The 252963-nt window shown below is 42.1% G+C and overlaps 1 protein-coding gene, 1 long non-coding RNA gene and 1 pseudogene across 8 annotated transcripts; 1 reads left to right on the top strand and 2 right to left on the bottom strand.

The window, feature by feature from the left end:
• Nucleotides 1-16338: 16338 nt before the first annotated feature.
• On the bottom strand, nt 16339-17492 carry LOC104677757 (annotated as a pseudogene). Its single transcript, XR_750090.2, has one exon. The product of XR_750090.2 is annotated as a WD repeat domain phosphoinositide-interacting protein 4 pseudogene (transcript).
• A 25614-nt stretch (nt 17493-43106) lies between these two features.
• On the bottom strand, nt 43107-213476 carry TMEM131L (transmembrane 131 like). 5 transcript variants are annotated; one of them, XM_030916541.1, is made up of 35 exons: nt 213266-213476; nt 212515-212585; nt 205629-205672; nt 129720-129788; nt 123662-123785; nt 122455-122571; nt 121192-121302; nt 99402-99479; nt 98753-98906; nt 97077-97135; nt 96662-96770; nt 95396-95492; nt 94714-94867; nt 93929-94099; nt 92451-92520; nt 91233-91350; nt 89038-89179; nt 87668-87777; nt 86384-86456; nt 83852-83979; nt 81519-81661; nt 77713-77902; nt 77325-77510; nt 76592-76741; nt 75610-76238; nt 66761-66909; nt 58765-58889; nt 57800-57966; nt 56557-56742; nt 53426-53504; nt 52123-52205; nt 46978-47098; nt 45543-45631; nt 44248-44387; nt 43107-43517 (listed from the first exon to the last, which is right to left on the bottom strand). In XM_030916541.1, exons 1-35 carry the CDS (start codon nt 213387-213389, stop codon nt 43242-43244), a joined length of 4836 nt encoding a protein of 1611 aa, XP_030772401.1. In that variant the 5' UTR covers nt 213390-213476; the 3' UTR covers nt 43107-43241. The 5 variants fall into 5 exon arrangements, with proteins under 5 accessions (XP_030772401.1, XP_030772407.1, XP_030772410.1 ...); XM_030916547.1 differs by having other exon boundaries at nt 77713-77899; XM_030916550.1 differs by having other exon boundaries at nt 95396-95489.
• On the top strand, nt 54890-68309 carry LOC115893226. 2 transcript variants are annotated; one of them, XR_004053205.1, is made up of 3 exons: nt 54890-55019; nt 66742-66771; nt 67858-68309. It is a non-coding gene; the product is annotated as an uncharacterized LOC115893226 (long non-coding RNA). The 2 variants fall into 2 exon arrangements; XR_004053206.1 differs by lacking the exon at nt 54890-55019 and adding an exon at nt 63329-63516.
• Nucleotides 213477-252963: the final 39487 nt, after the last annotated feature.

The following is a 252963-nucleotide window of genomic DNA, read 5'->3' as shown; positions in this document are numbered from 1 at the left end:
GGCACATATACACCATGGAATATTATGCAGCCATAAAAAAGGATGAGTTTGCATCCTTTGTAGGGACATGGATGCAGCTGGAAACCATCATTCTTAGCAAACTATCACAAAAACAGAAAACCAAACACCACATGTTCTCACTCATAGGTGGGAACTGAACAATGACATCACTTGGACTCGGGAAGGGGAACATCACACACCGGGGCCTATCATGGGGAGGGGGGAGGGGAGAGGGATTGCAGTGGGAGTTATACCTGATATAAATGATGAATTGATGGGTAAAAAATAAAAAGAAAAAAAGAAAATAAAAAAAGAAAAAAGAAAATGTGGCACATATACACCATGAAATATTATGCAGCCATAAAAAAGGATGAGTTTGCGTCCTTTGTAGGGACATGGATGCAGCTGGAAACCATCATTCTTAGCAAACTATCACAAGAACAGAAAACCAAACACCGCATGTTCTCACTCATAGGTGGGAACTGAACAATGACATCACTTGGACTCGGGAAGGGGAACATCACACACCGGGGCCTATCATGGGGAGGGGGGAGGGGAGAGGGATTGCAGTGGGAGTTATACCTGATATAAATGATGAATTGATGGGTGCTGACGAGTTGATGGGTGCAGCACACCAACATGGCACAAGTATACATATGTAACAAACCTGCATGTTATGCCCATGTACCCTAGAACTTAAAGTATAATAATAATAAAAAAAATCAAACAGAAATCTTGGAACTGAGAAATATGTTTGCTGAAATGAAAAATTTATTAGAGGCTCTCAACAGCAGAATAGATCAAGCAAAGGAAAGAATCAGTTGGCTTGAAGATAGGCTATTCAGTATCACACAGTCAAAAGAGAAAAAAGATTGAACAGGAATAAAGATTACCTAAAAAACATGGAAATGAGCAAATCTAAAATGTATTGTTGTTCAAGAGGTAGTTGAGCAAGAGCAAGGGATGGAAAGGGTATTCAAATAAATAGTAACAGAAAGCTTTCCAAAAATTGAGAAAGATAGAAATATCCATGTAGAGGAAGGTCAGAGAATACCAAACAGATTCATCCCAAATAAGACTACATCGAAGCATAAAATAATCAAACTCCCAAACGTCAAGGATAAAGAGAGGATCCTAAAAGCAGCAAGAGAAAAGAAGCAAGTAACATATAAAGAAACTCCAATTCATCTGGCAACAGACTTATCAACGAAAACCATACAGGCCAGGAGGGTGTGCAACAACATTTTCGATGTTCTGAAAAAACCCTGCCACCCAAGAATACTATATTTGGAAAAGCTATTCTTCAAATATGAAAGAGAAATTAACTCTTCCCAGACAAACAAAAGCTAAGAGAATTCACAACCACCAGACCTGTCTTACATGAAATGCTAAAGGGAGTTCTTCAATTTGAAAGAAAAAAAACCAATAACATGCAAAAAGAAAACATTTGACAGTATAAAACCCACTCGTACAAAGACAACCCTAGAATACTCCAGTGCTATAATTATGGTATGCAATCCACTCAAAACTCTAGTAGGAAACCTATAAGGCAAGTATATGAAAAACAATAATAGCTATAGTGACCTATTTAGAGATAGGCAATATAAAAACATGTAAATTGAGAAAAGAAAGGTCAAAATGTGGTGGGTATTGGAGTTAAAGTATAGAAGGATTTCTTTAGTTTGTTCTCTGTTTCTATTCTTTTTTTCTGATCTAAGATAAATTGTCATCCCTTTAAAATAACTTGTTATATCTATAAAACATTTTTTGTAAGCCTCATGGTGATCACAATGCAAAAACCTGTAATAGATACACTAAAAATAAAAAGCAACAAATTAAAACATACTACCAAAACAATCACTTAACCACAAAGGAAGACAGTAAGAAAGGAGTTTAAAAAGGAGAACACACGCAGCAAAATAGCAGTAGTAAGCCCTTATCAATAATAACACTAAATGTAAATGGATTTAATTCTTCAATTAAAAGACATAAAATGACTGGATAATGAAACAAGATCCAACTATAAGAATTCCACCTCATCTATAAAGACTCACATAAACTGAAAGTGAAGTGATGAAAAATGATATTCCATGTAAGTAAAAACTAAAAAAGAAAAAAAAAAAAAACCAGGAGTAGCTATACTTAGATAAAATAAAGTAAAAATCTATAAAAAGAGACAAATAAGGACACTATATAATAATAGAGGGGTCAATTTGGCAAGAGGCTATAGCAATTATAAATATCTATGCACCCGATACCAGAGCACCAAAGTATATAAGGCAAATACTAATGGAGCTCAAGGGAGAGATAGACTGCAATTCAGTAATAGTAAGGGACTTCAATGGACAAGTCATGCAGGCAGCAAATCAACAAGGAAACATCAGAATTAAACTACACATTAGACCAAATAGACCTAACTGACATTTGCAGAGCATTTCACCCAACTGCTGCAGAGTATACATTCTTTTGAATCAGTACATGGAACATTCTCCAGAGTCTACCATATTTTAGCCCACAGAACAAGTCTCAACAAACTCAAAAAAGGAGAAATCATATCAAGTGTTGTTTTTGACCACAATGGAATAAAGCTAGAAGTCAATAACAAGAGGAATATTGGAAACTACACATACACATAAAAATGAAACATGCTCCTGAATGACAATGAAGAACTTAAGAAGAAAAAATTAAAATTTCTTGAAACAAATGAAAATGGAAACATAACAAATCCAAATCTATAAGACACAGCAAAAGCAATACTAGGAAGGAGGTTTATAGCAATAAATGTCTACATCAAGAAAGTAAATATACATCAAATAAATTTACCTAATGATGCACTTCAAGGAACTAGAAAAGCAAGAACCAACTGTATTAGGGTTCTCTAGAGGGACAGTACTAATGGAATATTTGTATATATATGCACACATATATATATTTAAAATATGTATGTATATATGATGGGAAGTTTTTTAAATTTTAACCCACATGATCACAAGGTCCCACAATAGGCTGTCTGTAGGCTGAGAAGCAAGGAGACCCAGTCTGAGTTCCAAAACTGAAGAACTTGGAGTGCAATGTTAGAGGGCAGGAAGCATCCAGCACAGGAGAAAGATGTAGGCTGGGAGGCTAGGCCAGTCTCTCTTTTTCACATTTTTCTGCCTGCTTATATTCTAGCCCACTGGCAGCTGATTAGATTATGCCCACCCAGATTAAGGATGGGTCTGCCTTTCCCAGTCCACTGACTCGAATGTTCATCTCTTTTAGCAACACCCTCATGACACACCCAGGATCAATATTTTGCATCCTTCAATCCAATCAAGTTGACACTCAGTATTAACCATCATACTAACCAAAAATTAATAGAAGGAAAGAAATAATAAAGATCATAGCAGAAATAAATGATATTGAGACTAAAAAAAACCATATAGAAGACCAACAAAAAAAAAAAAGTTGGCTTTTTGAAAGATCAAGTCAACAAACCTTTAGCTAGACTAAGAAAAAAGAAGAAATAAATAAATAAAATTAGAAATGGAAAGGGGGACATTACAACTGATATCACAGAATACAAAGAATCATTACAGACTAGCATGAACAATTATACACCAACAAACTGAAAAACCTAGAAGAAATGGGTAAATTCCTAGACACATGCAACCTACCAAGACTGAATTGTGAATAAATAGAAAATCTCAATAAACCAATAACAAGTAATGAGACCAAAGTCACAATAAAAAGTTTCTCTCAAAGAAAACCCCAGGACCTGATGGCTTCACTGCTAAATTCTACCAAATATTTAAAGAACTAATACTAATTCTAGTCAAAGTCTTCAAAAACCATTGGTGAGGAGGGAATTCTTCCAAACTTATTCTACAAAACCAGCATTGTCCTGAGGCCCAAACCAGAGAAGGACACAACAACAGCAACAAAATCTACAGGCCAATATCACTGATGAACATAGACACAAAAATCCTCAACAAAATACTAGCGAACTGAATCCAACAGCACATTAAAAAGATCATTCACTATGATCAAGTGGGATTTGTCCAAGGGATGCAAGAATGTTTCAACGTAAGCAAATCAATATATGTGATTTGTCACATTAACAGAACCAAGAACGAAAACCATATGATCTTTTTAATAGATGCTGAAAAAGCATTTGATAAAATTCAACATCATTTTATGATAAAAAAGCTTCAATGAACTAGGTATAGAAGGAATATAACTCACCATATATGACAAACCCACAGCCAATATCATACTGAATGGGGGAAAATGGAAAGTCTTCTCTCTAAGACCTGGAACAAGACACAGATACCCACTTTGACAGCTTTTATTCAACATAATACTGGAAGTACTGGTGAGAGAATTTAGGCAAGAGGAAGAAATCAAGGGCACCCAAGTTGGAAAGGAAGAAATCAAATCTGGCTTGTACACAGATAACATGATCTTATATTTAGGAAAAACTAAACACACACACACACACGCACACAAAGCTATTAGAACTAATGAACAAATTCAGTAAAACTGTAGGATACAAAATAAAAAAAGCAGTAGTGCTGAGCACGGTAGCTCACTTCATAATCCCAGCACTTTGGGAGGCAGAGGCAGGCAAATGGCTTGAGCTCAGGAGTTCAAAACCAGCCTGGGCAACATGGTGAAACCCTGTCTCTACCAAAAAAATATAAAAATTACCTTGCAATGGTGGTATGCACCTGCAGTTACTTGGGAGGCTGAAGTGAGAGGATCACTTGAGCCCTAGAGGTGGAAGTTGCAGTGAACTGAGATCACACCACTGCCCTCCATACCAGACCCTGTCTCCAAAAAAAAAAAAAAAAAATCGGTAGCATTTATATATACTAACAGTGAACAATCTATCTGAAAAAGAAATAAAGAAAGCAATTTCATTTATCCATACAAGAAAAATCATAACATACTGGAAAAAGAAGTTAAAGAGAACACACACCAAAAAATGGAAAGATATTTCACGCTCATGTATTGAAAGAATTAATATTGTTAAAATGACAATACTACCCAAAACAATTTATAGATTCAGTGCAATCCCTATGAAAAGACTAATGACATTCTTCACAAAAATAGAAAAACAATCCTAAAATTTATATGGAACCACAAAAGACTCTGAATAGCCAAGGCAGTCCTGAGCAAAAAGAATGAAGCCAAAGGCATAGCTCTATCTGGCTTCAAAATATACTACAAAGCCATAGTAACAAAATCAGCATGATATTGGCATTTAAAAAAAGACACACAGACCAATGGAACAGCATGGAGAACCCAGCTATAAATACACACATTTACAGCCAACTAATTTTTGACAAAGGCACCAGAGCATACAACGGGGAGTGCACAGTCTCTTCAATAAATGGTGCTGAGACAACTGGATATCCATATGCAGAAGAATGAAACTAAACTCCTATCTCTTACCATATACAGCAATCAAATAAAAATGGATTAAAGACTTATGTCTAAGACCTGAAGCTATGAAAGTTCTAGAAGAAACCTTTAGGGACCACTCTAGAACATTGGTCTGGGCAAAGAATTTTTACATAAGATCTCAAAAGTACAGAGAATCAAAGCAAAAATAAACAAATGGAACTTCATCAAGCTAAAAAACTTACACACAGCAAGAAAAACAACCAAGTAAAGAGACAACTCACAGAATGAAAGAAAATATTTGCAAACTATCCATTGACAAGGGATTAATAACCAGCATACATAAGGAGCTCAAACAACTCCATAGCAAACAAACAAACAAACAAAAAAAGCCTGATTAAAATATGGGAAAAAAGATATGAGTAGATGTTTCCTAAAAGAAAATATACAAATGGCCAATGGGTATAGGAAAAAATGTTCAATATCATGAATCATCAGAGAAATGCAAATCAAAACCACGATGAGATACCATCTCACCCAGTCAGAATGCCTTTTATCAAAAAGACAGAATATCAGAGCTGGTAAGAATGTGGAGAAAAGGGAACCATTGTACACTGTTGGCAGGAATGTAAATTAATACAGCCACTATGGAAAACAGTATGGAGGTTCCTTTAAAAACTCAAAATAGCCAGGCTCAGTGGCTCACGTGTGTAATCGCAGCACTTTGGGAGGCCGAGGTGGGTGGATCGCCTGAGATCAGGAGTTCCAGACCAGCCTGGCCAACATGGTAAAACCCCATCTCTACCGAAAATACAAAAATTAACCAGCCATGGTGGCAGGTGCCTGTATTCCCAGCTACTCAGGAGGCTGAGGCAGGAGAATCGCGTGAACCCAGGAGACAGAGGTTGCAGTTAGCAAAGATCATGCCACTGCACTCCAGCCTGGGTTACAGAGCCAGACTCTGTCTTAGAAAAAAAAAAATTAACTAAAAATAGGCCAGGTGTGGTGGCTTAGACCTGTAATCCTAGCACTTTGGGAGGCCCATCTGGGCAGATCACTTGAGGCCAAGAGTTTCAGACCAGCCTGAGCAACATGGTGTAAGAAAACCAGTTCCCATGAGGCTCTGGTCTCATGCCATTGCACCACATTGTCCTCATGCCCTTCAACCTATGTCACCATCTGCTGACCTCCTAGTTACTCCTCTTACTTTCTGAAGACTTTAGGAGCTGCTCAGAGTCTTCTTCTTCTCAAGATCTTCCAGGAGACCCAATGCCTTCAATGTTCCCAAAGATTACCTACCCAACACCCTGGCTGCTCAGTTCCTTTACCTCCTCCTCTGCAGGGATCTTCTCCTCTATGCCACTTCAGCCACGCCCTGGACTTTGTCATTACCTACAGTTAACCAGCCTTCAAAACGACTCATTCAAACTTCCTACATCTTGATCAGAGTCCACTGATCCCTCCTCTCTCCAATCCATTTGTTACCTCCATTCTTCTCAGACAAACACTTGGTTCAAGTTAGAGCTCACAGCAGAAGAATCAGCAGAGCCCTGGGTTTCCCATTCTCATAGCATACTATAGGGAGTCATACTTGGCCCCCAAATTGCTAATTGCAAAAGAGATATCTGACCCCCTTTTATAGGGAAAAAAACCATCGTGAGTGTTGCCACCAGATGGTCTGAACATGAATGCCAGCTGCCAGGTATGCTGGAATGAACTACTTCAGGGAAGTTCAGACAGTGCACAGCCCTTCCTACTCACTTTTGGAAGAGCTCCCGGGCTTCAGAATCTCCATATCACCTTTGCCAAAACCAGAAACCCTCTTTCCAGTGGTGTTGGAGAACACAAGATTACAGGAGAGGGCTTTACCTCATTCTCAATTTTCCTGCCTCTTCCCTGTTCTTCTATATGAACAATTGATGTTTTCTTAATATACCTAACGTAAAATACTGTACAAGACACTTCAAGCCCTCCTATCCCCAATCAGATTGTTTCTTCTAAAGCTCTACCAAATTGAAATTCTGGAGCCACCACTGTCTCTTTTCCTTATGTCCCTATATGACAAAACCCCCAACCTAAAAGAACCCTGTGACCTGCCTTCTTAGAGGAGACCAGGCACTTTACTGCACTTCTTGAGCCAGCTCTCTTGCAATTCCTGCAATGCTTTCTGAAGTTTACTACACTCTTGTCCAGCCACTAGCAGCCTCTGCCTCCTCATACCCTTTCCAGGAATGACTTTATTGCTTATTTCACAGAGAAAATTAAAGCCATCTAGAGAAATTCTAACTTCCCAGACCTGAACTTCTACCCACACACCCCCTCCACCCTCCTACCACAGTAAAAGAGGGGACCTCAGAGGATCCTTGGTACCCACTTGTCCTATGTAGATGTTATCTAGATGCTCTGCTTATTATCTCTCCCTTTTCTCTTGTGTTCTACTATTCCATCTTATCCAGACCATTCCTACCAATATTCACACATGCTCAAGTTTTCCATATTTATTTTTAAAATGAACAACAAGCAAAAAATCTTTTCGGTCTCTTTCAAGCTTCTCTCTTTCTCTCTCTCTCCACTTCACAGCCCAACACCTTTAAAGAGTTTTCTGTACCTACTGTCTCTATCTCCTCTCCTTTTACCCAGTCTTCCCTCTATTCCAGTCTGGCTTCCACCCCATCACTCCATCCAAACAGCACTTGCAAAGGTTACCAGGGACCACCGCATTGCTCACTCCCCCAGACAACTTTTGGTCCTGGTGTTATTTAACCTCTCAGAGCAGATGTGATTAGCCACTCCTTTATTTTTCTTTTTTTCTTTTTTTTTTTTTTTTTTTTTTTGAGACAAAGTCTTGCTGTGTCACCCAAGCTGATTGGCTCATCGGCTCATTGCAACCTTCACCTCCCAGGTTCAAGCAATTCTCCTACCTCAGCCTCCCAAGTAACTGGGATTACAAGCACGCACCACCACACCTGGCTAATTTTTTGTATTTTTAGGAAAGATGGGGTTTCACCATGTTGGCCAGGCTGGTCTGGAACTCCTGACCTCAGGTGATTCACTGCCCTTGGCCTCCCAAAGTGCTGAGATTACAGGTGTGAACCACTGCACCCAGCTGGCCATTCCTTTCTTAAACATTCTCTCCTTTTGCTTGTATGAGCCCATATACTTAGTCTTTCCTTTAAACCCTCTTTTTCAAGGTTATCCTTCCCTGCCCCATTTCCCAAGTCTAGGTCCGAGGCCACTTCTCACGGGCTGCTTTCTTCTTAATGAATCTCATTTATGCTGTCCATAACCCAATAACTTTCCAATTTAAATCTCTTGCCCAAATATCTCACCTGAGCTCCAGATCTAGATAGGCAACTGCCTACTTGAGACATTTGTCTGCTTGGGTGTCTCAGAGCATGCACATTCAATATGTCCCAATCTGAGCTCAAAATATTTTTTGCTGGCCGGGCGCGGTGGCTGAAGCCTGTAATCCCAGCACTTTGGGAGGCTGAGACGGGCGGATCACGAGGTCAGGAGATTGAGACCATCCTGGCTAACACGGTGAAACCCCGTCTCTACTAAAAAGTACAAAAAACTAGCCGGGCGAGGTGGCGGGTGCCTGTAGTCCCAGCTACTCGGGAGGCTGAGGCAGGAGAATGGCGTGAACCCGGGAGGCGGAGCTTGCAGTGAGCTGAGATCCGGCCACTGCACTCCAGCTTGGGCCACAGAGCAAGACTCCGACTCAAAAAAAAAAAAAAATATTTTTTGCCAGGTGTATTAGTCCTTTTTCACACTGCTGATAAAGACATACCTGAGACTGGAAAGAAAAAGAGGTTCAATTGGACTTACAGTTCCACATGGCTAGGGAGGCCTCAGAATCATGGCAGGAGGTGAAAGGCATTTCTTACATGGTGGCAGCAAGAGGAAATGAGGAAGATGCAAAAGCAGAAACCCCTGATAAAACCATCAGATCTCATGAGACTTATTCACTACCACGTAGAACAGTATGGGGGAAACTGTCCCTATGATTCAAATTATCTCCCACCAGGTCCCTCCCATAATGTGGGAATTATGAGAGTACAATTCAAGATAAGATTTGGGTGGGGACACAGAGTCAAACCATATCATTCTGCCCCTGGCCTCTCAAAATCTCATGTCCTCACATTTCAAAACTAACCGTTCCCCAAAGTCTTAACTCATTTCAGCATTAACTCAAAAGTCCACAGTCCAAAGTCTTATCTGAAACAAGGCAAGTCCCTTCCACCTATGAGCCTGTAAAATCAGAAGCAAGTTAGTTACTTCCTAGATACAATGGAGATAGAGGCATTGGGTAAATACAGCCATTCCAAATGGGATAAATTGGTCAAAAGAAAAGGGCTACTGGCCCCTTGCAAGTCTGGTCTGAAATCCAGCAGGGCAGTCAAATCTTGAAGCTCCAAAATGGTATCCTTTGATGCCATGTCTCACCTCTGGGTCACGCTGATGCAACAGGGGGGTTCCCATGGATTCAGGCAGCTCTGCCCCTGTGGCTTTGCAGGGCATGGCTCCCCTCCTGGCTGCTTTTATGGCCTGGTGTTGAATGTCTGTGGCTTTTCCAGTTGCATGGTGCAAGCTGTTGGCAGATATACCATTTTGGGGTCTGAAGGACAATGGCCCTCTTCTCACAGCTCCACTAGGCAGTGTCCCAGTAGAGACTCTGTGTCGGGGCTCCAACCCCACATTTCCCTTCTGCACTGCCCTAGCAGAGGTTCTCCATTTGGGCCCTGCACCTGCTGCAAACTTTTGCCTGGACATCCAGGCATTTCCATACATCTTCTGAAATGTAGGTGCAGGTTCTTCAAACCTCAATTCTTGACTTCGGTGCATCCACAGGCTCAACATCACATGGAAGCTGCCAAGGCTTAGGGCTTCCACCCTCTGAAGCAACAGCCCAACCTGTACCTTGGCTCCTTTAAGTCATGGCTGGAGTGTCTGGGACAGAGAGCACCAAGTCCTTAGACTGCACACAGCATGGGGACCCTGCACCAGGCCCACGAAACCATTTACTTTTAGGCCTCTGGGCCTGTGATGGGAGGGGCTGCTGTGAAGACCTCTGGAGACATTTTCCCTATTGTCTTGGGGATTAACATTCGGCTCCCCATTATTTATGCAAATTTCTGTAGTGGCTTGTATTTCTCCTCAGAAAACAGGTTTTTCTTTTCTATCATATTTTCAGGCTGCAAATGTTCTGCTCTGCTTCCCTTATGAAACTGAATGCCTTTAGCAGCACCCAAGTCACCTCTTAAATGCTTTGCTGCTTAGAAATTTCTTTTGCCAGATACACTAAATCATCTCTGTCAAGTTCAAAGTTCCACAAATCTCTAGGGCAGGGAAAAAATGCCACCAGTCTCTTTGCTAAAACATAACAAGAGTCACCTTTGCTCCAGTTCCCAGCAAGTTCCTCATCTCCCTCTGAGACTACCTCAGCCTAGACTTTATTGTACATATTGCTATCATGCTTTTGGTCAAAGCCACTCAACAAGTCTCTAGGAAGTCCCAAACTTTCCCACATTTTCCTGTCTTCTTCTGAGGCCTCCAAACTGTTCCAACCTCTGCCTGTTACCCAGTTCCAAAGTTGCTTCCACATTTTTGGGTGTCTTTTCAGCAGCACCCCACTCTACTGGTACCAATTTACTATATTAGTCTATTTTCACACTGCTAATAAAGACATACCCAAGAATGGAAAGAAAAAGAGGTTTAATTGGACTTACAGTTCCACGTGGCCGGGGAGGCCTCAGAATCATGGCAGGAGGTGAAAGGCACTTCTTACATGGTAGCGGCAAGAGAAAATGAGGAAGATACAAAAGCAGAAACCCCTTATAAAACCATCAGATCTCATGAGACTTATTCACTACCACGAGAACAGTATGGGGGAAACTGTCCCCACGATTCAAATTATCTCCCAACAGGTCCCTCCCACAACACCTGGGAATTATGGGAGTATACCTCAAGATGAGATTTGGATGAGGACACAGAGCCAAATCATATCATCAAGGCTGATTTATTTCTGGTGTTCTGTATTTCAACATGAAGCTCCCCATCCATCCAGATGCATCTGCTGCAGCTCTTAGTCGTGCTGATTTTACCTTGAATTCATCCAACTCTTTTTATTCCCACTGCTATCATCTTAGTTCAAGCTACCTCCTCCTCTCTTTCTTGGAGTACAAAAACAACTTCCTAAATGTTCTCGTCTACTGTGCCTTCTCTGTAGCACCTTCTCCACACTGCACTTAGAGTAGCATCATCTAGTTCAAATACAATGGGAGCCACATATGCAATTTTTAATTTTTTTATTATAATTATTTTGAGATGGAGTCTCACTCTGTCACCCAGGCTGGAGTGCAGTGGCATGATTTTGGCTCACTGCAACCTCTACCTCCTGAGTTCAAGAAAATCTCCTCTCTCAGCCTCCAGAGTAACTGGGATTACAGGCACCCACCAACATGCCTGGCTAAGTTTTGTATTTTCACCATGTTGGCCAGGCTGGTCTCAAACTCCTGACATCAAGTGATCCACCCGCCTTGGTCTTCCAAAGTGCTGGGATTATAGGTGTGAGCCACCATGCCCACCCCCAATTTTTAATTTTTAATAGCTGTATTTTAAAAGGTTGACAAGAAACAGGTAATTGGTTTTTGGGGAGTAGGAGAAATGGGTTTTGTTTGTTTGTTTTTGAGACAGGGTCTTTCTCTGCCACCCAGACTGGAGTACAATGGCATGATAATGGCTCACTGCAGTCTCGACCTCCTGGGCTCGAGTGATCCTCCTGCCTTAACCTCCCGAATAGCTGGGACCATAGGTGTGCACCACCACATCCAGCTAACTGTTTCGTTTGTTTTATTGGAGACAAGGTCTCCCTATGTTGCCCAGTCTGGTCTCAAACTCCTGGGTTCAAGCACTCCTACCACTTCAGCTTCCCAAAGTGCTAGGATTAGAGGCATGAGCCATCATGCCTGGCCTAGTAATTGTTTTTATAAATAATTTTTAAATTGATTTTAATTACATTTAATCTGAAATATTTTTTCAAGATATAATTAATATTTTTAAATTAATGAGATATTTTACATTTTTTATACTAAGTCTTTGAAATGCTGTGAATATTTTACATCTCTACTAAAACTAGCAATATTTCAAATGTTCAGTAGCCATGTGTAGCTAGTAGCTACCATTATTGGACCATAAAGAATTAGAATGATCTTTTCACAATGCAAATCTGATCACCGCACCTCACCCCATGTTTATGCTTTTCTGTGGCATCTAGTTCTTAGGATTAGGATTCAAATGCTTAATATATTCTACAAGGCCCTCCAGGGTCTGTGGTGTGGATTCTACTTTCCTTTTGATCTCTGCTCCTTCTCTCTCACCATCCACATGCCAGCCACACTAGTCTTTCAGCTTCTCAGACATGCAGAGGTTCCACCTCTACCGATTCTTTGAATATACTATTCCCTCTGTTTTGAATGTTACTCTCTACCACATTCCCTTCACCATCACCAGTACCTCCACTATCATCACCACCACCACATCATTGCCATCAACTCCACCATCATCACCACCTCCATCACCATAATCAACTCCACCATCACCACCACCTTATCATCACCATCAACTTCACCATCACCATATCATTGCCATCAACTCTACCATCACCACTACCTCATCACCATCATCAACTCTACCATCACCACCACCTCACATCATTACCATCAACTCCACCATCACCATCACATTATCACCATCATCAACTCCACCATCACCACTACCTCCATCACCATCATCAACTCTACCGTCACCACCACCTCCATCATCACCATCAACTCCACCATCACCACCACTTTATCACCATCAACCACACCATCACCACCACCTCGATAATCACCATCAACTCCAACATCACCACCACCTTATCACCATCAACTCCACCATCACCACCACAACCTCCATCACCACCACCAACTCCACCACCGCCTCTATCATCACCATCAATTCCACCATCAACACCACCAACTCCACCATCACCACCACCTCCATCATCACCAACTCCATCATCACCACCACCTTATCACCATCAACTGCACCATCACCACCACCTCCATCATCACCATCAACTCCACCATCACCACCACCTCCATTACCACCAACTCCACCAGCACCACCACCTTTTCATCACCATCACCTCCATCATCACCACTGCCTCCATCACCACCATCAACTCCACCATCACCACCGCGTCCACTAGCACCTATTATAGACCATGCTCATTCTCTTCAGGCCCCCACCCAACTTCACTTCCCTCACTTTTCAGTCTAGAGATGTGATCTTTTCCTTCAAAGCATGTGGCTCAGTTTGTAGCTTTCTTCCTTCTTGTGTGATTAATGCCTGTCTCTCTCCATAACCAGAAATTTTGTTTGGTTTCGCTTACCATTGTCTCCTCAGTGCTTATTCTAGTACCTCATATATAGCAGTTGTTGAGTAAATACCTTTGAATAAATAAATGAGTAAATAAAAGTAATTAGAAAATACAAAACTGTAAAAATGGGACCTAGAACAGAGGGTGAAGGAAGGAGAAGTCAGTAAACATTGTAGAGTTTGGCAGGTAGAATCCAAAGTAAGGTTGAGGATTGGAAGTCAATTACTTCTGTTGAGACCCTATCTTGAGCTAAGATCTCTTCTGGTTGTTTTAAGGGTTTTTGTTTAATCCTATAAGAAGTCTACGAGGCAGGTATTATCTGCATTTTAGTCAAGGAGGCTCAGAAGAGTTCACAAACTTGCCAAGTAACATAGTTGGGATTGGAACCTCCATTTGATTTCAGAGCCCACATGCCATGCATTTCACTAGATCTCCATAAACCGACTTCCCATTCTTCATAATCTTGTTATTCCATGAGAGCATAACCAAACACTCAAATAATACAAAAGGCCGAATTTCGTATTGTTTTTGAGACAGAGTCTCGCTGATTCACCCAGGCTGGAGTGCAGTAGCATGATCTCGACTCATTGCAACCTCTGCATCCTGGGTTTAAGCAATTCTCCTGAAAAGGCTGAAATCTTTATTTTTATTTATTTTTTGTTGTTTGTTTTGTATGTGTGTGTGCATGTTCCCATTTTGTCACATGGTTTCTTCATACAAATATTGCCCAAATGCATTGCAAAATTCAGGTACGATTGCCTCAAATGAGAATTTTAAGTAACAACAAATCTTGCCTGAAACAATGCCATATACTATTTTAAGTCCAAGAAGGAAGTCAAATGATGATTGAGTAATGGCTCAAGTACAGGATACCACTCAAATGACAGTTGATTTTCTTTCCTGTTTAAATGAGGTTATGCATATAATGTGCTTAACAGAATGCTTGACACAAGGAATTCAATCGTTGTTAGCTAACATCATCGCCATCATCATCATCATCATCCCTGACCTGCAACATAGCAAGAACTCTTCATTGCAAATTTTTCATTTATTTATTGCATAATACTAAAATATAGTATCTTAAAAATATGCTATACTGGCTCTAAAGCAACAGTCTCCAACCTTTTTGGCACCAGGGACAAGTTCCACAGATCAGGGAGGTGGGGCGAATGGTTTCAGAGGCATTAGATTCTCATAAGGAGCACACAACCTAGATCCCTTGCATGCCCAGTTCACAATAGGGCTCGTGCTCCCATGAGAATCTAATGCTGCCACTGATTTGATAGGAGGCAGAACTCAGGCAGTAATGCTCACTCACCTGCCTCTCATGTCCTGCTGTGCGGCCTGGTTCCCAGCAGGCCACGGACCAGTACCCTGGGGTTGGGGACTCCTGCTCTAAAGGACCCACTATGAATCACTGCCATAAATCAGCTTCTGGATTGTCTCAAGGCAGCCATCAACTGTGGCTCACATGCCTCAAATCCAAAGCTATGTTCACTGATTCCCGGGGCTCAGCACAATTCAGTCATGCCTGCCATCCACATTATGGGAGCAATGTAGTGTGGTTTGCAAGGGCAAATGTTTTGCGGTCAGACGACTTGGATTCAAATCTTAATTCTTCCACATGCTATCTTTATAACTGAGCAGATCTCACAAGACTCAGTTTTCACATTTATTAAATGGAGGTAATTCTTATCCAGAATATAGTGCCTAGAACCTGGTTAAATGCTCAGTGTTAGCTATTATTCTCAAGAAAGGCCTTAGAATTTAAACTGAGAACTTAGTTCCATCTCTGGTTTGCAGTGGGACCAGGAAGTCTAATCACATTGTTGGTGGATCAGAATGAAAATAGTGGGAACATTTGTCCTGGGGAAAAGGAATATCATACAGTTACTTGCTCTGCTTGTAGTTAACATTTTATTTTTTGATTCAAGTGGTCACTGCCTTCAAACCCCCAGAATCTGCTGAGATTAGTGATGGCCTCACCAAGTAACTAGAGAACAGCAGGAATAGTACCTCATCAACCTTGAGTATGCAAGGTTGGGTACAATGGGGTCTTAGTCTACATTAAGCTTTCATTTTGTCAAACTGTTCAGATTGACTTTTAGAAGGTTAGGATGATGTCTGTTGATTAGGTTTTGTCTGTTGTGATAAATAACATTACAAAGTGATAACATTTCTGATAACATGAAACATAACAAAGGCAGTATGTATAGTGGTTATGACTAGAGGTTCTGAGCCATCCTGCTAACTGCATGATTTCGAGCAAGTTATCGTCTCTGTGAAATGGACTTCATAGGGTTGTTATGAAAATTTGGTGAGATGGCACATGTAAATTACCAACAGTACCTGATGTTTGTCTGTTTTTTGTTGTTTTTCTGTTGTTGTTGTTGTTGTTGTTTGCCATTAAGGGTCTTTTATTTGTATTCATCACATCAGAAATCATCTCTTCCTAGGAAGCTTTTTAAAAATCCCCAGGTTGGATTAGGGCACTCCTTCTGGGTCCCTGACAATTTCCTCCAGGTTAGGGATCCCAAGGGGTCGCTGCCTTCCTAGGTCTCTGGCCTAGCCCTTGGGGCACACAGTCATCAAGAAGTGCTGGGGGGAAGTGAGCTCTTTATTTAGACATAGCTCTGCTGAGTGGAAAGTGGGCACCCACCCCATTAACGCTTGCTGGCTGGTGGCTTCCAAGCATACCCCACTGCCAAGGCTCAGCTCTGCAGTCTGCCACTGCAGGTCCCTAGCACAGCCCCCAGGGTCCTTAAAAGTCATCATCATCACAGATGTCAAGGCACGCGTCAAAAGCCTCTCTGTTGCAGTTTCCATCAGGAGTGAAGGCATATTTGTGGAAGGTCCCATCTACGCAGATGGCAATGACACAGTTGACGTTCTTGGAAGTATTGGGACAGAAGGCGCAGATGCAAGCTGACTCAGCAGGCACAGTAAAGCTCGCCAGGCTCCACTGAGGGTCCACGTACTACTGCCCAATGATAGGCCCTTGCCCACGGCGAGCCAGCGCGGAGCGGCAGTTGAGGCGGATATCCTTGAGAGCAAAGATATGGACGGTGCCTTTATCACTGGAAGCGCAGAGGAAGGAGGAGACGTGGCTGAAGTTAATGCAGTAGACGGTGGCAGGGTCAGTGCCTCGGCGCAGCTCTACCAGTTTCTCCTTGGATTGTGTGTCAAAGAGGTGAATAAGGGTACCCTTCTGGGAAGCTGAGGCCACTACAGTCCCTGGCTGGTTTAGAGACACACAGGCTATGTCACTCTGGTGTGCATTGATGGTGAATGGAGCAGACGAGGTGCCAGGCTTTGTGCTCGCCAGGTCCACAAGTTGCAGACTCCCACACTTGTGTCCCAGGAACACTAACAGTTGCTTCTCCAGGCTGGGGCAGAGGTCACAGAGCCCCTTGGGGTTGTCCCAGGTATCAAACTCAAACAGCTTTCGGGGATTGTCTGGGAAGGAGTACACACAGATGCGGTTCTTCAGCACCATCACGATCTTGTCGTGGCGCATGCGCACAGAAAGCACTGGCTTAGTGAAGGTGAACTCCAGCACCAGCTTCTCTTTGGAGTCGTTGCCCTCCCGGGCATCGTCCCGGATCAGCACTGAGATCTCTGAGAACTTGGGGCTACTACTACCGCCCACCAAGACCAGAAGGTTGGTTGGTTGGTTTTTTTGTTTGTTTATTTTTGAGACGGAGTCTCGCTCTTTCACCCAGGCTAGAGTGCAGCGGTGCAATCTCGGCTCACTGCAACGTCCACCTCCCGGGTTGAAGCGATTCTCCTGTCTCCCAAGTAGCTGAGATTACAGGTGTGCACCACCACGCCAGGCTAAATTTTGTACTTTTTTATTTTTTTTAGTACAGACGGAGTTTCACCATGTTGCAGGCTGGTCTTGAACTCCTGACCTCAAGTGATCTGCCTGCCTTGGCCTCCCAAAGTCCTGGGATTACAGGCATGAGCCACCATACCCAGCTGACCTTTTATTTAAAAGCATTTGTTTCTAAGATCATAATTCAATTGCCAGGAAAATTACCAGGTAATGATTGCCTCTAAGACAATCAGTCCCTAAACTTGTCCCATCTCTAGCTCACTGAGGGTATAATCCCCAGTGCAGACCCAATATGAGATCACTGACAATTCCCTTCATTTTACTCTTGAAGAGAAAGACAAAAGTTATGAAGAAATTGTCATTCCCTGAGGGACACTCAGAGAAATAACTAGCCCAAGATTCTTTACGGGAATTCTACGTGGAAAGTGTTCACTTGGATTAATAAGCCCCTTTGGTTAAAAGGCAATTATATGAAGGAATGTAAATATATTGGGCTTTCAGTCATTCACACTTCAATATGAATTAGATCAATCGTAATGTTTTCTTCTAACCAACTAGATGAGCTAAGTGTCTCTCAGGAAATGAGACTGTTGATGGCAAAAAGGGAGCAGAGGGCATTACCTAGCAGAGGTTCAGGTGGGACAGTGCAGGAGGAAGTATTTGGAAACAAGTTGGGGGTACATTCAGAAGCAGAGATATAGAGAACAGGAAAGGGGAGGGGACAGAGAAAGGGGAGAGAGGAATGCATTAATGAAAATTTTATTTTATTTTGTTTTGCCTCTTTGTCAAAGGAGGGGTCAAGGCCCAATCTGCAATCTCAATAATAAATTATCGCTTTTCTCTCAGAGAAGAGGAGACAGGGAAAAGAAAAGGACATTCCTCTCTTTTCCAAGAATGAGGAACCACTCTGCTGAGAAAGTTTGCTTTGGCATTCATAGCAACACTGGAAGTTTGTTGTTCTGTTTTAAACCTCAGAAACTTGCATAACTGGGCCAACACCAGCCATGCCAGGAACTGGTACAGGGTAGGTCTGTCTTGCCCAGACCGTCCAGGGAATGACTATATTAAAATTCTATTCTTGCATAATATGTTTCACAGAAATTTTAATCATAGGAAATGAAACTGACTGCTGCAAAGGACCTAATTTCCTATGAACACTGCCTCCTGCCAAGTACATGGCCATCCTCTCCAGACTCAGAGAGGTAAGGGTGGCAGAGGGAGGGTGGGAAGAAAGCAGTAACCAGCAAGTGCCTACTAGGGACCAGGCATGTGGTTTTGAACAATCAATGTTTTTTCAGCATGCCCTTTGGTCAGGCATGGTGATAGTTGCCGGGGTTAACAGCAAAAAAGTCCTTGTCTTTGCCCTGAAGAAGCTCACAGTCTAGTGGGGAAGAAAGAAGTTGAACAAGTAATTCCAAGGGGGCAACATGAGCAGCACTGCAGGCATGAGGCAGAAGGCTCTTAGCATCCCCAGGAAAGAACTTATCCCTGTTTAGTAGATGGGCCACCCAAGGCTCAGAGAGATCAGACAAGCAAGCAAGAGTGTCCTCAGGGAGCGAACATCAGACATCTTCTTCCCAAGCCTGTGTTCTTTCTACCAGCTAAGTGAAGGGTCTGCCATGTGCATGTTGCCAGGGTAAGGGCTTGAATAACAATCTAGGCTTTTCAAATTGTCTCCTGCCTTCAAAGGATGAAGAGGTAAATAGATATATTTACCATGAATGGTAGAGTAGAAAGCCACGGGAAACTGTGGCCTCCCCCTTACTAGGTGGTTAGTCTTGAGTATATCATTCAGTGTTTCTGGGCCTCAGTTTCTTGGGAATGTTACTTTTTAGAGGGTTGTTTAAAAGATGAGATTAGATGGTAGAGGTGAAAAATGGTCTGACTGAAATTGGCTGTCTGACTAAAGCTGAAGTAGTCCAAAGTCCAAACTCTGAAGCCTGGAGTCTGAAATCTGGGGTCAGGGGTCTGAAGTCTGAAGTCAGAGGTCTGGTCTGGAGTCTGAAATCTGAAGTCTGGTCTGGAGTCTGAAGTCTGGAGTCTGAATTCTAAAGTCTGAAATCTGGGTCTGGAGTCTGAAGTCTGTTCTGGAGTCTGAAGTCTGGAGTGAGTCTGAAGTTCGAAGTCTGTTCTGGAGTCTAAAAGTCTATTGTCTGGAGTGTGGAGTCTGTAGTCTGTTGTTTGAAGTATGGAGACTGGAGTCTGTTATCTAGAGTTTGTTGTCTGAAGTGTACAATCTGGAGTCTGAAGTCTGAAGCTGGAGTCTAAAAGTCTGTTGTCTGGAGTGTGAAGTCTGTTGTCTAAAGTCTGGAGTCTGAAATGTGGAGTCTGAGGTCTGAAGTAGTCTGACTAAAACTGAAATAGTCTTTAAACTAAAAACTATCATTCTCGTGCTTACTGGTACTATTGTTATACAGTTGAACACAGTGTTGGTAGAAAAGGAGAAGCAGAAAGAATGTAGATTAAACTTTGCTGATTCCCATCTTGCCTTTCCTTCTGCTGGAGCCACTTCAGATGTTTTGATTTCTTAATCTAAGTAGAGAGCAGCTTTAACTTGCTTTGAAAACGTATGTTATTCTGCACAGCAAAGGGAAAAAATTAACAAAATAAAAAGAGCCTATAGAGTGGGGTAAGGAGGAGGTGGGGGTGACGATGGTTAATGGGTACCCAAAAAAATAGTTAGAAAGAATAAGACCTACTATTTGATAGCACAGCAGGGTGACTATAGTTGATAATTTAATTGTACATTTTAAAATAACTAAGAGTATAATTGTATCATAAGACAAAAGATAAATGCTTGAGGGGATGGATACCTCATTTTCTGTGACAAAATTTGCGTATATCAAAACATTTCACACACCCCATAAATATACACACCTACTATGTACCCACAAAAATTAAAACAAAATTTTAAACTTTGTAGTAAAATTTTAAAAAGAACCTATAGAATGGGAGAAAATTTGTAAACTATACATATAATAAATGGTTACTAGCCAAAATACATAAAAAATTCATACAATTCAATAGCAAAAACAAACAAACAAACAAACAAATAACTGGATTTTAAAGTGGGGAAAGAATCTGAACAGACATTTTCCCAAAGCAGACATACAAGTGGCCAACAGGTATATACAAAGGTGTTCTACATCACTAATCATCAGGGAAATGCAAATCAAAACCACAATAAAATATCACCTCACACCTGTTAGGATGGCTAGTACCAAAAAGCCAAAAGATAAGTATTGGCAAGGATGTGGAGAAAGGGAACTGTTGCACATTATTGGTGGGAACGTAAATTGGTATAGCCATCATGGAAAACAATATGGAGGTTCCTCAAAATATTCAAACTAGAACCACCATATGATCCAGCAATCCCTCTTCTAGGCATATACCCAGGGAAAATGAAATCAGTGTATCAAAGAGCTGTCTACACTCCTATGTTTATTGCAGCATTATTCACAATAGCCAAGATATGGAATCAATGTAAGCGTCCATCAATGAATGAATGGATAAAGAAACGTAGTGTATACATACACAATGAAATACTATTCAGCCTCAAAAAAATAAGGAAATCCTGCAATTTGCAACAACATAGATGAACCAGCAGGACATTATGCTAAGTAAAATAAGCCAGTCACAGAAAGACAAATACTGCATAATCTCACTTACATGTGGAATCTAAAAAAAGCCAGACTCATAAAAACAGAGTAGAACAGTGGTCACTAGGAATGGTGGAAACGGGGACATTGGTCAAAGGGTACAAACTTTCAGTTATAAGGTAAATAAGTTCTGAAGACCTAATGTACAGCATGGTGAGTGTATAGTAATAATATATTGCATACTTGATATACTTGAAATACTTGATATTTGCTGAGAGTAGATCTTAAGTGTTCTCACTATGTGTGTGCATGCACACACACACACAAATGTAATGTGAGATAATGGATATGTTTATTAGCTTAATTGTGGTCATCATTTCACAATGTATACATATATCAAAACATGTTGTACACTTTAAGTATATACAATTTTTGTCAGTCATACCTCAATAAGCTAAAAAATTTTTAAAGCATTTTTAAAAATGATTGAAGAGGTAACTTGCAATAAGAGTTACGAAAGTGCTGAATGCTTCTGTACTTCAGAAGCATCACAGAAATGCAGATCATGCTATCATGTGTATATTTTATATGACTGAGTCTGCTTTCTATCTAAACATTACTCCACCTAGTACTTTTTGTGTGCGCAATATCATCCTGAGCTTTGGGTATTCCCAGGTTTCCAGACTCTTCTGGGCTATGGAAAGGCATAGTCATAGCTATACTTAACAGCCCTATTATGCCTTTGGAAACACAGGAATATAAAAATAAATGAAATAAAATAAAAGAGAGTCTCAGGGTCACAGAATGTGTAACAGGAGAGGTTCCGAAAGCAGGGCTGGTCTGCAGGGTAGGATCGCATGGAGAAGTGAAGAATGAGGACTTTCCAGATACCTTGATGGGAGGTCCCAGATCCCACAGGGGCTTAGAATCCATGACTTTCTGTTTCAAGCACCCAGGAAATTGCAAAGTGACCAAGGCAAGGAAATACGCAAAGCTCAGCTTCCAATTTTTGCTGGTGCAGCCTTTTCTGCCACACCACACATTGCTGTGCATTGTTCATTGTCCAGTCATTCATCCATTGAATTTCCATGAAGTCACTTCCATGGGCCAGATACTGTGCAAAGCGTGTACAGGGGGCAGGGAGGCAGGGGGGTAGGTACAATTCAGGAAGGGACATGAGGTGCTCGTATCAATAATTATGCCAAAAGCAGGATGCCCAGAGGGAATGATGACTAAGGGAGCTGGGAGTCCTTCCTGAGCCCCTAGGTCTCACTTCAGTGACTGAGAATGTACAGGGGCCTGTCTAAGTCTCTCCTAGCCCCTGACTATACCTGTATGTTAAGCCGGCTTGTCCCACAGGAATGACTTAAGCAAAGCAGAACAGAAGAATGTAAACATTTTGTTTCAACAAGGTGGGGTTATGCTACAGTTTTGTTTTCTTGGTAACAAAAGACACAGCCGACTTCTCGTTAGGCTGACTCTGGGCTGCCGGCTCATGCTGGGTTTCATATCACGTCAGAGAACTCAGTGCTCCTGTCGTGTCTTGAGGGTGACCCGCTATCCCAATTTCCTCAGGACTATCCTGGTTTTAGCCCTGAAAGTCTTACTTACGTGGTGGGCACCTGGAGTGGCTGACCACCACCCAGCAGCATCGCCTTCTAGTAAATTCTGTAAGGCACTAGTGTGGCAAAAACATGGATTTTAGCATCAGATGGACTTGGGTTCAAATCATTGTTTGTGCTGTGTCACTTACAAGCTGTGACATAGGGAAGTTGCTCAGTATTTCAAAACACAGACAGTATTCACTCATGTGCTCATTACCAGGGCCTCATCTCAGCAGCGCCCACTTCCTTCATGCTCATCACTCCATGTCACTGGGCTCCACTCTCTTCCTCAAACAGGCAGAGCTCATTCTGCCACTTTGCCTTTTCTGTTCCCTCTGTCTGGAAGGCTTGAATCTTTCCAGGTGGGCCCTTTCTTGCCCTTTAGTTCTCTGCTTCACTGAAGACTAAAGTGAGGTCCTCTCTAAACACTCACTAAAGACTACCTCCCCAACACTCCCAGATGCTCTTTGTCTTATCCCCATCCTATTTTCTCTCTAGTACTGAGTATGATCTGGAATTGTCTTGTTTCTTGACTGTGGGAGGCAGCCTTCTAAAATGGCTCACAATGATCCCCATTCCCTGGTATTCAAACCCTGGGTAATGCCCTCCCCTTCAATGGGCCACCTAGTGACTTGTTCCTAACAAATAAGATATGGCATAGTGATGGAATGTCACTTCAAGATCAGTCATAAAACACCACGACTCTTGTCTTCCCGGCACTCTCCCTCTCTCTCTCTCTCTGTCTCTCTCTGGCTTTTCTTGCTTACATTGTGAGCTGCCCTAACAGAGAGGTGCATGTGGCCAGGACTGACGGTAGCCTGTAGCCAACACAGCAAGAAATGGAATCTTGCCAACAACCACATGAATGACTTTGAAAGCCAATTCTCCCCAAGTCGAGTCTTGAGATCACTGCAGCCTGTGAGAGACCCTGAAGCAGAGGACCTACTAAAGCATGCCCCAACTCCTAACCCACAAACACAGTAAAAGAGTAAATGTCATTATTCTAAGTCACTAAGTTTTGGGGTAATTTGCTATGCAATAATGGATAACTAATACATTGAAGTATTATTTATTCCCCCTCTAGAATACTAGCACCATGATAGAAGGTACCTTCCCCATTTGGTTCACTTTGGTATGCCCAGAGCCAGAAACAAAATCTGGCACATAGCAGGTGCTCAATTTTACTGAATGAGAAAATCATGAGGGCACAGCCTGCATACAGGCCATGTAACGACAGGTGAAAAAAATATTTATTGAATGAATGAGTGATTTAGAGACAATTAAATGTGAGAAAGGTAAGGAAAACAGAGAGTATCTGAGCTTATTTTTAACCATTGCTATGGTTTGAGAATTTTAAGAGGTGATTATATGGATTAATGAATTAATGTCATTATCATGAAAGTGGATTAGTTATCACGGGAGTGGGCTCCTTATAAAGAGGATGAATTTGACCCAATTTTCTCTCTGTCTTGTGCCCTTGCCTCCACTTTCCGTCCTTCCCCCCTTCTGCCATGGGACAACCCTCACCAGATGCTGGTGGTGACATGCTCTTGGACTTTCCAGCCTCCAGAACCAGGAGCTAAATAAACTTATTTTCTTTATAAACTACCCAGTCCATGGTATTCTGTTAGAGCAACAGAAAACAAACTAAGACAATTATCAAGTGGTTAGGCCCCTACTGTGGGCTCAAAAGATGTTGGATAAGTTAATGAAATGAAAAATTTAAAAAAATGAGGCATAGGTTAGAAATAAGGATGGTGTTGTCACATTGTGTGAAATGCCAGTAAAACGTCTCATAAGCATTCATAAATAAGTCTAGATTTTCACAGAATATTAAATGAGAAAAGGAGTTCCCAGAATAGTGTGTATATTCCATTTTTGTAAAAGCACACACATAAACACAAGTCTGGAAGGAGATACAGTCATGCATCTCCTGATGACACTTTGGCCAACAATGGACCACAGATACAACAGTTTTTCCATAAGATCATAACAGAACTGAAAAATTCCTATCATCTAATGATGTCATAGCTATCAGAATGTTATAGCACAATGCATTGCTCACGTTTGTGGTGATGCTGTACGTAAACAATCCTACTGCACTGCCAGTCTTATAATAGTATAGCATATATATTTATGTATAGTATATAACACTTAATCATAATAGACTATTACTGGGTTTATGTATTTACACACTTTTTATTGTTAGAGTGTACTCCTTCTACTTATTTATTTAAGTTAACTCTAAAATAGCCTCAGGCAGTTCCTTGAGGAGGTACCCCAGAAGAGGGCACTGTTATCATAGGAGATGACAGCTCCATGTGTGTTATTGCCCCTGAACACCTTCCAGCAGGACAAGATGTGGAGGTGGAAAGACAGTGATACTGATGATCCTGACCCCGTGTAGACCCAGGCTAATGTGTGTATTTGTGTCTTTGTTTTTAACAAAAAGTTTTAAAAGTAAAAATAATTTTTTAATAAAAAAAAGCTTATAGAGTAAGGATATTTAAAAAGAAAATATTTTTGTACAGCTGTACATGAGTTCGTGTTTTAAGCTAAATGTTGCTTAAAAAACAATCGAAAAGTTGTTAACAGTTAACAAGTTTATAAAGTAACAAATTACAGTAAGCTAAAGTTAATTTCTTGTTAAAGAACAATATTTGTTATAAATGTTGTGTGCCTAAGTGCAGTGCTTATGAATTGTAGTGTGCAGCCGTGTCCTAGGCCTTCACATCCATTCACCACTCACTGACTCACCCAGAGCAACTTCCAGTCCTACAAGCTCTACTCATGGTAAGTGCCCCACACAGGTGTACCATTTCTTATCTTTTTATCTTTTATATTGTATTTTTACTGCACCAAAATGTGTTTTGATATATTTAAATAAACAAATGATTCCCATTGTGTTACAATTGCCTACCTTATTCAGTACAGTAACATGCTGTACAGGTTTGCAGACTAGGAGCAGCCAGCTGTACCATCTATCACAGGTGTGTAGTCAGCTATACAATCTGAGTTTGTATAAATACTCTCTATGATATCTGTACAACAATGAAGTCACCTAATAAAACATTTCTCAAAATATATCCCCACCATTAAGCAACACATGACTGTATACCAACATAAGTGCTTCTTGGTGGGTAGTGCAGTTACAGTGTTTTTAAATTCTTTCCTTTTGGTTTTCAATATTTTCTACAACTGAAAGAACAAACAATTTAGGTATTTCCACTTATTCTTAAAAAATCAGAGAAAAAGCCCATGGTAGATTGAAGAGATAGTATCACAGAAGAGGTCATTGACAAGGAGGAGGTAACCCAGTGACAGGGAGAATGAGAGAGAGGACAGTGGTTGCTGTGAGCAAAACCCTAAGGTCATTTCTAAAGCAAAATTTCTGGCTGCATAGGATAAGCAGCATTCGGTCTTGACCATCAATGGCATGCCAACTCCCAGGCTGCCAAGCTCAATCTACCTCATCCTGACAGCTCTCTTTTTCTGAAACATTTATCAGACCTGCCTTTTTTATCCATTTCCTGCCAGCACCTTGGCCCAGCCTTTATTTTTCTCACACCTGCACTTCTACTGCCTCCTGCTAGCATCCAGCTTTCCCAGTGCTTTGAGGCTGTCTCATGCTCAAAAGCTACAATAATATCCCCTGGTTTTTTTTGAACATCCTTCTCATCTTAGCCCGTGCATACAATCACGGGCTGCAAGACTGCCTCTGCCTTTATCGCATCTCCCAACACAACTTGATTGACACTTTCACTTCCCATCGGGAAGCCAGCATTTTACCTCCAAGATAACTACCACGTGTTTCACCAAGTTCAGCTTCAGAATTAAGCTGATGATGAGCCCTTTCATGGCTACACAGATTTCAGGCTTACAAGTTACTCTGGCAAACTATTTTTGAATAGCTGTCCAGCAGTTCAAATGTATTTGCTCCTATTATCTTACATTTTATTTTTTCTGAAATAAAAGCAAAACTAGGCAGTACACACCATGTTTCTAAAGGCAGGTTACTAGGATCCTAGTACTCTCCAGTAGCTGTGCTACAAATCTAGTTTCCCTAATACATGAAAGCATGGAAGGCCAGGTGCCAGGTACCACAGTGAACTGGCACTCACTTTTGAAGAACACCCAACAGATAGCCAAAGTGGTGGAGCTTCAAGTCAGGCTTCTTTCTGCTGAGACAGTAGAGCTACTTTCTCTAGAATGAGGACCAGGTCTTACCTGCAGCTCTGAAGTTTAGAGACCAAAGTCTCTCCAACTGGATAAAAAATAAAGGAAAGCTTCTCCAAAATTGTATAGGTGTGTTTAAACATAAGTAGTGCTCAGCAATATGCAAATCATTTCTTTTCAGGACACATAGAAGCTTCCATTTCCCAGCCTCCTTCCCCCTTGAGTGGGACCACATGACCATTTCAGGCCAATGGGCTGTAAGCAGAAGAAATATACTGTATATCACCACTGGGCCAAGCATAGAAGAGGTGGGCTGCATACTCCTCATGCTTTCTGCTGTAGTTGAAAACAGGGAGACCTCTCCAGCCAAACTAAGTTTCATAAGTGAAGGAGAAATAAAATCCTTTACAGACAAGCAAATGCTTAGAGATTTTGTCACCACCAGGCCTGCCCTCCAAGAGATCCTGAAGGAAGCACTAAACATGGAAAGGAACAACAGGTACCAGCCATTGCAAAAACATGCCAAAATGTAAAGATCATCGATGCTAGGAAGAAACTGCATCAACTAACGAGCAAAATAACCAGTTAATATCATAATGGCAGGATCAAGTTCACACATAACAATATTAACCTTAAATGTAAATGGACTAAATGCTCCAATTAAAAGACACAGACTGGAAAACTGGATAAAGAGTCAAGACCCATCAGTCTGCTGTATTCAGGAGACCCATCTCACATGCAGAGACATACATAGGCTCAAAATAAAGGGATGGAGGAAGATCTACCAAGCAAACGGAGAACAAAAAAAGGCAGGGGTTGCAATCCTAGTCTCTGATAAAACAGACTTTAAACCATCAAAGATCAAAAGAGACAAAGAAGGCCATTACATAATGGTAAAGGGATCAATTCATCAGGAAGAGCTAACTATCCTAAATATATATGCACCCAATACAGGAGCACCCAGATTCATAAAGCAAGTCCTTAGAGACTTACAAAGAGACTTAGACTCCCATACAATAATAATGAGAGACTTCAACACTCCACTGTCAACATTAGACAGATCAAGGAGACAGAAAGTTAACAAGGATATCCAGGAATTGAACTCATCTCTGCACCAAGCGGACCTAATAGACATCTATAGAACTCTCCACCCCAAATCAACAGAATATACATTCTTCTTAGCACCACATCGCACTTACTCCAAAATTGACCACATAATTGGAAGTAAAGCACTCCTCAGCAAATGTAAAAGAACAGAAATTATAACAAACTGTCTCTCAGACCACAGTGCAATCAAACTAGAACTCAGGACTAAGAAACTCAATCAAAACTGCTCAACTACATGGAAACTGAACAACCTGCTCCTGAATGACTACTGGGTACATAACGAAATGAAGGCAGAAATAAAGATGTTCTTTGAAACCAATGAGAACAAAGATACAACATACCAGAATCTCTGGGACACATTTAAAGCAGTGTGTAGAGGGAAATTTATAGTACTAAATGCCCACAAGAGAAAGCAGGAAAGATCTAAAATTGACACTCTAACATCACAATTAAAAGAACTAGAGAGGCAAGAGCAAACACATTCAAAAGCTAGCAGAAGGCAAGAAATAACTAAGATCAGAGCAGAACTGAAGGAGATAGAAACACAAAAAACCCTCCAAAAAATCAATGAATCCAGGAGCTGGATTTTTGAAAAGATCAACAAAATTGATAGACCACTAGCAAGACTAATAAAGAAGAAAAGAGAGAGGAATCAAATAGATGCAATAAAAAATGATAAAGGGGATATCACCACCAACCCCACAGAAATACAAACTACCATCAGAGAATACTATAAACACCTCTACACAAATAAACTAGAAAACCTGAAAGAAATGGATAATTTCCTGGACACTTACACTCTCCCAAGACTAAACCAGGAAGAAGTTGAATCCCTGAACAGATCAATAGCAGGCTCTGAAATTGAGGCAATAATTAATAGGCTACCACCCAAAAAAAGTCCAGGACCAGATGGATTCACAGCTGAATTCTACCAGAGGTACAAGGAGGAGCTGGTACCATTCCTTCTGAAACTATTCCAATCAATAGAAAATGAGGGAATCCTCCCTAACTCACTTTACGAGGCCAACATCATCCTGATACCAAAGCCTGGCAGAGACACAACAAAAAAAGAGAATTTTAGACCAATATCCCGATGAACATCGATGCAAAAATCCTCAATAAAATACTGGCAAACCGAATCCAGCAGCACATCAAAAAGCTTACCCACCATGATCAAGTGGGCTTCATCCCTGGAATGCAAGGCTGGTTCAACATATGCAAGTCAATAAACCTAATCCAGCATATAAACAGAACCAAAGAGAAAAATCACATGATTATCTCAATAGATGCAGAAAAGGCCTTTGACAAAATTCAACAGCCCTTCATGCTAAAAACGCTCAATAAATTTGGTATTGATGGAAAGTATCTCAAAATAATAAGAGCTATTTATGACAAACCCACAGCCAATATCATACTGAATGGGCAAAAACTGGAAAAATTCCCTTTGAAAACTGGCACAAGACAGGGATGCCCTCTCTCACCACTCCTATTCAACATAGTGTTAGAAGTCCTGGCTAGGGCAATCAGGCAAGAGAAAGAAATAAAGGGTATTCAGTTAGGAAAAGAAGAAGTCATATTGTCCCTGTTTGCAGATGACATGATTGTATATTTAGAAAACCCCATTGTCTCAGCCCAAAATCTCCTTGACTTCAAACCTGACTTCAAACTATCCGACAAGGCTACAGTAACCAAAACAGCAGTGGTACTGGTACCAAAACAGAAATAGAGACCAATGGAATAGAACAGAGCCCTCAGAAATAATACCACACATCTACAGCCATCTGATCTTTGACAAACCTGACAAAAACAAGAAATGGGGAAAGGTTTCCCTATTTAATAAATGGTGCTGGGAAAATTGGCTAGCCATAAGTAGAAAGCTGAAACTGGATCTTTTCCTTACTCCTTATACAAAAATTAATTCACGATGGATTAGAGACTTAAATGTTAGACCTAAAACCATAAAAACCCTATAAGAAAACCTAGGTAATACCATTCAGGACACAGGCATGGGCAAGGACTTTATGTCTAAAACACCAAAAGCAACGGCAACAAAAGCCAAAATTGACAAATGGGATCTCATTAAACTAAAGAGCTTCTGCACAGCAAAAGAAACTACCATCAGAGTGAATAGGCAACCTACAGAATGGGAGAAAATTTTTGAAATCTACTCATCTGACAAAGGGCTAATATCCAGAACCTACAAAGAACTCAAACAAATTTACAAGAAAAAAACAAACAACCCCATCAAAAAGTGGGCAAAGGATATGAACAGACACTTCTCAAAAGAAGACATTCATACAGCCAACAGACACATGAAAAAATGCTCATCATCACTCGCCATCAGAAAAATGCAAATCAAAACCACAATGAGATACCATCCCACACTAGTTAGAATGGCAATCATTAAAAAATCAGGAAACAACAGGTACTGGAGAGGATGTGGAGAAATAGAAACACTTTTACACTGTTGGTGCGACTGTAAACTAGTTCAACCATTGTGGAAAACAGTGTGGCGATTCCTCAAGGATCTAGAACTAGAAATACCATCTGACCCAGCCATCCCATTACTGGGGATATACCCAAAGGATTATAAATCATGCTGCTATAAAGACACATGCACACGTATGTTTATTGCGGCACTATTCACAAAAGCAAAGACTTGGAATCAACCCAAATGTCCATCAATGACAGACTGGATTAAGAAAATGTGGCACATATACACCATGGAATACTATGCAGCCATAAAAAAGGACAAGTTTTTGTCCTTTGTAGGGACATGGATGCAGCTGGAAACCATCATTCTCAGCAAACTATCACAAGAACAGAAAATCAAAGACTGCATGGTCTTGCTCATAGGTGGGAATTGAACAATGAGATCACTTGGACACAGGAAGGGGAACATCACACACCGGGGCCTGTTGTGGGGTGGGGGGTAGGGGGAGGGATAGCATTAGGAGATATACCTAATGTAAATGACGAGTTAATGGGTGCAGCACACCAACATGGCACATGTATACATATGTAGCAAACCTGCACATTGTGCACATGTACCCTAGAACTTAAAGTTAAAAAAAAAAAAAAGAAAACAGGGAGACCTCTTGTCTCCCTGTGATGCCACAGTCACAAGAGTTAAGTGACCTGAATTGCTGATTCACACCAGGGGACAGTTGCCCTGGAGCATCATCTGTGTCTGTTTAGGGAATAATTTGTTACTACAGAATAACCCAGTACCATAGTTTGAATGTGTCTCCCAGATATTCATGTGTTACAGACTGAATCCCAAATGTAACAGCACTGGGAAGTGGGGTCTAATGGGAGGTGTTTAGGCCATGAGGGCTCCACCCTTAAGAATAGATTAATGCCATTATGAAAAACACTCTCCGGAATGAGTTCTCTCTCTTGTGCTCTTGCCCTTCTGCCATGTGATGAGACAGCAAGAAGGCCCTCACCAGATGCCAGTGTCTTCATCTTGGACTTCTCAGTCTCCAGAACTACAAGAATATTTCTGTTTTTTTAGAAAGTAGTCTGTGGTATTCTGTTATAGCAGCACAAAATGAACTAAGACATCTAGCTTATCCCAGCAAATACAAAAAATCAATTCTGGGTTTTTCAATCAACAACTTGACCCATTATTTTGACCTAGTGATTTTTTTTAACAATGAAATAAGGTAGGCAAACAAGTGATTGTCTTCTCTTTATTAGCACTATGGATCTAGAATACACAATGAACTTGGGAACCTGGCCTAACCCAGTGCTACTTGTTTCTTTGGTTGTAGGAATTTGTTTTAATATTGAATTAGAGAATGTGTGATCATATTTCACCCTACTCTTATAGCCTACTCAATCCCAAAGTCAGAGTGCTGAGTCTGTTACTTCAATCATTTTGAGGTTTTAAATAAATTCTATATCTATAGTGAATGAACAACATTTAATTAGCCAGATGAAGGGACACTGGTTAAAGTTTTTGCTTTTTGTTTTGTTTTTAGTTTCTAAAGTAATAGCTTTCCTTTAAAAATAACTGGTTGAAATTCAAATACATTCCATCTTACTGACTTCCTCTCTGTATTCCAGCAGAAGTATTAAATTGCTCAAATGTCTAGGGCACACAGAAATAATTATTTTGAAATGTCAGTTTTAGTTTGCATAAATATTACAGTATATATATTTTAACAAAGCTATATTTTAATGGTGACTTTTATAATACTTGCCCACCATTTTGATTAATGGTAACTAGACTGTTGTGCATTTTGTATATTGGCTATACTTGTATGTAAAGACATTCTTATGTCCCTTTAATCCCAGCCCAAGTAATTACTACATACCTCATTTTATAGGACTTTTATTAGGGAATGCTTACTGAAAGTTTCACTTTGCCTTTGCCTTTAAATTTTGTCCCTTTATAGTATAATGTAAATTTTATTAGGACTTTAGCATTTGCTTTTAAGATACTTACTTTTTACCACTGTTAAATAAAATACACTTTCCCTTAAGATTTAATTAAAAGTTTTGGGGGGAGATGGATGTGATAGTAGTAACACATGCTTACAGCAGACAGTACCCTCCCTCCCCAAAAAAGAAAGATACAAAAAAAGAGAATGAAAATCACTCACAATTCTACACACCCAGTGGGGCATCACCCCACCCCACATGCAGTACAGGATCACACTGTTTACAAATTTTGTATTCTACTTCTTTCATCACCTATGTTATTCTCTTACAATGACTTTTACAGGCTTCTAGTACTCCAACATTTGTTTGTCCTATAACTTAAGCATTTTCCTATTGTAGAATGTTTATTTCCAACTCATTACTATTTTAAACACTGTAATGTATATGCTCTTACATCATTTGTAATAGGCAGAATTATAACTCCTGCCACAAAAGGGTCCACATCCTAATCCCCGGAACCTCTGAATATGTGACTGCATAATGAAATATGTGATTAAATTAAGAACCTTAAGATGGGCCCAACCTAATCACACGAGTCCTTAAAATAAGTGAACCTTTCCTGGCTGTGTTCGGAGAAAAAGATGTGAGATACAAGCAGGGTCAAGGAGATGCTGCGTTGCTGGCTCTGACAACAGAGGAAGAGGCCACAAGCCAAGGAATGCAGACGCCCTTTAGGAGCTGGAAAAGGCCAGGACAGAAACAGACTGCCCCCTAGAGCCTCCAGAAAGGAATACAGCCCTGCCACAGCTTCATTATAGCCAAGGGAGGCAGGTGTCAGATTTCTGATATACAAAACTAAGATAACTTTGTGTTGTTTTAAGCCACTAAGTTTGTGAGAATTTTTTATGGTAGCAATAGAAAATTAATACCTTGTTGTTGTTTTTTAATTTAGTCATTCTTGAAATCAAAGAGAAACCTTCATTTTCAACAAACTGCCTAGAAAAGATGGTTCATTGATCCACTATGAACAAATCTTTCACAACATACAGCACCAAAATATAAATTTAAAAAATTAAACACATATCCTACCACACACGCACACACACACACCTCCCAAAGGCCACACGAGCTAGATGGAAAGAGAAAAAAAATCAAACTCAATACCCTTACACAAAAGTAGTCTTTGAATCAGGATTTATAAATGTGTATATTCTTTCCTATGAGTATAAGCAAGCAAGAAGAAAAACAAAAAATCAAAGGGGGTTGGGCACATAGCTCAAGCCCGTAATCCCAGCACTTTGGGAGGCCAAGGCAGGAGAATCACTTGAGCCCAGGAGTTCAAGACCAACCTAGGCAACAAAATGAGACCCGTCTCTACAGTAAGAATACAAAAATTAGCCGAGTGTGGTGGTGCATGCCTGTGAGTCCTAGCTACTCAGAGGCTGAGGTGGCAAGATCACTTGAGCCCAGGAATTTGAGATCAGCCTAGGCAATATAGTGAGACTCTGTCTCTATAAGAAATAAGAAATTAGCTGGGCGTGGTGGCACATACTTGGGATCCCAGCTACTTGGGAGGCTGAGGTAGGAAGATTACTCGAGCCCTGGAGGTTGAGGCTGCAGTGAGCCAAAATTGTGCTGCTGCACTCTAGCTTAGGCAACAGAGTGAGACCCTGTCCTTTGAAAAAAAAAAAAAAAAAAGGCTGGGGTGGGGGTGCCTACCAAAGGGGTAAGGAAAAACTTATAGATGAAGGCCTCACAAGACAAGGCTCGTAGACAGCATCACTGTGCATTATCTCAGACCTTTTCACAAGGTATTCAAGATCCTGCTTGTCATTCTTTATATTCAGGAAATAAAAAGTAAGAAAATCGATTTTTTTTTTTTTTTTTTTTTTGAGACAGAGTCTCACTCTGTCACCCATGCTGGAGCGCAGTGGCACAATCTCGGTGCACTGCAACCTCTGCCTTCCAGGTTCAAGCAATTCTCCTGCTTCAGCTTCCTGAGTAGCTGGAATTACAGGCACGCATCACCACAGTCAACTAATTTTTGTATTTTAATAAAGATGAGGTTTCACTATGTTGTCCAGGATGGTCTCGAACTCCTGACCTCAAGTGATCTGCCTGCCTCAGCCTCCCAAAGTGCTGGGATTACAAGTGTGAGCCACCACGCCTGGTCAATTAACTTTTAATAGACCATGCATTTAGGTTATTTCTCTGGTTAAAAGCAGTCCACAAAAATAGAGCTAGAAATAAATTTTAAAAGGAGGTGTATTTCTTTTTCTTGTTTGATAATATTTTATTGATTATAATGTTTTCTTGGTTTGCTTGTGCTTGCTTGTCTTTTATATAGAATAAACAGTTTAGCTCGGACTTGTATAATATAATAAAATATAAAAACTCAAGCTATTAAAGGACTTAAACAATAAAATAATGGAAAGTAGCAGGTAGATCCTGCATGATAAGAAGCCCCCACAGCTCTGAACAGCTGAGGAAGTCTACAGGACTTTTCCTATGTTCATATTAATCACTAGGGGGCAACATAGATTATATCTTTAATAATCACATATCACAGTCAGACTGTGGATAAAGGAAGTGAAAGCAGAGACATGAGTGGCAGAATTCAGAAAGATAAAAGCTGCAACTAAAATCATCAGTTAATTTCGTGAACTGCATGAAACCATCAGTAACCACTTATTTTGGTAGGAAAACCTACTGAGTGAAGTCTGAAGAGCTTTCTCTTTTTATTTTTTATTTATATTTTTTATAGAGACAAAGTCTCCCTATGTTTCCCAGGCTGGTCTCCAACTCCTGGCCTCAAGAAATCCTCCCACCTCACCCTCTCAAGTAAAAGATCTTTATCTTAATTTTTGAAGAAAATAAAGTAGACATGATCATTGTGCTCTGAAAGCCATGCAAAGAATCATGTAGAGCATTAAAAAGAAAGTCATGAAAAGTGGAATCTTTTTTTTTTTTTTTTTGTCAAGCATACATATCAATTACGTGTCAGTACAATCACTTTTTTTCTGTCCAGAGTGCCCAATCAATGTGGCCTTGTTTTGGTTTCCTTTTTTTTTTTTTTTTTTTTTTTTTTGTAGAGACAGGGTCTCACTATGTTGCCCAGGCTGGTTTCAAACTCCTGGCCTTAAGTTATCCTCCCACCTTGGCCTCCCAAAGCACTGAAATTACACATGTGAGCTACCACACAGTTTTATTCTTTACATTGTATAATACACATGAACACGTCACCCTTGCTCAGCTTTAAAAAACATAAAGGAAGCTTCCAAATGGGGAAAGAGCCAGTAATGGAGGGAAAATAAAACAACACCTTAGGAATTGTGTTTTTGATTTTCATACTTACTAGTAAATGTTTTAAAATATGTTTATATCTACACAATGTTTTTGTTGTATGTGTTTTAATTACTAAATGCTATAAATCTATTTTGGGAGAAAGTTGGTTATAATAATGAATGTATAAAAAAAAAACACTAATACCTAAGTTTTGTGCATAACTTTTGCTGTTTTCCTTAGAAGTTAATTCCTAGAAGGTTTTTTTTTTTTTTTTTTTTTGAGACGGAGTCTTGCTCTGTCGCCCAGGCTGGAGTGCAGTGGCCGGATCTCAGTTCACTGCAAGCTCCGCCTCCCGGGTTTACGCCATTCTCCTGCCTCAGCCTCCTGAATAGCTGGGACTACAGGCGCCCGCCACCTCACCCGGCTAGTTTTTTTGTATTTTTTAGTAGAGACGGGGTTTCACCGTGTTAGCCAGGATGGTCTCGATCTCCTGACCTCATGATCCGCCCGTCTCGGCCTCCCAAAGTGCTGGGATTACAGGCTTGAGCCACCGCGCCCGGCCTCCTAGGTTTTAAGGTGCACTACATATACGGCCAAACAACCAATTTATAATCCCATCCCACAATGTATAAAAGTGCCTGCCTCGCTTGCCGCCACCAGTCCTGAGGCCCAATTTTATATTTTTCCTGTTGTTTCATGTTCTTTCATTTAAATTGATGATAGCAATTATATGGAATAACAATGTTACTGAAACACCCAGAGTTCAGTCTAGGCCCCGTTGCTCACGAAACAGATAGCCAATCACTGAGATGACAAGTGTTGCTAGGGAAGAAGGTTTTATTACATTACGGGTGATGTCAGCCGAAGAGACAGAAGCCAAACCTCTAATCCGTTCCTTCCCCAGGCCTAAAGTTAAGGATTTATATAGCAAGGAAGGAAAACAGGTGGGGCAAGGGAGATGAGTCGGTTAATAGGCAGCAGACGGTTGAATGAGGAGTCTAGGGTCTCATTGTAACCACTGCAGGGAAATGGAAATTAGGGAGGAGTAAGGAAGAGGAGTAGGTCAGCAGGTAGCAGGTGTGTTTCATTGTAAGTTCTCAAGCTTCAGTTCTATGGGCACTCTGCTTATGGGAAAATTTGGTCAGTTTCAGTAACAGTAGTCAATTAGGGGTGCTATGTGCCAAACACTATCCAAATACTAATTCATTAAACTTCACAACTGCATGAGGTATGTTGCTGTTATCATCCCCATTTTACAGAGGAGGAAACTGAGGCATGGAGAGGTTAATTATGTGGTGAAACTGGAGTTAGAATCCAGGCAGCCTGGCCCCAAATAATATGCTGTTTAATGGAACCTCTACTAAAATGGAAAGTTCTAGAAACCAGCAGCAGTTTTTCTCCTCGGCCTCCTTTATTACTCAGGTGGTTCTCGTTTCCCCCAGCATGAGCATAATCCAGTGTGTAATAATCATCACGTGGATGTCTGTACATGGAGACTGGTGTGTGAAAGTTCACATCTTAAGGACTGTAGTAAAAATTTTTTTCCTGTCTTTGCCTGTGGTACTTTGTCTCCCAACCACAGGATAATTGAAATATTCTCTAGTAATTAAAACTCACTTCTGGCTGGGCAGGGTGGCTCACGCCTGTAATCCCAACACTGAGAGGCTGAGGAGAGCAGATCACTTGAGCCCAGGAGTTCAAGACCAGCCTGGCAACGTGGCAAAACCCCATATCTACAAAAAATACAACAATAAAAAATTAGCCAGTTGTGGTGGCTTGCACCTGTAGTCCCATCTACTTGGGAGGCTGAGGTGGGAAGATCACTTAAGCCCAGGAGCTGGAGGCTGCAGTGAGCCATGATCACGCTACTACACTCCACCCTGGGCAACAGAGTGAGGCTCTTTCTCAGAAAAAAAGACTCGCTTCTTTAACCACTAGGTAATTGTATCCCTCCCATACTTTTTCTTTCACATACACACTACTGTACACCAGATACCACCACGGGTACTAGAGACAACACTAGACAAGCAGGCAAGGCTGTATTGTGATACTGCAACACAGACCTCCAACAGTAGTAGTTGAAACAAGACACTCTATTTCTCTTCCGTTTCACAGTCCCCGGGGCAGGAGTCCAGGGCTTAGAATGGCAGGGGCTTCTATGGTTTAGGAGGCCCAGGCACTTACCTTGTTGCTCTTCCATACCCTGGAGCAGGTGTTGGCAAAATTTCCGTAAAGGGCCAGAGAGTAATTATTTTAGGCTGTGCCTGTCAAAACTGTATTTGCGGGTAACTGAATGTTTGTATTCTAATACAATTTTATTCAAAAAGCAGGCCACAGGCCATGATCTGCTGATCCTTCGCCTATGGTAATGCTCCTTAGGCTTTGATGTGCATACCTATTACCTGAGGAGCTTGCCGAAATGAGAATTCGGGTGCAGTAAATCTGCGTTTCCAACAAGCCCTGGGATAAAGTCAAAGCAGTGGACAGACCACTCTTTTAGCAAGGCCCTAGTGTGCTGTCCTCATCAGCACCCAGTCTGCTGAGTATTTCTCCCAGTGGAGAGAGGGACAGGGAAGGGCACACCCCTTCCTTACAGTTGACCTATCACTTCTGCTCCCATGCAACGCAGTTCCACCTGGGCACAGGGGAGGCAGAAAAATCCAGTCTGCAAGCGGAGAAGCACGCACGCAGCTGAAGCCTCTCTTCCCATCATGAAGCCCAGCTGCTCGCATTCTTGTCCACACGCATTCCAAAGGGTGAAGCGTTCCTGCTTCAGTTCATGCTTAGGCCTCAGCTTGAGCCTTGGTTCCCAGCCCCCAGCAGTCTCCCACCGCCAGCTTCACACCCCCTCCAGTGACTGCCCTTTGCAGCTCCCCTTTCCAGTTGGCCACCTCTGCATCCATCTCACCTTCTGTCCTCTCTTCCACTCACTCCAGCTGGACTGGCTGCAAGGATGCCAGCCACCGACACCACCCCAGCATGCACACCCTCTCCTTGTCCACGTAACTTGGTCTGTGGCACCAACACACGTGACCTCTCCCTGCCCTTCACGGCTTCTGCTCCTTCATCAGCGAGTCTTCCTTCCAAACTCCCGCAGCTGCCTCTTCTGCCCTGCCTCTCAACACTGGGCCCCCAGCTGCTCCTCCCCACGAGGCTCCCTCCCTCCCTCGCTTTAGACACTGTCAGCAGACCGAAGGCGCCTCATTGATGTCGCCAGCCCAGAACTTCACAGAGCTTCGGGTTTGTGGATGGACTGCCTGACTGCCTCTCCGCATGGATATGTTGGGCCTTTCACACGGAACATGTGTGAAAGGCCACAATTCTCCATCTCCTGCCTCCCACCAGATCCTCCTCAGAGGAGCTTTCTCTCAGTCCAGGACCCGGGTCTCAAGGCCCAACCAGGATTTCTTGCCTTCCTACTCCCCATCAACCACACCCTGCCAGCCTGAATGTGCACATATAACAAGTCCACCCTCCAGCATCTCCACAGTTGCAGCTGACCCTGATTTGGTGTTACGTTACTCCTGAACTCCCAGAATCCTTTCTCCACTCAACTGCCACCTGACTTCCAAAAAATTTGAGTCAGATAACATTCTTTCTCACTTAAAATCTCCAATGGGCTGGGCCCGATAGCTCACACCTGTAATCCCAGCACTTTGGGAGGCCAAGGCGGGCTGATCACTTGAAGCCAGGAGTTCAAGACCAGCCTGAACAACTTGGTGAAACCCAGTCTTAGCTGGGCATGGTTGGTGCACACCTGTAGTCCCAGCTACTCTCAGGGTCTGTAGTGGGAAGATCACTCGAGCCCAGGAGCTCAAGGCTGCAGTGAACCATGATTGTGCCACTGTTCTCCAGCCATGGTGAGTGTGAGATCCTGTCTCAAAAAATAAGAAATGCAGGCCGGGCGCGGTGGCTCACCCCTGTAATCCCAGCACTTTGGGAGGCCGAGGCGGGTGGATCACGAGGTCAGGAGATCGAGACCATCCTGGCTAACACAGTGAAACCCCGTCTCTACTGAACATACAAAAAAAATTAGCCAGGCGTAGTGGCAGGTGCCTATAGTCCCAGCTAATCGGGAGGCTGAGGCAGAAGAATGGCATGAACCAGGGAGGTGGAGCCTGCAGTGAGCCGAGATCCGGCCACTGCACTCCAACCTAGGCAACAGAGCGAGACTCCATTTCAAAAAAAATTTTAAAAAATGCTCCGATGGCTCGTAATTGCACTTGGAGTAAAACCCATCCTCTTTTTGGTGGCTATAAGGCTTTATAAAGGCGGCCTCTGCCTGCCTGTTCAGCCTCACCTCCTTCCACTGTGGCCTCCTGCCTCAGGGCCTTTGCACTTGCTGTTTGCTCTGCAGGGAAGCTTTGCCCAGGGATCTTGGCACACTGGCTTTTTTTTTTTTTTTCTTTTGAGCCAGTCTTGCTCTGTCGCCCAGGTTGGAGTGCAGTGGTGCTGTTTCGGCTCACTGCAACATCGGCCTCCTGGGTTCAAGCAATCTGCCTGCCTCAGCCTCCCAAGTAGGTGGTGTTTGGATGAACGGAGGCAAGATGGCGCACTTCCGGGTTCTTCATCCCCCCCCCCAACTTTTCCCGCGCGCGCGAAAATCCAGCCGGCAACCCGGGAAGGTGCAGACCAACTAGGCATGCGCCAGGTGATGTCAATCTGAAGAGACCAAGATTTACCTGGTCGCACCTGTGGAACGCCCCCTGACACGCCCGTGCCCCGCCTATTGCCCTCCCACTCCTAGAAAAGCCGCTCCGGAGGCACGCCATGCACGGCCTTCCTCAGTCCTCCACTCCTGTCGGGATGTCAGGACTGTGGGAACTCCGTCTGAGCGCTGTACGGGTGACTCTGGGGGCCCCTTTTGTCGGGGGGCCAACAGACCTCTCCCTACCCACCTTCTTCCCTTGAAGCTAGGTGACCAAAATAAACTTGCAGTTTTGCTCCTACCCTTGCCTAGTCGCTGGTTCTTTTGTACCCGCTCTGGTGGTCTTAGAAAAACAAAACAGGTGGGATTACAGGTGCCTGCCACCACTCCCAGCTAATTTCTGTATTTTTAGTAGAGAAGGGATTTCACCATGTTTGCCAGGCTGGTCTCAAACTCCTGACCTCAGGTGATCTGTGCATCTTGTCCTCCCAAAGTGCTGGGATTATAGATGTGAACCACCATGTTTGGCCTCTGGCTTTCTTTCTATTCAAGTTTTATACCTCAAATGTACCTCTTCACAGAGACCTCCCTGACCACTCAGAAGGACCGGCTGCCGCCTCCCCCAGTTCATCACATCACCATTTTGTTGCACTCACAGCATGCATCAGTATCTGAAATATTGTTTGAACCTTTTCTTCCCTAACCTTCCCCTTCTGGAATGTGACCTGGCAGCAGGACCGTGTCTGTCTTGCTCTCTGCTGTATCCACGGTCCCGGGGACAGCTCCTAGGAGGTACCCAGTAAATGTTTTTCAATAAAAATCTTCCAGTTTCCCTATTATTTTAGTATTAGGGCTAAAGATAATATTCCAATAAAAGTGGAGATTTTTGCTTTCCTTTGTATATATAGTACAATAAAATCTTATTTTGCTTTCTCATATTTTCCTGGTAGGGAAATGAGGATCGATGAAAGTAGAAAAATAAAGTACAACAATAGCACCGAAGCAGAATAGTAATGTCTCACTCTCTCTGGTAGGAATGGGAGACATCACCACCATCCAACTGCAAAACTTCATGTTGATATTATCTCAAACATACTCTGCACCCATCAAGCGGTAACTCCCCATTCCCTCCTCCCCCAGCCCCTGCCAACCACTGTTCTTTGTCTCTGAATTTGACTTTAGAGCCCTCATAGAAGTGGGATCACCTATTATTTGTCCTTTTGTGTCTGGCTTATTACATTTACATAATGTTTTCAAGGTTCATCCACAGTGTAGCATGTATCAGAATTTGATTCTCTTTTAGGGCAGAATGATACTCCTTTGTATGGACACATTACACTTTGTTCATTATCTGTTAATGGGTATCTGGGTTGTTTCTATCTTCTGGCTATTGTGAACAATGCGGCCATCACCCTGGGTGTGAAAATATCTAAGTCCTTGCTTTCAATTCTTTTGGCTATATGCCTAGAACCTAATTATTTTTAATGTTATTCAATACTGGGGGTGGGGGAGGGGAGTATCTGCTTCATGCAGATCAGGATTCTAACCTGGTAACAGGACTTTCTAGAGGCGGTACCTGCCTGGAGGCTCTCCGTGCAGAAGGGCGGCCCCAAGCTTACAAGACACTTGTCTCAGGCCTCCACACAACCACAGCAAAGAGAAATAAACTCAGAGCAAGCAAACCCTGCACTCCACTCACAAATCACGCCTACTGAACTTCTAATATAAAAACAAAACAAAATGTAAAAATAACTTTTTATTAAAAGTTAAAAACATATTCAAAGTTTACACATGCAAATAGATAATTCCACCATAATATGGACTTCTAAGATCAATGACAAGCAGATACAAACTGGTCTGGAAAACATGCATCAGCCACCTAACCTCCCCTAAGTTCCTATACTCAGGGTTAGCCTGCTCACTGGGACGGAAACCACACACTTACCAGAATGATTCTGCTGCTGTCACTGCCCCCAAGCACTGGCCTGACAGAGGAACAGCCCTTGCCATAAGTGGGATGGAGAGAACAGCTCTAGGGCTCTCTGCTTCCTCCCAGCAACACACCAGGACTGGAAAGAATCCCCCGCTGCACCCCAGGCAGAGTCCGCCCAAGCAAGCATCTTGTTAAGCTGGGCTTTCCAGCAGTTCTCAACTGCTGAGCAAGTTCATTTTTGAAAGCTCCCCAGATGCTCAGGGGGAGGATGCTCCCCAGATGGTTGTGATGCTCAGGAACATAGCGGCCATTTCTTGCTCAACTCCTACCTTCTTAGAAGTCTCCCTTGTTCAGGAGTTCGAGACCAGCCTGACCAACATGGTGAAACCCCATCTCTACTGAAAATCTCTATTAACTGGATGTGGTAGCACACGTGTGTCTGTAATCCCAGCTGCTCGGGAGGCTGAGGCAGGAGAATTGCTTGAACCCAGGAGGCAGATGTTGCAGTGAGCCAAGATCGCCCCACTGCACTCCAGCCTGGGCGACAGAGCAAGACTGTCTCCAAAAAAAAAAAAAAAAAAAAAAAGTAGTCCCCCTTGTTCAGATTTAAAACATTTGGCATATCTGACACACTTCTTGACTTTCGAAAGTTCTGACATACGGATGCTTTGCTTTTACCACTGATTTATGAAGAGTTAAAAAAAAAATAGAGCACCCAGATTTCATTAAAAAATTTATTTTCATATAAAAGTGCCAAAATATCCACCAATGTCATAATCTATCTCAATAACCAGTTTACACTAGTAATCAAAACACAAGCCTCTTTATTCACATTGTTTAAAACTCCAATTATTTTCACACATTCCCACAGTAACTGGAGTCTCTAGACAGTGGGAAATTTGCATTCCTATTTGCTGCGGTAGTCCATATGTCCAGGTTCATATAGGCGCGAAACGGGTTGAACCCCGGGTAGTAATCCTTGCACACGACCGCTTGGTTTTCCATGTGGGTCGAATGTTCCGTGGTGGGGTTGATGGGGCAGCAATTTTCATACACATCACTTTGTGGGGCCCAGATGGAACCAAAAAGTCCAGACATTGGAGACAAGCTTCGGGTGCTTGTGAGGTAGGGCTGAATCATAAATGAGCAAGGTAAAATAAATTTTAAAAAAAAAAGGGCCTTAGAAAGGTGAATACACAGCAGTGAATACTACAATGGTATCAAGTTACTTAGAAGTTATTAGACTACTCTCAATTTAAATCTGGGTTGCTTTAACACCATTTTTTCTCCAAGGGAGGACTGTGAAACCCTCATCTTATGGGATAAACTTATTTGCAACCCAGGGAAGAACCCACAGGCCAAATACCCTTTATCCTTTATCTGGAAAAAAACAAAAGCAAGTGTCAAGCGGATGTGAAAGGAGAAGCCGTTGGGCTTCTGAGCAGGGAGGGTGTGCTCACAGGCAGGGAGCTCTGGAACCCTGACCACCCACTGACCTTCCTGGGACTTTCATCTCTTATCAGTGAAGTAAAGATCAGTGAGTCCCCATAAAGACGGCTGTGACACACAGAGGGCTGGCCCATGTTCAATTTTATCTACAAAGGGCTTGGTGTATTTGGGGATGTTTTTTCATTTGGGGTGGCCAGAATGTCAATCAATGTCTGCGAGATCCCACCCATCTGATTATTACATGTCAGTTTCCTTCAGAGGGCGGCCAGCTCTGGCTTCTGCGATCTAAAAGAAGCCAGGCTTTGGCTGGTCCAAACCCAACGCTAAAGCTAGTTGAGACCAGGATTAAGGAAGCACTGGAAACAATTCAGAGGTGCCCAGGGGTTCACAGCACAGGATGTGCAACACTCACCGGAGAGCTGATGAAACTGGCATGTCCCCAGGCAGCAGGCATGTTGGGTGGGGTGTTCCAGGTAGACTGAGAGTTGTGATCAATAAAGTCTGTCTGAACTTCTGCAGGACAAGGGAAGCCATTGGCATAGTTCATGTTTTCTACAAAGAATGGGAGAATATCATCACAGGTAAACATTTTCACTGAGAACTGAATTCTCACTCTCAGGCAAAAAAGCTTTCGAGGCCTCACCATACTATTGACAAGTTATAGACATAAATACTTGGTCTGTGTGGACCAGGAGAGTTGTTGCAACATCATTCTCAAGACTAAAACTGTTTATCACACAACCTGGGAAGCCCTCAATGTGGAAGGTCTTCCTCCGGGCTTGTTTTTCTCTATTTGATTACTTGATGGGAATCTTTCTATTACACAAAATACATTAAAATACTACTAGAGATCTAAATAGTATCAAGGTTCTTGCCAGTCTTTAAAATGTTTTTATTACCTGTCATGCCAACCTCAGCCACCTACACATATATCGTATGGGCTGATACAGCAATCCAAAACCAAGGACTCCTTAGGTATCATCAAACATACTGAACACAGACCCTCACAATCATAATTAACATTACCGAAGCACCCCCTTGTGGTTAGCATGGGGCAATGCATGCATCAAAATCTAGGTAAGAATGATACATCCCTTCCCTGAAAAGGCAGCTCTAGTATAAGAAACCATGATCCAACAGTAGTGCACAATAGAGCATTTTCCAGTTGACCAGGGAAATCCTACAGCTCTCATTTTTTTATTATTACAGATGCCTGAGCCCAAGCATCTGCAATTTTCCACAATTTCCCCTCCAAGCTCCTTTCCTTCCTTCTGCAGCACCACCCATGGACAGAGAAGTTAAGGACATAATAGGATGCAGGCCAATGTTTCTCTTTCACATGGGAACTGACTGCCTAAAGAGAAGCGCAAGCAGCTAAAGCTCCGGCCTCCCAATGGATAACCAACAATGTTACATCTACATGGATCCAAATTACCTAGTTCTACCTAACTGGAAGGACTAAATGGATTAGGGTTATTGTTGAAGCCCCCAAACACCCCAAATTGAGGGCTTTTTGAGGGTCATATAAAATTATACATGGCATCAGTGCACAATTGGATCCACAGGAAGCCATTCGGCAGTCTACTGCAAGCTCATTCTCAAAGTCTGCTCACTGTTAAAAGGTACATTCTTCTAAGTCCACACACTTCCTGCTTTCAGCTTCTAAGAATAAAAGAATGGCATTGGAATTGTCTAAAGAGCCCTTACCTTCTGGAAAGGCATTGTAATCGTTCAATTCCAATGGACAGTATGCGCTGGAAAACTGGCCTTCGCATGTTGCACTCCAATCAATGAAACTGCCAAAAAAGCAAGCGGTCTAGTTTCAGAAACAGGATGTCAAGACATCAAGTAAAGAAAACAGAAAATGATTTTACTGCCTAGCATCCTAATCACTGTGAATTCCCCAGTTTTGGAAAATAAACATGTACTTTCTCAAGTCACAGAATCAAAGGTTTACTAAATGCTCATCACTAATGACACACCTTCTGCAGGATGAATGGCTGGACGAGGAGCACACTTGTTTTTAACCACGCTTGTTAAGTCTAGAGGCAGAATAGAGAGCCGTGGCTTTATCAGCACTGTGAAAGAACAGCTGGAATACCTTTAAGTGTCTTTGTGCACATCTGAAGGACTTAAACATGTTCTATTAAAAATGTCCACTCAGAGCAAGACCAACATTCATCTTAGAGAAGTCATAACTATAAAGACTATACTTCATTATACTTTGATCCCTACTGCAACCTAGATTCTTATTATAGAAATGAGTTAGGAAATACTATTGTAATAAACTGAACCAAGAAAATCATCAAATGGATTCTGTGATTAAATATCTAACATTTTCTTAAGACTCCCTAACTGAATGACGTATCAACAGATAGCAAATTTGAGAAACTGCCATTGTGCAACTATTTTTCAATACTCAAATTATTTGATCTTTTAAAATTTTAAATGTGGGCCAGGTGTGGTGGTTTCTGCCTATAATACCAACACTTTGGGAGGCCAAGGCAGGAGGACAGCTTGAGACCAAGAGTTCAAGACCAGCTTAGGCAACAAAGCAAGATCCTGTCTCTACAAAAAAAAAAAAAAAAAAAAAAAAAAAAAAAAAAAATTAGCCCAGTATGGTGGCACACACCTGTACTCCTAGTTACTTGAGAGGCTGAGGCAGGAGAATTGCTTGAACCCAGGAGTTCAAGGCTGCAGTGAGCGATAACTGCACCACTGCACTCCAGCCTGGGTGACAGAGCAAGACTCTGCCTCTAAAAAATAAACAAATAAATACAATGTTAAGTGTGTTCAAGAATAATACCACAGAAAAATGAACAGCTTTGCTCTGCTAGGAGTTAGGAATTACGAGTGTTTTTTCCAAATCTGCCTCTAATACATGAATAAATCATCTTTTCAATTTTTTAAAAATAATGACACTGTAACCAGCTTTATTTCTTTTATTTCCTTTCACGTTTCTCTCAAAGACTGGTTTAGTCCCAGTGCAACTCTAAAAGGCAGGAGGAAACGCACAGCTAAAGTACACCGAGGAAGAAGGCTAGCCCTCATTTTTGTAAGAAAACCCCAAGAAACTGAACTCCAATTCCAACTGCAAGCCCTTAGACTAAGCAAGGCACCAATCAGAGAAGTGAAGCTGTACCTATTATGAACCGGGGCCGGCTCCTGAATCACGCAAGGCATGCCGTTCTCCAGGGTGCAGTTTAAGCTGCTTGTCACACATACCGGCAGAGTGGGCCACAGGTCTCCAGGTGAGTAAAGACCTACGGAAGAGAACAAGGCCTGAGTCCACCCTATCCTCACCTGGCCCTCATCCTACCCTTCCTGCGCCTGCTCTTCCCTCCAGAAAACACTCCCTGATGTCACCCACACATGCTGACTGACTCCTTTTGGGATATAATTTCAGGATATAATTCTGAAATACGGCATATTGTTTTGACCGTTTCTTCAGACAGTGTCCGATTGTCTCTTGACCTGGATAAGAAGATGAGATTCACATAACAAATATTTAAGGAACTACTTTCTGCAGGACCCCATTAGAGATACTGAGGATACAGCAGTGAACAAGTTACATTCAAGCGAGCAAAGACAAACAACAAACGAAGTATAGCATGGCAGATAATGTATGTGCTGTGACGGCAAATACAGCATTTTTTTTTTTTTTGAGACGGTCTCGCTCTGTCGTCCAGGCTGTAGTGCAGTGGTGCCATCTTGGCTCACTGCAACCTTTTCCTCCCAGGTTCAAGTGATTCTCATGCCTCAGCCTCCTGAGTAGCTGGGACTATAGGCACACACCACCACACCCAGCTAATTTTTGTATTTTTAGTAGAGATGGGGTTTCACCATGTTGGCCAGGATAGTCTCAAACTCCTGGCCTCAACTGATCCGCCCGCCTTGGCCTCCCAAAGTGTTGGGATTACAGGCGTGAGCCACCATGCCTGGCCAAATACAACGATTTAAGATAGGATGGTCAAAGGCCTCACTGAGAAAACAGGTCCTCAAAGACGTGACTGACGTGAGGAAGTGAGCCCAGTGGGTACAGGGAAGCGCATTCCAGGCAGCAGAAACAGTACATAAAAGCCCTGAAGCAAGGTGTGCCTGGAGAGTTCAAACAGCAAGGATACCAGTGTAGCCAGGAAGGAGAGGGGAAAGGGAAAGAGTAGGGGATGAGGCCATAGAGAGCTGATTGGGAGCAGAGAAGACAGAGCCTATGGGCCCCTTGAAGAATTTAGGCATTTACTTTGAAGGTACTGGAAGGTTTTGAACAGAGTGACTTCTTGGACACAAGGCTCTAGGGATTTCTCCCATTTCTGCACATCTTGTAAGCAGAGGCACTGACAACCTTTCTCCTGGACTATCTTTTCATAGATGTTTGCTAAGCAAAAGCCTTGGAACATATAGTGTCTCTTTCTGGAGCAAAGGAGCATGCTTGTTGCCTATTACGAAAGCTTTGGCATCCCAAAGCTCAGGGTTCTTCTCCCGCAGCACAACCCACTGTGTGTGGCATCCATCTAGGGCTGTCTGAGTCATCCCCCTGGGGCTCAGGGGAACTCATGCAAAGAGGCTGGTGCTCATGAAGTGGGCTTGCCCCAGCTATATTTCCGCTTTATGTGGAAACATGGCAGCTACCCCACTAGGGAAACTTTATCTCCCACTCTGCACCTGAAGTGAAGTTGCTGGCTTATTGGGCCCTCAACTCCCAGGGGCTCCCTTAAATGCCTGGGCCTGGCTCACTGATGGCTGGGTCGGGCTGAAATCAGACAGCATCTACTGCGAGGCTGCAGCTGTCCCACCTCAATGCCCACCATGCAGAACTGAAAAGGAACACAGCCATTTTGATCAGTGGGCAGAACCCAAAGCGGTTCCACAGCTCTGGCTAATTCTGCCCTGATGAACCTTGCTAGGTGTAAACAACTCTTAGGCTATTGCCAACGGCTTAGGTGCTTGGTCTGCCACTTGGGAAGCAACAGATGGGCAGATTAAAGACACTGTTCTCTGGGGTTCTGAAATGTGAAAATGGATCTTGGCTTCCAATTAAACCTTGGAGCCACTCAAGATAGAGGTCCTTCTGTTCTCCACTGAGACCAGCTGGAATCAAGATACTGATCAGGTCTGCACCACCCAGGCTGCCATTGTTGTTGCCTGGATGCATCATTCCCCCAGACATGGAAACACTTCCAGAATCACACACCGGGCACAAAGTAAGCTTCCTGGAAGGATAACTGGTTCATGCACATCCTATGGGCAGTAATCACTAGGAGGGAGCTACCCAGTTAGAAACCGCTGGTATGGAATTTGCTGATATTAGCTGAAGTGATGGAAGACAGCACCTGGTCCCTGGAAGGCATTTGGATCAGCCTCAACTCACTGGCCGTGGTTGTTACAGATGACAGAATGGCGCCAGATGTTCTCCTCACAGGCCAAGGTGCAGTCTATGCAATCACTAATACATCCTGCTGTACCTGGAGTAATGCTTCTGGCCAAGTGGAGAGATCAATACAGAAACTTAAAGAGAAAGCCATCTGGCTCTCTAAGGTAGACCCTGGTGGTCTATGGGATTTGCTCAGCTGCTTGGGTCTGAGACTCTGGGGCATGGCTGAGGTCAATACTGCAAAGTGGCCTCATCCTGCTGCATAGGATCCTGTGGACAGCCGCTGTTAATAAATGTATGAGACAGACAAAGCAGATTTGGTTCCACCTTCCCTTGGTCAGATTAATTAAGGATTGCTTATGGAATGATGTATGCATGTGAAAATCTACCAGAAGCCAAGGCTACGTAGAAATAAGAGGTGTGTATGTTGTGAGACAATTCTCCCTGGGTCTTGCAGGTAAAGCAAGACCTTCTTTACTTCATCTTACTGGAAGAATAGCACTTCTTACTAGAAGCAGCACTGGCTCCTTTATTCTGACCTATCTTTCCCAGGGCATTTGTTATGCAAAGTCTCAGAAGGAAGAGTGTCTCCCTTTGGGGCAAGGCACAAGTTTGCTTAAAGTCCAACACAATAGAATGAATGTCTCCTACATATACATTTGGGAGTTGTCTGGGTCAAAGAAAGACTCAGACCTTTGAAAGCAGATGAGATCGCCAAGAAAGTGTGCACAGACAGAGAAGAGCAGAGCACCAAGGCCTGCTCTCTGGAGGGCTCCAGGGTCATGAGGTGGGGAGATGGGGAGAAGCTGGGTCAGGAACCTAAGGTCTACCAGCCAGAACAGAACGTCCAATGTCTGTCACAGGTCAACATGGGGACTGAAAAGACTTAACCAAGCACTCAGCAATGTGCAAATCACCAGGGACCCCAACAGCACGGTTTCAAAAAAGCAATGGTGGCAAAAGCCAGATTACAGGGGTTTCCAGGGAGGACAGGAGGAGAGAAATTTAAATGGGCAACTCAGATAATTCTTCGAAGGAGTCTCCTAACGACAGGGGCAGAGAAACAGAGCAGCCACTGAAGAAGGCAGTCAAGAGAGAGTTTTGGCTCTTGTTAAATTTTTAATGATGGGAAGTATTATAGTAGATTTGTGTGCTGATGAGAATGACCTATTAGAGAAAAACTGATGATGTGGGAGGGAATCTGCAGGAATACCCTTGGATAGAAGGGTTGCACTGACAATTCTTCAGGCTGCAACAGGAGAGAGGCGGAGAATGGCATGACACGGTGGGCAGGTGAACAGGGCAGTGGGAGCTTGCTGAAGGCCTCTAACGACTTCTCTCTCTTCCAGTAAAGCAAGCAGCAAGATCAAGTAAAAGAATGAGGCAGGAGGCACTGGAACTGTGGTGACAGAGGGGCAGGGTGGGAGGACAGAGGCACTATGTGAAGTGGGTGCTGGGGAATCCACAGAGGCAGCTGGCATGGAGAATGCTGCTCTCCAGCTTCAGTTGCTTGCACAGGAACAGGTGGAGCAGGTGGAGCAGGTGCGGCACTGGGAAAAACCATGGCTGGGCCTTTGCAATAAAGCAACAAAGGGAGAGGAGTTGAGGAAATGACTATAACAATGCATCAGGTCATTTCAGCTGGGCAAGAAGGAAAACATGGCTGTGAGGGAGTACAAAGGTGATGGGCCCACGGCTTTGCAGGCAACAGACTGTGGACAAGATGTACTCTGTCAGTGGAGCGAAGGTAAAGGCACTTGAAGTACACACACAAACCTGGGTTAAGACACCAAACTGCACATAAATCTCCAACTGCCAGCAAAGCAGAATGACATATGCTGAAGGGCAGATGCTCTGAGTTTTTATTTTTCCTCACCATTAAAATCCTACCTTTCTCTATTACCCCACAGAAAAAAAGGCAGTACCATCTAAACTGCCCCCACATCTTGCCTTTGCAAATTATGGATTACTGAATTTTAGATTTTTTTAATTGAAAACACTTATTTTAATGGACTAGTCACTAGATTCACTATTTCTGTTGATAACTGCACAAGTCCAAAATTTATCCAAGGAACAACATAAAGTCTTTCGCTTTCAAGGGTTAAAATTTTCCAATGTGCAGAGCAGCTTTTAAATTCAGCATTAAATTCTATGACTAAAAGCAAGTATGTGTATTACAGACACAGAGAATGAAGGTCAGGTTTATCCTGCCATAATTCCTGACCCACGTTAGGCAAGAAAGAAGCCCTAGAATCAAACAGGAAACAAAAGACAAAGAGAGGCAGAAGAGGAGGAAACGAGAAGAAAAATGAGGGAGGACTGGGGTTCACCTCCCAGCAGAGCCCCCAGGAAGGAGAGGTTTCTCTCCCACCCACTCGTATTTCTAGGTGCCCAGGCAACTGCCTTCTCTGCAGGCAGAAGGTCTCAGCCCTGATGCCTGAGCAAAGCGGGTCCCCAAGGCTGCTGAGGCTGAATTAACAGGCTTCTAAGACAAAGTGAGTTGGGAAGGAAGGGAGCAGGCCAGGAAAAGTGGTAAGCAGGTGAGGTGCTGCACCCTCAGCCTAGGCACCCTCCCCAATCAGCCTCCTTCCCTTGGGCCACGCATCTCCCTTCTGTACTTTTCTGTCATCTCTGACTAGGGAAGGGTGAACTAAACGCATCAGGAGTCTGCTGTGAGGGGCCTGGGATGGTTCTAGGGCATGGGGCATCTGTGCCTCAGCTGTAGGGAGGGGGTTCGGTATTGATGCCCGTCCACAGAGCAGGTGCCTTCCTGATGTATGCACGTGTGGCTTGGAGAGGGGGCTGGTGGGGCAACAGCCCTGTCCCGCCTGCTCTGTCTTCTCAAACTCATCAGCCAGGAATACAGATAGCACAGAACCCTTGGCTGATGTCTGCAACAAGAGGTATGCATCTCACCTTTATCTTCTTCAACACCTGTGGGCCTGGCAGGAAGGGTGGGACAGGAAGGCTCTGCGTATTGTGGGAGACTATTCACAGCCCTGTGGGGAAGACAGCAAAGGAGGAACGAATGATTTTTTTCGGCACAAGGAAATACTGATATTGTATAACCACGTCTGATTGAGTTTTCACTCAACTGAAGTCTTCCCCAAGAAACACACAGATATGAAAGATGTAAAGTTATACAGCCAGAAAAGAATTGAGGAATATTAAATTCCCAAGATCCAGCAAAGTCTTGTCATAATCAACAACAAAAAATTAACTAACGTAACTATGGTAACCTGTTGTTTTAAATCTACCCATCAGCAGTTAGCAGCAATTCTTACTCTTTTGTTGACAACCTCCCCCCAATAAACCCATGCAGACCTTTCCTGTGCATTAGCCAAGTTTCCTTCCTCACAAACTCACCCACTTAACTGCATCCTCTGTCCTCTCACGTATATAAGGGAGGCACCTAAGAAACCAAGTTCATTTCTCACACTGAACTCTCCTCCTTCTTACCCACCCTCCTTTTCTCTCACTCAATAAAACGTTCTTGTTTTGTCCAGTGCTGCAGAAATCACCATAGGTCGGAACTGTAAACATGTATCTATCGGGTTCTTGCAACATTTCCTAAATTATCAATGCTTAGTTTTATTTCAAGGCCTAGAAAAGGGTAAATGATTCCCATCTTTATAATAACTACTGCTTCCTCCTTCTACATTCAGAAAAAAAAGTGTTCTTTTCTGAGACAGGATCTCGCTCTGTTACCCAGGCTATAGTATAGTGGTGTGATCATAGCTCACTGCAGCCTCCATCTCCTGGGATCAAGTGATCCTCCCACCTTAGTCTCAGGGAGTAGCTGGAAATACAGGCGTGTGCCACTATGCCTAATTTTTTTTAAAAAATTCTTTTTAGAGATGGGGTTTCATTATGTTACCCAGACTGGTCTTGAACTCCTGGACTCAAGAGATCCTCCCACCCTGGCCTCCCAAAGTGCTAGGATTACAGGTGTGAACCACCACAGCTGGCCTCAGAAAATTAGGTATTTTCTAACGTGGCTACCTGTCTGAAAAAAACAGCAATACCTGAGACTCTCCCACATGAACTATGTTTACTTGCACCACTCCTGAATTATTAATAAAATCAGATTGTACTTCCCTGCATCTTTAAAAAGTTTTCATATTTTAACCTGCAGAACCAAGTACAAAGAAGAAACACACTAATTGGTAGAAAACACAGTACACAAAACATACTGTAAAAGCTGGAAAACAAAACTTACATGGGATTGCAGATGTTATGAGAAAGATTCAAGGAGATGGGAGCTTCAGAAGGAAAATCATGTTGTGAAACACCATCTCCTGCATTAAAAGAAACACATTATCACAAGTTTTAGAAAGTATACTTCAACTGTATATTCGGTATTAAAATGCACAGGTTATTAATATCATTAACGCATAATGACTGATTTTTCACTTTAAACTGATATTCACACATTTAGTCATTTAATTTTTAATTAAACATTAAACATGAATCATGGAATTATACTACAATTATGAACATTTAGGTGTATTTCTTTACGATCTCTTTTCGTTGTTGTTTTTTTTTTTTTTTTTTGAGACGGAGTCTCATTCTGTTGCCCAGGCTGGAGTGCAATGGTGCAATTTTGGCTCACTGCAACTTCCACCTCCTGGGTTCAACCGAGTCTCCTGCCTCAGCCTCCGGAGTAGCTGGGATTACAGGCATGCACCACCACGCCCAGCTAATTTTTGTATTTTTAATAGAGGTGGAGTTTCGCCATGTTGGCCAGGGTGGTCTTGAATTCCTGACCTCAGGTGATCCACCTGCCTCGGCCTCCCAGTTCTTTACAATCTCCTTTATGTGTGTATGTATATGTATAAAATTGGAATCGTATTTCATATATACATTGTCTTTTTTTTTTTTACACTATTTATTACATTGGGGACATTTTCCTGCTATTATATAACCTTCAAACACAACACTGCATACTATGCTACTATACAGCAGTACTTAATAATTTTCATCATTCTATTAATGTGAGCCTTTGCCTCAAGCAAAAGACACACCTGTAGTTTTTCTTAACTAATGTACCCCCCCTTTTTTTTTTTTTTGTCAAGAGAGTCTCGCTTTGTCACCCAGGCTGGAGTACAGTGGTGATCTCGGCTCACTGCAACCTCCACCTCCTGTCCCAGCCTCCCGGTAGCTGTGACTACAGGCGCTCATCACCACGCCCAGCTAATATTTGTATTTTTAGTAGAGATGGGCTTTTGCTATGTTGGCCAGCTGGTCTTGAACTCCTGACCTCAAGTGATCTGTCTGCCTCGGCCTCCCAAAGTGCTGGGATGGCAGGTATGAGCCACCGCACCTGGCCTCCATTTTTAAAATCCCACACTGGAATCATCAGGCTAACCTTCAGTCTTCTGTGGTAGATGCACATGCACAGAACGTATCAGTGGTGTGAACACTTTCTGGGGGGCCATTAAGATAATAATATCTGAAAAGGCTGAAGGAGACAAGACAGGGAAAACGCAGAGAACTGCTGAGTGGAATCACATACATGCAGGCACATCCTCTATGTTTTCATGGCTGCTACTGTACTATTCTCTCAGACAAGGCTTTCTTTTAAGGTGTCACTGCTGGTGAGAGACAGAAGAAATGGTACAGCTTGCAGGCGGCTGAAGGAAATTCTCTATGGCTTGTGTTCATCGGGTAGAACAGCCCATGAGGAAAACAGGAGATGAGGTGGGGAGTGCACTGGGATCTAGGGAAGAAGTCCCACGTTCAAGCCTGCGCTACCGACTGCGTGGTGTCAAAGGATCCAGGCAACCTCTCTGAGGCTGAGTCTTCAGATGACAGTGAGAACTGGGACACCTGCCCTCCCCTTCTCACAGGGCGCGTGAGCACACGTGAGCATGCTTGACAAATGCAAGGCGCCACACAAACAGGAACTGCACAACCTCACCACCCTTTCTTTTTACTAAGGTTAAAAGTTTACTATGTTGAAAACAACAGTTAAAAGGAATGGAACTACATCTTCACATAGATGTAAAGGTAAAAATAACAACGCTGAGTAGGCCTGGCGCAGTGGCTTACGCCAATCCCAGCACTTTGGGAGGCCAAGGTGGCCAGATCACTTGAGGCCAGGAGTTAAGAGACCAGCCTGGGCAACATGGTGAAACCCCGTCTCCACTAACAGTACAAAAATTAAACGGGCCTGGTGGCACATGCCTGTAACCCCAGCTACTCAGGAGGCTGAGGCACAAAAATCACTTAAACCGAGAGGCGGAGGTTGCAATGAGCCGAGATCCCACCACTCCACTCTAGCCTGGGCGACAGAGCGACTCACTCTCAAAATAAATAATTAAAACAAAACAAAACAAAACCTGAGTGAAAAGAGCAAAAGGCAGAAGGCTACACTGAAGTATGATTTCATTTATGTAAGTTAAAGACTAAGAATCAATATTTTGTTGATGGATATATGAATGTAAAATTTTAAATGGACTAAAAGTACCCAGACCAAATTCATGACAGTAAACAGTGATTCTCTTGGGGAGGGAGAAGTGAACAGATGATTTAAAAAAAAAAAAAAAAGCAAATATGGCAAAAGTAAGAGCTGTTAGTTCTGGGTAACTGAAACACAGGTGCTTCTTTGACCTCTCCTACATCATTAACTTTCTCAAACTTTCTCAAAAATAAGGGACAGCCAATGTTCACAGCAGCATTATTTGAACAAACCAAAAGGTGAGAGTTATCATCCAAGTGTCTGTACATACAATAGAGTATTACCCGGCAATAAAAGGGAAGGAAATGCTGACACATGCTACAATGTTTTTGAACCTGGAAGACATTATGCTCACTGAAATGATCCAGTCACAAAAAAAAAACATATTGTGTGATTCCACTTATATAAGATACCCAGAGTAGGCAAATTTATAGACACAGAAAGTAGAAGAGGGGTGAGCAGGGGTTACAGGGAGGGAGCAATGCAGAGTTATTATTTCATGAGTACAGAGTTTCAGTTTTGCAAGATAAAAAATTCTGGAGATGGACAGTTGTGATGGCTGCACAATGCAATGCACTTAGTGCCATAGAACTCCACATCTAGGAATCAACACAATGACACATGAATGTACAAATGGAAAACTAAATGCAGAAGCTCTACGAACTATTCCAAGACAGACACTGATAAACAATGATGATTACAATAAGGGTGGAGGGGAAGAAGGAGGGAGGAAAGAAAAAGAAAGTGAGTAAAGTCCAAAGCAAAGGTCAAGGCCACTGTCCCATCTGTCCTCTGCACTCCTGAAGGCAGATCGAGACTGTGTGGACTGGGTATGTGGGAGGGCAGAGGAAGGGCCACTGAGAGTGCCTGGGGCTCCGCTGAGGACTCACCGGCTGGCATAAAATGCTGGGCATCCACCATGGGCTTCTTATCTCCATCAGAGCTGCTGGTGCTGCTCCAGCTCCCCCAGCTGCCCCGGCTGGCACGCACGCTGCCCGAGGAGCTCCCACAGTCGGAGCTGGAATCAGAGCAGAACTTGTCCACACATTTCTTCTCAGGTTTCTGGTAGTAACCCTCTGGAGGAAGAGTGAGAGCAGTCATGTTTCCCTGAAACAACTGTCAACCTCATGCATTTCTAACAGAAGGAGAGAGGTGATGGGAGGAGGAAGGCCAGGTTCATCTTCAGCTACCTCTGCTCATCTTGCAAGAAAGGAGGAGTTCATGGAAACTAATGGTTGCACTTTGAGAAACAGTAGGGGATGGGCTATCTACTCTGCCTATGGAAGGAGCATTTTTTTAGGGGCTAAGAGGGCCAACACTAACTATATAAGCATGATCTAATAATGATTCTAGAAATAACAAATAACTTCTACCAAGAAGACTGAGGCTACTCTATTGCACCGGAGATTCATAGGTGAATTTCCCCCTCTCTTTTAATAAGATGTCCACTAAGAGTTTCAAAATACTGATACGTGGGTGGGAAGACTCTTCAGTAAGACCAAAAGCAACACACGTGTATCAAGGGAATGAAAAAGAGAGGGTGGAGATAGAAACCAGCTAAGCATACTGGCCTGTGTCGTGACATGGGGCATGTGTCTGGAGAAAGTGGGTGTTGGTTGGGAGGGTTGCAACCCCAACCACCCTATACCCTACATGTACTGCCCTAGCCCCCACTATCCTGTATCAGCCCCTGGACTCAGCACTGGGTGTCCCTCTACCTACCATTCCCAGGGACACTGCCCAGCAGGCCTTGGGTGGGGCAGCAGCCTGGCTCTGCAGAACTGCTGGACTCAGGTACGGGGATAGCACTATCTCACCTGGCTACTCCCTGCTTTCGCCAAAGGGGACCCATCTGCAGCAAGCAAGCATCATTCCTTCAGCAACATGCCTGAGGATAGTTACGACTGGCTAGACTAGGGGGGTGAGGGGCAGCACTAGAGGCCTACTGAGACTCAAACGATTCTTAGTTTTCTGGTCTCACCCTGAAAGGTTTCCACTGGGGCTTTAGTTATTAGCTTATTAGCTAAGTTGCCTGTAGAGGTAAAATCATTGAGGTGTCATTTCTCTTATTAGATACTTCCTTGAGAAAACAAAAATTTCAACAGAAGCACCATTTGTAGTATCATCACATACCTGCCTCTCTCTGGGCAGCAGGCAAACTGCTTGCAATTTCGGCATCTGCTTTACAAACCTCCCTAGTGCTTTCCTGTATACACCAGCTTCTTACATTGATGTCACTGCTCAGCTCAGACCTCTCAAAGTCACTGCACACAAGCTTTAGGTCACTCTGTTCAGGAGGCCTGGAAGAGCCACACACACAAAAAAACCACATCTGTATTTTATCATGTACACATGCAGACTGCCTTTCCATGACTTATTAGAGGTGAAAATATGAATCTGGGACAATAGGAGTCCTCCTCTCTTTGGGTCTGGTGGAAGAGTATGATGCGCAGAAAGGGATACCAATAAGAAAAAGATTTTGTCAGGGAAATTAAGTGTCTCGAAGAAGCAAGGTTTCCAAAGCAGAGTGCCACACTGCCTGGGTTCTAATTCTGGATCTGCCCCTTACCAGCTTGCTTGTCAAACCACATACTGTCTGGGCATCTCACTTCCTGCAGCTGTAAGAACCTACCTTCTGCAGGACTGAAGCAAGGGTGACCTGAGGGGTAACTATTCTGTTTATTATGACCCCAGGTAGCACAGGTGGGTCAGTGGCTGAACAGGGAATAGCAGAGACCTGCCTGTGCCCCGCAGTTTTCTCTAGTTCCTGTTCCACAAATGCCCCTGCCTCTCATAAGCAGAATGAAGGTCTCCACACGGAGGGATGGCTTATGCTTTTCCCCTAAAAACTACCAAATCTGTTAGCGTTTTATAAAGGAAAGATACAAAATGGTCACTTTAAGGTATTTTTAACAAAACAGAAACATAATGGGAAAATAATTTTGCAAACATATTTTAATCTTAAGATATAAACATCTACACTCTCACATTATCCGTATCTAACATCACCAAAGTAAGTTTAAAAGTTAATAGCCAAATGCAAAATTATAAAGTGAAAAACAGATCGAAATATTAAAGGGATAGTAAGAATCACACACCTTGAGACTGGAGCAACACCCCTTTTCTTGTTCTTTCTACATGTTCGACTTTTATTCCAATTTAAATTTTGTAAATTTCCGTCTCTTTTCTCCTGAAGCTTTTTCTTCCTATAAGGATCTTCTTGCTAAAGAAGAAAAAGTCAATGTTTAATGGTTTCAACTAAATATGAATAAAAACATGTTTAAGCGTCTGAAGACCGACTCCATCTGAATTCAGAATGTCCCAGTCTGTTGAAAACTGAGAATTACGTTTCTCAGCCTCAGTTGGAGCCTTTTCCTTTTTTAAATGTCCGTCATGGTCTATTAACAGACCCAACGGGAGAGGGATTCCCCTTGCCCTTTCAAATTATGAAGTAGCTCAAGTCTTTAACATCTTCTAATACTTATTATTCCTCTTCCTTCCATATGTTGCCCCCTTAAAGTGGATTCACTGCCAGTGGGTAGGCGGTGGTGGGAGCTCACACACCGAGACCCAAGGGCTTAAAAGACACATCTCTTCAGGGTGTTAGGTCCTTTCAGGAGGAAGATGTCTTCTCCAGGCACCTCACAGAGGCAAATCCCCTAGATCCAGAAAAGTCCCCTTCCTATTGACTGACGGATTCACAGTTCATGGAAAGCAAAGATTGGCTCATTTTACCTTCTCTTTCAGAAGGTTGGCCCAGCTAGGCATTGTGAAGTTGAAACATACACTCGACTAACATAAATAACTTGGAAGGAGAAAAAGAAAAGGTTTTAGATAACCTGCAATACCTATAAGTTCTATGTCTGGGATATTCGAACCCTCATGCATCTCTTAGAGCAATGTGCATACCACAAGAAACAAACCCTAGAAGCCAAATGGGATTTTAACTGTACAGGCAGTGGAATTATGACATTGTTTATTTCTCCTTTATACACCTTTGTTTCCCCCAGTAAGTATGTATTAACCTTTTTCTGATTCTGAAGGTAATTTAAAAACCTGACAAGTTAAACATACAAAGCCCTATCCTACAGGACCTTATGCTAATTGCTTAAGTTTGAAGTTAAACAGAAGGACACGCAGACTCAGGATTTAATGTTAAACAGACATGCACTACATTTCTTCATGTATTGTTCCCTGGCGTATTTCTAACTTGGAGGGGGGGTTTCCCACCCCCTGTCCACTCAAGGGCCAACAAAGGCTTGTCGACACAGCAAGTACTTGAGCCTATCCATCCCTCCAGGGTCAGGGACAAACAAAAAATCAGTCTCTCGGTGGGGTCTGAGAAAGCGTGAGCTGGTAAGCAGTCACTCTCATACTTGGCTGCCTTTCTCAAATCCACCTGGTTGGAACTGTCATCCTGTGCAAGCAAAAGGGTGAGTACATTCAGGACTACTGAGAGGCGGGACTCGGTGACAGAAGCATCAAAGAGTTCTCCGTGAGTATGACCAAGAAAAGGAGAATGCAGGACAAGCTAGATTCAGAGGCGTAAGACATATCCCAGAAAGAGTGGCAGGGAGCACTGGGATGTAGCTGAGACAGAACAGGCCGGCAATGGAGGCAGCGGGTGGAACAGGGAGGGAAAGCGAGCCAGAGCACACAGCAACAGACTTGTCAAGAAATCCGAGGAAGAGCAAAGCACCACCTGGCTGCTTTCTGGTACAGAGGGTCCCAGACAGAGAAGGGCAAGACTAACCAGGAAACTGAAGAGTCACATGGAGCTGCAATTAGGAGCATATCTCGGAGGCTAAACTGCCTAGTTTCAATCTTGTGACTTGATTACCAGCTGTGTAACCCTGGGCAAGTTACTCAGCCTCTCTGACACTTAGCCTCTCTGCCTCAGTTTCCTGAGTCATCCTCAAAGCACTGTGTGGACGACGTTACCTACCATCTCATAAGCTATTTACATGAGACTTAGTTATCGTCATCGTTATTATTGGGTTATTTGGAGGTTTTTTTGGTGGTTTTTTTTTTTGTTTTGTTTTTATAGACAGGGTCTTGCTGTGTTGCTCAGGCTGGAGTGCAGTGAGACAATCATGGCTCACTGCTGCCTCAACCTCCTAGGCGCAAACAACCGCCTACCTCAGCCTCTTGAGTAGTTGACACTACGGGCAAGTGCCACTATGCCCAGCAGCCTTTTTTTTTTTTTTTTTTTTTTTTTTCCCTGCAGAGAAGGGGTCTTGCTGTGTTGCCCAGACTGGTCTTGAACTCCCGGGCTCAGGAGATTCTCCTGCGTCAGCTGAACTACTTGAACTAGTTAAGTTTGCTGAGGTCTCTGATAGAGGTGATGATTTAACAGATGGCAGTGTGGACAAAGATTTCCTAAACTTTACTAAAAAAGTAAAGGAAGAAATCAAGAGAAATCACAAACTTACTGCACTAAGCCATTCTTAAAGCCACTGCGTATAAGTAAAATCAAATAAGCAATAACTAAGTTTGCTTAGTTTCTTAGCAAACTAAGAAAAAACTCTGATACACAATATTTGATAGAGTTGATATCTTTAACACAGAAAGTGCTCTTACAGAGAATAAAGCATTCAAAAGAAAAATGGGCAAAAGACATGAAATACAAATTCATGAAAGAAATATAAAAGCAAAACAAAACAAGAAGAGCTCGTCCAAAATATTTCATCATAAAATAATGTTTTAGAAAAGGTAAATTACAGACTACCTTGTGGTCTCCTCTTTCCATTTTGGTTTTAGAAAACACAAATGTGTTTATGATGCATAAGCACTAGGAAATGGCTGGGGAAGCAGGATCCTGTTCACTGTGTCTGCCTCTGAAGTGTGGAAGCAGAACTAGGTTAGACATTTACCTCTAAATTTCTAGAATTTCTTTTCAGTGGTAGTGTTTTGGATGAACAGTTTTTTTTGTGTTTTTCAGCCTTCTACAAGAAATGAAGGAAAATGCTCACCCTTTCCTAGTAAGAAAACCAAAACATGACTGCTCACCTATCACACTGACCAAGATTTTGCAAACAATTGCTGCTGCACAGAGGAGAATGAAAGCAGCATTCTCAGACATGACATGTGAACAAATCAGTACCAACTTTCTGGAAAGCAATCTGTCAGCACACATAGGAGCTTTACACAGTTGATACCTGTATTAGTCCATTTTCACGCTGCTGATAAAGACATACCTGAGCCTGGGCAATTTACAAAAGAAAGAGGTCTACTGGACTCACAGTTCCATGTGGCTAGGGAGGCCTCACAATCATGGCAGAAGGTGAAAGGCAGGTCTCACATGGCAGCAGACAAGAGAAGAGAGCTTGTGCAGGGAAACTTCCGTTTTTAAAACCATCAGATCTCATGAGACTTACTATCATGAGAACAGCACAGGAAAGTCCCACCCCCATAATTCAACCACCTCCCATCGGGTTTCTCCCATGACATGTGGGAATTGTAGGAGTTACAATTCAAGACGAGATCTGGGTGCGGACATAGCCAAACCATATCAATACCCTTTCATTCTATTTTTTGACATCTATAACAAAGCCTTATGAGGTGCACAGGTAAGAGGAACAAAATTGCTCATCACAGACCTATTTATGAAAGTAAAAAGTTGGAAACAATCTTAATGTCCAACTGCAGGAGAATGGTTTAAATTATGGCACAGTTAAATGATGAAATGTTATGTAACCACTGAAGACAAAGCTCCCAATTTAATTTTTATGGAAAATTTAGTTATAATCTTATGGCAAAGTTACAGACAATAATAATTATCTTAACTATTTTAAGATACTAGTTTTCAAAAATTTGCATAGAAAAGAATACAAAAATGTTAAAAGTGGTTTATTCTGGATAGATCTTTTTCTACTTTATTCTTTATGCTTCTATAATAATAATTATGAATTACTTGTCTAAGGAAAAAAAAAATCTGCTTAAAAGAAAATAAAAAGCCAAAGCTAGGGTTAAAATTTAGTTTGCGGATTCCAAACCTGGGCTTCAATCTTCCTTGCCAATAAATCCAGAGGAATGTTCCACATGTATTATATACACAGATTTATACAATTTTGTAAGCTGCAAAATTAGGCTCTAAGAATGTGCAAGAAAAACAAACACTGGGCACTGCACTTGGGAATGTACTTATTGAGAATGATTTTTGCCAAATGAACAACGAAATGGAAAGTATTAATACACTCACAGGATTTTAAAGAACAGTTCTACAAAACAAGGAGTGAGTCACAGAGACAGGAAAGAAACGATAAACCACTGCCCCCAGATCTGCACCAGAGAATCCACCTTGGTTGACTTGGCTGGGGACAACCTTGGGCCACAAAGTACGGCCTATGCCATCCACATCCCTCTGATGGGCATGTCTCCTATGAACTGGCTGCCACCATTAGATGTAGATGTCTGTCCTACACAGGTTTACAGACCAAACAAGGAGAGAGGGTCTCATACAACCACTGAGACCGACAGCAAGAACGACCCTGAGCTCTAGGGACAGAGGTAAACCGCAAGACGCATGCCTTCAGGGATCTAATGGTAAAGACACACAGAGAAGAAAGTAACTTGAAGAAATTGAAAACTGCCATAACCAAGGGCACAACTAAGCTTGGCACAGACAGCCAGGAAGACTTCAGTACTGGGAGGAGAGTCTGAGATAGGCAATGGCACCCACGCATGTGGCAGGTGGAGGCCAGTGGCAGCACCATTATTCCTTAGTGCCATCTTGGGCTGAGGGGACCTTGGGATAATCATTCCAGTCTCTCCTCCCAGCACACAAGGCTGTGCATCTGCTGGAGTCAGTGCATGGCAGCATCAGTTTCTACTTCATTGCAGGGCAACAGGTAAGACTCCAAAGCCCATGTCAAAAGGATGTTAGGTTAAACTCCTAACTTCATTCATTCCCTCCTAACCCAAATTCAGTGACTATTTCTGCTCCTGAAAGTGTGCCCTACCCTCACCTTCAGGCCTAGCTTTCTGTATACTTGCTATACCTGCACCATCAGCCAGTGTGCAAATTTAACACTGCCTCCTCCCCAAGGTTTGAACTTGGGGCCCTTGTCTTTTCTCCGTGCACACCTCACAGACTCCATGTCTAACCTCCAAATGGGTAACCCCTAAATCTTAAGCTCCAGGCCTAACTTGCTGCAGAAGCTCTAAGCTCCCCACTTCCCAATGTCTACTACACATCTCACTTCAAAGGTCAGCCATCCCTCTCTGTTGGTAGCGATCAATATTATACCTATCACTTTGAGACTTACTGCTTGTCAATACTTTGTAAGTGTTGCCATTCTAAAGCAATTCTCATATTAACCCATTTAATCCTCACAACTCTTTGAGGTAGGATACAATTATCATCCTCATTTTGCAGAAGGATAAAAATGCAATGTTAAGTAACTAACCAAATATTACAGAATGAATACATGATGAACTAGATTCAAATCCAGAAGAAGCCTGGCTGTAAAGTGCAAGCTCTTAACTATGATAACAACATTGCTTTGACAGACATAAAAATGAGCTTATCACCTCCATCAGAATTATCCATTCTAGTCACCCAGGCTTGGAACCTTGGAGCTACCTTTTGTAAATGGTCATGTAAAAAAATGACTCCTCTCCCGTATGCATTTAGTGCTAAGAAGTCCTGATGGTTTTCTCTTCCTTCCTATCCTTTACTCCTGCTCAAATGTAAACCCTGATTACATATATCTCCCCGCAGAGTAACAGCCTCTTTGTTAGAAAAGAGCTGGTATCCATTTCTTCCCTCTCTAATTCAATCTCCAAAACATTGAGAATGATCTTCCAATAATGTCTTATATTCACATTCATTCAAAGTATTTACTCAACTACACTGGTTCTATGTAACAGGCATCCTGACAGTCTTTATAAAACTGAATTGAACAATATCCAATTATTACCTTCAGAAAGATCATAGCCCACAGGTTGCTTTCAGTTTGTTAACCACTGTCTGCTCCCCCCGCCCCGCCCCCCACCAGCTCAGAAACCTTCAATAGCTCCCCCAAATCTGCAGAAAGGTCCCAAAGCAACAATCCTCAGGCCAAATCCTCCAAAACAACTTTTTGTTTGGACAAATGTGCTTTTAACAAATTTGATTCTGAAATTCCTTAGCAGGTAACAATTCTTCTGTTCTCTACGGATACCACCACCTTCCTATTGCTTTCACTCAGCCTTATGTCACCATTTGTGTTTCCCATCAAGACCTCGGGACAAAAGTCTGAACTTTCAATCAGCATTCGATGGCCTTCCAACCTAGGAGGACTCTGTCCTCTCCCTCCCATTACTTCCCCAAAGGTAGCTTCTTCCCAGTCAGATGGCTCCCTAACTGCACCCAATTATGCCTCAACGGTTCCTCCACCTGGGGGCTCAGTGCTGCCCACTACCCACCTTCTCTTCTCTGTTCTTCCACATGCTACCTGCACAAGTTTCCACCTCCTCTGGGAGCTTTCCATGGCACCCTGGCCTATATAGACTTTTCAATCTCTGAAATCCCCTCTACTATGAATCTTGGTGTTTGGTTACACAGAAATCTCTTGTCTTTAAATTCATGGTTTGGACTGCTTGCAACATACTTATTTTGTATCATTTCCACTTTATTTGAATTAAAAAATTCATGTTTGTTATAAAGTTTTCATAAAAGAGAAGAAAATAAAAAAGGAAAAAGAAATAATGCAAAATCCCACCACTCAGAAATAACTAGGGTCTCCCATTAATTATTCTGCAAACCTTATCTGTGAGTATTTTTCTATGACCCTACACACATGAAAGAATAGCAGTACAGATGATGGGAATAATTTATAACACTAGGAATATACATAATTTTTAACTAAAAATGTAAGGGTCAATTTTATATGAATTTAACATAAGAAAAATAAACCAAAGTAGAACCAAGGGAACTGCCAAGTTTCAAATAATTATTTCTTCAATACATGCTATATTAATTCCTTAAGGATCTCTCTAAGGTTAAGAAAAAGACTGTAAAAATATTTTCTTAAGTTATCACCCTTTTAAACTACACATTTCATGTTTTCACAGTACTGGTTCTCTACTAAGAAATATTAAAATTAAAATTTATTTTCACCTACCTCTCAATCCCACTTCCTGGTTTTTGCAGATTATATTAGATTTTTACTTGGTTAACGTTTCAATTTTCCAATCCGTTCTGTGGTTATAATTGCCAAAGTTTTAGTCTTTGCTCAGGATATAAAATGGATTGAAACCTCAACAAGAGACCTTTATTATGCCTTCTTCCATCTGAGTGTTCATTTGTACTTCTATCTGGCTTGGCTAAATTTCATTAACTTGATTTTACAAGAACGGCTTATGATTTCATTTGTATTTAAGGATGTCTGCCTGTTCCCTTTGTACTTGAGTATTAACTTGGCTGGACACAATATTCTTTGTTTACATTTCCATTCTCTCAATGATACTGCTCCACTGTTTCCTGGTGTTAGATGTTCCTATCGAAAAGTCTGAGCTTAAGTTTGTACTTCTTGATTTTCCTGTCTTTGCACAACTCTTTATGTTTGAAGTTCAATTAATTTAACTAAATGCCTATGCCCATTATGATGTATCAGTTTTTCCTATTGTACACATTGTGCCCCTTTGAATCTACAAATTTAGTTCTTCCCTCATATCAGGAAAATTTTCTTCTATTATATCATGAATACTTTTCTCATCTTTTAGACAGAAGATGATAGATATGAGGACAAAGACAAACAAAAAGCAATACAACTCAGCAAGAGTGTGCCCTAAAACATGGATGTTCAGTAATAACTGGATAGAAGGAATATGTTAGTCAAGTTCTACTCTGCCATCGTTACCTAAGAATTACCCATATGCTTAAGAATAGACTTTCTTCAGAGTAAAAGCTATCTGGTTTCTCTAAAAATTACTGTAGTAACATTTATATAATTAGAAGGTAAATAAAATTTTCTGAACACACACATCAAACTCACCAGTTACTAATATGGATTCAAATGCAGTGAAACATATGAAATATACATATTCACTTAATACTCAGTTCTAAAAATGAGTTTTGTTCTTTTTAATAGGCAAGAAAAAAATACAGACCTCTACGAAAGGTATGTCCTGTTTCTCAGAACACATGTCTTCTCTAGATGTTTTGTGAATCTTCTTTTCTGAAGAAGGCTTTGTGTCCACCTTCTTCAAAGTTTCACAATGATCTACTTCATTCTTGATAGGTACTTGTTGGTTATTCCCTTTAATAAACAAAAACAATTCAATTTCTAGCTAATAGTTCCCCATATTCTTTCCTACACCAAACAACTAATTTGACTGCATGAGAGTTAAATTTAGCATTGTTTTTAACATTCATGATGCTCTAGAAATTTATTTTGTTCATAAATGAAAGTATACTAAGAGTTCTACAAAAAGTCTTTAAAAGAGGTCAAGGAAAAAAGGTGGGGGGGACACCAATATTCACAGCATCATTATTCATAATAACCAGAAGGTGGGAAAACACCAAGTGTCCACTGATGGATAAACAGATAAACAAAATATGGTATATACACACAACAGAATACCATTCAGCGTGACTCATTGCACAACAATGTGAAATACTTAAGATTACTGAACTGCATGATTAAGATGGTCAAGATGGTTTTTTCAAAAAAGGAATGAAAGTCTGGCACATGCTACAACATGGATGAACCTTGAAGACATCATGCTAAGTGAACTTAGCCAGACACGAAAGGACAAATGTTTTATGATTCTACCCATGAGGGACCTACAGTAATCAAATTCATAGAGACAGAAAGTAGACTGGTGGTTACCAGGTGTTGGGGAAAGGAGATAATGGGTATTTATTATTTAATGGGTACAGATTTACTGTCTGAGATGATTAAAAGTTCTGGAAATGGAAATGGATATGGATAGTGGTGATGGTTGCACAACAATGTGAATGTACTTAATGCCACCAAATTCGATAATTTAAAATGGTTAAAATAACTTTTATGTAATATATATTTTATATATACATGTTTTTAAGCTGGCAAAGAAGGTGAGAAGGATAAAGACTTGGATTCTGGTCATGACAGCCACTAATTAGTTTTATAGTCAAAGTTAAGTCTCCTAAGCTGCCTGTGCCTTAGTTTTCTTATTCATCAAATGAACACAATCCCCCATTCCTTGCCTCCCTTGTCTGACAGTCATAAAGATGAAAACAGAACAGATATAAATGTAAAGCATCCCCACCAAAGGACACACGACTGTTTCATGGAAGGTCCTCCCTGCTACAGTGAATGCCCGCCCTGAACCTGTGGAGCAGCCAATCGGCAGAGGAGCCAACAGCTGATTAATCAGATGGCAAAAGTGGGTGCTGGGAGGAACCTTTTCTGAAAATATGTTTTCTTCAATTTTTCTTTTAAATGATTTCATAAGTATACTTCTTCTATCTCTTATCCCACAATAAAGGCAAATGAACTTCAACTCCACAATAACCGGCCTGTTTTCTAATTTGAAACGATGTATTTCAGTACCTTTTTTTTTTTTTTTTTTGACATTTTTAACCTTTTATTGTACATACTGTTTGACTTATTTCAATACACATGGATACAATCAATCAATTAAATAATGAATCAACACACATTTTCTTTTTTCTTTTTTTTTTGAGACGGAGTCTCGCTCTGTCGCCCAGGCTGGAGTGCAGTGGCCGGATCTCAGCTCACTGCAAGCTCCGCCTCCCGGGTTCACGCCATTCTCCAGCCTCAGCCTCCCGAGTAGCTGAGACTACAGGCGCCCGCCACCTCGCCCGGCTAGTTTTTTGTATTTTTTAGTAGAGACGGGGTTTCACCGTGTTAGCCAGGATGGTCTCGATCTCCTGACCTCGTGATCCGCCCGTCTCGGCCTCCCAAAGTGCTGGGATTACAGGCTTGAGCCACCGCACCCGGCCACATTTTCTTTGTTTACAATTCATTCTGCAGGACTGACGTGAAATCTGACTCAAGAGACTTGCAATTTAATTGAGATGGCTCGGGCATGGATACACTGGCAAATTATAAAACTATGAAATGTTAAATATACATTATAGGAAATGTCACAAGCACGAATGATTAATTACTGAGAGTGTTATGCTGTGAGTTCGGAAGCAGTGAGATCACAGTGGGCTGGTTGTGACCTGGGCTGGTGATGGGGTTTCTGAGATTCATATATGCTAAAGCATATATTTATGGCTAAGTTCAGGCACAGTTTGAAACATGGCAAAATGCTAAAAAGCAGGCAAGTATAGATACCTATTTGTGCATCTCGTCCTTTAAAAGTGGGCAAAGATGATGAACTGTAATTGAGTAATGTGCTCAACTAATTAATACACGTTTTAGTCCGTCATTCCATTTGTTTCACTGTTTTCATTCAAAGCCATCTTCTTGAAGTTCTGCGGATTGACCAATTTCCTAGCTTCTTTTTTTTTTTCTTACCAGTAAATGTCTTTTCTAATTCAGTACCTTCTTTTTTCTTGAACTAAGAATCCCTAACGATACCTTTGAAATCTGAGAAGTTGAGATGACCACGGGGCAGAGCAAATATTTCCCAGCAAAGCAGGCTGCAGGCTCCAGCAGGATAACCTAACCAGATTATCAGCAGAGGCTCCAATCCAGCCCTTCTGTGGGACTCGAGGCAGGTCAGGTCTCTCACCCACAGAAGGAAAGGAGGAGTCAAGTCCCCTCTGATTCTGAAATTCTGAGGCTACAAATTAAACTCACTCAAAGCAAGATACATAAAGTTTTCAAATAACACTTACCAGGTAAACATACTTTTATTTGGTTAACAGAAAATTATATAAATATTATGTAACCATAAAAATGCTAGCCAAGCAAATGGCACACACCTTGTGAAGTAATGCAGGCTTTTATGGTTTAAGTACAACCAGGACATATTAGGTCTTACACTTTCACAAAAAGGGACTCTATCCCAAAATTAAGTTTATATTCTCCAAATGTTACAAAATGAATACAGAAAATAAATCCTTTGGCCAGACTCATTACATAATGTTTTTAATGCTTTTGGCTGTGATGGAAATACAATGGCCAAAGTCACATCCAGAGACAAAGCTGATCACTATCAACTGCTTCCTTTAATAACTGGGAATAACTTAGAGTTAGTGAAGAATCGGAATCAAAGGCTACTAAGGCTACTTCCCAGGAATTTCTGTCTCTATAGGACAGTCAACTATTTGCCTAGAGGGTTTAGATCGACTTCATTGAGAGGACTGCTGGGACACATCTTTCAGATCCCTTTCAAACCTGTGCATTTCCGAACCATGAGCATCCTACAGCAGCCCTGTGGAATCATTACCCTCCATTTCCTACCTTGTCAAAATTAAAAGTCATTCTTTAGCAGAGATCACCTTTGAAATTTAATTCCTTCTAAAACACAAACTGACGGTTAGATATCCACAAAGGAAAACATCAAGCACTGTGAAAGAGTAAAGCAGACAGCCAAAAGCAAGGCAGACAGGGTCCATACCAGAAAAAGAAAGCACAAGAATATCGCTTTGGATTCTGGAAGCCATAAGCATGAAATACAATGCAGATATTTGCCTCAAAAAATAGGTGCTACTCCTCCAGTGTCCTAATTTGTAAGAAAATGGATTTCCTTCAGTTTTCTTTAGGCCAAGAATATAGCACTGAAAGTATTAGTCATCGAAGTTTCTTAGGAAGGATCCAAATTTAATAGCCAGTACAAAACCATCCCCAAAAAGTAATAATGCACAGACTTTTAGAAAATTAGTAATGCCTTCTTGGGGCCAAGAATCAGGAAAAACAATAAAATGAATGTTAACAACAAGTTCTGCAGTAACTCTGAGAAATTCTAACATGAAAGTATTCAAGAATATGGGACACCAAATACATATGTCATTTACAAATAGGGCATGCAATATGGTTCGGTTCTGTGTCCCCCACCAAAATCTCACGTCGAATTGTAATCCTCAAATGTTGGAGGAGGGGCCTGGTGGGAGGTGACTGGATCATGGGGGCGGACTTCCCCCTGGCTGTTCTCATTATAGTGAGAGAGTTCTCACGAGATTTAGTTGTTTAAAAGTGTGCAGCACTTTCCCCTTCACTCTCTTCCTCCTGCTCCCTACCATGCAAGATGTGCTTGCTTCCCCTTCGCCCCTCCACCATAACTGTGTTTCCTGAGGTCTCCCCAGAAGCAGAAGCCTGTACAGCCCACAGAACTGTGAGCCAATTAAACCTCTTTATAAATTATCCAGTCTCCGATATTTCTTTATGGCAGTGCAAGAACAGCCTAATACACCAAGTCATCCTATTAAGCATGCAACTTCCCCATGACCTCACGGAGTAAGAGTGTTTGTACCACAGTTAAAAATCAAAAACAAATGGAAAGAACACTAATAATAATAAAGGGGGCAGGAGAAGATGTTGGCGGGAGGGGGGTGGTGAATATGTTAATGACCTTCACGGTGGTAATGGTTTCACGATGTATACTTATTCCCAAACTCATCAAGATGCATACATTATGTACAGCTTTATAGGTCAATAGCTCCTTTAAAAAGTGGTTAAAAAACAGAAGCAAATGGAAGAACAAGAAACAAGTGACCTCCCTCAGTAACCTGCTTAAAGTTGTACTGTCTCAAATCTAATCACAATCACGTGGTCTGTTTTGAATAAACCATTAAATCTTCAAGTTAACAGTATCTTTAAGTAAATGGGAACATTTTTTGAATTTCTGCAAATACCAGTAATTTCAGAAAGTTGAGGTATCTAATTCAGTGAACACCTTCAGGTACTGTTAAGCTCAAGGCTTAAGCTATTATCAAATTTAATTATACCTTACATTATCACAGGTAGAAAGCCATGAAATAATTTGCTCACTATTTCTCCTTGGTAGTGCTGCAGCCAAACATAGCTTGTCTTTAGCCATAATTCTAAATCTACATTATTTTGATCAGACAGTGAAAATGGTTACAAACATTTAAAAAGAGCTATATTCACAAGATCATTTACATTACACATAAAGCCCAACTCTTGTCAGATGACCAAGAGGTTCTGGAACGTGTAACAAATGTTTGACAAGTTTAACTGATAGTTGTTTGACAAGCTGATGCCAAAAACAAGTGTAGAAAAACAGAGCCTTAAAGAATGTCAGCAGACTTTATTTCTATTGGGAATTTTAATTAATTATTTCCTATAGGCCTCTCCGAAGCAGGCAGGGGAAATGGAGTAGAAAAGAGACACATTTTTTTTTTTTCATTTTTTATTTTTGCTTTTATTTTGAGACAGGGTCTCACTCATTGCCCAGGCTGGAGTACAGAGGCACAATCACGGCTCACTGCAGCCTTGACCTCCTGGGCTCAAGTGATTCTCCCACCTCAGCCTCCCAAGTAGCTGGGACCACAGGCCCATGCTGATGTACCACGATACCTGGCTACATTTGGCTACTACATTTCTTTTGGTAGAGAAGGGGTTCACCATGTTGCCCAGGCTGGTCTGGAACTCCTGGGCTCAAGTGATCTGCCCACCACGGCCTCCCAAATAAGACACATTTTCTGTTACTTACAATTACTCTGTTTCTTGATGACAAGTATGTAGTCAAAGTCATGCATACATACCCTAGAACATTTTCTTCTCACACAATAAACTACACCTGGCAGGGGGAAAGCCTCAGAATAGGAGAAGGCAGATTCTTCAGGTGCCTCTAGGAGTTTTGATAGGTTAGGAAAATCACTTAAAGTATTCTTAAGAGGCAGGAATGTCCCCACCTTTCCCTATTTCCATTTAAAGGCAATCTTGTGACTAGAATGGTTTCTACGACCATTTGTATACTTTGGGAGAAATGGCTAAAATGTAGCAAACACACTGAGTTCCCATTCTGCTGGAATCCTAACTGCCAGTCACACAGTAGACAACGTGACTGGCACTTAGGACTCTCAGCTATCAGGCAGGTTGAGCCCAGCTCAAAGACCAAGCTGTTTTCTTCAGATTCTAGAAAAGATCTTACAATGGAAACAACACACATTTCGCAAAGTAAAATACTTTTCAAAACTAGCAAAGAACTAATGCTCAAAGCTGGAAGTAAAAACTTGAAGGTTCTTATATATATGGTTTTCTCATTCTCAAGCATTCTTTGCACTTGTGACTTACCTGTCAATTATACGTCTGTTTACCATTTGCCAAGTTATTGCAATGCTCTCCTCTGAAATTCAACAGAGCCCCAAACCCTTAATATTATTAAAACTCCAAACCCTCCCTTCAGACTATAATTATCTTTCCCTAGATTTCTCAGTCCTTTCTTATATTTAATATTTTAAATTCCTGAAAAATTTTAAATTGTACATGGATAGCAGGCGATTTATTCACTTTTTAACATCTCTGATATTTTCCTAGGACAGTGCTGTGAACATGAAACAGTCAGAACAAAATGCCTGTCAATGAACGAACTTCCCTGGGAGGAATCTCCTGCTAACATATTACTTCTGTAGACAAGTAGAGAACTGTGAATTAGCACCTCTGAATTTGCTGGTCTGAACATGTTGGAAAGTAAAAGTTCTTTCCTCAGTTCTTATTTGATCTGATCAACAATCACTCTGGTACCACTTAACATGTTGCTGATCCAGCCAAATGGTATTTTTAAATTCTGGCAGTGAAAGATTTGTTGCCATTTAAAACATTATAACCACACTATTCATCTGTACAGGAAGGAAAGATTCTGGCCAGGTTTACCATCTACAACGATACAGGCAAATCCTATGTTTCCAGACTCCCATATTAAATTTATTCATGCTTATTAAAGTGTTATTACCTGCTAATCTTGCCTCAGCTATCGGCATTGAACATCAAGTACTGGACAGGAGGATCCTGAAGAAGAATTCAAATCCTCTGACCTACTCTGACACCATATTTCTCCTCCATGCCTTTATATTTCAACTGCTTTAAAGTATGAAGATATAGAAGGTCCCTCCCATCCATCTACCACACTGCCACAGGCATTGCATCTTGCAGGTGCATATCTCTTGTGGGCACAAGGGATCACAGAAGAAGCACTTCTGGAGGGAGGATTCCCTCAAACAACTCTAATTTCAAGTGTGTGCCAAGTCATCCTGACTGTGCTCAAGCCCAAAAGACTAACATAACAGGAGAAACGTCCAACAGGTCTCACCCCATAATTAACCCTTTCACAAATGTTTTGTATTCTACACCCCAGAGAGTGTCTGAGACAAACAGAATAAGACACCCAATCACCCCATCGTAATACATCCACAGACAAGGTACACCATGGTTTCATGTGAAGATCTGGCTAACTGCATTACCAGGGGGCATACTCACATGCCAGGTGGAGGAGACACAGGGCACAGTGTCCACCCTGCAGACATAAGTCCACTTCAGGCATGCGCACCACTGCCAGGGGAAACAGTACAAACGGGTTGTACTAAGTGCACCAAGAATGCATGTGTGCAGCTGCCTAGACCACATTCCCCTCAGAGGACTCCAACTTTCTTTTAAATTAGAAATGTCCTTTTATACAACATTTTAAATTCAGTTTAGGACTTTCACCGAATGCATAAAGCTCATCACAAGTAGTCAATCCATAAAATTTCTGTACCTCTTCTCCAATATCAAGAAGTGAAAAAGATGAAGTTGTGTTTAGATGCTTCAAAAAGACAAAAGGCAACTGAGTTTTCCCAGATTAAAAAGTGTCAAAAATCTGACTATAGGCCAGCAGTGGTGGCTCACGCTTGTAATTCCAGCATTTTAGGAAACCAAGGCAGGCAGATTGCTTGAGCTCAGCCTGGCCAACATGGTGAAACCCCATCCCTACAAAAAAATACAAAAATTAGTTGGGCATGATGGCATGTGCCCATAGTCCCAGCTACTCGGGAGGCTGGGATGGGAAGATGGCTTGAGCCTGGAGGTGGTGGCTGCAGTGAGCCAAGATTGCGCCACTGCACTCCAGCCTGGGTGACAGAGCCAGACCTTATTTCAAACAAAACAAAACAAATCTGACTATAACAGGTACAGAAATGTGTATATTAAAATGGTCAGGATGGACAAAAAAAGAAAATAAGCACAGACCTTTCTAAACTTATAAATAAGCACAATAGGCCAAAGGGATCTATTAAAGGATAATGACAATTCTCTATGGAGGTCGTCCCCCTAGTCTACTTTGGCATGTATTTTCCTTAACTGTTTTTAATACATGAGAACATCTGTCTTCTTTTAACCAAGGAATACAATTAGAGAAGAACCAGGGCCAGGCAGCTATTAAATAAAATAGCTGAAGTTTTGTTCAGTCAGAAACATTTCATGGGCTGATTAATTTTTACAAATAGTCTGAAAATCTGAGTTAAAAAATAATTAAGGCCAGGTTCAGTGGCTCATGCCTGTAATCCCAGCACTTTGGGAGGCTGAGGTGGGTGGATCACTTGAGGTCAGAGTTTGAGCCCAGGCTGGCCAATATGGTGAAACTTCGTCTCTACTAAAAATACAAAAATTAGCCAGGTGTGGTGATACACACCTGTAATCCCAGTTACAGAGACTGAGGCAAGAGAATCACTTGAACCCAGGAGGCGGAGGTTACAGTGAGCCAAGATCACACCACTGCACTCTAGCCTGGGCGACAGAGCAAGACTCCATCTCAACAAATACATAAATTAATTAATTAATTTAGAAAAAGGTGTCCATGTCGTCCCAACAAGAAAATACGATATTCATAGTCTTCTAAACCTATGTACTAAAATTTAAACCTCTTAGTCACAACATTTTAAAAACCTGATGTCTCATCTTGAACTTTTTATATGTCTTTTTTCAACATTTAAACCTTTGCTAAAACTAAAAAACTCAGCATCCACAATTAAAACTAACGGTTACAGGTGAGAACAAATTCCATCAAAAACAGACTCGGGACAAACAGGAGAGAATTATCAAAGGGGATGAAAAGATTACCATTATTTTTCCTGGAAATTTCTGGCAAGTCTGGCTGGTGGTACTGAGGTGAGTTTCTTGGTAAATGGTTTTCAGGTAGTTTCTTGGAGGCCTTCAGTGGACAGAGCTCCTGTTCCTTGAACTCGGCTGTGTTCTCTGAAGTTTTAATGTCAGTTTCCTTAGGAAACATACATGTCTGTATTCCCTCCTTCATATTACATTCTGAAGAAGGATTATTGAAAACAATTGTGTTTTTCAGTGTGTTTTCTTCTTTATTCAGTAAGTTTTTGGGAAGGGTTAAATTCTTCTGCAGGTTGACATTTATGCCACTTGCATATTTGAGGTTGATCCAGTTCTCACCCATGGCATCAGTGCAAATGTCCTCTTTAGCAGCAGGCAGTGAGCTGCCAAGGGGCGAAGTCTGTTTTTCCTCAGTAGTTGTGCTGGTGCTGCTGGCTGCAGCTGTGCTGGTTTTGTGTTTACTGTAATATACTGAGCATTTGTGCTTCTTCTGAGAATGACCGTAGGTGGCTGGGCTTCTCTTTGTAGCATTCTGGATCCTGCTTTGGGGAGTGTTCACTGGAAGGCAGTTCTTCCCCCTGCCTTTATCAGAGGGGCCATATGTATCGAGAAAGTTCTTGCAATTGCTTCTGAATTTAAGAAGAAAAACATTTAGCATAAAGGCAAAGCAAATCAAACTCTACTTCTCCACTTCCACATCCATGAGAAAAGGGTAGCAATCAGTACGGAGCGTAAGTTCTACCTTCCCTTCTTCTAAAGCTCCAAGAGTTGTCTGCCAATGAGAATACCCATCAACTAAGTCCTTGCATGGAGACTATCTCATAATAATAACGCGGCAGCTGTTCACATAGTGACTTAAAGGAAATTTTATGAAAATAAATGTGGAGTCAAAATTTATGGTTACTTAAAATTAAATCAGAAACGAGTAATATCAAAAGCGAGAAACTGCTCCCACTTCCAACCACACTATAAGAATTCTTACTTGTAAGAATGGGAGCTGATTACATCCATGGGACCATTGTTTTGCTGTGAAGAGGAGCTAGCATTTTGCCTCTGTCTTGTTTTCATGAATTCCATGAGAATGTACTGTGCTTGTTGGAAGGCTATTAAAATCACACCCAACAGGGACAAACTGAGGAAGAAAGCAATGAGGTTCAGTATTGCATGGTTCTGACTGGCATTCAAAAGACTAGTTTCATTACAGAAGAGTGGGGAATGATTTACGAGAAACATCTGAAGATGCAGTATTAAAATTCCCTAAGATTTATCACATAATTTCTGATGTTCCTTAAAGATTAAAAAAACACACAATTTTCCAAAATTGTGCATATTTATAAATTTGACATTACAATTCCATTTTTATGAAATCATTCAAAAAGGGTCATTCCTGTCTTCTAATCTCAAATCATCACTGCATGAGCTAACACAAGTAATTAACATTCATATCATCCACCATGACTGCCTATGAATATACTATATATGAGGCACAACTGTCTACGATACTTCTAGGTCCTATGACTCTCTTACGATTAGTTTACTATAACCTTAAAGTGTGCCAGTGAATATTTCATGTATGTCACAGTTCTCAAGGCAGTAACAATTCCACTCGATTCATATACTTTGACTATACTCGGGCAGTTTACGTTTTCACGCAACTTGCCTGGATGACTTCTCTACTCCATGAGAGGAGAACAAGGGAGATGGTAATGGTTTACCTGACAAAGAAGACCGTGAGTCTCCAAAATGACTCCTCCCAGCTGGGTCCTGGAACCACATCTGCACACAAGGGCAACAGGTGATGAGGGAGAGTCACATTGAGAGTGAAGCGAAATTCTAGGTCTGCTGCGGTTACAAGAGTTAGGTCCCGAATTACCCAGGAAGAGGTAAAGTCTGGAGTGAACCTGAAAATAAAAGAATCATCCCTATGAACTTTTAATTGTTTTAATTTTAGCCACAAAGCAAAATAAAGACAACACATCTTACTTCTACAAAAGAAATATTTACATAAAACAACATAAGATGTCTTAACAATGGAAAAAGTTTTCCTCCTCACACTGTTAAATGCACCACAAAACTGAAATCAAGTTAAAGCCCAATGCTTACACAATGCTGATATCGCGGGATGTGTTTGGGTCCAGGGAAAACTGATGACAATCCAGCACCTCGAATCCATAACCTTGGCAGTTATACCCATTAATTTTCAGAGACGAAACAGTTATAGGAAGAGGTCCAATATTCTCAACTTTAAAGTTCTTTGTAATAGATAAAATTTGCTTGCTGTCTTTCAGTTCTACTGGGAACCAAAAAAAGATATATTTAGTATATGTGAACTATAAAATTTATTTAAAATAATTTATTGGGTCAATATTTATTAAATAAACCAAACCATGATCTATATCACTAAAATGTGAAAAAAATCCAACATAAGCTCAAAGTATGATTTCTATCTAATTTCTAGAACAATTATAGATTCTGTTCTAGGATACAACAGAGATACTTAAGTAGGCAAGATTTTTCTTACCTGAAATGTTCTACCAAGATACAAAAAGTAACCAAAATCTCTTCTTTGGTCCTTTACTTGTTAAAGGTTAAGGTAAAAAGTTTGTTCTTCTCAAAAGTCAAATAGTTTGATTTACTACAAGCCACCATATACCCCATGCCCTATAATTTTCACTCACATTGAACCAGGCACCAGTTAAGGGGATGTATAAGTGCTTCTGTAAAAATCCATCACAGCTGCTAGAAACACAGTTCAAACATGTGCTATGCTATTATAAAGAAGCAAATCCTTGCAAATAAATGAGAACACATTTTATACTGAGTTTGAAAAAAGAAAGGTTATGACAATTTTTAAATATCCTTGTGAATTTATAACAATCTATCCCATATAAGGACTAATATTTTTATCTGGTTCCAGTTTTTTTTTTTTGTTTTAGAGACAGGGTCTCACTCTGTTGCCCAGGCTGGAATGCAGTTGTATGATCATAGCTCACTGCAGCCTTGAACTCCTGGACTCCAGCAGTCCTCTGACCTTAGCCTCCCAAGTAGCTAAGACTACAGGTACACTCCACCACAGCCAGGAAATTGTTTAATTTTTTTGTAGAAATGGGGTCTCACTACATTGCCCAGGCTGGCCTTGAACTCCTGGGCTCAATCAATCCTCCAACGTGAGAAACCTAAAGTGCTGGGAATACAGGCATGAGCTACAGTGACAGGTCTGGTTCTACAGTGGTTTTTTTTTTTTTTTTTTTTTTTTTTTTTTTTTTGGAGACGGAGTCTCGCTCTGTCGCCCAGGCTGGAGTGCAGTGGCGCAATCTTGGCTCACTGCAAGCTCCGCCTCCCAGGTTCACGCTATTCTCCTGCCTCAGAGTAGCTGGGACTACAGGAGCCCACCACCATGCCCGGCTAATTTTTTATATTTTTAGTAAAGACAGGGTTTCAACATGTTAGCCAGGGTGGTCTTAATCTCCTGACCTCGTGATCCACCTGCCTTGGCCTCCCAAAGTGCTGGGATTACAGGCATGAGCCACCGTGCCCGGCCTAGTTTTTATTTTACTTCCTAATTCTAGCATTCAAAGTCAACTCTAAATAACCGAATGAATAAATGGAATAATAAATACCCTAAAGAAGAATTCTGAATGTCAAATTACTAACAAATCTTTTCTTTTGGAGACAGAGTCTTGCTCTGTCACCCAGGCTCGAGTGCAGTGATACAATCTCAGCTCACTGCAACCTCCACCTTCCAGTTTCAAGCAATTCTCTAGCCTCAGCCTCCCAAGTAGCTGGGATTACAGGCATGCGCCACCACGCCCAGGTAATTTTGTATTTTTAGTAGAGACAGGGTTTCACCATGTTGGCCAGGCTGGTCTCAAACTCCTGGTCTCAAGTGATCTGCCTGCCTCAGCCTCCCGAAGTGCTGGGATTATAGGCGTGAGCCACCATGCCTGGCCTCTAACAAATCTTTTCAAACTCAGTGCCCATTTAGCATAGTTTTCTAAAACAAACAGAAATCTACTCAGCCATTCAGATAGTCCTACAAATAATCCAATGGTTTCACCAACCAGGTTTCTCTGTAGAAAACATAGTTACACTAAAATGCTTTCTGTGTTTTTATAAAATTAAAATTAGTAATAGGAAAATAAGAATTTACCGAAAGCATTTTACATTCATTGTTTATTTCTGTCTCAGTTCCTGAGGAAGTTGCTGAAACTAATATAAGTAGTTTAAAGGCATTTCATTTAACTACATGCATAATTTTAAAATTTTCTAGTGCAACATATTAATGCATTTCTAAATCTGCACTGTCTGATATGGTAGCCATTAGACATATGCAGCTATTTAAACTTAATTAAAATAAATTTTAAATTAACTTCAGTCACGCCAATTATTTTTATTTTTGATTTTGTTTTTTTCTTAGACAGGGTCTCACGCTGTCACCCAGGCTGGAGTGCAGCGGCATGGGTAGCTCACTGCAGCCCAGATCTCCTGGGCTCAATCAATCCTCCCACCTCTGCCTCCTGAGTAACTGGGACTACAGGCATCTGCCACCATGCCTAGCTAATTTTCTCTTATTTTTAGTAGAGATGAGGTCTTGCTTTGTCGCCCAGGCTGGTCTCAAATTCCTGAGCTCAAGAAATCTTTCCAACTTGGACTCCCAAAGTACTGGGATTACAGGTGTTAGCCACCACACCCAGCAACTAGTTATTTTTAAAGACTTCTTTTTTTCTTTTTTGAGACGAAGTCTTCACTCTTGTCACCCAGGCTGGAGTGCACTGGCGCGATCTCGGCTCACTGCAACCTCCGCCTCCTGGGTGCAAGCGATTCTCCTGCCTCAGTCTCCTGAGTAGCTGGGATTATAGGCATGCGACACCACGCCTGGGTAATTTTTGTGTTTTCAGTAGAGATGGGGTTTCACCATGTTGGCCAGGCTGGTCTCGAACTCCTGATCTCAGGTGATCTGCCCACCTCAGCCTTCCAAAGCGCTGGGATTACAGGCGTGAGCCACCGTGCCCCGCCATTTTTAAAGACTTCTTAACCACATGTGGCTAGTGGCTACTGTCTTGGATGACACAGAAACAGAATATTTTCATCATCACAAAAAGTGCTATTGGTTAGCACACTTTTAATGTTTTCTCCAGTCATCATTTCAGTGATTTTCTGTGATTAGGTAACTGACAGCCAAATGAACTGCTTCGTGTATTTATTTTAAATATTTAACACTACTCTGATAATTCAGCAATTACGCAATCTTTTTTCCCTCTGTATCTTTTTGGTTTGTTTGTTTTAGAGAGGGGGTCTTGCTATGTTGCTGGGGTTGGCCTGAAACTCCTGAACTCAAGTGATTCTCCCACCTTAGCCTCTTGAGTAGCTGGGACTATAAGTGCTGATATGGTTTGGATCTGCGTCCTCACCAAAATCTCATGTTCAATTGTAATCCCCAATGTTAGAGCTGGGACCTGATGGGAGGTCAATGGATCATGGGGGTGGTCTCTCATGGTTTAGCACCATGAGAAGCTGAGCGGATGCCAGCATCATGCTTCCTGTACAGCCTGCAGAGCCATGAGCCAATTAAACCTCTTTTGTTTATAAATTACCCAGTCTCAGGAATTTCTTTACAGCAATATGAGAACAGACTAATAAAGGCCTGCACCACCACCTAGCTTATGTCTATTATCTGAGTTAAATATCTCAAGATACCACTCTAACCCAGGGGTACCAGCCTATATATGCTCAAATATTTGCCTGATTTCATTATTTGCATCAATACAATGAATTTACCATAAATTTTTAGAATTTAGAATTTAACAATTTTAAATTTTAGAATTTAAAATTTAGAATGTATAGAACCCTTTCACTCTCAGTTTTAATGCCAACCTTCCCTGTCAAGAGTGCCACGCATATGAACTCACGTCTACGGCAGTCCATCAGTGTGGACTCGGGCACCTTAAATCGGAGGGAGCCTCCTGCACCTGGAAGTCTTCCACCCACTTTTAATAACTCTCTCGCTCCAAATCCTTCCACGCCAATCATGTCAATAACAGTCAAGTTATTCCTGTAGTGAAAGGAAATACAAATAAAAAGGCATTACATGGAGTCACAAAGTACAATGTACTTGAATTTAAATATTCCCAGTTAGCAAGAATATTTTTAAACTTTTTTGAAGTTTTAAAAAAGAAAATCAATTTAAATAGTGTGGAATCTTCTTCCATCTCACAGAACAAGGGTGCAGCCACAGGCAAGGGAAGCTGCCACTGCCAAGTACCAAAGTGAGCTGACTGCAGCAAGAACATGCAAACAATTATGACCCCCTTCCAACTACAGCCCACACATGTAGCCTCATATGTTTTTCTAATAACTAGAAACCAGGGTAGTGATCAGACATTCGAGAAAAAAAACTGAAGAAATAAACTGGGGAACACAGACAAACACTAATAAATTTAGACAAAATGATAAAACTTATTTACGGGGTGAATTAAGGTGTTTTCATAGTAATCGTAAGAAATTCTGCCTTAGGGATGATACTAGACATAAAATTCTACTGTTTCTTTTGAAGTGAAGATTTAAAATATCACCCCATAAATAACATGTATCTAGTCAGGTTTTTATCAAATAGTAATTCAGACTAGCATGTATCTTTTCATTAATTGAAATTCCAGGACAAAAAGGTGGAAATGATTTTTATTTTTTAAAATTTTTATTCATTTACTTAGGAGATAGGATGTTGCTCTGCCACCCAGGCTGGAGTGCAGTGGCATGACCACTGCTTACTGCAGCCTCAACCTCCCAGGCTCAGGCAATCCTCCTACTTCAGCCTCCCAAGTAGCTGGGCCCACACGCAAGTATCACCACGCCCCGCTAATACTTTGTATTTTTGTAGAGACAAGGTTTCACCACATTGCCCAGGCTGGTCTCGAACTCCTGGGCTCAGGTGATCTGTCCGCCTCGGCCTCCCAAAATACTGGGATTACAGGCATAAGCCACTACACCTGGCCTGGAAACGATTTTTAAATGATGCATATTGGAATGAAAGCCACTCCTCATAATGTAAATATTATAGAAGCAGCAAGAGAATTCATTTTACTTTTGTAATTATATAGAATACACTGAAACAGCTTTACATCTTTAAAGGATTAAAGAGACTTTATTAACCATTTAAATACCTTTAAGTGATGGAGTAATAGATGACTGATGTTATTTACAGGACAGAAACTACCAGAACTAAATTAACTTCTACGAAAAATTTAGACTTTCTTTTCAAGTATGAGATAGTTCAACCTGGGGTGAAATAAAGTTTGTCTCTGCACTTCCTAGGACCTTAGTTCTTCAACGAAAAGTTGGTTTAAATAAAACACCAAGTCAAAAAAAAAAAACTTTTAAAAAGAAAAAAATAAACAGAAAAAAGAAACACTAAGTCAACAGGGCATTAAGTATTTTTAGTTAAAATGCTTAATAAATAAACTCTTAAGAACTTTACCTTTTTTTAGTATCATTCATTTGCAGAAGAACAAACTTACATATTAAACAAAATCCTGAATAATAAATTTTTTGCCAGGTGATCTGATACTACAAGTTTTTAAAAAATAACTCAAATGTCATTTATTAAAAATTAAATTTGTGTTATACTTCTCACTAATACATAGAGCTTCAAGATACATCTGTATTTACTGTAAATTTTTAAAAGCCTTTCAAGACTACCTAAAGATGAAAACAATTTAAAAATGAAACATTTAGCATACTTAAATCAGTTAGCAGTAACTCATTTCAAAGGAAGAAAAGGAATAAAAAGAGCCAATGGGCTGAATGAAACACCTTTTCTGTTGTCCTCTGGGCTACTGAGAATTCCAGGAGCAAAAAAGAGATGAAAATGATACAAGTTTGTTCAAATACTAAAGACTGAAAATACCTACAGCAGTCCTTTAATGATCTTTCTATGCTAAGGACAGATTTGCATGAGTGTGTTCTGCCTTTTGAGACAGTTGGACGAGAAGCCGTGTGGAAAGCACTACCTCTCCTGGAGACAGGCACGCACACTCCCTGTTGGAGAAGAGAGGAGACTGAGGCCCTGGCGATTACATATCAAGCCTCCAGTGACCTCTTTCTCAGCTTCCACTTCTTCCTACCCTGCAACACAGTCTTCATCCTGAAGGTCTGATTGAGAAGTAAATGTCAACTATCAGCTAAAGAGATTTACACAGATGAGTCAGCGAGAAAGAAACAGATTCTACAACAGGAACACACCTACCGGATTAGTATGAGTGAGGTAACTTTTCCATAGTCAGTGGGTGTGAAAACTACGCCAACCCTTTTCATTTCCAAAGGCTGCAGATGTAAGTGGAGGATGCCAAACCTGGATTCCTCAGAATGTGTACCCTGCAAATTATTAACAAATTAAACAATGTCATACTCCTAGAAAGCAAGCTTCCATTGTCATTAAGCGCATCCTAGAATTTAAACATGATTGCTTTTCTTTTAATGCCCAGATTTCATCATCCTAATCAACCTGTTTGAACTTGCTTATCCTGAGAGTTCACTCCAATAAACAGCTTCTGAGCCATAGCTAAGAAACATAGCTAAGAAACATAGGCAGAGGCTATAGGACCACCTGACACAGATGCTGGAGAGGAGATTTGCTTCCTGGTTTGGATGGAAGTTGGGGCTAGCTTTCTAGACAAAGATGCTCTGAATGTAAATCATCAATCAGAAAACAGACCGGACAACCTCTGCTTGAATGCTAAAGCAATCTGACAAGACCACTCACCCACCATTGGACAACCAAAGATCTCTTTATATAAATTCTTTATATTGAATTTAAGTTTATATAGAAATCATCTTTATTATATTTAGTATCTCCAGTCAGAAGAAAGATCTTTATTTACTCACATCTTCCTCTATGTTCTCCAAGATGTCTTTTGGTGTTTTTTGTTTTGTTTTGTTTTTGCATAAAACTTGTGCTCTAAATTCAGTACCCAAGGTTTAATTTTTTTATCTTTTTGTTAAGTGGACTTTCCCTCTTTCCACTGCTTTTTCTAGCTCCATCTCACTAAAAACAATGCATAATTTCTTAGAGCTATTATATAATCTGAAGAATATTATTTTTCTTTGTTTTTAACTTTTAATTTTATCTTTCAATTATTGCTAGTGTTACCCATGCCACCTGAAAAAAAGAAACAGTAATAGTATTTGATTATCTGATTCATTTTTATTAGAATTATAAACTCCATGAAGGAATAACCCCTGTTTTATGCGTGTAATATGAATACTGAATTTAAAAGATGCTGACTTTTGGTGTTAAACTTACAGTAAAAATAGCACCTCTATTATTTAAATGGTTCTTATATGCCAGGCACTGACATTTTTAGGGTATATAAAAAATTCCAATGCTCTTAACCAAAGAAACTATATTTCTAAAAGCAAATCAGCAAAATCAAAAAGCAGGAAGCCTTTCTTTACATGACGAAGAATTCTAATAACAATTTTGAGTTAAATTTTAACTCAGTGTTTTCAAGGCACTGATATTAACTATTCTTTTCATCAATGTCATAAATTAACAATAGCAATAATTTCCCTTATCCCAAAATGTATAATATTTCTTGGGAAAAATATTCTGCCATAGATAAAAACTTTTTCCAAATAAGTTGTATCATTTATTCACATCTAAATAGAATATTTAGATTTAAAATAAATGGGCATTATTTTTAGAATTTCAAGATGTCGTGACTGAATACCAGTGAGGCAAGATGTCACTTAGTATTTTGGACTAATTATCTTGAATAGCCTTGAAGACCTCCTGGTAGAGAAACTGAGATGGAGAGAGAGGGGCAGGCTCACTAACAAGAATAAGACCACACCTGGGTGCAAGGCTTCACCCCTCCCTGCACCAATGCTGCCTCAACACTTAAGAAAAGAAAGGAGAGTCTGTGGCAATGGGTTACCTGTGGTCTTCCTCCTTCTGTTATTGAAATTAATCTAGAGCCAACAGTATATTTTTGGAGGGATAAAGATAAAGAAGAAAATACTCAAGGCGCTTAAATGTGTATGTGTAGTAAAAACAGAGTTATCTGCATATGTGAGTTTATATGTATATGTATGTATTTTATGTCAACAGATGTTCCACTTTTGAATTGATATGAAACACAGAATACCTGCAAGGCCAACACTCAGCTATACACAAATAGCCATGGAATGACTGAGTGGAAACTGAGAAGTAAGGCTGCCAAGTCCCCAGGCAAACAGCATCTTCACCACATGACATGTTTACTCCTACTCCTAAGTATTTGGGCAAGACCTCATGATTGCCCACAGGCTTAAGAATTTTAGAGTAGTCCTTTTTTATAGATAGAGTAAACATCACAGAAATTGGGTGACTTGCTAAAAACAGGAACACAGTTTAGTAAGAAAAGATTTTTTAAAATGTATTTGTTTTTACCTTACCTTGCCTTAAAAAAGAATTTGAGGGCCAAGGAATCTTAAGAGAATTATAAATTCTGGGGTCTCGAGTTTCATGGTTTTCTACAAAGCTCTGTTCAACTGTTATTTCTTTACTCACATGATTCTAAATCATCAAATTAAAATGATTTAGAGCTAACATAAACCCAGCTCCCATTGCATTAGTTAACTGGAAAAATCTGCTATGCATTGTTAATACCTAGAGAATAAAAATAAAAGAGCCATATATAGTACATAAAAGACATTTTAAACATAAATCAGTGAGGCCCATATGCTCATGTGTCTAGTTTGTCGGCATTCTTTTTTCTGTGTTAGGATAACATCCTACCAGGTAATGGCAAGCTTCAGTGAGTTGGAATTCACCAGTTGTGAAATTAATCATCTGCATATCAGTGCCAAACCTATAAGGAAAAAAGCAAATGTTTAAAATAGCACTCACATCTGCCAATAAAGAAAGGTTTAATAAGTGTGTGCGCACATATACATTTATACATAGGTGAGTACATGTTTGTGCACACACATACACACAAAATTCATCCCGTCCTGTCACCACTGTGTCCCAGGTCCATTCCACATTCCCACACCCATATCTGCCATATTGTCAGTGATCAATAAATATTGCTAAATGAATGACTTTGGCATCATACAATATAAGGAAGCAGATGGTGACAGAAGCTCTAAATATAAAGCAATTTTTTTGGAAAAAAAGTGACTCTCAACCAAAGGCAATTTTATCCCATGGGAAACACTGGGCGACGTCTGGAAACATTTTTGGCTGTCACAGCTGGGGAGGTCCTACTGGCAACTAGTGCGTAGAAGCCAGGAATGATGCTAAACATCCTTCGACACACAAGATGGCCCCTCCCACCCCCACCAAACAGAATGGTAGAACCATCTGGTCCAAAATATCAATACTGCGAAAGCTGAGAAACCCTGGGATAAGGGTGGATCTTACTAAACAAGAAGCTGGAAACATTCTGAGTAAAACTGTGATTGTGTGAAAATAAGATATAACAGACATGAGCGAATTATCATCTCTTCCTGTTTAGTGCTAGACAAGAATATACATTAAACCCTCTGCATCTGCAGGTCCCAAACCAGCAGGTTCAACCAACCACAGGTGGAGAACCCTCAAATAAGGAGGGCCAATTTTTCCATCAATGGTTTTAAAGGACTTGAACATCCTTGGGATTTTAGTATCCGAGGGGTTCTGCGACCAATTCCCCTGCAGATATGGAGGGCCAACTGGACTAAAACACTAAACTTATTTATGCTGCCCAGAAATCACCATGATTGTGATACTAAATGTTAGGAGTATATGTGAAGAAAAAATGATGATATAGGTTCCCTCGCTAAAGAAAAGGATGTTCTGTTGGTTAGTGGACTTCACACAGTTAACACTGAAGATGCCACATAACACACAGGGCCAGGTAGTTCCATCAAATCACACGCACAAGGGGCAGGATGCCCAAGGTCCATGAGCTAATGGGTTAATACTGTGTCCACATCCACACACAGGTCCTGGTTGAAATACTGTAGGACATGAAGTAATTCTAAGTCTTCCCAGTACTTCCCAAACTGCCTCTCAGAAAAAAAAAAAAAGTCTTCATACCATCTGTGGAGCAGGTGTACTAGGGCTTCGGGTTTAGGGTACAAGGAGAGAGGCAGGAGCTGCAAGGAGACCGGCCAAGAGGACGGGTTCTGCACCACAAAGTACTTTACCTAGGTGTGAGGAAAGAAAAGTTAAAACCCTGAGAGGGACACCGCATCCCTCCTGAGATACTCTGGCCAAAAAAAGCATAACCTAATCATGAGGAAACATTACATAACTCCAATCAAGAAACATCATAGGAAATAAATGGCCAGCATGCTTCAAAAATGTGTATGTCATAAAAGGCAAAGAACGGCTGGGGAAGATTAAAGGAGACTAAAAAGACCTGCCAATGAAATGAGAAATCCTGGACTAGATTCTGAACTAGAAAAAAAAATGCTGTAAAGTATGACAGTGGGATCTCTGAAAACACTTGATCTACATATACTGTATATATGTAGTATATATACGTATATACTGTATATATATATACCATAGATTAAATAACACCATCATTTTCTGATTTTGATCATTATACTCTGGTTCAGAAAAAAGCCCTTGTTCTTAAATAATTCACACTGAAAGTCAGAGGTAAGAGGGTGTAACGTCTGACACTCAGATGGCTCACAAAGATACGTGTATGCAGAAAGAGAATGTTCAAGCAAGTGTGGCAAACATTAAAAATTGAGAAATCTTTGCAAAAAGATTATTTTCTTTTTGCAAGCTTCTGATTTTCTCTTTGGGAGCTCCTGATATACTACTCTTGAAACTTTTCTCTAAGTTGAAATCATTTAAAAATAAAAAGTTAAAAACCGGCCTGAGGATGTCATCCCCAAGAAAACCTATGGGCACCTGATATGGCATACATTATAATTCACGTCATGTGTGGTATAGAGTTCTTAGCCATGAGACACAAATGGAAGTCTGCTGGAGGCACCTCCTTCTCTTTGCCCAGTCTTTCTGCCACCAGAGCTGGACAAAAGAGGCACAGACAAGCACCGAAGCCAACACGCTAAGGATGGACAGTAGACAGGGACAGAAGCCTCAGTCCCTGCTGGCATCACAAGGAGCAGAACCTGACTTCCTCTGGACTTCTCTCCTTTGAGCTTCTTGTTATAAAATGACTCCTAATTAAGTCAGTCAAGATTTTCTCTGCTGTCTGCAGTTGAGTACTTTGTTAACTGACACATTTATGGAGTGTACATTCAATTCAAAGTCTATTTGTTTCATGCGTTTTCAGTCTGCTTAGAGGTTTACTGCTCATCTAGTTCTTTTGACATCTCCTTCATTTTGGCTTTGAAATAGTAGCTCTAGGTGGAAAATCTGGTACTTTGAAAACCCATGCATTGGGGAGTCACTGACAAAGAGATGGAAAGACACACGGTCCTCACCACGCTGCTCCTAAGGGCAGTTGCGCTGAAGTTTAACACGAGGCCAGGCTCTGCAACCAAACGAGGCAAAAAGAAAACAAAGGACTCTGACTCCTTGGATTTCTTCAAGTGGGCAAATCGAGTGGTTCCCAAAACATTCCTCCTGTTTAATTGATAAAGAAACTATTATGAAAAATAACTTTGATATTTAAAAATATTTAATAATTTTGTTATTTAGGGAAATCACTAAATACTATTCCCACTTAAAGGAAAAGGGCTCTTGGGGAAATGGTTTACTCTAGGTCTGGGGATGGGAAAGTACAAGATTGGCCTACAAAGCCCTGTTTTACTAGAAAGCAAGGAAGCACTCAAACACCAACAGGAGCATTTCAAGGGACCACACAAGCCAGCCGAAGAGCTCCTACCAGCCAAATCTGGAACAATTTATCATCAAAAATTATAGTGATGGTAAGAGAGTACAACACTCCAACTAAAGAATCAGAGTGATGCTTAAAAGCAAGAGAAACACTCTTTTAGAAAAAAAAATCTGCCAATAAATGTAGAATGAACGAAATAATCAGAAACATCATTCTGCAGCCATTAGTCTAACAACTGATTCCAGCAAGGATTATCAATAAATACTAAAACCATGGGATGAAACATCCTTAGGGAACAGGGCATTTATATGGTAATTTATCAAATTGTCACAGCACAGATTTATTAATTATACAAGGAAAAAGGTATGTACAATGGAGAGTTCTGTCACTCATCACCTAAACCAAGTGACTCAACTTAGCAATGCCAGTAATGGAACAAACTGACATTTATGTACCTCCTGATGAGATGAAATAATACAGACACAAGTTCAACCAGGTAACTCATATTCTTGCAAAAACTTTTAACCAGATCATGAACTTGAGGAAGCAAACAGAAAAATTCAGAGTGTGGAATGTTTTATAAAACAACTGGCCTGAACTTTTGAAAAGTATCAACATGATGAAAGATGATGAAAGGTAGGAACACTAGTCTAAAGAAAACTAAGAAAACATGACAACCAAATGCAATGTGTGGCCTTTAAATGGATTCTGGATTCAAAGAAAAGATAAAGAAAAAAGCAGCTATAATGAACACTACTGGATCAACTAGGGAAAATTTTTAACACAGACTGTATATTAAACAATATAATTATATGAATGTCAAGTTTGTTGGGTATGCAACGGTAGTATAGTTAGATACAAGAAAATATTCTCCTTAGGAAATAAAGAATTTCCTAATAAAGTATTGAGAGTTGAAGTATGACATCTACAGCTCACTTTCAATGACATGGCAAAAGTCTGTGTGTGTGTGTTTCTATGTGTGTGTGTGTACACATATAGAGAGAAATAAAGCAAAAGTGATAAAATGTGAACATCTGGTGAACAAAATCTAGATGAGGAATATCTGAGAATTCACTGTACTATCAACTTCTGAGGTTTGAAACTTGTCAAAATTAAAAGCTGGAGAGAAGTATCAATCACTAGAAACTAAGGACTGTAATGTCAATAAAATACTGTGTGCAGTCGTTGGCCCTTATGCACAGTTTTGCTTTCTAAAGTTTCAGTTACCTGTGATCAACTGGGGTCTGAAAATATTAAGCAAAAAATTCCAGAAATAATTCCTAACTTTTATATTACACACAGTACTGAGTAGCATGATGAAAGTTCAAGCCGCCCCACTCCATCTTGTCTGGGACATGCAAACCATCCCTCTGCCCAGCATATCCACACTGGATCCACTACCTGCCTGCTAGTCACTTAGTAGCCATCTCAGTCACCAGGTCAACTGTCCTGGCACCACAGTGCTTTTGTTCAAGTAGCCCTTACTTGACTTAATAATGGCTTTAAAGTGCAAGAACAGTGATGCTGACAATTCAAATATGTCAAAGAGAAGCCATAAAATGTTTCCTTTTACCCAAAAAGGTGAAAAGTTGTTGACTTAATAGAAAAAAATTGTATGCTGAGACTGCTAAGATTTACAGTAAGAACGAATCTTCTATTTGTGAAATTATGATAAAGGAAAAATAAATTCATGCATCATATATAGGGTTTGCTACAGTTTCAGGCATCCATGGTGGGGTTGGGGTGGGGGGTCTTAGAATGTATCCCCACAGGTAAGGAGGGACTACCATAACAGTGTCTCCCCACTACCGAACAAAAAAGCAGACAGTGGAGACATACTTGCAGACGTCATCATTTTTATATTTCTTCCATCTTTCATACAATTTAGTTGCAAGTTCAGAATCCACATCCCAAGTAGACTGATCAAGAGAAAGGCTCCCATTCCAATTAGGATTTCCTAAAAGTTAGATCAGATTCCATATTTAGATTTACAGAAAACATAATTCACTTAAGTAAATAGCCAAGGGCTGAATATTAAACTTCTTAAACTGAGAGGACTGTAGGGTTAATAAATGCCACCTCTGTCCTCTGCTGCTTATTAATTAAAAGTCCCTCTAACTCAATGGTAAATGATATCAAATTAAACAACATGTCGTAAAACAAAACTAAATCGAATTATGTAAAGGTAATAACGTAAAAGACACATGGCTCATGAATACAGCCTGAAACAAAATTACACTTGGAACATTTTTAACAGCTTTAAATCTAAAATGTGAAACTCCTTCCACACACATGCTAATCATCAACAAGTCTTCCAGGTCACCATCTAGAGTGCTGAGGGAAAACAGTAGTTCTTGAAAGGGGGCACAGACCAGGAGGCGATCCTAGAGAAGGTGCATGTTTATAACTGGTCTATTGTTCACCTCATTCTACCAACAGATTTGTTCTGTCTTGCTAAGGAGGGTATCAGGAAGGAGAGGTGAGAATCTTTAAAAAAAACAAAAAAAAACAAAAAAAACACTATACTTTAAAACTCTCCTTAAATATCTTTATAAATCAAGACAAAAACAAACAAAGAAAAACACCAAAAAAAAACCCAAAACAAGAAACAGCTTGTACCTCAACACTAAGGCCCTTCAGTCTCAAATCACAACCAGCACCCTCTGCAAGATGTTTACACTCCTATAACTTAAGTCCTCAAATACAAATCCAAGTTATTCTTACTAACTTCTAGTCAGTTCTTTTACAAAAGAATCAGAATCTTCCCGTTTTTCCTATGGGGGCTATGATGATCAAACAATGTTATTTGAAAAAAAATCCCTTGCGGAAGTACAAGCTACTAGATAATAAGGGGGCATTCTTTATACAAGTACCCCAGGTGTTTCTGGAGGGTTCTTAACAATTTTAAGTCATTCTGTTAATGATCATCCTCTCTACAGAATATGATGCAATTACCTTTATAGAACTCATTATTCCATTGACAAATGCTAATTTTCCTCACTACTTCCCATCCCCCAAACTAGAGTTCTACAGAAAGCCTAAGGGCAAAATACTTACCTGCTTTTGATTTTCCCATGAAATAATGCATGCCACAATGTGCTATCACTTCAAAACCCAGACTCCCTTCCTAGATTGAAAAGTAATATATGAATAACTTAAAACACAGCACTAAACATAAAAATCCCAATGCACTAAAATTCAAAGCAGACATTGGCCTGCACCTCAGTGAACTTCCCTTTAACCACGAGCCAAAAAGTTACTTTCTAATTCTTTAGGGGTTTTCAGAGAAATCTGAACTGTCTCTCCCTAGGAGGGTTACTGAGTGGATTCTGCACGCACAATAATCAATGACAAGAATAACCCCTGGGCCCACAAGACACGAAATTGCCATCTGAATGAAAGATTATGATCACATGGCTGCACTGAAGCCTGGGCAACAGAGTGAGACCCTAGTTGTAAAAAAAAAAAAAAAAAAATTTTAAAGATTAAATTAGTCTCAGGACTTTCTCAGGGGTTAGAGGTTTTGTTTTTGTTTTTGTTTTTTAACTGAACCCTAATCTTCTGGGAAACAGTACGCTGATCTATAACTCCTAGCTATTCAGGACATTTAATTTCCCATTTCCTACAGGTATGGAGAGTACAGACACATGACTTCCACATACACCTGAAACCTGCCTGCTGCTCTCACAGTCACTCTGCTGATATGCATCTCTTGAATAGAAAAAAAAAATTTCTAAGAAACCACCCCTGCTCGAAATATGGATAAATGGAATTAACCTTACACTCTGTTTAATTTTAGAATTCCTATCTGCACGCTTTCAGCTAGTTAAGCATGAGACATTTCTAACTATGAAAGATCCATACTATAAGTGAGAAAAAAATAAAGATGGTTGCATGAATGTTGCATAGAAAAACCAGAACCCAGAGTTATACAAAATAGCTTTGGAGCAAAAAGAAGCAAAAATAATAACCAAATGAAAAGAAATAAATATTAAAGAAAAAAGAGACATATTTAAGACAGTCTAAATTAAATACAATTTACCCAGATTTCAGAAAGCATTTTCTTAATTGTGAATCTTTTCAGGCTTTAGACTTGGCCCACTAAGGAAATTCAAGGATTACGAGCAACTGAGAGTCACTTAGAAGAGATCCAAAGAAAGCATTTAACAATCTAATTTATTAAGTCATTGCAAGTATGTACTAAAAACCAAACTGTGTTTTCTATCGCTAACACATACTCGTTGCTCTATAAATTTTGGAAATAAATGAAAATGATATCTATTAATCTATTGGTCATGCCTTATTTCATTCAGAACTTCAAATTACTTTACAAAAAAGAAAACTCTTTCCAAATAAAGATTTCTATGTCTGAACAATTTATCATCCAAGATTAGCCTGGTAATACCCACCCTTCAGTTTCTTAGCCTTACAGAACATGAGCTTAACCCAGTTAATAAAACTCAAGCACTAAAGATTAATAAAAAGCAACAGTAATTAAGAAAACTGTAACACACATATAGTATTGTAGAAAATACCTTGGTTGGTGCTGAATAAATCTGTAGAGGTATTGCAAAAATGGCACCTATGTTTGTAGTCAAAAATACATTGGTGAATAGATTTATGGCAATGTCTTTAACAGCAAGTTTCAAAGAAAATATATTCCAACAGCCTGGAGGTAGAAATAAAGGGCCAGTGAAATTCAGAATCTAAAAAGAAAAGAAGCAAGAGAAATTACTTTTCCTAACACTAATTATGATTAAAATCATTATAAAGTATGATGCTAACGTTCTTCTATATTTCAGAAAGTATGACTTTACTCAGTTATTTCCAGATCAAAATTTGCAATATTTTTATAGAAATGATAGGTTACAAATAATGCTTAAAGATGACACTGTTTTAAATTTCACAAAAATAATCTTGAAATTTCAGTAAGTGATATTTTGCCAAGAAAAACCCTACTATTTTAACATGAACCAGGCTCATTTTAACTAAATATAACCTTTGTAGAACAAACCATATACATAATATTTTTGAATAATGTTAAGAGCAAATATTTTGAAAGGTTATATCCTGGTCCCTTTGAGTTCTTTTAAAAATAGTTTTTTAAAAAGAGAGAAAGACGAATCTCCTAAAAGTAATTCTGAAAATGTCGAAAGAAAAATACATGTTTTAAAAATCTTAAGTTAAAATTAAATTTTATTTAAATAATTTCATAGCATTGGAATAATTTTTATTATTTTATAGAAATAATTTCACAGCATCTGACCTTAAACAAAGCTTAAAATAAGCTAAAACTTCGGGGAAAAAATACTATATGTACCTTTAAAATGTGCTTGGTCTCCTTGGAAACAAACACATCATTTAATACAACACTACGGTCAAAATGGTTGCGGTACCATATTGACCAAAGTCCTGACGTGTTCTCACGAGTCTCTATGTGAAACTGGGTTGCAGAAGAGTCCATTCTAAAATACCTGTGAACAGAGGACATGCATGCTATCAGCCCTGAGTGTGGGACAACAGTCAAGTCAGCCCTCTTATGAGCCTCTAACTGCAAAAACAGAAGCATCATAAAACGTTACTAAATGAAAGCTAGCGCCAGAGACGACCTCAGCAATCACCTCCTTCAACCTTCTGGCTCACATGGGGAGCAACTGGAAGCCTGGGGAAAGCAACCAGGCTGTGTCCAGTATAGCTCACAGAGGTCATCAGGGCCAAACCAGGACCTGAAGTCAACTCAGAAACACCATGTGAATGTGTACTCTTTTCACACATCTGAGATGCCTGACACTGAACCTGTTTCATAAACTGAATTATTTCACTTCCTCCTCCCCATTCAGCTAATATCCCTTTCACTGCCTGTTAGCAGTGTGAAGGCAAGGGGCGGCAAGGCCAGAGAGAGAGAGAATCATACAAGTCATATCAGTATATTTTTAAACCATTTCTAGAGGGGAAAACAACAACAACAACATAAGATTTCAGGGAAAGTGGAAGTAACCTACCCCTGAACCACAGTAGAGAAGAGGCATGCTTTTAGTGTTGGAGTGTGTGTTGTTTTCTTTACATCTTCCATAATTCCACTGTCACAGGATGTGGCTGCTTCGTGGTATAAAGAAATAAATGTGAAGCTTAAGTACCTTTTCTTTCATGAAGCCTGAACAAAAGACCTATGTCTTGTTTATTTATAACTTTTTATTCACTTTTCTGTCTCCATTAAAATAGCGAATCAGACATAAAAGGTAACTACTTTCTCAAATGTTCCCGTCATCTTCTTTGTTACCAATTATCCAGAAAGCCACACTTTTTAAAACCAACTTCTTTACCAGAAATGACAAAAGTGAAACAAGAAGCTCCCTTGGCAGAGTAAGGGGGAATGTGTGGAGGCACGAGCAAGAAAGGAATAAAACCTAAAGGGCAAAAGGGAGCTGACCAGCAGAAAGTGAGCTGTATTTGAAAGCACTGCTGATTGATGAAAATAATACTTTTCAGCTCTCCTTGATTTAGGTCATAACACTATGTCATTTGTGTTCAATTCTTAACTCTCTGATGCTCATAACCAACTTTTTTTAAGTTATATATATGGTTTTTAAAAATTCGAACACTAACAAAAAATGTGAAAATAAAGTCTACCTTTCTTCACCCTGACTCCCAATTATCTTAGAGGAGGCAGCTGTTAGCAGTTTCTCCAACATCCATCCAGGTGTTCTGTGCATGTATAAGTACACAGATATCCTCTTAAAAAAATTAAATGTACACACGCTGCTCACATCACTGTTCATGCATGTTTCTGAACACTCTCTCACAAATGAACACAGATGTTCAGCTCTTCTGTCCTCACAAACACACATTTCTATAGGTACAGTTTTGAATACACACATATCTGGAGGATAAACTCTTAAAACTAGAATTAAGGATCAAAGAGCATATATGTGCATTTTAAATTTTCAGAGATTGCCATTTTCCCTCGAAAACAGCCTGCATATTTAGACTCCCATCAAAAACATAACAGTGCTTTCCTTCCTAATCATTATCAACAGAGAATATTAAGCTTTAAACTCAAAATCCTACATATGTGGCAGAATAAAAGTGGCATCAACAATAGTTTCTACATCATACTATCTTAGAACCATTAAGGCTGGAACTTCTTGAAATCAAATGCATTCACTTCACTTTTTTGAAACCATGCCTAATCTGTAGTTGTAGAAAGAGTTGCCATGATGACAACAAGATAACAAAAGTCAAATGACAATCTGTTTAAAAATCTGTACCTCTGCAGGTAAAAGAAGCAATTTTTGTAAAGTTTGTTGTAGAAGTAGGTAGTAGTACTGGTTCAAACTGCAGAGACAGAGCATCTCTCTGTGAGAAATGGCGTATATCCTGAAACAGAAGAAAAGTCTCACGTTACTACTCTCAGCTGGGACAGTATTTATCCAGTTTGAATCAACCGTTAGAATAAATAGCACAGACCAGCCATACATAGCAACTGCTCAGCATCTGTGCCATAACCATATGGAGGGGATGCTGACAATCTTCATACAAACAGAGGTTCAAGCAAGGGCAAATGGGCTTCTGTTCTCAGAAGAGACAGAAGCACTGTCTCTGTTCCTGAAAAACCTTCATATTCTACAATTAAATGCACACTTGCTATTTTAAAATTTACTTTAGGTAAGCATTTACAATTACCTGTATCCATATAAGGCTGTTTCCTGAATGTAATATATACATATTTACTGCTGAATCATCTGTCCAAAAGAATCAGAGTATTACAACAGAGTATTTAATCAGAGATTAAAACAGCCATCTCATTCTCACACCTTCATGTAGTAGTAACTAAAATATCACATTACACATTTCTATAAAAAACGTTAACTTATTTCTCAAAACTGAAATCAAAACTAGGAGCTGTTTTTTTTTTTTTTTTTAATCACAAGAAAAAAGATCCTTATAAAAATGCCTTCCAACCTAAGCCCTCTAAATGATGAGGAACTACCAGGAGCAAAATTCTGAGTTTAGGGTCATACAATGCACTTCTGGATGAAATTAACAAACTGGATGACTTCAAATAAAGCTATGTTCTCTTGTTGATTAGAAAGCCCCTCATTTCCTCATTTAGATAACCACATTTGGAAAGAAGAAAATTCTGAGATCTCAAGTTTCAGGCTTTCTTTTAGCCCTCACCAACAGAAATGGTCCCCACGGGTCAGGGATCTGCCCCACATGTATGTTCACCTGGCCGTCATGAGAATCACCAAGCACCGAGGACAGGAGAGCTCTCCTGCTGATCCAGCACTACCACAGCCAGCTCTGAAGACTGAAAGGTAAATGCTGTTTGACCAATTAAGACTGCCAAGGCAGGGCAGGGTGGCTCACGCTTGCAATCCCAGAACTTTGGGAGGCCAAGCGGGGAGGATTGTTTGAGCCCAGGAGTTCAAGACCATCCTGAGCAACATAGGGAGACCCTGGCTCTACCAAAAAAAAAAAAAAAAAAGTTTAAAGTAGCCAGGCATAGTGGTGGGCACCTGTGGACCCAGCTACTTGGGAGGCCAAGGTGGCAGGATTGCTTCAGCCCAGGAGTTTGAGGTTGCAGTGAGCCAAGATCACATCTCTGCACTCCCACCTGGGCTACAGAGCAAAATCCTGTCTTAAAAAGACAAAAACAGAAATAAAACCAAACAACAGCAGCAACAAAAAAAAACAAAGAATAAAAACTATCCTTTCTTTGAATACAAATACATATATATAGTCACATTCAGAAGAGTCATGATAACCAAAAGATACTAGTATATTCTATGTTACGAATTTCATGGATCACATAAAGTTCTTAGGAAGTTAAACAGATGAATGCATTTATTTCTGATAAGTAGGACACACATTTCCAAAGACAAAATTCATAAAACTGAACACTAAAATTCTACCGAACTTGTCAAGCATCCAGGAACAACCGCAACCTGTTAGCTATTTAAAATACAAAACAGCATGATGTGGTTAACTGAGCTTAGGCAAATCATTAAAAGTGGAACAAGAAACCCAAGACTTCAAATACTTTGTAAATATTTATATTAAACTGTCATGCCCACATAATTTGCTTACTGTCTCCAAACATCAAGAAAAATTATTCCTAAGGAAACTCAGAGCAGTTTGCAGTTGTTACTTAACTTCTCCCCAAAATAATACAGCCTTCTTAGCAGTTGTAGGTTGAGAACCAGTTACTACTACAATCGCTTAACAATTAAAGCAAAGGTTAAAGCAAAGGTTATTTGTCTTGGTTTGCTACGATACAATCTATACATAAATGCTATATAGAATGATGATGCAGACTCATCAAAATGTAATGAAAAATTTTACACATCCCACCTTACCTGAGGTCTCAGATTTATCTGTAGCTACGTAAACAATAGAGAGATGATCTAACAAATCTTGTGTGTTTTCTTCAAATTCTTTCGAAGAGTTTTCCGTTGTTACCATTATGCTCATTTGTAGACGCAAAACATCATCAGATTCCAGGTAACAACTCTGAGATTGGAGGAAGGAGGAAAAAAGGGGAAAAAAAAAAAATCTCAACTTTGTGGTTTCAAACTATAGAGGAAAGGAAAAGCATTTAACATAATGGCACATGTATGAGAACAGAATATACTGTTTTGTGTTTTATTTTTTTTTGAGACGGAGTCTGGCTCTGTCACCCAGGCTGGAGTGCAGTGGCGCAATCTTGGCTCACTGCAAGCTCCGCCTCCCGAGTTCATGCCATTCTCCTGCCTCAGCCTCCCAAGTAGCTGGGACTACAGGCGCCCGCCACCACGCCTGGCTAAGCTTTTTGGATTTTTAGTAGAGACGGGGTTTCACCAGGTTAGCCAGGATGGTCTCGATCTCCTGACCTCATGATCCACCCAGCTCGGCCTCCCAAAGTGCTGGGATTACAGGCGTGAGCCACTGCACCCGGCCTTGTGTTTTATTTTTAAGCAAAGAGGAAGGAAGGAGAGCAGAGAGAAAACACCACATATTTTATTTTACCTTTAATTGCTGACACACTTTATTATGTAAACTGCATTCCAGTTGTACTTGCAAGAGGCTAGTATTAGTGGTTTCTGCCTAAAAGAAGAAAAAAGGGAGAAAAGAACTTAAAAGTAAGTAAAAGGCTCAATCTCACACTAATAATAAACAATCTATCATGTATTCAGAAACCACACTTTTTCATTTATTCAATAAATATTTGAGTATCTGCTAAATGCTGGACATTATTCTTTCTAGTGGATATACAACAGTAAGCTAAACAGAGAAATCTGTTCTCAGGACTGTCACTGAGCTTACACTCTAATGAAAATTGTAAGTTCTTCCTCAGGCAACATGAAAATTCCTTATTACACCTATAAGCAGGTGAATATGTTCTAAATATACACAGGAACACTGGAGTCTGGCATTTCTAATGTTTGCTGAAAATTTTGTTTAAACACAGGAGTTTATTGTTATTTTCAAGTAGGTTTACAAAGTAACAAAATTCTAAGTGTGCCTTCCATCAGTACAATGACCTAGAAACCATGATCCTCAACTTAGACCAAAAAAAAGAGAGAGAGAGAGATGTCCAAAATTCAGTTGACTATCATTTTTAACAGGGAAGAGCTATGGATGAAAGAGACAAAAGTATATAAAAAGAATGCAGGACTCTGTCAAATTTAAAGATCTTAACAGCCACCTGGGATGATGTCAACACATATTTAAGAAAAGGAAAATGAAAAATCCAATCAAGGGATACAACCTTGGGTAGGAGGGTGGGGGCTACAGGCATGTGAATACAGCAAAAACTTAGCGCAGTGTGTGAATCTAAAAGACATGGGTTATGAGCCTTCCTCTTTTGTTAAGTTTAATGTCTCTAGCATAGTGATCCAAAAAGGTACTCCACCCGGGAGCCATAGGCCAAACATCAAATCTTGGCAGGGTAAGAAGGCACTCTCCAAAGCCTAGGCTGGCTTAATAGTGAATATCTACTAAAAAACCCAGGAAAGATGCATTACTAAAAAGAATCACTACAATTATGTTTGTTAGATTTATAAGACTTATCCAAGCACATTATATAAGAATACATTTTAAACTACTTCAATTGTCATTCAGGCAATTAAACTACAGAAAAAAGGAGTAAGTCACGCACAGCAGTGGTTCACGTCTGTAATCCCAGCACTTTGGGAGGCCAAAGCCGGTGGATCACTGGAGCCCAGGAGTTGGAGACCAGCCTAGGCGACATGGCAAAACCCTGTCTCGACTAGAAAAAATACCAAAATTAGCCAGGCATGGTGATGTGCGCTTGTAGTCCCAGCTACTAGGAAGGCTGTGATGGGAGGATTGATTGAGCCCAGGAGGTCAACGCTGTAGTGATCCGTGACTCTTGTATTTTTTCTTAAAATATACTTTTAATGCAGTAAAAATGTTTAAGGAGTTTAAATTAAGTTTGTAAATGGGACCAAACATTAAACATTCTTTTAAAGAAATCATTGTTCATATCTGCTAGTATTCTTAAATAGAATAACATGATTTGTAAAATGAATCTAAAATCTTAACCAGTTTTTTTTTTTTTTTTTTTGAGACAGCGTCTCACTCTGTTGTCCAGCTGAAGTCAGACAGTGCAAACTCGGCTTGTGCAACCTCCACCTCCCAGGCTCAAGGCAACTTCCCACCTCAGCCTCCCAGGTAGCTGGGACTATGGGCGTGCACCACCACACACAGTTAATTTGTGTATTTTTTGTAGAGATGGAGCTTCACCATGTTGCCCAGGGTGGTTTTGAACTCCTGGGCTCAAGCAATCCACCCACCTCGGCCTCCCAAAGTGCTGGGATTACAGGTGTGCACCAATACACCAGCCTGAAGAACTAGATTTTTAAATTTGTCTATGAACAAATCCCAACATCAAAGACATAAACAGAAAAAGCCCACTTTCTGAAACTGATTTTTATTTTATTTTTTGAGACAGAGTCTTGCTCTGTCGCCCAGGATGGAGTGCAGTGGCGCGATCTCGGCTCACTGCAAGCTCCACCTCCTGGGTTCACACCATTCTCCTGTCTCAGCCTCCCAATTAGCCAGGACTACAGGTGCTTGTTTTTTGTTTGTTTGTTTGTTTGTTTTTTAAGTAGAGATGGGATCTCACCGTATTAACCTGGATGGTCTCGATCTCCTGACCTCATGATCCACCCACCTCGGCCTCCCAAAGTGCTGGGATTACAGGCGTGAGCCACCGCGCCCGGCCAAAAACCACTTTCATTTCACCTTCTCACTTACTTTCCTCAAAGAAATCCATAACCAAGTCACCCTGATTGTACCTCCTTCGTGAGCCCTTAAACCCACTCACTTCTCCTCTTGCTTAAAACCCCAGATATCAGGGGTTGGCAAACTATGCCCACAGGTTAAATCCAGTTTGCTGCTTGTTTTTGTAAACAAAGTTTTATTGGAACACAGCCATGCCCGTTCCTTTATGGACTGTCTACTGTTGCTTTCATGCTATGATGGCCGAGTTCAGTACTTGCAACAGAGACTGTAAAGCCCACAAAATCAAAGTAAATACTCTAACAACACTAAACTGTAGAAAAAAATTATGGTGCAGTAACTTCCTCCTAGTCTCCCTGCATCCACCTCCGCCCTTTCCACTCCACTCTCCACACTGCATCAAGAGTGAGTTTGCCCATATATAAATCTGGTCATGCCACTATTTGTTTAAAACTCTTCAAAGACTTCTCACTTGGCAAAAGCCCCAAATCCTCTGCTGTAGCTATAAAATTCCGGCACCTGCCTAGTCTCAACCTCCCTGCTCATGCTCCAACCTCACTGGTCTAGTTTCTGCTCTGCTTGCCTCACCACCTTTGAATTTTCTGTCCCTTTGGCCTTGCACCCACTCCCCCAACCCACCCGCCTCTCCACCTAGCTAAATCTGATTTGTGCTTCATGTCCCAGCTTAAATATCCCTTTCAGACACCACAGCAACTTCTAGCTGACCTTTTGTAACACTTCTCACAACAACACAGTCAAGGTCTATCTTCCCCAGGGGATTCTAAGCATCTTGTGCTTAGAATGCACAACGCCTATCACTTCATCAGCACTCAATAAACAGCTGGTGAATGCACAGAGGTGGGCACACAGCCACAGATGCTACGGAATTGGCTTGAAAAGGGCAAGAGAAGCTTGAAAAGGGCAAGAAACAGAAAATAGTAAATGGTGCCTACAAAATAAAAGGATAACAAAAACCTGATAGTGTGTATTTCTGATCTGAAACTTTCAAAAAACATTTGAAGAAAAAATCTCAACACACTTTTAGAGTACACATTTATAAGTTTGTTTTGTTTTTTTTTTTTTTTTAAAGAAATTGACAACAATTTAACTATGTTAAGGTCTTAACCTGACATGGCAATTCTCTACCCTACAATATTTCTTCAAATGAAAAGATGTTAAAAATTCACCATCATATTAACAGTTTTCGACATAATTAACAACCCTATTTTGCACAGTGATTTACTGTGATTTAAAGCCTAATATCTTGTCATTCTTAGTAAATCTCTGGATGGATGTAGTTATAACTTGCCATTTTAATTAAGATTCTTCTCTTAGTGAGAGGCATTTTAAAAAACCATTATTTTGTTTCATTTGCTGTAGGACATATTTCGGAATCCCACAAGGGGGAGTTCTAGCACCTCCAAACTGCCCTTTAGAAGTATGCTAATTTTTCTAAAGGAAAAAGTTTCAAGTTCGTATCTGTCTTTCTCAAAAGAACAAAACAATTGGGCTGGGCGCGGTGGCCCATGCCGGTAATCCCAGCACTCTGGGAGGCCAAGGCAGACGGATCAGGAGATCAGGAGATCAAGACCATCCTGGTTAACACGGTGAAACCCCATCTGTACTAAAAATACAAAAAATTAGCCGGGCATGGTGGTGGGCGCCTGTAGTCCCAGCTACTTGGGAGGCTGAGGCAGGAGAATGGCGTGAACCCACGAGGCAGAGCTTGCAGTGACCCGAGATCGGGCCACTGCACTCCAGCCTGGGTGACAGTGTGAGACTCTCCGTCTCCAAAAAAAAAAAAAAGAAAGAAAGAAAAAAAAAAAGAAAAAAACAATAGCAATGTTATCTTGATAAAAAAGAAACTCTAACTAAAATATTAGCCAGGGAACAACCACACACTAGGGTTACAAGTTCCCCCACTGTCCCCAACTGAGCACACTGTGTGACAACAGGCCACGCCCTCATCCAGAGTGAGCCTGCGCTGATTAGACAGGAAAAACAAACAAAAACCTAATTTTCTAGTTTTGAAACCTCCTATACTCCTTTAACAAATCGGATCAGACATTTTAGAGAAAAAAGAAAAAGTAATTCTATAAACAACTTTTTCTTAAGTAGTCTTCATTGAAAGTACTAATATAGTTTATATATTTCATATTACTTCATATAAAGTATTATTTCCTTTTAGAAGATGGTGGAAATTGTGGCTTGGAGGGGTTAAGAGACTTATCAAAGATCTTGGGGTTAGTAAAAAAACAGAAAAAAAAAAAATAGCAGGTTTTAAATTGCAGTCAGTACTTACTTAACAAATCAAAATAGACCAAATCTATTTCTCCTAGGCACCTAAAGGCCTAAAAATCCATCAACACAGGGATATATATTAGAAAACCATAACAAGATAAAATGCAAAGGTCAAGAAAATAGAAATGTTAAAACTCCTTTTGTATGACACGTATTTCCACAGTTTTGTGGTGAAGAAGTATGAATTAAGGGAAATGGATACTAGAGAGAAAGCAATCATCTCCCTTCACTGGCTGAGGAATTGCCAGTGCCCTGGGCCACAAGAAGGGTGTGATTTGGGGGGACTGTGTGCAATTAAACAGTAAAGGAAATAACAGACTTTAAGTATTAAGTCATTTTAATGACTTATCACCAAGAGTAAAGCACAGCCTAATATATTTGAGAATCTACATTAATCCAGACAGAATGAACAAGAGGCTGGATGAGGTTCCTGGTAATAAGCACATGAAACCTTTTTATTTAAGGACTATAACTTATGAAATCTGAAAGAATTACTTAGACAAGTCCCAATCTTAGATTCTATTTTTCTCAGACATCTTTCTCCCCTTTCACAATTTTGAATGCCAAATATTAGAGGTCATTATAGAAGTAAATCTCGGCCAGGTGCAGCAGCTCACACCCGTAATCTCACTTTGGGAGGCCAAGGAGGGTGGATCACTCGAGGTCAGGAATTTGAGACCAGCCTGTCCAACATGGCGAAACCCTGTCTCTAGTAAAAATACAAAAATTTGCCGGGCATGGTGGCACACTCCTGTAATCTCAGCTTCTCGGGAGGCTGAAGCTGGAGAATTGCTTGAACCCGAGAGGCAGAGGTTGCAGTGAGCTGCAACTGCACCATTGCATTCCAGCCTGGGCAACAGAGTCCATCTCAAAAAAAAAGAAAAAGAAAATCTCTTATGCCAACATACACATCTGGAACACTGATTCTGTATAAGCCATCTGACTGTTCCAGCAGGTGGCCCCCACACACAGTATTATGTACATGGCAAATTATCTTGTATAAAACGAGAGCTATCTTGGGTGCCTTCCACATAACACTCAGATTCTATAACCAAACTTCTAATTTAGTGTTTCCTGCATAACAGCAGGCTCAGCTATTAGTAAGTACTGTACAGCTATTTTTCCCTGATATTAAATAGCAATTGTGTTTCAACCCCCACCACCACCACTACCCTTTCATTCCTCAGATATTAACCACTAAAACAAAATCTAACTATACTGCCAGACCCACTCATGCAAACATTTGCAAAAACCTAGGAAGTGGCTGAAATTAGTTTGCTTTTAGGAAAAAAGAGGCTACTACAGATCAGTAGTATTTTTCCTTATCCACATCATTTTAGAAAAGGCAGTGTGGCCAAGTGCCTTAGCCAACACCCATTTGAGATCAAACCCCAGCCATGAAAGCCTGGGGACATTCCCTACCCACTCTAAGACTCAGTTTCCTCTTCTATAAAATCAAGTTATTGAATTCACAGCAATATTACGGGTGCTAAATGAGATACATATGCAAACCACTGGGTACACAGTAGGCCTCAAAGGGGAGATTATATTGATGTGCTCATTCACAATTAATGCATTTATTTAATAAAATTCCACAACAAATAATTTAGGTGCTTGGGGGAAGCATTTTTCCCACATCAAAGCTTTTAGAAGAAAACTCTTTACCACTCCTTTGGTTTCCAAGAGATTTTTTTTTCCCCTAAAACACTTCAGATTCTTTTTATTTCACGATTGGTTCAGAACCCAAGAAAAAAGGAAGTATCATTTACTGGACACTACCTCCCACCCCCTGAAGTGTGCCAGAAACCCTGAAAGAGACAAAAAGCAACTGGGAGAATAAGATAACCCCTGTACTATCTAAACTTTTGGTTTGGCCAAGCGGAAGTCATCTGTGTTGAGCAACACCTTGGTTTTTACACCTGGATAACTAGCTTTTAACTATTACAACCTGGGCTGGCAGCGTCAGTAGAGCCATGTGGGATTTTCACCTTGATAGGTCAGGCAGCGTATGTTGGCTCTGTCCTAAGGCAAGTAACTATTTTTATACAATTGGATGATGCTGGGCCTCAGACAAATGACAAATAGGCCCTGCATGTCTGGCCCAGGCCCTGAAACAAGATCCAGGTTCGGCAAAAGTTTAAGCTTTGTGATGCAGGCTGCTGTCGCTTGACCTTGAGTAGCATGGGCACAGCTTATACTTAAGTAGGCATTGCTGTGGAGAGAATTAGGCTATAAAAGAAAGGATGCTGTGGTGTTTCCTCAAAAAACTTGAACAGAATTACCAATTCCATTTCTAGGTATACATTCAAAAGTGATAGCAGGGACTCAAACAGATACTAGTTCATAGCAAGACTACTCATAAATGCCCCAAGGTGGATAAACAAAACATGATATATACGTGGAACAGAATACTATTCAGCCTTAAAAAGGAATAAAATTCTGATACATGCTATATAACATGGGTGAACCTTGAAGATATTATGCTAAGTGAAATAAACCAAACATAAAGCGACAAATACTGTATAATCCCACTTCTACGAGGGACCTAGAATAGTCCAATTCATGGAGACAGAAAGTGGAATAGTCGTTGCCAGGGAGAATAGTGGTGGCTGAGGGAAGGTGTTTAATGGGTATGGAGTTTCCCCTTGAGGTGTTGAAAGAGTCCTGGAGACAGATGGTGGTGATGACTGTACAACACTGTGAATGTACTTACTGCCAGTGAACTGTACACATATAAATGGTGAAAATGGTAAATTTTGTGTTAAGTATATTTTACTCCACATATACATAGGGAAAGGGGAAGGCAAGAACTAGACACAGCTGAAATAGTTTGAAATAATCAAACCAGGCCAGGCGCGGTGGCTCACGCCTGTAATCCCAGCACTTTGGGAGGCTGAGGTGGGCAGGTCATGAGGTCAGGAGTTCGAGACCAGCCTGAACAACATGGTGAAACCCCATCTCTACTAAAAATACAAAAATTAGCCGGGCGTGGTCACGGTCACCTATAATCCCAGCTACTTGGGAGGCTGAGACAGGGGAATCACTTGAACCCGGGAGGCAGAGGTTGCAGTGAGCCGAAATCACGCCACTGCATTCCAGCCTGGGCAACAAGAGTGAAACTCCGTCTCAAAAAAAAAAAGAAATAACCAAACCTTGCTGGGTAACCAATACAAAGATATAGCTAAACAGACAGAATGAGTTCCGGTGTTCTACAGCACTACAGGGTGACTGCAGTTAACTATAATAAAGCTAGAAGGGAGGATTTTGAATGTTCAGGACACAATAAAATGATAAATGTCTGAGGTGATAATATGCTGATTACCCTGAGTGGATTGTTACACATTGTATACAATATCAAAATAGCACTCTTTATCCCATACATAAGTATAATTATTACATGCCAACTAAAAAGGAAAAAAGAAAACAAAATCTCGAAAGCCAGGTTAAACAGACACAAAGAGAGAAGTGGAGATACTTTGAGATCTCATTGTGCAGGTATTCAAAATGAAATGTATCTCTGTGCTAAATGGCGCTTTTAAAACAATCTAATAAAGGAAAACAGGCAAGATCTCAGCAGACTCAAAAAACAAGCCAGGCACGGAAGCTCTCACCTGTCATCCTAGCACTTTGGGAGACGGAGGCAGGTGGATCACTCGAGTTCAGGAGTTTGAAACCAGACTGGGCAACATGGTGAAACCCCGTCTCCACAAAAAAATATAAAACTTAGCTGGGAGTGGTGGTACATGCCTGTAGTCCCAGCAACTCAGGAGGCTAAGGAGGGAGGATCACCTGAGCCCAGGAGGTCAAGGTTGTAATGAACCGTGACTGCACCACTGCACTCTAGCTTAGGTGACAGAGCAAGACCCCGTCTTAAAACAAAAGTAAAAATAATTAAGAAACCACGATTGAGTTCTAGGAACTGTGAAGAAATACACTTAAATTCCCCGTAGTAAACAATTAAGGAGCTCTACCATCAAAGACTGAGGCGGCTACACCAAGTCTTACACAAACCTAGACAGGTGAGAGGAAACCAGGAAGGTGAGTGTGGAATGCTCAGTGCATTTTTCAATGGAGATACAATTACTGCTTGTGCCCTGAGGCAATATGCTTGAGAAGTTTATGGCATTTAGGATTCAATCAAGAGAAGGAACAGCAAAGAGGAAACCATTAAAGGGGAACCAGGCAGGACAAGATAAACCGAGCCTGGGCCTGACTGGGATACTGAGCTGACCGGAGAGTATCTCTTATGTAAGATTATGCAATGCGACAAACAGAAAAAAGATTTGTTTGAACCATAGATGTTTTTAGTAGACCCAGAACTTGATTTTATCTCTTTTGCTTTGGGAGAACACACTGAAAAACATCTAGAGAAATATCTAAAAGGAAAATAAATATCTAGACCAAAAAGTTTTTTAAAAAAATTAAAGGAATGCACTAATTGAGAAAGACGAGACCAACACAAAAAGCTGGTTAAACTGAACAGTGGAGGACAAGCAAGTCCTGGGGGCACAGCCAACTAACACAGAAAAAGAAGGAACTATCCCCACTAGGCCCTGATGGACTCACACTTCCAAAGTGTCAACAACCGCTCACCTCAGGGCATCTGCTGAGAACACCACTCCAGTTGAAATAAGTGGACAAAAAGGAAACAAGCTTCCTTAAAAAGCAGGTTTCAGAAGGCCCCGCAAGTCCACAGTGAGAGGCAATGGAAACCACCCTGTGCACAGATCTCAACGTCACTGCCCACAGACTCTGCAGCCGCTCTGCTCCTAACACAGCTTCCGTACCACTAGCACAAAAGTGCCGGGAAATGCCAGAAACAAGGGCCCAAGGAAGAAACAGAAATCCACACACGGAAAACAGAAGGCAGGCAGGCCGAGCATCTGGGCTACCGCCAGGCAAATTTATAAACTCTGAGGGAAGGCCAGAGCGTCTCAGGTGCCCCTTCCTGAACAGGGCGGTGGTAGGCACAGGTGGCTCCTCTCTAACCCCCAAAGTATCCAGATTAGCCTCCTGACTAATGGTGATCTCTCCCTGCCAAGCGTTAAGTGCAAAGATCTGAGACTCGACAACCAGCATGAATCCAAGGGGAAACCAAGGTAAGGCTCTCTCCAACTTCCTTCCCTCTTTTTGGCAAATATGAAGTATTGGGGACCATTCTGCTTAAAATTAGTGCTTGGAGGGCTAAGGGGTGGGTGGGGACATGTTTTCCAAATTTTTTGGATGTGAGGTTAATAATCTGTTATTCTTGTGTGTTTCAGTAAGACTGTAGATTGGAGTGAGGCTCAATTACTATTGAACCACTATAAATTCTGAAACCCTGGGGAAACCATGCACGTTCTAGCAAAAGAACAAATCCAGGCTGTAGCTGCTAAAAGTTCCCCAGCTGCACACAGGCATGGAGAACTTCTCTGATTAAAATAAAAACAAATAAAATAAAAACAAGAAATTGAGGAGGACTTCAAATTCTTTGAATGTTAACTCACAGGCCAAGATAATTTAATACATTACCATAGCCTTGAACTTTCATGTCTTGCCGGGGGTCTGAATCTCTGAATTTTAAAGTTCTCTCGGAGCTTCATAATAGGAGAGGGCTTATATTCAGAAGCTTCTTTTTAAAAAGTTAAGTGATTAAGGCATTTTAGCTATGTGCCAGAGACTAGTTCTAAGCTCTTTACATAAATTAATTGATTCAATAGCTATACCAACCCTATCCGAAAGGGCTATTATTACATATTTTACAGATAAACTGAGATACAGGGAGATCAGGTAACTTGGCTAAGTCACTCAGAACGAAGATTTTTAGCCAGGTGATCTGGTTTGGAATTTACCCTCTTATTCACTCCCACTATGCATCTCTATGACAGGCATTTTATATGGCTGGTATTTTCTAATGCCATATTTTAACACTGTTATTTAATCTCATCACAAAAGCTCTGATAAACTGTACTGGATACTGCAGTTGAAAAGAATTTGGGATGGAGAAAGACAGGAAGATGTGAACTTTCAACCCTGGTTACAGTGTGGCCTTGGGGCAGATTATTAAGTGAATTTATCTAATTCATCTCAAAGTTTCTAGGGGCAAACTCAACAGCAGACCCCAGCAGTTCGAGGAGCGTCAACAAAGAAATCAGGGGAGGGGTTGGCTCTCAGGGGAGGAGGAACAGGCCTGAGAAGGTGAAAGCACAGGGCTGGAAGTCAGCTGATCTCGGGCTTAACAGGTAATTCCAAAGGGTCAAGAGCACAGAAACCAAGGATGTCACAATGAAAGGCTTATTCTTCACCTAAACACTCCTGTCCTTTTATCCCAAGCCTTCCTCTCCCCTTGGAGGTTGAGGAATTACCTAACTGGTGGGCAACAGCAGGGGCTCTTGGAGGAGTTCGTTCTTTCCTCCTCCTCTCTACACTTTGGAAAGCATCTGTCCTTCAGACCCAAACTTCCCCTCCAGTGGGCCACCCCAAAGTCTACCCTAGGGGAGATGGAGTCAGTAACTCCTGGCTCTCTTACCCTAGCTAATACAGGAGAGTATGTCTTATCAGTAATACAAAGCCGGTTTTAGTTCTCTAACTCCGGATTCTTAAATATCCAATGATTCAGAACTTGGCAAGGAAGAGAGGTGTTGTTAGGTGTCTCTAAGTCTTCTAACAAAAGTTTCTAAAATACTCTAATAGAATAAATGAAAGAAGTCAAAGGAAGGTCTGTGTGTCATATCTTCATAAATAGCTTATTATAATGTTTTCCATTTTAAGATTCATTTACCTAATGTCAATCATTTATTTACTACATGTTATATTGCCAGTCTCTATGCTAGGTAACAGGAAAACAAAGATTAAGGCATAACTCTTGCTCTTAAGGGGTTAAATCTAGTACAGAAAAATCCATAAAAACAAAACCTTTCGAGTATTATAGCTGCTACAACAGGGATCTCTTAGGGCTTTCAGTAAGGAACTAGTCAATTCTCCTGGGAGACAAAAAAATAAAAAGAGACAAGGTAAACACTGAGTTAAAAGAGGGACCAGGAAACTGTGTCCTCACAGTAGCCAAGAAAGCAGAGATTTTAAAGCAGCAAACTAGAGGAAGATGGAGAGTGAAGAGACTCTACTGAGTCTGAAACAAAAGTGAGGGGAGGGAGAACACCCCACTCACACATCTTGGTATTCTTTCTAGAGTCTTCGCAACGCGCCCCTCCTTTCTTCCAGTCACCAACCCTCCTCTACCTCTCCCCTTCCCAAGTTCCCATTCCACAAAGCATTCTCACTTGAAACTTAAGAAAATTTTTAGAAGTTTAAGCAATTCCTTAAAAAAAAAAAAAGCTATATTCAGAAGTAGGTAGATAAGTAAATGTATAACATCACTTAATTTCCCCTTAACATATAATAATCATTTTCCAGAGATTGACAGCCTATCATTTTATGTAAAAAAGATCAAACAACTTTTATCACTCAAATAAACTGAAAGGAGTGCTAGCTTGCCTTAGGTAGATAGCAAGGGAAGGGTTTCCAGAGAGCCCCTAGTTCAAGGGTTAGTGCCTTATTCCCACATAAAAAGCAGCCTGGGGACCGGGCACAGTGGCTCACACCTGTAATCCCAGCACTTTGGGAGGCCCAGGAGGCCCAGCGCTCCTGAGGTCAGGAGTTCAAGACTAGCCAGGCCAATATGGTGAAACCCCATCTCTACTAAAAATACAAAAATTAGCTGGGTGTGGTGGCACGTGCCTGTAATCCCAGCTACTAGGGAGGCTGAGGCAGAAGAATCATTTGAACCCGGGAGGCAGAGGTTGCAGTGAGCTGAGATCGTGCCACTGCACTCCAGCCTGGGTGACAAGAGCAAAAGTATGTCTCAAAACAAAAAACAAAACTACAGCCTGGGGGGAAAAAATCTGGCTTTCTTCTTTCACTTACTAAACTTTTGCTCTAACCTCACCTTCGTGCCGTGCTCCTTAATCCTCTTGGAGATAGGACAAAAAAACTCCAGGTGTTGTCTCAAACAACAAAAAACAGTTACATCTTGGTGCACTGCTAAAACTACAACAAAAAAAATGTTACTAAATACATTATGGTTATACAGGTATTCGTAGGAATTTTCAGCTATCACAATACTGTTTATTCCATTTAACTAAGTATGTAAGACTATCAGGAAAATGGGACAGCTTTAAAGATCCTTAACCTTTCTCTGTTCTTTTTCCATCTTCAAATCCTAGATCAGGCATTTTGTACCTTGTTAGTGAGAAATGTGCCCCTTTCCATTTCTTTATCAAACTGTGATTGAAAGGCTTTCCACGTTCTCCTCCTTACCCTGATTTTACAGCTTCCCTTCTAGATTGCCACGTTAATTGACAGGGATCAGCACCTTAGAAGGCAAGCAGCAGGTAACAACTTGGGGCACCCTCCCCCATGCCAAACCTAGCAGGCGCCACACTGCAGGCGGCCTGGGACCGCAACCTTTGCCCAGCGCCTGTCCCTGGCAGGCGGGCATGAGGGTTTGACACCACACACTGAAAGCAAAGGTTGTGCCAGTTTTAAAAGGCTAGGAACTCCTGGTCTGAAATGTATTAGATATCACACAGAATATCCAGAGATAATCTCTCCTGTACACAATCCAGCAACATGTTGCCATGGTGGGGGAGAAAATCCCTCATCCACACATACATTTAGAAAAAATATTGCAAGGAGACAACCAACTATTAATTACGATGATTGTTGCCAAGTATGACTGTGGTCTTAAGGTTTATTTCTAATGTTTCATTTCTTTGGGCTTCCCATGTTTTCTTATAATCACATTATAGTTTTTGATAATCCCAGAATATCCTTAAGAGATAATCTTTTCGTCAATTCAATAATTTGATATTATGTTGAGACACACACACACACACACTCACACACAACAACAAAACTACCTTTACTTGACAGAACTGTGTGTCAGGGTTTTCCTCTAACTTTAAAACCAAGTTTCGGCCAGGCGCGATGGCTCACGCCTGTAATCCCAGCACTTTGGGAGGCTGAGGCGGGTGGACCACGAGGTCAGGAGATCAACACCATCCTGGCTAACACAGTGAAACCCTCTCTCTACTAAAAATACAAAACTTAGCCAGGCGTGGTGGCGGGCAATTGCAGTCCCAGCTATTCAGGAGGCTGAGGCCAGAGAATGGCGCGAACCCGGGAGGTGGAGCTTGCAGTAAGCCGAGATCATGCCACTGCACTCCAGCCTGGGCGACAGAGTGAGACTCTGTCTCAAAAAAAAAAAAAAAAAAGTCCCACATTATTTACAATGATTCCAATAATAATAATTTAAGTTCTTTCCAGTCTTTCAGACAAATTATATGGCTAATGATCCTAAATGCCAGATTCTGAGACAATGCCAATTTCAAATATTCTATTTTGCCCAAATAAGTCACTGAAACACTCCCCAAATCTCAATGGCTTGAATCCAATACATTACTGAAGAAAACATTTAAATAATAAAATTTCTTGCCTTCTCATGAGCCAAACACAACTATATTTACATGTTATACCTCCGCTATATATTTAGTTACAATCATAGTCTAATTTTCATACTTGTCACACATTCCCAAATAGGTATCATAATTATAATTCGAAGAACTGCTTAATATTCTACACTATGTTGATACACTTAAATTTATCAAATCCTTTTTCTACTGTTGGGCCTTTAAGTTGTGTCTTCTTTTTTGCCACAATAAAAATGCTTCAGAGAGCACTGCATTTGCATTGATCTTTTCTGGACCATGGATTACTAAAGCAATAGATATGAAAATCAATACAGCATTTACTAAATTGGGGGAAAATTCAAAGCACACTGAGCTGGCATTGCCAAGGACCAAAATGTGCCCTTATTACAAAAATTACAAAAAGTTAATAATTATTCGCTGGCTCTACTCTTAACCTTCACCAAGTAACTTAAACTCTAAGTCCATTCTATAATTTCTAAAATAAGAATAATACCACCTGCCCCGGTAGTAAATCTGCTGAAGGTCAAACTGGTTGATGTGGTGAAAAGGTGAAGGTATACAAATCTTAGATGTTATGACTAGTAGATCTGCTATTTGGGGATCTCAACTCAGATGCCCATTGACTCATTTATCTATTAAAAACTCTGGGAGTCCTCAATGTACTAAACACAAAATTGATGGAGATTATAATAATGAAAAAGCAGGCCCTGTCCCTCCTGCAGAGCCTCATGGAAGAGCAGAAGAGAGAGACACCCGAGACTCTCTAAGCATTAAGGCAGGGCGTGGACCAAGGGGCATGCAGACCTCGAGCACAGGCTGCCTGGGAACCTGGAGAGGTGCCAGAGAGGTGATAGCTGAACTGGGTTTTGAAGGATGGAATTAGGAGAATAATTAGAATGAGATAAAAGCTTACGAGGCTAAGAGAGCTTGTGGAAAAGGGATGGCATGTTCTGGGAATGATGAGAGGTCTGTGAGGCCAGAGTTCAAAAAAGAGGGGTAGAAGATCTAAGCCTGGAGGGAGAAGCTGGTCCCAGGTTATCAAGGACCTTGTATGCTAAGCAAAGGAGCTTGGACTTTATCCTGTAAACAACAGAGGGCTCAGCTAATCCGGTGGCCAGGGAAATAACAACCAGTTTTGTGTAAGACGACATCACCAGCAGCAGACTGACATGTGAACTGGAGCAGAGAGAGAATGACTGGAAGAAAACCCAAGTGACAACAAGAAGAATGCAACAAAAGCAGGAGAGCCTCAGACTGTCATTCAGACCCACCACAACAGTGACTTTCAATGCTAGGAATTCTCTCTGCGTGAAGGTCAAAACAATAAAAAAGGACCAAATGAAAAGGTTTAAAAAAGCAATCTTAACTCCATGTTTTCCTACTATCTTGGTCCAGATGGTCAACCATAAAAAAATGCCTCACACTAGGTAGTTTATAAACAACAGAAATTTATTGCTCACAGTTCTGGGAAGTCCAGGATGAAGGTACCAAGAGATTCTAGTGAGGGCTGGTTCCTCCTAGATGGCACCTGCTATGTGCCATCCATGTCCTCAAATGGCAGAAGGGGCAAACAAGCTCCCTTGGGCCTCTTTTTTTTTTTTTTTTTTTTTCTGAGACGGAGTTTTGCTCGTCTCCCAGGCTGGAGTGCAATGGCGTGATCTCAGCTCACTGCAACCTCCGCCTCCTGGGTTCAAGTGATTCTCCTGCCTCACCCTCCCCAATAGCTAGGATTGCAGGCACGCATCACCACACCTGGCTAATTTTTGTATTTTTAGTAGAGACAGGGTTTCAGCATGTTGGCCAGCTGGTCTTGAACTCTTGACCTCAGGTAATCTGCCTGCCTCGGCCTCCCAAAGTGATGGGATTACAGGTGAGCCACCGCACCTGGCCAGGCCTCTTTTATTAAAGGCACCAATCCTATTCATGAAGGCTCCTTCCTCATGACCTGGTCACCTCGCAAGGGCCCCACCTCTTAATACTATTGCATTGAGGATTCAACTCAGCATATGAATTGGAAGCAATGAGAAAAACTGAATGCATACCTATGTGTGCAGTGCTGTAATAAATGTGAGGAGAAATACTGCACGTGGTTCACGTATATCACAACGCTGCACACAAAATCGCACATCCAGGCCAGGCGTGGTGGTTTGCACCTGTAATCCCAGCACTTTGAAAAGCCGAGGTGGGTGGATCAATGAGTCCAAGAGTTTGAGACCAGGCAGGGAAACACGGCAAAATCCTGTCTCCACAAAAAATACAAAACTTAGCCAGGCTTGGTGGCGTGCGCCTGTGATCTCACCTACCCAGGAGGTTGAGGCAGTAGGATGGCTTGAGCCCAGGAGGCTGAAGTTGTGAACTGAGATAGTACCACTGCACTCCAGCCTGGGTGACAGAGCGAGACCCTGTCTTCAAAAAAAAAAAAAAAAAAAAGGTACACATCCCGTTTTCTCACTGCTTTCCCTTCTCATGATTGAATTTTGCTAAGTTTGCAGCAGCAAAACATCTGTTACCTTCTGAGATTATTCTGGCAACGCAAATTTCAAGTTTTGCAACAGATAACTCATAATGATCTTTTAAATGCCATTTGAAATATGTGTCCTCAACATACTACATCAAGCACTTCTCCCATTTTATGATCCATGCTCCACAGTTTTATAAAATATTCCTGCATTTTTCCTTCTCTGATTAGCAGTTCACAGATGGACGAGTCCAGCAGCACCTGCAAATTTTGGAACCTTCACCTTCCAGACTATTTATGTTCAGGGATCCTTGGGTACATGCCTTTCTATCTGCTACCTATGCTGAAGCCAGATAATTTTTTAAATATTCAATGAATTATACTAAAATTCATATTTAGACCCATATGTAAGTAAGGCAGACCCAAACATATAATCAGCCTGTATTTTTTACCCATTCACATATAAAAATCTAAAAATTATATGGCCCTATTGTTTCAGTGAAAATACTTTTAAATTACTATTATCATCTTAGTCTCAGTTTTCTTTTTCATAATGATTCAATTGATATACATAAAACAACTGTATTTCTTCTCTCAATTTCAAATTTTATTCCTAAACCAAACAGTTATTTTCTCTTCACATGGCACTAAGGGAACAAGTTAAAGAAAAGCTGATGACATATTTATGTCTAAACCTTCTTGCTTAGCTTTCTATCAGATATACTTTCTAGCTCTATACTGGAGAAGAGGCAATTATGCCTTTGGTACCTTCCACACCCTCTTATACTTTTTGAGGGAGTCCAACCTCCTGAATCCACTAACCCCCCAACCCTGGACAATGGGCTCTTGACTAAAAGCAGAGAGTAAAAAACGTAAAACCAGTAGAATATCAAAATAAAGACACTCCTTTCTAAGAACAGTTGACAACTTTACGGCCACTTAAAATACAACAAAGACCTCACATAATGTATGCAGCTTACATGCAGAAATACTCTAGTCAGGATTTTTTTCTTCTAGAGGAATGCCAGAATTATTTCTTAGGTTTAAATTTTTTTAAGTTTTTGTTTTTAGGTATAGTAAGCCTTAAAACATACTTTAGGCTGGGTGTGGTGACTCATGCCTGTAATTCCAGCACTTTAGGAAGCCGAGGTGGGAGTTTGAGACCAGCCTGGTCAACATGGTGAAACCTTGTCTCTACTAAAAATACAAAAATTAGCTGGGCTTGGTGGTGTGCACCTGTAGTCCCAGCTACTTGGGAGGCTGAGACAGGAGAATCGCCTGAACCCAGAGGCAGAGGTTGCAGAGAGCTGAGATGGCGCCACTGCACTCCAGCCTAGGCAATAGAGCAAGACTCTGTCTCAAAAAAAAAAAATTAACTTTAAAATTCATTTTCCTAAATCACAGCAAAAATGAAATAAATTAAAATAACTGCCTTTTAAGAAATTTTTTTCTGATATTCAGATTTTTTAATACTGGTTTCTAACAAAAGACCAGCCAAAAAAATTAAATTCATCTACAAACTCTGAAGTATTTTATACCACAACACCACATGAATAGGGACACTGTGTTGTGTTCATGGTCCTATCATTTACTGGAACACTTAAGAAATAATGTTCAATAACTATTTTTGACTGATGGGGGAGAACTATGGGCAAAAGGGGTAGCCTTAGAAAGTGACTTAACTAAACTCACAGATCCTAGGATAAATGAAAAGTGAAGGAGAGAATCTACAGCCAGGAATGGGGCCACAGATAAGAGGTCGACAAGCATACCAAGACAATTCAATGTACAGAACTGTCTTTTCAACAATTGGTACTGGAACTACCAGACATCTACATGCAAAAGAAGGAAAATGAATCCCTTCCTCACACCATATGCTAACACTTAAAGTCAGATGGGTCATAAACCTAAATGTAAACCATAAAACTTCAGGAGAAAACATAGGAGTAAAGCTTCATAACTTTAGGCCTTTTTAGAAATAATACTAAAATCATAAAGTGAAAAAAGAAAAACAGAAAAACTTGACTTCATCAAAATTTAAATCTTTTGTACTTCAAAGGGCATTATCAAGAAAATGAAAAGACAACCTATAGAAAGGGAGAAAATATTTGCAAACCATGTACCTGATAAAGGTCCAATGTCCAGAATTTAATACATTTACTACTCAACAATAAAAAGACAAACACAATTTTAAAATGTGCAAAGGATATGAACAGACACTTCCCCAAAGACGACATATAAATGGCCACTGAGCACATGAAAAGATGCTCAGTGTCATTAGTCATTACAAAAATGCAAATCAAAACCACATGAGATACCATTTCATGCCCAGTAAGATGGTTATTTAAAAAAACATAAATAAAAATGGAAGACAAGTGTTGGCAAAGTTGTAGAAGACTGGAATCCTCATGGATTGCTAATGGGATTGTAAAATTATGCAACCACTTTAGAAAACAGTTTTACAGCTCCTCAAAATGTTAAACATGGAATTACCATATGACGCAGCAAGATTCCACTCCCTAGTATACACCCAAGAGAAAAGATATGAAAGATACGTCCACACAAACTTACACAAGAATGTTCATAGCAACATTATTCATAATAGCCAGGGTAGAAACAACACAAATGTACACCAATTGATGAATGCTTATGCAAAATGTGGCACGTCCTACAATGTATATTATTTGCAATAAAAAGGAATGAAAGAAGGAGATGGGGGGAGGGATAGCATTAGGAGATATACCTAATGTAAATGACGAGTTAATGGGTGCAGCACACCAACACAGCACGTGTATACATATGTAACAAACCTGCACGTTGTACACATGTACCCTAGAACTTAAAGTATAATAAAAAAAAAAATTAAAAAAAATAAAGAAAAATATCATTCCATGGTCACCACCGTATTGTTTTCACATGGGTAAAACATCCTTCTGCAATCATTTATCAATTAAAATATTTTTAACCAAAAAAAAAAAGGAATGAAAGACATGGATGAAACTGAAAACATGCTAAGGGCAAGATACCAATCACAAAAGACCATACATTTCATTTATGTAAGATGTTCAAAATAGACAAATCTTTAGAGACAGAAAATAAGAGACTGAGGCAATGAAAATGTTCTAAAATTAGACAGTGATCGTGATGGCTGCACAACTTTAGATATACTAAAACTCACTGAATGGTACACTTTAAGTGGGTGGACTCTGTGGTATGTGAATTGTATTTCACAACATTGTTTACAAAATAAATTTTAAAAATAAAAAAAGAAAAGAAACGAGTTTGGTATCTTCTGAAGCAGAAACAAAGACCAAGAAAGGCCAAGGCACTGCCAAGGTAGGCTACAGCACAGGGAGCAACAGAAACTTGGCCTGTGAGGACAGCCCCAGAGCTACCTCAGGCCAAAACTCCACTCAACCACTGCTTCCCAGGTGAGGTGCAGGGAGTACAACAGGAAGTCCAATCAGACTCCATTCCATGGGTATGGAAAGAATGGTGAAGCAATTACATCATGTGGGTATGTGATTATTTAATGAAGATAAGTATGGGAGCGGAAGTCTAGATAAGTATGGGAGCGGAAATTAGGATGGAGAGAGAGGCAAAAGTCCCCGAAGAGCTCAAGCGTAAGTTGAAAAAGGAAGGATGAAATAAGGGTTGATTTGGAGAAAAGTTGGAGGTAGAGGTTGAGAACATTGCAGACACAAGGGACCTGTGGTAGGAGAGAAAATGGCATTGTACAAGTGAACAGGGGAAGGCTCTTGTGGCCATGAGGTAGAGACCATGAATGGGTGGTGAGCCACATGGCTGAAGACAGACAGCAGCCAGACCACGCAGGCCTTACAGCCATAAGCAGGATTTGGTTTAAATTCTAAGACCTATGGGAATGCATTGAAGGGTTTCAAGCTTGCTTGAAATGTGGACTAATGTGGTCCAACTTGAATTTTTGGGAAAGAGGTAGGAAGGGACCAAAGTAGATCCTGGCAGTTAATCAGATACTATCAGTTGGCCAACAGAAAGATGAGGATGGCCTGAGTGTGGTAAAGGGCAGTGGGCGTCATGAGAAGTACGCAGGATCTGCCAGGCCAGGGGGATGAGATAATGGGTAAGCTGTTCTAGCTCTCTAGGAGGCCTGCAGAATCAGTTTCCTCTCTCCCTTCATTCCACTTACCCTTACATTAACCCCCAATAACTAAGGTACTCTGAATACTTGTCTCTATTCCAATACTTAGATCTCCACTGATGAGGCATCTGGCCCTCCAAAAATGCAAGCCACAGCACATCAGTATCAGTCTCCTGCTTAAAACCTTTCAACACATCCCCCCTGGTTTTAGGATTTAAACCAAATATACATTTGCAAATTAAAAGAAGTCTTCCTTAAAATTCTTCAAGGAGGGGTTTTTCAGTTTTATAAAAATAAAATTATTATTTAAAATCCCTAAGAATTATGTATTTGGTGATAAAGATCCCAGATATAATCCTAGAGGTAAATTAATTTGGTTTTTCTCCCCAACTGGAATGTAAGCTCTATGCAGATACAAACTGTATACCAAGGCCTGGCACAAAGTAGAGGCTCAAGAGAACCGCTGAATGAATGAAAGCCCCAGGTACTAAAGGTACTGATTACCAACTCTAAGCAATGTTCTTTATTTACCAATCAGAAAGAAGAGGTAAGTTTCATAATATGTGGGTTCAAGAGTTTTTCTCAATTATAAAATTATTCACTTACAAGGAAACACAGATAATCAAAGGGAAACAGTAGCCAACCCTATAAAATGATTCATGAAATGTATATTAAAAGAATTTTAACTTATCATTATACATCTACCACAACATCAGAAATAGTTTTTCCCATTACAGGACATCCTTAGAGACCTGTCATTACTTGTGACCGTGGGCACTGTCTCCCTGAAAAGCAACCTGGTAAGATTTAACAAGCTCTACAAAATGGTTCACAGTCTTTAACTAAAGTATCTCTCCTCTTTATGAAACATGCCCCAAGGAAACAGAGGATTCAGAAGGAAAATTAAAGAAACTTATAAAACAGGTATATGGCCTAATGGTAATAACAGTAAAAAACAGGAAACATTTCAAAAGACCAACAGTAAGATTAAGCAAACTATGGAATATCAACACTGTGGACTCCACAGTTATTCAAAAGGAGTTACATGGAATCCAGTGATATTTTACATATGTATTTCTATATAATTTTTTCAAAAAGCAGAAAATAGTAAAAAAAAAAAAAAAAAAAAAAAAAAAAAACCACAATTCTGAGAGGGTTACAAAGCTTGGCGGCCACCAGCATTCAAAGTAAATCTATTAAAATGACCTGCATTTGTGATAGCTGAATGCTCTGGACCTTCGGAAGCAGAAAATAAGCATTTGGTAGCTGCTTTGCAGACCCTTCTGTAGAGATTCTACGAGTGCCAATTCCAGATACCTGCAGAAAAAGAGAGACAGAATTGCTCCTTTGTTAGAGTTTTAAAACACATTTGCCATAATGCTAAAGCACATCTCCAAAGGAAATCTGTATTCATCACCATGGCCTACAAGACTCTACTAATCCAATTACTATATTTATCTTTGTCTACAAAAAACACAGCTGAATGCTGGATGGGCACGGTGGCTCACGCCTGTAATCCCAACACTTTGGGAAGTCCAGGCAGGTGGATCATTTAAGGACAGGAGTTTGAGACCAGCCTGGCCAACATGGTGAAAGCACGTCTCTGCTAAAAATACAAAAATTAGCCAGGCAGTGGTGGGAGGCTGAGGCAGGAGAATAGCTTGTGCCTGGGAGGTGGCTGCAGTGAGCCGAGATCACACCACTGCACTCCAGCCTGGGCAACAAAGTGAGACCCTGTCTCAAAAAATAAATAAACAAACAAACAAACAAAGAGATACAGAATGCTGTATTTAAGCTGAATGTTCCTTACTGTAGCAAATCTGTTCACAAGTAGGCAAGTCCTCTGATATGGGACCTCTTTAATGGAATGCAGTAAGAAATAACCACAAAAATTACTGATCTGAACTTAAATTACTTGATGCCACATTTTGTTAAATGCTACATCAGGTACCATTTAAGGTAAAGATTCCTATTTCTGAGAATAGCAACAAGATTCTTCAAGCTCCCTTCCTGGTACTTTGATATGAATAGTGAGCTCCCTTGGAACCAGCCTCCAAGCACACAATGTCTCCTAATCAGGAATATTCCTGAGCCAAGGAGGGAACGTAGGCAAAACCACTAGAGACTGTCCTTAGAGCGCCTCCTTCTGAACGCCCGTGAGGTGAGAGCCGTGAGTTTTGAAAGCCTTCTGTATTTTATGATGGGAAACTGTGTGAGACATTTCTTTGCTTTGCTCTAGTATCCTCCAAAGATCCACAGTAGGGCTATAGCCCTGTTGTCAGTAGGAAAGACAGCCAACTGTGGCATGTCAGGCAGAAAAGGGTGAACGTTGATGATTTTAACATCACCAACAGTCTTTATTAACAACATAAACCAGGTGACAACATTTCCAAGTCTTTTTAAAAATATCCACACCCCTACAGTTAAGTCACCAACCAAATTATATGACAAAAGGAAATAGTTACTCACATGATAGGAAAGGACTCCATATGAAGAGGTATTAATAAATAAGGAACTTTCAATGCTTCCTTCTTCCGTAGGTAAGAAAATAATTCTGAAGGAAGTTTTCCCCATTGCTGGAATTACCTGAAAGAAAGGTCCCCAGTCAGCCATTTGGAATGGCCCCCTTTGATAAACTGTCTTTCACAGACTTTCTTTTTTTGACAATTTCTGTTAACAGACATTTGCATATTGTGCACCCTTGATTTATCAGTATCATGAATCCATAAGAATCCCCAAACTGATCAGCATCCAACTATCCGCTCTTACATATCTGCTATATCTAAGAGGATACAGCAAAGAACATTACCACTGACTTAGGACGAGTCCTTTCGCTTCAGACTGGAACTGTGCGTCTTACATCTTTCCTTCCCCTCCTCTTCTACCCCCACAGGTCCAACTGTCTTTAGCTAACACAGTTCTATCTCTACTTAAATATAGACAATAACCAATGTGCAAACATATTGGTATGTAATAAAAATCAGGAACAAGGTTTATCCAGACAAACCAAATATTGTCACAACCAAATATTGGGCTTCCCCTTACAACATGTCCTTAGTCCCAGTATTCTTTTAAGTACATAATATCAGGCAGACATAGTAAGCAAAATAAATAAAAGCCTACTAGCAATTAGGATCTTCACTAAACATTAAAGACCACTGAAATTAAAACTATTAGAAGACTAAGTTTGAGCTCTGTGTTACGGTGTCAATCAGCTTTACAAGGAGCCATTCACTATACCTTGCAGTCCTGCATTTAGAAAGGAGACCTAACTTTCCTAGCAGGTTTGAGAGGTGGAAGAGGTCTCAACTATAAACTTACATTAGTTACTAAATGCCTCAGAGTTTGCAGTCATTTCAAGACAAGTAATATAAACTTCCCCTAGTCACAATAAAGCCACGTTAAATATACATACATTACCACACAGCTGAGAGTCTTCAAACTCCCCCCCAACTCCCCACCTTCCCTCGGCCCCAGTAGATATCAAGAGCCACCAAAATTATAAAAATGAGCAACTGGAAAAGTAAATGCTAAGGTAAACACACAGAAGGAAAAGGTTTGGGTGGCAGAAAAAGGGGGGAGACAGGGAGCAGAAAGTAAAAACTTCAGGCCAAAGAAAGCAAGAAAATCTGGCAGCCTGCCACGGCAAAGTTTCCAGGAGTCCATCAACACCCACCCTGCAGGGAACAGGCGGCACATGGAAATGTCCAGCAGCTGCAAACACCGAATTCACCACAACCTCTCTGTCCCTACTAGGGTTGTAAGCATGGAGAATCTTTGCTGCAGGATGTCCCAGGAACCTACGAGGAGAAACAAAGAGAAAAATCAATGTACTGTGTGGTTATAAATATTCCTATACATATATATGTATTATTATATATATACACACACACATTTTTAAACCCAGAAAGCTGTTGCTGTTCATCACAAAGTTAAATTATCCAATCACGCTGGATTCAATTCCCAACAGCCAAAAGTCATAAAACAAAAAACAACTTCATTTTATAAGGCTTAGGCCAATCCACAGTAGCACTCCACTGGTTTCTGTGTTAGAAAAATTTAACCCATCTAGGCCATTAAAATGCTTGCAAAAAAAAAAAAAAAACATATAGGCAACTCGCTGGCACTTCTCGGACTTGCGTCTCTAATTCAAATAAAAATATGTTTAGGTAAGAAACTGTACTCATAGAAAAATCCAATTTTTCTTAGGCTTATGTTTTCTGAGTAAAAGAGACTTTTTGGGGAGGTATGTATTTTCAACTCACAAAGAGATGTTATTTTATTAGGTCTTATAAAAGGAAAACTTAATTATGGCTAAAGGCCATTCTTTTGAGAAAACTGAAAATCCTGCAGCACTTTGCAGCAGAGGTTCTCATCCATTTAAATTAGGAGCCTTTCCAAAAAACTCTGATGAAAGCTCTGGCTCCTCCCTCCACAAACATACACTTACAAAAAGTTTCATATACAGCTTCAAAACCTTCCACAAACCTCAGAGTAAGAATCCCCGCTCCGTGGCAAATACATTAATTCATGATGGGCTGGATGCCAATTCTTTTCGGCAGTAACTCTCCACCTACGATGTCTCGGCTCTGATAAAGGAATTGCCAAGAGGAAAGGAGCTGGGCTCTGGCCCACCTGCCTGGAGCCACCTACAATGCTCCCTCTAATCACTTAACTCTGATTCCTACTGCTCAAGACCAAATTCAGTCTTGTTCAACTATGTTGCAATGAACAGAGAGTCAGCAAAAATTTCACTGAAGTCATTTCTTCAGTTTTAATATCTTCAGTGGCAGAGAGAGCCAAATATACAGCTCTCATTAGGATGCCCTAGAAATAAAATTATATTCTAATTTAAGCTGAATGAATTATATCTATAATTGGAATAAAATTAGAAAAATATCAGCATAATGAATGAATTTTACCTAATTCATTCATTATGCTGATATTTTTCTAATTTTATTCCAATTTCTATGATATTAAAAATGTATCCTTTAGGAAAAATGAAATTGGACGTTGCTTCTCTTATATACAATGAGATCTCCAAAATACTATGTTACTACCATCAAATCCTTGGAATTTTTCTTTTGGCTTTCACCCTTACTTTTAATCACTAGTCTTAACGAAAGGTTTAATATATCCAATGTGTACTTCAAAACGCAGTTCTTCACATCCCATTACAAATAAAATACTACATCAATGTGATTAAAATCCTGATTTTTCAAAGTATTCTTAAGTAACACCATTTTTTAAAAAAATGTTCAACACTACCATACACATAAAGGGTCGCTTCAGAAAAGCCTTACCTCAGAGCACTGGGCTCATATCTGCCTTTCTTCCCCCAATTAAAATTAAATAAATAAGGACTTCCGTGGTTTGGGGTTTTAAGTAAATAATATCAATCATCAAAGTTAATATTTATCCTCAAAGCTTTATATCCCATTTACATAATTTAAATACAAGGTTCCTAAGAATACAAATGTCTACCAGAGAAACACATGAGAAAGTAAGAATGCAAAATGGCAATGCTACAGAGCCAGTGACTGCACTACCAGAAGTCTCTCCAGACCTAACAGAGAATGCTAGCTGAAGCCTAGTCATCACTGTGCTATTTTTATTCTATTTTTTAGATTCTATTTTTAAAAGTGTTATGAGGATATAAATTTCCTTCACTAGTGACAACTGGAAGATACTCTGTTAATTTAACACTACAAAAGAATGATTAAAATCTCTATGAATGATTAGCATTTTTTATCTTAGGACCAGCAGAATATTAACCCTTCACATAAGCCCTAAGAAGCAGGCAGATGGCAACCGAGTAACAAGATCCCGATTTTACACCCCCCAGGAAAATCAAGGCTATGAAGAGGGCTGGGATTTGCTCAAGGCCAGCATCAAAATAAACCACAGCAAAAGCTGAACTGGGACAGTGAAGAAATCAGGAGGAGAACCCTCAGGCCAAAGTTTTACTCTAATGCCTATAAATTAAACCATTTGTCAGCCATAAGGTAAAACTCAACTAATCTTCAATGTGTTCTAATTTAGGCTAGAGTTTGTTCTGAGTTTAACTTCAGCAAAATAACTAATTCTCATAATCATATTCCAGATCTCACTGATAAGAAAAATAGCATCATGAGTGCTCTTAGAAATCAGAAGATTTATTCTACCACTTCTAGTGAAATGACCTTGAGCAAACTGCATTCCTTCTCAGCAACCAATCTATGAACACATTTGTAGTACACGCTCAAACACAACGATACACCCAGACTCAGATAATGCCTGTCGTCACTGGACTGATATAAAACCCAAATGACAAGAGACATGATTACACTTTGGGAGCCACAAAATATTATATAAAGGTAACTAAGTCCTCCAAAGGTGATTCCATCTAAAAATCAGAAATCCTTTCAAATCAAAGACTTTCAGCATTCTCTCAGCATGTGTCTAGCTCTTAGGACCAGAGATTAATGTATATTGCTAATTAACAAATGTGTATCACATACAATCGGCTCTCCATATCTGCAGATTCAACCAACCTTGATTGAAAGTATTTGAGGGGGAAAAAAACCAAAAATAATAATACAAAAAAAAAGAGATATAGTGTAACAACTATTTACACAGTATTTACACTGTATTAGTCATTATAAGTAAACTAGAGTTTTTCTGTTTGTTTTTGTCAAACAAAAAAACTCTGTCATCCAGGCTGAAGTATAATGGCATGATCATAGCTCACAGTAACCTTGAACTCCTGGACTCAAGTGATCCTCCTGCTTCAGCCTCGTAAGTAGCTGGAAGTACAGGTGTGCCCCACCATGCTTAATTTTTAAAAAAATTTTTATAGAGATAGGGTCTCACAGTGTTGCCAAGGCTGGTCTCGAACTCTTGGCCTCAAGTGATCCTTCTGCCTCAGTCTCCCAAAGTGCTGGGATTACAGGCATAAACCACCGTGCCCAGCCTCTAGAGATAATCTAAAGTATATGGGAGGTTGTATGTAAATAATATGCCAAGGACTTGAGCATCCTTAGCTTTTGGTTTCCATGAGCGTCCTGGATCCAATACCATATGGATAACAAGGGACAACTGTAAATTGCCCATGGGCATCGACTATAGGATTTTGTTATGTTACTGAAGAGCAAATATTTCAGACAGCCAGGATCCTATGAACTGGAATTACTATTCTAATAGCTATACTTACTACTTACTTACTACTACTATTATTCTATCTACCAATGTATAACATATATTCTTTTTTTTTTTTTTTTTTTGAGACGGAGTCTCGCTCTGTCACCCAGGCTGGAGTGCAGTGGCCGGATCTCAGCTCACTGCAAGCTCTGCCTCCCAGGGTTCACACCATTCTCCTGCCTCAGCCTCCCGAGCAGCTGGGACTACAGGCGCCCACTACCTCGCCCAGCAATTTTTTTGTATTTTTAGTAGAGACGGGGTTTCACCGTGTTAGCCAGGATGGTCTCGATCTCCTGACCTCGTGATCCGCCCGTCTCGGCCTCCCAAAGTGCTGGGATTACAGGCTTGAGCCACTGCGCCCGGCCTAACATATATTCTTTAAAGTAGGTCCTGAATCAAAATTTCTTTTCACAATAGAGCCTTTTTTTTTTTTTTTTTTTTTTTTTTTTTTGACAGTCTCCCTCTGTCGCCCAGGCTAGAACTCGGTGGCATGATGATCTTGGCTCACTGCAACCTCTGCCTCTCAGGCTCAAGAAACTCTTGTGCCTCAACCTCCCAAGTAGCTGGGATTACAGGCGCTCACCACCACGTCCAGCTAATTTTTGTATTTTTAGTAGAGTTAGGGGTTTTGCCATGTTGGCCAGGCTGGTCTCGAACTCCTGAGCTCAAGTGATCCGCCCACCCGGACTCCCAGAGTGCTGGGATTACAGGTGTGAGCCACCGCGCTCAGCCTCACAATAAAGATTTTTCACAAAAGTACAGCACCCTCTCAGAATTTAAAATCAATGAGGTTATGATAAATTCAGCTTATTTATATTGTCAACTAAACTACTAAACATTCAGCTTCTATTAAACTTTCTTTACATAAGAGTAAAAATATAAAAAATCAAAAAAGCAGAAACCTAGAATTTTATAAAGTTGGCAAACTCCCAGTTTTTTCTTCTTCCCTTTACAGAATCTTTTTCTAAAAAACTCAACATGGTCCTTTCAAATTTCAAGTTCAGGATGGGCGCAGTGGCTCATGCCTGTAATCCCAGCACTCTGGGAGGCCAAGAGGGCATATCACTTGAGGTCAGGAGTTTGAGACTAGCCTGGCCAACACAGCAAAACACCGTCTCTACTATAAATACAAAAATTACAGGCATGATGGTGGGCACCCGTAGTTCCAGATATTCAGGAGGCTGAGGCAGGAGAATCGTTTGAACCCAAGAGGCGGAGGCTGCAGTGAGCCGAGACTGCGCCACTTGCACTCCAGTCTGGGTGACAATGCTAGACTCTGTCTCAAAAAAAAAAAAAAAAAAAAATCCAAGTTCATTCTCCTTCACTGCAGCTCTAACATTTTGATGATTAGAAAGGAACGTAAAGCAAGTAATCCAGATGCATGAAGGAGGGCACACCAGGAGCCCACCCTAACCCAGCCCAGATGCTCTCCTATGGCCATGCTTATTTCATTCACAAAACTTTGCTTGTCACTCAAAAGGCTCTTCATGAAATTGAAGTGTTGTTTGCCAGCCCCAGAAACAAGCAGCGCTTTTACCCCCACTCTTGAAACTACTAATTAGAAGTTCTATCTTTTCAATGCAGCTATATTCTACATCCAGGAAGCTTTAACACTTGAAGATTCAAACTTTATCACAGACAGCAAGAGTCCTTATGTTGCCTGCTCTCCACAGTGTCACCCTTCCTTAGTTTTTCCAGGTTTCCAAGTTAGGCCTTTAACTGACACTCAGATTACACTGTCTTCATCTTGTGGTTCTTTACATGATACTGTAAAGTCATTACAGCTTATGCACTGCCTTCCCCAACTTGAGTCTCCAAAGTCTTAATCTTAACAACTGTAAGCACAGTGCAATTTTGAATCCAGAAGGCACAGCAAGAAGTAAAATCAAGTGAGTAAATCAATCTAGTGTACAAGAATTCAGAGACCATCAATATTTAGAGTTTTTCATTATAAAATAACTGGATCTGTTTTGGAAAACCAACATTGACATCTTATTAAATTCCAATCACTATAAAATATTAAAAGGTATACTTATTAAAATTTAAAGAAGGCCGGGCGCGGTGACGCACGTCTGTAATCCCAGCACTTTGGGAGGCCAAGGTGGGTGAATCACAAGGTCACGAGATCGAGACCATCCTGGCTAACACAGTGGAACCTCATCTCTACTAAAAATACAAAAAATTAGCCAGGTGTGGTGGCAGACGCCTGTGGTCCCAGCAACTTGGGAGGCTGAGGCAGGAGAATGGCGTGGACCTGGGAGGCGGAGCTTGCAGTGAGCCGAGATCAGGCCACTGCACTCCAGCCTGGGTGACAGAGCAAGACTCCATCTCAAAAAATAAAATAAAATAAAATAAAATAAAAGAAAGGGCTGAAACAATTCTTGCACTCTCCTTTTCACAAAAATATTTATCTTAACAAGTCCCAGGATCAATATCCCTTCATATTATCAATATACCTAAAATGTAACATTGTACATATATGTAAAAAAAAAAAAAATCCTGAAAATAAATAGTATACATAAAATGAGTTTTAATTATAAAGAAAAGATACTTACTGTATTCCAAAATCTAAAACTGATGGCTGAAAATGTAAGCCTTTTCCACTAAATAGTTTGTCCGAGAAGCTAAAAAAAAGAAAAGAGAGATTGACTTTGTTGTAGTTTTAACATTTAAATGCTGAGATATAATGTACTTAGACCAATGACTCCCAGTGCATGAGATATAATTTTACTCCCTTATAGATTTTAAATGATAAAATTGAATTATTAGAAGTCTGGTATAATTCTAGAGTTGTAAAACTTAAGATAATCTAAGATTATGGCTAGAACTTCATATCAAATGTACAGATTTTATAAGCACTCAGACAGAAAGAGATGGATTTAATTTGTAACAGCCTTCATTTCTGGGTGAATTTGGATGACATGGCTATTTTCATAAACCCTAAATCAGGAAATCACATATAAGTAAAGTTGGCCTGGAGGAGGGGACTGTGGCCTCTGACTTTGTAAAGACTTCTTGTAACAAGGCAAGGACTGTGTCGCATAGCTGGTGAGGCTGCAACCATCACAAGCCTGCATAAGAATAACAATCATACAGAATCTCACATGGCAAGTTGTTAATCATCACTATGATTTCATTTTCCTTCACAGTCAAAAGGCACAAATCAATATAGCAGAAAAACATATCAAAACATATTTTAAAAACATGTAAAAGAAAACCATAATAAAGATACATGACATATAAACATACTTGAAAACATAAAATACAAAATATACATATAAGTATCAAAAAACTATCAACTTCTATAATGACATTTTAAAAGCTGTAATAATCTAAAGATGTTTAACTGAAGAAGCTCCTAAAGGTAACATGAACAACTATTTTCAAAGACTGGAACAAGCTTTCCAAAACAGAATCTTTTTGGCCGGAGGTGGTGGCTCATGCCTGTAATTCCAGCACTTTGAGAGGCCAAGGCAGGCAGATCACTTGAGCCCAGGAGTTTGAGAGCAGTCTGGGCAACACAGTGAGATCCTATCTCTACTAAAAAATTTTAAAAATTAGCCAGGCATGGTGGCATATGCCTGTAGTCCCAACTACTCTGGAGGCTGAGGCAGGAGGATTGCTTGAGCCCAGGAGCTCGAGCTTGCCGTAAGCTATGACAGCACCACTGCACTCCGGACTGGGTGACAGAGCAAGACCATTTTTGAGACCTGTCTCAAAAATAAGTAAGTAAATAGAATCTTTCCATTTTCTCCTCCCACCCAGCAGCCACCAAGCTGGTTCAAAGGCTGGTCCAGGAGTGGAAATTTGACTTTTAAACCTGCTGGCCAATACGCTTTGTGACCTTTCAGCAACTCCTTCTCCAAGGCCCCACTTTTCTTGAAGGTACAAACAATGCAGAGACCCGAGAACCCTTCCAAAGTCCTTGTCTCACAGAAAGAATCTAGTTGCAATCTTTTCTTCCTCCCTCCACTTTCTGCCTTTATCTAAGTTTCTCTTTCTCTATCCTCTCTCCATTCTAGTCTGTACCTCTTTATTCTATCTCCAGCCCCAGCTGTATTAATAATGAAGTGATGCCTTGGGCTCCATCTGCCTAACTCTTGTCAATCTCTTCACTTGTTTTGAACATGGTCAGAGAAGAGGTATGCTATTTACTCAAACCCTAAAAGGCCAGCACTAATTCTACAACTGGCTTGCAGAAAAGTTGCCTCCGGAAATGATGGTAACGAAGGTGAAGAGGTACCCACAGCAGATCCACCACAGGGACCCCACTCCAGACGGAGCTGGCCAGGCTCAGTATTTCAGAAGAAAAAAAAAAACAGGCAACTTCATGTACCAAAAATAATCTTGAGAAAAGTCAGGCTACTGCATAGGACAAAGTAATTAATGACAGTCTTCTTTCTGTCTTGTGCACTGAAAAGTGAATTTGCCATCAGATTTTATACAACTTCCACATGAACAGATGAGGTTTGGAGGATTTAAGTAATTCACCCAAGGTCACATAGCCACGAAAAGGCAGAGCCCAAATTCCAATCCAGATCTGTGGAAGCGGGAAACACGAGCCCTGCCAAGTTCAGGCATTGTATGACCTATCCAAGGAACGGGTGCAGTCTGGCCTGCTGGTGAGGGCTCAGGAAGCAGAGTACTCCAGGCCATGGCCATCACCTTCCAGCCCTGAGAGTATCAGTCACTAAACCTCTCTCAAGTCCTAACCTTGTTATCTGAAAAATGGAAATGATCTACACTGTAGTTATGAGAATAAAATGAAATAGGATGAGATAAAATGATGTGCCAAATATGAAGCAAAGGCTTCATTAAGGTCAATAAATATTAGCTCATATTACTAAGAGGATGACCCTCATCTAATAAGAAAAGCAAAGAGAACAGATGGAGAAGCTGATTGAGCTTAAAGTCAACATCGACCTCTGGAATTAAAAGTCCCAAATGGTACAGTAATAATTAGCTCTGAATATTATAGAATGAAATATAAACTTGGGCTATCTCATATTCTGATAGAGGTTTTTAAATTCCACAATTAGAAAGTTTTACATATCCAATAAAAATCAGACATTTAGGGCCAAACCTAAAGTAATATGGCACAAACAGCCAGAGTGTCTCTTCTAACTTCAAAGAAAACTCTATTTTGATCCCAAATAGAGAAATAAAACCATGCCAGTTTTTTCTCTAAAAGTCATAAATTATTTTTCTCATTGGATGATTTCAGCTTAACTGACTTTACAGCTTGAAAAATACTATATTAAGTTACAAGGAGTTTCAACATCAGTATATTAATTTAAAAATTAGCACTTGCAGGTAAAACTATTTCAGACATAGGTATTGATCTGGAGAGTACTTACACATGCATATGTTTCAAGTATTTGTTTGTTTTTTGAGACAAGAGTTTTGCTCTTGTTGCCCAGGCAGTATGTGCCATTACGTCTGGCTAATTTTGTACTTTTAGTAGAGATGGGGTTCCTCCATGTAGGTCAGGCTGGTCTCAAACTCCCGACCTCAGGTGATCCACCCGCCTCAGCCTCCCAGAGTGTTGGGATTACAGGCGTGAGCCACTGTGCCTGGCTCAAATATTTGTTAAAAAACTGGAGCGGGGCGGTGGGGGGGGGGGGGGGGGGGAGGAAAGAACAAATTGCCAAAATTTAGTCAGCTATGGACATGAACAATTATCCTCAAATATCAGTCCCAAGAAATTATATCCTGTTTGAAATGCCACAGTTAGCTTCAAAGAAATAACTTAAATCTCAAGAACTACAACAATAAAAGATAAAACTTTCTCCTTTTTCCCCTTTCTTGCAAAAGTCAGCATTTCACCCTTCTCACGTTTCACCCTTAATAATAATGATTCATTTATGTCAAAGACCACCTGGCCTCTTTTACTCTTAGGAGTCCCCACGACTGGCATCAAATAATCACATGCATCTTGTAGCAATCAATTATAAATTTATGCCACATATTTCTAATTTTCACCCCTTCTCCATCTGTAAAATAATTGTTAAAAAAAAAAAAAAAAAGAGCTCCTAGTTAAAAGAGAAAAATGGACCAGGTGCAGTGGCTCACACCTGCAATCCCAGCACTTTGGGAGGACAGGGTGGGAGAATTGCTTGAGCCTAGGAGTCTGAGACCAGTCTGGGCAATATGGTGAAACCTCATCTCTATTATATATTTATTTTATCTATTAGATATATATAAATAAATATATTTATTTATTTATTCTATATATTTGTATTTACTTATCTATATATTTATATATAGATATACTAGTTGGGCTCAGTGGCACACGCTGGTAGTCCCAAGTACTAGGCAGGCTGAGGTAGAAGATCCCTTAAGCCCAGGAGTTCAAAGCTGCAGGGAGCAATGACTGCACCACTGTACTCCAGCCTGGGCAACACGTAAAAGGGGCCATTTTGCTTCTGTAACAGGAGAAAGGCACAAGGATGAGAAATAAAGGCAAGAGCCATCTGCAGTGTCTGAGCTCTTCTTGGTTGATACAGATCATGTTCCACACGCTCTTAGTCCTTATTTTAAACACCTTTCGCAAAGAGCTGAGCTTTCTCAGCAGTAGGACATATAGACAAGGATTTCCACGTCTTATTTTGAAAAAACATTGACCTTTGCCTAGAATTTTACCTGGCTTTTTTTATTTTATCTTTTAAAAGAAAAAAATCTTTTTAAAAACTTTGGCCACATTTTTTTCTACAGACATAAAACAAAAAAACAGTTTGGGCCGGGTGCAGTGGCTCACACCTGTAATCCCAGCACTTTGGGAGGCCAATGTGGGTGGATCACGAGGTCAGGAGATCAAGACCATCCTGGCTAACACGGTGAAACCCCATCTCTACTAAAAATTCAAAAAATTAGCTGGGCGTGGTGGTGGGCGCCTGTAGTCCCAGCTACTCGGGAGGCTGAGGCAGGAGAATGGCATGAACCCGGGAGGCGGAGCTTGCAGTAAGCTGAGATCACACCACTGCACTCCAGCCTGGGTGACAGAGCGAGACTCCATCTCAAGAAAGAAGAAAAGAACAGAAAAGAAGAGAAAAGAAAAGAAAAGAGTTTGAAAAAGTGGCTGATACAAGAGAAAAGAAATTTCACTGGAAATGAGAAGACGCTGGGTCAAGTCCTAGTGTGACACAGGGCTTCAGTTTCTTCTTCAGAAAAATGAGCAAGCTGCATTGGATGACTCCAAGATCCTTCAAAAGCATGTAGATGCCCAGATTTCTTATTCCTAGGAAAATTAAATCTGTCTGCTGATATCAGACACACTTTAAGAAATGAGTCCAGTAACTTAGACATGGAAATGAGTTGGCTGTAACCAACTGTTCCAGCTGTTCACAAATGTTATCCAACCAAAACATGTCATTTCAAAGGCAAAGCTCCATCTCCCCAGAGTGAGAGGCAGGGCCAGGGACTGCTGACCCCACCTCAAAGCTCTTGGCAATTTAATAAGGCTCAGCTGCACGGAGGCAGGTGGTCAGCTCCAGGAAGATGCTCCCCTCAGGCTTACCATCCAGGAGGCTGGACTGCCTCGTATGCCCATGATCAAAACCTAGAGATCAGGAGAGTCCAAAAACAGAAGAGGAAAAACCCACTGGAGAAACTCAGCAAAGCCTTTGGAGAATGGGGCTATCTGAATGGGCCTCAGTGAGCAGCTACCATGGAGGGACACTGAACACAGGCTGCTTTCAGTAAGGCCAATGGCAGGAGTGAAGATAGCACGGACCACCTTGGAGAACTGAGCACAGAAAGTGCACTCGCAAGCTGGCCTGCTGGCTCCGGGGGTGGAGTGAGAAGAGTGAGGCAGGGAAGTTGGTATCGGGGATAAGGGAAAAGGGCCAGCCCAAGGCAGAGGGCAGCCTGGGCCCCATAGCAGCTACCAGGGAAGGCTTTGCTGGCCCATGAGGAGGGGAGCGAGGGAAACTCAGCAGACGCTTCTCCAGATGACGTGCTGTGGATGTGTGCTGGCCTTATTCCTAAGGGTTTACTCAACTCCTGGAGAACACCACAGTGTTTCAGAAGAGGGCCTGTCGTTTCGAACAAGTGAAAAATAGCTTCACCTCCTAACAGGGACCTGAGACATAACAGTGAACACCTACAGCGAGGACTGAACTGTCTGGCTTTCCATATTCCTCAGTGGACTGGGTTTCATCTATCTCTTGGTGCCCCCACATCTAGCTAGCTGTCCTTGAGATGCAAACTCTTCCAACACCTGAGGGGACAGCGGGTGTTTCAAAAACAAAAACTTTACCGACACAGCAACAATGGCTTTAGCCGCTGGATTAAAAAGGTTGCATGGACAAGGGGAAAGGTTTCCCATCCATTTCACAAACCCCCTCTGCCTCAAGAAAGGTAACTAAGTAGACCACAGTAACCAGAATAATGTTACTGTGTCAAGACTCTCAAGTGCTCAAGGAATGACATGTTATGCTAATGAGACACTTACTGGGCTGTACTCATTATTCACAGGAATGAGAGATCCCACAGCTGGAAATGCTGGAAGTGACCTGGAGACTCCATAATGGCAGAGATCCCTGCATTAATCTCCTTGGTCCCACTCTTCTAAACAGGGTGTCTGATGGGATACTTAGTCAACCACCATCTTCCTCTGAGCAGGAGACAGGTTTTTTCTGTTGTTGTTTTTTGAGAAAGAGTCTCGCTTTGTTGCCCAGGCTGGAGTGCAGTGGTGCGATCTTGGCTCACTGCAAGCTCCGCCTCCAGGGTTCATGCCATTCTCCTGCCTCAGCCTCCCAGGTAGCTGGGACTACAGGCGCCCACCACCATGCCCAGCTAATTTTTTGTATTTTTAGTAGAGACAGGGTTTCACCATGTTAGCCAGGATGGTCTCGATCTCCTGACCTTGTGATCCGCGCGCCTGGGCCTCCCAAAGTGCTGGGATTACAGGCGTGAGCCACCGCACCCGGCCGGAGACAGGTATTTCTAAGACTCAGTTGCTACCTCCTGGGACCTTAGAGGAATTCAGTACTTCTCCATTTTGCAACTGGTCTTCAAATCGATCCCTGCACAGATACAAAAAGTCCCAGCCTGGGAGGTGTCTATACCGATGCATGCCAACAATCTGATTGGTTACTCCAGGGCGCGGCCTTCCTCGGGCTCTCACTGCCTGGAAATGCCTATGAACTGAGGCAAGGCACTGAGCTTTAGGTCCTTCCTTGAAAAACAAATGGCCTAAGCTGCACAATTTATTAAATGAGTTACATAACTACATCGTTTTAAAATTCTACATCATAATCTTAGTACGAGTCATTTTTTCTGTTTTTATTTTTAATTTAAAAAATACTTCTCCCCAGAAGTTTACTAATAGGAAAAAACATACAAAACACAGGCATTGCTACTTAAGTTGGAACTGCCATTCATACCGGTCAATTAACTACTTGCAAAGAACCATTTAACAATGGAGGCAGAAACCAGTATTTTCCTCCATTAAAATTCCACCAATGAGAAAAAGTCTTTTGGTAGGACATGATTTTCCTAGTTTCTTTCACTGTAGAAAGCTTCCAGCTTCAAGGTCAAAGCATTAATTAAACCAAAAGAGAGGAATCAAAAAGTCATTGAAGCAATACCAAGAGTGGTCTGTTGGAGGCGCTCTCGCTAGTAACAGGACCTGGGGATGTAGGGCAGCCCAGCGTGTTGATGGCCAGCTTTCCTAAGACGGCAACAAAAGTCATCCACAGTAATCTGTCCCTCACATAGCTGACGACCTATGCATCCACACTATCCAAAGAGGAGACGTTGCGTCTGTCAGACTAACCCCATAGTTGCTCTTTCTGAATGCGTCCCAGGCTCACAGCCCCCTGTCCTGCCCTCTCCAGGATTTTCATCTCCCTCCCAGTTCTGTCTCCTCCACTTACTTACAGGAAAAGAATCATGCCCTGCTCACTTAAGATCCTTCTCTACCTTCCCCACCCGCTTCAAGCCCTTTTCTTCCCTTCGAAGCCAAACCATAGGTGATGTAACAATGACAGCAAGTAAATTTATTGAGCACTTGCAGTATACCAGATGCTGTGCCAAGCACTTTATTATATATAATCCTAAGAACCCTATGTGGATACCAATTATCATCCATCCTATTTTCGCACACAAAGATGCTCTGGGGATTGAAACAACTTGCCGAAGCGCATTCAGCCGTGGGGTGGCTGAATGGGAATGTGACCATGCATTCGCAGCCCCTTCACCACGCTGCCTCCACCGGACTGCTCTCTGGCTCCAGCCCTCTCTGCAACAACGCAGCCCTTGCTGAGGTCATAAATGATCACAGCCTGCGAAATCAAGTACCGAGCTGACCTGGCCTCTCCACTGGCTACCCTCTCTTGAATGCCTCTCCCTCGGTTTCCAGGAAACCTCCCCACTACCTCCTACCTCTGTGGCTGCTCCTTCTCCCTCTCAAACTCCTCTTCCTCTGCCTATCTCTTCCATGCTGCCATTTCCAAAGCTCTTCCTCTACTCTTTTCTCACTCTAGCCTATTGTACCCATCCACTGGGTTCGCCTATCACCCACAGAGAAATGCTTCCTTCACTGACATTTGTGATTTCTGCGGCTGTTCAGCATCTTCCTTTACTGCATTGGTACATTTCCCACGGTCAACCCTCCTGGATTCGGAAAGGGCCAGAGACTAGTTTTACTAGCCCCACTAACAGCTGGGGTGCCAGCCCATGACCCAGCCTTCTCCAGATTTACCCGCCTGAGGCAGGGCCTCCGCAAGCTGATGCCACAAGGAAGCAAAGAAGTTGGAGAATTTGTCGTGGGGGACCACAGTACTGCAGCAGGGTAAGTGATGGAGTGGGGTTCTCAGCAGTCTGTTTCCATGGAATACTTTTGGCTATGGCTCTAGCTGCTAATTTCTCTTCTTGCCAGCTTGTTTTCTGGGCCTGGTTCTTTGGTCTTCCTAGAGATTCTGTCAGCTGCCCAACATCTTTTCAATAAATTCCTTTTCTGCTCAAATCAGCCAGAGTTTGGTTTCTGTGGTTTGACTGATTCATTTCCCAAGCCTGTGTATCTGTGGCCTAGACTCCTCCGCTGAGCTCCTGACTTGTGTTTCCATCTGTACCAGGCATCATCCCGTGGATGGCCCACAGGCACCTCCCAATGGAATAAAAGATGCAGTTCACCATCTTGCTTGCAACGCCCCTCAGCTGGCTGTACTACATTCCCACTCTGGTGAGGGCCTTGGCCTACCTGCCCAGCTGAAAGCTTTGTTGATACCTTGACTCCTGTGTCTTCCTTAACTCCATGTGCAACCAAAGAAATCTGTCCCTCGCCCCCCCTCTTCTATGAGGACCAAAAGGCATTTTATCTCCAATTCAAAGAATTTTAAAATACATTATTATATTTACATATTTACTCTTACCACATTCCACATACTATAAAGATCTACTTTAGCCAAGTACAAGTAGTCAAAGGACTGTGCAAAACCCTATTAAAGAACAGGCCAGCAATTAAGCTCACGTTTCCCCAACTGCCATTCCAACTTTCTCCTTACTCCAACTCATGGCTTCTCCTCTGTGGGTTAAAGATTTGACATCTTTCCTAGATGCTAGGGTGGGTCACTCTACTGTATGTTAAAATAAAGAAATATAATGATAAAATCTGCAAAATACAAAATCCATTTTGCATTACCTTTCAGCTCTAGGACAAGTTAGCATGAACATTCAGTATTAGATACTTTCAGCATTAACAGAGTTTGCCAGACATTATACATAAAAAAAAAAAGAAGCCAAAGCAGAAATTCACACAAACCCTAAGCAGATAAGGGAGTCTAGGGATGAAGAACTTTTTCCTCTTTGATCATGGGTGGACAATGCAAGTTCATGCATTACTGTGCATGTTATTTTTAGAAAACCAACTTTGAGTTCTCAAAGTGTCCGTAAAAATTTAGGTATTAGTTCCCTAACGGTGCACTAGCCATGTTTTAAAGCTCATCTATAACACTTTAAGCAACTTGGTAGCTGAACTTATTCATATTGTAAAGGCAGACATGTCACATCTCACCGACATTCATTTCTTCTATCTACCCAAGGCAGTTAGATTCAGAAATCCAAAGGCAAATAAAAACAGCCTACCTAACTTTCACAGGCTCACAGTATTCTGTATGTATCACATGTCTCCTACAATACATAACACACATGATACAAAGGAGAGGACAGTCCACAGTACTTTAAGTGTCCACAAGAGGAAGAGATCACCCGGCATGGAGTAGGTTAGGAAATGCCTTTTGGAAGAGGTGGCATTTGAGTAGGATCTAGAAGGCTGAACGCGCTGTCTTCAGGTAAGGTTGGAGGAAGAGTTTTAACAAAGTGAAAAACACAAGTTAAGGCATACAGATCACAGAAAGGCTGATAAGATAAACACTGAAGTACAAAAGGTAACTAATTTCTAGAGTTTCTCAGTAGGACCGAAGAACAAGCCCATATAACTTGACGACCCAGAACAATATTTTACTAAAATACACTGAACTGACAGGTGTTTTTGTGGGGTTTGTTTGTTTGTTTGTTTGAGACAAAGTTTCACTCTTGTTGCCCAGGCTGAAGTGCAGTGGCGCGATCTCGGTTCACTGCAACCTCCACATCCCGGGTTCAAGCGATTCTCCTGCCTCAGCCTTCCCAAGTAGCTGGGATTACATGCATGTGCCACCACTCCCGGCTAATTTTGTATTTTTAGAAGAGACGGGGTTTCTCCATGGTGGTCAGGCTGGTCTGGAACTCCCAACCTCAGGTGATCCGCCTGCCTCGGCCTCCCAAAGTGCTGGGACTACAGGCGTGAGCCACTGCGCCCGGCCCTGACAGGTGTTTTTTTTTTTTAAAAAGTCCCAATATGAGCCAATATCTCTAAATGATCTTCAGACAAATACAAAGAATGTTAACAAGATTGCCAGAAAAATCTAATGAAAAATTTCTAACTGTTCTTTGAAGGACCAGCCTCATGAGTAGAGGAGCCAGCAGGAGCGAGGCAGCCCCTTGCTTCACAGCAGCTGTTACAGTCGAGCACAAAACTAACATGTATATCAGCGCTTCAATCCGCCAGGGCCCAGTCCCATTTCTCAGAATACCTAGACAGTATGCCATTATTCAAAAAGTTAAGCCTCTTAAAAAAATCTAGCCTCTGAACACAATGTTTTTAAAACGGAATGTAGCAGAAACCTTTTTAATTGAAGTTTCATGCTGTCCATTCGGCAGACTAGCATAGACCACACGCTTGCCCATAAAGTATAATTTACTATCACCAAGCTCACTTATATAATATAACCCCACTGTCAGAGAAGGGCTTTAAAAATGATTTTCCTTACGTGAAACCCAACAAACACTGACACTGGAGAAACCACTCTAGAGTGTGCCCAGAAAAATAAGGACTCCTTAACACAAGTCAGAGGGTTGCTGGGTTTTTGTTTTGTTGGTTTTCTTCCGCCTCCCCCTGCTTTTGGGGGAGGTATGTGACTTAAAAATATGTTGTATGAAAAGCAATTTTTCCTTGAGAAATAATGGTAAAGATCTCATTGTTTCTTTCCCAAGGTTCTGTGACAGAGGTTGCTCTTCGGCCCCTAATATCCCCGCTTCTTTCACATAATGGAATTTTTAAGTGGGCATATTTCCAAGGCTCCCTTGCATCTGGGTATGGCCACGGGACTAAGTTCCAGCAAATGGGGTGGAAGCCGACATATCGCGCTGGCAGTTTCCAAACTGCTGCCAGGAGCACAAACATCTCCACCTTGTCCCACGGGTAGGAGATCCCAGTACCCTGGGGAAGGCAACGTGGGGTCCCTAAAGACTTCCTGGAGCCAGTGGCTGCCTATCTGTAGACTCTCTCAGCAGAGAGAAAACACTCTCTGATTTAGATGTAAGCTTTAATTCTAACTGGAACAGCTTCCTACTCTTTTCCAACACCAGAAATTGCCAGTGGCAGCCGCTCAGCAGAACTAATACTACATGGCCTCAACACTCCAGCCCCTGCTTGCCCTGAGGGAGGCGGGCTTTTCAGCAGTGCCAGCCTTTCAGGGCGGCCAGAACCAGAGCATCCCAATAAACCAGAAAGCTAAGTGGCTGAAGCAATAAAAGTAACTCAAACGTACCCAAATCTGATGGCAAAACAAAGAAAATCCTAAGAATGGAAAGGTTGGTTCCTGCTGTCTTTCACTGGGAAAAGCCACTGGCTCTGGCGGGGGCCTAGGGTGGCTTTGGCCCTGCACTGATGTAAACTGGGAAGTGCCTGCATGTGACTGGTTCAGAGCCTGTCCTCTGCTTCATAACTAGACCTGCAGGGATGTGCAAGGACCTCCATGAGATGCTTCAGGGAACCAAAGGTGGGAGGGTATTCCAGACTGATGTGGCCACACCAGAAAAAGAGGTGCTAGAAGGAGCACACAGGTGACATTCCCACCTGGAAGGAACAAAGTCCTGCAAAGAGCCTAGTCAATAAGAACCACTGTCATTTACATTTCAGGGAAAGCAAGGGATAAGAATTATCCTACTCTTTGAAGATTGCTTAAAACATCCTCAATTACCAATACACATTACCTCCTTCCTGTGGGGTGGCTGGCAGGAACCTTACAAGGGAAAATAGTTGTGTTCCTGCTCTACTTAAAGTTGTTCAGTGTTGTGTGAAACTGCAGAGTTCTTGCAAAATCAGAAGAGAAAAAAATCAGAGAGAGTTGCATCTTGCTTCCCAGTTAGTCTAGGGAGAAAGGAGTCCATCAGATATAACACAGCAGTGGAAGAAAGAATGTGACTAAATTCCTATAGGCTTGTCAGAGGCTTTTGAACCAGAGCAACTCCATCTTAAATAGGAGCTAGGTAAAACGAGGCTGAAACCTACCGGGCTGCATTCCCAGACAGTTAAGGCATTCTAAGTCATAAGATGAGATAGGAGGTAGGCACAAGACACAGGTCATAAAGGCCTTGCTGATAAAACAGGTTGCAGTAAAGAAGCCAGCCCAAATCCACCAAAACCAAGATGGCCACAAGAGCAACCTCTGGTTGTCCTCACTGCTACACTCCACCAGCACCATGACAGTTTACAAATGCCATGGCAACATTAGTATGTTAACCTATACGGTCTAAAAGGGGGAGGCATGAATAATCCACCCTTATTTAGCATATCAAGAAATAACCATGAAAATGGGCAACCAGCAGCCCTCAGGGTTGCTCTGCCTATGGAGTAGCCATTCTTTCATTCCTTTACTTTCTTAATAAACTTGCTTTTGTTTGCACTGTGGACTCACCCTGAATTCTTTCTTGTGTGAGATCCAAGAACCCTCTCTTGGGTCTAGATCGGGACCCCTTTCCTGGAACAGGTTCACTGGGTCCCAGGCAGGAACAACCTACAAAGGTGGAGTTAACCATAAAGATGAGCACAAGAGATCATCTAATGCTCTTGTGATCAGAAGTTCAGTGTCCATTACTATAAAATTATGGTAAGACCCTGTGATGGTTAATACTGAGTGTCAACTTGATTGAAGGATGCAAAGTATTGAACCTGGTGTGTCTGTGAGGGTGCTGCCAAAGGAGATTAACATTTGAGTCAGTGGGCTAGGAAAGGCAGACCCACCCTTAATCTGGGTGGGCACCACCTAATCAGCTGCCAGCACAGCCAGGATATAAAGCAGGCAGAAAAGCATGAAAGGGCTAGACTGGCTTAGCCTCCCAGCCAACATCTTTCTCCCGTGCTTTCTCCCATGCTGGATGCTTCCTGTCCTGGAACATTAAACTCCAAGTTCTTTAGCTTTGGGACTCAGACTGGCTTCCTTGCTCCTCAGCTTGCAGACAACCTATTGGACCTTGTGATCGGGTGAGTTAAATACTTCGTAATAAACTCCCCTTTATATATATACATAGGAGAGAGGGAGGGAGGGAGATAGGGAGAGAGATAGCGAGGGAGGGTGGGAGGGAGATAGGGAGGGAGGGAGGGAGATAGGGAGGGAGGGAGGGAGATAGGGAGGGAGGGAGGGAGGGAGGGAGGGAGATAGATAGATAGATAGATAGATAGATAGATAGATAGATAGATAGATAGATAGATAGATAGATCCTGTTAGTTCTGTCCCTCTACAGAACCCTGACTAACACAGACCCCCTAAATCCACTGTAAGGATTAAATGAAATGTGTTTGTAAAGAGTTTTGTCAAGCACCCAGCAAAGTGTTTCAGGATTTCTTTTATTAGAGGTTGTGGGGAGGTGGCAGAATGCCTCCAACAGAACTCCAGCGCCCTGACAGCTACAGACTGCACTGCAGGCACTGCGGCAGCAGAAGCAGGAGCCTCCCTTTCAATTCAGCTCAGGGAATTTAATTGTTCTTAATTATACAGACGCCACTCATATGCAAATCATACACAAAGAGTTTTCCTTTTAAATTGTAATTTTTCTTTCAAATCCTTGAGGCACTGAAGTGTTATTGCTGAATATGTCTGCAAAAGAAAGAATGGCCTTGCATGGTCCCTCAAGCCCAGGAGCCCCTCTCCACAGGCCCTCACTCCCTCTGCCCCAGCAGCAGCTTGTTAACCCTCTCAGTGGCCAGGGCTGCCCCAGCCTTGCTCCTGGATTTTCAGCCCAGATCCTAACAACTTCCCCTCTCTTTCCAGCGTTCTCCATTCCTAGACAAAGCACAGTATGAATCCTATGCAGATGTGCAGGAAGGCAGGGAAAACCAAAGATCAGCTGGCAGCAACGTGCTTTTATCCATTCAGTCCTTCTATCAATAAACACCAATTCCAAAAGAAGCAGAGTGCTCCAACAAAAATTGTGTTTTGAAGATTGTAAACAGCAACATGAAAAAAGTGCTGCTGTTGCCCGTGACAAGTAAACAAAAGGAAACAAAGCTATGGTGTGCAACAAGATTACAACTAAAAAAAATACACAGAGGAAAATGAGAAGGCAAATACCAAAATATTAACAGCAATGTTAGGATGAGTAGAATATCAGACACTTTCCCTTTGCCTGACTTTCCAAAATTGTTCAGAACCTGTTGAGAATATTAAAGATGTTCAGACGGTGTGCTTTTTGAAAACTCAAGAGCAACAGGAAAGCACACTTCTTCCTAAATATAGCTTATAATTATTTCTTTTTTTTTTTTAATTCAAACAGCATATTTCCACATTAATTAATTATTTAAAAGCTAACGAAAATTTCAACTCCAAAACACTTGTTTTGTTATGTTGCTTCACTTCACCTAACTTGCTGGTCACCTCTCAGTCTCCTCTACGACGCTTCTGAATGCAGAGACACCCCAGGCTCCAGACCCTACCCTGGTCCTCTTTTCTAAGCCATCTAAAATGACTCAATGCTTACCTGATCCAATGTGAAGGCTGTAAACACCACCCCAAATTTACATCTCTAGACCAGTACCCTTCTCAACTGCCCATCCACATATGCTCTGGGAGGTCAAAAAGACATCCCAAACTCAACAGGTGTGAAACTGAGCTCCTGATCTTACCCCTAAACCCAAGTGCCACAGCCATCTCCACTCAGTTGTTCAAGCCAACAACCTTGGAGTCATCCCTAACTGTTCTCTTTCTCACACCCCACATCCTATCCATCGGAAATCCCATGAGCTCTGCTTTCACCAGGCCCACTGCCACACCTGATCCAAGCACCGATCATGTCTCTCCATCTCTTGCTTCCTGGCTGTAAGGGCCTCACTGGTCTCCCTGCCGCCCAGGCTCAGCACTGCCGCATGGCCTCTTTAAACCTAATTCAAATGGCATCACTGCTCTGCTCAAAATCCCCACAAATCCGCATTTCCAAGGCCTCATGCTGTGCTCTCCCCATGACCTCACCAACTCCACACCCCTCTCCAGGTCTGTACACATGGTGATCTCACCACAAGGGTCTTCTGGCTACACTGGGAAACCCCAAGTGTATGATCCTCCTACCTTAAAGTTCTTTGCAGTGGCTGTTCTCTCCATCTGGAACATTCTTCACCCAGACAGCCTCATGGCAAACTACCCCACCTCCATCAAATCCTCCAACTCCTGGCCAGGCCCAGTGGCTCACGCCTGTAATCCTAGCATATTGGGAGGCTGAGGCGGGTGGATCACGAAGTCAAGAGATAGAGACCATACTGGCTAACACGGTGAAACCCCATCTCTACTAAAAATATAAAAAATTAGCCAGGCATGGTAGCACATGCCTGTAGTCCCAGCTACTAGGGAAGCTGAGGCAGGAGAATCGCTTGAACCCAGGAGGCGGAGGTTGCAGTGAGCCGAGACTGCACCAATGCACTCCAGCTTGGGCGACAGAGCAAGACTCCATCTCCAAAAAAAAAAAAAAAAATTCCTCCACCTCCTTGAAATCCTTGTAAAATCTCACCCTCTTAATAAGCTTCAATCTCCTGTTTATAGCTGCAGCCCCCACCACAATCCTCATCCTCTTTTCCCTTGACCGTTGTTTCAACTTTTTCCATACCACATATCACCTTATAACATCCATAAAATTTAGTTTCGCAGTTTTCTCTTTCTCACATCCTATTAGACTGCAAGGTCCACTAGATTTTACTCTATGTGGTTTGCTGTTTTGTATTTACAGAACACTCACCCAGTAACATTTGTTGAGTGAAAGAAAACCTTCCCAAACTGGTGCCATTGATTTACAAAATCACAATTCAGGCCTCAGAATATTTCTTTTTAATTACTCAGTATAAAGCTGGCCTTATCCTAACATGTCAGAAACTGCAAAATCATAAAAAACTTTCCCAAACTTCAACCAAAACCTTCACCAAATCTAATTTACCAAAACATAAAAGTATGTATAGAATATTTTTAAAAACCAAAGTCAGGTAGGTTATATTTCTTATTCAGCTTAAAAAATATGTCGGGTCTATTCATGCCAATCACACAATACAACATTTAGTGATTTACTAAATTACAAATGCTGTAAATGTTAAGAAGACAAGACAACTAAGAACTTGAAAATGCAAAAAACATAGGATCCTACTACGGAAAATAAGGTCCTGAACCAGGCAACGAAAGTGTAGAAAGAGATTAAGCTAGAAATTGCATGAGCAGGTGGATCATGTTCAAGGAGGAGTATAAGAGGAGGTCCAAGTTGGTAGCCCTTGGCTTGGGGAGAACCCTTTAGAAACTAGCACCCACAGCCTGGGTCTGGTACATATGCTTTGACTAACCGTCTGAATCAGCAACATTGGTTATTGCAGCATGCCTGAGATGGTTCTTTTAGTTCCACTGCTTAAATGAATAGATCTGTAATCCCAGAATGAGGAAATAAATCAAAACCTAGAGTAATTTATAAGCCAGTGACACAAAAATATAGGCAAGCTGAGGTGAGGCTCAGCACCTGATTCGCAGCCTCCCCTCCGCCACTGCTGCTACAGATGTGCGCCCCACTCCCACACCGAGTCGCCTAGCTATAATGGGGTGAACATGGCCAATGTGGAAATAAAAGAGCTGAGAAAGAGGCCAGGTGCGGTGGCTCACGCCTGTAATCCCAGCACTTTGGGAGGCTGAGGTGGGCGGATCACCTGAGGTCGGGAGTTTGAGACTAGCACGACCAACACGGAGAAACCCCATCTCTACTAAAAATACAAAATTAGCCGGGCATGATGGCGCATGCCTGTAATCCCAGCTACTTGGGAAGCTGAGGCAGGAGAATCGCTTGAACCCAGGAGGCAGAGGTTGCAATGAGCCAAGACAGCACCACTGCACTCCAGCCTGGGCAACAAGAGCGAAACTCCATCTCAAAAAAAAAAAAAAAAAGGAGTAAGAAAGAGAGAGAATCCCTAAATCCACCTGTGCCTGAAGCTAATACCCCTGCTTCATCCAGGTTACCAGGGCCAATGAGTTCCTTTAATGCGTCAGCTAGCTGAGTGAAATTTGTCACTTGAAGCTGAAAAAATCCCAACTATAGTACGTACATGAACCCAGCAACTAAAACATAATTCATGAGGTTGTGTCCAAAAGTCAGGAAAGCAGGTAACCTTTGGAACATTAAGAAACATTTTATGACTATTTATAAAAAGAAATGCTTTCAGAGAAATAGTATGATTTTGCAGAAGGCTGAAGATGATCTGAAACTTTCACTTAAAAAAAAAAAAAAGAAAAAGTGTCCCTCAAAAAGTACAAACTACATTTTCTTTATAAAAGAACCAACAGGTTATTTTAGGAGGGGTAAAAGTGTTCTAAAATTAGAGTGTGCTGCTGGCTGCAAAACCCCACAAACACACTAAAAAATACTGAGCTGCACTCTTTAAGTGGGTAAATTGTATGCCATGTGAATTGTATCTCAATAAAGCTGTTTTTTTTTTTTTTTTTTTTAAAGCACTAATAGCAAGTAAGCACACACGCCAGACTCCTAATTCAATCATTCTGTCAGGATTCCATGTAGTAAAGAGGAGGCCATTTCTGCAGATGCATCTTCTCACACATGTACCCATACAAGCTCTATACAAGCTCATTCCCTTTCTGTGCACACATACGCCTCCTGTACATAATGAAAATGGCATATGCAGATGCATTTGATTAGCACCATCCACATTTCCCATAATTATGCAGCGCTTTGTAAGCTGCAGTTAATTCCTGACTATTATCCAAGTGCAAAATCATTCTGCCTAATTTCAAGCAGCCTGGCAGCTGCAGAGGAAGAACAGCTTTGGCCTTCAGTGGAGATCCATTTGACATATAACCCCTGCTGCTACAAGGACTCCAATCATCTAGAGCTAATCAATTTCAATCAAGCAGCCTCTATTAGACTGTAGAACAATGGTGATTTCCTTCTTCATCTGTTAGCATGCACCTTAAAAGGGCCAGAAGATGAAGAGAAGGGCAGAAATCAGGACTGGGGTTTGGTGGGGAGGGTGGAGAGAGGTGGGGAAACTGAATAAGAGAAGAACAAGTGCTTACACTAGACATGTGATCCTTAAACCACCTGGCTTCCGGAGCTCGGTGAACTCTAACACTACGAAATTATCCTAAATTCTCCAGTTCTCCAAATAATCCCTTGACCTCTCTTCTTAGGAGGCATTTCCGTATTTTAAATAACATCTATTGTCTTTTTCCTTTAACTGTAAACAGAGATAAGAGAATATACTAATGGCACTTTATACAATAAAACAGCATATTATCCTGTAAAATGCCATGTTTATATAATAAAACGCTGTATAATAAAGTACTCACATGAATTTTTAACTGTCATTACAAGCAACTCGATTTTTATTCTGGATTCAGTAACATTTTTGAAATATACTCCTTTCCTCCAGTAATAACAAAAGAGGGAAATCCTGTAGAGTTTACATTCTGACAGTATTTACAGGATTAATCCCTTTATATCCAAGAAAAGGTATATCCTCTGTAGTGGAATCTTTAAAAATGTGTAGCTCCTAAACACTTCCTCCCTTTTAAAAAGAATTCTCATGGGCACTGGCTCCTAGAGTCAAGAAATAATTTAGTCCACTAATAAATAGCCAATGTGGCCATCTCTCAGAGTTTCCAGCACTTCAAGGGTTCCAGCACTTGCCCTGAATCAGAATTTCTAGGGATAGAACCTAAGAATCTGTGTTTGGGGAATAGCTCTCTCAGGCAATTCCAGTGTACATGCAACCATTAGGGGAGCAGAAAGAACCTGGGTACCTGCATTTGGGAACCACTGATCCATTTATCCATCTATCTGCTGCTCATTCCAGGATACTTGCAGTGACACTTCTGTTTCTAATGCAGCTCATTCCCATTATAAAATTCTTCAGCCTCAGCCAGAGTCAGGCTGCAGGAAATGAGACAGCTATTTTAAGCAGAAAGGGATTTAATATAGAGAATTAGGAATTAAGCGCTTATAAAATCACTGAAGAGTTCAAGGGAGCAGGCTCTATGCTGGGCCTCCAGGAAAGACTCCCAGAACCACATGGAACTGGCCCACGAGGGGTGCTGGTGCCTCTGCCACATCAGGAAAGTGGGGGGGCCTCAGGAAGCTGTCTTGCAACTACTGAGTCAGCCACATCCTGTCAGCTGCGATCCCAAGACCTAAGAGCTACCTCTGTCACCGTCGCTGGTCCAATGTCAGATATCCACTCAAACAGTGGGACGAATCACTCACTTTTTGCTATGCTCCAGAGGTCGAACTTGCATGAGTAAAATGTGCTTCTGAAAATACCCAATGAATACTTTTTTTTTTTTTTTTTTTTTTTTTTGAGACAGAGTCTCGCTGTGCCGCCCAGGCTGGAGTGCAGTGGCCAGATCTCAGCTCACTGCAAGCTCCGCCTCCCGGGTTCACGCCATTCTCCTGCCTCAGCCTTCCTAGTAGCTGGGACTACAGGCGCCCGCCACGTCGCCCGGCTAGTTTTTTGTATTTTTAGTAGAGACGGGGTTTCACCATGTTAGCCAGGATGGCCAATGAATACTTTTTAAAGGCACTTGCCAGAACCAAGTCCAGCATGCCAGCCTACCCTGAACAGAAGACCCTCAACTTTAATCTACACCTAGGCAGCATTCTCTTTTCAAGCAGTCTCTAACACCCCTCAAGTCTCTCACCTACAGTACTTCCTTTGGGCGTTCTTCTATTTCCCCTTCCTGTAGGGAAACTGCTCATTCATGTCCCAGTACTGTACCATACCTAACAATAGCTTTTGAATTTATTCTTTGATTCAGCTCATAATGCAGCCTGTCTAGACCAGGGTCCTGATTTATCATCCAATAAACTGGCCCTTTCCCCCAAAATGCCATCATCCACCAAATTAATGACACTTAAACTATCAGTGTAAGTATACTAATGCCACCTCCTCCTGGAATATCCTAATAATCACATTACCAAGATCTGCCAAAATTCAACCAGCAATTTTTACACAGTATTTTCCGGACCTTATATCCAGCACAGCATTAGGTGTAGTGAGTGGATAAAAGTATAAAACACAGACTCTGACTACAAGTAGTTTGTCTTCTCCAGGAAGCAGCAGAGACCTAAGAAAGAAGGACAACAGAGATGGCAAGAATCTTAGAGGCTGCAAATGGAATATTTGACACAAATATGAACTACTTAGATTTGAAATAATGATGGTTCTTAAAGCATGTGTGACGTCTCGTGAAATGAACATACGATAACATCTTGTGTAACAGCCTGTTTTAACAGAGACCATTTTTGCAATCAGATCTTACTTAATATACACTGTGTGACTTCAAAACATGGGCATATGTCAAATACAGAAAATCTCCCACAGGTTATTTGAAGGGGATAGGGGAAAAAAGGGGGGCGTTTGAAGCAAATGAAATCATTCCTATCACAAGGATTCAGGCCAGAGAGTACACCACAGTGTGACATAAAATGTACACGTACCCTTAAATTTTAAAATTTATTTTCCCTTGTGCTCAACTACTTTTCCTCCTAGACTTAATTTGGTGTTATATTTGTGCTTGCATTAAGATTTTCCCCCCAAGGATTCAGTTTTCTCTTTTTAGTTTTTCAACTCTTTCAATCCACTGCCTTCCAAAGTAGCAGTATCTATTTCTAAATAAAGAGTCCACTATAGGTTTAGTTACTTTACATACTCACTTTCAGTAAGTGGAAACATACACACTGACTAAAGTTCCTCTTCAAGTTATGCTGAAGATGAAAGAGGTACACCCACAAAAGCTTGCCAATTTTAGTGGAAATTTTACTTTCATTTCTTTTGTAAAAAGGATTCCATCCCATCTACATTTTAGAAGTATGCTGTGTACCGTTTCCTTAAATAGAATATTCAAAGTAATCAATCATTTCTTTTACCAGTGCAAGTACAACTGACTCTCTATGGAACAGAACATTTCCATTTTCTACAAATGAAAGTCAAGGTTCAAAGACACTAGGTTAAGTGTCATTTCTCATAAGCACCGAGATAAAATTAATCACAAAACCTCCCACAAATCACCAGTGATCACGTGACAGGCAACTGATGGGTGGTCTCTGGAACCCTCTGGACAGGGGGGATAAAAGCAATGGAAGGTTCTTCCTCGGCTCACTGGATCCCACCTCTTTAATCTGGAGGCCACAACCCTCTGAGGCCAGACCTACAGAGAGTTACCCTACAGAAAGGGTGCCAAAATTCAAAGACTGGAGTGACCCACCATCCACTGTACATTGTCAGATAAGAAACCACTGCGGATGTTTCTCTTGAGTTTCAAAGTCTACCCTATCTGTGGCCCACACTCTCCGAGGGAGGGGCTGGCTCCCCCACCCCCAACCAAATCCCTCTCTCCCCAAGACGGTTTCTATTAGGCTTGGAAGCTCTGAAACAGAGGCATACACTTTACCTGCTTTGCTTGCGGAACAGCAACTTTAATATGAACACATTATGAGACAGCCTAGGCAGGGAACCTATGAGAGACCAGGTTCTGTTATTTTAGGGAAAGTAGGAAGAACATTAAAAAGAATCCAAGTGAGAAAGCAATTTCCTCCCTAAATTTAAAAGTATTTTCCTCCTTTGCCTGCTTTTAAACTTACACTTTTTCTTACCTTATTGTGTTTTGTTGCTTTCAAAGCCCCTAAATTTCCAAAGGGGAATGGTTTATCTGCATTACTGCCACTAGACTTCATACTCTATATTAAAACTGGTATGCTTTTTTCAATATTGTAAAACATGTCACAGTTTTCCCTCTTCACTGGAAAAGGATACATCAAATACAAAACTTATGTTTTACCACCTACGCAAATCTACCAACGCCAACTGCCGGGAGCTCAAATGCAATCTTATTCTCTGTTCTGTTTTTGTAGGCTGGGTTTTCCCTATCAATAAGTTTCCGCCGGGCGCGGTGGCTCAAGCCTGTAATCCCAGCACTTTGGGAGGCCGAGACGGGCGGATCACGAGGTCAGGAGATCGAGACCATCCTGGCTAATACGGTGAAACCCCATCTCTACTAAAAAATACAAAAAACTAGCCGGGCGAGGTGGCGGGCGCCTGTAGTCCCAGCTACTCGGGAGGCTGAGGCAGGAGAAAGGCGTAAACCCGGGGGGCGGAGCTTGCAGTGAGCTGAGATCCGGCCACTGCACTCCAACCTGGGTGACAGAGCGAGACTCCGTCTCAAAAAAAAAAAAAAGTTTCCATTTTTACGACTAAATAATTCACCTGAAGAGGCAAGCTATAGCCTGTTTTATATAATGCCAAAACCTGGAAGCAAACTGAGGCTTTAAAAATGTATAACATCGGCCGGGCGCGGTGGCTCAAGCCTGTAATCCCAGCACTTTGGGAGGCCGAGGCGGGCGGATCACAAGGTCAGGAGATCGAGACCATCCTGGCTGACACGGTGAAACCCCGTCTCTACTAAAAAATACAAAAAACTAGCCGGGCGAGGTGGCGGGCGCCTGTAGTCCCAGCTACTCGGGAGGCTGAGGCAGGAGAATGGCGTAAACACAGGAAGCAGAGCTTGCAGTGAGCCGAGATCGTGCCACTGCACTCCAGCCTGGGCGACAGAGCGAGACTCCGTCTCAAAAAAAAAAAAAAAAAAAAAAATGTATAACATCAATTTTCCTCTTTATTTCAGAGATGGGAGAACTCAACAAGGCGTGGCCGGCAACGCTTTTCCGCAGGGCAAGGACATTCAGACCGGACGGTGAAGAAAAGAACCTGCTCAGTTAATGGTATGGCTGCACAACACACAAACAGGACTAAAATTACAGAAGCTTCTCCAAATTGTATGCACATAGTACCAAAGACAAGGAAACTGAAGAGAGACAAATGCAAGGTGGTCCCGAGGCAGGACGCAGTATAAGGACAAGGTTAGACCCAAAAGTTGCAGAAACAACCTTCACCTCAGGGTCAGGGGCCCAAGATGACAGCCCAAGCTTAGCCAGACGCTGCCAGGTAAATGTGTTGGGCTCCCTTCCTGGGCTCCGTTTCCTCAAACACGAAAGACCCCCAAATTCCGATCCTTTCACTGGCGACAAGTTATAAAACTATGAACAAAAGGAAGTAAACATTAAATCAGGGCAGGGGTAGGGTTATATACACTTGCCTGATTAGGATCAATGCACTATAAAAAAGATGAGAACTCAGGATTTGGGCCAGTGGCTCATGCCTGTAATCCCAGCACTCTGGGAGGCCGAGGCAGGCGGATCACTTGAGCCCAGGAGTTCAAAAGACCAGCCTTAGCAACATGCCGGAACCCTGTCTCTACCAAAAAAAAAAACACAAAAACTTAGCCAGGCATAGTGGCGCACACCTGAAATCTCAGCTACTCAGGAGGATGAGGTGGGAGAACTGCTTGAACCCAGGAGGCAGAGGTTGCAGTGAGCTGAGATCGCACCACTGCACTACAGCCTGGGCAACAGAATGAGACCTTATCCCTGCCTCAAAAAAAAAAAAAAAAAAAAAAAAAAAAACTGAAGATTTAGCAACAAGTCACCAAATAATAATTACGATGAAAATTACTTCACCTCCCCCTTGCGAGATTCATTTACTATTTTCAGTCACAAGTACCTGCTAGAATAACCCTAAATCCTAAAACATCAATGGACTATAGCCAACATGAGCTTTGTGTCAGAGGTGCAACTGAAAAAAGATGGTCATCTGATTCCTAAAAGGGGATCTTCAGTCTTTCTAGGAGGGTTAAATAACCTCATGCATTCAACATTCAATTGCCATGTCTCAGGTATTGTCCCAGACAAAGGGACCCAAAGATAGATATAAACAATAAACGCAGCCCTCTCTCAAGACCCCAAAACCTACATGCCCATTCAACAGAATAGACATGACCAGAAAAATTTCTCCCTCCTCTGTGTTTCTGCAGCATTTTACACCTACCTCTGTTATAGCACATTTCACAACATGACAGGAGCTACTTACAAGCATTACTGGCCTCACATAAGACGGCAAGCTTCTTGAGGGCAGGGAGTGTGTCCATCATCCCTGCATCCTCTATCCAATACAGTACCTGCAGGAGGGAGTGCTCAAAAAACATGTGTTGGAAACCTGAAGTTAGGGATAAATGATTCTCAGATGAACAATACAGGTAGTGGACAGGAGAAGAGAGGCCTGTGGATGAGAGGACAAGTGGATCAAGTGTGGCCTACACACACTTTATGCCCTTGCTACTCAAACTATCATCCACAGACCAGCAGCATCAGATTGCCTGGGAGTCTGTTAGAAACGTGGAGTAGCAGGCCGGGCATGGTGGCTCACGCCTGTAATCCCAACACTTTGGGAGACTGAGGTGGGTGGATCATAAGGTCAAGAGATTGAGACCATCCTGGCCAACATGGTGAAACCCCATCTCTACTAAAAACACCAAAAAATCAGCTGGGTGCGGTAGTGTGCGCCTGTAGTCCCAGCTACTCGGGAGGCTGAGGCAGGAAAATCACTTGAACCTGCGAGGCAGAGGTTGCAGCGAGCCGAGATCGCACCAATTCACTCCAGCCTAGTGACAGAGCAAGACTCCATCTAAAAAAATAAAAATTAAAAAAAAAGGAATGTGGAGTTGCAGGCCCCACCACAGGCCTACTTAATCAGCATCTCCAAGCTAACAAGACCCCTCAATGATTCCTGTGTCCCTTAATGTTTGAGAAACACTGATCCAGAGAAGATTTAAGTGGGAAACCCACAAACAAATGAGAAGAATCAGTTAGACTTGGGCAGCAAGAGTAATAAAAAGAAATTAAGAAACAAAGGAAAAGGGCCGGGCGCGGTGGCTCACACCTGTAATCCCAGCACTTTGGGAGGCCCAGGCAGGCGGATCACTTGAGATCAGGAGCTCGAGACCAGCCTGGTCAATGTGGTGAAACCCTGTCTCTACTAAAAATACAAAAATTAGCCAGGTGTGGTGGCACGCACCTGTAACCCCAGCTACTTGGGAGGCTGAGGCACGAGAATCACCTGAACCTCGGAGGCAGAGGTTGCAGTGAGCCCAGATCGCACCACTACGCTCCAGCCTGGGCAACAGAGCGAGACTCCATTTCAAAAAAACAAACTGAAAGGAAAAGGATTTACTTAAGAGGCTGTTAAACGTGTGATGAAAGAACAGGCACTGGCTCTAGAGGTACTGTCATGATCACTATTTCAAGTTTTTAAAAACTGGGAAAAATCCTTTAAAAAAAATCCTAAACCTTTCCAATACATGCCTGTCTGATTTGTCTGCACCACTCAAACACATTGGAAAGAAGGACAATAATCATTATGTATCAAGTCGCATCAGCCCATAAACCAGAGAGAGACACCTGTCAAATACCTGGACAGCGTGCTATTACCACATTCAGCATCATCACGTATGCTTCACTAGCCAAACAGCAGTGTGGTCCTAAAACACGAGCCATCCAATGAAACTACTTACAGAGACAGCCCCTGCTTTACTTCCACAGAACATTCGTAGAACCCACAACATAAAGCCAGTATCATACCTTCCCATGGGAACTACACTGTGATTGAAGGGTTACATCCTGGCCAAAGGCACCAAATAAATCACAGCAATGACGACACTGCAGAAAATCTATGACACAGCTACAAATCCTCTAAATAACATAAAGTGATAAAATCAGGCTTCAACCCATAACATGGGAGTTTTATGTTAGAAGTAACCTTAACAGACCACAGGGTCTAAATTTCTTCTCCTCCAGGCTAGGAAATGGAAACCCAGAGGGGTGCTTGCCCAAAGTCAAGGATCTGGTTAAAGAGCTGAGCTAAGAAACAAACTCAGGGCCGGGCGCAGTGGCTCACGCCTGTAATCCCAGCACTTTGGGAGGCCGAGACGGGCGGATCACAAGGTCAGGAGATCGAGACCATGGTGAAACCCCGTCTCTACTAAAAATACAAAAAATTAGCCCGGCGCGGTGGCGGGCGCCTGTAGTCCCAGCTACTCAAGAGGCTGAGGCAGGAGAATGGCGTGAACCCGGGAGGCGGAGCTTGCAGTGAGCCGAGATCGCACCACTGCACTCCAGCCTGGGTGACAGAGCGAGACTCCGTCTCAAAAAAAAAAAAAAAAGAAAACTCAGGCCTCCTACCAAGCAGTCCCATGCACTACTAGACAAGCTTACCTTCTTTACAAGTCCCTTAAAACAAAAAGCATGCATCACTATTGTATAAACTGTCTTCAAAATAAGACATACATAAAGCTCATAAAAATGTAACTCTCCTATGTAACATATTTACCTGCAAACAATGTCAGTCATTAAAACATATATCTGTGTCCTTGTTATTAGCAACTTTTTTTCTTTTTGGCCTTTTTAAAACTTACAAAGTGTTGTGGGCGAAGACCTGGACTGCCAGCAGGGAGTAGCCCTGGCTTATGGCCTCAACCAACACACAGAACTTAGCTACTGCCCCTCCTTCTACTGAAAGGCCTAGGACATCACAGTCCTTGGACTACATGCCCTGGAAGGGAACTCCTGAGAATGCAAAGCTCTGAGAATGGCAATCCGGAGCAGCAGGGGCCAAATTCCCCACTAGACTTTGCAGTTAAGACAGGAAGAAAAAAAAACAAAAAACAGAAATGAAACATGGGAAAGACAGAAAACCTAAAGTGAGACGTGCTGGTATATCAGTTCTCAGCCAGGAGATTGGGTGATGACGACTTTTATTCTCTTTGTTCTTTTCTGAATTACTTAATCTTCCTACAATAAACATGAATTTTGTAACGAGAAAACTATGTCATGAAGTCAGGGCAGGGCTGATAATCAAACAGAACATCCTCCCTTTATGAAATGCTGAGGCCTCCTCTGATTAGGTGAAACCTTGGGTATCACCCTGAGTATGTGGTACAAAACAAAATACAACTTTCTACATAATCTATCAGCCTGACTGCAGGAGTAAAGGTGAGATCTTTTCTGGGTGTGGCCTTGATTTGGAAATATTTTAATTTTCTTTTAACACTAACTGCAAACTTTTCTCATAATCCCATCAATAATAATATGATAATGATCCATGAAAATTGAACTATAAAACTTGAGGCCAATTAGAAGCACACAGCCCGAGTGCTTGCCATTAGCACCCTCTTCAAAACAATTAGCCAACCAGCTCTGCAAATGTCAGCCTTTGCATTTTCTAAAACCTCAATTCTTCTTCCTCAAAGACTTCCCCTTCTTTTTACCAAGTCTTACCTTCAGACTTACGCCACGGATTTAGTGTCCTCCTAAACAATGTAGTGCTATTTTCCTTCCAAATTTTAAGTTTTGGCTTATTATGCTTCTCTCTGGCCTCTATTCATTCCTAAAATGAATAGCTAGTCCCCTCTGCTAGCTTAAGGCAAACTGCCTAACCTCACGTCTTATAGAAGGAATTCCATTCAACAGACAGCAGCCTAGAGGGATACTAGGAAATTCATACTTTCCCAAATACTTCCACTTACAAGGCAACATACTTCTGGCAGTTTTAAATAATATGGCTTGCCAATGCCTGACGTAACATTTGGGAATTACATTCACAATAAACTATATTTCAGATTTTATTCTGACATAAAATTCTAAGGGCACAAAAGTTAAAAACATAGGCAATCCTATGGCCTTAAACTATTTTTTTTTTAAGAACTAAGAAACACAGTACCTTGATGATTAGGTGAGCAAACTAAGCCACAAAAACCTACTCATCCTTAAGTCCTATAAAGTCTAATTACTGTGTATCAGAGTGGACTAAAGGAAAACCCAAGCTCTGTGGCCCAGGCAAAGGCAATGGGGATTTCCTCTGCCTGGTCTAGATCACCCAAGATAACTCAAGGCAGGGCTTCAAGCAACTCACTGCTGAAAGTAGTCTGTGGGCAGTGGGACTGGGAAGATGGGGAGGCCCTCCAGGATGTGGAATTCCAGGAAGGGGATTCCACAAAGGATAGGGATGGGGAGGTGAGGTGAGAAATGAAATGGACTGTGGCACACGATGAGATATGGGAATGGCCACCTTCTGGGAAGGCTCTCATTCTTTCATTCCAAGAAGCATTTATTAAAGACTGGCTAGGGTGAGGGAACCCAGCTAAGTGCTGGGGATAAAAAATAAGAAATAACTGAAGGATCTTGCTCTTAAGAACTCCATCTTACTGTGTGGAGACAAACGAGAAGAGAGAGCTCGACAGGGCACCAAAGGGTTCTGGCAGAAATAGCATGAGGCGGGGGAAGGGTCACGCTTCCTGGAAGAGCCACAGGGACAGAGTCCCAGGGAACCCAGAGGGCAGTCCCTCTGCCTCCAGCACTGCCTTCACCTTTACTTCCATCCCGGTCTCTTCCTTCCCCTGGTGCTCGGCATGTAAAATCACTGCTTCTCGCCCACCTTTAAGTCTCCCATTATCTGCACACAATAGGAAGTCAGGACACCTATTTCCTACCAACTTATTAACTTAGAAAGTTGACATTAAAAGGGCACAAAACAGGAACTCAAAACCCACAAGCTCAAGCTTCAAAGGTGAGAACGTCCCATTTCACAAACAGTGGTTGAGGGTTCCCAGTTCACCACTCCACGTTTCTCCTCCAGCTCCTTCACCACAGCCTCACAGACCCACACTTGATTTCTCACTCTCTTCAAAACTTACATTCAACAGTTCCTCTCATGACCAAGAAAACCAGATGTCCTAGGGCAGCACGTGTAGGATTTCACTCTAAATGATTCTGCTTTAAGTTGCAGGCTCAGTAGAAGCACATACACCAAAATAGCAAGAGTTACGTTGGGTAGGGGAATGATGGAATCTTTTTATTCTTCTGTATACTGTTGAAAAACTGTAAAATAAACATGCATGTCTTGTGTAATAAGAACATGATGTTAAAAAAACACACACACACAAACACATGCAACAACATGGATAAATCTTGAAGACATTATGCTAAATGAAAGAAGCCAGTCCCAAAAAGACAAATAATGTATGATTCTCCCTCCTATGAAGCACGCAGAGTAGTCAAATCCACAGAGACAGAAGTAAAAGGGTGGTGGGTGCCAGGGGCTTGGGGTGGGGGGAGGAAGGAATGAGGAGTTACTGTTCAATGGGTACAGAGTTTCAGTCCTGCAAGATGAAAAGATTTCTGGAGATGGATGGTGGCGATAGTTACTCTGTAACATGGGTATACTTAACGCCACTCAACTGTACACTTAAAAATGGTCAAAATGGTAAATTTAATGTTACATCTATTGTACCCCAATTTAAAAAATAACTAAGTAAAAAGAACAGTTTTCAGGAATGTATTCGATCCAAAATAAGGTCCATCTGTATTTAATAGCAAGTGTCCTTTTCTACAGCGATGTACAACGGTTCTAGTGATTATAATGGAGACTCACTTCCTCGCTAGAATATCAAAAGTGGACACATAGTTGAGATGGTCCTACCTGGAAGGCCACGGCCCAGAATTTTCCCTGGAGCAATAACCACCCCTCCCCTTCTCAATGACATCAGCACCATTATCCCCGCCACAGCCACCACAGCCACCACCCTGATGGTGCTGAATCCCTAATGGTTATTCACGTTATCTCCATCCTCACAAGCCTAGAAGAGCAGGTATCATCCCCATTCTACACATGCAGAAACAAGGCCCCAGATCACAGAGCCAGAAAGTGGCTCAAGTTAATGTGTGGGCAGTACTACTCCCCAGTGGATACTCCCTATAACCACTCCCCCTCCCTAGAATCACACACACAAAGAACTGGCTTCCCAGGGAGGACTGCAAGTCACTTCACCCACTCATTCCTTTAATGCAGACGCACTGAACAGCTGCTCTATAAATTCCAGGAAGTAAAGGATCCAAAGACGTTGATTGAAAAAGCAGAAGCTACCATTACCCCCGGAAAGGGTCCCCAGTCCTTCCCATTAACTAATTCTAAACACAACGTACTTTAAGTCATGCTCCAATTCTTCACAGTTAATTATTAATCACTTCCAATCATGAATCTCTAGCACACCCATTTATATCACAGAAATAACTGCTCCTCACTAAACCCACTCAGTTATTAACGAAAGAAGAAGAGACAGGGCACAGAGATAGCCCTTGCTAATCTCTCATCAGTGCTTTTCCAACTTTGCCCCCTAAATTACCAACAGAGGAGAACGATCTGCCCTGGAGACCTAGGGCCTTCCCAGTTTCCTGCCTGAAGTGTGAAAAATATTGAGAACCAGTCATCTATTTTTAAGATGTATGCAAACAGAGCACTCTCTTCCAGCTTTTGAGTTTTTATTTATGTATTTCTCTATCAGAGACAGGATCTCACTCTGCTGCCCAGGCTGGAGAGCAATGGTGTGATCACGTCTCACTGCAGCCTCAACCTCCTGCGCTCAGCTGTCTTCCTGCCTCAGCCTCCAAGTAGCTAGGACCACAGGCGAGTGCCACTACACCCAGCTAATTTTTTAAATCCCTTTTTTTTTCTTTTAATGCAGAGGTGGGGTCTCCCTGTGTTGCCTAGGCTGGTCTCAGACTCCTGGGCTCAAGCAATCCTCTTACCTTGGCCTCCCAAAGTGCTGCGAGAACGGGTGTGAGCCGCCATGCCTGAGCCACCATGCCTGGCAGAGTTTAATATAAAAATCTTCCTCTCAAATCTTAAGTAAAACTGGCACCAAGAAAGATGGACCATATTTGTTCAAAGCCCTAGGAGATCCCATGACCCCCAAAGTCAGCCCAGATATGCAAGCAAGTCTACACAGACCATCCCCAGGCAAATTTCTGGTTCTTCCCCTGAGCAACTGGCTGTTGTGTGTATCATTCACTTGGCATTTAGGATGTACTGGGCTTCACCGTGGTAGTTTTGTTTTCATGTGTATTAATGTGTGAACTCCCTGTGGTCAAGGACTAGTAAACTTCCCTATTCATCCACAGTATCTAATCCTGTTTCTTGCACATAACTGACACTTGATATAGCAGGTTCTTCAAAGAGTCCTCCTGTGTAAAAGCCACAAGCCATCTTCCTAGAAATGCAGAATGAATTTCTGTCTCACAGACAAGAATGACCCTCAAGTCTGTGGGGCTCATTTTTCCTTTATTTCTGCCTCTGAAATTGGCCCAATTATCTATGTCCTAAAGGCATGTCTCTGCTTTACAATTAGATTTGCCTTTGTTTCCTTCCTATGTAAACCCAATTATTAAAGTTTAAGATTGCTAGGTCATTCTCCACATTCTACATGTGGTGGCAAAGAGAGTCAGACAGATAAGTATGTACAAACTCCTGTAGCAGCTCAAAGCACCTCCATATCCCTTTACCCAGCTCTTGCCCTAACACCCCTATGGTGTTAATGTCACTTAAAGTTTGAGTAACACTTCTTCACAAAATCTGCAGCAAGAAAAGAAAGTGAAAGATTCATCCATCTGGATTTGGGTATAAAGTCTTCAACTTCCAAAATAAGTACTATGCCACTAAATAATTTTCAGCATTTTCCATGAAAAGCTTGGCTCCAAGCTGCAACTCAGAAAGATAATATTTACACATGACATCAGAACAACTGCTGAAATTCCAGAGAACTTTCCCTACCAAATCTCTAAGTAAAGAACAGAAAGTACCCCACACAGCCCACATCCCCCTTGCTCACCAGCAGGTCTACAATACTCATAGGACTTCTCATGTCCCCTACGGCTGTTTGGTCATATCACTAATTTGACAAATCCTTTACATGTAGAATTTTCCCCCCAGGAAAGTAGGGAGAAAAAGTATTATACATAAAGACTACAAACTGATCACAGCACATGTAGGAATGATGGTCAAAAGTTTAAGATACAGCAAGGAAACCCCAGGTTAAGGTCTCTTGATGTCTTCACCACCCCACCGACTAGAATTCTTATCAATGCCTGCACTGACATGGAGCAAACAGGAAAGAGCAGGAACCCTTAGGATAGAACTAAGAAATCAGCACGTGTCCCCCAGAATCACAAGTGCAATGAAAAGGCTGAAAGTCAGTTTTGAAATCACCGAAGGAGAAAATAGAGCCTGAGCACCAAGTCAGGCTATTGATTTTTACAGTAAACATGTACCAACATATACAAGAGCCTATCATTATTTCGGAAACTGTCACACATGATTTCAGTCAATAGGAAATTTATCAGTAATTTCCCTGATGTTCCCATTGCTTCTATGATGCTTAGAGTATCACTATTCTATATCCCTTCCCTGTAGAACCAAACACATCACACTCATTATGTACATTTTTCTCTCCAGGGTGATTTTGTGCTGAGACCAAAAAATCGAATGTATTCACTATGTTTTCAAGCTTTTCTATTCCATTAACAGTTTCCCAGGTATGACGTCTGCATCTTATTTTCATAGGCCTCTACACTAGGTTCAGCCTCTTCTGGTTCTGTTTTCTCTCTGGACCTGCTCTCGTGTGTTTCCTTTCACCCCTGGTGGACACAGCTTTCTATTATAGCAAAAACACTGTCTTTCAAAACCCTCAGCAGCATCCCACAAAAGGTGCTCGGGAAATGAGGAGGACTTTTTAATGTGCAAGTGTTCAGTCCTACAATCACAGTGCACAGCATGCTTGGCTCCAAGGACTGCGTGAGAACACAAGCACCTGCTGACTGACCTCAGCCTCAATTCTAAACAGGAACCTGGCTGGAGTCAAGCCCTGCATGTTCACTCCCATTGTCAGGTCTCAGCTCTCACTAAAAGCAAGTTGCAAATTTTCTGTCTGTTCAACAAAAAAAGTTACTGTTTTGTTTTGTTTTGTTTTTCACCCCATTATAAAATACACATTAATCGTAAGTTCAAGGAATAAAGAAAACTAGTAAATAAATCACCCACTATTCAAATTGGGCAAATTTTCAAGCCAAAAAACCAGGGTCCAAAAGATTCCTACTCAGTCTAAAAGCTTTAAACAAGGTGAATCAAAGAGTTAAGAGAGAGGCTATATGGGTGCCTACTACTGCTACTGGGTTATCACAGAAAATCAAGTGTGTACTAAAACACGTATTTCATCTAGTTGTTAACAAGGTTTGGGAACACATGACTGCATAAACACAGACACTGCACACAAGATTAATCATAACCATTTTCCAAGAGTCTTTCTTTCACTGCTACCATAGTTTTCATGAGCCCACTCACTGGTAACCAAGCCTCCTTGAACAAAAGGCTCCTGACCTAAACATTAAGAGAGCTAAGGAGCAATACACTCAGTGGGTTCCATTCAATTCAGCATTACATTCGACACCTAATATGTCCCAGGCAGGGCAGACCCAGGTTTTATAGAGCTCTGAAACTTATGTGAGAGGACAAGGTGGAGTATTTTAAAGGGAAAAAAATACACACTATATATTACTTTTGAAGACTTAATAAAAAACATAGTCATGTAAAAACATTCCTAGGAACCTGCCCAGGGCCTTGTAAAGGACTCACGCAAGCGAGGATGAGAGAACACGTCTGTGCCTGTGCAGTTGAGGGAAGAGGCAGGAAATGCTTCCTAGATTAAAGGATGTCCCAGCAGAGATCTGGAGGCAGCACAGGAAGTGATCTCCAGGCACAGCAAACAAGTCCAATGGTGGAAACAAAGGAAACTTCAACCAACTTCATCTTCATAAGTACATGCAAACTAAAAGAAGTATATAATACAAATTTGGACCTCTTAGATTAAAATTTAAAAGATGAGCCGGCCTGGCGCCATGGCCCACGCCTGTAATCCCAGCACTCTAGGAGGCCGAGGCAGGTGGATCATGAGGTCAGGAGTTCGAGACCAGCCTGGCCAACATGGTGAAACCCCATCTCTACTAAAAATACAAATTAGCCAGGCATGGTGGCACACATCCGTAATCCCAGCTACTCAGGAGCCTGAGGCAGGAGAATTGTTGGAACTTGGGATGCAGAGGTTGCAGTGAGCCAAGATCGTCCCACTGCACTCCAGCCTGGGAGTCAGAGCAAGACTCCATCTCAAAATCATCATAACAATAAAAATAAATAAAATTGAAAAGATGAACAAAAAATACTGGAACCCAGTGCTGGGAGGTTCGTAAGAAACTGACAATCTCAAGACACTAGCATAAGAGTATAACTGAAACCACCTTTCTGAAGGGCAAGTAGAGAATATTTTTCAAAGGCCTTGAAGCATGCCCATTTTTTGACCCAGCAATTCCAGTTCTAGTAACGTATCCTAAAGAAATGATTGCACAAGCATTCAAGTGTAGATACAGTCTGGTGGGGTTTTCTTTCCTTTTAAATAAACTTCACATATAAAGAATTCTATTTTAGGGCTAGGCATGGTGGCTCATGCCTGTAATCCCAGCACTTTGGGAGGCCGAGGCAGGTGAATTGCTTGAGCCCAGGAATTCGAGACCAGCCTGGATAATATGGTGAAACCCTGTCTCTACAAAAAATATAACCATTAGCCCGGCACGGTGGTGCACGCCTGTAGTCTCAGCTACTTGGGAGGCTGAGATAGGAGGATCGCTTGAGCCTGGGAGGTGGAAGCTGCAGTGAGCCAAGATCTTGCCACTGCAATCCAGCCTGGGTGAAAAAACAAAGAATTCGATTTTAAAATTATAGAACATTTATATAACGAACTATAAGGCAGTCGGTAAAACTGATGTACTTAGATACAGACATGGGAAGATTATATTAAGTTTAAAAAGCAACTTACAAAATGGTCACTTAATCCCATTTAAAAATATATAAAAATAACATACCATTTACAGTACATGACTCAAAAATAAAAATACAATTAATCTAATGTAAAAATGGGCAAAGGATTTGAATTGGCCGGGCGCGGTGGCTCAAGCCTGTAATCCCAGCACTTTGGGAGGCCGAGACGGGCGGATCACGAGGTCAGGAGATCGAGACCATCCTGGCTAACACGGTGAAACCCCACCTCTACTAAAAAAAAATACAAAAAACTAGCCGGGTGAGGTGGCGGGTGCCTGTAGTCCCAGCTACTCGGGAGGCTGAGGCAGGAGAATGGCGTAAACCCAGGAGGCAGAGCTTGCAGTGAGCTGAGATCCGGCCACTGCACTCCAGCCTGGGCGACAGAGCGAGACTCCGTCTCAAACAAAAAAAAAAAAAAAAAAAAAAAGGATTTGAGCTAAGACCAGTGGCTCACGTCTATAATCCCAATGCTGTGTGAGGCCAAGGGGGGAGGATCACTTGAGACCAGCTGGGCAACACAGTAAGATCCTGTCTTTAAAAACAAAAATAAGCCAGAGGATTTGAACAGACATATTTCCAAAGAATATATACAAACGGTCAATGAGCACATGGAAAAGAGGCTCAACATGATTACAGAAATGCAAATCAAAACCATGATACCACATCACACCCTCTAGAAGGGCTATAATAAACTCATCTATTAACTGTTGGCTGGTGAGAAGGTAGACAAATCAGAACTCTTATACTTTACCTGTAGAAAAGTCATGTATGAAAAGGAATGTATGGTACAACTACTTTGGAAAACAATTTGGCAGTTCCTCAAAATGGTACACATAAAGTTACCATATAAACCAGCAATACCACTCGTAGATACATAACCAATAGAATTGAAAACATATGTCCACACAAACACCTGCACACAAATGTTCACAGCATTATTCATAACAGCCAATAATTGGAAACAATCCAAATGTACAAATGATGAATAAAATGTGATCTATCTATACAATGGAATATTATTTGGCAGCAGAAAGGAATATAAAGTATTGTTATATGCCATGTGGTAAACCCTGAAAACATTACGCTAAATAGAAATCAGTCCAAAGAGGCCATATGCTATATGATTCTATTTATATGAAATATTCAGAACAGGCAAATTTATAGAGACAGAAAGTAGATCAGAGGTTGTCAGGGGACTAGAGTGGTGGCCAGGAGCAGGAAGTGACTGCCTGATGGGAGTGGTGTTTTCTAATAAGTTGATGAAAATGTTCTGAAATTCGATAGCAGTGATGGTTGCAAAACTGTGAATATATTAAAAACCACTGAATTGTATGCTTTAAAAGGGTGAAGTAGGCCGGGCGTGGTGGCTCATGCCTGTAATCCCAGCACTTTGGGAGGCCAAGGCAGGCAGATCACCTGAGGTTAGGAGTTAAAGGCCAGCCTGGCCAACACGGGAAACCCTGTCTCTACTAAAAATACAAAATAAGCCGGGTGTGGTGGTGGGCGCCTGTAATCCCAGCTACCCAGGAGGCTGAGGCAGAGAATTGCTTGAACCCGGGAGGTCAAGATTGCAGTGAGCCGAGATCGGGCCACTGCACTCTAGCCTGGGGGACAGAGCGAGACTCTGTCTCAAAAAAGAAAAGAAAAGAAAAGAAGCGCGAAGTAATGTGAATGTGGGATTCTATGAAGTGTAAATTCTATCTCAATAAAATTGTTATTTTTTATTTTTCTTCTTTATATTTTATAGTATTTTCTCAAAAAAAAATTTTTTTTTAACAGGCATTATACTTACCAGCTAGACAAGCTTGAATGAGTACCAACTTTGGTTTCCTATTATAAAATGGGGCCAGTAATGATACCTATCTTAATGGTACGTAGTTCACAGTTTTACTGGAACGATTAAATGAGATGCCATTTGTAGAGGGCTTTAAAGAGTATCCAGGATAAAGTAAGCCTCAGTAATCAGCTATTGTAACTTTTATAATAGAAATGGCTATTTCCACTTTGAAAACCAAAACATGCCCTATTTACATCACCATGCATTCCTGACTCATTTCTCATCACTTAGAAAGCAATTCTCTACTCAGCTGAGACAAATGCCAAGTAAAAAGCAATTGAGATCCAAGAAAAACATGGGCAATAATTCATGATAGCCTCTGGTCCTGCTACAGAGCATGTGCATTGTGTAGACCTCACACAATGATCTTATGTGAACTGCACCACTAAGCCTTCTCAACAATCCTCTAGAAAAGGTACCATTAGTTTTGTTTTACAGAGGAGAAAATCAAAGATGCAAAGATTAATTGGCTAAGGTCACCCAGGGCAAGAGGGTGAGCCAGAATTCAAACCAAGGTTTATGATTCCAAAGCCTGTGCTATGCAGTATCTGAGGGAAACTGGTACCTCAAAAGAAGCTACTCAAAGGAATCCACTTAAAATCCACAATTATGAGAGAAAAAAAAATGAGACTTATCTGAGATTTTCCTAAAAAATAAATGTTATGAAAATAAGTATTTCATATTTAATCAATTTTGTTATAATCCCAACCATGACCTAAGTCTGAGTGTGACAAAGAATGAGTCAAGAGTCAAGAATTTTTAGTATAATTCTTGACAAAATTGTACCATCCTCTTTTGTAGCATGATAATGACAGAGAGAGGGTCATAGAGAGGTGATTTTTGCTAAAACATCTGAAAACCACATTAATTTACACAGGCCATCTTTTAATGTTTTGACATTTAAACCATCCTTGTCAACTGCCAACACAAAGACACTGGCTACAGACCAGATGGGAAATGGGAGGAACAAAAGCCAGTTTTAAGCAGGAAGACATGTTCGAATTGAGAGCAATTTTATTAGTATTACATTTATTATTAAATATTTTCACGCTATGACAACTTCTGCAGCTCTGTGCAGCCTCAGAACTGGAACTCAGAGTAAGCAAGAAAACGAGAACACCTGTATTGCCTGATACCTAAAGTGCTCAAAAATGTGAAAAGAAAACTGAACCCCTTCTGCCCTAGTTCAGTCTTCAGTTTACTCATTTGATAAATGTCTTTTGGTTCTATCTCTTCAAAACTGTCCAAAATAAATCAGAATAGAGCTCCTATCCTACTGAGTAGAGAACCTAAGCCAACACAAATAAGCTTCTTACATAGTCAAGCCTCACAGTTTTCTCTGGTAAGTATATATTAATAAATGTGCTCTGGTGAAGGCAACAAAAAAGGCAAACGCCAAACTTGATATTTCCATTAGGCCAGCATGACAGTAAATTCAAACAGCCTGCTAGAACAGAGCCAGGTTAGACCACAGAATACCCTGACCCCTACCTCCAGAGCTCTACTGACTGCCTTATGCCTCCCCAACCTCTCTAGACTCCACTACAACTAAAATGTTATAAAATGTTTTTCATCCAGCAGATGAAAAAAGAAAATAAAATATGAAGGGTATAGTACTGGGCATGATAGACTGGTGATTTAAAACTTCATTCACGGCTACTGATCATGCAGATGGCCTGCACATGTAAAATAACACCTTAAAAAAAAAGATAAAGGGCTGGGCGTGGTGGCTCATGCCTGTAATCCCAACACTTTGGGAGGCCGAGGCGGGCGGATCACAAGGTCAAGAGACCGAGACTATCCTGGCCAACATGGTGAAACCCCATCTCTACTAAAATACAAAAAATCAGGGGGGCTTGGTGGCTGGAGCCTGTAGTCCCAGCTACTCAGGAGGCTGAGGCAGGAGAATCGCTTGAATCCAGGAGGCGGAGGTTTCAGTGAGCTGAGATTGCGCCACTGCACTCCAGTCTGGCGACAGAACAAGACTCTGTCTCAAAAAAAAAAAAAAAAAAAAAAAAAAGAAGATAAAGGATGAAAGCAGAAGACATCTAGATGTCAGGAATGGCATGAAGAAAGACTCAGGGATGAGGAGAGGGCCTGTAGAAGTGATCTTAGAAAGAGTGTATTTTGGATGTCATATTAAAGTTTGGCAAGTATTCTTTTCTGCTAAAATGTTGCTATGACTTAAAAATATCCAATCAGTTCATCTTTCCAGGAATTTTAAGTAGGGAAAAAAATAAATAAATGCTTACTGTCCTCCTCATTACTTCTGCCCCCACGATAGCCTTTGCACACAGTTCTTCACATTTTTGTTTGCATAACCGCAGAAAGGGACTTGGAGAAACTATAGACTCTTTCACACATTTTTAAGGTTAATATTCAAATTTTCACACTGTAATTTTAAATGGTTGCAAAGAATATAATTTCTGGCATGTTATAAATACTGAGTTTTAAATAAAACAACTACATCTCTTAAACGTACCCATTCTGACCTAAATGCCATAGCCATCCCCACACCCGATATCCATTTTAAAAAATAAACTCTTTCAGAGTTGGAAATAGTACATCATTTCCCTTTCTCCTGGATCTCAACTTTCCATTCCACCTCCTCCACAGTATTCCATCTCATTACTTTAAAGTTTGAAAGTCTATTCCACGCTGCAACAAAAATTCTGCAAATAAAATTTGTGTATTTAACCATAAAAATCAGTATTAAATGTTTATTTTAAATGGAGTTAAATACAATTTTATGGGCAAAATTGCTCAAAAGAAACTATAAAGTTATTCAACATAACATTTTATTGGAAATGCGTATCTGAATGAGACAGATGAGACTTTTCCTCCAATTAAGTCATTCTTTGTAGAAGACTATTACTTATTACTGGAATGAGACAAGAGTCAGCACAAAATCTATTATTTTGTTTAGTTCTTCTAGATGCAGGCACTGAGAAAATGTGTTCATATACATAGGTAGGTGGAAAAAGGTTTTGTCTTTTTTTTTCAGTAGGGAAAGGAAGAACTTTTCAGTTCAGGTGTACATGTGCAGGTTTGTTATACAGGGAGACTTGTGTCAGGGGGTTTGATACACAGATTATTTCATCACCCAGCTACTAAGCCTAGTACTCATTAGTTATTTTTCCTGATCCTCTTGCTCCTCGCACCCTCCACCTTTAGTTAGGTCCCATGCTTCCTGTTGTTCTACCCTATGTGTCCATGTGTTCTCATTATTTAGCTCCCACTTACAAGTGAGAACATGCGGTATTTGGTTTTCTGTTCTGTTAGTTTGCTAAGGATAATGGCCTCCAACTCCATCCATGTTCCTACAAAGGCCATGATCTCATTCTTTTTGAGGGCTGTGTAGTATTCCATGGTGTATATGTACCACATTTTCTTTACGCAGTCTATCATTGATGAGCATTTAGGTTGATTCCATGTCTCCACTATTGTGAAATGCTACAACGAACATACAAGTGCATGTGTCTTTATGATAGAACAATTTATATTTTTGGGGGTATATACCCAGTAATGGGATTACTAAGTCAAATGGTAGCTCTGGTTTTAGGTCTTCGAGAAATCACCACACTGCTTTCCACAGTGGTTGAACTAAGTTATACTCCCACCAACCGTGTATAAGCATCACCTGGAAAAAGGTCTTTTCGAACAAAAATATTATGTATCCATGGGCTTACTATTTAATAATCGATCAGCTGACCACTCGATTAAGTCATCTTTTAATTTTTTTTTTTTTTTTTTTGAGACAGGATCTCACTACATTGTTGAGGTTGGAGTACAGTGGCATGATCATGGCTCACTGCAGCCTCAAACTCCCTGAGCTCAGGTGATCCTCCCACACTTCAGTGCCCTCCAAGTAGCTGGGACTACAGGCACGTGCCACCATGTCCAGCTAATTGTGTTTTGTTTTTTTCTTTGTAAAAATGAGGATTTGACATGTTGCCAAGGCTGGTCTTGAACTCCTGGGCTCAAGTGATCCCCCTGCCTCAGCCTCCCAAAGCGCTTGGATTACAGGCATGAAACACCCAGCCCAATTTTACTGAATCCAAAAATGGGAAAGTTATTTCCAAAAGGTTCCTTTGCCCAGTCATTAGAGTCATTCACTTTCCCAGCAACCCCAGCAATATTTTAATTATCCCCCTACTTGGCGCTCTGATTAGGAGTAGGTGAAAGGTATGTCTTCCCTTTAAAGAATGGTAATTATGAAAGAGAAGGTGTGAAAGGAAAACCAGCAGGCCACCTGGGCCATAGGCATTTTCTCAGGATGGTCAGTGTTAGAACTGATTAACACTCAAGAGCTAAGAATCAGCAATTAATTCCCTTTAAATGTTCAGTGTCTGCATGTCCCTTGAAACACCTTCAAGTGCCTCCAAGTGTGCATCCTCTGGTTTAAATCCCACTGCTCTAAGTCACCTGCATGGACAGGCCTTGAGTTCTGGGGCAGATGGAGATGATAGGGAAGCATAAATAAAACCTTCTTTTAAATTATCCAAAGGCTGCTACTAATTTGGGCTGTTTCATACACAGATGCTTTCATAAATGAGAGTCAGGTATCAAAATTTTAATACAAAACGAGTGCTTCTATATGCTTTCCCTTGATCAGATGTGCTTTTAAAATGAAACGGTACCATTCTACAAAATGAACTTTGTAGTCCCTTTCGTGACATATCATATTTCATGTAGCAAGATCAACACAAGGGCACCATAAAAGCAGCTGCCATCCTACTACAAAAGCAATCCCGACACAGCAGTTTCCAACTGTGGCTGTCCATATTTTGATTCAGTTACTTTAGGGTAGGGCCAATAGAATCAGTAACTTTTTTAAACAACTCCCCAGGGATTTTAAAGTGTGGGTCAGGGTTAAGAATCGCGGAATTAATATGAAAGTATTAAAATTAGGTGTTTGGGAGTTTTTGGAGACAGAGTCTCACTCTGTCGCCCAGGCTGGAATGCAGTGGTACGATTTCAGCTCACTGCAACCTTTGCCTCCCAGGTTCAAGCAATTCTCATTCCTCATCCTCACGAGTAGCTGGGATTACAGGCATATGCCATCATACCTGGCTAATTTTGGTATTTTTAGTAGAGAAGGGTTTCACCATGTTGGCCACGCTGATCTCAAACTCCTGGTCTAAAGTGATCTGCCCATCTCGGCCTCCTAAGTGCTGGGATTACAGGCATGAGCCACCACACCCAGCCAAAATGAGAGCTTTTAATTGTAGAAGGGTAATGGATGTTTCTAATTTATTTATATATATATATATATATATATATATTTTTTTTTTTTTTTTTTTTTTTTTTGAGACACGGTCTAGCTCTGTCACCCAGGGCAGACTGCAATGGCAGGATCATGGCTTACTGCAACCTCCACCTCCCAGGCTCAAGTGATCTTCCCACTTCAGATTCCCAGAGTAGCTGGGACTACAGGTGCAAGCCACCACTATGCCCAGTTAATTTTTACTTTCTGTTGTTGTTGTTTTTGGTAGAGACAGGGTTTCGCCATGTTGCCCAGGCTGGTCTTGAGCTCCTGGCCTCAAGCAATCCCCCTGCCTCAATCTCCCAAAGTGCTGGGATTACAGGCATGAGCCACCACACTCGGCCCTCTTTTTGTTTTTAAGATGTGTTATGTACAATTAAAAAGCAACAGAAGTTATATAGTTCTATGCAAATAAAAATGCACCATCTTTTTAACTTACTTAAGATAAGCCATTTAAGGAAAAACACTAGGCCGGGCATGGTGGCTCATGCCTGTAATCTCAGAATTTTGGAAGGCCAAGGCAGGAAGATCACTTGAGCTCAGGCATTTGAGATCAACCTGGGCAAGATAGTGAGACCCCCTCTCTACGAAAAATAAAAAAATTAGCAGGACGTGGTGGTATGTGCTTGTAGTCCCAGCTCCTTGGGGAGCTAAGGTGTGAGGATCGCTTGATCCCAGGAGGTTGAGGCCACTACACTCCAGCCTGGGTGTCCGAGTTTAAAAAAAAAAAATTAAAGAAAAACATTAAATCACATCTCTCAATTCAAGGAATTTGATGAGATACATCATTCATCAATTTTTATTGGGAGTCTATTTAGTGGAAAACATTATCAGCGAAACAGATGTGAGAATAAAGGGTTAAATAAGAAAATACTTAAGGCACCTAGCACATTGCCTGGCACCCAGCAGGAGCTCAGTAATTGTGTTTGTAAAGTTCTGAACTTAGGATTCAGATGGAATATCGACATAATTTCCTTACTCAGCAATTCCAGTCTTCACGGTTTTTGTGCATTTTACTTACTGTGACTTCTCAGGTTAGAAAAAGTAACATCTCATATGGACACCACAATATTTTTGGTCATCCTGGTTCAAACCTTAGAGCTATCTTTTTTAAGATTATAAAAATATTATACGCATGCAGTAAACACAACATAGAGTTGGGTATAAATTAAAAAGTCTATCTGCCTTCCTATTATTCACATACACCCAAATATCCAACACCCATTCCTATGTTACACCCAAATCCATTCCCCAGAGGTAATGCTAAGTGACTTTTTTCCCTTCATTTCTTTATTCTAACATCATTAAATATGATTCATTCCCTCTTTTACATTCTCCTCAAATCAATTCTTATTTTACTAAACCCATCCTAATTCAGGCCTTCACCTTCTAATCAATCTCCTTGCCTCCAGTCTCTCCTTCACACAACTCATCCGCGAAATGTGTCAGCGTTCTCAGCTGCCAACTACAGAATCCATTCTAGGTGTTTCAAAGTCATTTACTGCAGCAGAGGACAGTGATACCCAGCTCTAGGATCTGGGCTGAATCCCACTGTAGAACTGGTCTGGTAAGGGAGCAGCTGCCAACATGGCCACTAGATGCACCCCAGCTGTATTATGATCAGGAAGCTGCCTCTGAAATCACCCACACCACGTAAGCATTCCCTGGTTTTCTGTTTGTTTGTTTTATATCTCACTCTTGAATCCAAGTCTTGCTACAAGATCTCACTCAAACGGGAAAAACTTAAGTCAAAAGTCTGCATCCTAACAGCAAAAGAATCTGGATAATACAGTTTGATAGGTTCTTACATTTTTGTTTTGTATTCTCTTTTGGGACATCAGGACTCACAATGTGAAGAACAGTCCAAATGTGAACAGGATGTTCCAGACTCTTGGAAGCCAGAAGGTAACAGAAGTCTACAGCAATGAGAAGAAACTCATCTTCCTAACTTACCACTGTAAACACAGTCTTCTACTAGAGAAAAAGCAAGCACTGCGGACATGGAGATGTGCCACGCAGATCCCACTTCAAGAACCCCACTGCCTTAGTTGGAGACAGCCTCTAGCAGTTGGTCCTTCAGGGTTTGCCTTGGCTGACAGCCACCCACCCAAAACATAACCTCCCAAGGACAGTTCACATCCAGGGACTGATGAAGACAGGCATATAAAAACAAGGCTGGCCATTTCAACCCAACACTGGATAGCTCTGATGGGCCATTAACACTCCAAACCTTCCCATAGTGTTGTTCAAGGCTCTGCAAGCCTACACTGCAGTTTGACTTCTCGCTCTGCCCAACTCTGCTTCTGCCCCCTCCCTTCCACAGGTGTTAATCCTTTAAAAATGTGCATTCCTGTACACCAAACTGTCTTAGCATCCACTTCTAAAGAACCCAAACTGTGCCAGCAAACCACCTCCAAGAGTTTTCAGCTATGGTTACAGGGGAAGTTTTTATTCCCCACTCTGGTCTCCTCTTCTGTGTTAGTTGCAGATCTGTAAATAGAGTAATAAATACTCTTTTTTCTTTCTTTTTTTTTTTTTTTTTTTGGATACAGAGTCTCACTCTGTCACCCAGGCTGTAATGTAGTGGTGTGATCTCGGCTCACTGCAACCTCTGTCTCCCAGCTTCAAGCGATTCTCCTGCCTCAGCCTCCTGAGTAGCTGGGATTACAAGCATGTGCCACCAGGCCTGGCTCATTTTTTGTATTTTTAGTAGAGACAGGTTTCACCATGTTGGCCAGACTGATCTTGAACTCCTGACCTCAGATGATCCACCCGCCTTGGCCTCTCAAAGCGCTGGGATTACAGGCATGAGCCACCGCGCCCAGCGTAAATACTTACTATCAGTCATTTTGCTGAAATTTACCCAATTTTTGGTTGAATGAAGCAGTTCACCCTCTAACAATAAAGGCTTAAAGTACAGAATTCCCTGAGTCACTGTGTAAACTGTTTCTCTATTCTTGATACCTGAAGGACAGCCTGGCTGAATACAAAATCCTTGGTTGTCACTCCCTAAAATCTTTTCAAAATGCTGCTGCTCCATTGTTACCTTGCTTTGTATGTCATTTTGAGAAACATGATGACAGTCAAATTCTTTATTCTTTCTATAAACTATACAATCTTTTTTTGCAAGGAATTCTTGAGAAATTGTTTTTCTTTATCTTTGAAATCTAATAGAATGTATCTCAGAGTTTATAATTTTGGGTTACTTTTCCCAGGTATTACCTGGCGGGCTCTTCTAATATCTAGATTCAGATCATCTTTTGTTTTTAGAGCCTTTCCTTGGATTTTAAATATTAGTTCCACTCTACTATTGTTTTTCACCTTCACAGCGCAATTATACCTAAGTTAGTTCTGCTTTGCTATCTTCTACTTTAAACACTTCTCTCTGATCTTTTTTTACTCCATGAAAAAGTTTTAATTTCAAAGACAACCATTAAAGCTATCAAGATCTGGTACGAAATATCTGAGACACATGCTGCACACACAAAACAAGCCCTCTGCTCTGGCCGGGCAGCCTCCCCACCACACCCTGGGCACGCGCTTACTCATTCCAACTTGATGTCTCCAGTTCCTCTCAAGTCTTTTCCTGCTTTTTCACAAGTCCCTCTCTCACCATTCTGGCCTCAAATTAGCTCTGTTTTTCTGAATTTGTATGATTTTACTGCTCAACTCATTTAGGGGTATATTTTAGCTGGGAAATGAAATTATAGTACTGTCTCATACAATTAATGTGTCATGGGCTTTGAACTTCTCTCTAAATAGAATGAGAACCTGAATACCAAGAACCATGACCTACGTTTTGCTTTTCCCCTTCAGGACATGCTATGGGCTGAATTGTGTTCCTCACAAAATTCCTATGTGCAAGTTCTCATCCCATTTATCAGAATGTGACTATATTTGGAGATAAGGTCTTCAAAGACGTTAACGAAATTAAAATGAGGTCATCAAAGTGGAGGCCAATCCAGTATGACTGGCATCCTTGTAAGAAATGGCAAGTTGAGGGCTGGGCAAGGTGGCTCATACCTGCAATCCCAGCACTTTGGGAGGTGGAGCCAGGTGAATCACGAGGTCAGGAGTTTCAGACCAGCCTGGCCAATATGGTGAAACCCCATCTCTACTAAAAAATACAAAAATTAGCCAGGTGTGGTGGCGCATGCCTGTAGTCCCAGCTACTCAAGAGGCTGAGGCAGGAGAATCACTTGAAACCGGAAGGCAGAGGTTGCAGTGAGCCAAGATCGCACCGCTGCACTCCAGCCTGGGCGACAGAGCAAGACTCCATCTCAAAAAAAAGAAAGAAATGGAAAGTTGGACCAAGAGACGGTACAAAGGGAAAACTATGTGAAGACATAGGGAGACAACAGTCATCTAAAAGCCAAGGAGCCTAGTTCCCTGACATTTACTCTACACCCCACAGTTCGCTCCTAGCCAACCCATCCTCTGCTCACACATGCCCCCCGGAAACCTAACCTCTGTTACAACTCAGCAAGGCTGGTCACGCTGAAAACACAAGCTAAGATTCAAGTGAATGCATCCATCCTTGACGATGGCATGTTGTCTGTGGCAAATGAGATGAAGAAGCAAAATGTCAAGGATTCTGCTTCTCATGTATCCTAAGTTTCATTCATTAATGGGAAAAGTCTTTCTATGGAAGCAAATCTCATAATCTAGTTAAGAGACTTATAAAATTTTGCTAATTCTACAGGGTAAATGAAAAAAAATCATCATTTATAAGAAACTTTATATTACAACTCAGACTAACCAATCAGCAAAATAATATTTCTCTTGCTTAGTATAAAGAACAAGTGGCCAGGCACAGTGGCTCACACCTATAATCCCAGCACTTTGGGAGGCCAAGGCGGGCGGATCACAAGGTCAGGAGTTAGAGACCAGCCTGACCAACATGGTAAAACCCCATCTCTACTAAAAACACAAAAATTAGCCAGGCGTGGTGGTGCACACCTATAATCCCAGCTACTCAGGAGGCTGAGGCAGGAGAATCGCTTGAACCCAGGAGGTGGAGGCTGAAGTGAGCCGACATCACACCACTGCACTCCAGGCTGGGCAACAGAGTGAGACTCCGTCTCAAAAAAAAAAAAAAAAAAAAAAAAAGGCCGGGTGCAGTGCCTCACGCCTGTTAATCCCAGCACTTTCAGAGGCCGAGGCGGGCGGATCACAAGGTCAGGAGATCAAGAACATCCTGGCTAATATGGTGAAACCCTGTCTCTACTAAAAATACAAAAAAATTGACCGGGCGTGGTGGCGGGCTCCTGTGGTCCCAGCTACTCAGGAGGCTGAGGCAGGAGAATGGCGTCAACCCAGGAGGTGGAGCTTGCAGTGAGCTGAGATCGTGCCACTGCACTCCAGCCTGGCCCACAAAGTGAGACTCCGTCTCAAAAAACAAACACACACATACACACACACAAGTGTGTTTAACATTCACTATACAGTATATTCAAAAGCAAAGGCTTCAATATACATTGAAAAATCAGAGAAGTGAGGTTTTCTAATTGTTGTCTTTCCTTATTAAAGATTTGTTTCTAATCTCAGCTGTGAGTTTTACAAAACATAACCTTACATTTTGATGACTCTTCATCACTTTCAGAGTACTTTTATAACCCGTGTCTTATTACATTCTTGCAACAAGGCTAGCAAGACAGACATTAGCCTCATTCTGCTTCTAGTAAAACAAACTCCGAAGTTAAGTGACTTCCCCCAAATCATACCACTAGTAAGTTTTAGGAGCCACATCATCTGACTCTTTGTCCTGACTCCAGCCATGAAATGAAGGCATTAATTTAATACACACCAATTTTTTTAACTATTAATATTTCTGTTTACCCAATAGTATATCCTAATAGGTTTTTTCGAAACGATATCCTAAATAGAATTTTGTATAATGAGTACATCTGAAAATAATAGTAACTCATAGACAGAAGCTACTCATTTTGCCTTATTTTAAAAAGCTTTCCCTTTTATGCCAAGTGACTTGAACCCTACCCTACTATCCTACCTGAATGGTTAGCCCTGTCCTATCTTCTGTACAATTTTGCAAGCTATGTTATGCTCCCAGAGAAAGAAGGAAGAACCAAATCCCTGAAACGTTCCCCCGTATTCTAAAAAGGAAAAAGGAAAAAGTGAATTAAATGAGAAAGTTATAGCAATGGAAAACATTACATGTGCATTTGCTAAGTGTTAAGGTTTCTGAGAAAGTTTCTAAGTGAGAAAACACTCTCCAAGTTAAGTGTGAGAAACTGAAATTATATCTTTGTTTGTTTTAATGTAGTTTATAGAGTTTAAGATTAGCCTTTAGGCATCTCTGAGTTCTTCTAACTAAAAATAAATCTCAAGTATTTGGGTCAACAGAAATAAACATGGTCAGGAAGAGTAGAGGAAAAAAAAAAAAAGATGATCCTGCAAAATGAGACTCTGCAGTAATTGGCTTTCTAGAAATTTTACATCTAGGAAAAGGGCCATGGACCCCTAGTTATCTTCATAACAGAAAGGAATAATGTGAAAAACCTAAGATACAGATTTCCCAGGAGTGACAATCAAGAGTGATAGCACTTCCAGGGCAGAGAGATCAAGTAACAAATTATAAACACCAAATGCTCTAAGCATCTTCTCATAGTCAAAGCAATCTTCATGAATTATCTCCATCCCAAAAGGATAATGGATGACTAATACCAGTCTCATAAGATAGTTTCAATAATTTGCAATTTTCTTTTATATGTAGAACTTTTTCAAAGTAATGTTAAACTGAACTTTTTCAGCAAAAGCCATTTAAATGCACATTCAGTCATATGACAAGCTTCTATGGTTTAATGACTAGTTCACAAATAATTCATTTTTCAACCAAAGCACAAGTTAGTATGCCAATGATCCTTCGTATTAACTCCCAAAGAGTCAGAACAAATCTTACCTTGCAGAAGCCTAGGATTGAGTACACTCATAAAGTTTACTGTGACCAAGAGAATGCTAACTGTCAAATCCAGTAGCTGTTTTTCCTGTCCTCCTTAAAAAGACATTTTGAAACAGGCACATGGCTGCAGAAAAGACTCCTCTTCCCAGCCTACCACTTGCGGCTGAGACGCAACCATATGACTAAGTTCTGGAAATGAGATGTATATAAAAGTTTGGCACAGCCGCAGTGGCTCACACCTGTAATCCCAGCACTTTGGGAGGACAAGGAGGGAAGACCGCTTGAGCCCAGGTGTTTGAGATCAGCCTGGGCAACATGGTGAAAACTCATCTCTACAAAAAATTAGCCAGGCATGGTGGCGGGCGCCTGTAGTCCCAGCCACTTGTGAGGCTGAGGTGGAAGGATCACTTGAGCCCTGAATGTTGAGGTTCTAGTGAGCCATGATCATGCCACTGCACTGAAGCCTGGGTAACAGTAAGACTCTGCCTCAAAAAAAAACAAAAAAAAACAAAAAAAAAAAAACAAAAAAAAAAACCTTTGGGGGCTACTTCCAGGAAGTAACCTGGAAAAGGCAGAGGGGAAATCCCACTCTAGCTCCTTCCTCCATCCTGGAGGGGAAATGAAGATAATCCTGTGGACTGGGCAGTCACCTTGGACTAGGACACAGAAAATGCACGGCCTTGACAATTATGAAGCTATCACCTCAGCCCTCACCTGCCCTCTGCTCTCTCAGATAAGCAGTATAGAGGAAAGCTTCTATCTCATTTATGTTACTGGGTTTTCTGTCTCATGAAGCTGATCCTAATCCTAACTGATATGCTTCTTCACCACCATAGCAGTGACAGTGATGACGGTAAGAAAAGTGACCACAAGCAGTAATACAACACCTGCACGCATACCCTGAGACTCCTTACCATGTGCCACAAAATACAGTAGAGGCTTTACTCACATTATTTACATTAATACTTGCAAAACCCCTGTGAGGTGGTCATTGTAAGTCCTGTTTCTTTAGTTAAGCATCCAGTATGGTCATTATTCTTGTTGTTCTAAAATTTCACAATATGCTTGGTGGGAGTCTTTAAATCCACTGGGCAGGGTACTTGGCACATCCCGTTAATCTTCCACTTTCATCAGTTACCATTTTCTATCAGTTATCCACTTTCTATCTTCCAGAATGTTTTTAACTCTCTTATCAACCGATAGCATTTCTTCACTGTAGGTTTTTATTCACCTTTTAAATTTCTATCTGATCATGAAATGGCATCGCTGGAGAAAGAGGAGACTGAGCCGTGTGGTCATTCCATCGATTTTCATAACTAGGAAAAAAGTGCACGTGCCTCTGTGTGTGTGCATCTGTGTGCGTGCACGTGTGCACGTGTGTGTGTGTTTCTTTGGTCTCAATAGGCTAAGGATAGTTCTAAATCATCTAGATAAAACTTAACAAGACCAAATGTAAATACTTTTATTTTAAAGAAGGCAATTAATTACTTAAGTGTATATTGAGAAAGAGAAGTTAGCAGTTCCCGTTAAAATAAAAAGAAGATGACGGACCCAAAGGTTTTTTGTTTGTGTTTGATCTTGTTTGGCCATAAAATAACACGATCCGAGTAGAAAGACACTGCTGCTAGAAGTGCTAATGAAATCTTGGGCTTCATTAAAATAAGCAGAGTCCAGACCAAAAAAGAAATGGATTCACAACATAGGGCAGCATTCAGATCTCAACAGAATCACCCTATCCACTACTGGCAAAATTTAAACTAAAAAAGTTCAGGGATGGGTGTGATGGCTCACGCCTGTAATCCCAGCACTTTGGGAGGCTGAGGCTGGAAGATTACTCGAGCCCAGGGAGTTCAAGATCAGCCTGGGCAACATAAAGAAACCCCGTCTCTACAAAAAATTTATAAAAATTAGCTGGGGGTGGGGAGGTATGGTTAAGCCTGTGGTCCTAGCTACATGGGAGGCTGAGGCAGGATGACTGCTTGAGCCCAGGAGTTTGAGGCTATAGTGAGCTGTGATTGTACCATTGCACTCCAGCCTGGGTAAGAGAGTGAGACCCTATGCATTCCTGCAAAAAGAAAAGAAAGAAAAGAAGGGAAGCAGGGGAGGAGAGGAGGGGAGGGGAGGGGAGGGGAGGGGAGAAGGAAGGATGGTTCTGACCAAGTTAACATTAGAACTGACTGAAAAACATGAAGAATAATTTAGCCTGGGCGAGTTAAAATAAAAATTAGGTAAAACCAACCTAGAGAAGACATGTGTTAACTGTCCCAAGTCTGTGAGACTGGGATCTGACGGTGGAAGACTCAAGAGAGCAAATGTAAAGTCAAAATCAGAGAACATCTTAACAATGAGAGTGGCTCAAGAATGAAAAGTCAGTTTCAAAGGTGAACTTCCCACCACATGAAGTGCTCAAGCTGAAGCCGAATAACCAATCAGGATAAGAATGTTATAAGGGGCTGGGCACAGTGGCTCACACCTGTAATCCTAGTACTTTGGGAGGCCAAGGTGGGTGGATCACAAGGTCAAGAGATTGAGACCATCCTGGCCAACATGGTGAAATCCCCTCTCTACTAAAAATACAAAAATAGCTGGGCATGGTGGTGCGTGCCTGTAGTTCCAGCTACTCGGGAGGCTGAGGCAGGAGAATCACTTGAACCTGGGAGGCAGAGGTTGTAGTCAGCTGAGATTGTGCCACTGCACTCCAGCCTGGCCAAAGAGCAAGACTCATCTCAAAAAAAAAAAAAAAAAACATAAAGATCTTTCATCACTGGCAGCAAGTTGGAAGACTCCTGTCAAGACTGATAAATCCATGGAAGATGTACACACGGAGCCACGCCACATGTTGGCTGCAGGTCAGCAACAATGGGCAGACAAGCGCTGGGCATTCTCCAAACCTCCCGAGGCCATGTCTGAACTACAGCAGCTGACAGCTGGGCACCACTAACCGCAGGGAGGCGACTACCCAGAACCAGTGCTCACAAGATACAAGGCGCAGCCTCCGAGCCCTGCAACAGTCAGTTCAGGCCTGGCCCATCCCTAAATACTAACAGAAGAAAGGAGAAACATGAGTTGTGCCTAGGATGATCCACAGAGGTTTTGGAAAATGACAGGCTGTCCAAGTTCTCTACGTAAGACTACGTTCAAGGAAAAGGACAACAAAAACAAACATTAATACGAAGGGGCAACTTCCGGCTTCCCACAATTCCAGGCTTACATACTCCAAATGCAGAATTGGCTACACTGTGCAGTGTTGTGAGGTTTCACTTAATTCCAGTGGGTTTTTTTCCAAGAAAGGTTGGCAAAAGCTTGAAGTTGATACAACTGCAAAGTCTGGAACTGACACTCCTCTGCATTTGTCGCATAAACTTCTAAATGGCAACTTCTCAATCTCCAGCTCCTAACTACTAGTTTCCAGAGTGACCGAAGGAGAAAAAGACGAGGGCAAATGGGAAGCCAGTCTTGCTCAGCAGGGTCGAATGAGAAGACCCTGGGGACCAAAGGGCCACAGGATCTCAACTCCTCATTGTTCACACTCTCCATAAACACTAAGGGGAAAAACATTTGCATCTTGTGAAGAGACAGCTTGAAAGAACTGTGCTCACCCCCCACTTCCCTACTCCCCTCCAAAAATACACACACACCCACACTGCGATTAGCCATGTATCTAAAGAATGTGCAGCCTCTATTCCAGAATCCTGCAAAAAACATTTTTATGAACCAATTCACTGAAACACATGTTACAGGATGTCAAGTTAAATAGCGAGCTGGGAATGAGTGGGAGAGCAAAGGAAGCTGGCCTCAGCCCTCCTTGGCTCTGCTGCTATAAACCCTGCTTTTCTGCCCATAAGTGGGCTTTTAGGAAAAGTTCCCAGCAGAGGAGGGCTCCTCCCAGGCCCCTTAGCCTCAGAGGGTGCAAGAGCAGATCAAGGGCACCAAGCTCAGGACTCCCCCAAACCCCTGGCTCTGTCCAGAGCCTGCCAAGCATCATTTGTGAACAAAGCAAGCTGCTCATTTTCCATCCTCCTCCATCTTCTCCCACCCACCTCCTACATAAGCTCAGAGAATGGCAGGCAGACTGAACAGGAGCTATGCCTTAAATCTCACAAAATAAAAAAAGAAGGGAACATAACGTTTTTCTTCAGCCAAAAACTTCAAAATGCTTACACACAGGCCTCTGCCATCAGAACCATTAAGGATGTCCGTAGAAGCTGAACCTAGGAGATGCGTATCTGGGTGTTCACCGTACAAGGATCTCAACCTTTTTTTTTTTTTTTTTTTTGGAAATTTTTCATAACAAAAAGAAAAAAAGGATTTCTGCTTTATGAGATACATGTTTACAAACACAGATGAAATAGTAGAGTAGAAAAGAGTATAGTCTATGATAAAAAGAGCCAGGCATGAACGCTTGTCATCACTTTCTAATTTCATGTCCATGCATTCGGCAGGCAAATAACTTTCTTTTCCAGAACAGGGAAAAGCAGCAGCAATAGACATGCGAACCTCGTGGGATTTCCAACATGGAAAACACTTTACCCAAAATGCAGACTACAAAAATATGTCTTTGAATATATAACATAAAATGTAAGACCTAATTTAATCAACATAACTCTCCTGATACATGATTCTATGGCGAGCAAAGCATTTCACACTGAGTTAAAGAGCCACAGGTTCCTAAGGGGCTGATCTCAGAGACCAGGGGAGGGTACTTAAAACCGGGGTGCAATAGGATGTTTTCAGCTTCAAGCAGCACGAGGCCTAACTCAGAAAAAGGTAAAGGAGAATATTTCTCTCACATGACTCACATGACCAAAAGCCCTGGAAGCCAGTTCTAGGGAGGTTGATTCAGTAGCTCAATGATGTTTTGATGCTTGCAGAATGCCCCCACCTTGCCATCCTGCCATCCTCTCAGCAGCACACACTCACTGGCATCCTTCAGAGGGGAGACAAACTTTCCCCAAAGTCCTCAAAAAAATTCCCTTCGAAAATCTTGTTCAGGTGCGCTGGCTCGTGCCAGTAATCCCAGCACCTTAGGAAGCTGAGGCAGGTGGATCACCTGAGCCTAGGAGTTCAAGACCAGTCTGGGCAACATGGCAAAACCCCATTTCTATAAAAAAAAAAAAAAACCCACAAAAACTAGCTGGGCATGAGGGCACACGCCTGTAGTCCCAGCCACCAGGGAGGCTGAGGTGGGAGGATCGCTTGAGCCTGGAAGTTCGAGGCTTAAGTGAACCATGATCGTGCCACTGTACTCCAGCCTGGACCACAGAATGACACCCTGTCTCAGAAACAAAACAAAAACAAACAAATGTCTTCATAGGCCAAGTACAGTGGCTGACACCCGTAATCCCAGCACTTTGGGAGGCCAAGGCGAGTGGATCACTTGAGCCTAGGAGTTCGAGACCAGCCTGGGCAACATAGTGAGACCCCCATCTCTACAAAAAAAATAAACAAAATTAGCCAGACGTGGTGGCTCACACCTGCTATTCAGGAGGCTGAGGTGGGAGGATCACCTGAGCCTGGGAGGTGGGGCCGCAGTGAGCCAGGATCATGCCACCACACTCCAACCTGGACAACAGAATGAGACTCTGTTTCAAACAAAAACAAAACAAGTGTTCATAAACACTGAATCCTAAATCATTCACTAACAAAACCAAAGAGAATGACAATGACACTGTCACAGCAACCTATGCAGAGGGGACTAACTTAGACTACTGAAATCCCTGTGGGGCTGGGGGAATGGGTTGTGTTCCCTACTGAATAATACTGACATGAGGGGGGTGGTCCTGGAAAAGCAACCATCCCTGTGCCTCAGTGGGCCTCCCCGTTTTCGATGCAATGGAGCAGCCCTGTATTTAACTTTTGTACCAGGCTTCTACAGAAAATTCTGTTTAAATAAAGTGTTCCATGGATTTAAAATGTTTTGTTTTGCAAAACTAGCTTAAGGCCAGCCTGTGAAGTAATGCTTAGCCAAGGATAATTTGATACCTTTCTAAAGAATTCATATCCATTAAATCCATAGCCTAATCTATTTGGATGCCCTCACTTCGAATGGGATTATTTTAAAGAAACCGCCTTTCTGATTCAAGGTCTCGCCGCCCTGGAGCGGGGCTAGCTTGGCATTCGGAGGCCTCGTTGGCACTCTAGGAATTCATCTTCAGACTTCTTTTCTGGTCAGGGCTGACATCCACTCCTTTAAGCCCAGCACAGCCACATCCTCATTACTCCACTGAAACAGTTCCACACTTGTTTTGTGAAAGCAAACTAAATCTCGGTACCCAAAAATCACTAAGCCAAGGGAAAGGTCAAGCTGGGAATCATCCAGGCAAACCTGCCTCCCGTTTTATTCCTAAATAAGATCGCTACAAAGATTTTAAAAGTTACGTACCTCCCTCACACTTTACCCACAAGGAAATTCCTTGTGGGCTTCAAGATCTTTACCCTAAAACAGTTCTGTTGGATTTCACCCTGGCAATGTAAACTGATAGCTCACCACAGGTGGAGACAGAAAGTCATCCCTCTGCTCACCTGAAAAAAATGCATATTTGATTGCTTCCTCTGCCCTATTGTTCATGTAAAAATGCTTTCACCGAGGCAGACTAAATTGCGTATTCAGTCAAAAGCTAATCAAGGACTCAAAAGAATGCAACCTTTTGTCTCTTACCCACCTATGACCTGGAAGCCGCTGCCCTCCCCTTATACATATTGATTGATGTCTCACGTCTCCCTAAAATACATAAAAACAAGCTGTATCCCGACCACCCTGGGCACAGGACCTCCTGAGGCTATGTTCCAGGCATATCTTTAACATTGGCAAAATCAACTTACTTTTTTTTTTTTCCAGACGGATTCTCACTCTGTCTCCCAGCCTGGAGTGCAACGGCGCAATCTCTGGTCATTGCAACCTCCGCCTCCCAGGTTCCAGCAATTCTCCTACCTCAGAGCCTCCTGAGTAGCTGGGACTACTGGCGCATACCACCACGCCTGGCTAATTTTTGTATTTTTAGTAGAGACGGCGTTTCATCACGTTGACAAGGCTGGTCTCGAACTACTGACCTCAGATGATTCACCCGCCTCAGCCTCCCAATGTGCTGGGATTACAGGCGTGAGCCACCGTGCCCAGCCATAAAATTAACTTTCTAATTTGGTACAGATCTGTCTCAGATATTTTGGGTTCACAGTTTGGTGAATAGCTACTGCCCCTCCCCAGACCCCTCTCACACTTCCCCAGGATCACGCAGGTAAAGGGTGAACAACCGGCAGAGCAGGAGCCCCAGCAGGTCACCCAATGCACTGGTCTCAAAGCAAATGTCTAAAATATCCCCCTAACCAAGTCCACTGGTGCTTAGGCCCTCTTAGTGCTCCCCTGACCAAGAGCTGTTAGCTAAAGAACTTTCCAGCTTTTCCGTTTCCCAGAGCCTCATAATCACTCCTCATTTGCAAGAAGACAACTTCCTGTTCTTTAGGTGAGACAGCCTAAGGCAAGGTCTGCAACAGGATGAAAACAACTTTGGCAGAAGGGGCTTTCCTCGGTTCACAGCGCTCAGGACAATAAGACTGCTGTATCAGTTATTAAAGGTAGAGCTTTCTAAACGTCGGTTTCCCCTTATTGTGAGTTTCCCCAAGTCAAGATGTCTTACTTTTTAATGCACCTTATGGCATAATAAAAAAATACAATCTCATTAGCAAATGAAAACACTGAATATTTTAGAAGTTTCTTCCAGACTGCAGAGAAAATTTTTCTGTAAAGAAGTCAGTATCATAAACACCTTTCTGTGTCAAATATTGTACTACAACATTATCCATATGGATGCACTATTGGACATTAAGTTGCTCCTAATTTTTCCCCAGTATAAACGGATGGATATAATTGTAAATACGGCTTGTAAATTTATCCTACGTCCTTAAGAAATTCTTAAGAGTGGAATTTTGCTAAAGCATGCACACACCTTGATATGCACTGCCAACTGCAAATTCCACTATTAACAGTTTCTTTTGTATAGACTAACCCCTGGGATCCTCACATAGTACCTTATGAGGTAAGTAGTACCTTAATAGTACCTTATGAGATAGGTACTATTGGCCCAGTTTTGCAGATGAGAAAACTGAGGCTCAAGATCACACAGCTGGAAAGCCACAGAGCTAGGATTCAAACCCAGAGCCCAGGTCCTTATCCATAACAATTCTAGCTTCTCAGACACAACTCATTAAAGAAAGGATTCTGCCACCCATAAGCCAGATCAGGATACCTCATCACAGTTACACAGCAGCCACCACTAAGAAAACGACCTTTCCAATTTCATAGCAGGTAATATTAGAGCATTTACATGCAAGGCATTTAAATGCCTTACATAGATTTATGTAATCTTCAAAACAAACTCTGTGGTAGGTACTATTAACAATATCCCTATTTGAGAGAGGGGCAAACTAAGGCATGGAGAGGTTTGGCAACTCGCCAAAAGTCACCAGCTAAGTGGTATGATGTCAGATTCAAATCCGGATGGTCTGGTTCCAAGCGTATCATTTTTTTTTTTTTTTTTTTTTTAGACAGTCTAGTTCTATCGCCCAGGCTGGAGAGCAGTGGTGCAATCTCGGCTCACTGCAACCTCCGCCTCCTGGGTTCAAGTGATTCTCCTGCCTCAGCTGGAATTACTGCTGTGCACCACCATGCCCCACTAATTTTTTTGTATTTTCAGTAGAGACAGGGTTTTACCATGCTGGCCAGGCTGGTCTCGAACTCCTGACCTTGTGATCTGTGGGCCTTGGCCTCCCAAAGTGCTGGGATTACAGGTGTGAGCCACCGCGCCCAGCCCCAAGCGTATCTTTTAGCCACTGAGCTACTACCCTACCTTGAGGTTGGACAAAAATCTCCTGCCTCAGGTCTTCATTACCATATCCACCTGTATCTCACGATCTGATCTCACAGCCTTGGCTCATTCCTGACCTTCCTTTCCCCTACTCCTTACCAAGTTCTCCTCCTGAGCTCAGCCTGCTGCTCTTATCCAGCAGGAGGAGTCAACTCCTCCATCTCGGTCCCCACTTTCCAGTATATTCTTTCCACCCTGCCCCCAGCCCTGAGCCAAATTATACAAAGCCAGAAAAGATATATAAGTTTAAAAAAAAACTAAATTTAAAACTCAGCTCATAAACGCACCTTACTTTAAGTGTAGCCAAAGTCCTTCTCTTAAAACTATATACATTCCTTCAGAGCACAGACTGTGTTTATAACCTACTAGTTTAACCAGTATGCTTCAGGGGCTTTCTAGTAGGCATGCCATGCCAGTTTTTTATTACTATATTTTCTTCGAATCACTTATTACATCAGAATATTTGTTTTCCCAGGTCTAAAGTGGTAGACTTATTTTACACACAACCTTGAGATTCCACCTACAAAGTTTTATGCATATTAATAAGGATTCAGAATATTATTTGAAAAATCTCTCTGAAACTCATTAATTTGGAAAACGTAATAATTTGGATAAGGTTTAGTTAAAATTCTAATTTTCCTTAAACTCTATTTTTAATTTAAAGTGAACTAAAAAGAAAAAACTGGGCTATGTGCAGTGGCTCATGCCGGTAAACTCAGCACTTTTGGAGGCTGAAATGGGAGAATTGTTGAGCCCAAGAGTTTGAGGCCAGCCTGGGCAACATAGTGAGACCTCCATCTTCAAAGAAATTTTTTTTTTTTTTTTTTTTTTAATTAGCTGAGCATGGTGGCACGGACCTATAGTCCCCACTACCTGGAAGGCTGAGGCAGGGGCATCACTTGAGCCCAGGAGTTCAAGGCTGCAGCGAGCTATGATCATGCTACCTACACTCCAGCTTCGGTGATGGAGCAAGGCCCCATCTCAAAACAAGAAGGAAAAAACTGCCAGGTGTGGAGGCTCCTGCCTACAATCCCAACACTTTGGGGAGTGGGCGGATCACTTGAGCTCAGGAGTTCAAGACCAGCCTGGGCAACATGATGAAACCTTGTCTCTACAAAAAATATTTAAAAATTAGCTAGACATGGTGGTACGTGCCTGTAGTCCCAGCTACTCAGGAGGCTGAGGTGGAAGGATGGCTTGAGCCTGGGAGTCTGAGGTTGTAGTGAGCGGAGATTGGTCTAAGGAACTCCAGCCTGGGTGACAGAACCAGACCCTGTCTCAAAAAAAGAAAAGAAAAAAACCCACACTCTAAAAAAGTACTACTAAAAAATAATCCAAATATCCAGGGACTAATTATATTAAAAGTGTATACAAGGCTTTCACTCTACTAAATAAATGCATAAAATGTAAAACTTAGAATAAAATGACTAATTTGACAAAATAGTTTAAATTGTCCCTAAACAGATTTACATGACTAAAAATTAGTCTTACCACATGAATGATTACAGAGCAACAAAAAAGCTGATAAGGACGACTGAGAAAACAGTAATACAAAAGACTAGTGATTTACTTTCTTAAGACTGACACCTATAATTACAGTCTACCTGATAAAAAATCCCCAAAGCAGGTGTGTGGACAAAAAAATGCCTCCAATCCATCTCAAAACACCGTTTTTTCTCTTCTCTCTTTACCAGTTTCCTATTGCATTTACTTCCCACCTACTCTCTTCTATTAGTCAATATTACAGGTGTTTAGGTATCTAGGAATATGTCTTTCCTTCACCAGTTTCCTCTTTTATCCCCAGTTCAAAAGTGGAAATAAAAAGAAAACAAGTAGTGCGCGTTTATGTGACAGGCCTTAAACTCAGCAAGAGACCACGTTACTTGATATCTATGTGTCCATAAATCCTATTCCACATGCCACAAATGTATTTCTGACTTCGACACAGACAATACCCATATGACATCTCTGAACGGAGTCTTGTTTTTGTGCTTTTCTTTGGGTTTTAGGCCCTTTTTCTTTTTTTTTTTGAGATGGAGTCTCGCTCTATCTCCCAGGCTGGAGTGCAGTGGCGTCATCTCAGCTCATTGCAACCTCCACCTCCCAGGTTGAAGCAGTTCTCCTGCCTCAGCCTCCCAAGTAGCTGGGACTACAGGCCCATGTCACCAGACCCAGCTAATTGTTTTGTTTTTAGTAGAGACGGGGTTTCACCGTGTTAGCCAAGATGGTCTCCATCTCCCGAACTCGTGATCCGCCCGCCTCGGCCTCCCAAAGTGCTGGGATTACAGGCGTGAGCCACCCCACCCGGCCGCTCATTTTTTAAATCTAAAAGTTTTTGTTTCCAACAAGGAGCAACGTAACTTTCATTACTTCACTTTTCATTACTTTCAAGTACTCACGATAACTTTATGTTTTTCCAAGTAAACAATCAGGAATAACCTCCCTCTCCTAACTATACGACCTGAAAGTGGTGAATTAATGAAACCCCTTCCCAGTTCCCTAAACATACTTTCAAATTAAAATAAGGCCTGAATTTACAACCCAGGTTAAATGGATTAAAAGATTAAGGACTAGAGAGCAAGGGCTTTCTCCATCTCACTCTCACATTTCAACCTCAAATTACCCCAGCCCTCTAATGACTAGAGTAGTCACTGTAAAGGCGCCTAATTACCCACAAATTACACCAACTGTAATCAATTTCAGGATCACAGATCAGATTTTCCCAAAGCATGAATCTGCTAATTAAGTTACATGAAAGTCAAACTTACACGCTATTTGGATGTGACATTTATCCACCTGAAAGTAGACCTATAAGTATTTCAATTCACAGTAACAGCAGCTATTCCCTATGGACAGCACTATTATACACCTGGGAAACTGCAGCTGAAACACATGGAAGCGGGAAGAGACTCATCTATGATTCAAGCATTTCCAAGAAATAACAAAAGGATTCTCCCGGCAAACCAAAAGAATGGCCCAAGACCTGCTTCAGCCTGGGAATCAACTCGTATTCATTTGCTAAGTTATACTGATAATGAAACAAGTTTAAGATACTCACATACAGAGACACACCACAGCACACACAGCCTGGCACCAGTTAGTCGCATTTTTCTGAATTCTGACGCAAGGAACAAGGTTTGATTTCATGGTTTTGCCTATTTGCTCATTATTAAATCTGCCCACTTATTTTCCACAAGAAAAAAAAAATTGGGCCAAGCACAGTGGCTCACACCTGTAATCCCAGCACTTTGGGAGGCAGAGGCGGGTGGCCCATGAGGTCAGGAGTTTGAGACCAGACTGACCAACATGGTGAAACCCCGTCTCTACCAAAAACACAAAAATTAGCCAGGCGTGGTGGCGCATGCTTGTAACCCCAGCTACTCAGGAGGCTGAGGCAGGAGAATCACTTGAACTGGGAGGCAGAGGCAGCCGTGAACTGAGATCGCGTCACTGCACTCCAGCCTGAGTGAGAGAGTGAGACTCTGTCTCAAAAAAAAAGAAAAAGAAAAAGAAAAAATACTTCTCCCCAGCGCTCACAATCTTGTGTAAATAAAGAATTTTCCTTGGACATGCTCCTACAGATACACAAAGAAATAATTCAGAAATAAAATCCATTCGACCAAAAGGCCAGGTTCAACGAGCTGGGAAGAAACTGCGTGGGTTTTGCGGCTGCGGCTGGAGCCCAGGTGTCCAAAGCTGCCGTAGACTGGTCCGTGCAGCTCTCACGAAGGAAGCTTCATAGTGGATCGCTTCACACATCACCAGCCCAATACCAAAAAGGCGTTTCTCAGGAGCCCTGGTGTTGGGGGAGGGCAAGGAAAACAGGTGAGGGACATTCACAAGAGCTCACAGATGAGTCTCGCTGGGGACTATGTGTTATGGGTTAAACTGTGTCTCCACCAAGCCCAAAATGATATGTCAAAGTCCTAACCCCAGTACCTCAGAAGGTGACCTGACTTGGAAATAGGGTTGGTGCAGATGCAATTAGTTCAGATGAGGCCGGACTGGAGTAGGGTGGGCCTCTCCTTCAATGTAACTCGTGTCCTTCTACCAGCCACATGAAAGCACGGAGACACCCGGGGAGAGCGCTGTGCGACAAGAGACTGGAGTGATGCAGCTGCAAGCCAAGAAACCCCACAGGCTGCCAGCGAGGCCGCAGAAGCTAGGAAGAGGCGAGGGTGGACTCCCCAAGGGTTTCAGAGGCAGCATGGCCCTGCCGGCTTGACCGAGGACTTCCACACTCCCGTCTGTGAGGAGAGAATACATTTCTGTTGTTCTAAAGCCACGCGGTTTGTGGCGCTTCATTAGGCAGCCCTGGGAAATTAATACACCACACTTGAACTTGAGTTGCTTCCTGTTGCCCTACTCCATCCAGCCCCCTCAGCTGGCAAATGCTCTCATTCCACAACAGAGCCGCAGGGAATCCCTGGGCTGCTGTGTGGCTGGGGAGGCCCCTCTCCCCTATAAGTGGCACAACAGACTCGGCTATCCCAGGCCCAGACCCTGGCCCTCGTCCCAATTTTATTCCTTCTCTCCAGGCTCCCGGGCCCCACCCTCACCAGCGCCCAGTCCCCAGGCCCCACCCTCACCAGCGCTCAGTCCCCACTCCTCCCACAGGCAGCCCTGGCCCTCCAGCTGCAGGACGGGGTGTGGAAGTCCCCTTGGGGTGGGCAGCGCCCGTGCTGCTTCCGCCCACCCCAGTTTCTCACAGAATTTTTAGAACACTTCTTTCAGTTTTGCCTTAAGTAATATCCTTCCTCACGCCCCAATAACCCCACTCTCACACTGGTGCACTCGTGCACACTCACTCTCTCTTACACACAACTCAGCCACAGGCCCACAGGTCTCCATCTCTCACACAAAACTCAGCCACAAACCCATAAGGGTCTCGGTCTCTGTCTCACACACACACGCACACAAAACTCAGTCACAGGCTCACCAGGGTCTCTCTCAACACGCACACATACACACACACCCCTCAGTCATAGGCTCACAAGGGTCTCTATGTCTCTCTCTTACATACACAAACACACACACACTCAGCCACAGGCCAAGTGTCTCTCTCTTTGTCCCTGTCTCCTCTCTCACACTCTCACACACACACACCCCTCAACCAGAGGCCCACCAGAGTCTCTGTCTCTGTCACACACACACACACACACACACACCTCAGCCACAGGCCCACAAGGGTCTCTCTCCTTGTCCCTGTCCCCTCTCTCTCACACTCACACACACCCCTCAGTTACAGGCCCACCAAGCTCACTCTCTCTCTCACACACACACGCACACCTGCACAGCTCCACAGGGGCCTGGGCCAAGAGGCAGATCTGAGTACACACACCACCCTGTGCTATGAGTGCCCACTCCCATCCAACAACTGAGACTTTCTGTTACTGGGCCAAGGTTTTCTGCCAAACTCACTTCCCTTATAATGAATGAATTCTCCCTGAGAAGGTTCCTCAGTCCTCCCTTGGAAGTTGACCTGCGATGGCCTAACCCACCTGTTTACCAGGCATGCTAGGACATATGAGACCCTGAGAGGTGGACACCAAAGCTCAGCCTGGAACCCCACCCCCATGTGCATCATTGCAGCAGAACTTTTTCAGACACACTAGATCCACCAGCTAACACTCCATACCCTATGAAGAGAATACATATGGATTCTAGGTTTGATAAAATCCTGGGCCAGTGGTGGTAACTCAGGCTGAAAAGCAACCATCTCCCAATTTCCCCTACTGTTTTACCTACAAGACCATTTCTACCTCTCATTATTTAATCCTCCACAAAAAGTATATTTTGTAATGTGGTCCCTGAGCTGCCTCACCCTGGGCCAATGGTTCTCAAACTTGAGCATGCATCAGAGCCACCTGGAGGGCTTGTTAAAACAGATCTCTGGGCTCCTCCCCTAGAGCTTCTGATTCACAGCAGGTCTGGGGTGGGGTCTGAGAACCGGCCAGTCTATCGAGTTCCCAAGCGATGCTGATTTAGGTCTCCGGACTAGGCTTCAAGAAACACTGCCCTAGACCGCTCATTTCTCGCTGAGCTCAGGTGACTCACTCAGCATAGCACACACTGCTGTCGGCCTTCCACCGCCCCTTCCCTTCCTCCCACTTAGGCAAAGCCGGGTTGTGCTCCCTATGACTAAACCCTGTGGGACAGAGCTGATCCCGTGGTTTCACCACTCCACAGGCGTGGGCGGGTGAGTGGTTCAAGGTGAGTGCAGACCCACCTGTAAGATGTGAAGGGGACGTCTGCTGGGGAGTACTTCTGAGAAAGTAGCCAGGGGGGTTATTTTAACCTGCCTTTGGATGTTCAGGTGGGAGGCTGTGAAGCACACAGACCTCCTGCAAACATGAAGGGAGATGCACAGCACACGGAGTCCAGCAGAACAGACAGGTCCGAAGAACCAGGCTCCCAGGTGCTGACACTAACCTGCTGAGTAAACCAACCCAGAGCCACCCTGCCTCCAGGCTTCTTGTTAAATGACATCATGCATTCTTTATTGTTTGAGCTGGTTGAGTCAGGGTTTTGTTACTTGCTGCTGAAAATAATCCCAAAGCAAAGCAAGCTGACAGGATAGCTCCTCTAAAGGCAACCTCTCAGCACACGTTTACAATGGCATGCGTTCCACAAAGTAATCCCAAAATTTCCGATTTAAATTTTCCATATTTCAAAAGCTATGTAGCTGAATATCTGTGGATAATCCACACTTAGAATTAGCATAAAACTAAAGAAGTCATCTAGCATATGGTAAAATATTACGGAAGGACCAGCCCTGGGTCTATCTTACACGAGTCATGCTCATTTTTTTCAGGGATTTGCTAGGAACCACATAATACTAGGGCCTAATAAAGTATTCAGTTGCTTCCATACGTTAATCTTGGACTTAGTCTCCTTTGACAGACAGCTGTAGATCTTACTAGGAAAGTGGTTTTCCACTCCCAAGTAGAGAAGTATGCACTAAAAGAGAGAGGACACCTAGGATCATGCACATGTTCTGTCACTTCATAGCTCTATAACCTTCAACAAATTGTTTTACCTTGATGAATCTGTCTCCTCATCCATAAAACGGGAATACTACCACATACCCACCTGGTTACGTAAGGAAGATACATGTGAAAGCCCTTTGTAAACCATAAGATTTACACAAGGGCAATTACTTAAATCCACTTTTTACGGATTAAGTGGATTAACACGATCTGATTTGAAGAAACAGGATTAATCACAATCCTAGAAGAATTACTCCACCAAAAATTCACACTACATACACCTGTCATAACTATCAATCGAACACTGGATTGTAATTCAAACAGAACCTCACCTATTGTAAATAATTTAGTGGCAGCAACATCCACAAGGTAGTTACAACCCTCAGAGTCAATGTTGTACAAGGCATGATATCAATATGAACTATTTACTATATACATTTTACAATGGTCCACTTGGCAGGCCACACACTATGACTATGCTTTTCCTGAAGGTATTCTCTGGGATCCACCTTTAAATGCACCAGTAGGTGTCTGCGCACTTCACATGGGCGCAAATCATCTTTCCTACAGAAAAAGCTCAGTTTTAATCCAACAGGCATGTGTTATTTGGAGCCATGTTTTCCAAATTAAATACTTGAATAAACTGGGTAAAAACAATAGGGACTGGAGAATGTTTCTCAAACCGGGATGTGTATATGTATGTTAGAGGAGGCAATGCAATGAATTAAATATGGTCACCTTCCTGAAACATACATTGTACTAGATGATTTTTGGAGAATAAAAAGGAATAAACAGTGAGTAGTATTTAAATTCTCAACAAATGTTGAAGTTTTTTTTTTTTTAATTTCTGAAGAATTTTCATGCTTATAGTAGACTTTAAAAACTACATCCCTACTACTTTTGGAGAAAACATTGAAAAAGACTACAATAAGCAAACAAGACTTTTTCTCATATCATTTATAAATTGGTTGCAAAGACAATGCTAAAAGAATGGTTCCAAAAACATATTAATTGGGCACCACACATCTGTGAAATACTGCCTAGACTACTACAGTAATTATTTGTAACATGACAACATTCTTTTGTTTAATTGATAGGGGGGAAATTACTATTTACTTCAGGGTCATATTTCATATGTGGAAGACTCGAACAACAAACTAATACTTTGATGACAATTCACTTAAAACAAGTAACAAGCTTCCAGGAGACCCCATTATCTTCAGATTGGTGTTCCTAGACAGAGAAGACTGCCTTGGGAAATTTCTCCTTTGAGCCTGAAAACTGCAAGCTCTGCTACCTTCTTAAGCAATAAGAAGCTTAATATCACAACATATCCAGAACACCCTCACAGAATTAATACTGCTGCCGATGTTGGAATCCATCCAAAAAGTACGTTCATTTCTCACTGACCCACCGTGGGGAGTGAAAGCAATCTGAAGCACAAAGCCCACTGCGTAAGAGAAGCCGAAATGTCAGCTTATACCTGACTCTTCTAGCTATAAGCCTTCCTAAGAAATGTAAGTTTGGTTCTCAACAGCAAAACATCCAAGTCTCTTCTCTTTCTCACACAGCAGTATCTGCGTTCTTGCCTAAAACAAGCTTCTCATAGCCTTTTATTATTTTCAGAGACAGGGTCTCTGTCACCCAGGCTGGAGTGCAGTGGCAAAATCACAACTCATGGTAACCTCAACCTCCCGGGCTCAACTGAGCCTCAGCCTGCCGAGTAGCTGGGCCTACAGGTGCACATCATCACACCCCACTTTTTTTTTGTTTTGTTTTGTTTTTGTAGAAACAGGGTCTCACTTTGTGACCCAGGCTGGTATCAAACTCCTGAGCTCAAGCCGATCCTCCCACCTCTGCCTCTCAAAGTGCTAGAGGTATGAGCCACCACACCCAGCCTCCTAAGTCTCTTCCTAGGTTGTTGGATTTGTCTAGCTCTTTCTTCAGAATGCACATCTTACTGAAATATTCCACGAAGTTATTTTGCTGTTAAATATTATGATGTATAGCAATAAGTAGTCAAGCCACTGCGTGGCATATGGAATGAAGCAAAGCTGATTCAGACTTCAGTGCTGAGTTAAACCACTTCTCCCAAAGGCAATCTCTAGTCTCAAAAGTAAGGAACACTGAGTTTCTGGAACTGCCTCACCACATTTACGTATAACATCCAGCTTCCCCAGACCTTAATTCTACTTTTTTGTTTCAGGAATGTTGACATTAATGAAGTGTTTTGCCTATTTTTATTCTAGACTAACCCTTCAAGATTTTTTTTTCAAAATTCTTAAAGAATTAAGTAATTCTTTAATATGGAATTATTAAAGGTTCAAATAACCTTTCAATATAAAAATAAAAATGAATACAAACCTAATCACCCTGGTGCTTGTAAAAACATATTATCTAGGAGGAACTAAAAGTGTTTTTAGGGACTGGACATGTAATGCCAACACTTTAGAAGGCTGAGACAAGAGCACTGCTTGAGTTAGAGACTACTGTGGGCAACATAGGAAGACCTCGTCTCTACAAAAACGAAATAAAAAAAATATTAGCCTGGCATGATGACATGCACCTGTCACCCCAGCTTCTGGGGAGGCTGAGGCGAGAGGACTGCTTAAGCCCATGAGGTCCAGGCTGCTGTTCACTATGACAGCACAACTGAACTCCAGCCTGGGCAACAGAGCAAAACCCTGTCTCAAAACATTAATAAAATAAGTTTTTAGGAACTAAAAATTTCAATGAAAACCAAAATTAGTATTCTGATCCTACTGTACTGTTTTTCTGATTTATTTCAACTGAAGGCTAAATAACTACATAAATAAGTGTCAAAAGCTTTGCTAAAAACTTCACATTTTTTTCACCTAAAAAAAGGTTTTTGTGGCTTGAATACAATTTTAATACATACCAACAACCCTGTTTAAAAATCTGTATCATATTAAGGAGAACACCTAAATTATGAGCTCTATAACAGTCAAAAAAAAATTTACATTGTTATAGTTGCACAGACCATGGTTGAATGCATTCATTCTACAAAGTTCCCAGGACCCACAGCACCCTGTAGAAGGTACCATAAGGCTATACATGGATAGAGTGAATAACCCATCCTCTCTAAAAACACACTAACTGGCCAGATGCAGTGGCTCACGCCTGTAATCCCAGCACTTTGGGAGGCCAAGGCAGGTGGATCACAAAGTAAGGAGATCAAGACCATCCTGGCTAACACAGTGAAACCCCGTCTCTACTAAAAATACAAAAAAAAAAAAAAAAAAAATTAGCCGGGCATGGTGGCGGGCGCCTGTACTCCCAGCTACTCAGGAGGCTGAGGCAGGAGAATGGCGTGAACCCGGGAGGCGGAGCTTGCAGTGAGCCGAGAGAGCGCCACTGCACTCCAGCCTGGGCAACAGAGCAAGACTCCATCTCAAAAAAAACAAAAAAACAAAAAAAAAAAAACACCAACTACAGTAACTCAGTATAAGAATACAGCCTCAGCTGGGCGCAGTGGCACACACCTGTAATCCCAGCACTTTGGGAGGCCGCGGCAGGCGGATCACGAGGTCAAGAGATCAAGACCATCCTGGCCAACATGGTGAAACCCTGTCTCTACTAAAAATACAAAAATTAGCTGGGTGTGGTGGCACGTGCCTGTAGTCCCAGCTACTAAGGCAGGAGAATCCCTTGAACCTGGAAGGCAGAGGTTGCAGTGAGCCAAGATCGTGCCACTGCACTCCAGCCTGGTGACAGAGCGAGATTCCATCTCAAAAAATAATAATAATACAGTCTCTGGGCCAGGCGAGGTGGCTCACACCTGTAATCCCAGCACTTTGTGAGGCTAAGGTGGGTGGATCACTTGAGCCCAGGAGTTCGAGACAAGACTGCCCAACAAAGTGAAACCCCAACTCTACAAAAAAAAACACAAAAATTAGCTAGCTGTGGTGGCAGGTGACCATGGTCCCAGCTACTTAACAGGCTGAGATGGGAAGATCCCTTAAGCCCAGGAGGCGGAGGTTGCAGTGAGCCGAGATCATGCCACTGCACTACAGCCTACGTGACAGAGTGAGACCCTGTCTCAAAAAATAAAAATAAAAGAATACAGCCTATAACACGAATACGAGTCCTGTTATTTCAATGGCAAATACAGTTTACAGGCTTGAACATGGAAGACGTGCAAAACTAACAAATAATCAATTTAAAAGGTTTAAATGTAAAAGTATGAGCTTGCATTCCTTCAGCAGCTCTTCACCCAGGTGTCAGCTCTTCACCCAGGTGTCAGGTACGAGGTTAGGTGCTAGGGAGACAGGTGCAGGAGACTCAGAAACTTGGGAACCCTTAGAAAGGTAATTTCCAAACAGAGGAGTAACGGCCTTGTGCTAAGATAAGTGCCAGGGTGCTATGGAAAGCAGGACGGAGGGAGATGGCTGGGGAAGAGAAGAGTAAAGTTTTGGCAAAAAAAAAAAAAAAGAGCCCAGGTGAATGACCAGAAAGTGAGACTGGAGGAAGAGGCTGAAGAGGCCTCAATCCCCAAAGGGCTTCTACATCACTGATGCCATGCTCAGGACCCTGCACTTCATCCCCAAGGTAGTGCAGTGCACAAAAGGCTGTTCTTCAAAGGGATGACAGGAAAGGATGTAGGACAGACGCGCATGAGGAGAACAGGATGCGGTGGCTACAGAATGGAGGTAGGAGACCACGTGAATGAGACTCAACCACACCTTGTGACAGCAGGCACAGGAATTGGGGACAGAGAGAGGCCCAGGAGCTCAGTTCAGGACACAGTAATTTTGCGGCACCTGCAAGCTAAAGGAGAACTCTGGGGAGAAGGTACGAACCACGTTCAACTTCCTTCTATACAGAGTATATAAAAAGCCAACAGAGCAACAAATATATACACTGCTATGTAGCCATAAAAAAATTTTTTTTAATTTTTTTTAAAACCAACGGCACAGGCCAGGTCACCTAGGGAGATGACAGGGTGGGAAAATAGGAAGGTCCCCAGTGGAACCCTGGTGAGATACTTCAGGTTAAAAAGTGTGAGATCCTATCAACAGGAAAGGAACTTCCATGTCTTTTTTCTTTTTTTTTTTTAGGCGGAGTCTTGTTCTGTCGCCCAGGCTGGAGTGCAGTGGCGCAATCTCAGCTCACTGCAACCTCCACCTCCTGAGTTCAAGCGCTTCTCCTGCCTCAGCCTCCCGAGTAGCTGGGACTACAGGCTCATGCCGCCACGCCCGGCTTATTTTTGTATTTTTAGTAGAGACGGGGTTTCACTATTTTGGCCAGGCTGGTTTCCTGATGTCAGGTGATCCGCCCGCCTTGGCCTCCCACAGTCCTGGGATTACAGGCATAAGCCACCTCACCCAGCCAGGAACTTCCATTTCTGAATAACAAAGAAAAGTGAGAAGTAGTTCCATTCCCTGTGGGGGTCTGAGATCCTTCACTGCCAAAAGCAAGTGTCCCTAAAGATTAAGTCGTTCTTGTCTGCAATTATATCTTCCGGTATGTTGCTGACAGCACAATGAGATTCTCTTTATGTTCTGGCTCCCAAGATCCACCTTTTACTGGTGTTAAACTATTTCAGAAGAACACATTTTGCTGCTGTTACTACTAATCAGATAAAAGTACATTTTAAAAACAAAAAGCCACAAAAAAAAAAAAACTTTCGTAGACATTGTACCTAGACAGTATTTATGATTTTTATAACCATTTTTAAAACCTGAAGTAATATACTATTCATACATTGTCAATGCTTAAACTTTTGCTATTCAAATGTAACTCAAAAAAAGGCTTACCAGACAGAGATATATACAGAGAGCCAGACATGCTTCCCAGAGCATTCAATTCTAGTAAGAGCTGAAGTCAGTTCCCCTTTGCTCTCATCGCTGAATTCCCAAAAACGATCTTTCTTTCTCAGCAAAGGAACAGATTACTGTTGATATTTGAGAATACCCAGGGAAAAATGGGGATAAAGAGGAAAGAGGGAAGAACGTTTTTCAAATATTGCTTTTCTGGCTTTCGACCAAATACAATTACATAGCATCCACAGAAGATGAAGGCAGGAAAACATAAACAAAATCTTCAATGAGGCCAATTACCCTGAAAGCTTTCCCAGACTTTGAGGTAACAGGCAAGCTGCTTTAGGAAGCCTCCTGCCCAGAATTCACACTGGTCCCATTCCAGCCCCACCTTGGGCAGACTTGCCAGTAAAACAGAGACCTCCTCACTCTTTCGATTCTATCTGTCCAGTCATAGGCATCAGTGCTTCCTTTACATTTGGGGAACATGCTAAGACTGTCTCACAGTCAAATTTATTTCTCAAGTCCCAAGTTAGTAGTGACTCCTCTGTATGGGTTCTTAAGAGACAATGCATTCATTCTGTGGAATTGACAAATGGTGCTTCTATTGACTTTAAGTCCACCTGACCATCACTAAGCTGGTATCATGGGGTAGTTATTAAAATTAAAACCACAACAAAGTTTGAAAAATGTGTAAACAAATGTTAATAACTTCATAAATGAGATTAAGGATAAATGACATTAAAACAGCAGGGCAAACCTAATGGATTATAACCCAAAGTATAAATATCCATGAGCTCACAAGATATAAATAAATGAGAACTGACAAATCTCCCATACAGAATTTCACATAATTTGTGTCGGTGAAGCTCAACTTCACTTAATGACTTGTCTCCAAAAAGGACATTAGGGAAAAACTAGTGAAATGTGAATAAAGTGTGAAGTTTAGCTCATAGTAAGATACTAATGTTGGTTTCTCAGTGACAAATGTACCACAGTAATACAAGATATTAACATTAGAGTTAAATGGGTGAGGGGTATACAGGATATCTCTGTACTATCTTTGTAATTTTTCTATAAACTTAAATCTACTCTGAAGCAAAAGTTTTCAAAGTAGCAAGAAATTAGATGGGTTTTGGGGAAGTTACAAAATTAAGAAGGTAGAAGGTAAATGAATAGTAAGTACATAGCTGACTAATTTACCAATCACAGAACATTACACTTACAGAGCTAATTCTTGGAGACAGCTCCAGAATCTGCATTTTCAAAAAATTGACACAAAGGTTTTTAAAAGCAGCATCCCACCCACATCATCATCATTTCTATACACATGAGGAACAGACCTCAACCCAAAAAAGCCAAAAGAAACAAAGAGGCTTGCAAGTTTTTAAAAAGTAGAAGTAAAAGAGCAAAATACTGGAATATTTAATATCAGGAAGATAAAACATCTAAATCAAGGTTGATCAGACTGTGAACTATGATGTATTGAGTTTTAAAATGAATCCAGGCAGGGATAGGAGATTGGAGGCTGATGGCTAAAGGGTAAGGCACTTCTTTTGAGAAGACAAAATGTTCTTCTAAAATTGATTGTAGTAATGGTTATACAACTCTGAATATGCTGCAAACCCACTGTGCACTTTAAATGGGTGAATTATATGCTATGTGAACAACATCTCAATCAAGCTGTTACCAAAAAACAAATAAAGCCAGTAGGTGATAAAACAAAATGCAATAGAAAATAGAATACATTGCAGGCAACAAGAGTATTATTTTCTGAAACTTTAATTCATTTTTATAAATAAATAAGTACATAGATTATACACATGCATATATTCATACATCCATATATATGCTTGCAAGTACACAGGCATGATGTACAATTTATTTTTTTATATGTCATCGTCAAAAAGGACACTATTCTCCCTCATTCCCACATCTTTCATTCTGATAATCTGATGCTGTGTGAAAAGACCCATAAGGATAAAATCTACGAATACCCTAAAGTTTGATTTTTGAAAAAACTGGCAAAAAGGAAGAAACTAGTTCTAAACAATAAGAATGGAGAGAACTGCATCTACAAAAGAAAACAAATACAAAGGCACTTGCAACACAGCTCTCTATGGGCTGCGCACACCCACACCTGAGTCTGCAGCCCTGGCCTCCAAGCTCCAGAGAGATATCAGCTCTCTGCCCACCATCTCCCTGTAGATGTGTCATATCCAGTCTGAGATTCCCAGGAGGCGGCCCAACACAGTTTCTAATTCCTTCCCCCACTAAATCCTTTCCCGGCACAGTCATCACCATCTCTCCAGACATTTAAGCCAAAATCTAGATGCTCTCTCTCCGTGATTTCTCTTTCCCTCACACTCCACAACAACTTCAACAAGTAAAGGATCTGTCCCACCTCAAGAATACATTCAAAATGTTCCATTTCCCTCCATCCACTACCAACTCCCTACCCTGATATCAACATCCTCAACTTTTCTTGCTCCCATACACCCAAAAAGAATGTTTAAGTTGTGTCGCATTTACAATTGTGAGCGTTTACCAGCTGTAAAAATGTAATCTCTGCTACACTGTACGTACTGGTATTTTTAATAAAACTTACAATCCCTTTTAAAAATATATTCAATGGAATCTAAATACCACTGAAATGATATCTACCATTATCCATTTTTTAAAATACAAATATAAACTTCATGGCTGGATATTTTATATTGTTCCTTTTCCTCCATGAAATCATTTCTATTTCACGTCACCCAAGGAATTTTAACTGAATGTGAATTTATGTTCAAAGCCTTCTGCTGTAAGACTATAAATATAAATTGAAATTTCAGGTTTTTAAAAAATTTTTCCTATGACCATAAGGTCTAAATATTAATTTTTTTTCTTCTGAATTAAGTTATCAATACAGGCCAGGTGTGGTGGCTCACGCCTGTAATACCAGCACTCTGAGAGGCTGACACCAGTGTATAACCTGAGGTTAGGAGTTCAAGACCAGCCTGGCCAACATGGTGAAACCTCATCTCTACTAAAAATACAAAAATTAGCCAGGCATGATGGTATGCATCTGCAATCCCAGCTACTCAGGAAGCTGAGGCAGGAGAATCACTTGAACCCAGGAGGGGGAGGTTGAAGTGAGCTGAGATCATACCACTGCACTCCAGCCTGGGTGACAGAGTGAGACTCTGTTTCAAAAAAAAAAAAAAGTTATCAATACAATTTGTATTAGTACAGTCGGATCCCTGAGGGATTGGTTCCAGGACGTCTGAAGAACGTCAAATTCTGAAGATGCTCCAGTCCCTGATATAAAATGGTATACAGTATTTGCACATAATCTATGCACATCCTCCTCTAGACTTTAAGTCACCTCTAGATTACTAGTAATACCTATTCTCTTCAAAACGGAATTCACAGGGCCAGGTATACCTAATACAATGTGAATACTATGTAAATAGTTTTTATACTGTATTAAGGAATAATGACAAGGAAAAGTCTGTACATATTCAGTACAGATACATTTTTTTTTCCTGAGTATTTTCCATCCAGTTTGTTGAATCCACGAATGCAGAAGTCACAGATACAGAGGGCCGAATGCATACAATTGATCAAACCAACAAGTTCTACAAATTTTGATAGGTAATTAAACATAGAAAGTAAAATCTTATTGAAAATGCATCCTTTAATGAGATGAACAGAGCTGTTTTCCCCCCAGCTGCTTCATGTGAACATTACTTACTACTAGAATGAGACAGGATTTTTATCAACTTAATCCTTTTTTTAATCTCTTTTTTTAATGTAAGTACTGAAAAAGCTTGTTGACGTAAACAGACGTGTATGGAAATAGCTTTATTACAGCACTGTCCCCACATTCTCTAAACTACCTCAGTGTCTCATCTAAAAATCACATAGTAAGCCATTATTAAAAGTAACCTGAATGATCTATCAGTTGTCAAATTCACTGGGTCCTCCTTCAGTTTTACTAAAAGAATGATCTGAAAACCACCAAAGTTACTAAAGAATTTGTCATCTAATCAGAGTGGATCACTTTTTCCTAACAAACACCAATATTTCAAATTGTCTCTTTGCCCAAGATGAAGCCAACAGCAGGATTGGGGCTGGGTGAAAGATACAGCTTTCTTTTGTAAAGTGGAGAAATGAGATTGTGAAAGCAGAGGTGGGAAATGGTAACTTACAACTCAGACAGATTAGCTTTAGGAGGTACATAGACCCTGGGGATCTGGAAGCCTATTCCTTGCAAGTTATCCTCCTACTTACACACCACTTAGACTGCCCCATCGTATTCTCTTAAAAATGGAATTCACAGGGCCCAGTGCAGTAGCTCATGCCTCTAATCCCAGCACTATGGGAGGCCAAGGCGGGCAGATCACTTGAGGTCAGGAGTTTGAGACCAGCCTGGCCAGCATGGAGAAACCCTGTCTCTACTAAAAATACAAAAATTAGCCAGGCATGGTGGCACGTGCCTGTAATCCCAGCTACTTGGGAGGCTGAGGTAGGAGAATTGCTTGAACCCAGGAGGCAGAGGTTGCAGTGAACTGAGATTATACCACTGTATTCCAGCCTGAGGGACAGAGTGAGACTGTCTCAAAAAAAAAAAAAAAAAAAAAAAAAAAGCAATTCATGTTTTTTGATTTGCTAGTCCCCTGCTTAAAATTCTTTAACAATTCATACCACACTTAAAAATAAAACCCAAATTCCTTACTGTGACTTCTAAAGGCCTACACACCTTATCTCACCATCCTACAAACCACACTGGACTTCTCCAAGTTCCTGGATCGCTGGCAGGGATTCCAGCCTCAGGGCCTTTGCACTTTCATTCCCTCTGACCAAAGTACTGTTCCCACTGCTGTGTGGCTGCTCCTGTTTCCTCTAGACTTCAGCTGGAATGTCACCTCCTAAAAGGAGCCTCACCTGACCACCCCATCCACCTCATTATTCTCTACCACAGGAAACTAATTATTGATAGCTCTTGTCATAAGCATAATCATTTTACCTACAGTAAAGTCCTACTTGCCCACTACACGAAACAGAGGTCTTGTTTGTGTTTCATGTTCACCACCCAGCATGGTGCCTGGCACTCAATAGATGTTTATAAACCAGAGGGAGGGCACAAGCACATCATGGAAATAGTGAAATTGGTGAGTGGCGAAGGAGGGGCTACTTCTACAGCTTTCTAAACAACCTTATTTTAAAACAAATTCATATTAATTTATTAGAGGGTATAGGTAAGACAAATGCCAAAGAGAAAGGTGTATTACAGGTAATACTAAACACATAAACACAGACATAAACTGAGACTTCAGAGAGCACCCAAAGTAGGCAGGGACACTCAGCATGCAGGTTTCCACCCCCATTTTTTCCTTACCTCTGTTCTTGAGAAGGCTCCTCCAGACCCTCTTCAGAATCACCCTGTTGAAAAAGAACATGTGTTAACCGTTGCTTCTTCCTTTCTTTCTTTTTTTTTTTTTTTTTGAGACAGAGTCTCTCTCTGTCGCCCAGGCTGGAATACAATGGCGAGGTCTCGGCTCACTGCAACCTCCGCTTCCCGGGTTCAAGCAAGTCTCCTGCCTCAGCCTCCGGAGTGGCTGGGACTATAGGCACACGCCACCACACCTGCCTAATTTTTGTATTTTTAGTAGAGACAGGGTTTCACTATGTTGGCCAGGCTGGTCTCGAACTCCTGACTTTGTGATCCACTTGCCTCAGCCTCCTGAAGTGCTGGGATTACAGGCATGAGCCACAGCGCCCGGCCACCCCTGGGCAAATCTTATAGTCATCTTGCACTGCTCTCCTCCCTTCACCTCCTACCAGAAAGACCTACCCACTCACAGGAAACCCAGTTCCTACCTGTCATTTCTTCCAACACAACAGCCCACACCATCAGTAGCCCAGCTGCATTAGAAAGACAAATGCAGCTTTCTCCTCTGCCTGCAGACTGCTGCCTGCAACCATCCTGTGCACCATCGCACTCTGTGCAGCACAGACCAGTCTCCTCGTATCACTCACTGTTTATCACCCTTATCACACAGCAAGGACCCAGCACTCTATGTCATCACGTCAGTCCCTGCTCAAGAACCTACGATGGCTCCCTCCAGCTGGTCAGATGCACACCAAGCTCTTCAACAGCATGCAGCACTGTCCCACACAAGCCCTGACACACCCAGCCCTACCCCTACAACCACACTGCAGCAGGCACCCTGGGCTCCAATTTAAAATGTCTGAGGGAAAAGGATGAACTTCACTGTCTACCAGGCGAGGCTCTGGGCTAGGCCCTAGGCCCTCCCTTGTCCCTAAGCCTTAGCTGACCTCTCCAAAGTGGGGTGCCTCTTCTCTCAGTTCCTATATTTCAGCACTTGACTGTGGTCCCAGGGTATTACCAGTCTGATCTTGCCAACCACAAAGGGCAGGGTCAAAAGCATGTAATTCCCCCACTGCCTCTTGGGAAGTGCCTCAGGGCCTTTGCACTGGCTGTTCTCTCTCACCACTTTCAAAGATTGGCTCAAATACTGCCCTTTCAGAGTGGTACACTTTGACCTCTTAAAACCGCAACTCACATCACCACCCCACATTGCCACCACATAACATGTATGACCTTCGAACTGACTAAATTACTTAAAATTTATTCTCTGTCTTGTTTACTGTCTATCTCTATGCTTCCATTTAGACTGCAAGCATCACAAGGGCAGGTGTTTTTTCTTTTTTGTCTACTGTAACATCCCTGACACGCACTGCTTGGCCTGCAGTACGTGCTCAACAAACATCTGCAGAGCTGAGTACGAGCCAGCTGTTTCTTAACTGCATGTGGATATGACTATTATGGGAACTTCACTTAGCAACTTTTTCTGAATCAAAATAGAATGTGACATGCTTTCCCTCAGACACAGAAACTTTACCACCATAATAGTGTTTTTCTGGTCAAACGGTACTGAAACTCACACAACATACGTAATGGCTAAAACCTTGAGCTCTGTAGTTAAACACTTACTGGTTTAACATCCCAGCATTGTTCCTTTCTTATTACCTTGAGCCAAGTAATTTCACTGCTCTGTGCCTCAATTTCCTCATCTGTAAACTTCATAGTCTTTAGTGTGTTCATGAGTTAATACTCATAAAGAATTTAAATGATGCCAGCAGTGCCCAACCCATGTTATTATTTTTTCATGTTGATAGAAGTTGATTAAACCAAAAATAAATCTCTATGACAAAAAGATTACCAAATACTGGTCAATGAGTCACTGGAGCAAGATGCTGTTACAGAACACAGTACCTGGGATAACAAAAACTCAGAATCTCAATGTATCATTTCCTGTTTCACTTTCTACCAATTTCCATTATCTACACCCTCTGACTTAAGATGCAGGAAAATCAACTTGATAATTTTAAAGGCAGATTCTTTCTTATTCATCAGTGTATCTCTGGGGACCTAATGGGCCCGCCCCAAAGGTCCATCTTTGCTAAATGAACAAATAAGGGCAGTGGAGCACTGAGCCTGCCCAGCACTGCCCAGCACCAACATGATTCTGTATTAGGTAACGGCTGCTCCTACTCAGACCTGTCCCTGGTTCCCAAACCTGCTAACCATGGAGCACCAGGAGTGAGGTTTCTCTTCTCAAAGAAGTCTCAATGGATTGAAAGAACAGATTCTAGACTGCTCTTCTTGCAGCTAGAGCTGATTTTTTAAAATGTGATTGTCAAACAATACTATGAAATCAACATTTAAGGCATTTCACCTGTTACCAGCAGACTTAGCCAACCTCATAAATAGGGGAACTAGGCAAGACACTGACAACTGCCTCTCCTCCACCAGGATGACTTCATGGGCAGTACTAAATGTCTACTGTATGCAGGACACTGTGGCCGCAGCAGGGCACCAACCCTTAGCAGCCCAGACCCTCAAAGGAGAACTCAGTTAAGGCAACAAGGCATGCACAAGATAAAGGAGAAAAACAAAGACATGGGCCGGGCGCGGTGACTCACGCCTGTAATCCCAGCCCTCTGGGAGGCTGAGGCAGGCAGATCACAAGGTCAGGAGTTCAAGATCAGCCTGACCAACATGGTGAAACCCAGTCTCTACGAAAAATACAAAAATTAGCCGGGCGTGGTGGTGCACACCTGTAATCCCAGCTACTCAGGAGGCTCAGACAGGAGAATCACTAGAACCCAGGAGGCGGAGGTTGCAGTGAGCCGAGATTGTGCCATTGCACTGCAGCCTGGGCGACAAGAGCAACACTCGGTCTCAAAAGAAAAAAGAAAACAAACAAACAAAAAAACAAAGACACTACAGAAAACTCAAAGAGGGAGAAACGATGACAATGCCACTGCAGGACAGGAGTCTGGAAGGACAGGCCCTGAATGAACAACGGGGGTGTTGCATTCATTAATTCAACAGATACGTGTTGGACATGCTTGGCCAAGGGTCGGGCTGGAGTGGGCGTCCCAGAGGACTGACACAGAAGGCCCTGCAGGGCAGAGCAGGTCAGGTGGACATCACCCATGCGTGGGTCACAAGGAATCACAGTTTCTGACTTTGAAGGCAAAGTAAAAAGGTACACGAAGCCGTATCCTGCATACACCCAATTACTTCTTGAAAATAAGCTAATGAAACACCTGTTTGGTTTCCACACCATCACCACTTCACATTCAGTGTGCTGAAGTATAGTCAGGGCAGAGGAAAATTTCTGTAAATGTAAGAATAAAATCACATATATTTTTCCTCCTTCCTCTCATGATCACCATGGATATACAGTTTGTATGTTCCTACACCAAATGATTGTATAACATGAGAGTATATAACAAAAAGATAAGATTAATACAACTTTACAATCACAGAGCACACAATAGGGCTGAGTTATCAATACTATTCAGACCTTTCAAAACAAGAAAGCTGTTCATGCCCTCCAATGACCAAGTCTACCAGTCAGCTCAGGGACCACTAAAATAACAGGTAACCTACACGTAGGTGCTCACTAAGTTCCAGGCACTTAATCTTCTCAAAGTCTTCTGAAACCAGTACCATCATTCCTCAGACTTTGCAGATAAGAAAACAGGATAAACAGGTGAATTTATGGAGCTAAAAAGGGATAGGGCTGAGATTCAAACCCAGGAGACCTAGCCAGAGGTTCTGACAGTTTACAACAGTTTAGTTGTCGTATTTGGTTTTACTAATGATAAGTTAGTAAGTTCTTGATCACTTAGAGACCCGTCATTTAAAAAAAAAAAACAACAAAAGACCTAATCAACAGGAGACATGTCCAAAATAAATAACTATACGAACAGTGTTGGCAAATATGTTAGTGTGTTTTCTTTGTTTGTTTGTTTTTTGAGACGGAGTTTCACTCTTGTTGTCCAGGCTGGAGTGTAATGGCATTCACTGTAACCTCCGCCTCCCAGGTTCAAGGGATTCTCCTGCCTCAGCCTCCTGAGTAGCTGGGATTACAGGCATGCACCACCATGCCCAGCTAATTTTGCATTTTTAGTAGAGACGGGGTTTCTCCATGTTGGTCAGGCTGGTCTCAAACTCCTGACCTCAGGTGATCCACCCCTCTCAGCCTTCCAAAGTGCTGAGATTACAGGCATGAGCTACCAGATGGCCAGTATTTTATTTAATGCCACATCCTCTAAAGTTCGTATCACATCTACTACTGACAAATCTTAGCCTCTGAAGCCATCTTTCAGTCTTCCTGCATGAAAGAAACCCAATGTACTGGTTAATTAAGCAGAAAACCCTCAAATTTAAATAACACCTATAAATATTCTTTTCAACAGACTCCATTTGACACATATGAGGGAATTTTTGCTGAAAAAATTTAAAATACTTTGAAAATAATTCATTTAAAATAACTTTCTTCAAAACTCTCTGCAGCTTATGAGATACATATATATATATACACACACACGTGTGTGTGTGTGTGTGTGTATCTCCCTTACCCTTGGCCCAGGTATAAGCAGGGCAAGATAGCTTCTAAAAGGTATACATAGAGACAGGGATGAAGTATTTAGAAAATTATTTTGAATACCAGTTTCACTTTCATTATAGCTTTGATTAAAACAGCTTAGCTATAAATCCCTCTATAGTGAATATCCCAGTTTCTGAATTCTGACATCTATTATCAAAACAAATTGTATTATACATATAAACAAACCAGAAATTAAGAACTGTATAAAATAGGTCAGGCATGGTGGCTCACGCCTGTAATCCCAGCACTTTGGGAGGTCGAGGCAGGCGGATCACGAGGTCAGGAGATCAAGATCATCCTGGCTAACACGGTGAAACCCTACCTCTATAAAAATAAAAAAATTAGCCAGGCGTGGTGGTGGGCACCCGTAGTCCCAGCTACTCAGGAGGCTGAGGCAGGAGAATGGCATGAACCAGGGAGGCAGAGCTTTCAGTGAGCTGACATCACGCCACTGCACTCCAGCCTAGGCAACAAAGGGAGTTTCCGTCTCAAAAACAAAAAAGGAATTGTATAAAATAACTTTTGAGCCTATAAATAATCATATCATAAGTCTTGACATTTCCATCTCTGAGCCAACCTACTAAATCTTCAACTAACGCTCTAACAAATGAGAGTCTGTAATACTAGACTCAATCATCTATAATTTACTTTCCTTTTAGTCTGGGTTGGCTTCCAGCACTAGGAAGTAAGAGGCAGAAACTACAATTGAGCAAAAATGCGAATACATATACATAGATATACACCAGTGCTTCTCAACCAGGGCAATTTTGCTCCCCAGGGACATCTAGCAATATCTGGAAACATTTTTAGTTGTCAAAATCAAGAGGGGGTGGGGGCGAGGGGGAAGCAGCAGTGAGTGCCACTGGCATCTAGTGGGCAGAAGCAAGGGATGCTAACTGCTCAGCATCTCACAGCGCACAGGACAGCCCCCACAACAAAGAACTCTCTAGCCCAAAATGTTACCAGTGCCACTGTTGAACAACTCTGATATACACAAACATAATTAGTTTTTAAATAAATACATCCAGTTAAATGTGGTTCTTGCAGTGGGAATACGATGGATTTCTACTGTTATTTTTATCTTTCTGTATCTTCCAAACCTTCAAAAACACATATGTATATTATTTAAAATCGGGGGAAAAATCCATTTGAGAATAAATTTTTAGGAGAAGGAGAAACTATCTGCTCCTCATCCTGATGGGGCCTTTTCTCAAAAGACCTGTCTCATTCAGGCTGCTGGTCTTCAAGGAAGATTCAGGAAAATTCTCCTCTAAAATGACCTCTCTGCCTTGAAGAGCCATGATCAAAATGAATATTCCAAACACCTCAAAACCAGCACTCTGAATGTTTCACATAGGAGGTCTCAAGAAAACTGAAATGTAAAACTGGACAGCCTCTCCAGTAAAGTTATAGCTAGACATCCTGTTTCTCTAAACAGCCGCAAGACACAACACAGAATTAAGTGCCACCAACGTGGGAAGTAATGAACATCTTAAAAAGTACTGCACACAAGCTGAATATTCCCTTATAATTCAAGCCACCACTCCCACCCAAAAAATGTATTTTGGATCACTACTGTTACTGGTGAAGGGCAGTCAACAATATTATATTTAAATGTGCACACTTCACAGTCAATGGGAATTTCTTGTAAAAGTTAAAAGACAAAAGCTTTGCAGTACTGTATCTGTTGCAGCAATAAATCCTCTATGATGCTACAGATTCCCAATAAAATGTAATTATTTTTCTACATGCAATCATCATATCATCATACAGAGAAAAAAACCTGAAATTCAAGTTCTTAAGCGGGTGTATTTTAACGGGAATTAAGGGCACTTGGAGAAAATCCAAGATGACAATCCTTTAAAGTCACATCTTCATCCCAAAGCTACTTAACGCTAATGGCAAATACCACTCTAACATTCATGAAATCAATACTCCTGTTGTCCTCAACCTCTTAGCCACTTGCCATCCACACAGCACCAGCTCACTTAGGGAACAGTGTGCACCCAGGACACCCACGGCCGAGCAGACCAATGGCCGCGTTCCTGCTGAGGTGGCCTGGGTTCCCACCTTCTGAACTTGGGGCCGGCCTGACTCACGCCCTGTCACATGGCGTGGGAGGAGCTGGGAAGGCCACCGTTGCCAGGTGTTCAGGCTCGGCCCCTAACGTTTATTTGCCTTGCAAAGTGGCCCGAGCGCCTGTGCCTCTTGGACAGGGGTTGGGGAGGACCGGCGGCCTCCCCGCCTCTCCTCCCTCGCACACCCACAGCCGCCCTGTCACCTGGTCGTCCTCACCTGAGTAGGCACCAGGAGTTCCCCTTCTTCTGCCTGCCACAGCTCCACCACGTTCGGCAAGGGCTCAATAGCTGCAGGAATACCACAAAATACACCACGTTTTTAATGCACGCTAAAGAAACGCTTCCTGTTTCCCCTACCGTCCCTCCGTGCCACCCGCCTCACCAAAACACGTCTCTTTTTCCTCCTAGGAACAGAGGCCATCTGAGGGGCGAGCCAAGGATAAAAACACAATGGGCGGGGTGTGAGCCAGTGGCCCCTCGGACGCGAAGGCGACGCGTGCAGGCTCGGGGTGCTCGTGCTGGAGGGGTACGAAGTGGGATTGAAGACACCCCACGGGGCACTCCGGGCTCCGCAGCCCGAGCATCTGGAGTATGGACCCTGGGCGGCCAGGCTCGGGGAAACAAAGCTGCAGGAAGCCGGGCCGCAGCGGGGCACCCGCGCGCGCCACACAAAGCGGGGGCTGCGCCCCGGGCGCAGGGGCCCGCGCACAAAGGCTCCAGGGCGCGAGCGGCTAGCGGTCCCCAAGCCCAGCGATTGCCCCGCTCTCCAGCTGTACGGGGCAGAGGGGCGCGGGAGGGGACGCTGTGGTCAGAAAATGTTATCAGCGGAGAATTGCAACAGCTTTCCTTCCTTCTCCTACCCCTTTCCCTTTCCTCCCCTCGCCCTCTTATAGATTTCAGCAGTTCCCTAAAAGAAAGAGCGGGGGCGGGGTGGAGAGGCACAGCGAGCCCAGCGGCGCAAGGCTGACCTTGTCCCTGAGCCCCTCCCGGACGACAGCAGGGCAGCAGGACCTGGAAGACGCCCAGCAGGAGGTTCACGGCCGCGGCGGTGCGGCAGTAGCAGCCGGGCTGCGGGCGTCGGAGCCCCGCCATGCTGGTGCTCGCGCTCCTCTCTGGTGCTCGCCGCACTCGCCACTAGCTCGCTGGCGCCCCAGCTGCCTCGCCCCGGGCCCGCCCCCGTGCCGCCCCGCCCCGCCCCGTGCCGTCCCCGCCGCCGCCGCAGCTGCTGCAGCTCCAGCCGCGGGCGCGCCGCTTGGTCTGAGCGCGTGTGCGCCGCAGATAGGGAGGGACGGAACGCGGCGGGGTGCAGGGGAAAGTGGACAATGCGAACGCGGCGGCCGCGGGCGCCCTGCCCCGCCCCGACGCGGAGCACATGGCCGCGGGCCCGCCCCGCAGCGCGCATTCTGCGGGGCCCTGGTGCTTTCCTCGGCTCGGACGGTGTCGCTTAAAGCTGTCCGCGGGAACTAGCGGCCCACTTTTGCCAAGTGCATTTTCATGAACTTTTGGGTGGTTGCCGCTTTGTTGAGGCGCTCGAACCACGGTCGAGAGATTACCCCCGTGGGAAGAGGTGGCGGTGGAGGTGGGAACGAGGAGTCATCAAGCGAGAGGCCTTGGACACAGGATATTAGTGGAAATAATGCAGTGGTTGTCAGGAAACGCGAGTGCAGCCACATGGCCACTGCCAGTTATGCAGCGAGGATATCCGGTGGCTGCAAAGTCTGTAATTTAGAATAAAAAGAGCTCTCCCAAAACCCGAGAGGCTGACCTCAGCGCCGCGTGGCGGTAGTGCGCCCGGCACCCTCTGTGGACACTGTCCAGGTCCTGACAGGTGGGGAAGACTCTTCCTAGGGGATTTATAGCTTCGAAGACCCTGCAAATATTCCCTTTTGAAATCATATTGCAAAATTCAGCCAGCCTCTCCTGAAATATGGTTGGGGTCGAGGATGTGGCCAGTTGCCTGTTTCTAACATTAGTAGGATAATGGAAGTAATATGTGGAAATGTATTTCCTAGTTCCAGGTTTCGATGCCTATAACTAACAAGTCCAAAATCTGGCATCTCTTTAAGTTAACATCCTGCCTTTACCAATGAAGTCACAAACAAGGGCTTATTCAGAAATCAATTTGCATAACCTAGAAGTATGGGCAATCTTATGATTTTTTAAAGTTAACTTACTGCTTCCACTGTAGCTTGTATGAAATTCAGAGAATATGAACAACATAGTATGAAGAGGGGAAGTGATGGGACACACCTGTTTACATTGATCCTCTGTTTAATTGCTCCTGGTACTTTACAGGCCAGACTATAGACAGCCAGTGCTTGCATAGCAGACACAATCCTGAGAAGGACAAAATGAAGTCTAGATCCTCTCTCCTAAAGACATAATACAGGCCGGGCGCGGTGGCTCAAGCCTGTAATCCCAGCACTTTGGGAGGCCGAGACGGGCGGATCACGAGGTCAGGAGATCGAGACCATCCTGGCTAACACGGTGAAACCCCGTCTCTACTAAAAAATACAAAAAACTAGCCGGGCGAGGTGGCGGGCGCCTGTAGTCTCAGCTACTCGGGAGGCTGAGGCAGGAGAATGGCGTGAACCCGGGAGGCGGAGCTTGCAGTGAGCTGAGATCCGGCCACTGCACTCCAGCCTGGGCGACAGAGCGAGACTCCGTCTCAAAAAAAAAATAAAATAAAATAAAATAAAATCATACCTCAGAATTGTTTAAAAAACAAAACAAAACAAAACAAAAAGACATAATACAATACTGTGAACACAGTCTCACACTGTCTGCATTTAACTCCAAACAAGTCTAATTGCTTGGCCAGACTTAACATTTAAGTAGATTAGCATAAACATAAGTTGTTGATGTGAAAAAAAGGTGGGGGGGCACTTTGGATTTTCCAACCTGAATACCTCCAGTAGTCTCTGTTCCATACTTTTTTCTGTATTCCTTGACATCTTCCTTTATTTAGCAAGGATCTCCAGTGCCATCTCAATGTGCCCTTTTTTTCTCTTCACTTCTCCAAGTTTATATTTGCCCCTTGGATTCTGAAGGTCCCCCACGGAGTTAAAGAGAACTCCAGTGACAGGAATATTTGCACAGCCCACTTAAGCAGTAACTGCACCTTCGAAGTTTATTTCTAAATGGAAGTATTCTCATGGGCCTATTTATTTACAGAATGTAATTTTAAGTCCTCGTATGACTATAATACATGTAAAGGAAAGCAAGCAAACATTGACAGCCTAACTGATTTTATTAAACAGATTTAAAGTTGTGATACAAAAGTTTTTTGCTAACATTTAAATTACTTTACTCTTTTACTAATAAAGTCTTTCCCACACTAATGAGTATCACAGCATCAATGGAAATGACTTAAAAGATAGAGTAACATTGAGGTGGATCATATGTAAATACTGCTGTAGCTTTTTCTGAAACTTTGTAAGGTCAGCTTAATTTTTCAAGTTGTAGTCTTGTGGACTTTACAAAATGGGTAATGCTATTTGACTGTTGTTCACAGAGCCAGAAGCATGTATCTGCAGTGCCATGGGGTTGGAGAGGGATACAGGATTACACAGCTGTCTTCTTAGATAAATCTGACCTACTTAGCCTCCTCTGGAGTTATTTTTCATGCTGACTCATGGACAACAGGAAAGTTATGGCCCATTAAGCAGCATCCATGTTTTGGAGTAACCTTGTTCTTCAAAGAAGACTCCTGTGTCATTTGTGCTATATTTCCATTATTCCCCTTGTCAATCCTAGATATTGTCACAGAATATTAGAGCTGGAAATTTTTTAGAAATCATTTAGTAGCCCAACTGTCTCATTTTTACAGAAGAAACCAAAGGCCACAGAGAATTTTAAAATCCAAGTTATAGAGCTCCTTTTAAAATTTTTATTTATAAATTTTTCTGAGACAAGGGTAGTGATGAAAAAGGCTAGGTATGGGAAATACCTCGATCTAAAAACTAATAATAATTTTCTTTAAAAAGCGAAGGAGTCATATTTAATTCATCTTTCCTTTACACCCTTTAAATCTATGAATTAGTCCTATGGTGCCCTCCTCCATACTATTTCCCATACCTTGCCTTTTTCTTCATTACTACCCTGATCTCACTCTTTCACCCAGGCTGAAAGGCAGTAGCCCAATCTTGGCTCACAGCAACTTCTGCTTCCTTGGATCAAGCAATACTCCCGCCTCAGCCTCCCAAGCAGCTGGGACCACAGGTGCAGGCCACCACACCTGGCTGATTTTTGTATTTTTGTAGAGACAGGGTTTCATCATGTTGCCCAGGCTGGTCTTGAACTCCTGGGCTCAAATAATATACCCACCTTGGCCTCCCAAAGTGCTGGAATTACAAGTGCAAGCCACTCTGTCCAGCCAGAGATGCTTTTAGTGGCAGAGTAATGGGGAAGTATATATGAAATAATGTTAACTGAAAAAAAAATTAATGTAAACACAAATTGAATCAATATGAAAATTATAGGCCAGGCAAGGTGGCTCACGCCTGTAATTCCAATATTTTGGGAGGCCAAGGTAGGAGGATCGCTTGAACCCACGAGTTCAAGACCAGCCTGGGCAACATAGTGAGACTTTGTCTCTATAAATTTGTTTGTTTGTTTGAGATGGAGTCTCACTCTGTCACCCAGGTTGGAGTGCAGTGTCGCAAGCTCAGCTCACTGCAACCTCTGCTTCCCGGGTTCGAGCATTTCTCCTGCCTCAGCCTCCTGAGTAGCTGGAATTACAGGTGTCTGCCATCACGCCTGGCATTTTTTTTTTTTTTTTTTTTTTTTGTATTTTTAGTAGAGATGAGGTTTCACCATGTTGGTCAGGCCGGTCTTGAACTCCTGACCTTGTGATCCACCCGCCTCAGCCTCCCAAAGTGCTGAGATTACAGACATGAGCCACCACCCCTGACCCAAAATTTTTTTAAAGTTAGCCGAGCATGGTGGCACACATCTGTAGTCCCAGCTACTCAGGAGGCTGAGGTGGGAGGATTGCTTGAGCCCAGGAGTTCAGGCTGCAGTGAGCCAAGATTGCACCACTGTACTCCAGCCTGGGTGACTGAGTGAGACCTTGTCTCCAAAAAAGAAAAAAACAAAAGAAAGGAAAATTATATACACATGACTGAAGTGTGGAAGAGGCATTAAGGTGATGTCTTTAGTGGAGTATATCAATATTAAGTTAGATTCATATAAGATAAAATGGTTTTGTTTTTAAAAAAGACCCATAAACGGCCAAATCTATACTGGTTTTTATTTATTTATTTATTTACTTATTTATTTTTCTTTTCTTTTTGAGATAGGATCTGGTCTTGAATTCCTAGGTTTAAGCAATCCCGCCTCGGCCTCCCAAAGTGATGGGATTACAGGTGTGAACCACTGCACCCAACCTCTAGAGGACCCTTTTTACTGTAACTTTATTCCAGCTCATCTTATAAAGCTTCAGTTAAATGCATTGGATAAGGATAAGGATTCTCTCCTTTCTCAAACTCTGTTGTGTTGAACAATTGACCTTTTCTGTTACGGGACTGTAATGTAATTTTGGGTGAGTAGCAGTAGTATTCACAGTTTATTATTCTCTATTTTTAAAAGTACTCATAAAACTGTAAAATAAAAAGTAAGTTTTACTGTAATTTAAAAATAAATTGATTAAATTAGAACTTTAACTTTTCAAAAAAGTTTGGAAGTTCGAAAAAAGTTTAAAGTTTGAGAATGAAAGACAAAAATTTATTTTAATTTTTATTTTATTACACTTTAAGTTCTAGGGTACATGTGCACAACATGCAGGTTTGTTACATATGCATATATGTGCCATGTTGGTGTGCTGCACCCATTAACTCATCATTTACATTAGGTATATCTCCTAATGCTATCCCTCCCCCCACCCCCACCCCACAACAGGCCCCGGTGTATGATGTTCCCCTTCCTGTGTCCAAGTGTTTTCATTGTTCAATTCCCACCTATGAGTGAGAATATGCGGTGTTTGGTTTTCTGTCCTGTGATAGTTTGCTCAGAATGATGGTTTCCAGCTTCATCCACGTCCCTACAAAGGACATGAACTCATCCTTTTTTATGGCTGCATAGTATTCCATGGTGTATATGTGCCGTATTTTCTTAATCCAGTCTATCATTGGTGGACGTTTGGGTTGGTTCCAAGTCTTTGCTATTGTGAATAGTGCTGCAATAAACATATGTGTGCATGTGTCTTCATAGTAGCATGATTTATGATCCTTTGGGTATATACCCAGTAATGGGATGGCTGGGTCAAATGGTATTTCTAGTTCTAGATCCTTGAGGAATCGCCACACTGTTTTCCACAGTGGTTGAACTAGTTTACAGTCCCATCAACTGTGTAAAAGTGTTCCTATGTCTCCACATCCTCTCCAGCACCTGTTGTTTCCTGACTTTTTAATGATTGCCATTCTAACTGGTGTGAGATGGTATCTCATTGTGGTTTTGATTTGCATTTCTCTGATGGGGAGTGATGATGAGCATTTTTTCATGTGTCTGTTGGCTGCATAAATGTCTTCTTTTGAGAAGTGTCTGTTCATATCCTTCACCCACTTTTTGATGGGGTTGTTCGATGTTTTCTTATAAATTTGTTTAAGTTCTTTGTAGATTCTGGATATCAGCCCTTTGTCAGACGGGTAGATTGTAAAAATTTTCTCCCATTCTGTAGGTTGCCTGTTCACTCTGATGGTAGTTTCTTTTGCTGTGCAGAAGCTCTTTAGTTTAATTAGACCCCATTTGTCAATTTTGGCTTTTGTTGCTGTTGCTTTTGATGTTTTAGTCACAAAGTCCTTGCCCATGCCTATGGCCTGAATGGTATTACCCAGGTTTCCTTCTAGGGTTTTTAAGGTTTTAGGTCTAACATTTAAGTCTCTAATCCATCTTGAATTAATTTTTGTATACGGTGTAAGGAAGGGATCCAGTTTCAACTTTCTACATATGGCTAGCCAGTTTCCCCAGCACCATTTATTAAATAGGGAATCCTTTCCCCATTTCTTGTTTTTGTCAACTTTGTCAAAGATCAGATGGTTGTAGATGTGTGGTATTATTTCTGAGATGGTACTGGTACCAAAACAGAGATACAGACCAATGGAACAGAACAGAGCCCTCAGAAAAATTTTTTTAAGAAAGCTAGAATGTGGTTTCTATACAATGCCTTGGGTGTGGTCCTGCCAAATATTTAAATATGATTGAATGAATGATAGATGAATGAAAAGAAAACAGTCACCTTCCCAGCCTCCCTTGCACCTTGGCATGGCTATGTGGTCTAGTTCTGGTCAATGAAATATAAGTAGACTTCTGCTAGGTTGGATTCAAGGAAAGCTGTTGTTTTCCTGATGAAAAGGAATAGACTAACACAAGCCTTTTGCTCTGTGTCCTTCTTCCTGCTGGAACACAGATGTGATGCCCAGAGGTTTGTCAGCCATCAGGCAAGAAAGTTACATGCTGAGGCTGGTGGATTGGAAAGGCAGGAAACATCTGGATCCTTGGTGGAATTATGGAATTGTAGACTGCTTTTAGTCATCTTGTTTTATAAGCAAAAGTAACCCTTTCTTACTATGGTCAGGTTTTCTGTTACTTGCAGCCAGAAACATTCCTAAGTGACAGAAAAAAAAGGTCAGTCAAAACAAAAATGAATGCAAACAATGATCATTAACAAAAGCCGGTCGCAAAGATGTTAACAGAAAGTGCATATGAGACAAACAGCAAACTGGTACTTAGTTTATTTTACAAGTGCAAGTAAAAACAAACATTTTATGTCAATTAAATTAGCAAAATAAATCAAAGTACTAAAAGTACCAATTAAATATCTGCAGAGAAACAGTGCTTATTACTTTTTTTTTTTTTTTTTTGAGACGGAGTCTCACTGTGTCACCCAGGCTGGAGTGCAATGGTGCCATCTCGGCTCACTGCAACCTCCATCTCCTGAGTTCAAGCGATTTTCCTACCTCAGCCCCCCAAGTAGCTGGGATTCCAGGCACCTGCCACCAAGCCTGGCTAATTTTTGCATTTTTAGTACAGACGGGGTTTCACCACATTGGCCAGGGTGGTCTCGAACTCCTGACCTCAGGCGATCCACCTGCGGCCTCCCAAAGAGCTGGGATTATAGCCGTGAGCCACTGTGCCCGGCCTTGCTTATTACTTTATTAGTTTATTCTTCCAAGGACAATCTGCTGTTACCAGGATCGTCACCTTAAGTGTATGCCAATGGCACTCCTGGCATGTGCCACCTATAACTCTGGATACCATCTGATCATTTCCTCCTACCTCCTCAGTCTGCTTTATTGCCTTTTCCTCCTATGGCCAATCTCTGAGAGTAAGAGTACCTCAGGTCTTGGCCCTTGACAGTCTTTATTCTTTCTCTGGATTCACTTTGCTAGCCCTATGTCTTTAAATACTGTCCCTGATATGGTTTGGAGATTTGTCCCCTTCAAATCTCATGTTGAAATGTGATCCCTGTTGTTAGAGGTGGGATGAAGATGATAAGAGGGGTTTGGGTCATGGAGATAAATTCCTCATGAATAACTTGGTGCCCTCCCCATCTCTGTTAGTTCACACGGTTCTTTAAAAGAGCCTGGCACTTCGTCCCTCTCTCTCTTGCTCCTGCTCTCCCCATGCGACATGCCTGCTTCCCCTTTGCCTTCTGCCATGATTGGAAGCTTCCTGAATCCCTCACCGGAAGTAGATTCCAGTGCCATGCTTTCTGTACAGCCTGCAGAACCATAAGCCAATTACACCTCTTTTCTTTTTTTTTTTTTTTTTTTTTTTTTTTTTTGAGACGGAGTCTCGCGCTGTCACCCAGGCTGGAGTGCTGTGGCCGGATCTCCGCTCACTGCAAGCTCCGCCTCCCGGGTTCACGCCATTCTCCTGCCTCAGCCTCCCGAGTAGCTGGGACTACAGGCGCCGCCACCTCGCCCGGCTAGTTTTTTGTATTTTTTAGTAGAGACGGGGTTTCACCGTGTTAGCCAGGATGGTCTCGATCTCCTGACCTTGCGATCCGCCCGTCTCGGCCTCCCAAAGTGCTAGGATTACAGGCTTGAGCCACCGCGCCCGGCCACCTCTTTTCTTTATAAATTACCCAGCCTCAGGTATTGACTTGAGCAATGAGAACAGACTAATACAGTCTCAAATTATAATTTTAGCCCTGACCTGAATTTCTGCACTCATACATCCAATAAGCTTTTTTCCTCTGAATTCTATAGTGTGTGCTTGTAATATATTTTCCCATCCTGTTATTATACTTTTAACCAAATTTGTCTATTTCAATATATCTCTTCTAAACATTAATAAGCATCTCAAACCCTAACAGGTCCAAAACTCTTGATTCCGCCTTTCCAAAGCTGTTAAATCCCCAGTCTTTCTAACTTCAAGTCAACAACACCACTATCTACCTAGTTGCTCAAGCCAAAAGTCAAAGAGTCAGCAGGGCATGGTGGTGCCCGTCTGTAGTCTCAGCTACTCAGGAGGCTGAGGCAGGAGGATGGCTTAAACCAGGAGTTTGAGACCAGCCTGGACAAAGAGCAAGACCAGCATCTCTAAAAAAAATAATAATCATTTTCTTTAAAAAGCCAAGGAGGCCAGGAGCGGTGGCTCAAGCCTGTAATCCCAGCCCTTTGGGAGGCCGAGACGGGCGGATCACGAGGTCAGGAGATCGAGACCATCCTGGCTAACACAGTGAAACCCCGTCTCTACTAAAAAATACAAAAATCTAGCCGGTTGAGGTGGCGGGCGCCTGTAGTCCCAGCTACTCAGGAGGCTGAGGCAGGAGAATGGCGTAAACCCGGGAGGCAGAGCTTGCAGTGAGCCAAGATCCGGCCACTGCACTCCAGCCTGGGCGACAGAGTGAGACTCCGTCTCAACAACAACAACAACAAAAAAGCCAAGGAGTCAGGCTAGGCACAGTGGCTCACACCTGTAATCCCAGCATTTTGGGAGGCCAAGGCAGACAGATCACGTGGTCAGGAGTTCGAGACCAGCCTGGCCAACATGGTGAAACCCCGTCTCTACTAAAGCTACAAAAACTTAGCTGGGCGTGGTGGCACACACCTGTAATCCCAGCTACTTGGGAGGCTGGGGCAGGAGAATCACTTGAACCCAGGAAGTGGAGGTTGCAGTGAGCTGAGATCGTGCCATTGCAGTCCAGCCTGGGCGACAGGGCAACACTCTACCTCAAAAAAAAAAAAAAAAAAAAAAAAAAAAAAAGGCCAAGGAGTCATATTTAATTCCTCTTTCCTTCACAGCCTTTAAATCTATCAATTAGTCCTATGGTGCCCTCCTCCACACTATTTCTCATACCTAGCCTTTTTCTTCAACACTATCCTGATCTAAGAACTCATTTCTTGGCCAGCCACAGTGGCTCATGCCTGTGATCCCAGCACTTTGGGAGACCAAAGCAGGCAGATCACTTGAGGCCAGGAGTTCAAGATCAGCCTGGCCAACATGGTGAAACCCCGTCTCTACTAAAAATACAAAATTAACCAGGCATGGTGGTGCATGCCTGTAATCCCAGCTACTCAGGAGGCTGAGGCAGGAGAATCGCTTGAACCCAGGAGGCAGAAATTGCAGTGAGCCAAGATTGTGCCACTGCACTCCAGCCAGGGCAACAGAGCAAGACTCATTTCACAGACTCCTGTAGTTGCCTTCTAGTGATTTCCTTGCCTCTACTCTTGCCTCTTACATCTCAATTTTATAAAAGTCAAAATGACATTTTAAAAATACAATTCAGGTGACGTATACAACCCTCCAGTGGTTTTCTGTATGATTAGAATAAAATTCAAACTTCTACCCTTGCCCCTCTTGAGCCTGTGAGGTCAAGGCTGCAGTGAGCAATAATGATGCCACTGCACTCCAGTGCAACAAAGTGAGACCCTGTCTCAAAAAAAAAAAAAAAAGGGAAAAAAAAGTATTTCTTATGTGTTAGGAAAAGGGATAACAGTCACTGAGCACTTACTTTTCATGCATGTCTTATGTAAACCCCACAAAAATATGATAGGAATCATTTACTGTCCTTATTTTACATGTTAGAAACTGAGACTGAGAGGGGTAGGTAGCCAATCCAGAGTTAAAATTGACCTCCAACTTCATTGTACCATACTGTCTCTAAAGACAAAGAAGCAGGAACACCCTTTGAAACTTCCTCTTTTTGAATGTTTTAATTCTACTTATTTTAGGATGCTCATAGGTAGAAAAATCTATGAAGGCCCAGCTATAGTTGTTAAATTACTGGCCCGGCTCAGTGGCTCACGCCTGTAATCTCAGCACTTTAGGAGGCTGAAGCGGGTGGATCACCTGAGGTCAGGAGTTCGAGACCAGCCTGGCCAACATGGAGAAACCCCATCTCTACTAAAAATACAAAATTAACTGGGTGCGGTGGCACATACTTGTAATCCCAGCTACTTGGGAAGCTGAGGCAGGAGAATTGCTTGAATCCGGGAGGCAGAGGTTGCGGTGAACCGAGATCGCGCCATTGCTCTCCAGCCTGGGCAACAAGAGCAAAACTCCATCTCACACACACACACACAAAAGTTAGTTACTATTGTGACATGTAGCTATAAAACATACCCCTCCCCATATCATCTCCAGTTGAAAATTAAGGACAGTACAAAATGTAGTAAAATCTGTCATTTTGCTTTTGAGTCTCCACACTTTTAAGCATACAATTCTTGTCCCTCTGCATACTTTTTCCCCCTTTTTCCTCTACATACTTTTGTACATATTAGCTTATAGTCTATTGGGAAAGTTATCTGTGTAAACCTTTAAAATAATAACTGCATTAACATATTTAATGGTTTGCACTTATTATTGAAATCTTGTACTTGTGGATTTGAAATGCAGACCAGGGAGTAGAATTTTTTCTTTTTCTTTTTTTTTTTTTTTTTTTTTTGAGACAGAGTCTCGCTCTGTAACCCAGGCTGAAGTGCAGTGGCACCATCTCTGCTCACTGCAAGCTCCGCCTCCTGGGTTCATGCCATTCTCCTGCCTCAGCATCCTGAGTGGCTGGGACTACAGGCGCCTGCCACCATGCCTGGCTAATTTTTTGTATTTTTAGTAGAGACAGGGTTTCACCATGTTAGCCAGGATGGTCTCGATCTCCTGACCTCGTGATCCACCTGCCTCAGCCTCCCAAAGTGCTGGGATCACAGGCCTGAGCCACCGCAGTTCCGGCGAATTTATGTTTCTTTTCCTTGTCTTCTTTCTCACTTCCTTGTTATTGGAAAAGATATAGAAGTATACTTTAGAATCTTGGCATTTAATTCTGGAAATTGAGTCAATTTCTTAGTAGATGATCTTGGAAAGACCCTATTTTTAAAGGTCTCTCTTAAGCTGTAAAACAAGGCCTAGCCCTAGTCTGGGAAGCAGAAATGATTAGTAGTTTTTCAGCTCCATCACCATTTAACAATCCGAAGTGATTCCATGTAACTCAGCTTCTCATTTTAGCAATAACGATAGAAACCTTTGTGTAGTGCTTATGATGTGCCCAGCCCTTTCCTAAGTGCTTTGCATATATTAAATGATTTCATCCTTCCAACAATCCCATGCAATCATCATGCCTATTTTACAGATGGGAAAATTGAGATACAATGTCTGCGTCCATTCTAGCTGCTATAACAAAATACCACAGACTGGGTAGCTTATAAACAACAGAAATTTATTTCTCACAATACTGGGGGCTGGGAACTCTGAGCTCAAGGCAGATTTGGTGTCTGGTGAGGGCCCGTTTCCTGGTTTGTAGATGCTGCCTACTCATTGTGTCGTCGCATGGTAGAAGAGGCAAGGCAGCTCTCTGGGGACTCTTTCATAAGGGCACTCATTCCGTACATGAGGACTATGCTCTTATACCTAATTACCTTGCAAAGGCCCTACCTCCATCTCTTTGGGAATTATTAATAGGTTTCCACATAACAATTTTATGAAGACACAAACATTCAGACCACAGCACACATAGGTAAGGTATTATTGGCCAAAGTCCTAAACCAGTAAGTGCAGAACTGAAATTCAGACCCAGGCAGGCTAGCTCCGGAATCCTTGCTTTCGGCCACCGCGGCAATACTGCCTTTATGCCCTTGAATGAGTGGGAGGTTAGGGCTGATCACTGGTGTAACAGCAATCAGTAGAAATGTGTACAATTGAAAACACTAAATAAAAGCTATTATGGCACCACAAAATCTGTTTTTAAGAGGATGGCAATATTATATAACCAACTTCTGGGTATTACATGTTTCTTTTTTTGTTTTTGTTTTTGTTTTTGTTTTTTGAGACAGAGTCTCGCTCTGTTGCCCAGGCTGGAATGCAGTGGTGCGATCTCGGCTCACTGCAAGCCCCTGAGTTCACGACGTTCTCCTGCCTCAGCCTCCTGAGGAGCTGGGACTACAGGTGCCCACCACCACACCAGGCTAATTTTTTGTATTTTTAGTAGAGACGGGATTTCACTGTTAACCAGGATGGTCTCAATCTCCTGACCTCGTGATCCGCCCGCCTAAGCCTCCCAAAGTGCTGGGATTACAGGCATGAGCCACCGCGCCAAGCCTATTGCATGTCTCATAGTTCCAGAAATGATGTCATGCTCAGTAGTGGATAGGGGACTTTTCTGTCTAGGTGAGGTAACCATGATATATGAATTAAGTCATGTGAACCTTTGATGCCATAGGAACTCCCCAAACTAATATACATTAATTTCCATAATTAGATAGAACCCTAACTGTAGTACTTCAGCTACATTTATCTGACTTACCCATCTAAACAATCTAATTGTAATTTTGGAAAATATGCTTCACAACCTTGAACAAGGCACTTTGCCTCCCATGGACCTTTATTCTTGCCTAGTAAAATAAAGCCAAAAAATGATATTACCTCTAAGGTCCCTTCCACATCTGACATCAAATGAATTTCTGTCTTGACCTGTAAGCTTGACAGCAGGAAGACTGAACTTTTTTAATTAGTCATTTCTTACTGCTTCAGAATCCACCAAATAAAGCAACTCCACAGCTTCCTGAATCCGCGTGCTTTCAAATTACAGTCATGTTAAGTTTGGCACTTAAAGTTCAAATAAAAAGCTGCCAGGTCAGCAGTGGGAGCCAGATATTAAGGAAAAGGAGTGATAAAGGAAGATCTGTTCTTTCCTTTGTTGTACACCTGGCTTGCCAGTCTAGGATTACTTGGCCAAGTTTATAGTTGGTAGAATCTGGTGTCCTGTGGGACTTTCGGCAAGTTTCTTAACCTCTCTGTGCCTTCATTTATCAACTGTACAGTAGTCTGCCTCACAGATTGTGGCAGAAAAATGAATTAGTATACGTAAGGCTATAGCAGAGTGCCCCGCACATAGTAAGTGTTATGCAAGGTTGTTCTGTTGTTATTTCCTATATTAAGAAAAACAGGCCGGGCGCGGTGACTCAAGACTCTAATCCCAGCACTTTGAGAGGCCGAGGCAGGTGGATCACCTGAGGTCAAAAGTTCAAGACCAGGCTGCTCAACATGGTGAAACCCTGTCTCTACTAAAAATATAAAAGTTAGCTGGGCATGGTGGCAGGCACCTGTAATCCCAGCTACTCGGGAGGCTGGGGCAGGAGAATCGCCTGAGCCCGGGAAGTGGAGGTTACAGTGAGCTGAGATCGTGCCATTGTGCTTCAGTCTGGGCAACCAGAGCGAAACTTCGTCTCAAAAAAGAAAAACAAACAAACAAAAAAAGAAAAACAAAGTGAGAACCCGAAGAAAGCAAACCCTATGAGTTTGGATGGGCCTGTCAGAAGAACTCAGGTGATGGCCCACTAAATGCATCCACCAAGTCAACTTTAATGCCAGGCCTACATGAAACTAATGCCCTCATATTGTGAAAATGACCCCATTTCAGTTCTTCCATTTAGACACATGTTGACATTTCAGGCTCCCAAGCCAAGATAGGGCTTCCTTACTTTTCCTCCAATTACAAAACAAAACAGACCACCAACTGAAAAAGGAGCGCCTTAGGTAAGGCCTGATCTGTCTATCCTCCTAAAATCTCCCTTTCTCTTCAAGGACTAATCAATAATAGGAGCAAACCTTTACATAGGCAGAGGTTAAGTAACTTCCCAGGGTCACAGATCTAAGCGGTGGAGCCAGGATTCAAATCCGGCAGTCTGGCTCCAGAGCGTGTGCTTGTGTGCTACTAACCAAGACATCTTGAGCCAATGACAGATGAAATTCAGCGTGCGTGTGTGTGTGTGTGTGTGTGTGCGTGTGTGCGTGTATGTGTGTCTGAAGAAGAGAACAAAAGTCCACCCTAAATGGTTTGAGAGGAATGCCTCCTGGATTGTTGAAAAGGACCCTCACAGTGTACACAGACCTCCCTCTACCCTTCCCTCAGGAAAGAAGCTGCAGAGCATGATCAGAGGGAGCATCCACCAGCAAAGAAAATTAGTTCCATGCGAATCACAATCCTCACACCCTGGCTGGCCGTGGCAGACACACAGAGAGCAGGGTCTATCAGCTAGGGAAGAGAAACCAGGCAGGAGGCAAACGGGCCGGGCTGTGGAGAAAACCCCAAGCAAATCAACTGCCAACAGTAGCTTCGCGGAAACAGCAGGATGCAGCCCAGACAAGCGATCGGGGCTCTCAGAGGCGCGAGGACTCGGGGCCGCCAGAGCCAAGGGGCAGAATGACAATCAGCGGGTGTGTGAACCTCACGCAGTGGTCCTGGCGACTGCTGCCAGAGGGCTGCAGAGAAAGGCTAAGGCATCGCCCAGCAGCCCTGCTGAGACATTGGAACTCCCAGAAAGTAGTGAGAAGGGCAAGATGTAGGAGAAAGGATGCTGGCTGAGGATCTGGAGACTTAGATTCCAGTGTGAGCTGCCTGCGGCCCTTGTCCCCTCCCTAAGGCCGAGCGTCCTCTGTGAGCGCATCAAACTGGAAATTGTGTGGTAGATGACTTGGAGAGCTGAAGCTGGAAGTTTGGTGAATTGGTTAAGAGACTTGGGCAATCATCTGTGCGTGAAGAAATAAGTATCTAGACTAGAGGGTGGCAGCGCGTTACTGCACAGTAATCCAGGGTTTTTCTCAGTTCTGAGTTTGCCCAATACATTTGAAGGAATGATCTACCCCACCTTCCTTCGAAATTATTTTCCCTTTATGTTAAAGATTGGTTCAGAGCTGAAATTTTATACTGATAGATCAGCCTCACTGCAAAGTGAAAATTAAGATAACTGTAGTATCATTTATAATAGTTAAGAACAACAATAAAAGTGAATTGTTATAAAACCCAATTTTGGAAATAACTCAAAGAAGCCCACTCTTCCAGTGCCAAGGACAGGATGAGTTGGTACTTTTTTGTTGCTTTGACCACAGGTGGCACATGCCACCATGCCCAGCTTTTTTTTTCTTTTCTTTCTTTCTTTCTTTCTTTCTTTTTTTTTCAGTAGAGACAGGGTCTCATTATGTTGCCCAGGCTGGTCTTGAACTTCTGGCCTCAAGAGATCCTTCTGCCTCAGCTTTCCCAAGCACTAGGATTGCAGTCCCGAGCCACCACGCGGGCAGTACGTTTTCTTGAAGGCAACCCGAATACAGAATAACAGCCATAAAAATGACTATACCCAGCTGGGTGCGGTGACTCATGTCTGTAATCCAAGCACTTTGGGAGGCCGAGGCGAGTGGATCACTTGAGGTCAGGAGCTCAAGACCAGCCTGGCAAACATGGCAAAGCCCCATCTCTAAAAAAAACAAGAATTAGCCAGGTGTGGTAGTGGGCAACTGTAAACCAGCTACTCAGGAGGATGAGGCAGGAGAATCGCTCAAACCTGGGAGGAGAGATTGTAGTGAGCCGAGACTGTGCCACTGCACTCCCGCCTGGGTGGCAGAATGAGACTCCATCTCAAAAAAAAGAAAAAAAAATGACTATACCCTTTGCCACAATGATATTCTTAGAAATTTATTTTGAGAAAATAATTTTAAAAGAAAAATATTTTAGCAGATATTTATGGCAACGTTATCTGTAATAACTCCAAACTGGAAATACCCAAAATAAATCCACTAACATGGAAATGGCAAATAATACTACGATAGCTTCAGTAAGAAACTACTCAAAACAATGACAAAGGATTTTTGAAACACTGTAAAGAGAAAAAAGCGTAAGAGAATGTTATACACATACAAGAGGTTGGAGTAGAAGGGACTTGGAGGCTGTAAAGTTGAGTAAGGGTGGAGGAAAGCATTTCTTGCATGAGCAGGATGTGGGGTTGGGGAGGGAGGTAGATACAGTTCCACTTGCAAGGTGCATGAGTGCTAGGATCCACGCTGATGACAGCTGTCCACCAAAACACTAACCGAGAACCAAAAACCTTGGGATGCCGTGGTCATAAGCAATTTGTTAGTTTATGTATTTTTCTATCAAATGATTTTTAATTTTCAATGGAAAGTGGGGAAAACTTGTGTGTGGTTTAATGGGATACAAACTGGAAGATTGTAGAGTGGGTCATCAAAGAGAAGTGACGGGTTGGGGCTGCGACCTAAATGGGAATGGAGTCAGCAACTGGACTCTTCTCACTAAAGGCATCTGTGGAGGAGAAAACTGGTACACAGGTCACTGGCTCAAAAGGAACAGGGCTCTGAAGAGGAAATGGCTAAGACAGTCTTTCTAGCTGTCAGAGGAAGTTGATGTAATGAAGACAGAACTCTGGAAAAATGCTGCTCAAATATTAAGACCAAATACTTCTGATCACCTCTGAAGAAGCCCAAATGGTATATTAGAGTAAAAAGGTACAAGGTCGAGAGGATTCAATGAAACGTGTGTAGAAGCACTTTGCCAACAGAGAAATGCTTTATAAATCCTTGCCCTGAAAACTAGGGCATCCCTCTACAAAAAGACTGCAGAGAGCCGGAGTATTCTTTAACTGTACTGTAAATCAGTGGATGGTTTTACAAAGTCTTATGGTTCTAATTTTGAACAAGTGATGGTAAAATCATGATCATCTTCCTATCTAAAGCTATGATATTATCTTGACTATTAAACCAGATTGACTTTTTAGTAGATTTTTGGTGATTTTAAGCCAGCCATAATTAAGTTGATCATGTTGTGAATTAGTGAAATACTGTAAAAACACCAAATCAACCATGACTGGCTCAGTACTTTCATAGTCTGAATATTTTAAATAACATAATCACTAGTTCATTCATTCAGGATAATCATGAGAGAAGTGCTGTGTCTATGTAAGTACTGTTAAAATAGGAAGCCATTAGAAAATACAGAACACTATAGGCTTTAAGAAACGAGAAGCCAGTGGGAGGCCGAGGCGGGTGGATCACTTGAGGCCAGGAGTTCAAGGCCAGCCTAGACAACATGGTGAAACTCCAACTCTACTAAAAATACGAAAAATTAGCCAGGAGTGGTGGCGCACGCCTCTAGTCCCAGCTACTCAGGAGGCTGAGACAAGAGAATTACTTGAACTCGGGAAGCAGAGGTTGTCGTGAGCAGGGATTGCGCCACTGCACTCCAGAGTGAGACTCTATCTAAAAAAAAAAAAAAAAGAAAGAAAGAAAGAAAGAAGACAGGCGCAGTAGTTTCAGCACTTTCACTTAAGCCCATGAGTTCGAGACCAGCCTAAGCAATATAGTGAGACCCTGTCTGTACAATAAATAAAAATATTGGTCAAGCATTGTGTCTGTGCACCTGTGCTTCCAGGTACTTGGAAGGCTGGGGCAGGAAGATCACTTGAGCCCAGGAAGTTGAGGCTGCAGTGAGCTGTGATTGCGCCACTGCACTTCAGCCTGGGCTACAGAGCAAGACTCTGTCTCAAAAAAGGAAAAAGAAAAAGAGAGAGCGAGAGATGAAAGCAAGACTACATTATATAAATCATTCTTTCTGCTAACCTCGATGTGCCAATAACTTACATCTTTTCAAAGAACAACATTCAGTCTTTCTTGCCTAAGCTCAGCATTTGGCTTCACGAAGACTGCTGAATTATGCTAGCTTCATGCTTGCACTTACACGCACTTACATGTTTCCTTAATGTTTGGCTCACCAGAGCCAAGAGTCCGTTTTTACCTCAAGCCTCAGGGATATCAGGTTTCAACTCACGTTGTTTGAATCTTGTATACGTCCCTTCGTGCCTTATTAAAATGAACACTTTCCATTTGACTTTCTGTTTCCCAGTGGGTCTAGGGTTTTCTTTCTCTAATGTTGTTAAACATCCCCTGTAACATGAAGCCCAGATGTTTGAGGGTATAGAGCCACACTTCTAGCTGAGAAAAGTAGTGATCTCGACGAGATACCAATTTATCCATGTGATGAATGTACTGTTTCATTTTTGATGGCCTTAATTTAGCATTTATCCCTGGGGCTGGGTTTTGTGTTGTCTTTATAAATACCCTCTCTCACACACACAAAGAACCTAGTTCTTTTCAGGCACTTCTCCAGCTGAGAGTTTAGCATGGCGTCCTGCTTAATGGGGAGACAGAATTACAGCTCCAAACATTCCCCTGCCGCTGATCCAGAACATGTGTTATCATATCACACACTGTAAATTGATTCCAAATTCCTGCCAACTGGGCACAGTCTGCATTCCAAATAGTCAAGGCTCTGGGACAACAAATTGTAAAATAGAATTTGCCATGCTCCCCCCTTTAATTTGGTGTAAGCATGAATAAGTTTGTTAAAAATATTTTGCTTCTTTAGAATTTCTTTTTCTGGAAAATAGCTATACCTTAGTGACAATGGGCTACCTAAAGTTCCCCAGTCTCCTCAATTGTTAATGTCTCTTCCAATCTCTTAGTGAAGGTTGGTGATCAGGAAATAGGGCAAGATGAGGGGAGCTCACATTTAAGATAATAAAGTGACTCTCATTCTACTGCTAAGAGACATAAACAGTCTGACTATGGTAGTCTCATGGGAGTAAAAGTCTAGGATTTCATATGCTGTATAAACAGTTGCAAAATCTCTGCAATTACTCTAACAAATGAACTCTTAGCACAGAAGACAGATAAGGAATAATATATTTTCAGCTCTGTGCCATTCCATATTGGAGACTGGAGTTTACTATCAATTTATTCTTTTTCTTTCCTTTTTTTAAAAGACAGGGTCTTGTTTTTTTGACCAGCCTGGAGTGTAGCAGCACAACCATGGCTCACTGCAGCTTCAAATTTCTGACCTCAAATGATCCTCCAGTCTCAGCCTCTCAAGTAGCTGGAACTACAAGTGTGTGCCACCATACCCAGCTAATTTTTTTTTTTGGTGGGGATGAGGTCTCACTATGTTGCCCAGGCTTGTCTTGAACTCTAGGCCTGAAGGAGTCCTCCTGCCTTGGCCTCCCGAAGTGTTGGGATTACAGGCATGAGCCACCGTGCCCAGCCTATCAATGTATTCTTTCCTTAAAGTAAGTGTGTAGATTAACAGAGTAACATGGCTAAAACTTGTCTTCGTGTCTGTGACTTTTGAGAACTGGAAGTGGAAATGGGGAGGAGAGAGATCAAATGTCACTAGCAACCTGCCATCGAGAATATCTTAAGGAGAAGCAGGTTGATAGAATCTGCTCAGAGGTCCTCAGTCCCACAGTGTCTGAGGAGCCTCAATTTGGTGACCATGGTGATACTATTTCATTCCAATAACTTCACTCCACAAGGTCTCTAATGTTTCTTTATGTGGTGAACATTTAGCTCATTCCTTTAAAAACACTAATTAATCATTTTAAATGGACATAAAAATCGTGTATATTTATCATGTACAACATGTTTTGAAATATGTATACATTGTGGAATGGCTAAATGGAGGGAGTTAACACAGATGTCACCACATATACTTATTTTTTGTAGTGAGAACCCTTAAACTCCACTCAGTCATTTTTTTTTTTTTTTTTTTTTTGAGGCGGAGTCTCGCTCTGTCGCCCGGACTGGAGTGCAATGGCCAGATCTCAGCTCACTGCAAGCTCTGCCTCCCGGGTTTACGCCATTCTCCTGCCTCAGCCTCCCGAGTAGCTGGGACTACAGGCGCCCGCCACCTTGCCCGGCTAGTTTTTGTATTTTTAGTAGAGACGGGGTTTCACCGTGTTAGCCAGGATGGTCTCGATCTCCTGACCTCGTGATCCGCCCGTCTCGGCCTCCCAAAGTGCTGGGATTACAGGCTTGAGCCACCGCGCCCGGCTCAGTCATTTTTGAGAATACAAAGCCCATCCTTTTGATCCAACTCTTCCTCATTAATCCTAAGAAATAGCTACATACGCACACACAGAAACACAGAGGTGATTAATACTTTATGATAAATTGGCTAAAGCCAGAGGGTAAACTGCCAGAGCAAGCACTCAAAATTTATAGAAGACGGTTCTGCATATTTTCCAATGAAATCTCATTACATATATAAGAGTGCTAGTGTAATGCTGTAATAGCGGCTTGGTCTGGTTTTCCCCAAATTTATTAGCTAGTGTTAGCTAATAAATAAATACAATCTGGCTAACAGAATAATTACACCCAAACTATTTTGAAGGTGGTCTGGGATAACAGAGACGTGATTCCAGTAGTCTTCACGTGGCCTGGCTTCCAGGATTAGCTTATGGTCAACCAGTTGAGTGACTTCAGGCAGGCCACCGACACTCTCCAGGTCTTTAGTTCTTTGATAGAAAAAATGGAGACATTGAAACATTTTAATGTCTATTTCTAGGTTGATCTCTTTGATCTTGCCAACTTAAAACCTTTAGGGAATGAAAATAATAATATTTGAAGAAGAAATATATATTATCAAAATAAAGGAACCCTAACCTTATTCTATATATATACATTTTTTTTGAGATGGAGTCTCGCTCTGTTGCCCAGGCTAGAGTGTAGTGGCGCGATCTCGGCTCATTGCAACCTCTGCCTCCCAGGTTCAAGCAGTTCTCCTGCCTCAGCCTCCTGAGTAGCTGGGATTACAGGCACACACCACCAAGCCCAGCTAATTTTTGTATTTTTAGTAGAGACAGGGTTTCACTGTGTTGGTCAGGCTGGTCTCGAACTCCTGACCTCGTGATCTGTCTGCCTCAGCCTCTGAGAGTCCTGGGATGTGACCTCCGCCTCCCAGGTTCAAGCGATTCTCCTGCCTCAGCCTCCCGAGTAGCTGGGATTATAGGCATCTGCCAAGATACCTGGCTAAGTTTTATATTTTTAGTAGAGAGGGGGTTTTGCCATGTTGGCCCAGCTGGTCTTGAACTCCTGATTGCAGGTGATCCACCCATCTCAGCCTCCCAAAGTGCTGAGATTACAGGGATGAGCCACCGTGCCTGGCCCAATTCAAGTCTTTGTAAGTATAATAGGTGTTTTCATTTCCTGAAAAGTCAAATTATGAACAATGGCTGTAACACTAGGTTTAAACTGTGTAATTGTATAGCAAAAAAGTGGATTCTTCTTAAATATCAAGAAGTAAGTCTATATGTTAAAAGGGCCTTTTGAGAAATATTCTCCATGTTTATTTCTTTTTTTTTTTTTTTTTTTTTTTTTTTTTTTTTTTTTTTTTGAGACGGAGTCTCGCTCTGTCGCCCGGGCTGGAGTGCAGTGGCCGGATCTCAGCTCACTGCAAGCTCCGCCTCCCGGGTTTACGCCATTCTCCTGCCTCAGCCTCCCGAGTAGCTGGGACTACAGGCGCCCGCCACCTCACCCGGCTAGTTTTTTGTATTTTTTAGTAGAGACGGGGTTTCACCATGTTAGCCAGGATGGTCTCGATCTTCTGACCTCGTGATCCGCCCGTCTCGGCCTCCCAAAGCGCTGGGATTACAGGCTTGAGCCACCGCGCCCGGCCCTCCATGTTTATTTCTATTTATTTTAGTAGAACAGGTATTATGGTCAGCATTTGACTGTAAAAACCGACTGGACTCATGGACATGAGTCCCAAGCCAGAATGCTGGAACTCTCTGGAAGAAAAGAGATCCGCTCTAGCTGGTTGTGAGATGAGAAGATTTTAGCAACCCCTTTTAGAAGAGCTGGAGAAATTTCTCCCGCATAACTTCAAGGAGGAGGTACTTGGTGGTGGTGTAAATTGCAGACAAGGACAGATACTATTTATTTATTTATTTATTTATTTATTTATTTATTTATGAGCCAGAGTCACACTCTGTTGCCCAGACTGGGGTGCAGGGACGAAATCTTGGCTCACTGCAACCTCCACCTATGAGGTTCAAGCGATTCTCCTGCCTCAGCCTCCTGAGTAGCTGGGACTACAGGCGTGTGTCACTATGCCCAGCTAATTTTTGTATTTTTAGTAGAGATGGGGTTTCACCATGTTGGCCATGCTGGTCTCAAACTCCTGACCTCAGGTGATATACCCACCTCAGCCTCCCAAAGTGCTGGGATTACAGGCATGAGCCACCGCACCCAGCCTGGACAGATACAATTTAAAGAGGCCAAGGTAGGCCTCATTAAAAAGATGACATTTGGGCAGGAGTTAACCTTGTAGCTATCTGGGAAGAGCACTCCAGGCGGGGCACAGCGGAGGCTTTTGTGGCAGGAGAGTGACTTGTAAGAGGCCAGTGTGACTACAGCCGGATGAGACCAAGAGTACAGAAGATGAGATCAGAAAGGAATGGATAGAGAGGCGTCTCTCATTCACCTGACCTGTGGTTCCCCACAGTGGTCACCACCAGAAAATGCTTAAACCACTTGCCATCACAAAGTCTTCAGACATTTCAAGACAGTGAATAAGAAAAGGGATCTTGAGGCTGGGCGCGGTGGCTCACGTCTGTAATCCCAGCACTTTGGGAGGCCGTGGTGGCAGGCGCCTGTAGTCCCAGCTACTCGGGAGGCTGAGGCAGATGAATCACTTGAACCCGGGAAGTGAAGGTTGTGGTGAGCCGAGATCGTGCTACTGCACTCCAGCCTGGGCAACAGAGCAAAACTCTGTTTCAAGAAAAAAAGAAAAGGGATGTTGAAGCTCCATTGTGTTGATGCTCTGACTCAAGCTTCTCCCTCTGTGCTAGGCTGGCTCCTGCACCTGGGGATTCATGTGCAGACATTTCAAGAGCTGTTGGTAGACTCCTGGATGAGCTGACTCCACCAAAGGCCTTGCATTACCTAAAGTTACATAGCTGTCAACTCCCAGACAAGCACTCCTGAATCTGAAAGTGCCAGCTCACCTCTTAGAGTGCCAGAAGTTAAAGAATTTCTGGGCGGGGGGAGGGGAATGGGCATTTCTACTTACTATGATTTGTTGTTGGTTTTTAGATAATTTCTATAAAAGGGAGAAAGACATTTAACTTTCAAAAAAAGAATGGAGGGAATCTCAGTTTCCCCTGGGCTCAACTGCTTCTCTTCTCTCTCCATGTGATCTCTCTGGGTTCCTCACCCAATCAAGTGGTTCCAACTATGGCAGCCTAAACTGTATCTCTGGCCCCAACCTGTCCTCCAGGCTACCAGCTGCATATACAATGGCTCTCCCTGGAATGTACAGGCTCCTCAAACTCAAAGTATTCAAAATTGAATTAATCATCTCTCCTTCCTTCCCACTTCTTGTTTCTCTTCTTATATGCTCAAATGCTCAAATCCAAACTAGAAACTTGATGTAATCTTCAACTCCTTCTATTCTCTTAATCCTAAGAATGCTACTCTGAATTTTCTCTCAAATGTCTGTCCCTCCACTCCCCACTCACAAAAGGACTGCTGATTGCTGCCTCTAATCTCCCTTCACTCCTATCTGTCTCGATGTTGCTGCCAGTAATCCCTCTAAAACAGATTTGACCTAATTAATTCCCTGCTTTAAAACTGTGAATGGGTTCCCGTTGCAGAATGAAGTCCAAATTCTTAGCAGAGCCTTTGAGGCCCTTCACACTGATCCTTGGCCACACTTCTAGCATTCCTCTATTCCAATCCCTATCCCCAGTCACTCCAAACCCCAGAAATGAGTTAATTGTGTTCCTAACAACCACACTGGATTTTCCAACTCCATGATTTTGCTATGCTAGTCTCTGTCCATATGTGGCACCTTATCCTTTCTTTCCAATGCATTTCTACTCATGTTTCAAGACAAAAGATGTCAACTCTTTCAAAAATAATTACAGCTGGGCACAGTGACTCATGCCTATGGTCCCAGATAGTTGGGAGGCTAAGGTGGGAGGATCACTTGAGTCCCCAAGAGTTCCAGGCCAGCCTGGGCAACATAGGGAAACCACATCTCTAAAAATAAATACATAAATAAGTTAAATTAAAAAATAGTAATTATCACAATGATTACACTATGCCAAGTAGTACATTAATCTACCCTAAACCATGGAACAAGCAATCTCTGCCCTTAAGGAGCAGCAGAGTAGTAAAGCCAGATTTATAAAAAGATTTTTATTTTTTATTTTTATTTTTTTGAGACAGAGTCTCATTCTGTCGCCCAGGCTGGAGGGCAGTGGTGTGATCTCAGCTCACTGAAACATCCGCCCCCTGGGTTCAAGCAATACTCCTGCCTCAGCCTCCTACAGGCATGTACTACCACACCCAGCTAATTTTTGAATTTTTAGTAGAGACGGGGTTTCACCATGTTGGCCGGTCTGGTCTTGAACTCCTGACCTCAGGTGACTCGCCCACCTTGGCCTCCCAAAGTGTTGGGATTACAGGCGTGAGACACCGCGCCCGGCAAAAAGATTTTATAATTACACAAGAACAAGATGGCAAGTGCTGTGAGGCTCAGTCCTTTCTATTTGGTGAAGCCTTCTGCAGCTTTCTCAAGTGGAGTGGATGACCTTCTTGTCTACATTTTCTCAAAGTAGACTTGGTTACTTGTCGTCTCTATTCCCTCAAGCAGAGTTGGTCACCCTCTCTTCTGTGTTCCCCTCAGGTAGACTTGATCACCATTTTTCTATCTCACTCACTTTGTAACCCCAGCCCCTGGTACATCCTAGGTGTTTGGTGCATGTTTCAGAACCAGGTAGCACTCCTCAGGATCACTGAGCTCAGAATCTGCCAACTTTCCTCCACTGGACTCAGCCTCAATGGCAGTGAGCACCAGCAGCAGTGGAAATCGCCCCTAGAGTCCTGGAAATCTAGACTAACCTGTACTGCTCTAGCAAACTTGCTTTTTTGTTTCTTTGTTTATTTATTTATTTTTTAAGATGGAGTCTCACACTGTCTCCCAGTCTGGAGTGCAATGGTGCAATCTCGGCTCATTGCAACCTCCACCTCCCAGGTTCAAGCTATTCTCTTACCTCAGCCTGAGTAGCTGGAACTAACAGGTACGTGCCACCACACCAGGCTACTTTTTTTTTTTTTGTATTTTTAGTAGAGACAGGGTTTCACCATGTTGGCCAGGCTGGTCTCGAACTCCTGACCTCAGATAATTCACCCACCTTGGCCTCCCAAAGTGCTGGGATTACGGATGTGAGCCACTATACCCGGCCTGCTCTAGTAAACTTTCTAAAATGTTTGTATTATGACTTTTCCCCTACTGAATGTACAATGGCTTCCCACAGACGGGATAAAACTGGGATGCCAAGTCACTGAGCCTCTATTTCCAGCCTGACAGCAGAGAGAGAACATTGCCCACAATTGTCACAGAAGGGTCCTAATACATTTTATCAGTTAGATTCATTTAGGCTAATGAAACTTAGAAAACACAGATGTTCCCTGGGAGAATGAAGCCTATCGTCATTCAGACTTACAGTATTTTAATCAAGTAATTGGAGACATGTATTGATCACTAAGTACCTGATAAGTATGGCTTAAATATGCATATAACAAGGCAATCAGATGGTTTTCCACCTCTGAGGAATTGAAAACTTTACTTGAACTGTGTTTTTTTTTTTTGGTTTTTTTTTTTTTTTTTGAGACGGAGTCTCGCTCTGTCGCCCGGGCTGGAGTGCAGTGGCCGGATCTCAGCTCACTGCAAGCTCCGCCTCCCAGGTTTACGCCATTCTCCTGCCTCAGCCTCCCGAGTAGCTGGGACTAGAGGCACCCGCCACCTCGCCCGGCTAGGTTTTTTTTTTGTATTTTTTAGTAGAGACGGGGTTTCACCGTGTTAGCCAGGATGGTCTCGATCTCCTGACCTAGTGATCCGCCCGTCTCGGCCTCCCAAAGTGCTGGGATTACAGGCTTGAGCCACCGCGCCTGGCCTGAACTGTGTTTTTAAAAGGAATAGTTTTAGGACAAAGGGTAGTTTGAAGGAAGACATTTGGTTTGGTGTGGCTGTATCAGTGTATAGTGAGAGCCAGGGGACATCGGGCGACAGGACGCTGAACAGGGAGGATGATGTCCATGAGGGGTGACAGGCATGCAAAAATGCGGGTAGGAGGGGCAAAAGAGAAATCTTTTTTCTTGCTTCTTTTTCTTGTTGAGGATTCTGATGATACACCTTTTTTTTTTTTTTTTTTTTTTTTTTTTTTTTTTTTTTTACGAGCCATTTGTAAATCACTTAGGGTTGTCACAGCCAGGATGTTATGATCAAATTCAAACCTATTCAGGCTTTCATTTTCTTCCCCATGTGACCCACGTCCTCACGTTAGGTCAAAAATTACTCACTCTAACTTGCCGAACTTGCCCCTGCTTCCCCTTTTGGGTTATTCTGCTTACCAGGGGCTGTCACATCTCTAAAACCTGTCCATCCCCTACTTTTTTTCTTTTTTTAGACAGAGTTTCACTTTTGCTGCCCAAACTGGAGTGCAATGGCACAATCTTGGCTCACTGCAACCTCCGTCCCCCGGGTTCAAGCAATTCTCCTGCCTCAGCCTCCTGAGTAGCTGGGAATACAGGCACCCACCACCACGCCCGGCTAATTTTTGTATTTTTAGTAGAGATGGGGTTTCATCATGTTGGCCAGGCTGGTCTCGAACTCCTGACCTCAGGTGATCCACCCGCCTCGGCCTCCCAAAGTGCTGGAATTACAGGCGTGAGCCACCGCACCCGACCATCCCCCACTCAGTTATTCAGTCAACAAATATTCATCGAGGACCAACGTTAAAGAGACCGTGTTGGGAGGGGCACGAGTAAGCACTAAGATGGTCTTGATGCGCTCCTTATTCTTAGGGTGCTTGGGTGCTCCATTTAGCCTCCATTGATAGTTTGGACGTTTCTTGAATAAGCAAATCAGCTGCCTGACATGAGGTATGACAATGGCTCAGGGTATTTGAAATCAGGTCTGCTCTGGAAAATGTAGTTTAACATCTCCATTGTTTACCCTACTGTCACACTGTTTCAACTCTAAGGAACTGAAGAAAGCAGTGCTTTTCTTCATCTGGGCGGTTGCTTTTTTTTTTTGAGACGGAGTCTCGCTCTGTCACCCAGGCTGGACTGCAGTGGCCGGATCTCAGCTCACTGCAAGCTCTGGGCGGTTGCTTTTAAGATGAGATCAACCTCGGCACGGTGACTCATGCCTGTAATCCCAGCACTTTGAGAGGCCGAGGCGGCAGGATCTCTTGAGCCCAGGAGTTCTAGATCAGCCTGGGCAATATAGTGAGACCTCATCTCTACAAAAAAAAAAAAAAAAAAAAAAAAATTAGCCAGGCATCATGGTGGCATGTGCCTGTAGTTCTAGCTACTCAGGAGGCTGAGGTGGGAGGATTGCTCGAGCCCAGGCAGTGAGCCGAGATCATGCCACTGCACTCCAGCCTGGGCACTGGGTGGCAGAGCAAGACCCTGTCTCAAAAGAAAAAAAAAAAAAGAGACCAGCCAGACCAAGTGGCAGGAAGCAGTGGGACCGACAGTGAGAAAATGGCAGTGGGGGCGTGGGTGGCACTCAGCAGCCCCACTGGGACAGAGCTGCTGCTCACACCAGCGATTCTTCTCCAGAAACCTATTCTGGCAAACGCTTGGTGAGTTTTGTTTTATATTAAGCAGAGTTTACAGACGCTACTACTAGACTTTTAAATTAACAGGATATAAATAACTTTGGGCAGGGTATCAGAAGAATCACTGTGAGAACCCCACGACTAAAGTGTGGGCAAAGGTGTCTATTAATAGACAATGAAACTGAAATCACTTAGCTTGAGCGAGAGAAAGTTTAAGATCTACCTAATAGGGATCTTTAGTGAGTAAAAAGGCACAGATGAGCAATAAACCAGTAAGAAAGACATAGGCCTTGATCCACTCCGCTTTAGAATCCCTTTTTTGAAAAAATAAAGACGAGGTTTTACCATGTTGCTCAAGCTGATCTGGAACTCCTGGCCTCAAGGGATCTGCCTGCCTTGGACTCCCAAAGTGCTGGGATTACAGGCGTGAGCCACCGTTTCCGGCCTAGAATCCCGATTTTTAAAAACAGGTAGTAGAATGTCTCCTAATTTTGTCAAAACAAAGTTGAGAAATGAAGGGTTCCTAAATACTATCTGCTGGATATGACTTACAGAGAAGGCAGGAAGGAACCTCTGCACTGAGAGCAGGAAGAGATTTTTTAATGCCCCTAAAATGTACTTAATGTTACACAGCTATACACTTAAAAATGATCAAAGTGGTAAGTTTAATTTTGTATATTACTTAATGCCACACAGCTATACACCTAAAAATAATCAAAGTGGTAAATTTAATTCTGTGTATTATAACCACAGAAAAGTACCCATAAAAGAAAGTTAGAGCTAACACATTTCCAATTGCTAAATAATGTCAGTTTTAGAAAAATTAATATTTCATAGCACTCAAAATATATGAAGCCACGTGCTTTTCTAAGACTAGCAATATCTTTCGTCTTCCTGCAAAAGCAAAGGGCACTTAAAAGGAGACATGGAAACTGTTAGAAGACAGATTTGAAGTCAGATGCAGAGTGATAGACATAGAATGGATAATCAATACACCATCTTCTTGTAGAATTTTATTCAAGGTTTGGGAGCAGTAAACCAGTGAGTGTGGTTGGGCAGGACAATGTATTTTTCTGAGACGGAGTTTTGCTCTTGTTGCCCAGGCTGGAGTGCAGTGGCGCGATCTTGGCTCACCACAACCTCCACCTCCTGGGTTCAAGCAGTTCTCCTGCTTCAGCCTCCTGAGTAGCTGGGATTACAGGCATGCGCCACCATGCCTGGCTAGTTTTGTATTTTTAGTGGAGATGGGGTTTCTCCATGTTGGTCAGGCTGGTCTCGAACTCCCAACCTCAGGTGATCTGCCAGCCTTGGCCTCTCAAAGTACTGGGATTACAGGTGGGAGCCACCACGCCTGGCCAGGACAATGTTTTTTTACATCAGGCAAAAATGTCCGTGAGATCTGAGTCTAGAAATATGAATTTCTGGGACTGTATTCTCCACTTTTTCTCTTCTAGATCCTCTTTCCTTCACTCCAAACTTAGATCTTCCAGCTTTATTCATGAAGCAATCAGTGGGCAACTAACTTGTAAACTGCAGGGAGCTATACAGTTTCCTTTCCTTCAGCTATCTTGAAGAGGCAGAACAAACACTGACTTTCTTGCCCTCCTCGAAAATAGAGGTCTTAACTGTTTCAATCTGCTGGAAAATAATTTTACATTAAAACAACTCATGATGACTTGTGAGAAATGTGAAAGGATTGCCTAAAAAAAAAAAATCTAAAATCTTTTAAAAATTAAAAAGGGACTGGGCGTGGTAGCACACACGTATAATCCCAGTACTTTGGGAGGCCAAGGCAGGAAGATTGTTTGAAGCCAGGAGTTTGAGATCATCCTGAGCAGCGAAGTGAGACCCTGTCACTACAAAAATAAAAAATAAATTAGCCAGGCATGGTGGCCCACACCTGTAGACTCAGCTACTCAGGCAGCTGAGGTGGGGGGGATCGCTTGAGCCCAGGAGTTCAAGGCTGCAGTGAGCTATGATCAAGCCACTGCATTCCAGCCTGGGCAACAGAGCAAGATGCCATCTAAAAAAAAAAAAAAAAAAAAAAAAAAAAAAAATTAAAAGGCCTAAAAACTATAGTGTCTACTATTTCCTTTTTGTAATTTCTGAGTTATATCCACGGGAAACATATCTGTGTATTGGCTGTAAGTAAATGCTGATACTTTCTTAGGTTCCTGCTCTGGGCATTACTAGATGGGCCACTGGGTTATTCATAAATCTTGGTACTGCCTGGTTGCTGTGTTTAACAGAAATTTCATAGCTCAATGAGTTTTGGAAACTATTTTCAGGGCCAGCTGATCAATTAAAAATCAAGGTGAGACTGATCATGCCTCCCCAGCTGCCATTACAGCAGATGTCCTGCAGCAAAAGGACATTTTGTGGCCAGGTGCCATGGCTCATGCCTGTAATACCAGCACTTTGGGAGACTGAGGCAGGAGGATCACTTGAGGTCAGGAGTTCGAGACTAGCCTGGTCAATATCGTGAAACCCCATCTCTACTAAAAATACAAAAATTAGCCGGGTGTGGTGGTGGGCACCTGTAGTCGCAGCTACTCAGGAGGCTGAGGCAGGAGAATCACTTGAACCCAGGAGGCAAAGGTTGCAATGAACTGAGATTATACCACTGCACTCTAGCCTGAGTGATGGAGTGAGACTCTGTCTCAAAAAGAAAGAGAAAGAGAGAGAGAGAGAGAAGGAAGGAAGGAAGGAAGGAAGGAAGGAGAGAGAGAGAGAGAGAAAGAATGAAGCAGGAGAAAAAGAAAGACGAAAAAAACAAGAAAAGAAGAAAGAAAGAAAAGAAAGAAGAGAAAAACGAAATAACAGACAGACATACCTCCCCCCATCCCCTCCCACGCCCATCCCCCCGACCTCAACTCCCTCACTCCCTGTCTTTCTCCCTTACCGTCCCCTCCCTCCCCCGCCCTCCCTCCCCCCTCCCTCCCTCCCCCTCCCCCCCCCTCCTCCCGCCCCCTCCCTCTCCCTCCCTTCTTTCTGTTTTCTTTCTTCCTTCCCTCCCCCCCCCTCCCTCACTTCCCCTCCTCCTTTCTCGTCTTCCTTCCTTCTTCCTCCTCCCTCCTCCCGTCCGTCCTTCCTCCTTTCCTACCTCTCTTTTTGGTTTTGTGAGTCAAATATTTGTGACTCAAAAGTCACAGACTTTTGAGATTAAGGATAGAGCTGAGAAGAAAGTTATTAATCTGTTTCTCTTTCTCTAACGACCAGAACCCAGTTCAACACACAAAATAAAAGTGTTCAAAATTTGGGTCCAAGAGAGGAATTCCTGTCTAAAGAATTCCATGTGAGCCAGATGCAGTGGCTCACGCCTGTAAATTCCAGCACTTTGGGAGGCCAAGGTGGGCAGATCACGAGGTCATGAGATCAAGACCAGCCCAGCCAATATGGTGAAACCCCGTCTCTACTAAAAATACAAAAATCAGCTGGGCATGGTGGTGCATGCCTGTAATCGCAGCTACTCAGGAGGCTGAGGCAGGAGAATCGCTTGAACCTGGGAGGCGGAGGTTACAGTGAGCCGAGATGGCGCCACTGCACTCCAGCCTGGGCAACAAGAGCCAGACTCCCTCTCAAGAACAAAACAAAATAGAAAAACCACCACCACCAACAACAACAACAAAAACCCAACCCTAGAAAGTAAGAGGACTTTGAACAACGCTACCTTGAAGCCCAGCTCCAGCCTCCTTTTGCAACCTAATGAATGCTAAAAAGGCTATTCAATGCTGTGGCAGGTTTTTTGTTGTTTCGTTTTTTTGAGATGGAGTCTTACTCATATCGCCCAGGCTGGAGTGCAGTGGCGTGATCTTAGCTCACTGCAACCTCCACCTTCCTGGGTTCAAGCACTTCTCCTGCCTCAGCCTCCCAAGTAGCTGGGATTACGGGTGCCTGCCACCAAGCCCAGCTGACTTTTTTTTTGTATTTTTAGTAGAGACGGGGTTTCGCCATGTTGGCTAGGCTGGTCTCAAACTCCTGACCTCGTGACCTGCCTGCCTCGGCCTCCCAAAGTGCTGGAATTACAGGCATGAGATACCGTGCCTGGCCGTGCCGTGGCAGTTTTTTAAAAATGATATGGCTATGCAATTATTTTTAGAAAACGATTTTTAATATGTCTCCCTTTAAAAAGTGTAGGCGCATTCAGCCTAAAAAAGGAAATGCTGACACAGGCTACAACATGGGTGAACGTTATGCTTTATTAAATAATCACAAGGGGCAAATTCTGTGTGATTCCAATTATTCGAGGTACCTACAGTAGTCAGTTCATATGACAGAAAGTAGAATGGTGGTTGCCAGGGGCTGGGGAGAGGGAGGAATGGGGAGTTATTGTCAATGGGTACAGAGTTTCAGTTTGGGAAGAGGAAAATAGTTGTGGAGATGGATGGTGGGGATGGTTGCACAATGTGGATGTACTTGATGCCACTGAACTGCACACTTAAAAATGGTTAAAATGGTAGATTTTACTCATATATAGTTAACCACAAAGTACATTTTTTTTTTTTTTTTTTTTTTTTTTTAAGTGTAGGTCCTCATCTGGTGACAGTTCACATGCTGGCTCATTTCTAGATATTTTAACAGGGTGGTAATTTATGTCTGGTTCTTAAAACATAATGTAAGACTCATAAATTTGGTTTAGCTCTTAGTTAATATCTTCTGAATTGCAACTGGGGACTTGACAGTGGCTTTCTCAAAACACACCTGCAGTTTGCAAGCTGCCTGCAGCAGGTAAAAATGCACAGCTTATTTTTATGATTAGCCTTGAGCAAGGGCTGATTAAATGCTTGATAAAATAAGTTCTTGGAAGATTTGATTTAGATGGTGCTTTCCTCCTACTTTCCCACCCCCTTTCCTTCCCTCACGAATACCACATAAAAAGTGACAGTTTGTAATTTTTTCTCCTTTTTCAAGTATTAGTATCAAAGTAGGATGGGACCTTCATGCTTCTTCTGAACACAGTCAGGCTGCATTCCACTTTTGGAACATTCCCTCCTACCGTGTCAACGTAGGCAATCCCCTATCAAAGACGGGGCAACCTACCCAGACTCAAAATCAGGGTCTAAGCACAAATAGGACATTTCCTTTGTACCTTTCCCCTAACATGGTGGTTTCTTTTGGGGAAGGGGCATTGGGGAGCACACTGGGAAATAAAGCCTTCTGGTCCCCAAGTTCCTCTTTCTATTTCTGTGGTTTTCACTTCCCCTCCCATCAGAAATCCCCACGTGGGAGTAATGCTTTCTCCTCTTCCTTCCCTGTCATTTCCCTTTCATTTCTCCCCGACACCTCTCCTGGGTTTGTCTACCTGCTACTGCTACTTTCTCTGCCTTCACATCTTTATTTTTCACTTGTTTATTTTTTAGAGGCAAGATCTCACTATATTGCCCAGGGTGGCCTCAAACTCCTGGGCTCAAGCAATCCTCCTACCTCAACCTCCCCAGTAGCTGGGCCTACAGTAGACATGCCACGCTTGGCTGTCTTCACATCTTGAGTTCCATTTCAAAAAAGGCATTGGCAGGCTGTCTTTATACCAAACACAATGCTCTACTTTCAGTATTACTCTTCATATTTGCAGTTCTCATTGGTCATTCTTGGCACTTTTTCACACCACAGACCTTGGGCGAGAACTTCCGGTCTCCCTTTTGGCTGCTTTCACTCGCTCTCCACCACCAGAGTTCTCTGGCGCTCTCTGGCTACTCACAGAGGGATTTCACAGAGAAGGCTGTGCCTCCCGCTGCTTCTGTGGAGCTACAGGTTCCCATTTCACCTCAATGGTGGCTTTTCGAAAAGTAAAAATGAAATAGAGCTTTATTGGTTAAGCTACCTCTGAAGCCAGAAACCTCATTAGGACCTTCAAAATTTCCTGTCAAAAATTCGAATCCTATGGCTCACACCTGTAATCCAGACACCCAGGAGTCTGAGTCAGGAGAATTGCTTGAGGCCAGGAGTTCAAGATCAGCCCAGTCAACCTAGTGAGACCCTGTCTCTATAAAAAAAATTTTTTTTTAATTAGCCAGGCATTGTAGCAGCTGGCCTGTAGTCCTAGCTACTTGGGAGGCTGAGGTGGAAGGATCCCTTGAGCCCAGGACTTAGAGGCTGCAATGAGCCAAGACAGTGCCACAGCATTCCAGCCTGGGTGAAACAGTGAGACCGTGGCTCAAAAAAAAAAAAAAAAGTAAAAAAATTCCGGCACTTTGGGAGGTCGAGGGGGGCAGATCACCTGAGGTCAGGAGTTTGAGACCAGCCTGGCCAACATGTAAAACCCCTCCACTATCAAAAAATACAAAATTAGCCAGGTGTGGTGGTATGCCCTTGTAGTTCCAGCTACTCGGGAGGCCAAGGCAGGAGAATCACCTGAACCCGGGAGGCAGAGGTTGCAGTGAGTCAAGATCACACCACTGAACTCTAGTCTAAGTGACACAGTGAGACTCTGTCTCAAAAAAAAAAAAAAAAAAAAAAAAAAAAAAAAAAATTCCAAACCTATCCCCTATATGAGCTTCTAAGCCTCATCTCAGTTGACTCTATTTAAATGACTCTGACTTGGACTGAGAACACATCCCTTCTGTATCTTTTCATTATAGGGTGGTGGCATGGTTAACCCTCATTCATTCACACCCCACTATTCCAAAGTGTGTAGAATTGCCTGGACATGCTACACTGAAGTTTATTTCTGCACTTCGTTTTTCTTTTTTGTTTGTTTGCTTGAGACAGGTTCTTGGTCACCACAGCCTCAACCTCCTAGGCTCAAGTGACCCTCCTTCCTCAGCCCACACAGTAGCTGGGACTACAAGCCCGTGCTACTATGCCCAGCTAATTTTTGTATTTTTTTTTTTGTAGAGACAGAGTTTCATTATGTTGCCAAGGTTGGTCTCGAACTCCTGGGCTCAAGCAATCCTCCTGCCTGAAGTGCTGGGATTACAGGTGTGAGTTACCATGCCTGGCTTGCATATTCTGTTTTTGTTTTGTTTTGTTTTTGTTTTGAGATGCAGTCTCACTCTGTCACCCAGGCTGGAGTGCAGTGGCATGATCTTGGCTCACTGCAACCTCCGCCTCCTGGGTTTAAATGATTCTCCTGCCTCAGCCTCCCAAGTAGCTGGGACTACAGGCGCGCGCTACCACGCCCGGCTAATTTGTGTATTTTTGGTAAAGATGGGGTTTCATCTTGTTGGCCAGGCTGGTCTCGAACTCCTGACATCAGGTGATCCGCCTGCCTCAGCCTCCCAAAGTGCTGGGATTACAGGTGTGAGCCACCATGCCTGGCTTGCTCTTTCTATAAAAAGAGAGTTCGCGCTATGTAGTGGTTATAAATCTCAGTCCACAAACTCATTTTCATAAGAAATAGAACTGTATTTTCTACATCAATTTATTTTCCATTTCAAGCCCCATTCTGCAAGATAGGAGACTTAACCTCATCCCTTTTTGAAGGTGTCCCTTTCCCATTTCCCAAGATGGTGCCCCAGCCCTGGGATCTCACACAATATCAAGGCCTTGTGCATTTGGTGCTTTGTTCATAGAAGTGACCTGCAGCAAAGATGTCCACTAAGGTCCGGCAGCTGTCAGCTCTTTTGGTGTCATGTCTGGGACACGAGAATCCTTGCCCGTCTACACACCTCATAGTCCCATCTGCCCAGGCCCACCTCAGAACCATTTCTCTCTGGGGTCTTGCCTTCTCCCTAGCAGCATGCCTAAGAAGCAATGCACAGGTCCCCTCAACCCTTAGGATCCCACAACTTCCCTTTCTTTCTTCCTTCTCTCAGCATGGAGGAATGTCTTTCTAATAACAGGAAAATCTTGCCTTCATGTTCCTGGCTGAGATATTTTGACTATGCCCACTAATCTTTCCCCCTTGCCTTTAAACCAATAGTTTATCAATAACTAGGAATCCACTACCCTCTCTAGAGCTCAGGTCTTTGAAATCAAAAGCCAGGATTTGTGCTCTCTAAAGGGTTGCCACTATGACAAGCACAAGGCCATATTTGAAACGTAAGATAAAGAGGATCCCTGCTGTAACTTTAGGTCACATTTTCAGCAGCTGTTTATTATTTATTTATTTATTTATTTATTTATTTATTTATTTATTTTATTTTATTTTATTTTATTTTATTTTATTTTATTTTTTGAGACGGAAGTCTCACTCTGTCGCCCGGGCTGGAGTGCAGTGGCCGGATCTCAGCTCACTGCAAGCTCCGCCTCCTGGGTTTACGCCATTCTCCTGCCTCAGCCTCCCGAGCAGCTGGGACTACAGGCGCCTGCCACCTCGCCCGGCTAGTTTTTTGTATTTTTTTAGTAGAGACGGGGTTTCACCGTGTTCGCCAGGATGGTCTGGATCTCCTGACCTCGTGATCCGCCCATCTCGGCCTCCCAAAGTGCTGGGATTACAAGGATGAGCCACCGCGCCCGGCCAAGCAGCAGTTTTTGAATACAGGCAGTGAATACTATGGTTACAAAGGATTTTTAGATATCTAACTGATTAAAGAAAACCCTTCTCTCACCAAAGTAATTGTTAGGTCTTTGTATAGATCTGTATGTATAAATAAGTTGCATTTCTCTAAAATTTGTTCAAGTGTTATTCAAACTCTTTTCTGGAGAAAATTACCATGGCATTTCCAAGTTTACAAATAATATTCCTCCTGTACTCTAGAATCATTGAACAGGCCAAAATTTGGGGCTGGCTTGCTAATTTGTATAACCAAGGGAGTGATGCAAAAGTCAGTGTGAACATTTAACAGGTTATGGCATGGAAAACCTACTTTTACTAAGTATGTGTCCAGGAGAATCATCCTGCTTCCATCCTGAATATCATTCCAATGACAAAGTTAAAGTCATTTTAGCAGACTTTTAAGTTATGGAATAAGACTGTTATAAAGATATTAGTGTACATTCATATGTGAACTTACAGTTCACAGAATGCTTTATATCCATTATCTGTTTGGAGCCTCATAATCACTATAAATGGTAGCACTTTTAAAAGGACTTTTTTGAGACAAAGTCACCCTCTTTTGCTCAGGCTGGTGTGCAGTGGTGCAATCTTGGCTCACTGCAACCTCTGCCTCCTGGGTTCAAATGATTCTCCTGCCTCAGCCTCTCAAGGAGCTGGGATTACAGGTGGCCACCACCACATCCGGCTAATTTTTGTATTTTTAGTAGAGACGGGGTTTCACCGTGTTGGCCAGGCTGGTTTTAAACTCCTGACCTCAGGTGATCCACCCTCCTTGGCCTCCCAAAGTGCTGGGATTAGAGGTGTGAGCCAGGGCACTTTCCCAAAAGGACTTTTAAAACAGTAGTTGTGGCTGGGCATGGTGGCTCATGCCTGTAATCCCAGCACTTTGTGACGCCAAGGTGGGCGGGTCACCTGAGGTCAGGAGTTCGAGACCAGCCTGGCCAACATGGTGAAACCCTGTCTGTCACTAAAAATACAAAAATTAGCCAGGCATGATGGTGTGTGCCTGTAGTCCCAGCTACTCGGGAGGCTGAGGCAGGAGAATCATTTGAACCTGGGAGGCAAAGGTTGCAGTGAGCTGAGATTGCGTCACTGTACTCCAGCCTGGGTGACACAGCAAGACTCTTTCTCAAAAAAAAAAAAAAAAAATAATAATAATAATAATAATAACACAATAAGATAAAATAGTAGTTGCAGCTGACATTTGTCTAGAGATAAGTACTGAGCCCAGGGCTTACTTAATGAGGGAACTCCCAGGTAGTCCTCTGGAAATGTGGAAAAGATGCCTGCCATCTGCATGTTAGAATAATCATAACTCCTCCAGTTTCTTTTTAATTTTGGTAGCAATCTCTGAATAACATAACTTTCGGTGTACTACATGGTGAGACAGACTCAAGTAGTTCTGAAAACCTGCTGAGAAAAGGGTCATAAAATGGATCAGTGGAGGAAAAAAAGTCATGATTTTACACATATATCACAAGTTGTAGGTAATAAAACTATTCCTGCAATTTCAACTCAGAAGGTGCTCAGTAGCAGAGAGAGTGAGAGAGAAAAAAGAATGAGAGTGAGGTGGGGCCTTAGAGATGGTGACTTTTTTGGGAATTTCTTACCCTTAGAGTCCCCGGGGAAGAGAGAAAAGATGAAAACAGAACCCCTGAGGGCTAGAGGTAATTCCCCTCACAAGAACAATTGCTTAAAACTCACTGATAAAATGACTCTTTGAGTTCTTTCATTCTTATTTTTCTCCAGAAATATAAATGGCAGATTTTGATTCCATTGCATTAAAAGGGTAAGTTGACACCGTCATCTGAGAAGCATTCAAGCCAGAAACTGAGTCGCCTTTAACAATATCTTCCTCCTCACCCTATCCCATCTAACCAACCACCAGGTCTTCACCATTCACCTGGTACAATACGCCCAATACCTGTCTACTTCCCCTCTTCCCTTATCCACACTCCCTACAACTTCTGCCCTGGATCGTTACAGTAAACATTGCTGGTCTCCCTACTCAAGATCTTTTTTTTTTTTTTTTTTTTTTTTTTTTTTGAGACAGGGTCTCACTTTGCTGTCCAGGCTGAAGTGCAGTAGCATGATCTTGGCTCACTACGGCCTTGACCTCTAGGGCTCAGGTGATCCTCCCACCTCAACCTCCTGGGTAGCTGGGACTACAGGCATTCGCCACATGCCCAGCTAATTTTTTGCACTTTTTCTAGAGACGGGGTTTCACCATGTTGCCCAGGCTGATCTCGAACTCCCAGATTCAAGTGATTCTCCTGCCTCAGCCTCCCAAAGTGCTGGGATTACAGGTGTGAGCCACCATGCCCAGACTCCTACTTCCAATCTTGCTCTCCCACCACAGTCCACACCAGGGGCCTCCCAGATGGGACAGGCACCTGAGGAGGGCACAAAAGAGCTGTGGGAGGAAATCCTAGGACTTTTAATTATCCTTTAAATTGTTTATCTTTCTGTGTTTCATAATGTATATGTAATAATAAATAAACATAACTATATTGGCTTGAAGGTTTCAAATGTTTTATTGATAAAGGTACATGGTTTTAAGTTACCTTTATAGGGCAGTCATAGTGATTTTTAATTTTTTTTTTTTTTGACAGAGTCTTGCTCTGTCGTCAGGCTGGAGGGCAGTGGAGCGATCTCGTCTCACTGAAACTTCTGCCTCCCGGGTTCAAGCAATTCTCTTGCCTCAGCCTCCCGGGTAGCTGGGATTACAGGTGCCTGCCACTATGCCCGGCTAATTTTGGTATTTTTAGTAGAGATGGGGTTTTATCATGTTGGCCAGGATGGTCTCAGTCTCTTGACCTTATGATCTGCCTGCCTCCCAAAGTGCTGGGATTACAGGTGTAAACCAGGGCGCCCGGCCTTAATTTTTTATTTATTTAATTTTTTTTTTCTTTTTGACATGGAGTCTCACTCTGTCACCGACACTGGAGTGCAGTAGCACGATCTCAGCTCACTGCAACCTCTGCTTTCCCAGGTTCCAGTGATTCTCGTGCACCAGCCTCCTGAGTAGCTGGGATTACGGGTGTGTGCCACCACACCCAGCTGATTATTGTATTTTTAGTAGAGACAAGGTTTCACCATGTTGGCCAGGCTGGTCTTGAACGCCTGGCCTCAAGTAGTCCGCCCACCTTGGCCTCCCAAAGTGTTGGGATTACAGGTGTGACCCACCACGTCCAGCCCAGGGTGATTTTTAAAATACAGATCCTAAACCACTCAATGGCTTCCCATTATGTACAAAGCCCAAAATCTGTGACAGTTCCTACAAGCCCTGAAGGATGTGTCTAATTCTCCGGGTCTCCCTATAACCTACTCCTTTTTCTGTGCACGGGGCTCTGACTTCTCTGTCCTTTCAAAGACAGGTTTTTCCCATGGGAAATGTTCACAGATGCTGTTCCCTCTGCCTCCATGAAGCTTTAGGTCTTGGTTTAAATGTCATTTTCTTCTCTGAACTTCCTCCGACCCCATGACACTCCAATCCTCAGTTAAACTCTGTTCTAGCACCCTGCTTTTCCCATCAGAGCACGTA

This window comes from Rhinopithecus roxellana, chromosome 2, assembly GCF_007565055.1.
Source record: "Rhinopithecus roxellana isolate Shanxi Qingling chromosome 2, ASM756505v1, whole genome shotgun sequence".
Classification (NCBI taxonomy): Eukaryota; Metazoa; Chordata; class Mammalia; order Primates; family Cercopithecidae; genus Rhinopithecus; species Rhinopithecus roxellana.
Note: the sequence above shows the minus strand (reverse complement) of the source record. Positions and strands in the feature narration are given on the sequence as shown.

Bases quoted from the DNA above. Each gene is read 5' to 3' on its own strand.
- TMEM131L (XM_030916541.1), bottom strand. From the start codon at position 213,389: ATGGCGGGGCTCCGACGCCCGCAGCCCGGCTGCTACTGCCGCACCGCC. The intron at 123,786-129,719 runs GTAAGTATCTTT...TTCTCCTCGTAG, and splicing joins GTTTTAGATTTTGGAATACA to GTTCCTGGGACATCCTGCAG. The intron at 53,505-56,556 runs GTGAGTCCTCAG...CTTTTAATGCAG, and splicing joins CCAGCATTTTATGCCAGCCG to GAGATGGTGTTTCACAACAT.